We start from the raw sequence: 261,350 nt of genomic DNA, 5'->3' as shown, positions 1-261,350 counted from the left end.
GTGGCCCAGAGAGGGGGCCACCTTGGCAAAGATGACACAGCACATCAGCGCCGGGGGGCCAGAGACAGGCCTGACGCCCAGTTTAGCAAACAGACCCAGAAATCAGGCCTGGGGGGCAGGGCACGGGAGAAGGCCCAGCCTCACGTTCAGCTTTTGCTCAGGAACATCCCAGTTACTGGCTCCAGCGCACCTGTGTGTGAATGCGCGCACGCACACACTCACGCATGCGCACACGGTCAAGGCCATCTGGGTCAAAGCCAGAAGGAGATAGAGCTGTTAGTACAAAGAACTTCTGAGCCGGACAGTTGAAAGGAGAGCGGGAAGGAAAACGAAGGAGCTGTGTCACCACCTGGCCTTTCACTCTCCCCTCTGCCCTCGCCAACACCTGCCCCACCCCCCACCCCCCACCCCCCGCCCCGCAGGAGCTCCCCAGGAAGCTGTGAAACACGCAGGTGCAACGAGGTCACCTAGTTAACAGCCTCCCTCCCGCTGTATTATTCATGGGCTCCCTTATTCCGGCCTGAGCTCCAGTTTCCAACAGCCCTCAGGCTCAGCTTGGCAGGTCAGCCAGCCCGGTAGGTCTACCCCCACTCTGTACACCCCATGGCCTTCCTGTCTCCTTCCCAGGATGCAGCCGTCCCAGTGCTAACTCAGCCCCCAGCACTTCACTTCACACTCTACACGGCACCTCAGGTGAAGGGAGAGCTTTGGGTTCAGTGAGGAAGAGCATAGAAGGAAAACCTTAGCTGTGTCAGGCACGCACGAGATGCTGAAATCCCCAAAGGGGACCGGCTACAGGGCTCGTGTACTCCCTCTCTCTATCTCTCTCTCCCACCGCCCTCTCTCTCATACACACACACACACACCCAAATTGACTGGCCCAAATATGGTACTCTGAATAGCCGTGAAAGCTCTTGGACTTGTCTATTTCTATACCTTAGTGTGCCTTGCACAGTGTCCTGGAAACAGTAGTCCCTTGATTTGTTGACTTGTACACTTTCCCCCAAAGACGGGTGTCAAATTGCTAGAGTGGGCAGAAGCCATCAAGCCATTCAAAGACACTGCTACTGGATTTAGAGATGTTCATGTTATTTAAATATCTATCTGCATATCTCTTGTAAATCCTGCATAGTTCAAGTCATTAATACATAGTGATGACTCATAAATATTGATTTATTTACTGCAATGTCTATTTATCACAATTCATTTAGCCAAGCACTTTCCTATATCTCATGAGAGCCCCTTCCTCCTGAATCAATGGATTGGCCAGAACGGTTTTTCCTTCTACTTCACAGATGAGGAAACTGTGGCTCAGAGGATGAAAGCACTTGAGTCAACGCAAGGACTGTCACTGCAGTCTTCACATGCCGGCCAGGGGCATCTTTCTTCAGCATTCACACATATTCCCCTGCCTCACGGTGAGGTTACCACACTGGTACACCAACACAAGGAAACCACAAGATGAGTCCAGGGTCCTCCAGTCACTCAGGAAAGGACCCAGAGTCCAGGCCGAGGTCAGTTTAGGATTAATGCTTGGCCAGAAATACTGAGGGCAGCTAGCCAGCCAGCCTGGTCAATAGTAGGGGGAAAGGTGTGAGGCAGAGATTAAATCACAGGAATCATTGCATTCGACCCCCTGGTTTTACAGGTGGAAGAGCTGGGGTCAAGCTGGGGTCTCCAGTCCGGGCAAATGCAAAGAGCAATGAAGTACATGGCCTTCCCAGGTGGGGCAACCTGATCCGGGTAGATGACCTGTAGCCTCTAAGCTCGTGAGCTGCCCCCCCTCATTTACTCCCATGGATGTTTAATCATTGCCCAGCCCCGCTCTTAAGTGTGTGGGAGCTGTAGGCACCTGAATGTCCAACCCCAATCCAGGATCAATCACACGTGAAGTCCACACAGCAATAAACATACCTGACAGGCCTGGATTGAAAGCCCGGCCCTGTCACTGTCTCCGCACAGACCCAATGGGGGTCAGTTGTCCTTTCCGGACTCAGTTTCTATCTGTCTAGTCAGGGATCTGGCTCTGGCCTTCTCTATGCAGTACTGAGAGAAGAACAGAGTGAGGACTAAGGACTCAGACTGCCTTGGCTCAAATCCCACCGCACCACCTGCTAGCTCTGTGACTCTGGGTAAACTGCTTAACCTCTCTGTGCCTGATTTCTCAGCTTTAAAATACAAGTAACAGAAGTCCTTATCTCATAGGGTTGTTGTCAGGACTAAATGAGGGATTTTATATGAAGTGCTAAGCCCAAGGCCTGGCACACAGTAAGTGCTTAATAAATGCTTCCTGTTATTATTGTCAGCCCCGATACGCTATGGCAAAGGTCACACGTAAACTGGTCATCCATGGGCCACATGCAGCTCGCTGAGGGGCTTTCCCGACAATATACATTACACAAGCACAGGAGCCACTGACTGACCCCAGAGGCCTAGAACAGTGCCTGGCACACAGTAGGGGCTCAGTAAATATTTGATCAATGAATGAATGGCTTCACAGTGTTTTTAAATACTTCAATTGGTTGCTAACATTTAAAATAAAATTTTGTACTTTAAAATCTGGATTTCCGGGGCTTCCCTGGTGGCGCAGTGGTTGAGAGTCCGCCTGCTGATTCAGGGGACACGGGTTCGTGCCCCGGTCCGGGAAGATCCCACATGCCACGGAGCGGCTGGGCCCGTGAGCCATGGCCACTGATCCTGCACGTCTGGAGCCTGTGCTCCGCAACGGGAGAGGCCACAACAGTGAGAGGCCCACGTACCGCAAAAAAAAAAAAAAAAAAAGCAGCAGGAAGATGAACTTAATCCTTATCCTTCTTACAGACAGTGTGCAGAAAAGATGGGGGAAACACACACACAAACACACACGCACGCACGCACACCCCAGAGATAAGGTGCTTTTCTAAAATACTGTTATCCATTCCGGGCCCCCTCCACTGGGGTCTTCTATGGAGAAGGGGATATTTCATCCCATGCTCAGTGACTGGGGGGGCTGCCTGTGGACACATGGGCCCTTCCCCACTTTCCACTCCTCTCCCTAGCCCTGCTAGGGCTCAGGTCCATGGAGATGGACCACATCTTCCCACCCTCCAAGAGGCCTTCCCAGACCACCCTATCTTCCACCTGTAGCATGTCAATTACCCTCTCTGTTTTCTCTGTAGCATTCTGTAATTGTAATTGTCTGTAATTGTCTTGAGTGTGTAGTTATTATCTGTCTCCCCCAGTTCAATACAGTAGCCACCAGCCACACGTGGCCATTGAACACTTGAAATGTGCCAAGCCCAAATTGAGATGTGCTGTAAATGCCAAACACACACCAAATTCCAAAGACTTAATTTTTTTAAGTATGTAAATGTCTCATTAATAGTTTGTTGCATTGATTATATGTTAAATGATAATATTTTGGATATAATGGGTTAAATAAAACAGATTATCAAAAATCAGTTCACCTATTTCTTCATTGACAGATAAATGGATAAAGAAGATGCGGTACATATATACAATGGAATGTTACTCAGCCATAAAAAGGAACGAAATTGGGTCACTTGCAGAGATGTGGATGGACCTAGAGACTGTCATACAGAGTGAAGCAAGTCAGAAAAACGAATATCATATATTAACACATATATGTGGAATCTAGAAAAGTGGTACAGACGAACCAGTTTGCAAGGCAGAAATAGAGACACAGCTGTAGAGAACAAACGTATGGACACCAAGGGGAGAAAGCAGTGTGGGGGCTGGTGGGATGAACTGGGAGATCGGGACTGACATACATACACTAATATGTATAAAATAGATAACTAATAAGAACCTGCTGTATAAAAAAATAATTAAAAAAATTTTTTAATCATTTCACCTATTTCTTTTAATTTTTTTAAAGTGGCTACTAGAAAATTTTAAACTACATATGTGACTTGTATCTGTGGCCTGCCTTATATTTCTACTGGACAGCACTGCTCTACACACTCATCATGAATCCCCACATACTAGGCAGAGCCTGGTACACAGGTGATGCTCTGTATTGGTTGGCTGAATGCCTGAATGAAAGGTCTCACCAGCAGTGGATGTAGGACCCTAAAACACAAGGAGGATGGGTTTGGAAGGACCTCCTGCCCCACTATCCAGTGTGTGCTGGTTTTCCTGTCGCAGTCCACCCATGCCTCTCCTAAGACAAAGTTTCAGGCGTCAGTAGAAGGGGCAGAGAGAGGCCTGGCTTTGAGTTCTGTCACCACTGCACCCGGGAGATAACATCAGCTTTCTTGGCCCCAGGAGAAAAGGGCAAAATCAGCCTCTTCCTAGGGCAAAGGCAGGTCAGAGCCAGAGAAGGGATGCAGAGGGCTGGAGAGTGAAGTCCTGGGTAAGCCTGGGGCAGGATGACGAGGCTTTTAGCTCTGTTGGCAAAGAGCAGAAGAAAAGAGGGGCAGAGCTAAAGGGAGGTCCTTGGAGGGACCCAGCCCACGCTGACCCGAGTCCTGGGGAAGCCAGCATTTCTTGGGAATGGGCCCAGTGCTACAAATGAAGACCCAGACATGGTCCCAGCCACCCCTTTTGTTTTCTCTCTCTTCCCTCCCTCTCTCTCTCTTGCTCTCTCTTCTTCTTCCCTCCCTTGATTTCACTGGCTCCCAAATTACAGTCTTCTTTCAGAAACAGACACAATCAAGGTGGTACACAGGGCCCTTGTCACAAATGGCATGGCAGGTCCTCTCCAAATGGAGCATGGCCTTTAAAGAGGAAGGCAGTGCTGCTAACAGCCTGCCTTGGGGAAGATGCATCTCCAGGACAGACTCCCTCCCTCTTAGGCTGATCAGCCTGTGGGAGGCTCTGGGTGACTGTGATTGCAGGGTCAGGCCCTGGGCTGCTGGGGTCCAAGAGATGGGGGTCTGCCTGGCCTCTTGCTGGGGTGGGAGAAGCCAGGCTCTGCCCGTGATTGGCCACCACCTAGGCCCACCTCACCCAGGGAGAGGGTCTGGAATAAGCCCACTCCCCAACTGTGAGTCTCAGTTTCCACAGCTGTAACATGGTACATCCAGCTAGTCTCTAAGGACCCTTCCAGCCCTTGGCGTAAATGTCACAAACTCAAATGGCTAAAGGGGCCAAGATTTAGTGCAAATGAGTAAAGCAGGGTCAAATGTGAGACAACAGGGAACGGTGGAGACTGTGGAGAACTGAAGGCTCTAAGCTCACCTGCAAAACTCACATGTGTGACACAAGTCAGAGCGAAGTCAGAATAGTGGTTACTTCTGGAGCAGGAGGGGGCCTGAGGGAGACCTGCCAAGGCACCAGGGATGCATCCGATCCAGCTGGGGTTACACACGTGCACACATATGCAAAAATCCACCACTTTCATTTAAGAGCTGTTTACCTTATTGTATGTATGTAATCCTCAATCAAAAAATTTTTTAAATAAAACACAAATAAATAAAAGGGGCGGCTGCAACTCAGCCCCGACGGATCACTGCCAGTTGGGAACACAGACCCAATGTTGCCAGTTCCAGCCAGAAATGTCAATATCTAGATTTTTATTATGAAAATGCTGTTTTTTTCTTTAAATGTGTAATGCAAAATGAAAGACCACGACCACACACACACACACACACACACACACACACACACATCTTTAGGCAGAATTCAATTTATGAACCTATAGATTGTCCAGCTCTCAAAATAAGGGGAGGTTTCACCTCTTTGCTTGAATACAATATGCCTAACGCGTGGCTGAATCGAAAGGGATAATAATAAAAGCTGCTACATTCTGCATGTGTACTGTGTGCCAGGCCCTGCACAAAAGCCTTTCTGTAGAGTTTTCTTCTGATTAATGCTGATAGCAAGCCTACGATATAATTGGAAATTATTCCCATTTAACCACTGAGAAAACTAAGGCCTGGGCAAGGCTTCAGCGCTCAGGAGTACAAGAGCTAGCATTCAACTCCAGCTCGGTCTGCCTCCAAGCCGCCTCACAAAAATCATGAAGGGAACAGGCTTACGATCATAATAATAACCGACTCTTGCGTGAGGTTTTAGACCATGCAAACGAAAGATCAAAAATACGAACGCTAAGCCCGAGCCTGCTGTGTCACTCTCCGTGTCACCGCCTGAGGCCCGAGGGGCTGAGGACAGATGTCTGAGAGTCCCGATCTCCCGGCCATACGCTGAGCCACACGGACTTTCACTGCCGAGGTAACACACAGCCCCAAGAGCACGAACGCCGAGACCCAAATCCACACCCAGCAAGGAGCAGCAGCGGCAGCCCGTCCCACTGCCCGAGACAGAACCAGATGAGATTTCACAGTGAAAGGCTAGAAAGCTATCTCCATGTGGCTACTTCTTAAATATGCCAAGTTTCTCACTGACACCCTTCTAGTCAATAAAGTTGGTAAGAATATGCATTTCCTGCCTTATGCAATTCAATAAAGCTATTTTCCTATTGAACCAAAATAAATATGGTTTTATTTATCTCCATAAATGCTCTAATTCTTCTGAATTGACTCTTCTGCATAAATGATCACTCACCACTATTGTAGATATGCAGATCAAGGTATGGAAATTTCCAGCACTCCAGAAGCACCCCTTGAGCCCCAGTCAGCACACCTTGGAGTAACCGTTATTTTGACTTCTGCCATATAGGTGGGTTTTGACTACAGCTGTGCCTTTTACTTGGGGCCTGTGCTCTTCCGTTCTCCACGTGGTCCCCACCACGCACTATTGTCTTATATTTGGTGCTGCTTTACTCTTTGGTCAGCTTCCTAGCCCCTCTAGGCATGTGAGTTTGAGATCTCTACTCCAAGGGCATTTGCCTAGACACCAGAATACAGGAAGATGGGCTTTAGCTACCCAGTCTTGAAAGGAACCAATGTGAATAGCTGAAACTGGTTATAGGCACACCAAATGCCAATGTAATAGCCATTTAGTCAATGGACGGTGATTACGCACCAGTCCCTGGGGATACAAGGAGGAAGAAGGTACAGCTTGTGCTAAAGAAGCTCACTGTCTAGTGAGGGGCCAGACCACTGCAGAGTAGTGAAAAGTGCGACGGAAGGGCAGTGAGGGAGGGAGGCCCAGCTGGAGAGGCCACCCCACCCCCATGCCAGGGTCAGTGAAGGCCTGACTAATGGTATCACCCACACAGGTGCAGGAGGCTAGAGCACAGAAGGGCCCGATCCCGTCCCCACTTCTTTTCCACTGGAGGCAAGATAATCCCATCCTGAAATAACCCATCCAGCAGGGTCCAACTCAATGAATGACCTTGCTCACCTATTAAATGGACAAACAAGACTGCCCAGGGCCAAGGAAAACTCAAAGCAAGGCTCAAAATCAAAAGAAATGAACAAAGGCAACTAAATTAACTTTAAAAGAAACCACATTTACATTTTAAAACTGCATTTTTTTTTTTAAACCTGAGGGTCCTAGGAAACAGTAGGACTTTTATTGACCTAGTTGTTTTTGAACTCACCAATGAAGGAATCTTTCACATGAGCATCACTGTCTGTTAGGCCCATGGCCATGCTGATCCATGCCCTACCACGGCTCCACCTTGCCACTCTGCCCCTGGCCAAGAGGCCAGCAGAGAGGAAGGGCAGTCCTCTTTTGGCAGGGCTGGGGTGCATAAGTCATGCCATGACTTTTCACCTGTGATACCACTGGCCTCACCAAGGCTCTGATCCAAATTCCTCTGAAGTCCTTCAGATCTCCACTATGAGGCCAGCCTTGATGGCTTCAGGTTCACCATTATTCCTCCATAGGACCAGGAGTGGTGCCTTGCCACAGTGCCTTGGCATCATCCTTCTTCCTTGGAGCTAGGGACCTCCCATGGCACCAGGGCATCAGAAATGGGATGTTCAGCCTGGGCTGGTGGAGGGGGGGTAAGAGTGGAGCTTGGTTGTTATCATCTCCTCTGCGGGCTACCCCAAATTAGCATTTCCGCAGCTTCCTCTGCGTAAGTCCTGAGGGCCGCGAAGAGGTGTGATCAGTGGGTCATTCCACCCATTTGGGAAGGACAGATGAAGTGGAGGACAGTTACTTAATTCTTTCCCCTTAAGGGACAACATCTACCCAGCCCCAGGCCTCCTAGAGGCAGAACAGCTTATCCAGCTTCCACAACCCTACCCCCTCTGCCCACTTCCTACTGCCCATATGCCTCACACGTGGTAATGTTTCAATTGCACGGAAAGCTGAGCTGCTACTTGAATCTCTCTAAAGATCCCTAAAACACAGATACCCTCCTGGCATTAGCAGGGAATACCCACAAGGAGCCAGCAGTGGATTGTGAACCCAACCCTACCATAAATCTCCAGGAAAAGAACTTCCAGTCTCATTCTCAAACCTACATTCTTATCCACTGCCCTTTTCGACAGTCTTTCTGCACCAAGGGGCTGTGAAATGCTCATTCCCGAGAAGGTACTATGGACCAGGGCTTCTTAAACTTTACTGAGAAAACAAATCACTCAAGGATCTTGTCAAATATAGATTCTGATTCAAGAGGTCAGGGGTGGAGTGCAACTGTCTTTCTAACAAGCTCCCAGGTGATGCTGTTGCTGCACGTCCACAGGCCACACTCAGGGTAGCAAGGCTCTACTAGACCTTCACCTCCCAGAAGTATGTGCATTTTAAATTAGGACTTCAGAAAGGCACCCTTTAAAATACTAAGCTCGAGAAAATGAACCTCAAATGGTGAATTTGCAGGTAAGGTCCCTTGCTGGGTGGAGGAGCTATGTTGGAGGCAACCAGGACCATCCACCATCATAACCTTCAAATCAAGCCTTTTGGTAAGCAGATGTGAGAAGCCCAGCTGTTTGGGGGGTCAGGAAGGCGGAGAGAGACATGTGTATGGGGCCCCAGCCCAGATGAGGCCAGGATGTCATCTCTGGCACCCTCTTAGCTCTCCACCACCCAGAGCAGAGCCTCCCTGTCACACCAGTCACTTCTGTAGTGCCACCTTTCCAGCCCACGGGGTACTCTCCCTCTCTGCCTTTCAGGCACTCTGCCTTCCCACCTTCCCCAGACACCACCAAGCATCCCAGTTCCCCCAGCTAAGGGGCCTCTCCCAGCCCCCTCTGCAGCAGAGTGACATCTGGTTCCCCAGGCTCATAGGTGCTGACCACACTCATAGGTGCTGACTGCAGTGCACCTACCCTTGCACCATGAACCAAACATTAACTCCAAGTCCACTCTCCCCCACCACGGGCTGACTCATGAGCACCTCTCACCTGGCACCAGCCAGCTCTTCAAGCCCACCCCACCCCATGCAGCCAACAGTCAGACTCCACCCAACACGCAACACACGCACACACACACACACACAGACACACAGAGTTCTCCTGGGCGTCTCCAGCTTATTTCAAAATCCACATTGGGGTGGGGGTACTTGCTAAGTGGCTGAAAGGTAAGGGTCAACGCCTGCTCTTGTCTGAGAGGGCAAAGTGTGAAAAAGAGGCAGGCGCTGCTTTCCGAATTACTGGGGAGGGTGAGGCGTGCTATACCCAGGAAAGGCTAATTTGCCCCAAGTGGGCCGCTGACGGCGCAAGGGCTCTGGGCTGGAGCCGCAGTAGGGCGGTGGCCGGCGGCTAGGGCACAGGATCTCCGCCCGAGGCACGGAGGCAGCCGCTCTGGGTGTCCGGTCCGGGAAAGCAAGGCACTGAGTGCCCGCCGGCTGGTGCCGCCACCACCTTGGAACGCACGGGCTCTGCACGCGTCCCGGGCTGACCTGCAGGGAAGGCACGGGCTGCGCCCCTGAGCGCAAGTCCCTGGGGACAACCAGCACGGCCCGTGGCGGGCCTGCACGGGGATTGGGGAGGTAAAGGGCGAGCCGCACAAGACTCCCTGCTCCGCGAAGGGCGCCTCTTCCCACAGCCGGCCCGGAGTGGGGAGGTTGCAGGAGTCCTCTGAGGTCTCTCGCGGGCACTGAGAGGCGACGAGGGGAGGGGAGAGCTACGTGACTTTAGGTCCCTCCAGTGCCGATGCCTAGCCCGCGGTGGGGGTATGCCCCACCCCGTCTCCACTGTCCAAAAGGGGACCCAGGGCGCAGAAGGAGAGGGGATCGGATCCCAACGCCCTCTTTGCCCCCGAAATTCTCCCCACCCTAGACCCAGACCCTCTCTGAGGGGCGGAAAGCAAAGCGTTCGAATGTTGGCGGGTCCAGGACCCGGGGTGGGGAGTGGAGTGCCTTTCCTCCCAAGGCCAACGCGGAGGAAATACGAGTTCCCAGGAATCAAAGTTGCCGCGCGTCCGACCGCGGGCTTGGAGCGGGACGCAGAATGCTGGCTAGGGGCCCGGGATGGAAGGAGGTCCCGGGCGCCCGCCACGGGCGATGGCCGCTCCAAGAACAAGTGGTTCAGCGCCTGCGGTCGCAACCCCACGGCTCCAACTTTCCCACCGCGTGGCGGGTGAACGGCGTGGAGAAGGAGAGGGAAGCGGGGAGGGAAGGGGCGATGCGCGGCTCTTGGTACCGTGTGCGTGTGCGGAGCGGCGCCGCGCCGCGCCTTGGGCTCTGCTCTCCGCTGGATCGGCCCCCGCAGGCCGCCCGCTCGGGTGCTGACCACCGCCGCGTCTCGCTGCCGGCGCGAAGGCTCATCCGCGGCGTGCTGGCCGCTCCGGGGTCCCCTTGGGCCGTCTGCTCGCTGTTGGCAGCTTGCGGGCCGCAACTTCAGGCGCGCAGCGGGCTCAGGCGACGCGCGCCCCAATCGTCCCGAGGCTCGGCACCCTTGCGATCCATGCCCAGGGCCGGGCTGCCCCGCCCCGCCCCGCCCAGCCCGGCTCAGCGCCCGGTAGCAGTCGGACGCGTCTTCTCACCAAGCATCGCTCCCGCAGCCCGCGTCCCTCTCTCCCGAGCCGTCTCCGCAGCTCAAGTCCGCGATCAACTTTCCCTCGCTTCCTCCGCCCTGCTCGGCCCCCGCCACCCAGACCCCGCCTCCTGACGCTCCCTCCCTCACCTCCCGCCTAGCCCAGCCCCCGCCCGCCCGGCCGCGCCCCGTCGCCCACCCTCCTTCACCATGGGCACCAGGATCCCTGAACCCACCACCCTTGGCCCCGCTCGGACCCCCGGAAGCGTTGCGAAGCCCGGCCAGGCGCTCAGGGAGTGTATATTTCAGTACTGGCGAAGCTGCCCTCTGCCGATGTCATGGCACCGGCTGCTGTGGCAACTCGACGAATCCCCCAATCGGGCAAGGAGGAAGCAGGAGGAAGCGGCCCCAGGTGCGTCCTGGAGCCGTGCTCCGCAGGGCCTCCCTGTCCCGAAGAGGGGTAGGGGCCTGGCCCGCCTCCCGCCGGCCCCGCGTCTCCGGCGGAACGGGGAAACGCTCCCGGGAAGCTAGAACGAGCGAGCGGGCGCCTGGCCTAGGTGAGCCTGCGCCATCTGTTGGCTTTAAGCGCCCCCTCTCGGCTCCCAGAGCCGCACTGAGCGGCCTGTCCGTCTAGCCCTTGGGGCCACTTACCTGCGCTTGGCTCAACTAGCTGCCTTGGCCCACCCCACTCATGCTCTCCAATCTGCGCCCTCTCCCATCAGTCGAGCTCAAAATGCCCCCAGTTGCTTACAAATGAGGACCCCGGATTGGAAGAGACCCTTGATGTCACCTGAGCACCCTCATCCATGCAGGAGACCCTTCTGCATACCTGCATAATGGTCTCCCAGCTTCTTTTTGCACCTATGTAGGGATGGAGATTTCTTGACTTTTCCAGACAGCTGGAGTCAGGAAGAGTCCATATTCGCATAGTTGAAGAGGGTCATCCCCTGGCCTTAGTCTTTACTTCCCAGGGCTAAACATTCTGAATTCTTTTAACTATTTCTCATGTGATGGGATGTCTGGATCTGTCACTGTTGCCATACTGTCAGCATACTGACAGTAGCTGCCTAGAGCCAGGTTCTGGGTTGAGACTTCCCGCCTCAGTTCATTCTGTCCTCAACATAGCCTTTCTGGTAGGTCCTGTCATTAGCCTGGCTTTACAACAATAAAATGGGCTTTAGGGAGGTGAGTGAGTTTACCCATGTGGTAGAGTCAGGTACCAAACCTAGAATCTGCCTGATTCCAAAGCTCCTGTTCTTTACCATACATTCATTACTGCTACTATGTGCTAGCTAATGGAAATAGGTTCTGGGGATGTGATGGAGAAAAAAAAATAGGCTTGGTCGTTGTACCTTGCAGAGCTCCTCTAATGGGGAAAACAGACAGTCAATGAAACACATAAACAGGTACAATTAGAGTCAGAATCAATGCTAGGAAAAGGAGTGTTTTAATGGCACCTGGCCTAGGGGATCAGGGAAGATTTCCTGGAGGAGGTAACACTGAGCTGAGATCTGAAGGATAAGCGATGGAGAGAGAGTTGATTTTAGGCGGAAGAAACAGCATGTGCAAAGGCCCTGTGGTAGGAAGGAACTGGCATACATAAGGAAGTGAAGGAAGGCCAGAGAGGCTGGAGCACTGGAAGGGTGAAGAGGACGGTGAGTGCAAAGCCACAGTGGGAGAAAGGGCCAGACTGTGCAGGGCGTGTTGGCCTTAATCAGGATTTGATCTCTATCCTAAGAGTGGAGGCTTTGAAGCAGGTGGTTGGGATGGAGGTGGAGGAGTGGAAGTGTCATGATCTGATTTGTAGTTGGGAAAATGGGGAATTGATTGGCAGGTAATAGATGATAAGAGCATAGTTCTTCAATTAGAAATATTTACTTATCTACTGTGTGGCAGGAACTTCTCAACCAGGAACAGCAAACTGCAGCTTTCAGGCCAAATCCATCTTGCCCCCCATTTTTGTACAGAAAGTTTTAGTGGAACACAGACATGCCCATCAGGCTATGGCTCCTGTCACAGTACAACTGCAGAGTTAAGGAGTTGCAGCAGAGAGACTCCACAGCCCGCAAAACCTAAAATATTTACTATCTGGCCCTTTACAAAAAAGTTGCTAACCCCTGTGAATCTTGACACGTGGGACACATCAGTGAACAAAACACACACACAAGTGTGTGTGCACATACCCCCACCCTCTTGGAGCTCACATAGGCTACTGCAGCTGTCTAGGTGTCGGGGTCCTGGCCTGGGGTGGTAGTGTTGAAGTGGAAAGAAGGGATATTCAGGAGGTAAAAATCTACAGGACTAGGAGAGGAAGTGATTATAGGGTGAGACAGAGGGTGGTGTCAAGGAGACCCCAGGTTTCTGGCTTGTGGAAGTAGATGGACAGGGTGCTGTTTCCTGAGATGCGGAGCAAAAGGGAAGAGGACCACCACGGGGAAAGGAACAAAAGCCCCCCTGCCCCGAGTTGTGTCGAGTGTGAGATGACTGAATGCAGATGTCAGGTAGGCCATTAGACACATGAGTCTGGGGCTTGAGGACAAAGGGCAGAGCCAGAGATGCGGTCTGACAGGTCTCAGGGGGTCACAGTTTAAGACAGGGTGATGGAGCCAGGAGTTGGGAGATCTGGGTTCTGAATATCAGACTGTTCTCTATCTGGTTTTGGGTAGACACGACCTCTCTGTGCTTCCTGTTCCTCATTCACAAAATGAAAGTATTAGAGGAGGTGTTCTTCAAAGTTTCTCCAATCCCCAAACCTTCTTTCTTTCTGGTTTGCCACCTTCTGTCTTAAACTGTGACTCCTCAGCCTGTCTGTAGTCATTTTACACATGAACAAAACAGCACTGAATTCAGGGAGACCATCACCTCCTCCAATGTGGGCATCATACTTCTGTTCACAGAACCTCTTTGGCTGCCACTTTTATTCCACAAGCATTTGTCAAGTGCCCACTCTGTGCCAAACACCGTGCTAGGAACCTGGGTGTCTATCCGAGTGCAGCCAGCCCACAGAACTGCTCTGAGTGTGACGGGATTCAAAGCAAATTTGGTTGCACAGTGATGGAAGAGCTGAGAATTCAAATGGGGGATGGTGAGGTAACCCAGAGTTCAGCAACAGCAGAAACTTGCTAGCCCCCCAGGCTGGAGGGATGAAGGGAGGAAGCAGAGTCACCAGGATCAGGGTCACGCAGTGGAAGATGGAACCACAGTGGACCTGGCTGGTGGGAGACGGAGACACAGCTCCTGCCAGAGACACTGCTTAAGGCCAAGTGTGAAGAAGAGATACCCTGACTTCTCCCTTCCCCCAGCCCTCTGGCCTCCCCACAATGCCTCCCTTTGGCCAGCCCCAGCCGGAAGCTGCAGACTCAGGTGGGATTTGGGGTCAGCCCTGCTATGATTCGAAGCACAGCAGAGGAGAGCAGGGAGTGGATCTGAGGGGAACAAGCCAGTACCGCACACTGGGGACACAACTGTGAATACCAGGCAGCCCTGTCTTTGAGGCAGTCCCAGTCCAAGAGGGAGACAGACATGTAAATCAAGTTCTTCCTGGCTGGGGTTTCCATCTCTCAAACTATGTCAGGGTTGTCCACCAACAGCTCAGAGTTCTCCCCACCTGCCTTTCCTTAGGAAACCTTTGCCTCTCCCCCCAAACCTTTGGGGCACCTCTTACCACTTTATATGGCTTTGGACAAGTCTCTCAACCTCTCTGAGCTCTGGTTTCCATTTTGTAACTGAGGTCATGGCATCTGCCCAGGCTTCCTCCTGGGGCAGTGTGAGAGCACTTTGACAACCGTAAAGAACCATAGAGATGCTACCTGCCCAGGGCCCAGCATCATGCAAACCCCTGTCCTACTGAGGGGAGCTCTCCACTGAGGGAGGACCAGGCGCTGCTTTAACTGTAACAACTAAAAGGGAAGGTCCTCCATCATCTCACCTCCTGGCCACAGGGCAGAGCACAAGGCCCCGGCCAGCCAATCAGAAGCTCCCCTCTCAACTTTGAACCTTGAAGAGAATCACGAAGTTTAGAAATAGTTTAGAAGTTATGGAAAGTACCACACCGTGACCGACAGCACCTGGGCTTCATTCTCAGCTGCATTCTTGGCCACCTACCTCCTTTGGTTCCCATCTGTTTTCTGGGCCTGTCCTGCAGCCTCTGTTTGATTCTGCAAGCACTCCGCCTTATCTAACTAGTAAAGTCATTTTCTGAATCAATTAGCCAGAGCTTATTTCTGGTGCTGGCAACCATGAGAACCCTGCCTGGTACGGACCATATGAGGATTCTCCTGTCAGTTGTAGGGGATTACAGTACAACATGGGGTCAGCATTGCCAGAGTACCCCCATCCCCGCTTTCCCAAGATTTAAGAAAGAAGGAAAGGAAGGAAGGAAGGAAGGAAGGAAGGAAGGAAGGAAGGAAGGAAGGAAGGAAGGAAAGGAGGGAGGGAGGGAGGAAGGAAAGAAGGAAAAGAAAGAATTGATATACTGGCTCCTTCCATATTGGAATGACCTTGTCCAGGTATTTCCAGAAGTGGCCACATCTCTGTAGTGGGTTCAAGTTCATCTTTAGCTCAGAGACACTTTTGATTTTAGGATCCTCAAAGACGGGGACCATGTCTTTGTTCATTCATCTAGTGAGGTTTCCTGGAGGGTCCATAGTGTTCCAGGCTCTGGACTGGGTGCTAAGGACACAGAGAAGCATATGACATTATTCTGGTCCTCAGAGAAGCTACAGTCCAGTTGGAATGACAGATATAGGCATAAGACGATGCCATTCTTGAGGCCAGGACCAGGTTCAGCAGTGACAGAGGGACCCCCAAGAAGGGTACAGTCCACCCTAACCAGGGAGACTGGGGAAGACTTTCAAGGGGAGGGACCACGAAAGCAGAGCCTTGAAAGATGAGTGATCCTGGCCAGATAAGGCCAGCAAGGGCATCTGTGGTAGAGGGGGCTGTGTGTGTACAAAGTCACAGGGGCATCACACAGTTTAGAGGCTTCAGGTAGTGGGGCAGTAGGGCTGGACCAAGGTGTGCTGGGAGAGGTGAGAGAGGAGTCTCAGGAGAGGGGTAAGGGCTGGTCCATGAACGGCCTGGTATGCCACACCTGGGCCTGGGGATCACTGAGCAAATGAAGCTGGTGGTGGAGGGGGATGGGCTTGGAGGCGAAGATGTCCAGTATGATGCATGATAATACTGAAAAGCATGATGCATGATAATACTGAAAAGCATCCTAAAGGATGGAGAGGAAGAGACTGCACTGTCCCACAGTGGCCCTGGGCTGGCATCTTGGAGGAATGGGCATCTCCCCTTCGCTGTCTCTGTATCCCCAAAATACCAAATAATCTGCTGACCCACTGGCACTTTCAATGAGAAAGGACAGGAGGAAAGGAAGGGGAGGGAATCCAGATCTGCTCTTTTCAATCTGTCCATCCTATTAAACCACCTGGGACTGGATTGGCTTCCCTCTCGGCCCCTCGGCACCCCGGCCCCACTGGGGAGCTTTCCACCCCTCCTTTCTTCTCCAGGAATGGAGGCGAGGCAGGGGGGTGTAATGCAAAGCTCAGGAGATAGAATGCAGTGGACCTGGGTCTTAGCCGACTTGTCTGAGCCTCAGTTTCCTCAGCAGTCAATGGGCGCATAGCCCCCAGCCTCCCTGAATACCTCCCAAGGTTGCTGTTCAGGTCGAAAGAGAAAAACACACACTCAAGTGCTTTATAAACTGTGAAAACTAAACAACACTCACAAACAAGTCTCTCCTCCCCGTGAGCGTCGATTATTATTTTTAGCGCACATAAACGCCTCTCCTCTGGGCACCCTCCATAACAGCATCCCTTTCCCACTTCGGCCGTTTCCTACTCCCCCTCTATTCCCAGCCCTGAGCTGGTGCGGAGCCCTTTGTTACTTCCTGTCTGCATCTGCCCGCTCCCCTCTCCTGGGGCAGCGCCTGCCACCATAAACCAAGCACGTGTGCTCCTGAGTTTAGTTTGTGGGCCCTCAGAGCTTGGCACAGCTGTGGCGGCTGGATGCAGCTTGTGAATGAGCGAGGCTGGAAGGCGAACAGGGTGGGCTGGGGCCACACATCTGCAGAGTCGGGGGCCCCCAGGGAACCCCCGCGGGCATGGCTTCGCTAGCCCCCTCTCTCTCCTCCATGAGGCCTAAGGAGCCAGGCTCCTCCCCTCACGCTCCTGCCCCACTCCCTGCTCCCCTCTCCCATCATTTATTTATAAGGTATTCACAGCAAAATGAATGACAAAAAGTTAGGAGCTAATTAAAGCTGGCACAGATTGACACATGGGCGCATGAATTATGCATTGGTGCGAATGGCACTTGGTGGCATGGACTGGCACCATGTGCTCTGGGCACTGGTAGGAAGTGGGCACGGGGCCCCCTGCTCTGCCAGGGTCCCCCGCCCTGCCTCTCGGAGGGGCCCTCCACCCAGGGCCCTCTGTCTTTCTCTGGGGGCAGCTGGAGCCCTGTCCGCCACTCCCCATCATGGGTGATTTCTCTCCGCACAGCCCAGCATAGCATGTCCTGCCTATGAGTAGCATCAACACCATAATCAGAGCCTGGACTCAGCGCACAGAAGCAGGTCCCTGGTTCTCCAGGCATGTGCTTGCTGCAGCCTCTGCACACAATGGGCAGGGCTGGGCTTCTCAAAGAGTGCCAAAGCCTTGATATCCAGCCAGCTAACACTGACATGAGCACCCTGCAGCTAGAGGATGCCTTTCAAGACCAGGCAGTTCACACCTCAAGGTGCCTTCACAGATGAGACGGGCAGGCTCTCTACAAAGCTACACAGATAGTAATAATAATTAGTAATAGTAATGCCATCAGTTTAAAATGATTTTTTTCCAGACTCTGTTCCAAGTGCTTTGCATGGATTATCTCACTCAATACTCCAATGAAGAAGACACTCTAATGATCCAATCTGACAGATGAGGAAACAGAGCCAGAACAGAAATGTAAAAGCAGGTTGCCCAAGGTCACTGGGGGCAAAGTCTGAATGAAACTAAACCCAAGCAGTGAGGTCCCAAGCCCTGCCTACCTGTGGGCCCGGGGAGGCGGTTCTCAACCCTGGCTACACTTTAGAAGCTGCTGGGAGGAGGGTCGGGGATGTAAAAATAGGATCAGAGATTCGGATTTGATTGGTCTGGGCTAACATCTACACATAGATGTTTTTGAAAGTTCCCTGGGTGATTCTAATGTGCAGAGGAAAACCACTGGTCTTGGGGGGTGGGGTATGGGTATCGACCCCCAGACCACAGATATGAGTTCTTGCTCTGCAGCTACTGACTGTGTGAATTAGAGCATGTGGCTCAACCTTTTGGGGCCTCCATTGCCTCATCAGTAAAATGGAGCTAGTAATAGCTTGGGCTCTGGAGTTGGGCTGTTTGTGTTTAGTCTGAATCCTGGCTCTGTGCCAGAGAAGTTCTTGAACTTCTCTTTGCCTCAGTTTGCTCATCTGTAAAATGGTGACAATGCTAGTACAGTTGTTGTGAGAACTGAATGAGTTGATGAATATAAAATGGTACCCAGGAGCCACGGGCATTAGCTGTCCTGGAAATGGGGAACCTTGCCCCTCCTGGCCCAAAGGGCTGGGGCAAGGATCAAAAGAGGACCCAGATAATGCAGAGAGGCTGTGCGCACTGAGAGACACAGTGAGACGCTGTCAGTCAGAAAAGACTGGGTCTCCTGGCTGCCTGTCCTGGGTTCTGACTTTCCTTTGCACACAGGAGACAGGAATACATTATCCTCGCAGACGTTTCAGACCACACAGACAAGCCAATCCTCTCAATTTGGTGTGTATTCTTCCAAGTAATGTTCTATATACACATGCAAATGTATAGTTTGGGGCTGGGGGCAGGGGTGGGAGAGAGAGACACCTATCATAGAACACTTCTCTTCTTTTGAATTTTGAACCATATGAATGGTTCAAATATAAAAATAAATATAAAGGGGAGGCTCCAGGCAGAAGGAAAGTGGTCCCAGATGGAAGCTTGGCTATTCGGGAAGGAAAGAAGGGCAACAGAAAGGGAAATATGGATAAATACAAATGAATCTTGGTTGTATGAAACAATACAACGAATGTTGAAAATACGAGAGAAAATTAAAATACACAATAGCACATGAGTCAGGAAGGGGGTAAATGGAGTTAGAATGTTCTAAGGCCCTTGCATTGTCTGGGACATGGGTGAAAATGTGATGTGTGGTAAATGTTAATAAATCAAGGATGCCTGCTCTATCTCTAGGCTAACCCTAGAAGAATCGTAAATGGATGGATATAACCAGTCAGTAGGGGGGAAAACTGAATAATAAGGTTGCATGTGTGTGTGTGTGTGATTTTAAGAAATATTAGTTGTTTATAAATAGAGTCACACTTCACATATTGTTCTATAACTTGATTTTTTTGCTCTTAAAAATATATCCTGGAGCTCTTTCCGCATGGGTACACAGAGGGGCTGCCTCTCTTATTAATCTGCCAGCATGCATTCCATAGAAGGGTGGTGACAGAGCTTCAAACGGGGTTGGGCCCTTCCAAAGTGGGCCCTGTGTGCCACCCACAGAACCCGCCCTGGCTGCAGACTGTGGGGCAGAGAGAAGGCAACGCCCCTGGGCACGTCCACAGCCTGGACTGGGGGGACAATAAGCAAGAGCTCCCGTCCCCAAGGTCTGAGCCCCAACCCTGGCCCCATTAGTCACACACCAGAAAACCCAATGTCCTGTAAAGAGGGAGGCAGCTGGCCCCGCCTCCCACCTCTGGGCCGTATTGCAGTCAAACTACCCCAGAAGAGAGCTTGTTCCCATCTTCATGTCACCTGACATGAAGAATTAAGGGGAAGCATCAGGGTGGCATTCAAAGCCCCCAAGCCTCTCACCCTAAGAAATCAGGCCCAGCATACCTTTGGGCGTCATCCCAACCTCTCTTCCGGACATAGCCTCTATCTCAGCTGGCAAAATACACAGAGGTGGGTACAAGGATGTTTAGTGCAGCACCCTTTATAACGGGGGGAAGGGGAGCATTGGGGGGAGTTACGTCTCCTCAGCAGGAGACTGGTTAAACAGACCATGCTTTGACTCATCTGTTCTATGGGCCACTCACTCCGCTCTTCAGACCTCCCCATCCCCTGGCCTAGGCTCACCCTGTCCTCTCTCCTGCCATTGCCCACTGCCCTCCCTGCTCTCTGCTGAAGCCCATTTTCCAAGCCCCACCATCTCCCAGAAGCCTTCCCTGCCCACCTCCTGGACCGCCAGGAAGTCCTCTGATCCTCAGGACCCTCACTTCTGGACAACTCCCGTATGGAACCTTCAGTGATCGTTTTGTCTTATGTCTGTCTGTCTTGTTTCCAATAAAATCATAAGCGCCCAGAGAGCAGAGACCAAGGTGTATCTGGAGGAGTTCCAAACAGAGATCCGAAGATCCAGGATTCAGCCCTGACTCTGCCGTGTTCTGCCTGAATGGCCTTGAACAAGGTATTTCTCCCCCAAGCCTCTGTCTCCTCATCTAACCATGAGGAGTGAGTTCAAGGTCCTCCCAGGGTTCCTCCTGCTCTGAGAATCTAAAGTCATTTCGTGCTTTTCTGTACCTTCCTAAGAAGTAATAAAAACGAAAATTTTACATCTTAAGGGGGTTACATCCACCATCTCACTTAATCCTCACAACGACTCTATGAGAATGGCACTATTATTGTCTCCATTTCACTGATGAGAAAACTGAGGCAAAGGAAGGCTGTATCAGTGAAGTTAAACTGGGCCATGGTATAGTACAAACAAATTCTGAAATCTCAGTGGCAATAAAAAGTTACTTCTTGCTCACATACCGTGTAAGGCTGGTGGGATGGCTTTCCTCTGAGGGTGACTTGGGGACTCAGGGCGCTTCCATCTTAGAGCTATACTCTAACACAATATCCCTGTGGGGTATTGCAACACAAACACATACCCCTGTGGCCAAACACAGGCCACCATGACAGGGCAAGACAGGGATGGAGGAGGTCCACAGGCTCTTAACCACCTTTCCTAGAGTGACGCGCACATCACTCCTGATTCCATTTCTCCAGCGGGAACTAGTTAGTCACATGGCTCCAACCTAACTACAGGGACGCTGGAACGTGTAGTGGATGAGCACCAAGGATCTGCAGCACTGAAGCTAAGGAACTTGACCGAAGCCACACAGGAGGTGCTAGAGTCAAGGACGTGAAGCCAGCTAGCAAGACTTCAGAGCTTTCTGCTTAATTGCCATTCTACATCGCCTCCGAGGAGGTACCAGGTCCACAAGGGCCGGGTTAAGAGGCTGATGGTGACAGGTAAGGTGTGGTACGATGGACTGGCATTGCGAGCTGAGAAAGACAAAGAGGAAATAGCAGCCAGGCAGAAGTAACAGCAGGCAGCCACCGTCCATGGAACAATCCTTAGTAGTTCCCATCTGCTGAGCACCTGCAAGGGGCCAGGCATTTTATAAAATGTTCCACCTGATCCTCTCAGTATCTTGGCAATAAAACCCACTTCCACTCTACAGATGAGGAAAGTGAGGCTCAAGGAGGTTGAGCAAACTGCCCAAGGTCCAGCAGAAGGGAAGCATCTGGATGACCGCAAGTCTCTCTGAAGGTTTTCACCCAGGGCCCTGCAGAGGGCTTGTAAGTGAGGACTGAGTTGAGGCATGAGCTCCCAGTCTGGGCCCTGCCAATCCTTCGCTGCCAAAGCCAGGACAGAAGTAGCCTGGAGGGGGGTAAAGGGAGCTGTTGCCCAGGGCGTAGTGAAAACTCTGGGGACAGACCAGCCCCCAGGGACAGACCAGTTCCCTAGGGCCCGGCGCTCCAAGGGAATCCAGATCTGCGGTACGGGCGCCACCTAGAGGCCGAGTTTGGTGCAGCACCTCTCACTCTACGGGACCCCGCTCGCAGTCCTGAAATGGAGGGAACACAGGCTCTCTTTTTAGAGAGACCGGAGCCAAAAGCGCGGAAGCTTGGTGCTTGTCCTTCACCATCTGCTCCACACACGCCCCATCCCCCAGCATTCCTGTCCCAGGCATCCTAGGTCTCTCCCTAGACTTGTTTTTATCAAAAATATTAATTGAGGGCTTCCCTGGTGGCACAGAGGTTAGGAATCCGCCTGCCAATGCAGGGGGCACGGGTTCGAGCCCTGGTCTGGGAAGATCCCACATGCTGTCGGGCAACTAAACCTGTGCGCCACAACTACTGAGCCTGTGCTCTAGAGCCCACGAGTCACAACTACTGAAGCCTGCGCGCCTAGAGCCCGTGCTCTGCAACAAGAGAAGTCACCGTAATGAGAAGCCCACGCGAGGCAACAAAGAGTAGGCCCCCGCTCCCCGCAACTAGAGAAAGACCACCCCACGTGCAACAACGAAGACCCAATGCAGCCAAAATTAAATAAATAAATTCATTAAAAAAAAATATATATATATATATATTAATTGATGGGCCAGGCACCGTTATGGGCTCGTTTTGGGACTGAGAGCCCAGATTCTTGGGTTCAGTATCTACTCAGTCACTAGCTGGCTGTGTGACCCTGGGTAAGTCACTGCCGCTCTTTGGGCCTCAGCTACCTCCCTTGTAAAATGCAGATTACAACCAGAGGTAACATAGCGGGGCCTGGAGTTCGAATCCCAGCTCTGCACTTCCTTGCTGTGTGACCCTTTGGGCAAGTTAATTAACTTCCATGTGTCCAGTTAAGTCATCTGTAAAATGGGTGGATGATGCCTATTCAAAGAGTTTTATTATCAAGATTAAGTTATTACTTATATATGTAATATAGTATATCCAGTACTGGGTTGAGTCTTTCTCCCTTTCCTAAACTACCTCAAGTTTTAAAGCTAGGGTTCGGGGTCCAGGGCTTTCCTACCCTTATCTCTAAGAAGGGTGGAGATCAGCCCCTGGATGTCCACACTCCAAATGTTGACCCTGCCTACAAGCACAGACCAGGGAGTTCCCAGAAGCCCTGGTTCCTGGAGCTGAGTTCCTGACCAAAGTCCAGCCAGTACATGGGGAGGGTCCCCCATCTCCTCCTAAGGCCACCTCTGGCTTCACAATGGGATTTACCTCTTGGTGATTCATTGCTGTCCTGGTGAATGGATGGTGAATGGATTCATTGCTGTCCTGGTGAATGGCATCCATCCCCTGAAGTTGCACAGTGTGTAGCCTTCAGGGCTTCGTGGCAGCCCTGAAGCTGAAACTGTCAGTAATTAAAAACAAGTGCACTTGGATGTCAATTATGTCTCAATTAAAAAAAGAAAAAGAGGGAAAAAACTTATCTAATGAAGACAACCAGAAAATTAAAAAAAAAAAAACAAGTGCACTGGGATACAGGCCGTACCAGGCGCAGTGGGAGGAAGAAGCCATAGCAGGCAGAATCCCTGCAGCTTTAGAAAATCTTGGAAAGACCTGTAACTCCACCTAAGACAGAGGCCCAACTCTTCCTGAGGCCAATGCTTGGCACACTCTTCCTGAAAGAGCCAAACTGGCGTGGAATTAACCCCAGCTGTTAACGCTTACAGACCCAGTGTTGATCTCCCTGAGCCTCAGTTTCTTCATCTGTAACATGTGGGTATAATCCTTGGCCTGCTTACCTTCTCTGGTTGTGTGATAAAGATCTTGAGTCCTCTAGAAACTATCCAGTCCTGTTCAGATGTGTTATTCACATCCCCACCTCACCAAATTCATTCACTTATTCATTACTAAGCACACAGCTAGGCAAAGGGCTGGGGATACAATGGTGAGTGCAACAGGCATCCTCCTTTGACTATACACCTTAGGGAACAGAGGAGAAAAGATGTGATCCATACCTGCCCAGGGGCACCGCAGCCTCCCTCTCCTTCCCCTGCCTCCACCTCCTTCTGGGAAGAGAAGTAACCACCAGCACTTATTTAGCATTTACTAGGTGCCCAGCACTCTGCCCAGTGCCTCACAGACACATATCATGTCTTTTCATCCTTTTTAGCAAACTCTGAAAGATTGGCACCATCATCCCCATTGTAAGGATGGGAAAATTGAGGCTCAGAAAATTTTCCCTTTAGGCGGCAAAAGCTGGATTCAAATCCAGATCTGTTTGGCTCTCCAGCGAGAGTTATTCCTTGAATTATGCTGGGAAATGATCATCATTCCTGAGTGCCTCTGATGTGTCAGGGAACAGGTACTTTATTTACTTCATTTTCCTTACTCCCCACACCAATGCCAGTTAGGTCCACTCATCCAATTTTACAGATGAGGAAACTGAGACTCCAAGAGAATAAAGGAAGCCCTGTGCTTCCCGTGCCATCCTGGCTGATGCCTTGGGAGTCAGACAGATTACAGTAATCGGCTAATGCCTGAGTGGGGCTCTGAAGATGCAAAGCCCCTTAGTGAAAGCACTAAGGATGATAATTAAGTCGGAAGGTGGAATTAGCTGCACAGCGGGAGCGGGCTGCAGCCATGAGGAGAGGATTAGTGCCTTGCTGCCCGATTAAGCCGAAGGCAGGTTGAGAGGGAAAGAAACTGAGAGAGTTTTACGGTGTTGCTCACGTCAGAGAGAGTATGTGACTGTGGGCCTCCCAGGCAGCGATCACACCGCAGTGTTGAAGGGATGAAGCCGCATCCACAGAAAACAAGGTGGGTCCCCAGCGTCCTTTGCCTTTCTCCCGTCCGTCCGTCCATCCATCCATCCATCCATCCGACAAATACTAAGAGTCTGCTAGCTCTCAGGCACTACGGATACAGCCAAGAACAAGAGAGAAAGCTCTCATGAAGCCCCCAGCCTGGTGGAGGGACACAAACATTTAACAATAATCACATAGCAAGAAATTGTTGCTCATCTTTTTAAGTGTAATAATGGCATTGTGGTTATATTTCATAAAAGAGCCCTAATCATTCAGAGATACCTACCAAAATATTTATAGATGAAATGATATGATGCCTCAAATTAATACAGGGAGGGGGAGAGAGTGCAGGTAGAGGTAAAAAAAAGACCGGCACCGAGTTGGCAATTGTTGAAGCCGGGTGATGGGTTCATGAGGGCTATGTACTATTCTCCTTTCATTCGTAATTGTTCACAATTTTCCATTTTAAAAAAAGTCTAGGGCTTCCCTGGTGGCGCAGTGGTTAAGAATCCGCCTGCCAACACAAGGGACACAGTTTCGAACCCTGGTCCAGGAAGATCCCACATGCCGCAGAGCAACTAAGCCTGTGCGCCACAACTACTGAGCCTGTGCTCTAGAACCCACGAGCCACAACTACTGAGCCCGTGTGCCACAACTACTGAAGCCTGTGCACCTAGAGCCTGTGCTCTGCAACAAAAGAAGCCACAACAATGAGAAGCCCACGCACTGCAATGAAGAGTATCTCTTGCTCACCGCACCTAGAGAAAGCCTGCACACAGCAACGAAGACCCAACGCAGCCAAAAATAAAATAAATAAAATTGTTTTTAAAGTCTAAAAATAGGCAGATAAATAATTATAATTCATGATAACTGCCACAAAGGAAAGACAAATATGTGGTGAGAAATTATTACAGAGGGACCTGATTTCAACTGGAGAGCCGGGTGTCTGTTTTTGGCAGGGTGAGGCATTGAGACATCCTCAAGCTAGTGATTGCCCAAGTAAGACTTTCTGTCTCTTCCACCCTGAAGGGAGGGCTGGCAGTGTCCTGGGGAGAGCTCTACCTTTTGGGCATCACCGGCAGCCTTCTGGCAGACCAGGGCCCTGGAGAACACAAGACCAGCCCCCAGGTCCCTCCTCGCTGTGATGGAGGGAACAGGAGGCCCCAGGTGCAGACTGCACCCGTCACTGCTCATGCCTGTGTCATATGTGTGCATTGCTATCTCCTGTGAGCGTCATTAGAACAACCTCGAGGGAGGGGAAGTGGGCTCCCCACTTTACAGATGAGAAAAACAAGGCTAAAAAAGGGAGTTAAAAAAAGACTCACCCGAAGTCAGCAGCAGAGCCAAAGACTCTGTGCTCTCACCAGCATCCCCCCATCTACCCCACACCTGTTAACACAGCCATCGTTCCTGGGTCACAGCTAGAGCGAGTGGAGAGAAATTGTTAAGAAGAAAGACAGCTGGGACCTCAGGTGCTGTGGGCCTAGAGAAGGCAAGGCCATTCCTTTTGAGGCGTACAAGCCTAGAGGGCTAGGGCAGGTGACATGGGAGTGAGAGCTGTAGTTTCCTGGAAATGTGCAGAACCAAGCGGCCTAGGGCCTCTAACACCAGAGGATGCAGAGTTCAAGGGTCTGCACACACCCTTCCCCACCGCCCCCACAAGTAGGACCCTCAGCTGCAGAGCTGGCCAGATGTCAGTATCTGTGACAGAAAAGCCTCCAGCTCTGAGTTAAGGGCACATGCTTGGGCACAGCAGTGGGCTGGAGGGCATAGGGACCAGCCTTGGACCCAGGGGACCTCAGCACTGGAGTGAGGGAGCCTCTCCAGCTGTGCCCTCCGTGAGGCCAGTGCACGCATCATCTCAGCGTCCCACAGTGGGCACTCTGGCTGTGCCCAAAGGTCAGAGACTGTAGCAGGTCTAGTGACAAAATTGAACTCCTGACTGCCCTGAGAAAGCAGCAGTGACAGGTGAACATAACGTGGGCTGGCCCTCTACCCTTGTGGGCAAGGAGCTCACCGTTGGGACTCAAGCAGAATTGGGTTCAAATCCTTGGGTTCAAAGCCACTTAAATCCTCCGACCCCAATTTCCTCGTGGAGGGGTGGGGTGGGGAATGAGACAATGAAAGCAAAGCATTTAGCAGAACTTTCAGCCTCCATCCAGTGGGTGCCAGCCACCATCCTCCGCCTCACTGGGCAGTGACACCTCCTCCTGTTCTCACCTGTGCTGGTGTTCCTCTAGAAGCAGACCCGAGACAAGGGTTCAAGTGCAGGTAGTTTATCGGAGATGATCCTAGGAAGCCCCAGTTGAAGAGTGAGAAAATGAGACAAGCAAAGGAAGGAGACAAAAAAAAAAAGGTGTGTTATTGAGCAGGTTACCATTGTAGACACGGGAGCTCCAGGCCACAGGGAACTCTGGGAAACAATGTGGTAGAACAGTGGTTCTCAAACTTGAGCGTGCATCAGACTCTCTAGGAGGGCTTGTTAAAACACCAACTGCTGGGCCCCACCATCCAGAGTTTCTGATTCAGTAGGTGTAGGGTGCGATCCGAGAGTGTGCATTTCTAACAAGTTAAGCGCTGCAGGGCCACACCCTAAGAACCACTGGTATAAGATTTCTTAGCGTGATCCTACTTGACTGCCGACGGTTACCAGTTCTGGGTCCATCAGTGTTTGAAGGCTGCTTCCAACCAAGGGCGTTAACTCTGTAGCACTTCAGCTTGCTCACTGGGCAGGCCAAGCTTGCTGTCACAGCCAGAAAAGCCCTACTAAACCCCATTGCCAGGGCCCAGCCAAGGGAGGGCCTGTGGCTGGGATGCAGGGTAGTCAGGGAAAGGGCAGAGAAGACTGCAAGGTAGTTTGACGTCTGAATAAAGGACTTCAGTGGGAGCTAAGGGCCAAGGATGCCTTTGTGTAGGGCCCTAGCAACACATTCACATGGTCAGGTGTTTTTGTAAAATTAGCCAGTGTTTTGTTGTGATTTGTTTACATTCTAAACAAGTTTCTTTTCTACCTGATTTTATATTTGCAATTTGTTATTCTTTTTCCTGAAGAGGGCTCCCCAATTGTCTAAGCTTCAGGACCCAGAAAGCCTGGATTGGCCCCTGCAGGTAGGCCTATAGCAGCTTCTGTTGCTGAATTGAAATGGGTGTCCACTGCTTGACTCGGTAAGAACACAGACCACCTGCGTTCAGGACCACCCGGTTCAAATTCCAGCTTTGCTACTCTCTAGCTGAGTTACTTTGGGCAAGGTGCCTCATCTCTCTAAACCTCCGGTTAATCATTTACAAAATGAGGCCAGTAATTGTACTTTCCCTGCAAGATCAAATGAGATAATCCCTGTAAAGAGCCAGGCCCACAGTACGTGATCCATCAATATGAATATCTTTTTATTATTATTAGTTCCCATGGTTTATTCTTGCTTCTTATCATTTGTCTTGATTAATCTCTTTCCTTCAAGTCCAGGTAGGAGGGAAGGAACTGGGGACTGGAAAAGCAGACTCCTCTGGGATCTGCAGGTCACCTACCTCTCCGGCTTCCACACTTGCTCGCCCAGCCTTACAGGCCTCGCACCCTCGCCTGGGCGCCCCCACCGTTGCCGGGCAACTGCCGCCTGCCTCGCGCGCGGGGATTGGCTGCGCGGACCGGCTCCCGGTGTGCCCCGTGGCTCCCGGAAGTCGCGCTTGGGCCTGTGCTTCAAGGGCTGGCATGGGATCGGTTCCCAGCCGAGGTGAGAGCGGCTGGCCGTGGCTGGCCTGTCATCGCTACTTGTCGCTAGGCGAGACGGCCTCGCGGGGCTGAGGATCCGCCGCATCCCGCCTGGCAGGTAACAGCAGTGTGAGTCTCCGGCCAGTCCGAGCCTCAGAAAATGGGTCTGGGTCCTGGAGGCCGCTTGGAGCACCCACGGGGCGGCTTGGGCCCCTGTCCAGCCATGCCACCCCAGCTCTGGGCCCTGAAGCCCGGAGGCCCAAACACTCCTGGACTTGTCCCACCAATTTAGCCAACCTGGTTCAGCTCTGTGACCTTGGGTAGAATGGCTATCAGAAGCTTTGTCTTCCTGGTGCTAGTATCAATAGTGATTAATAATGTGACATTGTTAATAACTGCTTGCTTTCTACCCTTGATAAGCGTACTATTATAGAACCATTCTGATCCTGAGAGATAGCTATATTACTATGCCTATTTTAGAGAGATGAGGAAATTGAGGCTCAGAGAGAGATTTAATTTGCCTTAAGTCACACAGCTCCAAGAGGCCAGTTTTCCAACCCAGAGTGCTGCTCCAGAGGTCAAGGTTTTAACTTAAAGGCTTCTTGTGAGGATGGATGTCACATCTTAGCCAAGTGCCAGACACCTACTAAGTGCTCAAGCAAGGTTAGTGGTCCAGTCATCACAGTCATGGTAACAAGTAATAACAGTCATATCGGCATGAAAGGGTGACTTTGGCCAGAGCTTTGTCAGAGACATATTGCTTTGTCCACTTAGGACAGGGACAGTCTGTGAGATGTAGCTGCCCCACTCCAGAGTTTCAGGTCCTTAAAAATGCTGAAGCTGCTGTGTCTTTTACTTTCTACTTAACACTTCTCTCCACTTCTATTTTTATCTCATTCCTCTCCTCCCTACCAGTCACTGCTAGCTACAGGGATGAAGCCCTTTGTCTCCGAAAATGGCCAGGTCTGTGCCCTGAGTTTAAAAGGGACAATCAGTAACTTCAGAAGCTCTCACTTTTATTGGCTAAAGTGGAAGCAGTGAAAACACCAGCCAGGAAAGGCGTCCATGCGAGCCTGAACTTAGAAGGGGGCCTTACCTAGCCTGTGACCTTCAAGCAGAACACAGTCTATGGTTTTCAGGGAAGATAGATGTCTGCGTCCTTCCTAAATGTTAGAGACGCTTACCCATCCTGGGTTCTGGGGACTCCTGCCTGGGTCTCAGTTTCCCTGCCTTTAAAGTAATAAAATTGAATGATGTTTGCCATATCCAAATACTACCTGTATCTTTTACATTTGATATTCGTTAACTCAGCTGCTTTACTTAAATTTACTTTAAAAAGCAAACTGTATATCGTTACTTCACTGGAAAACCAATAATCACCTGTCATAAATAGAAGGTACGAAGCTCTAAGTAGAAATACAAATAAAAACAAACCATTGTTCTCAATTCTAGCAGGCAAGACCTTGAACTGAGGCCTGATCTCATTTTGTTAAAAAGGAAGAAGAGGGCTTCCCTGGTGGCGCAGTGGTTGAGAGTCCGCCTGCCGATGCAGGGGACGCGGGTTCGTGCCCCGGTCCGGGAAGATCCCACATGCCGCGGAGCGGCTGGGCCCGTGAGCCATGGCCGCTGAGCCTGCGCGTCCGGAGCCTGTGCTCCGCAACGGGAGAGGCCACAACAGTGAGAGGCCCGCGTACCGCCAAAAAAAAAAAAAGCAAGTTTTAGTGAGGTGTTGAAGATACTCACAAATTAAACTGAAAGTTCCTCCTATGGATAATTAGGATTGAAAGAACTGGAAAGGGAAGAACTTCCCCATGCTGAGATTCTGTGTTGTTTAATGCTCCGCTGGATGGCACCTAAATTCACCCAGCACAGTGCCAAGAGTTCACTCTCAACGCTTGGAAAACCAGTGGAGTCCTTGGAGTTGTCTAATAGCCAACATTTGGGCTGATTCTCTCAGGGTCTGTGGGGCAGGTGGGGAGCGGGAGATAGCCCCTAGTGGGTCAGCTGCAAGCCTTGTCTCCCCTTGCCCTTCCTCCTCTACATATAGCCATCTCAGGCACAGGTGAGATAAACAGCCGTTCAGCAGAAGTTGATGTGCACCAAAGGCTGTCTAACTACTGACTGCATCTTCCCAGGACCACAGAGGGCAAGGGGGAAAGAGCAACTCTTCCTGTCTTACTTTCTGGGCGGGGGAGACAACTCACAGAGGCAAGCAACCCTACTTCCGCATCAGAGTCTCTGCATTGCCAAAGGGTATCTGAATAGGAAAGGGGACACTGGGAAAGGGTTTTATGTGGAGCAAAACGTGGATAATGACACCAGCAACAGCAAGCCAAGGAAGAGGTAGGGGAACCTGATGGGGCCTCAACTCATGGCGTGCAGTTGTCGGCTGCTACCTCTCAGCAACCAACTTTCGCCCCTTCTGTCACCTGAGGACCTGCACCCTTCCAGGATGGAGATGGAGGAGGACCAGGCAGGACCCCTCTTCCTATAGTTGCTCCTTGTACAAAATTCTAGGCTTCTTGGGCCTCCCCCACCCCCCAGGATGGAGCCCATGGCTTTTTTTAGAATCGTCTAGTCCCCATGGTTTAGGGGTTACCATAGTGGCAGCGGCATGGAGCTCTATCTTCATACCCTGAAGAGGTACAGACACCCACTGTCTAGACACTGCTTAGGAGACAAAAAGGAGGCCAGCCATCGACGAGGGGACTCATGTTCCTGCCCACGGTCTGTCCTGTGTGTCTCTAGGGGGTGAGAAATGGTTTGAGGAAGAGAAGAAAGGGAGCCCCTGGAATCTCGACGAATTTCTACTAGTCCTGGCTACATTTCTAATAAGGCACGGCTTTGAATATTTAGAAAGACAGAGGAGAGGAAATAGGATAGACTCAATGAGGAAAATAAGAGGATGACCTGGCTCAAAGGAAGTGGAATTCAAACTTCTAGTAATAAAAAGGAACATCTGTGGGCCCGGGGCAAGACTACCAATGGAGGCCCATATACCATGTGACTCAATATGTTAGTTATAAATCAGGTAGCAAACTTAAATACAATATATTCTCCCTCCTACCTTGACACATACACCGTTATAACAACCCAGAAGGTTTGAATCTGGAATTCTCTGACTCTGGAATGTGATGGCTCTGTCCCACACCTGGAGAAGTCTCCTATGCACAATGTGGCTACCCCAACCCATATGTCCCAACTCAGCACCACTTGCACACAGCCATCCCTTGAATCTAGAAGTTCCTCGAGCAGTCTGCCCTTGGGGGGATGGACCTAGGAAAGAGCCTGCCCAGGTCCTGGTTGCAGTTTGAGCCCATTTAGGCAAGGGATCCTGGGTACCCAGAGGATGGTCCAGAAGGGGGAAGAGGTGTGACCTCCAGGCTGTCGTGTCCCCTTAGATCTGCAGATTCCTTGCCCCATGGAATGGGGTTACAAATGGACCTACAGGTAGTTTAATAATAACAACAAGAGCTAATATCTTGTATACCTTTGCAGTTTACAGGGTGCTCTGCCCCGATCAGGATTTTGAGATATGCAAGATTAATATCCCCATTTTGCAGGTAAGCACAGTAAGGCTCAGGGAGGTTAGTGACTTGCCCAAAGTCCTCTGATTGTGAGCTCTGCACACTGGCTCTCTATTTCAAGAGTTGAGCTGGTTAGTCCTTACCCGTCAGGGCAGAGCCCAAAGGTCTGGAGCAGCAAAAAGCAAGGAAAGGGGAATTTCCTGACATCCTCACAATAGGCTATGGATCAGCCATTAAATACCAGCTGGTGTGGCACTAACAGGCTGGCACATTTTGGCATATGACCCTTCCCACCCCTTCTCACAGAACTGTGTGAGCAGAAGGCGAGCCAGAGACAACTACTTTTGAAAGACAACTTTGATAAAGCAAGGCCAGACTTCTGCGTTCTTAGATCACAAAATGTTATTAGAAAATGCAGTCAATTCAGTTTCTGTTTCAAAAAGGGCTGCTGTCTGGTAATGGCTCATTTCCCTTTTTGAGTCTCAGCAAAGACTCAGCAAAATGAAAAACAGTTAATACCACCTCAGCAGCTAATGGGTGCCCGAGAACAGGTAGGAGGCGTGACCGCACCCCTAGCAGGAGGCGGCCCTGCACCCCTGACTTGCAACTCCAAGCAGTGGGCTGGGGCTGACTCAGCCCTCAGGCCCTACCCTTTCTCGCTCCCTCCTCCCTCCTGAATACTGATGGTGAAGGGAGCAGGTGGGAAAGATGCAACTGAGGAGTAAAGCCACGGGACGCCAACCTTGGGGGCTGGTGGAGAAGATGAGCTTGGCACTTAAACACAGTCTCTGCCCCGATCCGTGATCAGCTTAAGGAACGATGTGCGAGCATCCACAATGCGTTTGCTACTTTAAAGACCTTCCAGTCCTGAGCCCCCGACTGGAACGGGAGCAGACGGAGCCCTTGCTCTCTCTTTGCTCAGGCCAGGTCATCAGCTCCTGACAGCCCCTCATCCGTCTCTGGTGGCCCAGCACCTTTGGTTCTCCAAGTGGGGTTCCTAGACCGGCAGCATCAGCACCGCCTGGGAACTTGTTAAAAAATGCGCATTCTCGTGCCCCACCCCAGACCTGTGAAATCGGAATCCCTGCAGGTGGGGGCAGCAGTCTGCAGTCTCTCAAGTGCTCTGGCGATTCTGATGCGAATTGCTGCTGTCAAAATCTTTAGGAGCTGGAGTCCTGGAGTCAGACAGACCTGGCTTTGAATCGCAGTTCTGCCACTTAGCAGCTATGTCTGAATCTTAGTTTTGGCACCGATAAATTGGGGATAATGCTACTTCCTCATAGTGGGATTGAATGGATTAAGATCACGTGTTAACATGCTCGGCTCGTAGTGCTGGATAAACGGTGGCTCTTCTGTTTCTCTGGAAATCAGATTAGACAGGGTGGCCTCAAGGAGGCCATCATGGAGATGCTCACAGGCCAGGGTGTCAGGCCCATTCAGCTGTGTGGCTTCTGACTCATACCTAAAGCCCCCTCCAGCCTCCTGTGTCCTGTGACTGAAACTGTTGGCAGATCCAGTTTATTTCCCAGCTTCCCTAAATGGAGCCCTCCCACCCCTGAGAGCGTCACAGGCCAACTTCCTCTCTGCAGTGACCTCACTGGCTAGCCGGCGGGACCTGCTGCATTTGCAGGCAGAGGCTCTGTTCCTCAGTTACAGTCTCCACTGTTCTTCATCAGAAGAGGGGTGAGGATCACCCTTGACTTGCCGACTTCACAGGGTGATGGGGAGAAGGAATACTTTTAGCACAGACGAAGAGTTTTATGTGGATTAACTCATTTAATCTTCACAACAACCCCATGAGGGCAGGTACCCTGTTTTATAGATAAGGAAACTGAGAGAGGTTACGAAACCTGCCCAAAATCACCAATAAGAGATAGAGTCATGATTCAAAGTCAGGCAGCCTGGCTCCAGAGTCCTGCCCTTCAGCACTGTGCCCAGTACAGGGACACCATAGGATGGGACAGGTCATTGTAGCCAGGCACCCAGGGGCTCTGAAGCCTTGGAACATGGCCCCTTTGACAATCTGATGGAAGCTATGGCTCCTTGGTCCACGGCAAGCACGCCACCTTCCGAATATGATATCAGGGTTCCGTGAGCGTAGCATTCCATCCAGAGGTCTCCAGTCGAGACCTGGGTAAGAGTCTTAGAAGGAAGTAGGAAGGACTTAGAAGTCCAGGCGCATTAGACGTTCCGCCCTCATTAAACTCCAGAGAGCAGGACTGGGGCCAGAGCAGCAGGGATGGATGCTGTCGGGTGAGACTGCTGGGGAAAAGATCCCATGTCCTTCTTCTGTCCAGAGTAAAGTGTGTGAGAGGTGTGCTGGGAACATGAGGCTGTTTCCAGAATAAGAGCAGGACTGAGGATGCTCAATCTCCTTGGGGCTCCGGGACTCCATCTGGAAGAATCTGCAGGACAGCACAGGCCTGGTGCCAGCCGGTCTAGAGCAACCCAAGTATCGCCCTGCCAAGAGGCAGGGTGTGGACTCGGTGACCGCAGGGCCCCTCCCAGCTCTGGGTGTGTGTTTAAGTCAGGGATAGGAGGTGTGGTGATCCCAGGACGTCACACTTTGCTCTGTGTCTGGGAAGATGGGCCCCCTGGTTCCTTGGTACCCTGGAGCGGATACATGCAAGGCGTCTGACATGTCAGGTCCACACAGTGAGGCTCCTGCCTCTATCACACCTCTGTAAACCTTGCCTTCAGCTTGGTGAGCTCGTGGTTCAAGTGCCCATGAAGACTGTAGCCTTGGTTACTGAAGACCAGTGACTCTGCACCAAATCCCAGAGAGGCACGGACCATTTAAATTGGCAGTGCCCTCAATCTTCTAAGGCAGCGGAGTGGAGAGGAGAGAAGACAGGCTTCAGAGCCTCACAGCCCTGGTCTGAATTCCAATTCAGCCTCTCGCCGACTTAACCCCTCTGAGTCCCAGTTTCCCTCTCTGTGAAATGGGATGCCAGCCCCACCTGGCAGGGTTCTTATACATGGCACAGCCTAGCCATTGTAGGTGCTCAGTAATCAGCACCTCCTTTACTGTGATGCAGGCCGTGCCCTGCCCTGCTACAGAAGCCAGGCTTGCTCAGAGGCTCTCAGCCAGGCCAGTGCCTCACAGAGTCTCCCTTAGAGCCGTGGTCTGTGACATCGCCCAGCAGAGAAACACCTTATCCAACGAGTGCTCTTCCAAGGTTAAAGGCACCAAACCCCGCCTGGGGATAACAAAGCAGAGTGTCATCCCATGGGCCAGAAATGCCTTTCCAGCTGCCTCCACCAAAAAGGTGGGCAGGTGAAACAAGTAGGCGACGAGAAAAGGAAAAGAAAGCATCTGTACTTTCCAGACAGAGCCAGTGGACACAGCTGGAATCTTCCCAGAACTCTGCACTTAAGAGACTTAAATGATGCCCTCTTACTCTCATTCACAAACCTGCCTGCATCCTAGAGCAGACCCCAGACTCCCAGCCCATCCTCATCTCCTCTTTTCTCTTCCTTCCTCCTCCCTTCCTCCCTTCCCTTCCTTTCTCTTCCTTTTCCCTTTTTAAAAACATCACTGGGTGAGCAGCACCATAAAGCCACATTCCTGGGGAAGCTCCTCCAAGCAGACTATTGGCCCCAACTATGGGCAGCACTCGGTGCAGGGGGGGGGCCAGGAGCTGGGATGCGGAGGCCAGCCCAGCATCCAGTGAGGAGGAGAAACGAGGGCAGTGGGTTAGTACTGACAGTGTGGCATCAGGTGAACAGGAAGGTCTGAAGACGCAGCCTTCTGGGAGGAGGTGATTAGCACTGATTATGCACCAGGCTCAACTCTAAATGTTTTATGCGCATTCCTAGTTACCATCCAGTGTATACAACCACCAGAGGCGAGGCCGGGACTACAATCACCACGTAGTCGTTTGAGAGAACAGAGCCAGGTTGAACTTTCCCGTGGTCGTGCAGCTAGGAAGTGGTGCAGGCTCAAACCTAGACAGTCCTGGCTCCAGGGCGCAGACTCTCGGAACCATTTTGGACACAACCAGATGGCCCTTTCTAAAGGGCATCTGGGTACCTGGCCATATGTCCACGAGGAAGGCAGGGTAAGTGTTGGGGTGTCTATTTTTTCCAGCTGAGGCTTAGAAAAAAGTGAAGTGGCTTTTGCCCAGAGATCAGAGCGAGGGGCAGAGCTTGGTCTGGGGTCTTGGATTCCCAGCTTTCTGCCTCGTGCACACTGCCTGCCCCAGGTCAGGCATGACCCAGGCAGGGGCCTGGGCATCAAACAGCAGGCATCAGAATTGGAGGTGCTGGCCCAGACAAATGCTGGGCCTGGGGACCAGACAAAGGGTGGGCACTGAGCACGGGGTACAGGGTGCCCGCCACGGGGGAGGCGTTGGGCATCGCAACAGACTGTCCAGGCAGCAGCAAAGAGTGTGAAGAAAACACATTTGTTGAGGATCTGCTATATGCTAGGTACTCTGACCTACAATACCGGGGCATATTTAATCCTTCCAACAGCCTTGAGAGACTTTTCATTTTAGATGTGAGAAGGTGTCAGCGAGACTGGGCCAAAGTGACCCAGCTAGGAGGCGGCAGAACCAGAATCCCAGCCTCTGCCGGGCATCAGAAGCTATGACTGACTCCCCCATCCCAAGCTGCAGACCCCGATCTCCCTTTAACTTGCAGTCAAGGGCAGGAACTGTTCTCAGTGGGGTGCACAGGGTCAGCTGACTGGACTCTTGTGGGGCACAGAGCACGGCCGTCATCATTGCTCTCCTTTGGAGTCAAGCCCACAGCAGCCTGACGTTGAGGTTGTCCTCTCAGGCTGATGCTGCCTTTCTAACTCCCGCATGGCCAGCTCCTGGGCGGGAGCAGAGGGTCTGCGCTGTGCCCTCGAGTCACCTTGTTACAAATGCTGTGAGCTGATGCAGCTCTGCCTGGCCATGAGGTTTGCCTGGGGTAGCTCATTGGCACCGCGGGTAGTCACAACTCCTGGACTTATCACCCACTTTGCAGATGGGGAAACTGGCTCAGGGTGGCTTCGTAACTCACACAGCCAGTGCCTGGCGGGTCCATCCGCAGCAGTCACGCTGGGGTGACCTCAGCACCAGGGGCTGGCGTGGGGGAGATGGGGACATGGGACCAGGAGGGCAGGGGCTGGGGACTGAAATGGACTGGACAGAGCAGGCCTGGAAGCAGCCCAAGATGCCGTGCCTGACAAGGAGTGGTCAGAGTGGTGAGCCTGACGTGGCCCAGGGTCTGCATCCATGGGGGCCCAGTCCAGTACGGGGTCTGGCCAGCTGCAGTAGTCAGATCAACTAGGCCAGGGTTCTGGGCACTGTATCTACTCAGAAGAACACTCCAGCAATCCGTGAGTGAGTAAAAGAGGTGACAGAACCAAGGAGAAGGTGAAGGTTCAATATGGGAATATGAGGGCAGGGTGGGTGAGGACCTCTGAGTTCAGGAAGACCTAGGTTTCTTGTCTAGGGCACTTAGTAGCTGAGTGATCTTGGGTAAGTTACTTAACCTCTCTGAGCCTCACTGTGTTCATCTACAGATGGGGGAATAATGCAGATAAAGCATCTGGCACAGGGAGCATTGGGCCAGGAGTCTGAGCAGCTGATGGAAAGGTTGCCCAGTACCCTGGGTCTGTGGCCAGGTGGCTAGTCCCTGCCTCCGCCGGCTAGTGGGGCTGAAATTCCTTGTGGGATCCTGCCTGGGTCAAAGCTGGATTGGAAACTGGGCTGACCCCAGCCAACGGGTGGAGAGCAGCAGTGACTGAGACCGCAGGCGTAACCGGCACTGACAAAGCTGCCACCAAGGAAGTGATGCTGGTAAAGTAGAAACTAGATACTTTCATTCAGAAAGCACACAGGGTTAAGATGAGCTTGGGCTTAATAGGCACACGAAAAGATGCTCAACGTCGCTAATGATCAGAGAAATGCAAATCACAACTACAATGAGGTACCACTCACACCAGTCAGAATGGCCATCGTTAAAAAGTCGACAAGTCACAAATGCTGGAGAGGGCGTGGAGAAAAAGGAACCCTCCTACACTGTTGGTGGGAATGTAAGTTGGTGCAGCCACTGTGGGAAACAATATGGAGGTTCCGCAGAAAACTAAAAACAGAACTACCGTATGATCCAGCAATCCCACTCCTGGGCATATATCCAGACAAAACTATAATCCAAAAAGATACGTGCACCACTATGTTCATAGCAGCACTATTCACAATAGCTAAGACACGGAAACAACCTAAACGTCCGTTGACAGATGAATGGATAAAGAAGATGTGGTACTGGACTTCCCTGGTGGCGCAGTGGTTAAGAATCCGCCTGCCAGTGCTAGGGGACACGGGTTTGAGCCCTGGTCCGGGAAGATCCCACATGCCGCGGAGCAACTAAGCCTGTGCGCCACAACTACTGAGCCTGCGCTCTAGAGCCCATGCGCCACAACTACTGAAGCCCACACGCCTAGAGCCCGTACTGCACAACAAGAGAGGCCACTGCAATGAGAAGCCCGTGCACCGCAACGAAGAGTAGCCCCCGCTCACCGCCAACTAGAGAAAGACTGCATGCAGCAACGAAGACCCAACTCAGCCAAAAATAAATAAATTTATAAAAAAGGAAAAAAGAGGATGTTGTACATATATACAATGGAATACTACTCAGCCATAAAACAGCACAAAATAATGCCATTTGTAGCAACATGGGTACAACTAGAGATTATCATACTAAGTGAAGTAAGTCAGAAAGAGAAAGACAAATACCATACGATATCACTTCTATGTGGAATCTAAAGTATGACACAAATGAACCTATCTATGGGCTTCCCTGGTGGCGCAGTGGTTGAGGGTCCGCCTTCCGATGCAGGGGACACGGGTTCGTGCCCCGGTCTGGGAGGATCCCACGTGCCGTGGAGCGGCTGGGCCCGTGAGCCATGGCCGCTGGGCCTGCGCATCCGGAGCCTGTGGTCCGCAACGGGAGAGGCCGAATGGTGAGAGGCCCACGTACCGCAAAAAACAAAGACAAACAAACAAAAAAATGAACCTATCTATGAAACAGAAACAGAACCATGGACCTTGAGAATAGACTGGTGGTTGCCAAGGGGAAGCAGTTGGGGGAGGGATGGAGTGGGAGGTTGGGGTGAGCAGATGTAAGCTTTTATATCTAGAATGGATAAACAACAAGGTCCTACTGTCTAGCACAGAGAACTATATTCAATATTCTATGATAAACCATAATAGAAAAGAATATAAAAAAGAATATATATATGTATAACTGAATCACTTTGCTATACAGCAGTAATTATCACATTGTAAATCAACTATAATTCAATTAAAAAAAAAGGCTTTAAATTTAACCTCCAGTAGAATAAAATCTTTCAACTGACTTTTGGCTTTCTCTCTTCTATCTGAAGTTCTGTAGTAAAGCATGCCATGGTCTCAGAAGCCAGGACCTGCAGTAACCCCCCTCTCACATCACGTCCAAGCTGATTAGAGGGTCCCGAATGTTCTCAGGAGCACTGGACTGAAGACAGCAGAATGAATGGGCTTTGCTAATAATACCCATACCTGGCTCAAGCCTCCTCATGTCCCCATGCATGTAGGAACCCACTAGTTAAAAAGTCAATTGGCTGCCTCTAGCTTTCTTTGTTGAATGAAAGGAGGAAAATGAAGATGTGTATGGCATGGAAATACACAAGGGCATGCACTAAAAACTGCCACTTGGGATTAAATCAGAGTACTACCAGACAAAGGCAACCTCTCAGGGATTCTCCTCCACCTCTTTCACTGAAAAATCCCCTTCTCTTTAGCAAGTTTTGTTCACGCCCCAAAACACGTGAGCTAGTTCCACAAGCCTCCTGGGGTCACATGAGACTTGAGACCCAGAGCAGACAAGCCCCATGAGCTGCTATTACAATAAATGGGCGACAAGGGTGACTGAACTCCACTGTCTGTCCCTCTACTTGGAGATGTATTTTTATTTACCTTCCTCCCTGAGAAGGAATGATCCTTTGCAAAATGCCCACTAAAGTGAGCAACAAAGAAAAGTGGGCAAAAGCCCGGATAACCCTCCCACCAGCCAAGCAGCCGGCCCCTCTTCCGGCAGCGGCCGCGGCAGCACAGCTGGCACAGCGAGCCCGTCATCTCCTCAGCTCCTCTCAACACTGCATCATCACGCTGGCCGCCCTCTTCCCCATTCACTCCACGCTGATTCCAAATCAACTCATTAACGGGAAAGCTACCCCCCTTCAACAGAGCATGCGAGGCCCCCACCCCTCCTCCTCTGTTAGCTCCAGGGTGGTCCCTGCCCCTGAGCTCAGACTGCTGTTGTACCTTAAAACAGACATGCTCCCCATTGATAAGATACCTGAGGTTGAGATGCGTCACCTCACCTCCCAGACAGATGCCCCAAGTGATCAACAGCATTGAAGTCAGTGGAAAAAAACCAAGGGGGAGATTTCAACTTCCTGCAAGGGGAGGGGAGAATTTATTTTTAAAATAAAAAAAAAATTTTTTTCCAAGTATCAAGTTTCAGAAAACCTTTCAAGGGTGTCCTTTTCAATTCTCTGGCCAAAGAGAGGGAGCGTGTACCAGCCGAGTCGGTGGGGAACATCAACTGCTGACACTGGGTGGGTCACTGGCTGCTTCCGGCTCTGTCAGCTGTCCACAGGACACCTCGGACCCGGTGCGCTTCAGAGTAGGAGCGCTGATTCACGGCTTTCAGGGTTTTGCCACTTCTCGGGGCAAGCTCTGTGCTTCCTGCACAGCTCTTGAGAAAACTCCTGGTCTGATCTAGTTCCTTCCTCTCTCGGATTCCCATGTCAGCCTGCTCCCCCAAGGAACAGCCTTGCGGGAGCCTTCAAGGAACCTGAAAAAATATAGATTACTACTCATGTCAGGCAATCAGAAGTGTGTGCAGGCCTCAGAACCTGAGGGGTTGCCTTTTGAAACAACAGCTACGAAATATACGACTGTGTCCAGAAAAAACCAGGACAAAGCAACACCTAATTCTGTTGACTAAAGCTTCAGAGCTCAGCTGATGTTCATAATAAACCAAACTAGGAAGGTGAAGGGGCTACTGGCCCCCTCTGGACACCCTCTGCCCCTCCAGTCCAGCCTCCATCTTCCGCCTGCTCCTTGGCTGTGACTCAGTCCACAGGGGCACGGAGGAGATGGACGGGAGGAGGGGAGACGCCTCCTGTGGGTCACAGCAGGCTGGACGTGTCCCTCCCTTCAGGCCTGGGGTAGAGCAGCCTTACTATTGGGTTGGCCAACGTCTTACGGAGAAACCCGAAAGCACTTTTTGGCCAGCCCAGTACTTCTGGGATATAATGCATAACCCCTTAGGGTTCCTACACCCACTCTTCAAATATCCTTAACTTACTCAATTTGAGTATGCTGTTTCCTGCCAAGACCCTAAAACAGCCACCAATAAGGCTTTCATTAAATACCCAGGTATTTATTAGGCCCTTGAACCAATGGCCTTGACATGCTGTAAACATGGACACTAAACCCTGCCCTGACCCAGGCCATAGACCACTTTAAGCATCCCTGTTTGAAATCCAGGCCTGACATGCTTGGTCCTGGGTACAGCAGGGAGGCCCTCTGGAGCCCATGTCCAGGGAAGGAAGGGCTCCTGGAAGGCCTGTCTTCCCGGGGTTCCCAGTCTGGTTGGTGGAAAGTGGAGGTCTGCACAGGCTTGGGTCTTAGGCCTGAGGACTGGGCACCCCAGGGGGACCTCCTCCGGGTAGGGAGGGCTAAGGAGTCTCGCATCTTGCCATCAGCTGGAAGGAGCAAGGCTGGGAGAAGGCAAAGGGCCTGTAGACGGTCTTGGCACTCACCCTGTAACAACTCAAGAGCCGAACACTGGCAACACCTTCTCCAAGAGGGAATAACAACAGGCAGAAAGTACCCATCGGCCAGGAGCTTTCTGTGTAACTTGTAACTGTGTCTTATTCAGGTGTCTTTGGTCCTCAAAACATCTCAGGACATCTGTCAAAGTATCTGGAATGTCTACCCGGTCCCGGCGACAGCACTGGTCCCAGCTCCCTGGCAGCAACGAGGCCCGGGTGTGATCTGTGCTCTGCAGAGCCCAACTCCAGCCCTTCCTGCTCGCCGCCTGGGCCCTCCTGGCACTTCCTGCCCATCTTGCTGAGGCTCCCAGGCATCGCACAGCACTGAGGTCTAGCCACCGTCCCTCCTAGATGAGGTGCACGAGCAGGGCAGAGCACGCTGAGCCAAGCACCAGGCCCAAGCACATGTAAAAGGACATCACCACCCCAGTGGCCTCGGCCAGCTCCCTGGGCACGATCTTGGGCCCATAGATGAGAGCCAGGGTGCTGAGGTAGCCGTTGCTGAGCCCCAGCAGAGAGGTGAAGAGCACCGGGTACATGTCAGACTGGAAGACCACCGTGTGCAGGTGGACACGGGGCTGGTAGTTGCAGAACACAAAGAGGGGGACGAGACAGGTCCGGAGGAGCACAAGCCCGGGGAGCACCTTGCTCCTGGGCCCTGGCACCTGGATCCAGGCTGTGATCTGCCGGCCGCACAGGTCAGCAAAGTTGTACAGGAGGAAGGTGGTGAGGGGGACAAAGAACTTGGTGCTCCACGGCGAGCCCGAGCCCTTGCTGAGGGACTCGATGTTGCTGAGGATGGCGGGGAAGACGAGGCTGGTGATGAAGAGGAGGTAGATGATGCAGAAGCCCAGGCCGGCAGTCTTCTTCAAGATGGGGCGGAGGGGTGGTGTCTGGGAGTTGCTGGATCCAGGGGCCACCAAAGGGGGATTGGGGAAGTCCTGGGGCAGCTGCTCTTCACCAGAAAACACAGCTGGCCAGACAGGCCTCATATAGTACCTGCAGGAGAGAGGCTAGTGGTAAGAGGGGCTGGAAAGCAGGGTCACTCGGGATTTTCAGAGACAAGGCCGGGGACGGTCTTTAGGTCCAGCATGTAAAGCCTAAGCCCCAGGATGCCCTCAGATGACACGTGTGCTGCGGGGTGGCCAGAGGGAGACCTGCACAATCCCCAGCCTTCCTGTCCGGAGCTGCCTGTAAGGCTGGACTCCAGTCTATCGTTCCGTGGTGCCGGCCGTGCCATGAGCAGGGAGAGAGGAAACCAGCACTGAACACTGCATGGTGAGCCTGGGATCCAGTCTTCACTCACTTATTTTTGTTTGGTTTTGGGGGTGGGGAGAGGTGGAGCTAAAGTAGCATTTATTCTTCAAATGTAAAAGTAATTTAAAATCTTAAATTATAAAAGTAACACATGCTTGATGCAATAAACCCAAATAATACATAAGAGGAATGATACAGTAGAACAAGAACTCTCACCTCCCACCTCTGGTCTCACTCCTTAGAGATACAGATCATTAAAAGTCTGGTGTATATTGTTCCATGCACATGCAAACACCACACACACAGAGCTATGTTTCTTAAGCAAAAGTGGGATCAAACTATACACACTGTAAAACTTTTTGCAACAGTATAACTAACGTAATATAAATACATTATATAACTGTCTACATGCATAACTATTATACATAAATGTATACACACAATTGCCTAAAGAAGAGTATCTTGTGGCCATCCCTTCACACAGGGACAGACGGCTCTGTCTCTGTTGCTGCAGAGTATTTCACTGTATGGATAGACAATTTAACTGCTCCCCTAATGCTGGACATTTAGGTTAGCTCTAGTTTTTCTCTACTACAAATAATGGTGCAATGAATGTCCCTATACATAAATCCTTGCACATATATACTAGTATTTCAGTAGAGCAAATTTCTAGAAGAAGAACTGCTGGATCACAAGGTTTGTATCTTTAAAATTTTGATAGATATTGATAAACTGCTCTCCAGATAGGGAGAACCAATTTATCTCTGCTTTGTACCACCTACCTACCCTAACTAAAGTAACCTAACCCTTCAATCTCCATGAGAGCACCTGTTTCTCTAAAAAGAACTGACCACAATTTATAATCATTGTGTTGGTTTACTGGTTTATCATCTGTCTCCTTCAGTAGAAGACAGCTCTCTGGGGCAAAGACACATTTGGCTGTTCCCAGCTAAATCTCTGGGCACACAATAACCCTTCAAAACATAATTGTTGAAAGAACTGATAAGCCTATAAAAGTATCTTTTCCTGCATATACTCAACACTGAATATGATCAATTTTTTCAATTTCTGCTACTCTGACCAGAGTAGAAAAGGCTTGGGTCTCTTTGCATTGCGGTGTGACCTTTCCTGAGTCACTCAACCTCTCTGGGCCTTGGGTGCCTAAAAACCAGGAGACACGGGCTGATTGTATTAATATATCTCAAACAGAAGAACTGGTGTGGTGCCGGGGAGAACAGCAGGTTGGTGATAGCGGGGTTCTGGTTTCAGCACTACTTCTGCCTCCCCACCGTGACCTTAGGCCAGGTACTCCCCTCTCGGGGCCTCAGTGTCCTCCTCTGTAAAATGGAGAGGCTCTGTAGCTGTAGTTTCTGAGATCCCTGCCAGCCTTCCCATCCTAAGAGCCTACATACTGTCCATAAGCGAGTCACTGGGAGGAATCCTCCCCAGAATCACTTTTCCATGTAATGCTGAGCTGAGCACTTTGGTCTTAAACCTTGTCTTGTTTCCCAATCACTATTTAGAGAAAGGACTATTCTTACTTCTGCTTCTACTCAGCATCAAGTCCTTGCCTTAGTCTGCTCTGAGGAAGCTGCCCACCAAGTTCTTCTGGTCAAAGCTCTTCTTCATAAGTTCGTCCAAATCTAACTGCACCCTACCGCAGTCAGCAGCTCCCACCACTGCGTGAGGCTCAGTTCCTCCTGAGTGGGATGGGGCAGCCTAGCCCAGCCCTCCTGGGTGCAGCACCTATGGGCTCCCTTTTAAGTAAGATTTAGTTTGAGCAGCCCTGGGAGCACAGCTCTAAAGCTCCATCCTCAGGTGGGTTTCTGTAAACCCAGAAGCCTTGACCCAAGTGTTAATATGCAAAGAAATAGAAACTTCCATGGGCTGGCATAGCCCTGGGTTGTTCTCTTGTCTCACATGCTCAGCTGGAAAGGATTTTGGCTTGCTTAAGTGAGACTGAAAACTAGGGTGACCACCTGTCCTGGTTTGCCCGAGACTATCCTGGTTTTAGCACTGAAAGCTCCCAGTCCTGGGAACCCCTGGGACTTCAGTCCCAGGCAAACAAGGAAGGTTGGCCACCCCGGTGTAAACAGCCCACGCGAGGCTCCCTGAAACAGGACACAGGGAAACAGCAGGAGTAGTGGGAACCTCCTGCCTTCTGTTCATTGACTCAAAATAATTTAGTCAGCAGCAACAAGGTGTCAGGCAGTACATGAGGGGCTGGGGGACAGCGAGCCAGTCAGACCCCAGGAATCACAGGGGCATCATCGTGGAGCACAGCTGGGTAACTTTTGATGACAGCCCTGAAGGGGCAGGGAGCGGGTGGGCAGACTCAGGTCTGTAGCCCCCTGGCGTACATGGTATCATCACTCAGTCCCCCTTTATCCTCCTGAGGCCACGGAGGGCAGCTGAAGTTCCAACGATCCTCTAACTGGGGACAGCGACCTGCCCCGGCAGATTCAGGATTCTGGCGAAGGCAGGGGGCTCTGGGGACTAACGAGGCGACTCTCACAGGGACAGGAGGAGTCAGTGGTGAGGAAGGACCTCGCCGTCACAAGCCAGGGGTGCAGCAGGATGCAGTGGTAATGGTGCAGCCGGGAAACGGCTCCAGGTTCCAATGCCCACCTACGACTCACCAGGTAAGAAACCTGGGCATGTCTGTTAACTCTCCAAAGCCTCAGTTTCCTCATTGGTAAAATGGGAAAATACAGTAAAAACTGCACGAGGCTGTCATATATCCTAAGGGGAAAAAATGGACTGCTTAGCTCAGTGCCCCCCACACCAAATCGGTTCCCGTGGATCCGGCAGAGCCAGGACCTGCGCTCTTGCCCAGCTCTGCGGCTCACACGCTGTGGGACCACAGGCCAAGCACCTGGCCTTCTCTGTCTCCGTCTAGTCACCTGTATAATGGGGAATATAATTCCTGCCATTCCTATATCAAATACGACAATGGTTATGAAAATGCATTGAAAAGAATAAAAAGCAAGAAAAAGTCACGGGTCATTTTTTAAAGAGCAGCAGGAAGCAAAAAAGGAAAAGGAGGAAGGAGAGAGAGAGCGAGAGAGACTAAGGCGAGGAAAGCGGTCCCGCAGGGTCGAGAGGCCCCGAGAGACGGGGGTTAGAATCAGAGGTTTGGAGTTGGGCTCCAATGCTGGTTTTGCTGCCGACGGGCTGTGGGACTCAGGCAAGTAATTCAGCCTCTCTGAGCCTGGTTTTCTCATGTGTGAACGGGCGCAATTACGATAAGTCACAGTGCTGCCCCCATGAGAAGCGGGTGTGTGAGCTTTAAGAAGCCCCGTGAGGCCGGGCTGAGCACAGAGCAGGAGCAGGGGAGGTGCGCAGCCCAAGGAGCTACTCTTCATCATTATCCTTGCTCAGGTCCCACTTCCGCCGCCTGCCCTCTCTGACGGAAAACACGCAGACTCCGGGGGTTGTCTACGCAAAGCCAACTTCTCACGTCCAACGGCCCAGCCAATTTACTGAGCAACGACTACGAGCCAGGCACAGCTCGAGGCATGGGATACAGCAGAGAGCAAAACCCACTCTATTTCTGCCCTCAGGGGAGGTCACACTCCAGCGGGGAGACGGGCAGTAAACCAGGAAACGAACATGGGCTCTAGCTAGAGGACAGAAGAACTCAAGCAGACAGGATAAAGGTATAAGCATACATGAGAGAAGGATGCCGCAGAGAGCTAGCGCGGGCCTCACCTGGCGTAGTCCAGCCGCGGCAGCAGCAGGTAGAGCCCGATGCAGAGCACCAGGAAGACGTCCGCCGTCAGGAAGAAGGCCAGGGTGCTGTCCGTCACGTCACTGGCCCCCGCCAGGTCCACCAGCGAGGCCACGGCACTGAGGGTGCCCCCCATGGCTCCTCCTGCAGAGAGCGTGGGACCCCCACGGATGGTCAGGGCGGGCCCGTCCTCCCTGCCTCTCGGGCCGCCCGCGCTCCACTCCAGCTCCACGCTGTCGCTGCTGAGAAGAACGCTGCTGTTCTCACAGCACGGCGAGGCCTTGGCAGACCCGGAGGGTCCTGCAGCCGTGAGCTTTCTGACTCTGGGAGGGTATCCCCAGCCCAGCTCTTCTCCAAGGGGCATGGAAGAGGCTCCGGCCTGTCCGAGCACAGGCTCCCCGCTGCCTCGAGCGAGGCCAGCCGATATGGGGAGTCCTTACCGGTTAGAAAGCCACCCAGGAGCTCATGGAGCTTACCTTGTACCCCACGGCAGCTGTGCACCATACACGTGTGAACACGCATGCACGCTCGCTAACACACACACAATCACATACACATACATAGGCTACCACAAGCTCTCACACACACACACACCGACACACAGTCTCAAACCACACTGTCACACACACACACACTCAGTAACACACTCCTATATACTCACACACCATGCTACCCCAAACTCATACACACACTCGCATGCACGCAACTGCCCCACCACATGGAATGTGCTCTCCTGCCGAGGGCTTCGGCACGTGGCCCAGGTGACCACGTGGCACCACATCTTTCTCTGCTACCTAACAGAAGAGACAGCACAACCTAGCCGAGGGGACTCATGGGTCCAGGAGCCAAACAGATGTACATCTGACCCTTGACTCTGCCACTTGCTCGCTGTGACCTGGGGACAACATGACTTCTTGGGACCAGAGTTTGCTCATCTGTAAAATGGGGACAACGACACCTGCCTTGCAGAGCAAGGCCTGAATCAGATGATGTTTAGAAAGAGCCCAGCACACAGCAGGCTTTCTGCAAATGTCAGCCCCCTTCCTCACCACAATCACAGTCACTTCTGGGAGGCAGGCCATGTGTCTTTCTTCTCTGTTGAACCCTCACAACCGTGGGTGGTCAACTGGTGCTGGCCACGAGTCAGAGCTTATACATGGTCACAGCCTGTTTATTTGCCTGGAAGATGGGACTCACACTTGTCCTGTCCCTCCCATGAGACTACAGTGGGATGGAAATGGAAACAGTGAATGGGAAAAACAATGAATACATGGGCGCGTCCAATAGGATCAACGCAGTAAGTGCCTGTGAATACAGGACTGCCTGGCTGCACGGATGGATTTGCCTGCGTTAGAGGATCAGGATACTGAGTCTCAAGGAGGCAAGAGGGCCACTGACTGCAAACAGCCAACTGGTCCGTGTGGGCACGAGCTGCTTTGTCATTACTTGGCAGGTCTGACCAGGCACCACTTCACTGCCCATTGTTGCACAGAGCAGAGGTGGGAGAGCGACAGCTGGGCCCTCGTCCACCACGATGCCCATCCTCGCTGCCTCACCCACACTCTGACTGACACCTCTGTGGCTCTTTTTCTCCCCAACCTTCTCAATGTGAGTTCTATTAGCCTGGGTGGGGCCAGAGGTTGGGATCTGAGAGGAGAGCAAAGAAATGAAAGTTAGCATAGTGATGTTTTAATTCTAGCACAGACTCTAGAATCAAAACATCTGAGTCCAACCCTGGCTCTACCACTTCTATGTGTGTGACCTTCAGCAAGTCACTTAACTTCTCTGTGCCTCCGTTTCCTTGTCTGTAAAATGGGGATGTTAAAGCCCACCTCTTAGGGCTGTTACGAAGATTAAGAGGATCATTACATGTAAAGCAGGACAGTGTCTGGTACTGAGAGGTGCCATATAAATCCTCTCAGATTCCCAATTAGGTGTTTCGTTATTTCTGTCCTTCCTACATCAAAACAGCAACAACAGGGTAAACTCTTTGCCAAGAGGGTGCCAACTTCTGAGAAGCTGTAATCCCCACCTGGGTGATTTGTAAGAACTGGAGTTAAACTCCGTAAGACATTCCCTAGCTGCCCTGAGGAAGAGATCTTAACATCACTGCCTATTGATTTTCCTCTCTCTCTTCCCAACTTGTAGAGAATTTATAATATTATCATCAACAACAAACCAGGCCTCCGGGAGCTCATCCTTCATGACTCCCTACTTTTATCTCATCAGTTATGGAAATACATGCAAACGAGGGACTTAAAAAAACACCAGTACAAAACAAATGAATTGTTCCTCAGATGCCAACACACACAGAATTCACAGATGGGCTCCTCTGGACAAAAAACAACGGGGGCTGGTGAGTGGCACTGAGGCCTCTGGGAGATCGGGACACCTCACATCTTCCAGGGTGACGGGTGCCCACTGGGAACTGCACACAGTGGTGACAACGTTTTAGGGCCCAGGGTAATTAATACTGAAGTGTGAGTACTAGATTTCTCTACTTTTTCAAAAATGGACTTTCTTAAAAATGCACGGGAGAGTCTCCTTCTCTGGAAGGTTTGCAGGTGGCCAGATGAACCTGAAGGGCGCCTTGCCAACATATCGGTGTGTTTGGTCACTGGCTCCTGGAGAGAGAGCCAGCAAGGTTGTTATATTGAAAAATCCTCTAGCAGTATGGAGGGAGATGAGGGGACAAGAGACCAGGATGACCGAAGGGATTAAATCCAGTGTTCAGTGGCCACTTGCCTCAGCTTAGGCATGCCCTTCTTGAAGCACTGCTAGGGGCATATTGATTGTACTCAGGAAACTTAGCGATGGGTCCACTTTTATTTTACTTTACGCCCAAGGGTTTCTCTGAGGATACAGCCAGAAGCCTAATCTTACATCAAAAATGGCAAACAGATTTGAGCTCTGATCTGTTGACAGTAAGTGTCTCCAGTGCTATGCTGAGAAGGATTTAGACACTTAGGAGGAAAGATACAGATCGATTAGTGATGTCTGGCACTGGTGTGGGAACAGGGAGGAGATATACACGTGTCCAGGTATTTGTCATCCCTGTCACATACTACTTGGCATTATCGATTAATGGGCACAGAGAAGATTCTTCGCAAGATGCTTCTCAAGTGGGCAAATGCTTACTGCACCTCTTCACACAACATGGACATGCAGAGACACTGAACAGAGCAGCTAAGCTCCCAATCTTGCTTTAAGGGGCGGTGGTCTCCTGGGAAAGCACAGATTCTTCCTGACCCAGCTCCTTTTTATCTTGTTGAGACATTTGGGTGAGAGAACAGAACTGCTGAGGTCTAGGCAACAGGCTTAGGTTAGGATCAAAATTTTAGTTAAAGGGGTCAGCCCAAGTCATGTCAGCAGCCCCATAAAATGCCAAAGTTCAGGGTAACAGAGGAGTTTATGACTAGGCTATCAGCTCCTGGGAGGCTGAGTCCTGTTCATCTTTGAATCCCTGGCACATAGTAGGTCTTCTACAAAATTACAGAGGAAGGAAGTACAGATAGAGGGGGGGAAAAGATGGAGAAAAGAAGGGGGAAAAGGTAGGGGAAAGGAAAAATAACGAGAAGGAAAGGGGACAGGAGAAGGGAAAGGAGGAGAGGAGGGAGGGAAAGAAAGGAACGCTGGTTCAGGAAATGCACTTGGTAGGCAGACTGTATTTTCCAAAAGGAGCTGCAACTATGTCTCCCCTCCCATTACAGTATGATTTTCATACTCACCCACTGAGATATGTGGGTCTGTGTTTTCTCCCCGTGAATCCAGGTAGGCTTATGGCTATAGTGGAAGTGCCCCTAAATGTCTTTCAAGGCTAAGTCATAAAAGGAAATAATGCTTCTGCCTGGGCCTCTTGGGATGCTTGTTCTTGCAACCCAGAGGCCATGCTACGGGGAAGCCCAGGCAGCCGTGGTGAGGACCACATGGAGAGAAACCCTGGCCCCAGCCCCAGCCCCAGCTGAGCTTCCAGCTAACAGCCAGCACCACCACACCAGCTGGGTGAGCACACCATCTTGAAAGTGGATCCTCCAGCTCCAGGCGAGCTATCCTGGCTGAGGCCACGTGGAGCAGAGGAGGAAAGCTGTCCCTGCGAACTTCTACCCAAACTGCAGACACACGGGCCAAAGAAATGATTCTTACTGTTCTAAGGCACTAAGAAGTTTTCACGTGCTTTGTTAACACAATAATAGATCATGGAAACACAACTAACACTCATTTCTTTTTCTGGAAGGGCTACCACATGCTCACCTCTGGCTCCTTCAAATAACCCCCAAGTAGACTGACCTGCTCAGTCGTCTGGACCCCCGCTCTCACCTGATATCAGCGCCTGGGAATTCCTCATGGGGAAGGAACCAGTCATGCCAAAGACGCTGCTATTGAAGATGGTGGAGGTGCCGCTGAGGATCGCCATGCAGACGATGGTGACGGCGAAGAAGCTGTGAGTCCAGGAGGAGGTGTCCACCTTTACCAGCATGGTCATCACCACAAAGATGGCCAGCATGACAGTCAGCGAGGCCAGCACGCGGACATGAATCGGAACCCTAAGGTGAGGATACCAGAAGCGGTTAGAGACCCCCTCGGGCCTCCCATGCCAGGCTGGGCTTGGTGAACATTCTTAAGGGAAGCAGGTGTGCTCAGTGGCTGGGACTGTGCACTCCGCAGTCAGGAGGCCTGGGTCTGAATCCTGCCTTCCTGGCTCACAGTCCTGTGTGGACTTGGATTAGTGACTCTATCATTCCGGTTTCAGCTTCTGCGTCTGTACAAAAGAAAGGAGAATCAATCTACCTGAAGGTGTGGTTGTGAGGATCTCTGGCGGGGAGTGTATAGAGTCAGGCAGCAGTACCCAGCTCAGGGCAAATGTTCTCAGATGCTGCTTCTTTTCATCTTGCTGTGAGGTTCAAGGACAGGAGATGAGGGATCTTGAGGCAAGACCCCCGTTCCTCCTGCCACGGGGATGAGCTCCCGCTGGCTTTGTCTAGTGCTTAAACAGAACAACCACCCACTGGATTCCTTCCCCCAAAACTTAGCAGTGGCAGGGAGAGAAGGGAGAAGAGAAGAAAATCATCACCATCACTGTCGTCATCAAAGCAAACACTGAGATAGTACTTCATTTGTGCTAGGTACCCTTCTAAGTGGTTTCTAAATGCTAACTTGTTGAATTCTCACACCAGCTCCACAAAACAGGTATTCTTACCTACCCCACATATACAGATAAGGAAACCGAGGTCACAGAGGCTAAGCAACTTGCCCAAGGTCAGTCAGCTGCTCCCACCTGTGCTCTCAGAACGACACTCTACTGCCTCCCTGGGAATGAAGGGAATATGGGTGGCCCAGAACAGGTGGCCAGGGCAGAAGGAGGCTCCTGTGATGGGCTCAGTTGTCATGGACAGCAGCTGACGCCAAGCTAGAGCCAGCTACCCCCATCCAACCCCACTCCTGCATGTAAGCCTTACGCCTCCCCCAGACTCCAATCTGCCCAGACACCGTCCTGCAGGGAGAAGCAGGGAAGCCTAGCTCTCTGTGAAACTGCATTTTTATTGCAGGGAGAGAGACTATCATCTAAAGAGGCTGTTTAAATCATCACATTAGACTAAGCTTTAAACCAGATTGGATGTTTAGTTAATTTTCCTGCTAACCAGTGGGTGGCAGCTGGGAGAAAAACCCAGATTAGTTATATACAAATTTCTTTCGGATAAAAAAAGAAAGACATGAAAGGTAGAAAAAAATATATACATACATAAAGAGGTGTGAAATGATGAGCATGAAAAGCAAGAAAGGATTTTTTCAAGGTGCTTTTGTGGCCCCAGGCTAATTTGAGTTTCCTTCCTATCCTTGGCTGAAGGGAGAGCAGGTGCTGCCTGGGCTGTGTCAGGGGCAGAAGGAAGCCTGAGGAAGTGAAGGGACAGTTCAAGGTTGTGGTGTGAGGAGCTAGGATGAGGACCCAGGTCTGCTGAGCCCCAGCCCATGGCTGTCTTGCTAAGTCGCGTCCTCTCTGGTGTGTTCATTCCACAGATAACACTGGCCAACTACTGTGTGTCCAGCGCTGGGCTGGATGCCCAGGACACAGGACAGACGAGGGACAGGCATTTTGCTCCAGTGTGCAAAGTGCTCCATCAGCAGGGCCATAGGGCATCCTGGGCACGTCTGAGGGGCACGACACCCACTCTGAGCATCTCATAGGTTTTTTGGAGGCGATACCTAAGCTGGAGCGTAAGGTACGTCTGGATGTGAGTGCACATATCTTGTGAGAGAGAGCGTAGCACACTCAGGGAATTAAAATGGACTCTGGCTGCAGGTGACACTGGGAGCAGAGGATACCAGACAGACATGGAGCCCCACCCTGGAGGGCCTGGTCCAACTGATAAGTGCCAAGACTTGCTCCTCAGAGTGGGGCGTGGAGTGGGCATGCAGGCTTTGTCTGCCAGCATCCCTCCCACCAAGAGCACTCCTTCCATGCCAAGTTGTCCTGCGGAGGTGGACGGTCAAACTGTCCACACCAACCCATCCACAAATGAGGGCACACGACCTGGTCTGGGGTGATCAGGGTGTCCCACCCATACCTCTGGCCACTGGATTGGGTTAGGGGTTAGCATGTGACCTAGGCAGGGCCAGTCAGTCATCGCTGGGACTCAAAGGTAGAAGCTGGGTCTCTGCCAGGACTGTGTCGGGGGCTGCTGGTTCCTATCTGGCCAGCTGCATGGGGAGAGGCCACATCTGAGATGAAGCCAAGTAGGCACACACAGAGCTCAGGGCCGGCGGATGAGAAGGACGCTTATACTCCCCTAGATCCAGCAATGGAGGCAGCCCTGACTTTAATTTTCTAAGGAAAGAATGAGAAAATCCTTTTTGTGTCTCTTTCCTTTGTTACCAAGAGTGCCAACCAACACATAGAGGCACATCAGGGTTTCCAGTTGGGGAGCGACAGAGAGACTCCACCCCTGAGCAATGGGTGCCCTGCCCTCCTGCCCTCCCCTCTTACCAGGAAGCAGGTTGCAAGTGACAGGTGATTGATTAACACCTCCCAAGAACAGCCTTCAGCCAATGATGGGGAAGTGGGTGGATAAATACCCCAGCTCCCACCCCCTCAGGTGTGTTCCACACTGGCTGCCAGAGTTCTGAGCAGCCGAAGCTCGGTCACCTTCTATGGGAGCTGGCTTGATAAGGCTTCCTTTACTGGCTGCCAGCCCTTCCCAGTCTCCCCCCTTCTCCTATTGTGGCCCCCCAAATAAACTACCTGCACTTGAATCCTTTTTCCAGGGTCTGCTTCTGAGAAACTCCACATCAAGACACATCTTCCCAGGGTCTGCAGGGGACTTGGCCTGGGCAGGAGCTGGTGGGCAGTCAGGTGAGCACCTGGACCCCAGGGGCCCCTGAGTACCTATTTTAAATGCATACCAGGTGCCCTGAAGGCTGGTGGTCAGGCCTTACTCTGATGCTCAGGGTGATGCTACACACTCAACCCTGTCACACAAACCCCCCCGCCCAACTCTCTCCCAGGAGCTGCAGCTTCCCCACCCACCCCAAAGATAAGAGCCACAGGGGCACAGAGCCTGAGTCCAGAGACAGAAACCCTGCCAACTCTGCCACCAATTCACTGTGTGACCCCAGGCAAATATTCAACCTTTCTGGGCCTCAGTTTCCTTGAAAAAGAAGAGGTGGGACAAGAAAAAGTTCAGGTTTCTTCCAGTTTATGCTTCTAAATCTGAAAAAATTCAAGTGGAGAGAAAGGCTGGGGACTAATGCCCCAAAGTTTTAGCAGTTCCTTGGGGCAAGAAGGCGGCGAAGGACAGACTAGGAGACGTGAGAAGCGGCACAGGGACAGGGCCCCGTCTCGTTCTCACCCCCAGGGCTGGCATAGGGCCTGGCAGGCACCTGGTAAACACCTGCTGGATGCACAGATTGATAACTAAGGGGTCCCAGCAGTGCACGCTGGGCCTCAAGCTCCCCTTCACGCTCTGCTTTTTGACCCCCTCAGCATGGCAGGGAGACAGCTGGAAACAGCAGCAGCGATCCCAGCCAGCTTTGGGAATGGCCTCTGTCTCCAACCACCTCCTCCCAGATGCAACGCAGGAAAGGTCCCCCCCAGGAATGCTGCTGGCACCCCAGAAGCTCTCTGTGCCTGTCAAAACAAGGTTAAGTAGTTGCCTGAACAGGAAAGTTGCTTTGGAGAGAGCTGGGGGACTTCTTACCCAGGCACCCCCAGGGCAGGGAGAGGAGGGCAGAGTGAGAGAGGAGGAGGTAAACACCAAGTGCATCACAAAAGCAACGCAGCTCCCAGCTATGCCCCCCCCTCCGCCCCGGGTCACATCCCTGACCTGCACAGGTCTCCTCCTCGCCAGCTAGTTGCCAGCTGCAGAACCCATTCTCAGCTGGAGCTTCCCTGCAGGGGCTCCAAGCCCTCAGGGGTCTTGCCTGGGGCTATTGTCAATGCTTGTAAAGCTTTATAAAATGTGCCCGTGCAAGTCCACCCCATATCCACTAGCGGGGGGCACACTGCCTTACTCTCTGCTTCTTCCACCTGGACAGCGGCCCAGGGGGTGGTAACACTGTTGGGATTTTAGGGAAAGTCTAGACAAGTGCTGCCCTAGGCTTGGTGGCTCTGCTCTGGCACAGGGGATGTCTGAAGTGACAGCTCCAGCCCTGGGACCCTGGGGCAGGTCATAGTGATATGAGATTCTTGGAGAGGGCTGCCAGATGTACCCAGGCTGCCAGCTTCCCTCCCTTGCTCACGAGGGCTCAGGACCCCAGGGGACTGATTTCTTCATAAGTCTCCAAAATGTAAATCCTCCTCATAAGTATTTATGATGCTACAGATTTAACATAATAAAACACTTGGCGATTATGGATGAGCCGCTTAGATAAAGCCAGGGTTCTCCAGGAGGGGAGAAAAGGGGACATTTCAATCTCGCACATTAAATAGAAAACAGCTTAGCTCCAAACCATCTTCCCACAATCCAGAAACAGACAGAGGCTGGGAGCATTTTCCACATGGCCCTCACCCCTCTCCTGGAGCCGGGAAAGGGCACAGGCAGGCCCTGGCGTGGGCAGGACCCTTCTGGAGGACGCCCTGTAACACTGAGCCCTCAGAGCCAGCTCCCAGCCATGCTCGGGAGGGCAGTGCCCACTGCAGACAGACCCAGGCCTTCTTCACCACCTCTTTCCCTCCAGTAGCCTGAAGCCAGGGCAGAAACGGGCTCCCGCTTATAAAGCCTGAGATGCAGCTCTGGCTGCAGGGAGGGGTCCCGCGAAGCTGGAGAACTAGGCGGCAGGGGGCCCAGAGGTTCCACGCACAGATGTGGGGGGAGAAGGGTCCCAGTTCAATCCTGCCTCCAACCTCTTGATGGCCACATGACCTTGGGCAGGTCACCTCTGTCAGCCTGTTTGCCCATCTGTAAAACAGGGGAATAAATTTGCCGCTCTTGGCCACTGCAGATTAAAGCAGAGAATGCCTCCGAGGGCTCTGAGTGCTGGGAATGCTAACTGCGATGATCAGAGATTATTCGCCCAGGGCCCTGAGGCTGGGCCTTCCCCGCTGCCGCTGATCCCCAGTCCCGGCTGGCTTCCGGCCTGCTGGACCTCACGACCACAGAGCGGGCAGTGCCAGGTAAGACGCCAGCTCAGGCCAGCCCTTCCTGGCACTGTGGTCCTGCGCGCATCTCCTGACCTCCACTTTGGACAGAGGATCACGATAGGGGCCTGGAAAGGAGACAGGGCGGCGAGAGGCCGAGGGACTGCCCACCGCCATGGCTCCGTCACCTCTTCCTTGTTGTCCTCTTCTTGCATGCCCTTCCTTTCCTCATACCTTCTCTTCTGAGTCACTGCCAGGGACCCAGCTCTACCCGGCTCATAACTCCATCCCCTGCCTCCTTCTGGGCGTGATCTCTGGAGGCTGCGTTCCTCCTGCCAGGACACTGACCGTAGCCCCGTGTGCCAGGGACAGGCAAGAGCAGGCAGGTTAGGGGCCAGCTGGCTTTCGGCCCCCAGGCCGTCTCAGACCATCCTCCCTCTTGCTCGTCCAGCCTTCACTTTGGTTTTAAGAGGCGTGCAAAATTCTTTGACATTCCTTCCATTGAAAGGTGCGGTCCCTGGTCCCTTAAAACTGAGTGGGCAGAAGGGACAGTATGTGACTGCAGAGACTAGGTTACCAAAACCATGCAGCGTCTGCCTTGCTCTCTTGGGGCGCCTGCTCTTCAGCCACAACATGAAAAGTTCTGCTACCTGCGAGAGACCGAGGGGAGGGACAGAGACAGACGGAGAGAGAGGTGCCCCGCGGAGGCCCCAGCTGCCTACAGCCACATGAGAGAGGGCCAACCAGAGCTGCCAGGTGAGCCTGCTGACTCCCAGAACCACGAGAGACAGTGGTAGTGTTTTCAGCCACCATGCTCTGGGATCATTTTTCTGCAACAACAGATCACTGGAATAACCCCACAACGTAATATGTTTGGAAAGACTGGTCTCTTCAGGCTTAGCACACCTGAGGCACATGCGCTGCCCTCTCTCCTCCTGGACTCAGAACAGACATCAATAATCAATCACAGCACACTCCCTGAGGTCAGACCTGCCGTAGAATCCTGTTCAAGCAGAGATCCAGGTAGTCACTACAAACTGAGCAGAGTTGGGTAAAACAGGTTTGCCACCAGCGACCTAAGGTTGCAGTAGGCCGTGCCCAAGAGATGCCCAAGTTTCTGAATCACAACGTAGCTACCTTTATCAGCTAATGATAGCTTAGGGGAAATGCAGGCAAAGTAGCTCAGGCTGTTACCCCTGTAAACCTAAATGGAGAACGGATGGCACCAGTCACCCAGTGGGGTGAAAGGGCCACGGGCTATCTCCTAAATCATTCCTTCTTCCACAGTGCATCCCACCCTTCACAAATGCTGTGTCAGAAGTCGCCCACTGACCTCCCCCATAGGCGGTCGACTCATGAGCTGCTGTTACCAGCTTGGCACTGAGCACTGAGTGACCCATTCCCATATAGTGAGAGCCAGGGTGGTGGGGTGCCAGCCTCTTAACTTCTAGCTCTGATGTTTTTTTTCTTTTTTTTGACCGCTCCACGTGGCATGTGGGATCTTAGTTCCCTGACAGACCGGGGATCGAATCCGTGGCCCCTGCGTTGGAAGCACAGAGTCCTAACCATTGGACCACCAGGGAAGTCCCCAGGCTCTTAACTTTCGATGGCTCTCAGAAAGGCTTGGAAGACCAGCCTCCACAAACCTTGCTCCCCGGGCCCCACCCACCATCTGTGGTGTCCCTGCGGCCCAGGCAGCTGTTGACAGTCAGCTCTGACCCCATGTGGCAGCGTGTGGCTCCCTGACCGGGCATTCCATAGGCAGGGCCCCAGGTAACCGATCTGGCTCTCAGTCTTCATGGAGGAGTCTGAACTGCCTGCTTCCTACTTTAGTGGACACATGTAAGCCAGCAGAAGAGAAGCAACTGTGGACCAAAGGGGAGTGGATGAGGCTGGAGGTGAAGGTCAGGGGCCTCGGAGAGGGAGGAAAGTGGCCTACCTGTTGACAAGCAGGAAATTCACCAGGAGGCACAGCACGGAGGGTACAGTGGAGGCAACGGCCAGGTAGCTCTCAAAGTAGTTCTGCAATCACAGAAGTGAGGAGTCTGCTGAGGTCACTCAGGATGGAGGGGAGGGGCCCCACCTGAGAGCATGGACAGGGCCCCTCTTGGTGGGTCTTCTCCCCACTGTCTTTAGACACGTACGAGTGATGGGTAAGTCCACCCCGAGATGGCATGGTCTTGCCCCATCTCTAACCTAAGACCACTCACTCGGTCACACAACAGATACCATCAATGAGCTACGCTAAGTGCTGGGGACATAAGGAAGGGTGGGACTTTGTCCCTACGCTAACGCTCTGCAGCCCATGCTCCCACCCATCCTACCTGTTCCACCCACGTCTGAGGCAATGGAGACAGGACTTGTATGTACGTTTGTTTAAAGAAAAATTTTACCCTATCAGTCATCTTAGCCCGTTGTCAAATTTCAGAGATATCCAGATGGGTTTTGTTATGACTCATCCCCATTCTCACATTCTCGCAACCAAGTGAGGCCTGTTAGAAATACATGGGGCCCTGATCCTTGCAGAGAAACTCTGTTCCGACTCTGGATTTGCTCCTTCAATAGAGCTGCTACCCAAGGTCAAAGCCGCTTTGGGAAGTGGCTCTTAGTCTGGCCAAGATGAGGAAAAAGGGCATTTTCCTGGAAGTAGCCCGACAGTGTTATAGACAAAGAGTGCATGAGACCACAGAAAAGACGAAGATTCCTGATCAACATGTGCTGCAACTTTCAGCTGAGGAAGCTGAGTGGCAACTTCATGCATTTTTCAAAGCTCAGGGAATTGTCCACTCACTAGGGTAGCTTTTACTGAGTGTACCTCATCCCTCAATATACGTGTCGAACAAAAAGCCAAAACACTGGAAAGGCTGACACATCTTGGCTTTGGTCCTTTTATGTCAAACCATGAATCCCAGGTCAGTCATGACAATGGGTTCTAAGCCGTGAAAACAGCTTCCATGTATTAAGCATACCGTGTGCAAGTACAAGGGCTTTATACGAATGATATTCTTTACCCTAAAACATAAAAGAGCTGTGAGTACTCTGGAAAGTTTACAAAATTGAACTTAACTGGGGAACTATTTTGAGTACAAATGTGCCAAGTACCAAGAACAATGTGTGCAAAAATCTTGCCAATGGGCAAACAGCTCGGGCAATTGTAGGATCTCTGCAGAGTTTAAGACATGCTTCTTCCCTGTTAAGAACGGGGTGTCCTATTGGGAGTGTAAGATAGAGTGTGAGGTTTTTTAATGTCTCAGAACACCGCAGGGAGAGCTGTCAGAATTCTGTGGGGGGTTGTTGTCAAATCAGTGGTAGGAGCAGTGAGTTCTAAGGGAGTTCTGGGTAGGGAAGTAGGACGAGGGGGCTGAATCCTGGAGAGAATGGCAATGAATATGGTTTGGGGAAAAGATCCCAGAGGAGGTGGGTGGGATTTGCATCCGACCTTAACAGGGAGGGTAAGATCTTTCCTTTCTGGGAGAGTCTGACTGCAATGTGGAGGCCAAGAAAGAAAGATGTCATAATGGGCCACTTCTAGTCTGAAGCACAGACCGTCTCCACAGTCTGTTTTTAAGGCTGCAGAGTGCTTTGTGGCCTCTGATATCCACACCCTGAATATAAGATTGTGATGGCCTTGCAATTAAAATGATAATCACAGCTACTGTGGTCCATCAACCATGAGCCTTAGAAATAGCCTTCCTCCTTTGAGGGGCCACTGCATTGTCCTAGTCTGATGGGTTCAGTGGAGCCTGGACTGGTCCGAGGCACTCAGTCAATTACTCCTTGACATAGTGGCTGGGCATAGGTGAGGCCAGGCAGGCGATGGGCAGCTGGAAGCAAAGGAAAAGGGCCCCAAGGAAGAGACAGCTGCAGGTGGGGGCCAGGACTGCCGCAAATCTGAGTTCCTCATGACAGCCTTCCTTCAGTGGCTGTTCATTTTGTGGCAACTCTATAAATGGTCATCACGTGGGATGCAGAAGCTCTGTCTTTGTTTTTTCAAGCAGGCTCAGGTTACTTGAACATTTTAGGAATGGGGATTTTCTAGGTAATTGAATGTTCTGGTTTGTTGATATTTAAGCAGAAGAAGTTCCTTTTAATGTTGGAAAAGCTTTTTAAATATTGACAACTGGGTAAGGCTAGGAGCCCCCTTTCTGTTGATTGAGCCCATTTCTCTGCTTTACAAAGGGCACGTGGTCGGGGGGCAGGGTGGGGCGCAGAGGCAGGGGAAGAACGGACTTGACCCTGGGTCATCTTTCTACTGGTTCAGATCCGGGAGCTGTGGTTAGTGACACAGGTGGAATCAGCACATACCACAGAGCTTTTTTTTTTAAACTTAATTCCTGATACAAACATGTGGTGGTTTTGACTTATTTGCTGCTTTTGCTTATAAGCAGAGTTCTAGCAAAATGAGGTGTGGTGGGCAGGCTCTTAGGGTGGCCCCCATGATCCCAGCCTCCTGTGTTCATGCCCTTGTATCATCCCCTCTACTGAGTGTGGCTGGGACCTGCCTGGACTTGCTTCTAACTGACAGAACATGGCAAAGGTGACGGGTATACACAATTATGTGGATGGGATTATGTTACATGAGATGGTGGTACCCATCTTGCTGGACTCTTTTTTTCCTCCCTTGACGGCTTGGAGAAGGCAGGGGGCCAGGCTAAGGAAACCCACGTGGCAACGACTGCAGGTGACCCCTAGTCGCTGAGAGTGGTTTCTGGCCAATACCCAGCAAGAAACTGAAGCTCTCAGTCCTACAACCACAAGGAACTGAGTTCTGCCAACAACCCAAGTAAGCCTGGAAGTGATCCTTCTCCAGCTGAGCCTCCAGTGAGACTGCAGCCTTGGCTACCCCTTACTGCAGCCAGTGAGACCCTGAGCAGAAGCCTGGGTTAGGCTGTGCCCAGACTCCTGGCCTACAGATACTGTGAGATAACAAACGTGTGTTGCTGTAAGCTGCTAAGTTGGTAGTTTTCTGTTCTGCAGCAGTAGGTTCCTATTTAGTGAGGGTTTGGGATAGCTGAGTTCCTAGTAATGGGTTTTTTCTGAATATCGCAGCCTTCCTGTTGCAATTTAAATTCAGTTCCTTGATGAAGGCAGAGAGAGCTGACCATGATTTTATTCAACTTCTTGCCAGACATGAGGACCGACGTGCCTGCCCACGAGGGGAACGAAGGTTATGCTTGCCGACCACATCAGTCCCCCTAGCCTTTCCTCTCCAAATCCTTGGCTAAAATTAGGATCATTTTTGCAAGCAGCATGCACTGATTTCAAGAAACTGGACTTAGTTTACGTGCCACCCCAGATCTGCTCACCTCACCCGCCCCTTAGGCCATTTGCCTTGCTACTTGGTCCCACGTGGTCATAAAGCCACTGCCGCCACCAGCAGGGGGGCCAGCTGCCAAGGAGAGACCCCTGAGCCTGCGTACTGCTTGGGCTGTGCTCGCAGAGGCTCTTGCTCCCTGGGTGGCTCTGGGAGGGGCCGGGTGACCCTCTCTGAAGGGTGGGGGAGGCAAAGCCCCACCCACAAGGTAGGCTTCAACCATTGAGAGGAGATGGGAAGGAGACTAGAGACACATTGCTTGTCTTTCCTTCCTCACCCCCCTCCACCACATGTGTTCTAAAATGTGGTGGCTCCACGTGGCTCCTCGGGAGACATCCCGTGTGCCTGAGCAAGCAGCTGTGTTTAGTTGCAGAGCTGTGGCCAGCACAGTGATACCACAGCCTCTATCTGTTCTCTTCCATCCCTGCCTCACTTCCCTTTCCCTCACTCTTACTTCCCTAGGACTGCACTCCCCACGGAGTATCACAGGTAAGGTGCTGCCTCAGGCTCCTTTCTAAAAACATCCAACAGCAAAGGCCCTATGTTCAATTCTCGATCCCACACATTGCAGACTTGCAGCTGGTACTCACTTCCTGGGTTCGTCTCATTTGCTTCCAAGGCCTGTTGAGGTTACCTTCTCCCAGTTTACTCAAGGAAATGTGAAGACGTCGGAATACTGGTTCAAACGCATCGCAGTCAGAATGGTAACAGTGCTGCCCCCTCCGAAGAAATCTGAAATCTCCATCCCACAGGGTGATTTTACGTAATGCAATGTTTGGGGATAATTCACACCATGGTTCACCTCCACTTGGGACCGATTCCTGAGAGTTCCCTCAGAAGGCTCTGTTGTTATTTATCCCACCAGGCACCCTGCAACAAGTCTGCAGCCTCTACCTCCAGAGGTAAACCCAAGGACACCAAGGACTCCGATCTCGGAGGAGTGGAGGAAGGCAATGGCACTGGGCCCCCTCCTGTGACAGTGGAGGCTGTGCTGTGCACAACCCCAGAGGGACCAGTCACGTGGACGGCGACATGAAAGGAGCTCCGCAGAGCTGTGCAGCACGGCAGCCCTGCTTACACAGCTCATGGGGGTCAGTTTGGGCCTGACATAATTGCAGGTGGGAGACCGTATCTGATTCAGGAAGAAGGCAGGGCTGGAAGGTGGGTGGGTGTAGCAGGGCAGGACTTTATGAGATGATGAAAGGTCCCCAAGCAGGTCTGCCTGCCCCAGGAGGCGGGAGACCCAGAGGCTGGTAATATCACAGCCCTCAGCCTGGCTGAGTGGCCACTGTCCATCCACATCAGCATCCCTTCCTGTTCTACCCACTCCTCTGTTCACTGTGTGCCCAACATCGTGCTGGTGGTTTGGCGTATAAAACAGACAGGAAAGGGCGCCTGATGCCCTTAGGCAGCACGTAGTCTGGTGCAATCCTGCAGCTGTAGAACAGTGGATACAAGGGAGGGGAGGGGAGGGAAGGAGGGAGTTTGCGGGGGTGGGTGGGGCTTCCCATAGGAGGCCATCTTGGACTGTAGCCTGAAAGATGGGGGGAAGTTTGCCAGACAGATATGGGGAGGTGTTGCTGGTGGAGAGAGAAATGGCATTCCAAGAGGCGGGAAGAGCACCTGCAAAGGCGGGGATGGATGCTTCTTTGCCACTCAGGACTCTAACCCCAGCTCGTTTGTCGGAACAGACCACCCTGAGGCTTTCCTCAGCACCCACAGGAATCTACTGCACTGAGACAGAAAGGCACCCTGTGATCCATTCAATCCAAACACAGGGCAAAGAGGCAGGAATGTAGCCCCAGCACCTGCCCCTGCCCCTCGGGGTGCTGAGGAGAGAGCGCGGCCCCACCATTCGGAATTCTCCAACTCAATGTGAGGCGAGCCCAGCTCTGAGGAACAAAGAGGGAAACTTCTGCTCCTTGAATGTCTAGTCTAATCCCCCTGCCCTCCAGTATCTCCCCTGCACTCTGCAATTACCTAGGGCTCGGCATCTGGCAAAGGTAACATCAAAGGTCCTCTTTGGCACTTGCCAGGTAATCCAATGGACACGGAAGCCCTGCACAGTACCAGGTTATTGACATTTGAACAAAACTGCTCACATGTGGTCAGCACAGACCCCAGTCCATTTGCTCTTAACTCAGCGTGTAAGAGCAAGTCAGAACTGGGATTGCTCCCATTTCACAGACAAGAAGCTTGAAGTTAACAGAGGTGGATGAATTGCACAGAGGTGCACACTTGGAGAGTGCTGGTGGCAGGATTTTCTGATGCAGGGCAGGGGTGGGATGGGGAGATCGTTATCATCGCTCCACAAACGTAAGAGCCGCGGTAGCTGAGGCCGCCTGCCTCACAGTCACACAAACCCAAACACCATCACTGGGATTACAGCATGTCACTGGCTGCCCCAGAGGCCGGGACTGGCAGCCCACATGCCTTCCCAGCAGTGAGCTGGGACCAGCCCGCGGGATCAAAGGGTCCATCAGGGTGGCGTCTTCCCTCTGCCCCAGCCAGAAATGATGGGGCTTGAGTTCTCCCCTCTGCCTGTTAACTCTCTCTTTTCCTTAAACCCCACCGTCCATTCCCTTCTGCATTTCCTCAGGCCTGTAGATCGGAGTAGCAGTAAACATCACACACAAAAAAATAAAGATCGAGAGAAAAGCCCCCACTCCTGCCAGCCGCCGAAATGGACAGACACGGCCTGCTGATAAGCACACGCCATGTGAAGGAGGACACTGTAGTTGGGAAGCACTGCGCAGGCTTCCAGCTTCTCTCCTGACCACGCAAACCCCAGCAGAACGCCCCAGGACGGGTGGGGGCGGGAATCAAAACCCAGAGCGTGGACAGAGCCCGCCCGGGGGCGCTAGGTGCCAGCGGCCCCCAGGCGGCAGGTCGGTGTGGAGCAGCCCTGTGGCTGCGACACAGGGCATTGATCCACTTGCAGTGGAGAGGAAGGAACCATTTCCGTCCGTGACCCTCTAGCCTATCTTGTGAACACCAGGAAGGGGGAGAGATGCTCTTCAAACACAATCTAAAAACCCAGCAGAGCCAGCTGGCCAGATGTGAGGCACATTTTACGTCGGGGAGCATTTCCTCTCCTCCACGCTGAGAGCCTCCGTGCTAAGCATCTCTTCTGGAAGAATTTAATTCTGAGCTCAGAGTCCAGGGAAGGAGGTTTCTTCAGGCAGGGAGGCCCCGAAATGAGCCCGTTTATCTCTGGCAGGCCCTGGGTAAGCTTCCTCTGCCCCGAATGCCATTTGCGCACTTTGAAATAAGTGCAGCAAATTAGTCACGAGCCGCGGCCACCTAGCTTGGGGCCGGCTGCCCAGCGGCTTCTGAGAGGCAGCTTTGCGTGGCCCCCACCTCAAGAGCACAGCGGAGGCAGCTGGGCTCCTGCGGGGCGAGAAAAAGCGATTCAAGCCTGGGGAGTGGCAGCTCGAGGCAGCAAAGCGTTACCTGGATCACAGGAGCATGAAATTAGCAGCAGCGAGCAGGCTGGAGCCAAGAATAGCTTTTGCCATTGCAACCTTGCTGCCTTCGGACAGCCCAGAGCTGAGTTCTGTGCCCGGGATGCTGCAGGGGAAGCGCCTCCACCCTGGCACTGGTCACAGTCACTCCTGGGCAGGCCAAGAAGTGAGCAGAGGGCCGGTGTCCCCGCGAGGGGTGCAGGTGGCGTCCTGTCTGTGGCTTCTAAGGCCCCCTGTTTGGGGCACCGGCCTCAGAAAACTAAGGGGTTTGTGGCTGGGGGCCTGGATGAGCAGGGAGGGGCAATGCCTGTTCCAGGGCTCAGAGAGGTGAGGGAAACAGGAGCCCAGATCCACCGAGGTGTGACGGGGTAGCCAGGGGCCCAAGGGCACAGCAAAGCTGGGGTCAGAGCCAGACAGGTAAGGCCCGGAAAGATGACCCAGCCACTCTAAGGAGAGAAGGCCCCATGAGACCTTTGCATGCTGTTCTAACATCAGCCCTGATGCTTGGCCTGAGCATGGACTCTCAGGCCTTCTCCAGGCCCAGACTCCCCGGGGCCACTATAAATCTTGCTCTTCAGTAGCTTGGAAGCCCTCCTCAGCCTGTGATCTTCTTTCACACCTCCTTTGGAACTCCTGCCAGAGGATAAGCAAAGTTCCTGAGGTTTTCTGGAATGAGCCCCCCTGCCCTCCCTCCCCTCTGTGTAAAGCTTTCCAGGGCAAGAAGGTGCTCTTCCTCCACCACGAATCCTCACCTTCCCCACCCACATTTCCTCTCTCGCTCCCTCACTGCTGCTCCCTCCTACTCTTCTGCCTAAGAGGCTCACTCAGGTCTCCCTTGGGCTAAGAAAATAAACCTCTCTGACTTCACAGTCTTTGGCCACCAGGCCCCTCCATCCTTTCACTCCAAACTCCCTAAAATGCAGCCTCTGCCCTCACTGTGAACGCCTTACCCGCTCCTGGGTGGCTCCGGGGAAAGAGTCCTTCAAGGGGTCCTCTTTGCAGCCCACCCATAACCACCGCCTGGTCTGAGCCCTCAGGCCCCTGTCACCACATGCCACCCACTACAATGGGCTGAACTGTGTCCCCCCCAAATTCACGTCAACACAGAATCTCAAATGCGACCTGATTTGGAAATAGGGTCTTTGCAGATATAATTAGTTAAGACGAGGTCACACTGGATCAGAGTGAGCCCTAAATCCAAGGACCAGTGTCCTTACAAGAAGGAGAGGGCACAGAGACAGACACACAGGGAGGGCGCCCAGTGAACGCAGAGGCCGAGACTGGAGTTGTGCTGCCGCACGCCAAGGGAAGCCAAGGCTCGCTGGGAGCCCCTGGAACCTGGAGGAGGCAAGATTCTTCCCAGAGTCTTTGTAGGGGGTAGAGGGGGAGCACGGTCCTGCTGGAGCCTTGCTTTTGGACTTCTAGCCTCCAGAACTGTGAGAATAAAATTTCTGCTGCTCTACACCACGTGGGTTGTGGTAGCTTGTTAATGGAGCAGCCACGGGAAACCGCTGCACCTTCCCTCCAGCGCCCCCTCCTGGACTCACGGGCCACCTCCAGGCCCCCTCCTCGGTGGCTCAGTCCCCTGCGCTCTCTGCTATCGGAGGGGCCTCATTAGCTCCCTCCTTCTGGTGCTACAGCCCTGCCCTGGGAGTTCATCCCCCAGCTCTGACGGCGCCCCACGCCTGCCTGCGTCACTCCCTGACTCCAGAACGCTTTCCGCTGCCGGCGGGCCATCCCGCCTGGGTGGCCTGCTGAGCCCAAGCTCCAAGCTCCCAAATCAGAAGCCTTCAAGAGAACCCCCAAGACCTGAGGCCGCATGGTTCCTCCCTCCTTTTCTCAGTGTCCTCCCTTCAAAGTTTCCTCGGTTTCCGTTTCACCCTCACCCCAGCTCCATGATTTGCCGCCACCCCCCACCCCCACCGCGTCCCCATCACCTGACTGCAGCTCACGTCCACTCCCCCGGGTCCCAGCTCTCCCCTCGCCTTTGCTCAGCTCCCTCCTCCGCCCACAGCCCCTCACCCACAGGCCAAGCCCATTTGTCCTGTGCTTGTCTGCCTAGAAGGGCCGAGCAGCGACACCCCCTCCGCCAGTAGCCTGGCCTCCTGGCCCCTCCTTGGAGCTCCTCATGCACTGTCCCCTCTCTTTTGGCCCTTTCTCAAGCTCCAGTTTGGTTAAATGATGGGGCACGTGGGGGTGAGGGAGGCTAACGGGTGCTCCCATGTAGCAGGCTGAAGAGGGGTGTTTACTCCAGACGGTACTAGGGAGCTATGGAAGGCCTCTGAGCAGCAAAACCATATGACCAGTGCCAGGTCTAGCAGGTCGCCTGGCAGGAGGGGATGGGATGAACGGAAGGGGAGGGGCGGGTGGCAGGGGCTATGCATTTATCCACTCATTCATTCATTCAAGAAATGTTAAAGGTAGTCGATCCCCAAAGCTCACTCACTTACTCAACAAGTAATGGCCGAGCCCCTGCTATCTGCCCAACGTGTGCTGGAGCTGGGGTGCTCTAGTGAGGGAGGCAAAAAATGAGGCAGCAACAAGTTTTAAAAAAAGACCGCAAGTTATAACAAATGGGATAAAAAGGAAAACCAAATAAGGGGGTAAAATAGAGCCTCGTGGGGGATTGATGTTAGAGAGGGTAGTGAGATGGTAATGTGTGAACAGAGACCCAAGGATAAGCTGTGTGACGGGTGAGGAGAAAAGCTTTCTGGACAGAGGGAACAGCAGACAGCTGGCTCTGCGGCATGAAGGAGCTTGGTGTGTTCAAGCAACTGAAAAACCAGGGTGATTTTGGAATCCTGGGAGTGAGGGAGAGAGGAGGGGACCAGGCTGGGGGCATGGGCAGGGCCTGGGTGTCCAGGCTGGGGTTGGAGTTTGGAGGTGGGATTCTAAACAGCTGAGAAACGTGGTACCAGCACCCATTCACCAAGCCCCCACCACGCGGTGCCGTTCCACGTGTTCATCACGTCTTTGCTCCCTCTATGTTGCAGAGGAGGACGCTGAGGCTCAGAGAGGTCGGGTACTTGCCCAGAGTCACACAGCCCAGACCCAGTCCTCTGTCCCCTTACTTGGCGCAGTGGACAGCTTCTCTGTTTTGTCTTCAAGACCGCTTCTGCAGCCTCCATGGAGAATCGACTGAAGGGGGCGCCCTGGGGGCCAGCGAGGCTGAGACCGTGGAGGGGAGAACTGGAGGGATTGAGACGTTTCAGAGGTAGAACTGACAAGACTTGCTGATGGGCTGAAGGTGGGGGTGGAAAGACAGAGGGAAATAAAGGTAACGCCTCAGTTTCGGGCTTGAGCAACTCGACTGGGCAGGGGCAGGGAAGGAAGTCTGCTCCAGTGTAGTCTGAGCGTGCGGGTAAAGTAATGACCCCACAGTGAGATTCCACCCCCCTGAATATGGGGCCACGGCGTCTAATCCTGGGACGACGGTCTTCCTCCCGTGCCCCTCCCTGCCAGCAGTCCAGCCCTGACACGTGACTGGCCCTCTGCGAATGCTTATTGATTAACTCATCACACTGCTCACACTTATTGAGCCCCACGGCTATTCACAGGGGACTCAGCCCAAGTTCCTGCTTTCGTGGAACTGATGCTCTGGTCAAGCAGACAGCTGGCTAATGCATAAACAAACAGGCAATATGTCAGGCAGTGATAAGTGTTATGAAGAGAAATTAAGCCAGGTGGGCACCTCTATGACGCATCTCACAACGCTCGTAGGAGGAGAACCACAAGGGAGCGGCTAGTCCTGGCAAAGGGCTGGCCTGGGGACAAATCTGCCCACCCTCTTTTTTTGTAAATACTGGACAATAGTTGCACCCCTTTGTTTACGAATTATCCACAGTGGCTTTCACTCTACAAGGGCAGAGCTGAGCACCTGTTAGACAGGGATCCTGTGGCCCGCAAAACCTAAAGCATTTACCCTCTGGCCCTTTAGAAAAAGTCTGCCAGCCTCGATCTAGTTTCTTAAATAAGGTAATGGAGCCCTAAGTTGCCCCGCAAATTTGACAAAGAGTCAGAAACAATCCAGCTCTCCTGAGCCCCAGGTTTTTCCACCACGCAGGGTGAGCACGGAAAATGGCAGCATCACTTCCGTCGACCTTCCACCCCACCCTCGCCAGGTCCCTGAGGGGCAAGCAGGCCTTGGATCTGCATCTTTATGTGCCCCCTACGCACCCTCAGGCTGGAACCTTAGTAGGCAGGGAGATGGCTCAGAAACAGGTAGAGGGAAAGGTCAGAGAAACAGGGAGCCTGTAAGTCCACACACAACCTCTGAGGGGTGAGAGCTGATTCAGGGCTCGGTCCCTGCTGACGCTCGGCCAGCCTGTCCTTCCTCTTCTGCAGCCTGATCATGTGGCCAGGGCAAGGAGGAAGAGGCCTTCCAAGGAAATTCCCCACCTCCCCTCAGCTTCTGCAGCCCCCTGAGGGCTGACACATATCAGCAACCCAGGGCTGATGGCTAGGGACAGGGACCAGGCCCTGTGGCATGTGCCTAAAGAGGAAGCGGTAGACAAAAAACAAAAACAAAAAAAATGAGGTGGCCTGGCGGTGCTCCAGCTGCTCTCTGTAGAAGGAAACCCAGGAGAACAGCCGGGAAGAGGCAGTCCTGAGCAGACCCAGCTGCACTTCCTCACCCAACATGCCCTCTCCTCTACAGGGAGGCTGTTTTTCTTTGGGGGTTCATGTGGGCAGAAACCACAGGCTGCTACAGGCCTCAGATGCATGCGTGCGTGTGTGTGTGTGCACACACATGGACTCCCAAGATGGCCTCCCAGGTCGCTGCTGCCACCACGGATCCCTCCCAGAAGATGGCCCTGTAATGAAGGCACCCGGCAAAGACTACAATTTGGTTCTGCTCTCCGGGTACTCGAGACGATCAATCACGTCAAGGAGACTCTGGAGCATGTAAGGCCCAGGCCGCGTTCTAATTTGTCGAGGAAATCACCTCTAGATTCTAAGGATGTGTGCAGGAAGAAATAAAACCGAAGGCAGAGGGGGAGCGATCGAGAGCCTGGGAGGGCCAGGGAGCAGGGCGCAGCTGTGGACAGGGGCCCTGAGCACACAGGGAGAAAATAAAAAAAGAAGTCGAGGCCACTGAAGACATGACTGACAGCGTTTCAGGTCGGGCTTTTTCTCTCCCTCTGCAGGACACAGCAAGAGCTAAAAACAGAAGAAAAAGCCATCACAGGTGTATTTACTGGGAATAGCATGCTGGCTGGGTCTGCAGTTAGAATCAGAGGGTGGACAAGGGAATTAAAAAAAAATGACTCACTTTAGTTCTAATTTTTAAAAATGGTTTAGAGCAGCCATCCATGCTAGCCCAGGCCACTGGGCAGCTGGGAGGAGGGACCTGCCCTCTCTGCCTGGTGGCCACTCACCCATGCCCTGCTCAGGAAGCCTACAGCCCCATCCTAACCTGCCTGACCCCCAGACCGCCCCCAACCTCTCCTTTCCTGGGATGACAGGGCTCAGGCAAAATCCCACCTTAAAATGCTTTCATGGTGTAAGGAAGGGTGTTTCCCTCACTTAGCACTATTCTTCAGAATTCTGCTCTTAAGAAGTAGATTGCCAAATGGAATCTAGGCACCTTTTCCATTCGGAGAGGTCTGAGTTGCACTAGGAGTGGACTGCAGGAGCGTCACGATCCATCTACACCCAGAATGGTGCTTCTCAAGGAACAGCATGTGGACAGAGGAGACCTGGATACCTGCTACCCTGCCAGCTGGCCATGTCGGAAGCACCTGGCAACAGTGCCCAGGCCCACCCCAGGGAGGAGGAGCCAGCACAGCGGAGCCTGGGAATCTGGGTGTCTGCCAAGTGCCCCAGGAAACCTGATACAGACTCAGATACCCCTGGGTTACGGCCCCCACTCTTGTCTTCATAGCCCTGTGGCCGTGGCATCAGCAAGTCACTAATTGCTTCACTTTCCTCCTCTGTGGGCAAAATGCATCCTTATGGCTGGATGTGAGGTGACAGGCAAATGGGTGGAGCAGGGCTTTTCAAATGACAGGTTGCAACCCTGTTCATAAAGGATATGAAATCCACTTAACGGGTCACAACCAGAATTTTATTTCATTTTCACTTTTGCTGCCTTCTTTCCTGCTCCTCAGGATGCATCATCTGTGTGCTTTTCCAGGACCCCCTCCACTGTGCCCCAAGCCCAGGCCCTGTCTGCTTGCAGACTGCACTCAGCTGTGTTTCTTCCTCTTCCTCAGCACCCACAGTGCCCTCTCCACTGGACCATTCACATGAGCACACAAACTACCTGCTATTTCTCCTGTGTTAAAAATACAACAAACTGGGCTTCCCTGGTGGCGCAGTGGTTGAGAGTCCATCTGCAGATGCAGGGGACACGGGTTCGTGCCCCGGTCTGGGAGGATCCCACATGCCACGGAGCGGCTAGGCCCGTGAGCCGTGGCCACTGAGCCTGCGCGTCCAGAGCATGTGCTCCGCAACGGGAGAGGCCACAGCAGTGAGAGGCCCGCATACCGCCAAGAAAAAAAAAAAAAAATACAACCCAGAAAATCCATACCCTCTTGACCACACATCCCCTGTAACTCCCGCTCCAATCCTCCAGAAGGAAAGAGTTGCAGAGCAAAACTCCTAGAGGTATTTCCCAGGTTTGCGGTCTCCCCAGTCCCTCCCCCATCCTCTCCCTCACGGCCTCGGGTCCAGCTTCTGCCCCTACCCCCATGTCGCTGCTCCCCAAGGACACCAAGGGCCCACACGAGGTTAAATCCAAAGGCAAACTCTCCATCCTTCTCAGCCTGGGTGGCTTATAAGCCATTTATAAGATCAGCACAGATGATCACTTGCTCCTCCTTGAAAACTACAATCAGAGATTTTTTTAAAGTGTAGATGCTGCTTCATGAAACTGCTGTTTCCATTACAGACATGTACGTTCTGCCAGATGAAATGTGTAGTCTGAAAACATCTGGAAAGGCTGATATGGAGCCCAGGGTTAAGGGCATGGACAATGTGGGTTCAGATGGCCCGGCCTGAGTCACTGACTTTGTGCCTGGGAAAAAATAACCTGTATTTTTTGAGCTTTGGTTCCCTTCTCTGTAAAATGGGTATAATAATACCTATCCCTGAGGGCTGTAGTAAGGAGCAAAAGAGATAAGGAAAAGAAAGCTTCTGGCACACAGTAGGTTGCTTAATAAATATCGTGTAATTAATAAACAAATCAGAGCCCTCAGTACAGTGCTGGCACAGGGCGAGGGTTTGGTCAAGGCGGTGAACGTTAGGAGGATTCGGCCCATCCCTCACACCACAGTTACTGTGTAGGAGATGTGCAGTAAATACCAGACTTCCCTCCCGGCGACATCTGGGGCGCTCTGTACATGCTGCGGATGCTCCATGGCGGGTCTGTGTTCAGAGCACCCAGGGGCCATGAAGCCTGGCCCCAAGCCACACAGCGGGGGAGGGCACCGCTGGGACTGGGGCTAAAGGAAGTCCTTCTGTCACCCTCTGGGCTGCTCCCAGCTACCCTGCAGTCCCACGAGACAGACAGACCCAGTTTCCTCCCAGGTACAGAGCTTTTACAAAATCAACTACCCAGGGCTCTTAAAACTCCAGGAGCAGGTCACAGTCCACTCCCTGATCCAGCACAGAGAGGGTACTGGCTGGTTCTGGCAGTGACAGCAGCCCAGGAGAGCAGAGGCCAGGACTGTCTCCATTTCCCTGTCCTCTGTTCTCACGGCTTCACTTGCTCTGGCCTGTGTTACCCTAGGTGCTAGGACATTCACTTCGGGGCCCAGTCGGCCCTACTGCTCCTTTTTCAGGAAGCTGGCAAACAAGGAAGGTGGCTATGGAACCCCTCAGCTCACACTGAGCGTGTGCCCAGAGGAAGGGCTGAAGTCTCTTTCCAGGCTGTCAGGCATCAGGGGACAGCAGAGTCACGTTGAGGAATTAAGCCCAAAGCATTTAGGTCAAGTGAGCACCAGACCCTCCATCCAGTCAAACAGAGCAGGACCCTATGGGGCTCCCGGGCACAGAAGCCCTTCTGTACCCCCTTTTTTGTAGGGAACAGACTCCAGCCTCCATGACCTTCCCTGAGTTCCAAAGGGCAGTTGCTAATCAGGGAAGGCAGGAGAGGCAAAGACAAGGGAGGGGCAGGGTCCTGGCCTCAAGGGATACACACAACAGTGTTTTTAAGCTCTTTACAGAATTAAAACCCAACAAATGGAAGATGTCAGCATTCTTCATACCATAGAAGCTCATCAAGAAGACTACCTGAGGGCTTCCCTGGTGGCGCAGTGGTTGGGAGTCCGCCTGCCGATGAAGGGGACACGGGTTCGTGCCCCGGTCCGGGAAGATCCCACATGCCGTGGAGCGGCTGGGCCTGTGAGCCATGGCCACTGAGCCTGCGCGTCGGAGCCTGCGCTCCGCAACGGGAGAGGCCACAACAATAAGAGGCCCGCGTACCGGGGTGGGGTGGGGGGGGGGGAAGAGGATTAGAGGAGTGCAGGCCCTGCACACACCCTGATCTTATCAGCAACCCCACCCTTGAATTGTTGCTATAAAACTCCTCACCAAATCCTCCAGGTTGGGACACACAGCTTTTCAGGGCAGGAGCCCACTGTGTCCCCCTTTGCCTGGCAAAGCAATAAAGCTCTTCTTTTCTACATTACCCAAAACTCTGTCTCTGAGATTTGATTTGGCACCGGTGCAAAAAAGGCTGGGCTTTTGGCATCACCACCTCCATTTGTAAGGGTCCCAGAGTGCACCCCACACTCTCTGAAGACCAGGTTAAGGAAAACCATTCCTCGGACTTCCAGTAGGGAGCCTGCTCTCATTCTCCCCTCCACTGCCAGCTTTGACCACTTGCACTGCAGGAAGTCCTTCTAGAGGGCTCACCTAAGTCTCTCATGATGTAGCCTAAGCCCATTCAATGGACGCTCTGGTAGAGGCAGAGGACAGCTATTCATTACCCCCACCTGCTAACCTTTCTCTTGGATCTTGGGGCTGCATGTTAGCCTCACCTTAAGGCTTAAGAATGCTTCTTCCCAGAGCTTAAAAATGCTTCTGCCCAGGCCCCTCCTTCAATGTCACCAGAATCAGGTGGGTGGGGCAGGCGGGTAGGTTTTCACAACTCTCCCAGGTGATTCTACCGTACAGCCAGAGCGGAGGATGCTAGGGGAGATGGAGAGGCCAGAGTGTGCCGGTTACCAGCACAGGCTCCGCTGACCTCCAGACTGGTCCACAGCCCAGTTCTGTCACTTGCTTGTCAGTGACCTTGGGTCACTGTCTCCAAATCTGTGAGGCTCAGTTTCTCCATCTGAAAACTGGAGCTACAGCACCTAACACACCAGGTCATCCTGCAGATGAAGTAAGATGGTGGGTCCAACGGCAGCAGGTACAGGCTATGTGGCGGGGACTTTGTAAAATCAACAGGTCGTTACCAAGACCTCTGATAATCTGTCCTTCTCAAAACTAGTTCATCCTGGTTGCTTTTAGCCCTTCTCCTTGAATTGGGATGTCTGCCCTTAGTCGTAAGAATAGCTCCCAAGTCATGCTATCCTGTTTCTTTGCGGGGCTGAGGGGTTAGGCCAGGACAAAGGTGCCATAAATGAGAAGATGCTCAGAGACCTTCTGAACCAGATCAACCTGGATCCCTTCCCTATGCAGGAATCCCACTTCATGTCTCTGCTAACCCACCTGAAACGTCAGAACTCCTCTGGTGGTGGCCACTGTGACCCCCAGATCTTCTGCTCCCTTGTAAAACCATGCCATCCCTACCTTGGATTGGGGTGATGGGGCTTTCTTCCCCAGCCATATAATAACTAAAGCAACAAATATTTATCATGTGCGACTCTGTGCTGGGGGCCCAGGCGTGTAGAGTAAGAGAACTGTATTCACTATGCCAAAGGAGCAAACGGTGTGGCGGGGGAGGCATTCTCATCTTTGAAAAGGGTACCGCCACCACGGATAACAGCAGTTCCTGCCTCACAGGGTGCTGGGGGTTAAATTAGTTAATGCAGGCGAAGTGCTCAGAGTGTTGCTACCCCAAAATAAGTCCTCAGGACCGGGAGTTGTGGGGTGAGGACCTGATGGGGAAGTACGCCAGGCTCTGGGGACCCAGATGAGGAGCCCGTAGTTCAGAAGGGTGGAGGCAGGGGAGGTTCGCAGGAGTAACAGACACACCTACCTCCTGCCCCACTCCCTGGTCTGAGCCCCTGGAGCGCCTCTGCTCAGGGGATGGACGGGATGGCAACAGATGGCCAGGCGTGGGTCCTGGCCCCGCTGACACCACGTCGGACTGTGGGTCCCACCCACGACCTGGCCATGTCCCGCAGCCCCCTCAGAGAGGAGCCCTGGGCAGGCCAAGGCGAATGGGAAGAATGCGTGGGCAGGGGCCGTGGAGGCCTCGTGGCAGGGGATGACCGGGAGAAGGTGTCATCACCACCTTCTCTGGGGCAGAAAGGGGGTGTGTGTCCGCCTTATAGTCCCTGGCCCAGCAGCAGCGCTACAGGCTTGCAGGAGAGGCCAAGGAGGCCCCCCACAGGATCAGGGATGGTTTACGAACCCCAGAGCCAGGGGAGGACTGGGGTTGGGGGCAGGGGGATGTGGTAGAGGTGGTGTGGGGAAGGGATCAGGGATGCTGACAGCTTGGAAGCTGGGTCCAGAATCCAAGGGTACAGCTAAGGCACCTGGGCTTCCAGGGTGGAAAAGGAGGCCAGACCAGGGTCAGGCTCTCCACAGGAAGAAAGATAATAGGGTTTGGCCACATCAGGGTGTGGGGTGGCCTCTGTCTCCAGGACAGTCCCCTCTGCACTACCCTCCGGGCAGGACAAATTCTGCAGTCATCTATCCACCTAAATTCTCCGTAAAACTGTTTACAGCCCTTCCTAGCTATGTGATTAGGGGCAGGCTATCGAACCTCTCTGAGCCTCTGGCTTTTTGCCTGAAAAAACCCCCCAAAAACAGGGTTAATGAGAGACAGTGTGTTTAACACCCTTGCCAGCATGGTGGCCCAGAGTCAGGCTCAGAAGATGGCTCCCCAAAGCACCATCTTTTCCTATCAATTCTTCCTCTTTTATGCTCTCATTTTTTTGGCTCTGGGCCCACAGTCTTGTGGTGAGTTTATTCAAAGTTCTTATTCCAGAGAACGGAGACAAGGGGGCAGGCGAGCCTGAGAATGCTTTCTAAACCACCCCAAGGGTGTTCCAGGCAGAAGAAAATGATCTTGAGAAGGGGGGTGACCTTGAAAGTGACATAACCGGGGAGGGGGTCTGTGCAAACACCCCTACGGAGTCAAATTCCCCACCCAATGGTATCCGTCCCTGGGAAATATAAAAAGGAAGTACGGAGAACAACCAACATCCAGACCCACAGCTAACTGAGCTGCAGGTGCTGGCTGGAGACAGACCCATTTGACTCTCCCCCGCTCGCTCCCCCCAGAGTAGCCCTCAGGTGACAGCACAGGCCAGCCGCCTCTCGCAGGGAAATCAGGAAGAGAGGGGGAAGAACTGGGGAGGCGGGTGGCAGGAATGAGGAATTAGGCAAAGAAAAATGGCGCACAAAATGCAGAAACACCCCAGCATGCTTGCTTCCCAAACCTGGCCCATGAATCGAGGGGTGACAGGTCGCTCATCTCCGATGCCAAGAGCCAGGAGCTCCGGGCAGCCACAGGTACTACATCTGCACCTGCCAGCACTTGGAAAGAGGCAATAAAGCATAGCAGCAGGGCCTGGAATGCTAAGTGCCTGCAGCTGGGAAGGGACTGCCTTGCAGCAAGAGCCGCTCACGGCACACCTCCACTGGGCGAGGGCCACTCCCAGGGACTGGACCGCACATCCTCGCCTGCCCTGGGCAGCCCGCTGCTGGGGCCAGGGCAGCGGGCAGAAGAGGAGGCAGGACAGGTGCACATGGAATGTAGCCCTGGGGGCCACCCAAGGCCGGGTGCTGGCCCAGACAGACAGGGATCTTCTGGATGAAGCCCAAGTGAGCTGGCTGATTTACGGAGGCTGGCAGAAAGCTGGGACGCTTGAGTCACTGGTAAATGAGAGTGGATCATAAAGCACCCTGGCTAAGCCAGACGTCTGGAAATACACCAGGGCCACATGCAGCTCACAGTGTGGCCCCATTCCTCGAAGGATAATAACAATAATAATGTTTATACAGAACTCGCAGTAGTGGTGCCAGACCCTGTTCTAAGTGCTTTGTATGCCTATTAATTTACTCACCCCTCACAACAACCCTGAGAAGTTGGTGGGTGCATTATCCTCCTGTTATATGCCTGCAAGGTGAGGCAGCACCGAGAGGCCAGGGAGCTAAGCACAGAGGCAGGGTTTGAACCCATGCAGTCTGTTTCCAAAAGCCCTGCCCTAGCCAGTGCTTCCCAAACTCTACCATGCCTGCCAGTCACCAGGGTGGCGTGTTGGCAGCTCCTGACTCAGTCAGTCTGGGGGCCTGAGACTCTGCATCACTAACACACTCCCAGGGATGCCTGGTCCCAAGACCACGCCTTGAGTAGGGCGCTCTAAATTACTATACTAGGTTCCGTGACAGCCCTTCACTGCAGAAATGAGTTTATACGCACTGCTCTGGCCTCTGGAGGCGAGTGTGAATTCCTCAGTTAACAGGGAGAGGCCCTCACAGGGTGTCAGAATCAAGGGGCTGGGGCTGGAGGAGGGAGTGTGAAGTCTTAAAATGCCCATGTCCACACCTCACCTCGGCCTTATTCAATCAGAATCTCTGGGGTAGGGCCCAGACTGGAATTTTTAAAAAGCTCCCTGGGTGATTCCACTGCGTAGCCATGGTAGAGCCCTTCCAGACAGACAATAGGGATGCCTCAGTCAATGCGTCAGACTCATCGAAAGTTCCGTGGGGTTAGGTCAGGGATTTCAAAGGTGCTCTCAGAAAAGGGGTGGCGAGCCAACTCCTAGGCCAGTTGATGGGTATGGCTAGGGTCTGCTAGGGTATCCTCTTCTTGTCCCCTGGGGCACCCCTGGAGGAGAGGGGCAGCTGGCAACCCCCAGCCTGGGATGCCTTTAGAGCACCCCGCTTCCCCCATCCATGAGCTTTCAAGAGAGAGCAGACCTTGCCCTAGATCAGCTGCGGAAACTGAGGCTCCTGACAAAGAGTAACCACACTGAACCCTCTTCTCCACTAAACCTGGACCTTAGCCCCCGTCCTATCTCCACCTGCCAGCTCAGTCTTAGCAAGAATCCTTCGAAGTCAGTTTATGGAGAATCCCCCCACCCTTGATATCTTATCACCCTCGAGATCTGATCAAGTTCTTCATCCCCCACCCTTGGTGTCTATGTCATTGGCCTGCCTTTAGCAAGAATCCCCCTACCCTTCATTGTAAATTAACTATACTTCAACATTAAAAAAAGAAATAATTCTCAAATGCGATGGCTACTTTCCAAGTAAGGTTAGTGACAATTTTTATACTAAACCAAATTATAATGAAACCTTAATTTAGGAGGAAAAAAAATCCCTCTACCCTGATGATTCCTCTTAGTAACATTCCAACCACTGACCCCCTCACTTTGCTCCTTAGCTATACATCTCCACTTGTCCTTGCAGTATTTGGAGCTCAGCCCAATCTCTCTCCCTTACTGCAACAGTCTTGAGTAAAGGTTTCCTTACCACTTTAACAAGTGGCAGAATAATTTTTTCTTTAACACTCTCCCTGCCCGTGGGAAAAGTCACCCCACAAAATGAGCAGCCCCAGGTGGAGAGAGAGGGCTTGATGCCACTGCCAACCAAACTGAGACTCCTCACCTTGATATTCAAGGCCCAAGCAAAGTCTTCAAGGCCCAGGAAATTATCTCAAGCCTTATTTCTCTCTTATGTGCACCCCACATATAGCAAAACCAGATGCTTCACTGTTCCTAATAAACATCTGAACTTTCCTTCCAACCTGCCATAGCTCAGAGTTTTCCTTCCACCTGGAATGTCTCCTCCCCATTCTTCTAAGTTGCAGAGATCTCTCCCCTAATAACAAGACTACTTACGCCCAGTCTTCAATTCCCCATCTTCCATAACTACACAAACTCCTATCTGAGCTGGGTACATGGTTCTCCGGGATAAAGACAACACTTAAAGACTACACTTCCCAGCCTCCTTTGCAGTGCTTGTGGTCACATGACTGACCCATGCAATATGAGCAAAAGCAATGTGTTTTACTTCCCAGAGTGTTTATGTTCTTATAACTGTCCTTTTCCTCTTCCTATTTGATGTAATGGCTAGAACTCCAACAGCCATTTTAGACTATGAAGTGATCCTGAACATGGAAGCTACACATGGTGGAGTAACTAGGTTCCTGCACACGTGGAACATCACACTAGCATTGGGCTGGCCCCCTCCAGACTTGCACACGAGAGAAAAATGACCTTCTATCTTGTGGTAGCCACTGTTCTTACGGAATTTTCTGCAACTCACTGCTGAACTCAGCACTGTTATATCCACTCTTTCAAACTCCTGGAGGCATGGACTCTGAATTCTTGGTTACCATATACCACGCGGCACAGAATCATCATTTGCGTCTCCTCCCCAAGTTAAATACTAAGCAATGTGAAGGCTGGGGCTGTGTCTTATCCATTTCCATCTTCCCCTGCCACCTGAAGCGTGAGGCCTCATATACAACACAGAGCATGTTTTAGGGCTGAAGTGAATTCCATCTACGTACTATACTCCACACAGCTTCCCAATTTGCATCCATACTCTTAGGACGCTGCAAGCCTCCCTGGAAGGGTGCACCCAAATGAAGTTGCCCTTCACCGCCTCCCAGGAGGAACACGCCTTACCAGGATGTCCGAGCCCTTAGGCTCCTCCACTGTGGCTGGGCTGGAACGGTTGCTGAGTTTGAATATCCAGTACTCCTGGGCCGTGACAAAGAAGTTCCACGGCAGCAGGCCACCGATGCCCAAGCCGAAGAAGATGATGTAGGTACCACTGAAGCGGTCCTTGGGCCTCTGCAGGCCGGGCGGCGGGCGGTCCAGCAGCTTCTCAAGCAGTGCTTCTTGGTCAGCTCGGAGAGAGCTGCTTGCAGTTCCGTAGGTGGAGTTGGAGCTTTGATGAAAGTCATCCTCTGAGACGATGGCCACTGTTGGAGCAGAGAGAGAAGCAGAGATGGGGCAGGTGATCAGAAGCTGAGGCCGGGACTCACCCATCCTACAAAGCCGACTATGTCCCCGCTGTGAGGTCTACAGGGTCACCAAGGCGTGGTTCGAGAGCTTCAGGTTTAAAGATTAGGGAGAAGGACAAGATGTCACACTGTAAGTGACCTCAGGTTCCCCCCACCCGGTCCATACAAGGGCAACAGAGTAGCAAATAATTGTGGGGCAGCTGGGAGTAAGGCAATGCGGCATGGTGGGGCCTGTGGCAATCAATCTGCAAGGGCAGATCTGGTCTCAAGGCATCGAACTTTCTAAGCAGCCACAACAAAAGGAACGAGGACCCCTGATGAGCGCACAGTGCTCTCTAAACGCTTCAACTTTATGTGAGAAAAGTAAGGAGCAGGAAAAGTGTGCAGAATATGGTACTATTTGTGCAAAAAAGCAGGGATGGGGTAGATGGGAAGGAGAAAATACACACATATGTACGTATATCCTCTGGAAGGACGCAAAAAATCTCAAACAGTGGTTGTCTCTGAGGTGGGAGGCTAGGGATGGGGAGGGTGGGGACTTCACTGCATGCTCTTCTGCACCTCTCGAATTCTGAACTTTGTGAATGTATTATCTGTTCAAAAATAAAATTATAAATAAAAGTAAAGGCATTCAAATTAAATAATATTAAAAAAAAAACCAAACAAACAAATTCATGGTGTCTAGCACTGCCCCCAGAAGCTGGTTTGAAACATCTAATAGTCCACTCTCTCATTTCATTTGTGGGGAAACCGAGGTCCAAAGAACAGGTCACAAACCAGGCCAATGGCCAAGCCTGAGCCTGCAGCTCCAGCCTGGGTCCCCACCTCTGTTCATCACATCCCACCATGAGACAGCAACTCCCCATTTGTGGTAGCAGCTAAGACAAATTGAAGATTCCAGGTTGCCAGTAACAATTGTGTACATGGCCTTGGGCAAGTCACCATGCTCTGAGCCTCACCTTCCCCATCCCCATCCGCAAACCCAGGGAAGCCTTTTTCCAATGGTTTTTGTAAACTGCGACTGGCTGGCAATGCTGACAAACGTCAGCATCTTCCCTGCCATCCTGGGCTTGTCACCTGGCCGGCTGGCTGCGGAGTTTGGCTGCAAGGTAGCACGCCTGCTTCTATGCCCTATATAGGCCATGACAGCAGCTTGATAAATGGGAAATACTTCCATAAAGCTGAGGATGGGATACTCTGTAGTCCCTTCTGCAATAAACAAACCAATGCATCTCGGCTCACGTAGGAGTCTGAGCCTTAACTCAGAGCATCAAGCCAGGCCAGGTGAGGTGGGAACACTGTGTCACAGAGGTACAGAGCCTTATCAGGCTCTGCTACTATTTCGGGAGAGCCTCACAACATTTCCCGGAATTAGGCAGGACAGAAATTATTGTCTCCTTTTTATCAGAAGCAAAGGATGAGGACTTAAGTCACTTGATTTGTCCCACATTCAAACAGTAAGAATTCCCGATAGTTAAAATTAAATCCAGTACTCATGCATGTCAAGGTCTCTACCTAGCACTTGAGGCTGACAACAGCCCGGTATAGTAGGTAGTACTCTAAGACCCATTTCACAGGTGAAGAGTGAGCCTCAAAGAGGTTGAGTAATTTGCCCAAAGTCACACAGTAAGAGTAAGGTTACATAGCCAAGCAGTCTGAGCCCATGTGGACTCCATGGCGTCCCTGGGAGGCAGGTGGCTGGCAACGTGCACCCTTGTCTGCTGGCTCTTGGCCAGTGAGTTGTGAGCAGCGGTGAAGGCAGCACTGCAGGGCACCCTCATCAATGTTTGCTGAATGAATGGACTCTGGAATGAATGGAATGAATGGGGGCAGCCAGGATGTTTTCCCCTGCTGGGGCAGCATATACCCTGCAGCAGGCAGGCAAGAGGATGCCGGATACTCAGAGCATCCGAGTCAGCAAGTCTATTTTAAACTCCCCTGGTTGAGCAGAGCCCTTTCCCAGCTTTGCTCACAGGGAGCTCAGCACTAACCAGACAGTGTGGTCACACATGCACATGTGTGCGCACACACACACACACACACACACACGCACACACACACACACACCATTTCTAAATTAGTGTTTAAAATGTAAAAATTATGACCCACGTAGGACAACAGACAAAGACCAAGTGGTTCCTTCCAGATGCTCCAGCTCCAAGTGTGGGTGCAGGGGCCAACAGCTCGGTCACCCAGGCCACAGTCTGCCAGAGTCCATTCTCAGCTCCAGTTATCTATTTGTCCAGGACCATTCAGCCTTGACAAAGCTTCTGAAGGAGCCTGGAATTTCCTCTCACCCAGGTCACAGGCCAAGGCACTGGAGTGAGCTAAGTCTTATTACTCTTGATGAAAACGAGCTGCTGGCTTTTGGATTAAAAAGAAAGGTAAGGAAGAGCCTCGGCTGGTGGGCTGGCTGTGGCCTGGAGTGTGTTCCTCAGGCACCTGCAGGAGCTGGTTGGGCTCAGCCCTGCTCCCGTCCTGGGTGACCTGGGGCCAGGGGCAGCCGCTGCACAAAGCAGCAGAAACTCGAGGGGCCTGGAGTCATTGCAGGCCATCCTCCAGGTCTGGGTGCTGGTTTCCAGGAAGTTTCTTACTGACTCTGGCAATCCCGCCTCTGTGTCTCTATTTCCTCACCTATGAAATGGGGGCAGGGGGGCTGTTGAAGCTAACCGATGGGAAAGCACTGCTGGGAAACACACGGTGCCGCCCAGAGGCCATGGCAGAATCTGCCTTGGGGTTGTGGACACCCCCAGCCTCAGGCTTCCCAGTTTGGACAGTCAGCCACCTTTTGGATACTCTGGGCTGACCTGTCCATACCCAGGCCCCCCATATCCAGGCGGTGAGGTCCAGTCTCAGGAAATCCATGGGGAGGAGGGCAGAGAATCTGGAGGAGAAAGAAGAGACCCAGAAAGAGGGAAAGTGAGAGGAAAGTAGGGGGAGGAGGAGAGAGCAGAGAGGGAGGGGAGGGACGCTGGGGAGAGGGGTCACAGCGAGAGGCGCCAAGACAGAGGCCGGAGTCCTGAGGCTCCCTGGAGCACCCCAGGAAGGCCGCGGCGGGAGGCCGCCGACCGCGCGAGCCCAGTGGGCGACCGAGGGCCTGAAGAGCTGGGCGGGGGCCAGACCCGCGCCCGACAGCCGGCCCGCACTTACTGTCGCCGCCGCGTCGCCGCCGCCGCCGCCTCTCCGCTTACGTCGGCCACTACGACGACTCGGGGCTCTGCGGGGCCGCAGGCCGGGCTCCGCCTCCAGGCGCCGCCCCACCCACCACCGCCCGCGCTTCCCGGTTTGCAAACCTTTCTCCTTCCGGCGCTCCTTGCGCTGCTACCCCATTTCACAGGTGGAGAGAGTGAGGCGCTGGGCCGCCAGGTTCCCTGCGCAGGCGGGCGTGCGAGCGCTCCGTGAGCCGGCTCTCAGTGCTGCCGCAGCTGCTTCTCCACCGTGGAGCCCGACCCCATCATTTCCCAGAGCCCTGCTCCCCAGAACCCGGAAAAGCTCTCCACCTGCCCCCAGACTCCTGCAGAGTCTCACCCCCTCTTCCCTGATCCCCTGCTGTTCCCCGCACCCCACCCCCGCGCCGCCTGACGGACCCTCCTGTGTGCCAACACCTTCCAGAGGCTCGTTGTCTGGCTGAGGCAGGGGCGTAGTTGGGCCGGCAGCACGCAGTCCTCAGGACCATCCCGGCCCCACGAGGCCCTCCCACCAGCCGCCAGACCTTCCTGTCTAAATTACAGGCCAAGGCAGCCACCTTTATCCTACCCTCTCTCTGCTGTGCCCCTGACATCCACTGTCTCATTATTGTCACATGCCCTGAGGGGCCGGCGTCGCCTTGTGCCCCTATTACGGAGGGACCTGAGAAATCTGGGCTTGTGGGAAGCCCAGATGGAGCTGGGATGTAACACCAGCTCTGTCTGGGTCTAAAACCCCTGCGGAGATGCCCCTGACCCCACAGGGGTGAGCTCAGTGCTGGCTGCTCTCGGGGCCGGGGGAGGTGGCAGCCTTGTTTCATGGTGAGGCTCACAGAACACTGTACTTCCTTCATTAAGCAGACCTACTCTGTGCCCTGCCCTGCAATGGGGTCCCATGATATTTGGTCTGTTCCCTTGTTCTGGACTCGACTGTCTAAAACCCATAGAATTTGCTGAGTGATGGGGGTGATGGGAGAGTCTTTTGTTGTTCATAAGGAGCCCCTTTCAACCTTACCTGAATTTATGCTAATGAGGTGGGCTTGGTGGGCTCCAGATAGCTTCTGGATGAGGGCTGGTGGCACCAGAGGAACCCACGCAGGGATTAGAGGCTTGGAACTTTCAGCTCCACGCCCCCCCTCCAGGGAGGGGAGTGGGGCTGGAGATGACATAATCACCCATGACCAATGAGTTAATTAATCATTCCTACGTGATGAACCTCCAGAAAAACCCCTAAATGATGGGGGTTCAGAGAGCTGCTGGGTTGGCAAACACATCCGCCTGCAGGGAGGGTGGCACACCCCAACTGCATGGGGACAGAAGCTCTGGACCTGGTACCCTGTTCATTTGTATCCTTTATAATAAACCAGTGATAGTAAGTTAGCTCTTTCCCTGAGTGCCATAGGCCGTTCTAGCAAATTATTGGAAGTGAAGGGGATGTGTGGGAACCCTCGATTTTGTCACCAAGTTGAACAGCAGATTGGGCACGCTGGGTACCCCATACTTGTGACTGGGGTCTGAAGTGGGGGCAACCTTGTGGGACTGAGCCCTCAACCTGTGGGGTCTGAGGCTCCATGGAGTTGGTGTCAGAATTGAACTGAATTGTAGGACGCCTAGCTGGTTTCCAGAGAGGTGGAGATTGGAGAGTTTGTTGTTGGTATGTATATCAGAGAAAAGAAACCCACCACATTTGTTGTCGGAAGTGTTGAGAGTAAAAACAGTGCAAAGACCCAAAGGTGCCAAGGGCTGGGGCCTTGCTTTGGAGGAACTTGTGCTCTCCCTGGGGGGACAGGCTGCCAGGGGCAGAGGATACAGGAAACCCTGAGGCTGCAGCCAACTCTGAGAGCAGACCGATTCCAGGACCAGGGAGGGGATGGGAACGGCTGGGCAAGTGGGCAGGCCCCAGTGATTGGTGGGATCCGCTCCCTTGGCCCGTGTTGTTGTGGGCTGGCTGTGGAGGCCTCTTCTGATAAGGCCTAGGAATGGAGCAGCAACACTTTCCTGCCTGGAGGGCCGTCTCCTCTGTGTCTGGGGTGGGGATGAGGCATAGAGGCATTGCAAGTGGGCGGAGTTGATGCCTGCTTGCAGGCATTGCCAGAGCATGTCAGGGAAATATTTGGAAACAGTACACTGCTGCACAGCCACTGGGCATCCTCATTGTTCTGAAATGCACGTGAAGAAGAAAAAGAAGGGGGGAGAGGAAGGAGGAGGTGAGGGAGAAGAAGGAGGGCCGGGGAAGAGAAGGGAGGGAGGAAGAAAGGAGAAGGAAGGAAGGAAAACTCAAAACATCCAAGGTGCTCTCCACTGGGTTGATACTTTACAACTCGGCGCTATGAGAAAGCATCCCGTCACTCCTAGGCTTGGAAATACCCTGAAAGTTCCGAGTGCTGGACAGAAGCCATCTCACTATTACAAAGGGACTTGCTCCTGGCCCCAGGGAGCTGGGATGCGATGCTATGGACTGGCTGGGGAGGCCACCTGGTGTGGTGGACAGAACTGGAGCCAGATGGCCCTGGGCTTGGATGCCATTTAGGCATCCCTAGGAAGACAAATCTGGGTTCCCTCCTCTGATCATCCCAACCTAACAGCCTTCTATGAGGCCCAGAGGGGGGCCCTGCAAGTAGTAACAACTGCTCTCAAAAAGCTCTGGCTGCCCTCCCCCTCCCCCTAGCAACCATCTCCTTGAGCCTAACACACAACCCCAGGGGTTCCATGAAAGGAGGTTGGGAGTGGGGACGGGGGGAGGCTCACATAAACTCCTCATTTCACCCAAAGCCTTAAAACCTGTAGGCGATTAAGCAATAAGAAGAGCCTGCGCAGCAGGAAGGCCACCAGGGGTAGGCTGAGGCTTCATCAGGCTGGTGCTGCCATCTCGTGGCCTTTCCCCGTCACTGCCATGCTCCCAGGCTGGGCTGGCTCCGTGCATTTCCTGCTTTCTAGGATTTCCTGGGCCCCCAAGTAGGGCACGTGGCTCCTGAGAGATAAGGGATCGTCCGTAACTGCTGACCCATAACTCTCTGCTCCCACATCACTGGTTCAAGTCCTTACCACCTCTCTGGCTCAAACCACCTCTCCTCTGCTTTGCTCAACTGCTCCCTCTGGGGAATGTTCTGGACCTCCTGGAGGCTCCAGCCCCCAACCCCATCTGTCTCCCCTCCCTGCATTGGGCATTTTCCTTCCAGCCACAGCCAGCTTAGATCCAATGGTCCATCATTTCGGTAACATCTTGGCAATACCCTCAACTCCCATGCCCCTCATCTCCCAGTGGCACTGCCGGTCAAACCCCAGGTGAACCCACCTACACCTGAGCGGAAGAGCCTTGCTGGAGAAAGTCCCCAGCAGGTCAGTGGCTCCAGTCTAAATTCATGTCACCAACCTGGGATGGGCCTCCAGGATACCGGCAGTCCCACTACTCGTCTTCGTTCCTGCTCTCCGCAGGAGGGCTGCCACCTTCCTTCTCCACTCACCTCAAACACCTGGACACACCCCATCCTGAGATGGCCTTGCCTCCTGCCTCCTACTTGGCAGAGAAAACAGAAGCCACCAGGGAGGACCTTCCTCATTTCTCAGCACCAAATATGCTCCCATCTGCTCCTGCTTTTCTGTCTATCTTTCCAGTTACAACAGGAAAGTTGCCCTCTCTGTCCTGGGTCTGCTCCCCTCCGGCTCCAGATCCCAACCCCTCCCCTCCCACCAGCTCAGGAGCCTTTCAGGATCCATCAATCCTTCTCTTTCTTACACCTTCAACCTCACACTCCTTAATGCATTCTTTCCACTGTTTCTTTTGTTTTTCTTGTTCGACGTTTTCTGACGGAAGCATAACCTACATATCGCCTAGTGTACAAAGCATAAGTGTAGCGTTTACGAATGATTACACAATGGATGCATCCATGCCACCAGCACCCGGGTTAAGAAATGGGACATTACTAGTGACACGAGCTGGAACCTGGGACCTTTGCTGTAGTGGATGGGGGAGAAATGACTCCAGGGTGGACCATGAGAGCTGTTTTCAAATATTTGATAAGCTTTCAGGGACTAGAAGCCTTAGACTTACTCCTGTTGGTTCCTAAAATCAGCCCCTACAGTGAAAACAAGTAAGCACTCAAATGTCAGCTGTTATTATTACTGTTAATAAGTGATGAGTTCCCTAACTCTGCAAGTATTCAAGCAGAGATTGGTCAAGCCCATGTGTGGGCCTTTGTGAAGGGAATTCTGGCATCAGGTGAGGGTGGATTAGATAATGGCCAAGGACCCCCACCTCTGCCATCCTAGAAGTCTGTGAAATGGATCCCAATGAGCCCCTGCAGTTCTCAGGGGCTGCCCTGCCCAGTGTAACCCCCTTGGGTTATCACAGCATTTACCGGTGTGAGTGCAGGGCATCTGTCCCTGAGCTCCTGGTTATAGGGGAATCGCTGGGACCTGAGGGCTGGCAGCTTAGCCCTGCCCTGGGTTTCATCAGGCAGAGGAGAGGCTCCTGGGAAAAGGACCAGCCGAGGCTGCCATCCCATGGAGGGACGCAGGAGGGGGGCTGGGGCAGGTGCCACTGTCCTTGTGATGCAGCTCGGGGAAAGCAACGCCCAGACAGGGGCCTCTCGGCAGTCTGCAGAGAGGGCCAGGGGCTCGGGACCCTGTCCCAGGCAGCAGAGCCCTGAACCAGAGCAGTTCTGAGCCTGACCCTCCTCTGCTTCAAAACCCCTCCGCAGCTCCCACTACCTAGCAGGTCACAGACTGGGTGGGCCTTGTTTGGCCTACCCAGTATTTAAAGAAATTTGAGCCCAGAATTACAAATGGAATGATTTCCCATACAAATCCTAATCCTGGTTTCTGGTTTCTAAGAGCAGGAGCTTGGAGCAGCCCTGGGTACTCACTCCTGCCTGGCAGCCACCGTTTGAGCCAATAGTGAGGGCCTCCCTTTCGGGTGGGCTGTGGGGTCTTGGGGGAGCCACAGTCGCCACTTCCCCCATCACCTCCCTGTTGCGCTGAGGCCCAATGAGAGAGGCCATTTAACAGAACACTTACCCTCCTGTTTCCTTGAGACCCGTGCTGCTAACAACAGTGGAAAGTGGGCAGTATGCTGAGACAGCCTGTGTTTCAAGAAACAGCCGAGAGGGCACATCTCTTTGTGAAGTGTTAATAAGGCCGCTTCTCTTGTTCACGTGACCGGGCAGCATGGATCCTGGAGACGTTTCTTTTTGACCCCTGGCCTCAGGGAGCAGATCCGTGGATGAACCTCGAGTGGGTGGCCTTATGGGGAGCCATGCCCCTGTGGCAGGTGGGTCAGCACGGCCCCTCTGTCCTTCCCAGACTGACCCTGCCCCTTCTCTGATTCCACGAGCCCTTTGCTCCACTATGGGCTTTCTCACCTCCGTACTTGTCATCACGCCTTTCCTGCCACCTGGTGGTCCCTTGGATCCAGCATTCCACCCCATCTCCACCTGCCTAGATTCCACACATTTCAAGGCGGGCCAGTGGGGGGACCCCTCCCTTCCTCAAGCTCCCTCGTGCTCCGTTGGTGTCCCTCTCAGGCTGGCTGCTGCTCGGTCCGGGTGTACCCACTAGGAGAATTCACTTTTTATTCCGCCGAGTGGCTTGAGGGCTGAGTCCAGGTCTGATTCGCTTCCCGCTGCACTCCCTGTGCTGTGCAGGTCTATGGATTAGATCAATAAATATTGACTGAATTTCCAGTTATCCAGACCCTCTCCTTGAGGAAGCTTCTTAGGCCGAGGAACTGGAATGGGCAGATTCAAATCACCCACAGTGAGGCCTGGGCTGGGCCAGCCCCTCGGGGGCTGCTGGAATAGCACAGACTTGCTGGTGCCACCCCCGTCCCTGCACCCACCCCTCCATCTCCCAGGTTAGGGTCATTAAGAGGACACCAGCACACGCCCCTCACACTCACACACGCACCCAAATAGGGCCCTGAGGCCACTTCAGCACCTCCGGCAGACAGCAGCCTTCATATCTGGCCCACCAGCTGCTGAAAGGACAACAGCATCTTCTCTTTGTAAGAAGTTTCATGAAAGAAAATTGCTGCTGACTTTTGCCTAAAAGCATCTTCCACAAAACGCATAATTGCAAAACTGTCTGAGGGAAACCAGCCCCAGCATTCTAAAACATCTTAGTTCCAGAAAGTCTTTGTGGACCCCAGGCTTAGTTGGAGCCTCTCTGAGCTTCCGTGGTCCCCTTGCCCGTTGGTTTCCCCGTCTCCCCCTAGGCCGTGGCTCCAAGAGCAGTGTGTGCTGCTCGGACCTGGCACCCAGCAGTGACGGGCACTGTGCCGAGTGAGATGGGCAGCAGCACGGGGGCCGCTCCCTGCCCCACCAGTTTGTGTTTTGAAATATCAGGGCCTGGCGGTTCCTAATCTCAAGCGCCTCCTGTCCCTGCAATGTTGATCCAGGGCAGGGATTATGGTTAGAAACGGCAACCTGTTGAGAACAGTCCCTAAACGCTCCAAGAGCCCAGTTCAGAGAAGGCCAGGGCCTTGGTGTGAGATGCTTGTACCTGGTGGTGCAGGAGGCGACAGCTTGCTTGAGGGCAGCTTTTCTGACGAAGTGACGAGGGAGGAGGTCGGGAGGGCGAAAGACATCCCGCTGTTGGGAGCAGGGAATTGTTGGCTGAGGCAGTGAATGGGGGTGCAAGGGGAGGTCAAGGGGGAGGCGTGGAGAACAGGCAGCGCAGCCCCCAGTGGCCTGTAGAGGGTGCTAGCAGGGCCTTCGTTAAAGATGAGGTTGGAGTTCCAAGATGGATGGGTGGAGCCTTAGCAACAAAAATGAATCTGTCTTAACAACAGCAAGGGAGAGAAAAGTTAGGGACCTCCATGGAGACATCATTAAGGGAGGCTGCTATCCAGCGGGGAAAGATGGTGTCAACAAAATGAGTATCTGAGCAGTTATTGGAAAAATAAAACTATTTTATGTTTATACCTTAAGGGCTTGAGACTCCTGAATCAAACCCATTCTATTTAAATATTTACATGAACAAATGTACGTTTGTATATGCATAGATCTTCCTGAGGCAATATATAAGCAAAGTAGCAATTGCGTCCATGGGGGAGGACTGGGGACTGGGGAGGGCGGGAGGGGAGGGGGTGAGACAGGAGGAAGAGGATCTACTTTTCCCCTATTCTTTTGTACTTTAATTTTTAAACCATAAGCATTATCATATTTTGAATTAAAATGGGCAAAATTTCGAAAATTTGCTAAACGGCAGTGGATGAGGTCTTCCTGAGTCTGATCTCAAGGCGTTGGCTGGGGTTGGAATGGAGTTTTTCTCCTTCTGGCCCCTAGTGGAGGAAGGGGCAGCCCGTGGCCCGTCCACACCCAGCAACCCTTCAGGGGCAACAGCGGGTGGCCTGAAGATTGCAGGCTGTCCCAGGCTGGCTGGCATGTATGGCAGTCTTGTCACCTCACTGCTCTGCTCTAGGGCATCTCACTGGGCAGCTACCCGGTCACAGGGGTGGAACTAGCCCATCTTCTGCCTGCTCCTGGTTTTCCATCATCCACCCTGGGACAGTCACAGAGGAGGGTCCAACGCGTGGGGCTGTCACACCCCTGCCTAGAACGAGGACCCCCAGCCTCAAATTACAGCACTACAGCAGCCAGAGAAAACTTACAGAGCAGCAGGTCGAAGGCCTCCATTTCATGGATGGGGAAACTGAGGCTTGGCGAGGGATAGTGACCCCCACAGCATCAGGACTAGAGCCCAGGTCTCCTGCTTCCCAGGCTGGAACTCTTTGCACCTCACCAAGGAGCAGGTGGCAAACAAGGCCCTCCTGCTTAGGTGGTGGGCAGAGGGTGAGGAGTTTTAAATGGGTACCCTTGACTCCTGGGGGTACCCTAGATAATCTACCTGCCTATGGGGGCTACCTGTACGAAATAACTTCCCTCTACCTGACCTTGCCCACCCCCTCCCTGGGCTGCTGCCCCACCTCAGGCTATTACCCCTTTCCTTTCCTACATACAGACACACACACACACACACACACTCACGAAATGTGATGGCTCCAGGTACTCTGGGTCCCCAGAAAATGATGACAATCTTAGTGGTGGGTCTGTGTGCATGTATGTGTATGTGCCTTGCCTCCCCCGCCTCCCCCACTAGGCCATAAACTTGCAGAGGACCCAGCCCACAGGTGCTCCCTACCCACAGTGGGACAGCCAGGCCATCCTTGGCATACACCCTAGAGCCACAGGTCCCTGGAAGTCAGAGCTGGCAGGGCCCTTCAGGGCATGAAAAGTTTAAAAAAGGATCCCATAATAGATAACTAATAAGGACCTACTGTATAGCTCAGGGAATTCTACTCAATAATCTGTAATGGCCTATATGGTAAAGAATCTAAAAAAGAGTGGATATATGTATATGTATAACTGATTCACTTTGCTGTACACCTGAAACTAACACAACATTGTAAATCAACTATACTCCAATAAAAATTTTAAAAATAAAAAAGGGTCCCATGGCCAAATACATGTGGGACGCCCTGGATTATGAGACCAGCTTCTTCACGCAGGCCTTCTCAGAGCCTTTAATGTGCTGTGACTCTCTACTAAGAAGCCAGAGGGTGCTCTTACCCCAAACTTTAGAGATCACAAAATTTACCCACAGAGCAGGCAATGAATGCTGGACAAGGCTGGGACCAGACTCAACTCACACAGGGAGACCTGAGGTCTACAGGGTAGAGGGGACCAGGGCCACTGCCAGCCGTATGACACCTTTGTGCAAATTAGAAAAAAAAAATCCCCTCAAAACATTTCCAGGACTTGCCTGGTGGCTCAGTGGTTAAGAATCCGCCTGCCAATGCAAGGGACATGGGTTTGAGCCCTGGTCCAGGAAGATCCCACATGCTGTAGAACAACTAAGCCCGAGTGCCACAACTACTGAGCCGGCGCTCTAGAGCTCATGAGCCACAACTACTGAACCTGTGTGCTACAACTACTGAAGCCTGCATGCCTAGAGCCCGTGTTCTGCAACAAGAGAATCCACCACAAGGAGAAGCCCACACACCGCAACAAAGAGTAGCCCCCGCTCGCTGCAACTAGAGAAAGCCCATGGGCAGCAGTGAAGACCCTGTGCAGCCAAAAATAAATAATAAATAAATAAATAAAGACATTTCCATCTATAGGAAAATTAAAACCAGTGTGTTGATGTTATTAGAACAAGACCTTTTACTGCCATCTGCTGGAAATATCTCACAGTAAATACATAAATGTACAATCTGTGTAGAATAGCACCACCCTCCCCCTTAGATATGGCATTCTTGTCCAGTGATTAAGCCCAACCATGCAAGACAGCCTTGGGTCTAAAGTCACACAATCCCAGCCCTCCCATCATTCCCTTTCTGCTGGCATGATTTTCTTATGTCTCAGGTGAGTGCTCTCAACTGACCTCAGCCTCAGCCCCAGCTGGGAAACACCCTTCTGAACTCAGAGGCAGACAGGGACGCTGAGGGCTTCACATCTGTTGTTCCTCCCACCCATCACCTAGCCCATGACAGGCTCAAATGACTGACTCCTGAACATGTCCCATGAATGCTTACACACTGAGAGCACTGGCTGAGGAGCAGGGACTGGGATCCAGAGGTAGCATGGGCTCTGACTTGCTGTGTGACCATGGGGAAGTTCTTATCCGTCTCTGGGCCAGTTTTCCCTTCTGTAAAATTAGGCAGTTGAACTTGATCATTTCCAGGAGCTCAGAGAGCTCTGGCAATGACCTCCTGGCCCCTAACTTGTGGAATTTTGAGAAAAGCAGGAAGGTCATTCCCAATTGCTGACAGAAAAACATTCAAGAAGACAGCTGATGGGAGTTCCCTGGCAGTCCAGTGGGTAAGACTTCGCCTACCAATGCAGTGGGTGCGGGTTAAATTCCTGGTCAGGGAGCTAAGAGCCCACATGCCTCAAGCCCAAAAAACCAAAACATAAAACAGAAGCAATATTGCAACAAATTCAATAAAGACTTTAAAAATTTTCCAAACCACTAAATAGACATTTCTCCAAAGATATATAGATTGCCAACAAACACATGAGAGGATGCTCAACATCACTAATCATTAGAGAAATGCAAATCAAAACCACAATGGGAAAGGAAATAGTCAATCAAGTCCAGGAAGCGCAGAGAGTCCCATACAGGATAAACCCAAAGAGAAACACTCCAAAACACATATTAATCAAACTATCAAAAATTAAATACAGGGCTTCCCTGGTAGTGCAGTGGTTGAGAGTCCGCCTGCCGATGCAGGGGACACGGGTTCATGCCCTGGTCCGGGAAGATCCCACATGCCGCGGAGCGGCTGGGCCCGTGAGCCATGGCCGCTGAGCCTGCGCGTCCGGAGCCTGTGCTCCGCAATGGGAGAGGCCACAACAGTGAGAGGCCTGCGTACTGCAAAAAAAAAAATTAAATACAAAGAAAAAATATTAAAAGCAGCAAGGGAAAAGCAACAAATAACATACAAAGAAATTCCCATAAGGTTAACAGCTGATCTTTCAGCAGAAACTCTGCAAGCCAGAAGGGAGTGGCAGGACATATTTAAAGTGATGAAAGGGAAAAACCTACAACGAAGATTACTCTACCCAGCAAGGATCTCATTCAGATTCGACAGAGAAATTAAAACCTTTACAGACAACCAAAGTTAAGAGAATTCAGCAACACCAAACCAACTTTACAACAAATGCTAAAGGAACTTCTCTAGGCAAGAAACACAAGAGAAGGAAAAGACCTACAAAAACAAACCCAAAACAATTAAGAAAATAGTAATAGGAACATACACATCAATAATTACCTTAAATGTAAATGGATTAAATGCTCCCACCAAAAGACATAGACTGGCTGAATGGATACAAAAACAAGACTCATATATATGTTGTCTACAAGAGACCCACTTCAGACCTAGGGACACATATAGACTGAAAGTAAGGGGATGGAAAAAGATATTCCATGCAAATAGAAATCAAAAGAAAGCTGGAGTTGCAATTCTCATATCAGACAAAATAGACTTTAAAGTAAAGACTATTACAGGAGACAAAGAAGGACACCACATAATGATCAAGGGATCAATCCAAGAAGAAGATATAACAATTGTAAATATTTATGCACCCAACATAGGAGCACCTCAATACATAAGGCAAAGGCTAACAGCCATAAAAGGGGAAATCGACAGTAACACAATCATAGTAGGGGACTTTAACACCCCACTTACACCAATGGACAGATCATCCAAAATGAAAATAAATAAGGAAACACAAGCTTTAAATGATACATTAAACAAGATGGACTTAATTGATATTTATAGGACATTCCATTCAAAAACAACAGAATACACTTTCTTCTCAAGTGCTCATGGAACATTCTCTATGATAGACCATATCTTGGGTCACAAGCCAAGTCTTGGTAAATTTAAGAAAATTGAAATCGTATCAAATATCTTTTCTGATCACATGCTATGAGACTAGATATCAATTACAGGAAAAAACCTGTAAAAAATACAAACACAGGGAGGCTAAACAATACACTACTAAATAACCCAAGAGATCACTGAAGAAATCAAAGAGGAAATCAAAAAATACCTAGAAACAAATGACAATGAAAACACGACAACCCAAAACCTATGGGATGCAGCTAAAGCAGTTCTAAGAGGGAAGTTTATAGCAATACAATCCTACTTCAAGAAACAAGAAGTATCTCAAATAAACAACCTAACCTTACACCTAAAGCAATTAGAGAAAGAAGAACAAGAAAAACCCAAAGTTAGCAGAAGGAAAGAAATCATAAAGATCAGATCAGAAATAAATGAAAAAGAAATGATGGAAACAACAGCAAAGATCAATGAAACTAACAGCTGGTTCTTTGAGAAGATAAACAAAATTGATAAACCATTAGCCAGACTCATCAAGAAAAAGAGGGAGAAGACTCAAAATCAACAGAATTAGAAATGAAAAAGGAGAAGTAACAACTGACACTGCAGAAATACAAAGGATCATGAGAGATTACTACAAACAACTATATGCCAATAAAATGGACAACCTGGAAGAAACGGACAAATTCTTAGAAAAGCACACCCTTCCAAGACTGAACCAGGAAGAAATAGAAAATATAAACAGACAAATCACAAGCACTGAAATTGAAAATGTGATTAAAAATCTTCCAACAAACAAAAGGCCAGGACCAGATGGCTTCACAGGTGAATTCTATCAAACATTTAGAGAAGAGCTAACACCTATCCTCCTCAAACTCTTCCAAATATAGCAGAGGGAGGAACACTCCCAAATTCATTCTATGAGGCCACCATCACCCTGATACCAAAGCCAGACAAAGATGTCACAAAAAAATAAAACTACAGGCCAATGTCACTGATGAACATAGATGCAAAAATCCTCAACAAAATACTAGCAAACAGAATCCAACAGCACATTAAAAGGATCATACACCATGGTCAAGTGGGGTTTATCCCAGGAATGCAAGGATTCTTCAATTACGCAAATCAATCAATGTGATACACCATATTAACAAATTGAAGGATAAAAACCATATGATGCAGAAAAAGCTTTCAACAAAATTCAACACCGATTTATGATAAAAAGCCTCCAGAAAGTAGGCATATAGGGAACTTGCCTCACATAATAAAGGCCATATATGACAAACCCACAGCCAACATCATTCTCACTGGTGAAAAACTGTAACCATTTCCTCTAAGATCAGGAACAAGACAAGGTTGCCCACTCTTACCACTATTATTCAACATAGTTTTGGAAGTTTTAGCCACAGCAATCAGAGAGAAAAAGAAATAAAAGGAATCCAAATCAGAAAAGAAGTAAAACTGTCACTGTTTGCAGATGACATGATACTATACATAGAGAATCCTAAAGATGCTACCAGGAAACTACTAGAACTAATCAATGAAGTTGGTAAGGTTGCAGGATACAAAATTAAAGCACAGAAATCTCTTGCATTCCTATACACTAATGATGAAAAATCTGAAAGAGAAATTAAGGAAACACTCCCGTTTACCACAGCAACAAAAAGAATAAAATACCTAGGAATAAACCTACCTAAGGAGAAAAAGACCTGTATGCAGAAAACTATTAAACACTGCTGAAAGAAATTAAAGATGATACAAACAGATGGAGAGATATACCATGTTCTTGGATTGGAAGAATCAACATTGTGAAAATGACTATACACCCAAAGCAATCTACAGATTCAATGCAATCCCTATCAAACTACCAATGGCATTTTTCACAGAACTAGAACAAAAAATTTCACAATTTGTATGGAAACAGAAAAGACCCTGAATAGCTAAAGCAATCTTGAGAAAGAAAAATGGAGCTGGAGGAATCAGGCTCCCTGAATTCAGACTATACCACAAAGCTACAGTAATCAAGACAGTATGGTACTGGCACAAAAACAGAAATATAGATTAATGGAACAGGACAGAAAGCCCAGAGATAAACCCATGCACGTATGGTCACCTTATCTTTGATAAAGGAGGCAAGAATATACAATGGAGAAAAGACAGCCTCTTCAATAAGTGGTGCTGGGAAAACTGGACAGCTACATGTAAAAGAATGAAATTAGAACACTCCCTAACACCATACACAAAAATAAACTCAAAATGGATTAAAGACCTAAATGTAAGGCCAGACACTATAAGACTCCTACAGGAAAGCACAGGCAGAACACTTTATGACATACATCACAGCAAGATCCTTTTTGACCCACCTCCTAGAGAAATGGAAATAAAAACAAAAATAAACAAATGGAACCTAATGAAACTTAAAAGCTTTTGTACAGCAAAGGAAACCATAAACAAGATGAAAAGACAACCCTCAGAATGGGAGAAAATATTTGCAAATGAAGCAACTGACAAAGGATTAATCTCCAAAATGTACAAGCAGCTCATGCAGCTTAATATCAAGAAAACAAACAACCCAATCCAGAAATGGGCAGAAGACCTAAATAGACATTTCTCCAAAGAAGATATACAGATTTCCAGCAAACACATGAAAGGATGTTCAACATCACTAATCATTAGAGAAATGCAAATCAAAACTACAATGAGGTATCACCTCACATGGGACAGAATGGCCATCATCAAAAAATCTACAAACAATAAATGCTGGAGAGTGTGTAGAGTAAAGGGAACCCTCTTGTCCTGTTGGTGGGAAGTTAAATTGATACAGCCACTGGGGAGAACAGTATGGAGTTTCCTTAAAAAACTAAAAATAGAACTACCATAGACCCAGCAATCCCACTACTGGGCTTATACCCTTAGAAAACCATAATTCAAAAAGATTCATGTGGGACTTCCCTGGTGGTGCAGTGGTTAAGAATCCGCCTCCCAGTGCAGGGGACACGGGTCTGAGCCCTGGTGTGGGAGGATCCTACGTGCTGCAGAGCAACTAGGCCCGTGCGCCAAAGCTCCTGATCCTGTGCTCTGGAGCCCATGAGCTGCAACTACTGAGCCCACGTGCTGCAACTGCTGAGGCCCGTGTGCCTAGAGCCCGCGCTCCGCAACAGGAGAGGCCACCGCAGTGAAAAGCCCGCTCACCGCAACAAAGAGTGGCCCCCACTCGCCGCAACCAGAGGGGGCCCGTGCCCAGCAATGAAGACCCAACACAGCCAAAAATAAATAAATAAATAAGTAAATAAATAAATTTATTTTTTAAAAAAAGAGTAATGTACCACAATGTTCATTGCAGCTCTATTTAAAATAGCCTGAAAAAAAATAAATAAATAAAATAAAATAGCCAGGACATGGAAGCAACCTAAGTGTCCATCAACAGATGAATGGATAAAGAAGATGTGGCACATACATACAATGGAATATTACTCAGCCATAAAAAGAAACGAAATTGAGCTATTTGTAGTGAGGTGGATGGACCTAGAGACTGTCATACAGAGTGAAGTAAGTCAGAAAGAGAAAGACAAATACCGTATGCTAACACATATATATGGAATGTTAAAGAAAAAAAGGTTATGAAGAACCTAGGGTCAGGACAGGAATAAAGACGTAGATGTAGAGAATGGACTTGAGGACACAGGGAGGGGGAAGGGTAAGCTGGGACAAAGTGAGAGAGTGGCATGGACATATATACACTACCGAATGTAAAATAGATAGCTAGTGGGAAGCAGCCACATAGTACAGGGAGATCAGCTTGGTGCTTTGTGTCCACCTAGGGGGTGGGATAGGGAGGGTGGGAGGGAGGAAGACACAAGAGGGAGGAGAAATGGGGATGTATATATACATATAGCTGATCCTCTTTGTTATACAGCATCAACTAACACAACATTGTAAAGCAATTATACTTCAATAAAGACATTAAAAAAAAGTCCATCCATACCAAAAAAATCTTAAAAAAAAGAAAAAAGACAGAATACAACCTGAATTTTTTATTAGACTAGGAAATATAATTTATTTCATAAAAATTAATTTTGTTACAATAGGAATGCTAAATGTTATTTACAGGTTGTAGTTTACAGAATAAACAGAGGTGGGATTGGGGCCATCCCTGCAGCCCCGAGCATAGAACCATGTCCATGGCCCAGGCGAGTGGTCCAGCCCCTGGCCCACAGGAGAGCTGCTCCCTGCACCCAGGCTCTTGGTCACCTCTCCTCAGAGGGCCTGCTAAGGGACCTGGCTCAGCTGCCTGGTTGCTGGGGAAAAGGGACCAGAGGGTCCTGGATCTTCCAGGAGTGGGGAGGGTCCCTCTGGAGCCCAGGGCACTGCGAGGGAAGGCCGAGGGAGAGGCACATAGAAGATACACCGACTGACCCTGTGGACTCAGAGAGGGCAAAACCAGGCACACCAACCTCCAGATGGCCCAGCCTGGACGCGAGGAGGGCACACATGCACACACAGGTGGGGTCACGTTCCTGGAGAGGCATGCTAATGTGCCCGCGGATAAAAGCCGCCCCACACGCACACACGCGCACACGCACACACGCGCAAACACACCACAGAGATGAGAGAGACGTCAACAGCGCGCGAGGGCCCTGCATTCCTGCAGTGGCACTTAATCTGCGGTTCTCAAGGTACTCGGCTGTGTGGGGCTGCCTCTCAGGCTTGAATAAGGGGAGGAACGTCCATCGCACCCTGAGGCGGGCAGTCTGCAGACGTAGTCACAGCAGCCGTGGCAGATTGATGGAGCCAGCAAATCTTTTCCAGGCTTTTCTTATAAAGCTGGACAGTTTGAACTCCCAGGAGGCTTCAGCCAATTGGTTCTGTGCTCCAGGCCCTGGTACACAATTTCTGGGAATCCAATTAGAAATGGCACCTGGGGGGCTGGCCTGGCCTCATCCACCAAGAGCTCCCGTCCTGGGCACTGAAGAAGCAGCACGCTTCTGAGGGTGGGGCACGGAGGAGGGACATGGCAGACCACCGTCAACTTCTACCCACTAGCGTTCCCATCAGGAGACTAGAATGACGTATCAGAGCCCCAAAGTCCTCAATCAGCAGCTGTGGGGCCTTGGTAGAAAAAGGAACAGAGGCCCCAAGAAGGCAGTCATATGCCTTAAGTCACACAGAGGTTTAATGGCAAAGCTGGAGCTTGAACGCTGACTCCAGGCTGCCCTCAAGCTACCACACAGGCCCACACAGCTCAGACTAGGAGCGAGCCGGGATGCTGAGCCTGTAGTGGACAGGCACCTTTGGCAGGGAAGGCTCACTGCCTTTGTCTGAGGCAATGTCCACACAGGCACTGGGGTAATGAAGAGCCAGGGTCTCAGCCTCAGGGGCCCAAGCCCGATGCAGGCCTGGCCCCTTCAGCAGCCCTGATAAAAACGAACCCTCTCTCAAACCCAGCAGGCCCTTGACTGCCCACAGCCAACCCATTGCCCAGGGGGGCTGGTGGGTTGTGAGAATCTCACTATCCCCATAAGCCCCCTGGTGCATGGCAGGAAAGCCAGGCTGGGGACATTGGTTGGGACTACAGCCCCCAAACCTGCCTTCCTCCCAGGAGACCAGACTTTTAAAGGCCAGGATGCTCATGGACCTGCTGGGGCAAGCCCTGGGGTCAATGCCCAGAGGTGGCACTTGCTTTGGCTTGGGTGCCAAGGAGGAGAAGCCTTTGATGTGGCCTCTGTGCCAGCTCAAGATTCTGGTTCCAGCCATCACCAGATGGCCAAAAAGGGACCCTGATGGCCCCTTGGAACATCCTGGAACAGGCTGGAGAGGGGGTGCCAGACCCTCCACCCTGGCAATGCTGCCTGTCAAAGCTTCCTTCAGACTCTGTCAGACTGTGGAGGGAGGGTGACAGGGGGTGCCTGTGGAGATCAGAGCTGGGAAAATAGCCCTCCACCCTGCCTCCTCCACTCCGGGCCAGTGTGTAAAGCACAGCCAAGCAGCCACCTCCCAGCCTCCCATGCCACCCGCAGGGATGGCTGCTAACATGCTCCTCAAAGCCACACTGACCCCAGAAGCTCAGGCTTAAGATTGTAGAAAGAAACATGGGGCCACAGCTCAAACCCCACCTGACCCTGTAGAACCGTGGAAGCTGGCCTTGCAAGAATTTAGTCTAAGATAAGATCATTAGCAGCAAAGTGTTCCCTGTTCAGTCTCTCTCTCCCTGATTCACACACACACACACACGCACACACACGCTCCTGGCCAGAACCACGAGCATGCCCACACTCACCCATACTCAAGAAAAGTGTTTTCTTTTTTTTTTGTGTTGTTTTTTCATTTTCATTTTCTTTTTTTTTCTTAAAAAGGACTTATCCAAATATCTGGATAATAAATCGTTTGCGTTTCCTAAGAAACTGGGTTTTCTTTTCCCTTGTGGTTTTGGTGTTTTTCTTCTTTTTTTGAGCCTTACTAGCAGTCTGAAGCTTTCTTTCTTTCCTTCTTTCTTTCCTCTTCCTTTTTGCTTGTGGATAGGAGAAAGCAGTTTGTCTGAATTGTACTTGACTATTGGAAGAGGAAAACAGTGTGAAAGGAGAAAGGGGCTTAGGGAGGAGGGAGAAATCAATAGCTGAGGAAGAAAATGAAGAGCACAACTAAAACAGATGCAGCCCTGAGACCCTGGGGCACAGGGTGGGAGGGCCACCTCCTTGCTCCCCTAGCTGCCCCCAGAGGCCCCATCCCCACCCCGGTTCCTGCACAGCGGTCTGAGGTCAGGAGAGACAGCAGGAGGTGGAGAAGGACCACTGGGTCCTCGCAACAACAACGTCCATGGATTTCCTAAGGCTGGTCGTGGTCTGGGGGGGGGGGTGGGCAAGGGGAGGAGGAGGAGGAAGGGCGATTCTGGCTGTGAGCTCAGGAGCAGAGGAGGCCCAACCGCCCCACAGGAAGTTGCCCTGGGGCATGCCTGTGCCAGCCGCCTGCTGGTCCCTAACAGCCCGCGGGTTTGGGGCAGCTCAGCAGTCCCCGTCGGTGGCCATGGCCACCAGCATCTCGCTCTTGCCCATCTCCTCCAAGGCACTCGCCAGGCTGTTGAGGTCCCCGTCGTCCTGCTGCAGCGCTTCCCAGAGGTCGAGGATCACACCCGTGGGGCTCGCTTTTGTGGCAAAGTAGTTCAGGTACCTGATGGAGGGAAGGAGAAGGACACTGGGCTCCCAAAATGCTCAGCCCCTCCCAGGAGCCTGGGGTGGAGAGAGCACTGAGGGTACATCCCAGGAGCACCGGGACGGTGGGCTCTGGGCTCCCACAATCCTGGGTCTGAATTCCCAGCCCCTCTGCCTGCAGGCTGTGTGGCCCTGGGCAAGTCACTGCTCCTCTCTGAGCCCCAGTCTCACCTCTAAAATGGAAAGTGTCCTGCTCATCATGTCATCAGCATCGTTATTACTGTCATTGAAAGACACTGGCCCCAGGAGAGGCTGCCCAAACCTAGCACTCCGTTCTCTCTCCATCCCACACTCGTCGTCCGCCTGCTCTCACCCGCCCCATGCACTGCCCTGAAATCAGGAACAAAGGCTTTGACATCCTTATAGATCCCACCCATTTTGAGTGAGATGTCTTCTACATGGCATCTGCTCGACGCAGGTGTATTAAATGGTTTCTCAGTAAGTGTACCATAACAATAATGATGACTAAATGCCATTATATTCATCCAGCACTTTAAGTTCTCCAGAAGAGTTCTGACACCAGGATGCATTCTGTCACCCAGCAAGCATTTCCAAAACACTTGCTCTGTCCTGGACACAGGACTGCTGACGGTGATCACGCTTGGCTGGTATCCTGGCTTCACCGGATTCTCAAGGGCCAGCACTGAGCACGATGCTCCTCAAGGAACCAGCTTCTCAGACTTAGCACAGCCAAGCCTGAGCTCCTGGTCTACCGCAAATGGCGGATCCGCTCCTGGACCGTCAGGCTGCCTGCCCCACCTGCCCCATGGGGACAGTGGGAGGGGGCCGGCTCTGGTCCAGGCCAGGCGGGCTGTCCCGACACTCACCGGTCCATGGAGAGCTTCTGCGCCAACAACCGCCAGTCATTGCCGCGCGAGTTGGGGGCGTCCAGGCTGTTGCATATCTTCTGGCGGATGGAAACGGGGATCTTGAAGGCATAGGGTCCCAGTTGGGTGGTGACTGTGCTGCTGGGGGCGGAGCAGAGGGCATCCAGGGAACCAGCAGGCGTCTGGAAGAGCAGGGGGTAAGGGTGAGAGGGGCAGAGGGCTCCCTGTGCACGGCTCACTGGGCATCTGCCCCTCCAGCCTTCCTGCCTGGGGACTGTGAGCTCTTGGAGGCTCCGGCCGCTCCCCCGCCTCTGGGCAGGCTCCAGCTGCTCAGTCAAAGGGCTCCTCCCCTGGAAGGTCTGCCACGGCTGCTGTGACTACGTCTCCAGGGCCAGGGCTGTACACCCGCTCCCCGCCCTCGGGGTGCCCATGCTAAGGCACTGCCTGGGCCAGTGCTGACGCCACCTCGTGATTACAAAGCCACGAGGGGCCTTGGCCCCAGTCTAATCCACGTGGACCCCCTTTTACACAAACACAAATCAAGTCTGGAAAGGAGAAGTGACTAATCCATGGTCACATGCCATGTTAGTGGTAGAGCTAGGTCTAGACCAGGGGTCCCCAGCCGGTCCGCAGTCTGTTAGGAACCGGGCCGCACAGTAGGAGGTGAGTGGCGGGGTCGGGCGAGTGAAGCTTCATCGGCGTTCCCTCGCATTACCGCCTGAACCATCCCCCGCACCAACCCCCGTCCGTCCGTGGAAAACCTGTCCTCCATGAAATCGGTCCCTGGTGCCAAAATGGTTGGGGACCGCTGGTCTAGACTATATCCAGTGCTCTTTACACTGCACTGAAAGGAGGGCCTAGCACTGCTCCCTGGGTGGCCTAGGTTTTATAAACCTCAATCTGGATTATAGTGGTGGAGAGCCACAGGCTTGGGCCAAGTGTTGGCTTGATACAAGGTCCTGATACCTGCCCTTCCTAAAACCTTCTTTCTCATCTCCCAGGTGGGGATCCTCGTATCTGTCTCCCTGGTGGTTGTACAGATTTGGTGAGATTCGGTACAGGCCAAGCCCAGGGTCGGCACTCAGTAAGTCACAGCTGTTAGCAAAGAGTGACCAAGTCCCAGCTCAGACTTGGGAGGTGAGGGGCACAGCTCTGTGGGAGGTGGCCTCTCCCCCACATGAGGGGGAGCCTGGGGTCTGCACGCTGCAGCGCCTAGCCCCGTGGGGCGTCCGCTCTCTGGCCCTCACCTCTACCAGCGTGGTGTGCAGCTGGAATATCTGGCCCTCCCCCTCCACCTGCCGCACGCAGATCTTGCAGGTGAGCTCCGTGGAGGCCAGGCTATGCCTCTCCAGGGTGAAGGTGCAGTGCAGGGCCTTCTGGCTGCCACTCCAAATGTGACAGAAGGGGATCTCCTGGGGGAGGAGGGGCAGGGTCAGGGAGGCGAGGCCAGCCTGCCCTGCCCTCGGGGAATGGAGGCGGAGGCAGGTAAGGGGGCCAGCCTCAGGGAGGGCTGGGACCTCTCCATCCAGGTGGGCAGAGGAAGAAGAGCTGGGCAAGGGCCCTTCAGTTGAGAAAGGGAGTATATGGGTGAGAAGGCACGAGTCTGAATATGTGGCTGTGTGTGTGCATGTGTCTGGGTCTGGGAAGCCTTGGGGACTCAATGGTGTCACACAGATGGGCGCGGACAGAGGGATGTGACCATCAGAGATTAGTCTGGACCATCTGCCAGCCACGAATGCTCTTAGAGATGGTAAGGTCTCTTTAAAGACGACGGGTACAGATATTTGTGTGTGGGAGTATGTGACAGGGGTGGCAGGGGGAGGGAGACAGAGAGAGACACAGGGGTGGGAGTGGGGACCAAGGCTGCAGGACCGAGGGAGGAGGCAGGGAGGGGAGTTGGTCTTCTCTGGGCAGCCCCCCAGGTGCGCCCCTCCCCAGCTCCATCCCTCCCCCTCCTGCGGCCCAGCCCTCACCTGGTACTTGGCCAGCAGCTTGCTCCTCCAGTGGGCGTGGGGCAGGTCGTGGAGGGAGAGGCGCAGGTTATGGTAACTGTCCTTAAACAGCAGGGGTTTTGGCTCCTCCACTAGGTAGCCACCCAGGGTCCGCTCCAGCTCCAGCACCTCCTGTGGGCCAGGGAGCAATGAGAAGGGGGAGCCCATCACATTTGGCCAAAGGGCCCTTTCCTTCTGCAAGTTTGGGGCTTGGGGACACACATGGGCAGAGGGAACTAGGCTGTAACATTGAAGGCAGGGAACCATCTGAGCCACAGGGCTGGGACTTGGTAAGTGCTCACAGAAGACTTAGTGTGTGGAGAGATGCATGAATGAATGGATGGAGGGAAAAACAGATGCATGAATGGGCAGACGGTGGGACAGGTGGATGGATGAATGGATTTACAGATGACTGGATAGATGGACTGATGGATGGATGGTTAAGTAGATGGATAAATAGATGGGTTGACAAGCGGATGGACAGACAGACAGACAAAACGTGCAGATGAACATACAAATGGATGGCACAGAAACAGAACAAACAGATGGAAGAAAAGATAGATGCGTGGATGAGCGATGGCTGGATGGACAGATAGATTATGGACTAAATGAATATACAGACAGATGGGCAGAAAGTTGGGTGGATGGGTGGATGCATGGATAGATGGGTGAATGGATAGATGGGTGAATGGATGAATGGATGGACAGATGGATGGATGGGGATTGAAAAAATAAAGAACGCCATCAAGCCAATATGTGGCAACTTCCCTCTTGATCTCCATTCCATTCTCTGACTATAACTAGATGTTAGCCAATGCCCTAATACCAAGGGATCCAGGTTTCAAGAGCATTTCCCAGGAGCCTCTAGCTATTATGGGCCTCCTTCAAGTTCAGGTCAGCCTGGTCCCAGCAGAAGACACTCACTCTCCCACAAGGCCTTTTAACCTGTGTTGCATCAGTCGGCAACTTGGAGTTTGAGACAAGTCACATGAGACTGAGAGGCAAAGGAGATAGAAAGGCCCACAGATCGTGGGCTGGAGGAGGCCTGGAGCTACAGGAAAGAAGGCTTCATAGCAGCAGGGGATGGAAGGATGGAGAAGGAAAAGGGGTTTAAATAGGGCCAAGGCTCTGTGCTCTTCCACTGTTTGTCAGGATGAGACTGAGATCCTGGGAACTGGTGGGAGGGCTGGGCAGAGAATGGACAGGGTCTTAGAGGCTGGGGGGACAGGGTGGTACTAACACCTGCTGTTATCAGGTTCTAGGTGCTAAAATCCGGTCCCTTCACCTTCTCTCTCTTCCTGCCCCGAACCCCTTCTCATCTGCCATGCACCTCCCTCGCTTAAGGGCACTGTCCGTTCTTTTGCACACACTAGGAGCTTGGCTGTCAGCCGCCCCCTCCCCCTCCCCCTCCCCCTCCCTCTGTTCCTCCCATCAGTCACTGTTTCTGTCCATTCTACTGACTAAACAGACTCCAGGCCCCTCTCCAGCTGTTGTCACTGTCTGTTGTCCAGGGTCCAGCTGCAGCCTCCCAGTTGGTCTCCCTGCTTCTTGTCTACCCATTCCCACTGCGTAGCTTTCAAAAGAGCACCCATGAACAGGTGTCCACCGGGTCTCTGCCCCCGTCCACTGGATAGGTTCCAAATTCCTTGCCACGACCCTAAGGCTGTTGGGAGGCTGAGCCCTGCCTGTCTCTCCAGCCCCACCTCTCATACCCCTGCACGCTTTGGCACACAGAACAACACACCTGCCTCTGCATAAGCCTCTCTGTCTCCTGGAATGCGCTTCTTCCTTCTCTGCCTGGAACACCCACCTGTCCCTTGGAGCTTAGGTCTAAGGTCAGCCCTGCTGTGAAGCCTTCTCAGACCCCCTCCCCAACAACCAGGACCTGCCAGCCCCTCCCAGGCTGATGTTCCCTTAGCCCCGCATCAGTGATCCCCTGGTCTGTCTCCCACCTCTAGCCCGCAGCTTGGTGAGGGCAGAACTGTGCCCAACTCATCTTTGTATCTCGAGGATCTGATGCGATTTCAATGTCTGAGAAACAAATGAATGACTGAATGAGGCTGATGGTGGCAGAGGGTGCCTGGCAGGTACCATGATCCTGGGGAGGGGGATACTGGAAGGTACCATGCAGCTGGCCGGCTGTGGGCGAGGTACCCGCAGCGTGCAGGCCCGTGTGGGTACCCATGGCCTGGCCTTACCTTCAGTGCTACGGGCGTGTCCTCCAGGCAGTAGACCCTGAGGCTGTACTCCAGAGAGGTGCAGAGGGCGGGGGCGAAGATGGCCAGCTGGAGCCGCTTGACTGCCAAGCGGGAGTAGGACTCACCCGTGAAGACGTAGGTGCCCAGCTGGTCCAACAGGATGTGGCAGGACCTGGCCTCCAGCTGGCAGTAGCAGGGGGTGTTAAGGGTCTCCTCATCCAGGGTGACCACCTCCTGCAGGGTGACAGTGGAGGTGAGGTGGCTGTACCAGCCAAGGCCCTGGAGAGGGTCCAACCAGGTTAGGCCAGGAGGAAGGGGGAAGGTTGGGTTAGGGGACCGGCCCCCGGGCCTTGGCTCCTCACCTCCCAGTGGCCCTGGTGGGCCTGGGTCTTGAGCTGGAAGATCCAGTCACCAGCACTGACTTCAGCGCAGTGTGGCACCGTGAGGATGACGGGGCGGCACAGCAGGAGGCCCGTGGGCCCGCAGGTCACCGAAGGGCTCAATACTGTCTGGGTCCCTTCCGAAAGCGGGCTGGGGTGGGATGGAGGGCAGGAGGGAGGCAGTGAGGGAGCGGTGCTGGCCTCCCGGCTCTGCCCCAGCTCCTGGAATGGGAGAAGGCAGGATTGCGCCCTGGGGGCTCCCAGAGGCCACGGGTTAAAGAAGAATGGCACCGGCCTTGAGATCGTTTCTAAATTTTTGCTATTACTCCGCAATATTCTCATAGCCAAATCTTTGCTCCCATTTTCAAAGGTTCTGCACTCCAGGGATGTTGTGGATAGGTGCTGCTAAAGTGCCCTCTAGAAAGCTGGTACCCATCCACGCTCCCACCGACGCACCTTGGGAGGGCTGTGTTCCCATTCTCTCACCAGTATGAAGGTATTATTATATCTGAAAATAGCTTTGCAAGCTGATGAAGTAAAAAAACTTCCAGTATCTTATGGCTGTCTGAATGACTGTTTCTTTGACTACAAATTAGGTCAAACATTTTCTCATAACCTATTGGACGCTGTGTGTGTGTGTGTGTGTGTGTGTGTGTATAAGAGAGAGTGTGTGTGAATCACTTGTTCATATCCTTTGTCCATTTTTGTACTGAGATGTTCAGTTTTTCTTATTGGTCTCCCAAACCTCTTTACATAGTGAGGATAGTAGCCCTTTGTCATATTGTAGCCAGCTGGTTAACTGGCTTTCAGTTTTATGATTTGTTGTGCTGGTTTTGCATGGTTTAAATGTGAACATAATAAGATCTAGCAATGTCTTCCTTGGAGAACTACCTCTGGCCTTAGGATCGGACTTAGAAGGGGAGATGGTGACATTTGAGCCCAAGGTGGGCAAGCAGCAGGGAGAGAGAGGCCGAGGAGGGGGCAGCTGGGCCGGGGCTGGGGTCTCTATACTCACAAGGTGTTTTCTGCCTTGTTGATGAGGAGGTACATCTCGTAGAACTTGCCCTGGGGAATGGCTCCATTGGGCACCAGCAGGCTGACCCCTAGGGGGAGAGGGAGGTCAGTAGGGAGGGGCTGGAGGGAGTCCAGGAGCTTATAACAGGGGATGGGGCGTTGGCCCCCATCTTGGAGCAGGGAGAGAAAGACATCTGAGCTCCTGGTGGTCACCAGCAAGGAGTGGGGAGAGGGGACTGGGTGCAGGGAAAGGCCAGGTCACTGACTGCAGAGGGGCTGTCAAGTAGCACAGGGGCCACTGGCATTGCGATGGGGTGTAGAGATGGGGCAAAGACCTGGAGTCTGAAGGTGCAGTGCCAGCCCCAGCCTAGCTCAGTGTATGATGCTGGGAAACTGTCAACTGCTGGTTTTGCAACCTGAGCTGGGCAGCCCTGCCTTTTCAACAGCACTCTGTAGGTTTGTTGACTACATCGGGGTATACTTTCCCACTCACCAGATGGTGAAACTGAGGTTTAGAGAGTTCCCCTGCCCTTGTGAGGCAGAGGCAGGCCTGGACTCCAGGTCTTCTATTTTATAATCACTTCTTCCCCTTGGGCCTCACTTTCCCCATCTGTGAAATGGGACCAGGGAAGCCCTATCTTCTGCTGGGTGAGTGTTGGGACTGTCTAGAGGGGACATGCTGAGGCCAGACTGATGGGTGAGCAGAGCAGGGACCCACCTGTGTCAGGGATGCTGAGCCTCCCGCCCAGGCAGCCAAAGGTGCCGCTGACACTGCTCCCCGGGTCACGGGGCATGCCCAGGAGCTGCTGGGAGCCGAGGCTGGCACTGCGCAGGTGCAGGAAGTGGGCGTCCCGGGCAAAATCACCAGGGTACGTGCCGGGTGGCAGGACTCCCAGCAGCTCAGCCCCGTCTGCCAGGCCTGGCCCAGAGCTGGTGGTGCTAGAGTTGTAGACCTTGATCTTGAGGTTGGGCAGGGAGTCCAGCAGGGGTGAGTTGGTCATTGGGATCTTGTCGACCGAGTCCTGCAGGGCGTACATGGGTCCGCGGTAGATGCCCGCACTGGCAGTGAGGTCCGGAGGCACAGATGGGTGCAGGAGCTGCGGGTTGTCTGCAGGGCCAGGGGCTGCAGTCAGACCAGCCGTGCCTCGCTGGCCCTGTCCCACTGTCTGCACCTGCCGGGACGCCTTCCTTTACAAAATCCTACCCAAACGTCCAGCTCTGAAAGGTTCCATTGCCACCTGCGGTAGGAAGCTTAGGGACTCACCACCTGGGTTACTTCTTCTTTCCTGCATCTCTGTAACCAAACTCATCCAGTGATCTTTAGAGAAAACTCTAGGAAAACCTCTTGAGGGAGTCAGGAGCCTCTGCTCTGGTCTGGCTGGCTGCCACACCCCCTGGGAACCCTGCCTGCACCCGCCACCCCAGGCGTTCCCAGGTCCTTACTGGGCCTCGCAGTCTTAAAGTTGACTGGGTGGAAGCCACCAGTGAGGGCGGCGGACGAGTCGGTGATGTCGGTGTCGAAGTCCCGGCAGTTGCGGCGGTACACGACCACCCCTACCACCACGAGGACAGTCACCACCACGAAGATGGACACCACAAGACCTGCGTACAGCGCCACATCCCCCGAGGACTCCAGAACTGCGGGGACAGGAGGGCTGAGTGAGGGCCAGGGGGCAGAGGCACTGGCCCTGAGGGAGCCAGAGATTCCCTTGGTCCCCGGGGAGAGGCAGGGCCTGGGACAGACTGGTGTTGTGCTAGGTTCTAATCTGAGCCCTGCCAGACAGGCTGGTGACCTCAAGCAAGCCTTGAACCTCTCTGAGCATCAGTCTCTATAAGTAAAATGGTCTAAATGTCCCTGCCCCCCTGCCCTGCTTCCCTCCCCGTGTGGCATGGAGAGGCAAAGGGACTCCTGGAGTTAACACTCCCGAGAGTTAACTCATTGCTCTCTGCCCAGGAGGTGATAAGGCGCCTGTGGCTCAGAGTCACAGGACCACTAAGTGTCCTCTCAGAGCTGGGATTAAGACCTAGCGCCTTACTAGCAGCCTGCAGCAATCTCTATAGAACCCAAGGCCCTGATTCCCAGAAATCTCTGCAAGTAGCCGCTCTGTGCTCACCTTCCATTTTGTGCTGAGGGCAGGAGGTGGGTGGGGGGGGGGAGGGATGGAGGGGGAACAGGACGAGGGGAATGAGATGCGTGGCAATGGGATGGAGAGGAGGGGAGCAGGTGGAAGGGAAGGAAGGGGCTCAGGGAGGCAACCCATGTCGACACTCCCTGCCCCCAGACAGGCTGCTGGGCTGGAGGAGGTCCAGCTCTGGGTGAGGGGCAGGGCAGGCTGCTGCTCAGCTAGAAGTAACTCCGCATAGCTAGGCGAGGAAGTGTCGGGGTCAAGAGGCAGGGTCCAAAGCAGGGCTGCCCAACAGAACTTTCTATGATGATGGCACATCCCGTGTCTGCACTGTCCCCCATGACAGCCACTAGCCACGGGTGGTTATTAAACAACTAAAATGCGGCTGGCTTGACTGAGGAAATGAGTTTTTAAATATATTTATTTTCAGCTAAGATAAATACAATTTTCAAGCCACACGTGGCTAGTGGCTACTACACTGGACAGCACAGCCTAGCCAAGACGGCTGCCCTTCCCCCTTGTTTCCTTTGGGAGCTCCGGGAAGCCCCTGTCCACTCCCTCTCCTCCCCAGGGACCCTCGGAGAGGAAGGCCCGCTTTCCTTCCTGGTGGAGGCCTGAGCTTCAGCAAGGTAGGGCAGGGCTCTCAGCCCTCATTTTTGCCTGCTTCTACCACCTCCTGGACCCCTATCTCTCCTCATCCTTGGGCTCCCCAGGAGAACTGCCGGAGAAGGTCCCCAGGGCTGGGCTCCCACCTCTCTGGGGGCTTCGCCTCATGACATCGTCACTAATCATGGGGGTCACTTGCCTGGTGATTTACAATATCTAATCAGTCACCAGTCTGGCCCCCCTGTGAGTTGCACTGAAGGCCTCATTACTGATTTGATGATTCCAGAATTATTTGGAAATTGTGGTTTAATTACCACACGCCAGTCTGCCCAAGCAGCTTTACTACAGCGGAGCATAGCCCCTGGGGGATGGATGATGAGCCCCCAGGGTCTGACGCAGAGCAGCGGGCATCCCAAGGACCTAGAAGGCTTCAGTTGGCTGCTGGGGGCACAGTGAGGGGCAGGTGTGGGCCTGCTTGCTGGCGCCCTCCCACAGAGGACAACCAAGGGGTGGGGCTCGGAGCACCAGCTCTGGCCAAATACTTAGGTTCGAATCCTGGCTGGATCCTTGGGTATGTCCCTTCTCTCTGAGAATCAGTTTCTCCTCCTATAACGGGAGGGGTCAGGATGGCATCCTAGGGCCTTTCTGTCAGCTGAGGGTCTGCCTGTCTGACTGTGATGAAGACCATGCCACATGCAGCGCCAGGTGCTGGGAATCCCGTGGAGGGCTGGTAGTGGGCACCTTCAGCTCTCCCTGCCCCTCACCTTGCCCTGCACCCCACCCCCTGGAAAAGCCAGCTGAGGAAAACCAGGGATCCCCCCCAGAGGAAAGAGAACAGCCATGAAATGGGACTTACGGTGGCTTTTGGGGTCACTTAGAGTTTTCTTATCTGTTGAGGGAAATAAAGGGAAAGACAATGACACAGACGGCAGGGAAAGGGTGGTAGAGGAGGTGACGGGGAGATGCGTGGATGAGATGACAGAGTAGCAGGTGGGCAGGGGCCCCAAGGGGCTGCTCCACTGCAGGCTGGGAGGTGGGGGCCAGGGGGCCCGTATCGGCTCCAGAGCCCCCACCCTGGGCCCTGCCTTCCAAGGACTCACTCTGCACGCACAGCCCGTCGGTGCAATTCTTGGAGTCAAGCACGGTCCCGCTGCAGTCCCGGCCTCCGTTCTGGGGAGGGGGCGCCATGCACTCGCGGCTGCGCCAGTGCGCACACTCGGTGCTACAGGCCGACCACTTGCTCCACTCTGTCCACGCGCCATCGACTGTGGGGACACAGCACGTGGTGCATGGGGACACATGCATGCATAGAATGCACACACAGTTATGTGTGCACAACACAGCAGTGCATGCACACACACACACACACACACACACACACAGTGCAGCAGGGAAAGAGGAACCCAAGACACACGCATGCCATCCAGAGAAATCCATGCCTCATGCCAGCGCAGAGACGGGAGCACCAGGTGGGTGAAGACAGCCCAAATAGACACATAAGGTCACTGACGCAGATACAGTCCAGGGCACAAGTGTACACACAGAGGCACAAACCCAGGGTGAAAAACACCACATCAGTCACAAAACATGTCACCAAAGAGAGAACACAGACCAACCGATGGGGCCAGAGAGTAACACAGAAAAAAGAGAGGACTGCAGGGTCAGCGGCCAGGTGTGTCTAGCAGTCAAGGGCAGGAGCACAGGCTCTCTGACCCCAGGAGCCTCTGGGGCCCCGGCCTGGGGGTTGACGCTGACAACCCTCGGCCTGGAGAGCAGACCGCCCACCCCTCAGACCACAGCTCAGAGCCTCTGCCTCTGTGTCTCCCGCAGCCCAGGGCAGAACAGGAGGTCAGCGGGCGTAGCATCCAGTCCAGCCTGGTGAGCCAGCTGGGGGGCCCGGGACAAGCACCTTCTGCCCTCACTCACCCCAACGGGGAGAGATGGGCTGTTCTGCCTGTCAGACACCAGAGCACAGAAGGCAGGGCTGGGGCTGGCATGGGGCTGGGCATGGGTGGACTGCCACCTGGCCGGTGGCCTCACCTGGGCACACAGTGGTGCAGGCAGTCTTCTGGAAGGCCTGGCCCTCACAGAAGGCACCTCCATTGAGTGGGGCGGGGTTGGTGCAGGTCCGTGTGCGCTTCTGCCAGCCTCGGCCACAGCGGTTGGAGCAGGGTGACCACTCGGCCCAGCTGGACCAGCCGCCGTTCACTGCAGGGGTAGCAGTTGTCAGCAGGTTGGCATGGCTCTTCGCCCCGTGGGGCCCCCAAACCCCATCCTCCAGCCATGATGAGGCGCCTCTGCTGAGGCCTGGCCCTTCCTAGTTGGACTCCTCCTGCCTCCAGGGCTGTGGACTCAGATACCAGCAGGCAGACCTGGGCTGCATCTGTCAGCACCAGAGGCAACCCAGGAGGTCACTGTCTATTCCCCGCCCCATTGTACAATGGCAAACAAAGGTCCAGAGAGGGCTGACACTTACACAAGGTCTCCCTGTGAGTAATGGGGAGCTTGGAACTGGAACCCAGTACAGGGCTCTTTCTACAACACTCATTGCAGCCATGGCTCTGGCCCTCCCACCCAAGGGGACAGCAAGGAACAGATGACCGGCCTGAGCAGTAGTCCGTAACTGCTAGAACAACAGGCTCAGGGATGGGGATACCGACTGGGCCCTGCCTTAGCCCTGACTCTCAGAGAACTGGGTTTTCCCCTTCAGGGATAAGCAAAGGGCCTGAGAAGGGGCAAGTGCTCCTGGTTGGGGACCCAGGAGTCCCTGACTTCACCACTGGCTTTGCTGTGTGACCTGGCGAAGGCACCTCCCCTCTCTGGGCCTCCTCTTCCTCCCCACCCGTTCACCAAGGTCCTGCTGGCTTCCGGGTAGGGAAGGGTCAGCCGTATAGCCCCAGGCTCTCCCCCTCCCTCGGCTGTGTCCTCCCCCGCACCCCCACCCAGCCCACTCTGGGCCGCACCGTAGACAATGATGGTGGCGGTGGTGCTGCGGCGCTTGGCCACGATGTTCTTGGCCACGCAGGTGTAGTTGGCCGTATCCGACAGGCGAGCCTGGCGGAGGATGAGGTTGTGGTCGATGGTGAGCAGGAAGTTGGTGTCCTGGGTGGGGTCGATGACGTCCTCGTTCTTGAGCCATTCCACCTGCAGGGGCACGGTCGCAGCTGTGAGGGCCCAGGGCCCGATCCCCTGCACCCCCAGGAGTGGGCCCTCTCTTGGGGGGAAGGGAGGCCTGACCATAAACAGGACGGCAGTCCTAGCCATGTCCACCCATGGTGGTGACACAGGGGGCAGGGCCTCCGCGGGCCAGGCACTGTGCTGGACACTACAGGACACAGTGGTTAAGGTGACCACCCACCAGCTGAGTGGCCTTGGGAAGGGACTTCCGCTTGGCCTCAGTTTCATCAACTGTAAGATATTTAATAGCACTACCCATAGGGCTACTGTGGGGATGAAATGAACCAGCATATGGAAAGTGTGGAGGCCGTGCCTGGCTCACGGTAGGTACTGGTACTAAATAAGAACATGTCTTCCTCATTAACTCCGCAAACCGACTCCCTGAGCCAGGGTGAGAGGCCTGGCAGGTGATTAAAAACATGGTCCCTGGTCTGGCAGACCTGGGTGTGCAAATGCCAGCTCTGCCACTCACTAGCTGGCTCACCCTGGGTGACCGCTTCACCTGTCCCAGTGCTGTGTTCCCAGCCATAAGATGGGACGACAATATCCACCTTGAAGGGCTGCTACGAGGACCAGCGTGCCGAGTGCCTGGCACATGTAGCAGCCACGAGGGGTAGCTATTACAGAAGGTGTCTGTCTGAGCTCATTTCCAGATGGGGGCCGGGGCTGGGGGGAAGCTAAGTGATTAGAGCCAAGGTTCTGAGCTGGAAGCCCAGGGTTCCATCTTCCCCAATCCTGTTCTACTGAGGTCCCTGGCAACAAAGCTGAGATGTTTCCCCATGCCTTGCTCTGACTAGAGGACCACGAGTGCGGGCAGCGGGAGAGAGGAAGCAGGCCTGGAACACAAGCAGGGCAGTAAGAGGACACAAGCAGGGCATCACCCACGGATGCACAGGCCATGTGGTGTAGGAAGGGGTGATCAGCTTGTGGGCTGAGTTTGTGCTCAGATGCACGTATTATGATACACATAAAGCTGGGGCCTTGGGTTCTGGGTGGGGTGGGGGAAAATGGTGTATATGGCCACTTCTCTTGCAGGAGACTGAGCCTGGGGTCAACCCAAGGAGCCCTGGGGGTTCCTGCCCCAGCTCTGCCCCATCCTGTGGGGTTATGCCTATGGAGGGCCCAGCTGGGGTCTGGCATGCGCCGAGTTCTACAGAGGTTGCAGTTCCCTTCTCTGTCTCTAGCCTTGACAGCCCCATCTGTGAAATGCGAGGGCTCTGGAAGGCTGAGGCATTGTGGCTGGTGGTAAATACCATGCCTGGCTGGCCTCTGCCATGCCCAAAGTCCCCCATATCCCCACTCACCTCAGCCACAGGCACCCCCTCTGGTGGGCGGCATTGCAGGAGAACTTCGTGGTCCAGGGGCACTTCCTTGCCCAGAGGCTCCTGATCGAAGTTCTTGCGCAGGTCTGGGAGAAGGAAGGAAAAGTGTTCCAAGGCACAGTCAGGCGGTGCAGGGAGGAGGCCAGTCAGGCAGAGCTGGATCCTGAAGGGCCCCATTCTAGCCACTAGGTGGCAGTGCACACCAAGGGAATGTTCACGGGGACACCTGGCCTTTACCTGGAGAACTTCTTCTCCAAGATGGGGGCCTCAGCCGGTGGACTCGGGGGAACAAGCTTCCCTCCCTGACGCTGAGATCCTATGCACATGGTGGCCGGGGATGGTGAGGAAGCTGGCAGCTTCCTTATATAAAAGTAGGCAAAAAAGGGCCGTTGGAAATCCTGGGGCCAAAGGTGTCACAGGTTCTGGGTCATGGAGCCTTCTGAGCTGGCATCCCTGTGCCCTGATGTCTGTGTGTGAAATTCTCTCTCCAGGATCCACAGGGAAGGGGAAAGGGCCCAGGAGAATGGGGTGAGGGTGTCAGGGTGGCATACATGCAATGCGGACATAGGCCCGGCGACTCTTGGTGGTGCCTGCAGAGCTCCAGGCCACGCACTGGCACCAGTAATCTTCCAGCCCAAACAGCTCCTCCACCTGCTGCCGCGACACCTCGATCTGCACCTCTCGCACCTGCAGGCCTGGGAGGAGGAGAGAGACGCCATCAGGGGGCAGGTCTGAGGACAGAAGACACCAGACATGGGACCATAGTATCTCTCTCCTTTCCAACCCACTGAGTCCTGTGGGCTCCTCTCCCAAGTGCCTCACATTTCCATTTTTCTCATCTCATCTGCCTCGAGCCTGGCCCAAGCCACCACTGCAGCTCACATGGAAACTCAGTGTCTAACCCAAGCCCGCTGCCCCCATTAAATCGACTTTCCACCCTGCAGATAGCTCTTCAAAAGGCACAAATGGCATGTCATTCCTCTGCTATGTCTCCAGTCATCCCAGTGTAAAGACCCAGACCTTCCACGTGGCCTCCTGGCCCTGCACGATCTACCCACTGCAGCCTCACTGGGTGTCTTCCAGGCCCTCATGTTTTCCTGGCCTCTCTAGCCACAGGGCCTTTGCACATCCAGCCCCCTGCCTGGAACTCTCTTCTGTCCTTTCTGTGTCCAGTGAACTCCCAGTCACTGTCAGCTTTGGGCTGGGCCTCACTTCAAAAGGAAGCCCCCTGATGCTGGCCCACCCCCACCAGCTGTCAAAGTACCGCTCAGCACTCCCACCACTGCACTGGACATTGGTCTGTGCAGTTATCATTCCCCACCAGGCCTGATTCCCTCATGGCACTGACCATTACCTGGAACTGTACTATTTATTGACGTGTTCATGTGTTAACTGTATCTCCTGCAGGAGAATGAGGTGGGGCTTTGCCCTGTTCACTGCTGTGGCCCAGGGCCTGGCACAGACAATGGGCTCAACAAATATGAGGCAAGCATGTGGCCTCTCTCTGGTCATGGCTCAGGAGCCTGTGGGGCTGGAGTTGAGGGAAGGCCCCTCTTCCTGGGAACCCCTAACCTCTCAGTGACTCCCTGCTAGGGCCCAAGGGCCTCCCTGAATGACTGGATCCACCAGCCCACAGAGAAGGAATCACTCAGTCTTTGCCAATCCTCCCTTGACAAAACCCTCTACGTTCAGGAAAGGGATGAACCCTCCTGGATGAGTGCACCCATCCGAAGCTCCTCCCCAAAGCTTGTGGGAGAACTGTAAGGCCTCCTCCACCAGGAAGCCCTCCCTGACTACCCCCTTGGTCTCGGAATTCCTAAAGCTATTCCTCCTCGCCATCATGTATCTGAGCTCATCTTCTCATGGTTGCTTGTGGGTTCTGATAAGCCCCTCAAAGGCGGGACTGTTGAGTGTACACACTGTAGTCCTGTGGCATGGTGGTTAGGTGGAGGGCTGGACTGCTTCTTGACAGGTTTGAATTCTGGCCCTACCTTCACTCCCCAACTGTGTGACCTTCGCTAAGTTACGTAGCCTCTTTGAGCCTTGGTTCCTTCATCAGAGTAAAACACTCAGGGTAAATTCTAAATGAATCATGGCAATTACAGCACCCAGCCCAGGCTGGACACAAATCTAATCTGGCAGCTCATCTGGATCTCATCCAGCCCCTTCCTTTTTCATCTGGAGAAACTGAGGCTTGGAGAGGGTAGGTGGCAGGCCCAAAGTCCCAGAGCAAGTTGCCAGCAGAGCTGAGATCAGCTATCTGGCATCCTGCCCCAGTTAGAGCTCTGCCCAGTAATGAATGACAGCTCTCTGGACCTCTCCCAGTGAAATCATTGCCTTAACTCTCCTGCATCCTGAGGGAGGGGGGCCCTTGCACTGGGAGCCCAGACAGTGAGGAACCCCTCCTGATGGCCAGGGATTGAAATTGGAGGGGGCTGGTGTTTGCTGTGGGTGGAACACCAGGAGGGAAGAGGCTTCTTGGGGGACAGGGGCCCTGCCTGCTGCCAGTGGCTACCTGGACTGCTTGCTCTACAAGCGACGCTGCATGGCCCGGGGCAGGAGAGTGGGGCCCTGGCCTTTATTCACCAGGCTGGGAGCCTGGAGGAGTGGCCCCTCTCAAGGGGGTCATCCATCCAGAATGTTTCAGGAGCACCCAACAGCTGGACAGATAAACTACCACCCAGCAGGACTTGACACTGTGGCAATGGTCACCAGCAGGCAAAGAGGACAGGGGCCTTTGGTCCCCCAGACTTGGGTCCCAGACTAGGTGTCCCCCTCAGCACGATGGCCAGTGGCAGGCAGTGCCTGGACCAGGACACCCAGAGTTGGGCTGCCTGCCTTGACCTGGCATGAGCTAGTGGGTAGGCTCATCCCACCTGTTTTGGCCCCCAGCCTGTTTTCAAGGCTTCAGAGAGTGCCAGGGAGGGCTAGGGGTGGAGAGAAGGAGGAACCAGCCACACTGCTGCCAAGGGTGTGGCCTGCTGGACCACTGTCCATTCTTTGTAGCTAATGGGGACAACAGTGTCTTGATTTCTAGGGCTGGCAGGACTTGTGTGCCTGGTAGCAGGGGAGTAAGAGCCACCCTGTTACTAATAATCACAGGGTCTGTGAGGGGCCCTAGCAGGATACACTGTCCCCTTGCTCTGCAGGGCCAGAGGGGCTCAGGGGGACAGAGAAGAAAGAATAGGTTTCAAGAGGAAAGAAGCCAACAAAAACGCAGAAAGAAGATGGAGGAAACAGGTGTTTATTGAGCACCTGCTGGGTCCTGGCACTGTGCTCAACGCTGTACAGGTACCACCTTGTTCCATCCTCACCAAGACCTGTTAATATCCCAGTTTACCACGAGAGAAACTGGGGCTCAGAGAGGTTGAGTGACTTCCTCAGGGTCACACAGCCAGAGCATGGGGGCTGGGATATGGTTTTTTTTTCCTTTTAAAAGTTTCTTTTTTGGAGAATTCTCTGGTGGTCCAGTGGTTAGGACTCCATGCTTTCACTGCCGAGGGCGCAGGTTCAATCCCTGGTTGGGGAACTAAGATCCCACAAGCCGTGCGGTGTGGCCAAAAAAAAGGAAAAAAAATCAGATAAAAAGTCCTTTTCTTGGGACTTCCCTGGTGGTCCAGTGGTTAAGAATCTGTCTTGCAATGCAGGGGACGCAGGTTTGATCCCTGGTCAGGGAACTGAGATCCCACATGCCACGGTGCAACTAAGCCCGTGCACCACAACCAGAGAGAAGCCCGCGCACGGCAACGAAGAGCCCGCACACTGCATCCAAGACCCGATGCAGCCAAAAATAAATAAATAAAATATTTTTTTAAATCGTTTATTTTTAGATTTTGAGTGAGAATGAGACTCCGACTCTAACTTTTAAAATTCTTGGAATTCTTTAAAATTTTTGGTAAAATATACATAACCTACAACGTACCATTTTAACCAATTTTTAGGGTACAGCGTTGAATGACATTAAATACATTCTGGGGTATGATTTTAAGCCTGAGTGGTTCTGAAATCTGTCAGCTTTTCACAGAAAAATAGAAGTTGAAGGAGGAAGAAAGAAGGAGAGAGAGTGAAAGAGAGTATGTCAGGGGAGAGACACAAGAATGAGACTGAGGCAGAGAAAGAGAGAAACATAAGGGAATAAAGACACAAAAGGAGACAAAAGGAGACGGGGATGAGAAGGGAGAAGCAGGAGAGACAGAAGGAAAGAAGAGAGGGCTGAAAAAGGAGGAGAAAGAAAAGGTCAGGGAAGAGATGGTAAAAATGAAATCAAAGCCAAGGCAGGCCCTGGGGCAAAGGACCCACCCCAAGCCTGGGGTTGGTTGGGGCTGCCCAAAGCCGGCCGTCCGCAGGTGACCCGCAGTGGGTGGCCCCCCTTCCTGGCTTGAGTCGGGGAAAGGATTTCCAACCCCGAAGCTCCTGTACTGTAAACAGGGGCTGGGCTCTGGGAGATGTGAGGAGCCCCAGGCTCTGCCTCCTGCCTGGGGTGGGGGTTGCCCGGGGTCCTGCATACATCCCATGCTTCCTCCTAGTTTCCCACGCTTCTGCCACTCTCCTCTCCTGCAGGACTTGGGCTGCATCCTAGCACCACCTCTATGATTATTTACTTAATACTACAGGCCTTTTTTAAAAAACCGAAGCCAACTGATTTCTATGAAGGAAGCGTTGCATCATTATTGTGAACAAAAACAGTATCACTTCTCACCAACACAGAGGACCTGTGAAACTAGCGATGGTCTAGAATTCTGGTTGGGTGTTGGGGGCAGGGCTGCAAGACAGAGCCGGCTCCTCTTCCTTAAACAGGGAGCACAGCAGGTGCTGGGGGAGCGGGGAAGAACCTTGTCCTCGACTGGACCTGCTCTCTGATGTAAGCAGAGGATGGAAGGTAACTGGAAAAGGGAGCCCACTCTCAGCAAGGGGTTCGGTGCTGTTTCACCTGGTCACCCAGTCAGACAGGGCAAGCGGCCAAGCCTTGGGGAAATACTGGTCCAGGGTGAACCTCAGAGGGGACACGGAGGCCCGGGGTTGCCGTGGCTGTATGAGGTCTCACACGGAGCCAGGGTGGAGCCAGGCCCAGGACCCTCTGGGCCTGGGGTGACCTGGGGGTGCCCGGCAAGTGGGGTGGGCTCACCGGTGGCCTCGTCCAGGCTCTCCTGCGTGACGTGGTCGTTCTGGCTGACCCACTCGCCGTTGCACTTGAAGTAGATCTGCGTGGCGGGGAAGGCACGGCAGCGCAGCTCCACCGGCTTGTTCTTCACGATGTAGGCGTCCTGTGGCTCCCGCAGGAAGTGGGGCAGCGGCTCTGCCGGCGCCGACGGGAAGGAGTCTGGGAGCACCTCGCTGCCAGAATCAGTGCCTGCAGAGGGTGGAGGGTGGGAGGGCTCCGTGAGGCCACAGGCTGGGAGGCCCGGGTCCCCTCCATCCCCTGGGGGCCGTGGCAGAGAGAGGAGGCCAGGGGAGGAGGAGGGCTAGGCAGTTGGAGGAGACCTGCTGGGACGTCCTCTGTGGCCTGGGCGAGGTCTGACACTCCTGTGGCCTCGGTTTTCCCACTGTGACCTGCTTTTAAGAGGCTGTGTTTTGGAGCCAGTCCCAGCCCTGTGATGCTGTGTGATTCTACTTTTTTACAGATGGAGGAGTCAGGGTGGCCCAGGGAGGTGGGGGTGACCCGTCAGGGCAAGGACACCCCTCTCCAGCTCTCCCCACCGGCCGTCCCCGGCCTCCCTCCAGTTTCCCACGGCGATGCCGCAGTATGTGAAGAGCTGGAAATGGGCCTGAGGCTGGAGCTCAAACCAGGCCGGCTCTGCCCCGAAGCCACAGCTGCCCTGTGCAGCCCCAGCCAGCCAGGCTGATGGAGGCAGGGAGACAAGTCAGGGCCCACAGGGGCGAGGGTGGGCTGAGGTGGGGTGGCAGCAGCAGGCCTGGGCTCCCTGGTGCTTGTTCCCAGAGTGCTGCCTCCTCCAGGAAGCCCACGGCAGGCAGCAGCATGCAGGGGAGACCACCTTCCCTGTAGCCTCCCCCCAGACCTTCCCTTCCTCTGGTCTGTGGCTCTGATCCACCCCCTTAGCATTTCCCACTTCAGCCAAATCCACACCCTCGGCCCTATGGATGAGGACGCTCGGGAGGCTGGGAAGGCAGTGAGGCTGTGCAGGCGGCCATCTCCTCCCGCAAAGGGGCCAGATGGAAACCGGCCGGCTCCCTGGAAAGAACAGCATCTCGGGAGGTGAGACAAACAGGAAGGGAGAGGGGCCTGGCCACCACCAGTGTGGGGAGGGAGGGAAACCAGGCTGGGCCAGGCTACTGGTTTACAATCCACGTAGGAAAATTGACTTTCCAATGCCAAGCCCTAAACAATCAGGTGGCTGGGGACAAGCGGCAGGGGGCTTGTCCTCCTCTGCTAACTGCTCCCGAGGAAATAACGAATTAAGCTGCAGGGGTGCATGTGTCTGCCCAGCCCCTCGCCAGCCTGTGCAGTCCTGTCACTGTCCCAGAGCTCCAGTCCATCAAGTGGAGCTGGGGCCCCAGGAGGCCACAGGAATCTCAGGTATGGGGAGTCCCCCTTTGGGCAGAGGGGCCAAAGGGACACATGGTTCTTCAAGAGCAGAATGCTCACTTCAAGAGCAGAATGAACAAAATGTGCCTAACATGCTTTATCAGTGTCATCTCCTTGTGGATCACAGCTTCTGCTAAGACGGAGGCTCTGAGAAAATGCATGGGTTGTCACTGGCTCCAAGCTCTGGGCTGTGGGTGGGGTATGTGTGCGTGACCTGGGGGATCGAAGGGGAAGCCAGCAAGAAAAAGGATGAATCCAGCATGTTCCCTGTGACCCATGGAGAGCCCTTAACTCCAACCTCATTACTTTGTCTCTGAAGAGGGAAGGGAAGTGAGCACTCCTCCTCTCTCTGGGATCTTTTGAGGATCATATGAGATAAACATGCACGAGCGCCTAGGAGGAGCCTAGGTACAAACTGCCGCATCAAAAGAGCAACTAATGCTTCCCTGGAATTAACTGCTATGTTTCCATTTACATAGTTAACTTACCTAATTCTTGCAACAACTTTGTAAGGTATATTATATTGGTCCCCAGTTTACTGATGGGGAAGCTGAGGCTCAGAGCAGTTAAGCAACTTGCCCAAGGTCACACAGCTGGCCAGAGGCAGAACCAAGGTTTGAACCCAAGAAACCAGACTTCAGTGTTGCCCGGGGCTCCACACTGCCTATCTTTGGAGCAGCTCCATAACACTGTGGGTGTCCCCATACCTGAGATTCCTAATAGACCCTGACACTGGCCGGGTGTCTGCAGTTATGGGGGCTCTCTCATCAAAGGGCCAGCAAGGCCAGGACTGTTTTTTGTGTTTCAAAGCTTGGGAAATTGAAGTCCATCAAAGTGACGCAAGGTCGCCTGGTTAGTGGGCATCTAAACTAAGAAAAGCACCGAGGATTCCCGAGGCAAGGCCAGGGCTCCCAAACACCTGCTTTCCTCTGCCAGACAGGGAGACACCTTCTCTGTAGGTAAACTGGCAGCCCCTAGGGTCTGGGAATGTGGGCAGTTGATGGCGAGATGACACAGTGCCCAGGGGGCTGGACATGGGTCTCCCGGTGGCCTGAGAGCTGCTCACTGTGGCCCTCCCGCCAGGCGGGCAGTTCTAGGGAGAGCAGGGTGCAGCCAAGAGGACTCCAGGCCCACCTCCCACCACCAGCATCCCTGCTTCAGTCTCAGGCCTGAGGAGTGTAGGGCAGGGCTCAGGCTTCAGACTCAGACACCCCAGGGTCTGAACCAGTCCTGACTGGCCTCAGGCACCTCATCTGTGAAATAGGGGGACTGGACCCCCCTCTGGGGATGGTGGCCATGAGAGCAGGTATATGGGAACCCACGGATGCAGCTGCAGGCTTGCCCTACCTTCTAACCACACAGCCTCCAGGTGACGGCCGCCTTGGCTCTCTGTGGCACTGCGGGCTGCATTTATGACTTTGTTTCATGACCCTAATGTGGCTCATTTACAAAGCAGGCGGAGACTCGACTGAGGAAAGTCAACATTAGACATCCATTAGGGCAGCAGGCCTGAGTCTGGCGGCCCCGTGCCCCACCCTGCCACCCCACCCCTCCTCTCAGCCCTGGCACGAAGACTCAGCCCTGGTCTTGGCAAGAGGATGGCTGGGCATCCTCATCACTGCCTCCCTGTCATTCAGGGCAGTGCTGGGTGGCTCTCTACGCAGCCACTGCCCGCTTTCCCACATCCCCATCCCTCAGATGTCCTGCAGGAAACAAGGAAGCAGCAGCAAGGGCCGACCTGAGATTCCTCCCCACAGGGACCACCATGGACTACGTGCTGGCCGGCACACAGTAGGTGCTCAGTGAACACAAATTAAAGGTGTGTGGGAGGTGCTGCCAGGGCCTGGGTAGTGACTGAGTTGGGCCCCTGTCCTGACCAGTGGACATGTCCCCTCCTCCTTGGCCCTGGCTTGGGCCTTAGCGGCTGAGGAAGGTTCTTCAGGTGTCCTGGAGGGGGGACACCTGAGCCTTCCCTCTCCAGCTTGGAGGAGGAAGAATCATGAAGTTGGGGGTTCCTGGGTGCTCCCTCTGCCAGAGGCCTTCAGAGGGTGATTTTATATTAACTCACTGAGCCCTGCGGCAATCCTTGACAGAGCTTCCCAAACTTTTTTGGTCTTTAATGTCTTGGTAATTTTTACCCAGTAATTTTACCCCACGGCCAAAAGAAATTCCTAGTGGTTTTGTTTATTAAGTAGTTAGATCCAACCAGCTTACGTGTTTGTGGGTGTGTGTGTGTATATCCTAACAACTTAGTATCCATTGGAAAAAAAAATACACGTAAATTGAAAGAAAGGTAATATTTGTATTACATTCCTATATAGCCACAATGACTTATAATGGGGATGTCTTGGAATCATAGGAGACATTGCTGCCCTCACAGTTTGTCTCAGAGTACTCCCAAATGCCAAATTCCCAGCTTTGCAAAGGTATGGTGGCATCTAAAGGAAAGAAGTGTGTGTGACGCTGGAATTGTAAGCTATGTTGAGCTAGTAGTTATTGTGGTATCTGGCAGCTGTCCAGTATTGCTGTGTTTCCATGGAGATTAAAAATATCCCACAGCACCCCCTGTAGCATTCTAGAGTGCCTGGGCACACAGGTTGGGAACCACATCCCTTTGGGAACCACATCTCTATAAGTTAGGTACTATTATTAACCTCATACTACAGATGAGGAAACTGAGACCAAGAGAGTTTAAGTAGCTGATACAGGGCTATAAAGCTAGTATGTAGCAGAGCTGGGGAGCGCATCCAGACAGGTAGACACCTGAATCTGACTTCTGAACTGGGAATTATTTGCCAGATGTTTCAAATAGTTCACCTAATTTACTCCTCACAACCCCCAAGGTGAGCATTATCTTCCCATGTTACAGATGAAGACATGGGGCATCAAGGGACTTGCCTGAGGTCACCTGATCAGCGGGAGGAAGCCAGGCTTGGAGCCGTATCCCTCGGTCACCTGTCTCCCTGGCTTCACTACTGCTCTCCCCACTGCCCCATCTTCACAGAGGAGAATAAAACACCGAGGAAGAGGTCCCCCAGGAGGAGGAGTCTTTGCCACCGCCAGGCCAGATATGAATTTCCCCCTGGTGGGAAAATGGCCCACATAAAGTGTGGTTTTCCAATGGCAGAATTCATTTGAACCTATAGTTGCAAAAATGCAACCTGCCTTTACAGCTGCATACACGAATGGCCTAGCTAATCCAAAATGAAGGTATGAAAGAGAACGCATCCCTGCACAGATGTAACCAAAGATGGTCAAACATAGGAAGAGAACCACTGAAGTCAGGAGCCCTGGGTTTTCACCCCAGCTGGGGACTGGCACTGCTGTGTGGCCTTCCTCTCAGGCCTCGGGGCCTCCATCTGTCAAATCGGGAAGTTGGTAGAGTCAATCTTTTGAGCCCCACTATGGTTCTCACACTTTGAGATTTGAAGATGCCTGATGGGGAATCTGTTAATGTAGGACAGGGCGCTGTTGGGTAAAGTTTTTCTGCACGAAGCGAATTTGCTTAAAGTGGGGTCACCTTTCTTGCCAGTGTTATTCCTGGTGCAAAGACCCAGCACCTACTGGCATCCTAATGCACAGCGTTGGGGGGAGGCTGGGAGGGCGGAGGAGGAACTATTTACTGTTGAGCTCTGCCAACCATGCCGCAGCCCACCCACCCCGGCCTCGGATGAAAATGACCACTAGAGTCTCTCTGGTGGGCACCATTCAAACCCTCGCTTCTCATTTACCTATTCCTGCCTGTATGGGGTGTGTTGTCCGCGGGGCTCACTTGGATGCACTGAATCACAGGGATAAAGGTTACTGCAAGGGCCATCTCGTACGACATCCCCCTGCCCATCAACTCCGTATCCAACTTTGACTCACATACCTCCAGGGATAGGGAGCTCACCACTGCCTTTCTCAGCCAGGCTCTCCTTTAGACAGATCTAACAGAAAAGCTTTCCTTACTTTCTGCTGAAATTTGCTGTCGGAGGCTCCAGCCATCGCTGTAATTTCAGCCTCTGAGGTTACACAAAACAGTGTGCTTCCTCTTCCCCACGACAGCGTCCCAGCCTCTGAAGGTTGCGGCGTGCCCCCCTGGCCGTCTAGCCTTTCTCTCAAATATTCACAAGACACCGTTTGGCATCTCCTCACCACCTGGCTTCCTCATGGGCAAGTTCCATTTTGCTCACAATCCGCTTAAAATGTAGGGAGGGGAGGTGACCAGGGCGGGGGTCTGCTGGCGCCTCCCTGCTTCTGGCAGCTCGAAGGCTGCTTGGCAGTTGTGGGTGGCTGCTTCTAGAAAGCAGGGAGCACATCACATGGTTCTTGGTGTCCCCCATGGGGTCCAGGACAGGGTACCTGTCCCCTGGGATGGGAGTGGAGCTTGCAAGACAGAGCCAGGAGTCTGAGCCCAGTCGCCACCCGACAGCAGGACCCGTGCCAGGCCACATGCTCCTTCCCAGGGGCTGGGGCTGGGCAGAGCCTAGTGTGGAGACACACCTGGCAGGTGGGAGGTCCTGATGGGGTGGAAGTCAAGGCCACGGGCTTATTTAAGACGTACCAGAATCTAAGCCACTAGAATAAGCAGAAGCCAGGGGCCTTGGAGATGAAGGAAGTGGGTTCAGGACAAAGGTAAACCATATTTCCCAGAACTACCCCTGAGAGGAGGGGGAGACTAAAACTACAGCGCTCAGACATCCCTGGATGGGAGACTGTCACTGGTTGCTAGCAGAGGCCAGAGGGGTTGTGCTTCCCTTATGGTGACCCTGAGCCTGGGGTCCAGACTGGACTGGCGCATGGTGGAATGGGCTGGCCTGAGAGCCAGCAGACCAGTTCAAATTCAAATCCTCACTCTGCCACTGAGACCTTGAGAGGGCCTCAGTTTCCCTATCTATGAAAAAGGGGCTAATAGGTACTGCCGTGTCAATTTTGAGGTGTTGCTGTGAAGGTCAGCTGAGAAAAAAGATGCAAATGTGCTCTGTTAACTGGGTAGAGCCCATGCCCCAGGGAGAGGCAAAGCTTCTCTGGCTGAGCCGTGTGTGGGGAGTCCTGAAACCCCGCACTGGCAGCCTCCTCGGCCTATAGACACCTGAGCCCCTGTAGGCCAGAAGCACAGCAAGTCGAGTGCAGAGGCACCCGGAGCCCTGTTCTACCAGCTCAGAGAGGGGAAGTGACCAATGCAACATCACACAGCAAACTAACAGCCAAGCTGGACCAGAGCCCCATTTCTGGTTCACGGCTGAGGCGGGAGACAGCACAGCATGGCATGGCTACGGGTAAAAGCTTGGGCTCTGTATTTTCCCATGCCTGGGATGGAAACTCACTACCATCCATCTCAGCCAGGTCCACCCCTGGCCACTAGGGCAGAGAGACCTCAGAGGCTGCAGTGGTCTAGTAGAGAAGGCTTCGATACCCCTGCCCCTTGGTTTCTGTCCCCAGGTGGGTGACAAGGCCAGGCCTGGGACACCCCCCACCCCGGGCTCAACTGCAGGGGGTGGGCATCTGTAGCTGAGCAGGGCTGGCTGGTGCGAGGCGGTGCCACACCGAGGAGCAGGCCTGGGAGGGGAGGATGGGGGGCAGGCGGGAGGTGAGGGAGAGAGAAACGCCCCACGCTGGGCACATTTATCATCCGTAATCACAGTCCAGCCCCTGGACACCGGCTAATTCTCGCCAGACTTGACCTCCCACTGCATGGAAAATCTCTTCCATTCACCGTGAGGTGGATGTGCTCAGTGGGGAGTGGGGAGAGAGCGGGGAGAGGAGCCCGCTTATTATTATGTTTTAAAAACACACAAACCCCACATGGAAGGACCCCTCCCTGGACACAAAGCCCTTCTTCCATCTGGCCCTGGCTTCTGGCGGCTGTGGAGTTCAGGCTGGGGCCCCCTCAGAGGTGGTTACAATGGCCGTTACTGATGACAAATGGGGGCTGGTGGGCTTGGGGGGCCTCCTTCCTAACAAAGGAGGCCCCTTGCACAGCCCTTTTCCCATACCCTCTGCAGACCTGCCCATGCCCATGACGTCACTTCCTCTGCTGGCCACAGGAAGTAGCCTCACCAAGATGGCCAGCTGGGGCAGGAGCCTGCATCCTGAAGGGGTGTCTGGCTGACGCTGAGAAATCTTTCCCCTGGAAGGACTTGGGACAAGTGAAGGATCTGATGTGAGGCTGGGGACAAGGCTCCAGGGCAGGTGCAGAGCCCTGGCATGAAGCCTGGGCTCCATTTTCTAGGGGCCACACTGCTTACAAAACAGAGAGAGGACACTACGGCTCCTGGGTCATTGGTCTATCCACAGACTCTCAGTGGTACTTGGGGAAGCTATATTCCCACGGGCCCAGACCCTCCCTTCAGACCCTTCCTCTGGCCACTGGGTTCCCTCGGCCTGGGCCTCGGTCCCTCTAGGGCCAATTTTTAGTTCCCCTTCTAAGTCCTAGTCACTGTGCCTGGAGGTCTGGGCCCTGAGGAGGGGGCATTCTGCTTCCCCTTCTTCTCTTACACAAGGAACGCAAAACCCTCTCATCTGTCACCCTCCAGATAATAACCATTTATCCAGCACACAATGTGATAATAAACATCATAGACAGTACAAAACTCCTGTGAAGTAGGCGTTCCACTTCACAGAGGAGGAACCTGGGGCTCAAAGAAGTGAAAAGACATGCTCAGGCTCTCAGCTACCAAGAAACAAAGCTCCTCCCGTCAAAGCACAAGTCCTCCTTTGGCCCACGATGCCCCTGAGGGGCCGGCAGGCCGCAGCTATTGTTTTGCCCATTTTGCAGATGAACAAATGAAGTCTCTCCAGAGTTCGCTAGATTGCTGAAGGGGAAGAGGGTCTCAGCTTCCTGATGCCAGCACTTGGCCCCCCTTCCTCTGTGGGCCGGACAAGTCTTGGACTTGTATGGGATGCCCCAGCCAAACAGAGATTCATCCTAGCCTGGGAAGGGCCCGCTGGTAGCCTGGTGCAGCCCCTAAGACGTCACACTCAGACACACGTGCTCACACCAGCAGACCCACCCAAGCCCTGCTCAAGGTCACAATCCACAACCAACCCCCCTGGACACCCAGAGAGCCCCAACCAGGCTGGGACAGTGGCTCCTTTCTTAGGGCTGCTGAGGTCAACTTTAAGGCAATGGCAGTGACTCTGGCCTGTGGGGGACCTGCTATTTTATTTGGTCATCTCTCCCCCATCCAGAGTTGGGATGGGGTGAGCTTGAGTTGCAATATCAGACTCCACCAAACACCCAATAGCTTAGGTCCCCACATGGGGAGACCCCCCTTTCCCTCCCCTGCATCCAACCCTTGATGCTGACGAACCCGGATGCTGCCAGGTAAACCTTCAAGATGTGCTTCAAACTACTCCGCGACTGCCCACCGCCACCTCCTACCGTCTCCAAGCCCACGGCGCCCGGCCCAGAACCCCCTCACTGTGCTCCCTTCTTCCCCTCTTGCCCCCTCAAATGCACTCTCCTCACAACAGCTGGGGTGATCTTGTAAAATACAAAAAAATCACTCCCCTGCTCACACCCTCCAATGGCTTCCATTTTCACCCGGAATGAAGTCTGAGCCACCACCGAACCCCCAGACTTCAGAGGCTCCAGGCCACCCAGGTGTGTTTCCTCCCCTTGTACATGCCTGGTTTATTCTCACATCAGGGCCTTCGCTGCTCTCTCCTTCTGAAATATACCCCTCCCCACCCGTCTACTGATATTCCTGGGCTGATTCTCTGTCACTGAGATCTCAGCTCAAATACCAGTGCCACCTCCCACGTGAGGCCCTCCCTGACCACCCAGTGTAAATTCACCATCCTTGATGCTGTCTTCACATTGTCCTGGTTTGTTTGTTTTTCTTGACAGTGTTCATCTCTCTCTGGAATTACCATCTCCATGTACTTGATTGTTTGATGTCTGTCTGGACAGGTCTACTCTTTGGAAGGCAAGCTCCTTGAGAGCCTGGAAATCCTGTTTGCTCGTTTAGCTGGGCCCACTGAGGACACAAGACTTTCTCCATCTGTGCTGCCCAGCCTCTCTGGAAACACCTGGGGTGGCAGGTGGGGGTGGGAGGGAGCAGCCAGAGGAGGTGGGCATAGGTTGGGCTGACCTGGGCCATGGGAACCAGTCGCTTTGGAAACCCCATCCTGTAGGATGCCACCAACTGATGGAACCTCAGGGACCATCTAATTACCGCCCTCTAGGATGGAGACCAGAGAAGGGGTGGGCTAGCATTAGATCACAAAGCACCTGAGCAGCAGAGCCAGTAAAAGAAACTGGCCTCTAGACTCCAGGGGGAGTGAGGACTTTATTTTAAAAATCCTCCTTTTTGGGCTTCCCTGGTGGTGCAGTGGTTGAGAGTCCGCCTGCCGATGCAGGGGATGCGGGTTCGTGCCCCGGTCCAGGAAGATCCCACATGCCGCGGAGCAGCTAGGCCCGTGAGCCATGGCCACTGAGCCTGCGTGTCCGGAGCCTGTGCTCCGCAACGGGAGAGGCCACAACAGTGAGAGGCCCACGTACCGCAAAAAAAAAAAAAAATCCTCCTTTTCTTTGTAGTGAAAATACGTTTTTTCTTGACCTCTTCTGATTACAATTTAGGAAAAAATGAGGATGACGATAAAAATCACCCAGTCCCACCCCCAGGTGACCAGAATTAACACTGGACATTTTTTAGATGTGCACATATTTTGTTACTTACTGGGTCTTGCCAAACACAGTCTGTGTATCCTATGCTTGCTTTCAAGGCTGTTAACTAAGGACTTCTAAACCACAGCGAAGTGCACCAGGCATCTCCCTCTCCCTCTCTCACAGTCACACATGTCACAGGGGCACACGCCAGCTGGGCTGACTGCTCCTGCATGGCATTCCGGGTTGTTGGAGGAGCTGCAGGGTGCAGAGCTGGTGTGGGAGCCGCTAGGCAATGACATCAGGATCTCTTTGCATATCTGGGCGCAGGGCAGAAAGATGCCGGTGTCCTATCCCTGTCTCCCAGAAAAGTCAAAATGCCCATGGGTACAGCCTCTGGCCCAGGGGCTGCCTGACAGGTTACGTCCCCGCTGCCCTTCCAGGTGAGGTGTCCCCAGGCCGCCCTGGAAAGTTCAGGGTCAGGGCTGTTCTTAGAGCGCCCCGAGGCATAAACTTCCCCTGCCTTCCCAGCGTCATGCTCTAGGGTTGAGCCACCCCTCCTCGCAAAGGGGAGCTGGCTGCCAACACATTGCAAAGTGGAAACCTGTGCCATCGTTGTAAGCTGCCGTCAGCACCGTCACCACACCTGGCCAGACCCCCCCCCCCAGCGCTGGTGTGGGCCCCCTGGCAGGCACCAGGAGGTGGCTCGGACCCTGGGCTGCGGGGCCCTTAGAACTAAGTCCAAGCCCTTCACTTCCAGAGGGGGATCCTGAAGCCAGAGAGGAGCAATGCCTTGTTCCAGTGCAAACAGCCGGTCAGTGGCTGCAGCACCCCTGGTATCTTGGCATCACATTGGCATAAAGAGAATCACAACAGGGAGAGAGGAAGAGGGGTGCCCGGACTCTGACCTTTGTCAACCTGTGAAATGGGGCATGGGACAAACTGGGAGAGGTGAACAGAGAGGTGGAGAGTCACAGCAAGAAGGACAGAGAAAGAGAGCACCTGGCAATGGCGGGGGGTGAGAGGGGCTCTTTGGGGGTCTCTTGTACTTTTCTGAACCTGGAACCCACTTGGGTTCCTGCTTGGGGCCCTGGAGGCAAGGGAAGAAGGTGACATCCGTCTCTGGCCTTCCTCCACACTCAGCGCTGCCTCTTCTACAAGGCCGGCACCAGCCCTAAGGCTCCATGGGCCCCAGGGAAGGCAGACCTTGCAGACTAGGCTCCCAGGAATACCCTGCAGACCAGAGGTAGGGAGTAACTGGTCTCAGGTCACACAGAGGGTTGGAAGCAAAGCTAGGACTGGAATGTGGGCATCCGGGCACTCAGCCCAATGCTCTTGCCCTTGCCTCTCTCTGGTTCCAACAGTGGGGAAGACCCAAGCCCTGAGCTTGGGTGAGCAGCTGAGCTATCAGGGGTGGAGATGTGGGGAGACAGGTGGCACTGGCCCAGGGGAAGGCCTAGGTGGCCGCACAGGTGCACCTTGAGGGAGACAAGGCAGGAACTCACCCCCATTCCTTCATTCATTCATCAAACATTTTCTGAGTGCTTCCCCTTGATCATGCCTATAGCAGGATCTGGAGAGCAACAACCAAGCTTCAGTTCCACCAACAAGAAGCTCACAACAAAGATTCAAGGTTAAGGACCCAGACAGCCTGACTCCCAGACTCATGCTCAGTCTGCTTCCAGCCTAGCCCCACAGCCATGTGATGGTCCTTCTGCCTGCTGAGCCACCATTGGTGCAGAAATAAATCTACAGCTCTGTCTGCAGCTCCCTCCTTCTCCATCAAGGACTCAGTCCACCTCCTCCAGGAAGTAGGCTTTGACTACTTCTGCCTTGACGACTGTAGGGATTTCTCATTCTTCAGGCTCCTAAAATCCCTCGTATTTCTTAGGCTGAAGCACACTGGTGCTGCCACTGGCTCATGAGGTGACCTTAGGTAAGCCACTTCCCCCTGGACCTCAATCTTCCCTTCTGGAAAATGGGGCCACTTTGATTTGCTTCATCCTCCAGGGTTGCTGGGAACATCAAGGTCAGAGTGTGAAACTGTTTTGCCAGCTGGGCTGCCCTGTGCATTTGCTAATTTTTATTATTGCTTTTCGCAGTGAGAAACAGTAGGCGTACTTTCGCTGGGCTGGCAGGGGCGCTGGCTGACATCTTGACCAACAGCTCCAGGGTCTCCCTCAGGGTTTGAGGTGCTGGCCAGGTGCCCCACTCCCCAATTCCCACCCTGCCCCGGCCTTCCAGCTGCTGCCCAGCCCACTCTGTGATGACACGGAGCTGCAAAAGGCTGATGCAAGCTGGAAGAAGGGAATGAAACAGACTTGAGTGGGGCGGATGGAGCTCCACCCCCCAGCCCCATGGGACGCCGGGACCGGCCCCTGGCTGCTTGCTTGCACCTGCTGATGTAATTGCTGGGCCTCCTTGGCTCAGGGCTAGGCCTGCTCACCTCGGCCTTCAGAGCCAGAGGAAGGGTGTGAGGTCACGGCCGCGTGCGCCACGAAAGGGCTCTTCTCTCGGGGGGTGGTGACTGGGCCCCAGTGAGGGCAGAGGGGAGGAAAGAGCCAGAAAAAAAGCATGAATAAGAGCACAGCTCAGAAGTAAGTAGGACCTGGGTCAACCCCAGCTCTGCCACTGTGCCACTTCAGGGGACTGGTCCCATGTCTCTGAGCCTGGACATAACAGGCACTCAACTTGTCACTGTCTTCCAGGGATGTCTCAAGACGGATAAGGAAGTCTGAGAGAGGAAAAGAGAAAGGATGGAGGCGTGGTTCTGTGGAAAGAAAACACCAGAATAGTCCTGGGCTGGCCACCAGCTCACTTCCTGGGGCCTCAAGCTTGTTGATCCATCAAATGGGCACAACATCTCTGTAGGCCACCTCACAGAGTTGGGGCCGGAGGTGTGAAAGTGTGACATGACACTAAAGTATGTGGATATCTCGGGGGACCTGGGGACAGTTGGGGAGAGGTTCTTGCCAGGAATCTGGGGCTCCCAGAGGCTGGGTAAGGGAGGTGGGGCTGTCAGCTCTGCACTCTGCCTTGCCTGGGCTCAGAAGCCTCCCCTTGGGGAGAGAGGCATGGAGAGCAGCACACACCTCCCCAGAGGCCTCCAAGGAATCATCAAAAACACACAGGTGACAAGGACCAGAGCCAGGATCCACTCCTGGAAACTGCAAGACCACCTGCATGCAGTTGAGGGCTCCCCGCCCCACGAGCCCAGGGGCTGGGAATTGCCCCATCTCCAGACTATAATTCTCAAATCTAGTTTCCCTGGCGATGCCTTTGCTCTTTCCCTGAGAAAGGGTGGGGGAGGAAACAGCCTCACATAGTTCATGTGTCTTTTTGGTTGACACTCAAGGCAAAAAGACAGGAACCAGCCAGGTGGGGAGGAGAGGTCCATCTCAGCTGTGCCCAACTCCTCAGCCTGGGAGAGAGGGGTTACCTTTCCTAACTGGGCCCTCAGTCCTACTTGGTTGCACTGGATGGGGAGCTGCACTCCAGCTGGGATTTGCGAACTTCCCTGGCCACAAAGACCCATCTTTCCCTTTAGCCAACCACAGCTACTGTTTATAGGCCAACCCACTCCCAGGCACTGCGCAGGTCACTAGGAGTACAGCGCCTACCTGAATCCTCCCAACAACCTTCAAGACAGGTTCTCTTATTCTGATCCCCAATTTGCAGGTAAGGAAACTGAGAAACAGAGAGGTTAAGTAACTTGCCTAAAGTCACACAACAGGGTTGTCAGTGCTTCAATATGGATCTCCCTGACTCGAAGACCATACTCATTAACCTCTATGCCAGTGGTTCTGAAACTGCAGCATGTCCCGGGATTAGCTGGAGGCTTGGTAAAACCTCCGCCTCCACCCAGAAGTTTCCACTTAGCAGGTCTGTGGTGGGGCTTGAGCACGTACACGTCTAACAAGTTCCCAGGTGCTGCCGCTGGTCTACTGCTTGACACTCCCGTGCCTCCCAACAGAAATATAAAACACTTAGCACACATAATGGTGCTTAATGCAGGTCAGCTCCTTTCCCTGAGCACTTCTATGATTCAGCTGGAGACCTTTCAAGAGGAACTAGAGGAATTACATGGCAGCTTTGGTGCCGCTTGCTTTAGCTTGAATCAGGCCCCTGGTGTGTGGTAATCAAGATCATGATACCCATCACCTGCACCTGTGTTCTTGCAAATTACTTAGCTTCTCTGGGCCTCAGTTTCCTTTATCCGCAAAACGGGAGTAATAATATTTCTAGGAAACACACTATACACACAAGTTGCTTAGAGCGGTGCCTGGCACATCAAAAGGGCTTATTGAGTATAAGCTGCATTATTTTTTTTTATTATTACCATTGTTACTACCTACTTCATCTATATTATCTTTCCAACAATGTCTATCTACCTCCACTGTTTACCTACAGTCGCTCAGGGGATAAGTAACTGGCCCAAGTCACACAGTCGCTGAGCAGCAGAGGGAAGATTCTGAGCCGGGTTTGCGACTCCAGTGGTAGAAACTGTCTACCACGAGCAAAGAGCGAAGCCCGCTCTGGCTGCTTCCTCTGGAAAGGATGAAGAGTTATTTTCTTACTTATGTTTCCTGTGCTTCCTTCTAAACCCCTAAGCTTAGCCCAGGGTTCTGTTCAGTGTCACCCGTGAAGGGAGAATGTCTCCAGTAGGGAACCAGAGGCTGTGTCAGCCACCCACACTCAGTGACCTTGGGCGGCCTGACCCCTGCCCTCTGTGTCTGTCCATCTATCCCCTGCGTGCTCCTCCTTATTGGGCACCCTTGAGGTGCGAGTGTTGGCTTGGCATTGGCTGGTCCAGGTCCTGGGAGAGGGGACAGTCACTTGTTTCTCCTGAGACTCCCTGCCCCCATCCCCCCCACCCCCAGGATCCCCAGTTCAAAACAATGGAGGCTTCAGGGCGCCCTTGATGTAAAGGTTCAGTAGGTGGCTAATTTTAGCTGAGAAATACTCGGCATTTTCCCAGCTGCCGTCACTGCCGCACTGTGTGCAGGACAAATGGCCTAGGTTTTCCTCCCCGATTGTTCTCGGCCGGGGGGCTAGGGGCCGACTCCAGCTCAGGACAATTCCCTTTGTGTCTGCTTCCGGGTGACTCTTAATAACTCGCGGGGACAGCCTGGCGCTCCCAGGCCCCTTCCCCCGCCCCGCTACAGGGCCCCTAGCTTCATAGTCAGCGCATCTCAAAATGCGGCGCTGAAACAGGACTTGCTGCTCGTCAGGGGTGGGGGCAGAGAAGGAGGGCTTGTGGCCTGAAGGGGCCTCCTGTGGACAGATGGCGAAGCCAAGGCGCAGAGAGGGTGTGACCGACCTAAGCACAGCCCAGTGCTCTTGGCACCAGGTGCAGGAGAAATCCCACCACTGTCTAAGCTTCCACCCAGCATGGGGACACCTCAGAGAGTGAGACCCCAGACTGCAGGCCTCCCATTCTCTTGGCCTCCAGTGGAGACACCTGCCCTTCCCCCACACCCCTCACCTGGCTGAATCCCTCCGTCCTCAGGTCTCACCTTGAAGGTGTCACCTCCTCAGGGAGCCCGGCCCTGACTGCACCCTCCCAACTATACCGGGGCCCTGGCTCTTCCTCCGGTATTTCTTTTCCTTATTGCCCTCAGCACCTTTTCTTAGTTAGGTACTCATGGTGTATTTCCTTATTTAATGCCAAGTCCCCGCCAGATTCTGGGGTCCCAGGGGCAGATACAACATTTAACCACCTGTGTGGGCCCCGGGGCAGGGTCCTGGAGCTCCGCTGTGCCAGGGGAGACTGGGGGTCCCGGGGGAGTAGCTGGGGGCACTCAAGGCTCAGAACAGTCGACCTATTCAGCCGTTTTCAGCAGCACGATGGCCTAACCGGCACTTTCTGCCTGGACACCACCCCTGGCTGGATGACACGTGTATGCCCACTGCTGACCCCCAGTGCCAGCTTGGCACACAGCAGATGTTCAACAGACGCTTCTCGCATGAATGAATGAACCTTCTGGGCTCCTCTGGTTCCTCCTCTCCCTGAGGGAGGAGCCCCGATTCGACCTATGCCCCACCCTTTCCATGGAAGGCTCTGGAAGCAAGAGAAATGAGGCGCCTTGGGGAAGGCACCCACGGCCCAGGGTGGCCCCACCCCCGAGGGCTGTTTGCTGGCCTTGCAGCCCCCAGCTCTGCCTGGCCCCCCACTGCCCCAGCCAGGACCCAGCATGCTATAATTAGAGTCCTCCTTCCAGGCTCCAGTAATGAGGGGTGTTGGGTGCCAGCCGTAATTACAGCCTGGTTAAAGCGAACAGGAGCCGCCCCCAAGCCAAATTACAAAGTCTGCAGCCGGACTCCCTCCTGCCCCGCTCCCTTTTTATGGGGCTGGTTACAGGGAGGGACCGGGGAGTTGACAGAGAAGCCAGCTCAGGCTGGAGCTCTGGTTCCGGAAGAGTGGAAAGCCGAGGAGAGCCCGAAATCTGGCCTGTGTTGCTTTGAAACTGTCCTTGCACCTCTCCCGGCCCCACCCTCATCAAAAATGCCCTTCCAAAGCCGAGGTTGGGAATGAGCAAAGAAACCAGCTGAGGCTGCTCTTGCAATGCGCTCATCCTCGCCCCCATCTTGGGGCTGAGCTCTCTGCCAGGCCAGGCTAATGGCTCCCTGCACAGTCGTGTTTCATGGGCACAGCCAACATCACCCCTGTGTTACTAACCAAGGTTTGGTGCTTAACTAACTTGCCCCAAATCACACAGCCGGTAAGAGGCAGACCCAGGGCTTGAGCCAGGACCACACAGGGAGAAGGTTCTAGAGAGTAGGTACATTTCATCTTGAGCCCCCCTCACTGCACTGGGCATGGGCTGGGGCACAAGGAAGGGCTCAGTGAGTCCTGAGAATGATGAGTTTTGCACATCATTTGAGAGGTCTAGCTGAGTCCTCTCCCTTTTAGAGATGGAGAAATAGAGACTCTGATTTCCACTGGTGTCTCAGGATCCAGAAGCAGAGCTAGGATGTGGGTGACCTTGTCGGTCTCAGAATCTCAGGATGTTAGTATGTAAGGGCTATAGAGAAAATCTAGTTCAGGGGCAAATACACAGCAGCCTGGCCCATCCCAAGGCTGTGACAGACATCACTAATTGATCATCAATCATGGCAGGCCTGGACAGGGCCTCAGATTCCTTCTCAGCCCAGGACCACACAGCCATACCAATCAAGCAATGAAGAAGATTCCACCATCCCTGATCTGATTAGTTCCCACTCAACCTCAGTTACTCGAGGGGAAAGTGGAGCCCAGAGAGCTGGGGTGACTTGCCCCAGTAATGGGGTGACTCTTATTCCTTAATGACCCATCCTCTGTGGATGCCAACCTGCCACTTCCCACTGCATCCTCAGCCCAGCCTTGTCAACTCCGGGCTTCCTGTGTGGGAAAGACTCCCTTAAGGCTCCCTCCAGGCCCTGCAGTACTCACCCAGCTGGCTGATCTGCTGCTCTGACCAGAAGGTGGCTTTCATAAGGGACTGTGGGGGAACAGGCTTGCTCACTGGTGGAGGTGCCCCAGACGCAGCAGCGGAAACCTCTCCACATGGCCCCGAGCTGCCCACATGCCCCTTCCTGGGCCCCTTGGCTGGGCTCTCCTCCCAGCCCAAAAAGCTGGCTCCAGCCACCCACTGCCCACTCACCACAATTGGCCTGTAGTGACTCAAGTCTCCTTGTTACCTCTCCCCCTCCTCCCCCCCACATCTTCTGCCCCTGGCGTCCCCCGCTCCGACAAGCCTCTTCAATAGCGCCTTTGATCCAGGCTCTCCAGCCTCTTAAACAAGGACGGCCTTCTGCCTTCAGCAAGGGGTGTTGGAAAGAGGTGGGTGTGGGAGGACGGTGACCATGACAGGACAGGCACAACCCTGCGGTCCTCACCTTCTCGTGACCCCCCCATCCCCCACCCCTAGCCTCACCAGGATGACCAAAGGTCCTGAGCTCAGAGGCCCTCCAGGGAAGCTGTGAGAGCTGCTGAGCTTTCTGGGAGGTGCCTCTGCCTCACCCAGCAGTGCCAGGCCTGGACCGGAGGGCATTTTCAAAAGGACACTTTAATTAGGGAACAGGGAGGCCAGCCAGCGGGATTATAGGCCACACCCGGAGCCGTCAGAGGCCTCTAAACTACCAGGCCCAGCCTTCCTCTCTAGCCTCCACCTACTACGACCTCCTCCCTGGGACTGTGGGGAGGGGAGATCCCTGAACAGCCCTGTTCGCTGCCCCCATGGTGGGGCCCCTAGAAAGGAACACTGGATGTCTCAGGTGTGGTTGCTTGAGCTGAGGTGTGGCTCTCAGGCATGGAAACAAGGGTGCTGAAGACGGTTGGCAAAACTGGAGAAGCCATCCTCAGGCGGGAGGCAGGAGCAGTGGCCACCCTATGCTGGGCCACGAAAGGGACTGGGCACCGGAGACTCCACCCCTGACCCTGTGAGCCCCTACCTCTGTCTGCCAGTAGGGACAATGACAAAGGTCTGCTTGTCTCCTAGAGGCTCTGGCTTAAACCCAAACCATGCTGTTGTTCCAGGCATTCTCCCCAGCAGACAGTGTTCTCCCACGTCTCAGATGGGCAGCCTTGGAGCTGCCCGGGGCTGTCTGCCCCTAAATGTCAGGAGTGGGGCAGAGGACCCAGGCCCACTGACCTGGCTGAGTTTGGAGGTGGCTGAGGCTCTGTGCCCACAGGTTTTCTCTGTGACCTGAGTTCCTTCTCTATAAAATGGGGAGACCCAAGTCAATCTCCCAGGCCTGTTGTTCAGGTAAACAGAGTCACAAATGTGAAAGTAATCGGCACAGGGCCTGGCTGCGCTGCTCAGAAAACTCATGCCGGACTTGGTTAGGGTTGAAGAGCTGCCCATATACTAAATTCATCTCTCTGGGCCTCAGTTTCTTAATATTCAGGTGGGTGAACAGTGCATTCTTCTTAAAGATGTGAAAGTGTTTTATAACCTATAAAGGGCTGTCCAAGTCTAAGATTAGTCATTGTGATTTTTCTAATGAACAACTACACTTACCCTTCTTCCACCCGGTCCGTGAGGTGAGGCTGGCCCATTTCTAACCCAGCTCACTCGTGTGAATCTGGTGACATCTGGCTCATGTGGCCCCATGCGGCCACCTGCCCTGAGGTTCAGCCTATTCTTTGTTACCTGCCAGCTGCCTCTTGGACAGGGGGGTGACTGGAGGGTCCTTGGGCAGGGAGGACAAAGGGGGGCTGTGGATGCTTAGTTCTCTGGGGAAGAAGCCTTTACCTATTAGGTGAATCCTCTGCTGGGCATCAACCCCAAGAGAAAAGGCAATGTTGGGGTGGGGACCCAGGGGACCCTGGGGGCAGATGGGCATGGGTGGTAGCCGGCTGGGCAAAGCCCATCCTTGGTTCCTCCTGCCCTTTCTCTGAGGGAACTCCAGCAAGGTTCCCTGGAATGCCCCCAGCTGTGTGACCTTGGACAAGTCCCCTCCTCTCTTTGGAAGTACTTCTTCCTCTGAAATGACACTCTTCAAGTACATGGCTTATCCCGCTGCTCTTGGCTTGGCAGGAGTGGAGGGTTCTGGGAAAGGCACAAGGGAAGCCAGCCCCTCCACACAGCTCAGTGAGAGGCCAGGTATCCTGGAGGGGCCGCAGGGCTGGTTTGGAGGGACGTGGGGTGGCCTCTGGACACTCTAGAAGCAAAAGTGGTTGAGACCACGAGGGCTGCACCCCGGCCCTGCTGGCAGCCAGAGGCCAGCATGAGGCAACGCACAGATTCCTCCAGCCTAGACCCAGAACCGGGGAGCCCTGGCTGGAGCTGAGGCATCAGGAGGGTGAGGCCCTCGCTCTCGGTGGAAAGAGCCACATGCACCCAGGAGAGACTCAGCATCAACAGCTGTGGGATTTTAGGCGCGAGGCTTTACCTCTTCGGGCCTTGGTTTCTTCACCTGTATCAGCCCCTAGCCTAGAGGATAACTGGGAAGAATGAGTGGGACTATGTGTGGAATACTTAGTACAATGACAATTCCCCAGTAAAGCAGTGCTGTTCTTGGACATGTTGCTTCAAGTCCCTGGGCCTCTGTTTTCTTGTCTGTAAAGTGGGCATCAGGACCTCACTTATCTCCGACGGATCACATGTATGAGAGGCTTCGGCACAGGCCTGGTGTGTAGCAGGCTTGCTAGGTGTCTGTGGAAGCCGCCGCGGCCAGGTGACCTGGCAGACTCCCCCACACACCTGGCAACAGCCCACCCTGGTTCCAGGGAGGGGACCAAGCCTCATCTCAGCCCTGCAACATGTGCGGGTTGTTTTCTCTGCCCTGGTTGTCAGGCCCCAGACGGCTGCTGGGCCCCCAGCCAGGGGCAACACCTTCCAAACCCACGTGGCCCCTCTGTGCAGCACCTGGCATGAGGAGGCGAGAGCTCACTGCCCAGCTGGGGATGCCTTCCTGCCAGGGACTGGCAGGGAGCCGGGAGCCTGGGGACGTGGCCTGATTCTGCCCATTTCACAGATGGGACCCATCACGGAGGCACTAGCTACCTATGTGACTGGCCTGGGTGAGCCCGGAGTGGAGAAGGGTCCAAAAGGGGCACCGGGGGTCCTTAGACCCCTGACCTGAGGCCAGCGCCTCCTCTTCACTTAGACTTCCTCTCAGCCCAAATTGCCCGATTCACTTTCTCTTTGGGCAGAATGATCCCATTTAACAGATAAGGAAACAGAGGCTCAAGAGAGGTGAATGGTGGGCCTGGTGAGCTGGTGGCTGAGTTGGTGGCAAAGCTGGGGTTCAACCCCAGGGCTTTTCTCTTCCCACCGTGAGGCCAGGCACACCGGCTGGCAGACGCCAGTGGAGAAGAACAAGGAGAGATCTTCGGGTGCCTCTCCCCCTGCTCGCCCCTCAGTGCTAGGCAGAGAACCTCAGGGAGCACCTGCTAATTAACAGAGGGCTCCATCACGGTGTGTTCTTCCAGGGTCCCTCCTTAACCTGCCCCTGCCAGGATAGAGGACACTAGACACCCCCTTCCCCTCCCACTCCTGGGGCTGTCTCAATCCTCCTTCTTAGTAGACCTCCTTAATCCCCGTGCCCTTCCTTCTCCCTGGACCCTCACTGCCCCCCAACCACCAACTCCACATTCTCTGCTTTGCCTCAACCTCTCTGCCTTCTTCGTGGTCTTCCTTTCCACCCCAATAAGCTCCACACTGGCTGGAGTGTTCTTGTGACATCCCAAGGAGGCAGGGAACCTGGGCTCTTGTCTCAGCTCAGTAATTGACTGCTGTGTGACCTTGGACAAGTCCCTGACTCTCTCTGGGCCCCTGCTTGCCCATCTGTCATTGAGGGGTTAGGTGAGAAGTTCTGAGGTTCTGTGAATATCAAAACCTACCAAATGGGACTTCCCTGGTGGTGCAGTGGTTAAGAATTTGCCTGCCAACGCAGGGGACATGGGTTTGAGCCCTGGTCCGAGAAGATCCCACATGCCGCGGAGCAGCTAAGCCCGTGCACCACAACTACTGAGCCTGCGCTCTAGAGTCTACGAGTCACAACTACTGAGCCCACGTGCCACAACTACTGAAGCCCACGAACCTAGAGCCCGTGCTCCGCAACAAGAGAAGCCACCACAATGAAAAGCCCGCGCACCGCAAAGAAGAGCAGCCCTGCTCACCGCAACTAGAGAAAGCCTGCACACAGCAACGAAGACCCAACACAGCCAAAAATAAATAAATAGATAGGGAAAAAAAAAAAACCTACCAAATGTTCAGATTGGTGTGCTGGTGGGCACCTGGGACCTTGGGCTCCTGGCTCACCTCTCGGCTCCCCACTAGGGCCCTGGAGAAGCTGGTCCAGGGACTGGGCTGCCAGGCGGTACCACCCTCTGCACCCCTGAGTCCCTGACTGGCTCCATCTGTTTTCTCAGAGCCTTCAATGTGCCTCTGTCTCTGGCCTCTGCCTCAGTTCCCTCTGTTCCCTATCCAGTCCTCACCCCATGGCCATGGTGCTTGCCCCGTCACTGGAGCCTGCTCCTGGCAGAATTATTTCCCTCTGTGCTGGGCTTCCATTAGTCAGTACGTACAATGGCCTGGGCAGGGCACTGGGGGATGAGGTGGCCATAAATCACAGTGGCTCCCTCTCTCCCAGCCTGGCTGCTGACAGCCTGGAAGCTCTGCTGGCTCAGCTGAGTCTCCCTTCCTAGAGGAGTCGGGGCCAGGCCCAGAGTGGCTCTGTGAGGGGCAGTGGCACAAACGTATGGCAGGCACACAGCCACTTACCCCATAACCTCTGGTGTATTACATTGTGATAGCAGCACCCCAGGTCCCTACAGAGTGTCACCTGGTGATCACTCAAGGAAGGGGACACGGTAGGGACCTTCCTTGGCAAGTCATCGTGACCCAGAGCCTCAGTTTCCTGGTCTGTAAAATGGGGTGGTCATACACCAACCCGACAGAGTTCATGGGAGGATTATCTGGGACCTGCCGACATATACACAAAATGTCACAGAGTATGACTCAGTAAATAATCACTTGCCTTCCCCCTGTGTGGGCTCAGAGTTGGGAGCCGTGGTGGCCTGTCTGCATACCTTTAAAGCCACATCTCTTACACTATACTCTTCCCTTTTGAGCTGGACAGGGACAGCTCTTCTGCTTGGAATCCAAACTGCCAGAGGCAAAACAATGCTCAGCAGAGCTGCTGGAGTCAGACCCACCGTTTGGAAAGGGTGAGAACTCAGCCCGCGCTAGGAGAGCACAGGAGCCTTTGGCATCCTAGTAAACAAAAGTTTGGTTGAGAAAATTAAATGAGATCACAGGGGTGATATTAAAAGAGCAAATTGCTTTAAAGGGCTTCCGCTCGCTGCAGATCTCCCTGCAGATGGATGGCGCTAATTACCAACAAGGAGTGGCCCCCTCCGTAAGACAGGTCCCTGGGGGCCCCGTGTTAGGGACTCTGGAAGCAGGAGCCCTGAGCTCCTTTTGTCTCCAATTCACATTCCCTGCCCCCATAATTAGGGGCACCTGGTGAAGTCTGCAAGCCTGCACTGTCTGGGAAACACTTGTTACCACCTCCCATGCCCATGCATATCTGCCGGGACTTAGGATGAATTGAGAATAACTTTGCTCCAAATCCACAATACAGACACATGTGTCAAGGAGGGCATGTCTTCTCACCTAGAATTCTACTTCTGGGATGCTCTCCAGAGGAGCTCGACCAAGCTGTGTGCGTGGAGATGTTCACTGTGGCGTTATTTACCAGGGTAAATAGAGGGGGAGGAATGGGTTGAATAAATTAAAGTATATCCCGAGTGTGGATGATTCTCAAGTATCAATAGTGCTGTGTATGAAGTCTATGTAATCGCAAGAGAAAGGTCCATGTAACCATGTTAAGTAAGGAGACCACAGTGTGAAGGGAAGCATTAACTTGGATTACACCATGAAACAAACCTGGGCCTGAGCCTAAAAGGAAACATACTAATATGTAAGCAGTAGTTGGGTCTGGGTGGTGGGATAACGGCTTATTATTTTTCAGACCTTTGTTTTCCATTATTTGGGGCGATACGGTAACATTATTTGGCCTTTATAAACAAACAAACAAATGCTTCTCAGACCCAGAGGTGCTGGGGAGAGGGCCAGAGCCTGGTGTTCTTTCAAAGAGCCTCAGGGCAAGTGACCTTCAGGCTGCAGTTCTGGAAGTAGATCGAACAGTCTAGGGTCATCAAATGCCTAATAGCCTTGGGGCTGGGAGCTTGTGGAGGCCAGTGGCCATCTACCCTGCTCTGTGCACCTGTCGGCCCAAGAAGGCCTCTCTGGGGATGTCCCGTTGTTCTCTGGCCAGGAAGAAGGTGGGGGGCAGGGAGAATGGCTGGTTCCAAAGCCAGGAAATAAATCTTCTCCCCCAACCCGGCCTCGCCATTCAGGCCAGCTTATTGATGGAGACCCAGGGCGTCTGGGGAGAGTGAGCTGCCTTCCCAGGATGCGTGAGAAAACTTCCCTGTGCTAAGCCCACAGCGTCTTGTAGACTCTGAGGGCCCATCCTGGAGGCTTCCTCTGGCTGTTTCCTGGTGTTGTCAGCCTCCCAGCCGGTGAATGCCAGGCACCCACAGTTCAGAGCCGACTTACACTCCTCCCCCATCACCACAGCCCACTGGGACCCAGGCCTTGGGGCGGGTAAGATGATCTCCGTGCGCCTTATTAAATCTGATAGTCTGTGAAGGGAGGAGATCCCCATCAGCCCCCCTAGGAAATGTACCCCCCATGCTAGGTGCAGAGAGCCATGTACATTTGCATATGATTTACATTAATTTGCATAACCACCTGCTATAGTGGAAAGAGCATTGAACCCAAGAGCCAGAAACCCTGGAGTCTAGTCCCAACACTACTACTGACTCAATGTGACCTTGAGCAAATCCTGTCCTCTCTAGGCATCAGTCTCCCATATGTTGAACTGGGGATGGCACTGCAGGTCTGTAAGTTGACATGGCATGGTGGGCAGTAAAGACACACATGGAGCAAGCAGGAGGTCCCTGGGACCTCCCCCTCCCAGGTAGGGGCCCCTACCTAGGACAGGTCCTCTCTGAACACCTCCTGAAAGACATCCCTGAGCCAATGCGCTGGCCTCCTGGGCCGCCCCCGGACCATCCCCAGGCTGATGGGTCCCCGGGAAGGGAGAGTGCTCATATGGTCCTGCCCAGCTCCCCTGGCCCTCCCCCACTTGGCAGCCTTTGGGAACGCAACAGCTCTGACACCCTGGAAATGCACTGAACCAAGTGCCAGGGAGCTTGGCAGGGCCCCAGGAAGAGGGAGGCAAAGCCCCTGGCTATCCAGGGATTGAGAGGACTTGCTGCACGTGCGCACACGCACACACACACACACACACACACACGCGTGCACACACACACACACCACCGCCACCACTGTAGCCTGGACCAAAACAGTGTCACTCCCGACATCTGCCACCCTGGCCTTCCTTGAGAGCCTGACCACCTGCTGCAGGTATTTCCTGGGCAATGGAAAAAGGAGGTGGTGAAAAAACCCTCATTCCTGGGAAGCTCAGCCATTGCTTCTCCTTGCATCAGGATCTCTGGGGCACAGTGTTGGGGGGAGGGCAGGACGCCAAAGCTCATGAAACTGTCTATTCCAGCACCTGCACCTTGTGCGGTGGGGTGCCCAGGATGGTCGTACTGGGGTGGGGGTGTGGCCTTTCTGATACTCAGCCTTTGGGGGTCCCCTAAGGCTGGGGTCTACAGTGAGCAAGTGTGGGGAGCAGAGGGCACAGGCCCAGAGCCCACAGTTGATGAGGGGATGGCTGGGGGAGGGGGAGGAGTTAGGGCTCTGAGCTTCGAAGAGCCAAGGAGCTAAGAGGGACAGGGTGGGCTGCCCTTGGACCCTGGGGCCCTGGCGCTCAGGCCCTGCCCTCTTCCCACCCTTTGACTTCTCCAGGAAAACCCTCTCTGCTCCCCTGACCCCCACCCCCTTCCCTGCCTGCACTCTACTCCCTTGGCAGGATAGATTGCGAGGGTCTAACTCAGGCCCTCGTTGTCTCCGGAGCTCTCAGCCATCTCCTCCCCGCTCTGGGTGTACTTTAATGCCTCTAGCACCCACAGGTGCTGTCTACTGAGGCAAGTCCCCATGAAGGGGTCCAGCCTTGGGCAGGTCCTTCACCACTCTGAGCTTGTTTCCTCCACTGCAAAACGGGAAAGATGCGCCCACCCCTTGCATTGTTCTGAGGACTAAATGGAGGCAATTTAATGCAAGCTCAGCACAGTGTCTGGCACATAATAAGAGCTGGAAAACTGCTAGTGGGTTTTATTATTAGCAACCTCTTGGAGCCTTGGTTTCCTCTTTTGTACAATGTGATACAAGTCCTACCTGCACAGGGTGATTGTGAGATTAGAAAGGGATGAGAGACATGAATGCACTCTGTAAACAGAAGTGGGTGAGGCTGCAGGCGTGAGGCTGTTGTTATCAGCACTCTGGGACTGATGCTGGGCCCCCTGACCTGCTGGTCAAACCTTGCCCCGCCCTGATACAGAGCCACAAAGGGAGCCGCCTGCTCTAGCCTGGTAGCTACATCTCTGTAGCTACACCTCTGTAGCTCTATCACCATGTCTGCTGCCCTGGCCCTAAGTCATCCCATCTGATGGATGAAAAAACTGAGGTCCAGAGAGGGCAACGGACCAGCCTACAGTCACACAGCACAGTGAATGCACAACTCTGAAGGAACTAGACCCAGAGAAATGAAACTCAAGATTCAGACACCACTGAAGAGAGCACTGGACAGAGAGTACAGACACTGGGAAAATACTGTAAGTTATACGATAATTATTTTAACCCAGATCTCAAGTTACCTTTTTATTAAGGGAGGAAAAAAAAAAAAGCATTACATCTCACTTTGTTTACTTATAAAACTGGCACACCTGGTATACTTAAAGATGCAAAGTCCCAGAAAAGTGAGGTCAATATGAGAGCAAATGAAATGGCTGGCTTGAAATATACATCCCCAGCCTGTGGATTTTTTCAGAAAAGAAAAGCAACACTTAAAGAAAAATAAATAATCCGCATTTCTTTCCTGCCTGTGTACCACTCTGCAGCTGTAAGACTCTCCCGGGACAGGAGTTATTTCTTGGTTCATTCATTCCTTTATCTGCTCGGGACTGACTGTGGGGCAGGGGGTTCAGATGGGGATGGAGCTGATGTAGGGACCGTGTACACTCTGCAACTTCCATCACTTTGCAGGCACAAGCGAAACAATCTGGAGACACAGTATTTAAAAGCAAACTTATTAAAGTGCAGGCCACCCTTGCCATGTACCAGCACATGATGGATTCTCATTTCCCGTTGAAGGGCAAATGGAAAATCGCTCTCGCCCATGGGGAAGGGCTCTGTGGCCTGTGAGTCTGAAGTCCAGGGCAGTTGCCAGGAGAAAATCCAATTTGCCTTTAAATGCCATTTACAGAGTGTTTCTACCACACCAACCACCCACAATATTAAAGGGGAAAAGGTAAAAGTTTAAAAACTGCGTGAAGACTTACGAAGACTGCAGCTGTAGGGCTCGGCCTTAGACAGACACATCGTCGGTGTATCTGTCCAGGCTTCCTCGAGCTGTCGCTGTGTCCCGCTCACCCGCTGAGAAAGGATGAGGCTTGCCAGGTGAGAAGGCAGAGAGTGTGTATGTGTCCGTATGTGTTTATGTACGTGTGTGCATGTGTATATGTTTGGGAGTATGTGTGTATGTGAGTATATGTGTTTCCAGAGAGTGCAAGTATGTAAGCACAAGTGGAAATTTATGAGCATGTGTTGGAAAAGCTCCTGCCTTCCTTACCTTGTCTCCCTTAGCAGGAGCCAGGATTCTCTAATCATTCAACCAAGCAATGGAATGACCTCTGACAGATTGACTCTCCCTGGGTCCTAGTTTCCACATCCATATATTTGGAAGACTGAAATAAAACAGAGACAACAATACTGCGGGATGATTGCTGTCGTGGCTAAGCCCATGACAGGCATCACTAATCAATTGTGGCACTCTTTCTGATGGAGCCTGATCTTAGTCTCAGAAACAACACAGCTCCTGGAAATCATTATTGCTTGTTCAGAGTTGGTAGGCAAGAGGAAACCTATTTGCCAACCCTGAACTTGATGGTCTCTAGGGTTCCTTCCACCTCTAGAATGATGTAAGTATTCCCCTCTTCAGTTTCTACATGTATCTGGACTTACGTTAGAATCTATGGGAAACAGATTCTGCTCACATGAAAAGTTATAATCTATATTGGGGTGCCGGGAGTCAGAAGGGGGATACCCTTCATGAAAGCACTAGAGAGGAATAACAAAACTTTGGGATTTAGCCCTGGATCAGTGATTGCAAATACCTGGCACCAGTGCTACCATATTCCAATCCCGTGCCCACAGCTGATGATATGGCCCTAGAATTCTTCCCAACGTAACACACCACACGGTCACCCTCAGGCTTTAAAAACAGCCACCTAACATGAACTGTTTTTTTTCTTTTTGTTTGTTTTTTGTGGGTTTCTTTTGCCACTGCTGCCCTAGATTTTGAGAAGCAGGCTATACAGGCCTGGGGAAGCTGGGGTTATCAGGGAAGACTTCTTGGGAGAGGAAGGAATTAAACTGGGACTTGAGGAAGCACCCAAACACCCAGCAAGACCAGACAAATAAGGAAGAGGGAGAGGCTGGGGCTGGGGAGGGGCCATGGCAGGGATTCCCTGGAGGACCCAAGAACATGCCAACCAAGGCAGAGGCGTCCTGTTTGGATCCAGCACTAGAGCTGGAGGGTCAGGGTCATCCCTGGAGACCAGGTAAAAGGGGCTCTGAAATCTGCCCCACTGGCACCGCCCCCTGATTAAAGACATCCTGAGGAGCAGGGCCTGGGGCCGCCACAGGGTAAAAGGCCTTCAGCAACCAGGAAGCCTGGACCCAGTGGGGTGTACCACGGGCTCCCAGTGGCCCTGCCCTGCTCAGGAGTGGTAGGTACTTGTGCCATGGCAGACCCCTGAGGGGTCAGGGAGATGGGCACCTGTGGCTCACACATTTTCCGCCTGGCTCTCCTGGGCCTGGGCATGTGCTTGGCGAAGGAACCGCCTTCCTACCCCATCCAAAGCAGCAAGGCCACAGCCTGGGTACCAGAGTGGGAAGCAAGAAATCTGGGCTCCAAAGGGCCCCATAGACACCGGGATATGTGGCCAGTATCCTACAAGGGACCTTTCTAGAGGCCTAAGTATTCTGTCCTGTGGCCTTGGTTTTTGCCTGTGATGGGCTATCCCAGCAGCCATATGTCTGCAATGCCCACTGGGCTGATTGCCTCCTTAGCCACCTTGTGCTTTGGGGGCCATGGGGGAGGCATGAGGGGTGATGTGAGGGAGGGGCCAGGAACCATGCCAGGGGGCTCTCCTGGAGTTAGGAATGACAGCTGGGAAGCCACCCTCAAGGACAGCTCTGGATCCTAAGAGCCTTGCTCGAGAGCATGATCTCAGCACAGAGCTATAAGATGCCTTCCCACAGGGCTAAGGGCCCATCTCAGCTGCCACTGAGCTCGGAAACACACGCTCACACATCGGAACATCAGTCTCTGTCACTACTGTCCCCACTTCCTGGGAAGCCCCCAGCCCTTGCAAGCTGGCGCTGGGGCAACTGGGCCAGGACTCGAGGGAAGACAGGAGCTGGCAATCCCGAATGGGCTCCCCTTGGCAGCCTGGCTGTGTCGGAGCAAGAGCTCAGGCTGCTGGTGCCCAGGCTGCAAGGCTCTGGTGCCAAGGCCAGGTGGGTAGCACGCCGCAGACACCCAGGAGGACTTTGGAGCTGGTGCCAGCCCTTGGCATGTGAGCAGGCTGGAGACATGGCCGAGATCATGTTCTCATGTGTGCGTCCCACCCTGGGGTCACTCAGGCGCCCGTGTGGGGCTACACAAGGAGGGACAGAAAACCAGCACACAGAATGGCCCACCTGAACACCATCTGGGGCCCCCCAGCCTCTTTGCCAGAAGGAGCTATGTTTGGGACCACCTGGCCGACCGATGCACATACAGGCCTATGTGTACACCGCTGCCTGGAGGAATAAGGAAGAATATACAGGTGGGAGTGGAGAAGGTAGGTCAACGAGGCATGTGTTTTATATCTTTGTGTGTGTGCTTGTGCGTGTGCGTGTGTGTGTGCCCTCTGCCTCAGTGCGCGTGTGTGCGTGTAAGAGGGTGCACGTCCATGTTCACTGTGAGTTCAGTGTGCACACAGGAACGTGTGCGCAGGTCTGTGTACATGTGCATGTACAGGAGCTACTTTTAAAACAAAGACCGTGGGCTGCAAAGGGAAATGATGAGATTCTTAAGAACAGCGAGTACAGCAGATACTAGCCAGTCTACTGGGGGCTGTTACACTCACTGTGTATCCATTCTGCCTAATACATAAATTACTAATGTAAATTAAAGCATAATTGAAGCCCTTTAGGCCCAAATATTTAAATTATTTAACAGGCAGTCAGGAACGGGAGAAAAAGGGAGGAAGAGCTGAGTTTAACACACCCAGAGGAAAAAGTGCCAATTCAGGGGAAGAAGGGAAGGGTGGACCTCCACCGGTTCATCATCCCTCCTGGCTGGGGGTGAGGATGCGCCAGCCCCAGGTGGAGCCCAGGTTAGGGGGGCCCTCCTGCTCCAGGACTCCTCTCCCTGGGCTCCGTCTGTACAGTCTGCCTCCCCCTCTTCCTTCCTCCCCTCCAGCTGCAGCCTCCCAGGGCATTCCTGCTTCGGTAAGCACTGCTGAGGCAAGAAGTAAGGCTGCCTGCCCAGGGAGGGTGGCCAGGGGAGCCTGTCTTCTGCTTCTCAAAGGCTCTGCCATCAGGAGAATGCGAGCTGGTCCAAGGGCCCAGGGCCCTTGGACAGGTCCCCAGTGTGAAGGGCATCTTTATCCCTGAGACATCACACACATGGCAAGGCAGCCCTGGAAGAGGGGCTCGGGGCGGGGGCCACTGAGTCCATCCCTCATCTCACAGAGGAAGATAAAGGCACATAGAAGGAGGGTGATCATAGCTAGCCAGTAGCATGTGTGGTGTTCCCTGTCCCCTCTTCCATTCCCTGAGGTCTCGAGAGGGGTCTCCCAGATACAAGTCGGTCCCCAAATCACTAGAGAGCCTTACTTCCCCTGGCATCAGACCCCAGGGCAAACCAAAGGAAGCATGTCTTTCCTCAGGCCCTCTGTCTGATGTCTATGGAACCTGCCGCCTGGTTTGCCATGTCCCTGTGGCACAGAACTCCCAACCTTGCACTGGCTCCAGTTAGGGGAATATAGGTATTGCTCACACTATCCAGGGCCTGGGAGCCAGGGGTGCAGAGGAGAGGCCCAGGCTCAGGTCCCTGAAACAGGTCCGCTGGTCTGGGGAGTGAGCATCAGGTTAGAAGTGCAGAGGTCGGGTCTAGGGGGCGCACAGAGGGCGAGGCCCCCAGCTGACAGTGTCGGCAACACCAGGCAGCTCGTCTAAGAGCGGAGCCCTCAGTGGGCGAAAGAGAAACAGGCCAGACCTGTTAATTCACCCCCCCTCTTCTTCTCTCCAGCGTGGTACCTGGTCGGGGTGGTAGGGAACCACTGGACAGGCTGGCCACATGGGACAGCGCCTTCTCCATGGGCCCGCACCCTGCCTCAGGCCCAGCTCCAATGGCACCTGCCCTGGAAGCCTTTCCAAAGTGCCCGGGATGTTCACGCCACAGCCTGAGCTGCTGCCACCTCTGTGAGACCTCTCCGTTCCCAGATACCGTGCGCACCTTTGCAGCAGGAACACACCTTTACTGTCTTTACTGTCTCAAGGAACCACCGCCAAAGAGCTGGTGCTCAATAAATGTTCAGTGACAAGCTTCCTGGACAGCCCTGCTGGGCCTGGACATGCCTTTGGTGGACAATCAGGGCCATCGACGTTTTCACTGGGTTTGTGCTGGCACCTGGGGAAAGGATGGCATCGGCATGCTCCAAGCATGATCGGACGGGCCCTGGACAGCCTGCAGGGTGGGTCCCTGATCGCAGAGGGAATAGGCAGGGGAGTGTGGATACGTCGGTGCCAAGCCCGCCCCACTGCGGGGAGCGTGAGGAAAGAGGCGCTCTTCACGGGAGGCTGCCCGCTGCTGGTCAGCTGCTCCCTGGGTCTGGGTCCTGGTCTTACAGATCCTGTCTATGGAGAAATACTGTGGCTTTTCCTCCCTCAGAGGGCAAGCGGGATCAAAAGCATGGTGGATGTGAAAGGGTTTTGACAAATGCAGTATGCTAGGATGGTTATATTCTTCTTTCCTCCCTTCCTTCCTCCCTCCCTCCCTCCCTTCCTTCCTTCCTTCCTCTCTCCCTCCCTTCCCTCTCTCCATCCTGTCACTCACCTAATCACTCATCTACTGTTTCTTTTTTTTTTTGCGGTACACGGGCCTCTCACTGTTGTGGCCTCTCCCGTTGCGGAGCACACGCTCCGGACGCGCAGGCTCAGCGGCCATGGCTCACGGGCCCAGCTGCTCCGCGGCATGTGGGATCTTCCCGGACCAGGGCACGAACCCGCGTCCCCTGCATCGGCAGGCCGACTCTCAACCACTGCGCCACCAGGGAAGCCCAAATCTACTGTTTCTTATGAAGAAATATTTAATGTGTACCTACTCTGACATGTGACTTGGTCACCTTCTGTAGTGAAGGAGCTCAGAGTGCACACAAGGGCATTCCCTGTCTGGTCCCTGCTTCCCTCAGGGAGGACTCCTCTACCATCCTGACCCCCACCCCATGAGGACCTTGCCTTCCCAGGCTTGGAGATCCACAAAGCCATTTCTCTGGAAGGAGCCCTCTGGGATCCTCTTCCCCTGGGGTCTCCACCTTGCTGGGACCCCTCCACGTTCCCTCACTCTCCTCAGAATCTCTCTCCTCCAAGCCTGTAGCACCCCCCTCCCCACCTTATACACAAAGGAACTCCTGTCAGCTCTATCCTTGCTTGAGAGGCAGCCTCTGCTCGCTGGTGGTCTCCTGCACTGGGGTCTTATTTCCCTGGTTAAGCTGGTGGTCAAGCCCAAGCCTGGGTCTCAGGCCTCTCCGGGCATCTACTGCGTCCACCCTGAGCCAGGCGTGCCACGCCTTCCGCAAACCCTCAATGAGAGAAGGAGTGGAGGGAAGACAGAAACGCAGGGCAGGTGTCGGGTCTGACAGTTTATGGGGAAGTCACAGCCCCAGCCTCCTCAGGTCCCCATGAGGCGAGCAGAGCTGACCTTATTTGCTCTGTTTTCACAGAAGGCAGGACCACAAGCCGGGTCACACAGGGACGGAAGAACACAAACTCTGTGGCACCCCATCTGAGAGCCCAGGTCACCTGGGTACAGAGCAGGGACTAACAGAGCCCAAGAAGCAGAGGGTTGGGCTGGCTGGAAACCACTTTACCATGATGTGTGGCCAGGCCTGAGCAGCCCTTAGCCTGCTGCCCTCCTGGCTGCCAGGGCTGGGATGACATTCGGGGGACGAATCTACCTCCTTGGCTCCCACCACCAGGGGCTCGCTGAGCTGCTTCTTCCTTCGGCCCACCCAGGCTCCAACCTCTGGGAGCTCAGAGCCTCTTAGTCTGTACCACCAGACCCGACCTCAGTTCTGCTAAGGAAGGCCTGATGGCAGGGCCCTCCACCCTCAGACTCAGCCCCCATTCCTCATGAACGAGGCAGACCTGGCCCCAGATCAGCACTTCTCAAACTTGAAGTAGGTATGAATCAGCTGAGACCTTGTGGAAATGTAGACTCTGATGAAGAAGGCCTGGGGTAGGGCTGAGACTTTACTTTTCTAACAAGCTCCCAGGGGATGCTGGTCCGGGAACCACACTTTGAGTAGCAGAGCTCTAATGGGCTCCCTGCTCTGCTCCAGCTTCACCCCACTCTTCAAAAACACACAGCCCCAGCTTCCCAGAGAGCCAGCATCACAGAGAGAGGACACGTCATGCAGAATAAAAAGAAATCTTTTCAAAAGTGGTCCCTGAGGGCGGGGGGGAGTAGAGGTCAGAAAGAAGAGAGCCTGGGGACAATAGTGAATAGAGCTGGGATTATTTCCTGAACTCTGACTCCTCGTGGGAACGGGGTTATGGAAAGCTTTTCTTAAAATGGTTATTATTTAGTGGGCTGTCCAAAATAAATACACACACACACTGCACGGAGCCATGCAGGAAGTGAGAAACATCTGGGAGACATCTGGCTGCCGGAGAAGAGGGAAGCGGGTTGGGGAGGGCCAGAGGGAGCTGGAGACTGTCTGTGTGCCGTGGTCACCCACAGACGCATGCTGACACGGCAGCAAGCCCCGCGCCTGCCGGCCAACGTGGAGCACACACACGCACGCGCACACACGCACATGCACACGCGCACACGGGGCAGCCCCAGTGACTGCCAGGACCCTTGCTCACAGCGGGGCTGAGAACACAGGTTCTCGGAAGCGGACATCCTTGCTCTCAGCATCCGCCTCCCCCCCTCCCCTTCTTGGATGCTATTATATTTATGACTTGCCCCTCTGAGTATGCAAGCTGAGTGTTTTCCTTCCACCTGCTCCCTGGTTATCCTAGAAAAGCAGCCGCGGGAGGCAGAGGGAGCCCTGGAGCAGGCATCAGGAGAACGGGGGGCCGCCCTGCTCTGCCCTGAGCAGTGGTGTGACCAAGGGTGAGTCTCGAGGCTCCTCCAGGTCTCAGTTTCCTCTGAAAAATGAGAGACGTTATTCTCCTGCCTGGCTCACCGGAGAGAGAATACTAGAGAACATCCATCCAGCTGACATTTATTGTGAGCCAGAAAACTGCTGGGAGCTGGGTGTCATTTTAAGAGATTATGATTCAAACCTCAGCATCCAGGTTTAGGGTGTAGCCATAGTGCCTGAGCGGTCCCAGGGTGGGAAGCCAGGCTGCAGGGACAGACCTGCCACACCCTGTGAAGGCTGGGGCTCAGAGACTCCTGCTGATGGGGCACTGGGGCCCCCTTTACCATTTCTGTTCAGGGAGTGACGTATGGAGGAGACTTGGAAGGTGGGGACCCTGCCTATGCAATTTTGTGTCTCCAAAGATGCCTGGCCTAATACTGGCCACAGCAGAATAGGTGGACAGTAAATAAACATGGAGTTGTGAAAAGGGCACGGACTCTGGAGACAGACACACCCAGGTGCAGATCCTGGTCACACTAGCTGTGTGACCCTGGGCAAGTTGCTTCACCTCTCTGGGCCTTGGTGTCCTCAACTATGAACTGGGGAGAGCAACCCTTAGCTGCAAGGGTTAAGGAGCATGAATGTCAGGCTCTTCACACAGTGACAGGTAACTGATTAGCACTCAACAATTGTTATTACAAGGCACATAAGTTGCCACTGTGTGTGATCAACATTGCCATAGTCATTATTTTCCTCTATGTTGCAGAAGGTTTTGAGACAAGCAGAGAGCCTTCCAGCCCACCCTGGACTCTCTGGTCCTCTTGCCTTGGCCATTCAGGTCGGGCAGCCTGGAGGGGTGCTCTGTGAGGAGCCCCTCGGGGGAGCAGGGAAGGGGACTAGCCCTGGCTGAGTGCCTACTGTGGTGCTGGACACATGATGGATGGCATCGTCCCAGGACCTTCAGAGCTGTGCTATCTAAGACAGTTGCCACATGTGGCTGTTGAATCTTGAATTAATTAAAATGAAAAATCCAGTTCCTTAGTTGCACAGCTGTAATTCCAGCGCTCAATAGCCACATGGAGCAGTGCTACCATCCTGGACAGGATCCCACCTGCTGCTCTGCTGCTGGCAGGGCCAGGCCCAGGACAGAGCGGGTGGCACACATGGTTCGCTCCCCCTCCCCCAGGCCTCGCCGAGGTGCCTCCTATGCGTGTGTGTGTGTGTGTGTGTGTGAGATTCTGGGAGCCCCTAAGAGCTCAGACCCAGGGGTCTACACGGCATGAGGGGTCAGTGGGCACCCTTGGCCTGCAGGTTGGAGCTCCCACCCTCTGCCGGGGGGCAGTCAGGTCTCACAGGAGATAACAGCCTCGCCACATCCCAGTTGCAATGCATTCCTCCTGGAAGGTTGGTGCCCACACGCGGTGTCTGTCACTCTCAGAGGGCTAGCCAGGCAGACAGTAGCCCCTCTGCGCTCACCCCCAGCCCCCCAGGCAGAAGAGGGGAGTCCTGACTGGACGCTGCAGGAACCAGGTGAAGATGCTGCTGCCCCTCAGGAGCCCAGGGCAGTGTCCCCTCTCCCTCAGCGGGCTTCCTCTTCTGGCTGCACTAGATTGGGGGACCTCACAGCACCTCGCCATCGATCTCACTACTCTCTAGCCTTGTCGTGTGGGGCACCCAGAGCCTCTGCTCCCTCAGCGGCACAAAAGGCAATCATCTCGCCTGCGGCAGGATCAGGTGAGCTCTTGTGTGTGAGCACCAAGCACAGGGCCTGGCACACAGTCAGGGAGCCTACACAGGAAGGGAGACAGGGAGGGCTGAAAGCAAAGTGGCCCCCTGAACCCCACCCCCTCCCCACTCTATTCTATGGCGGCCGGCGGCCGCTGGCTGTGGTTTAGCCCAGGAAGAAGTGCTTGAGGCCTCAGCAAAGCAGATCAACAAGATGGGCTTCTCTGCAGCCTCTAGGAGCACCAGGCCACGTGTGAGCATTTCACTAGTGCCAGGGACTCCGGGGCAATCCTCACCTCCTCGCTCTGTGACTCCAGGCCAACCCCACATCCTCTCTGGGTTGTAACCTCATCGGAGGTGATGTACAGGATAACAGGGCAGTGGCCTGGGCTGTAATTAGCCTCATGGCTAGAAGTTTATTATTAAGATTAACCTGGCCTTAACCCATTCTAACAGGCCCGGGAGCACCATGATGATCTTGTGTCCCTGGGCGGCACTTAGAGGCTCTGGGCCTGGACTTGGGCAATGGTAATGGGAGGCTCCTTCCAGCTCTGACAGCCTATGATTTAAAGATAGAGATCTCCTGGGGAGGTGCCAGGCCAAGAAGAAGACGGGCCTGTCTTGGGCCCAGTTACTACTGTTATTGTTCAAGTCCAGCCCATGCTCCCAGGGACAAAGCTAGATATGCCTGGTAAGCACATTTCTCCTTCCTCCCAGCCCTCTGCCTACTCAGATAATATGGGGCTACCTGCGCAGTGCTCAGCAGGGGGCGGCAGGGCTGGGGAAGGACAGCAAGGCCATTCCCAAGGGCAGCTCTTGGCTCTAGGGCTCACGTGCTCACTGTGGCCTCTGGCTCATTCCCTGAGCAGACCAGGGCCACTGGGGCCCGCACTAACCTTGGACATGCTCAGCCACCAGGTTCCATGACACAGGTCCTCTGACTTCAGAGGGCTGAGCTGCAGTACAGAAGTGGAGTGTTTGAGGAACCCTTCAAACGTCTTTGCAACGAGCCAAGGCAATGGCGAGGACATACGTGGGGAGCTCTTGCTGCACCCATGCAGTTATTAGTCTCTCTAGGGGGCCCCTTGGGCGTCTGTGAGCCCTTAGGCTTCTCAGGGTTGCCTGGGCAACCTCTCCCCAGAGCCTCAAGATACAGGCTCTGAGAGCTATAGAAGGCAGCCAGGCCTCACGGAGGCAACGGTGGTAGCGCTGCGATTACGGGTGTGGGGTCTGCAGGTGTGCCACCAGAGTGTGAGACCCCAGCTAGGTGCTTGGCTTCTCTGGAAGATGGAGATAGGGTTTCCACCTACGGAGGCTTTCAGGAGTAATGGAGTCAAAATAAACAGAGAGCACAGAGCTGTCCCTGCCATACATGGAAGCTGCCAAGATGACAGACTCTTAGAAGCATCAAGCCCTGAAGCAAAAACATCATAGAGTCCTGGACTCCCAGGCTGTTAAGTGAAAAGAAGCGAAGCAGGCCATCCTGAACTCCCCTCCAGGCAGGAATTCCCGCCAAAGTCTTCTTTAGCCCTTGGGGACTGGTACCGAGGAGCTAGTGGCCTCCTCTTAACTTCTAAGGGCTGGCAAAGGAACCTCCTTCAGTTTCCTCAGCCACAGGTGTCCTCAGGCTAGAAGAGTGGCCAGAAACATCACATATGCCTTCTGCTTTCCCCTGCCCCTGGAGGAGTAGTAGGGGATGGATGGGGGGGACAGGAGGGGCTGGGTCTCTATCTTGGTCAGAGAGGAGACAGGCGTCCACCAGGCAGGGAGGAAATCACTGCTGCTGGCCTCTGCTTAGCTGTGACCCTAACAGGAAGCGACTGCGTGGGCCCCTTGCAAGGCTGGACCCTGAGGGAAGAGAATGCAGGACGAGGGATGGAGACAGGACCTTCCAAACCTCGCCGCCCACGCCAACCCTGCTGGCCCTGTGCCCACGCTGGAGCCTAGCAGAGGCAGGCCACACGCATCACCGTCACCTCCACATCTGGGACACTGGTTCTTGTGGGCACTGCCCAGGCCCTGAGAGCCTTCGTTCCTTTCTGAGGTTACTGGGGTCCTCGGGGAAGGTGAAATTAAGACTCAGGGGGTTACGTCAGTAGAGGAATTGTTATTTCCTTAGTGGCAAGTGGCTGGCCCGCTTCCAGCCAGTGGAAGCCAGAGGAGGCAGATTTAGGCTTGTTCCGTTCAAGTCATCCCCAAATGGAGCAGGCCGCCGGCAGGACAGTGACAGTGCCACTCGGGGTGAGGAGCAGAGGCTGACATGTGAGAAGTATGGCTTACAAGCTCTGGGGCTCTTTGGGGGGCAGAGCTTCTGGGGGAAGAGGAGAGACCATGGGGGAGGAGGTGGGGGCAGGGAGGCAGGCTCAGCAGGGGCAGCATCTAACATGCCACCCTCTCGCCCTGTCTGAAGCCCCAAGAGCCCCTCCGTTCCCACCTCCAAGCACCCCACATAGGACACCTATTTATTTCTTCAGGAGCGGGAGGCCAGTCTCCCCCTTGGAGCGAGCAGCTTCCATAGGGCAGGGCTGGTGGTTTCTATGTACAGGGTGTACCTGCAGAAACAGGAGAGAACCCTGCGAAGCTGACCTGAGAAATCTGGGCTTCAGGCTCACCCAGGAACCCTCTGGCACTCGCTATCACTCACGGCCCAGGAGCCTGCTGCCCACCGCCCACCTGGGGAGCCCTGCTCTTGCACTGATGAACAGAGAACGGGGTGGGGTGGGGTGGAGGTGGAGTCCAGCTTAGCACCAAATACTAGTATTAGCATCAGGAGACGCACAGCATATACTTCCAAGCAGTAACAATTTACCAGCCCTGAGCCAGACACTTCTCTGGGATCCTCAATAGACCCTCCCAGGCTCCTAGGCGGTAGCAACAGGGGTGATGGGAGGAAATGGGGTGCAGGTGAAGTGATCGGGCATCGGGTGACTCACGGGGGATGGGGGGAGCTCCTAACTGCTCGGCAGGATAGGGACCCACAGCCTGCCTTCCCTTGTGCCACCCACCCCACTGATGAGATGGCTACTGTCAGTCTCATTCATTCCCTTCACCTGCTGCCGCGTCAGCGCCCCTTCCCCTTGACTAGGTTTTCCTGGGGGAGGGAGTCTCTGTTGACCCTAGATTATGGAAGATGGTTCCCCTTCCCAGGCTGCTGCTAAAACCCACCCTACTACCCCCAAAGTCATCGCTGCTGTGTGAACCCCAGACTGCTAGGTGTCTGCGAGGTGACAGGAGCTGGTAAGTCAGCCTCTCCTGGGCCACAGGCACCCCAGGAGTAGACAGTGTGGGTTTGGGGTGGCTGGAGGACAGGCCACTCAAACCTGAACCCACCCTCTCCCCCACCATCGACCATCTAGGGTGGCTCAAGGGCAGGGACATAAGTTACCAGGCTTCAGTTTCCAAGTCTGAGCTGGAGGAGGCCCAGTGGGAGACTGCAGATGCCATGGGGAGGGGAGGTGCATGGAGCCGGGGCCTCATGTGCTGGCAAGGTCGAGGCAGGTGGGGAGGACTCAGGACAAGAGTGAGTGGAGCTGCAAAGCTTGGGGTCACCGGAAGCCTGGGGAAGACAACAGCAACTCTGCAGAAATGATCCCCCAACGGTTTTGCCTCCCTGCTCCCTGGGCAGGGACCAAGCCTGTGTGGAGGGTGTCCGCCCCCTTCGGTAGCAGTCAGAACCCTCCAGGACAGTCTACCCCTGGGCTCCCTGAGCAGTCCCTTCCCAGGACTCCAAATGGAGATTGGTGTTTCCAACGGGAAGCAAGCTTTCCACCTGGGGCGGGGGCCACCAGCGCTGTCTTATATTTAATGATCACACTCCTATTTATTTAGTTTCTGAACGGTCCCTGATTTCTGCCTGAGGGAGTTACAGGCAGTTGGGCTATTTGTGGTGAAGTTAATGAGGCGACACAGTAGAAGCCACGTCTCTCCCACCCCCCTGTGGGAAGACAGAGGAGGCCCCTCCATCCCCAATTACCTGCCCGACAGGGGCCTCTCCCCACCTTCCCCAGCCTTCCCAGCTCAGGTTACCACCCCTCCTCTCCCAACTCCCTCTCCATGAACAAGGAAAATGGACTGGCTGGTGTTTTACTGTTTTTACTTGCCTTAGGGTAAGCATTAAATGTTTCTTAAGACATAAAAAAGGACTTAAGGAGCCCTGGTAAAGATCATTCCTGCTCTCAATAAAGCTGTCCCTTCCCAAACCTATAGAGGCAGCAGGCTGAGTGAGGACGGAGGCAGGGGCTCCCAACGCACACTTGACCCTACGTCTACTCTGTACCAGCCTCTGTGTATGCGCTGCACATGGTAGCAGCTCACATGGAATCTTCACTACTCTTACCCCTGTTTTACAGATGGGAGAACTGGGGCCTTGAGAGGTGAAATAACTACCCAGGGTCACACGGTTGGTTAAGAGGTAGAACTGAGTTTGGGATCCAGGCTACCAGACTCCAAAGACCCCTGACCACTGAGCAATATTCCCCCTCCACATGCTCTCATTTAAATTTTATGACAATGGACGTTATGGGGTGGATTGCTATTAATTCCATTTCGAGGTTGAAGATGAGTCTCAGATAAGCTAACTTGTCCCAGGACACATAGCTAAGGAGTGGGGAAGGTGGCATTTGAACCTAGTCTGTTGCCAGGGCTTGTCCACATAAGCACGAGTCTAGGTGACCAAGAGACAGAGGGTCCTCGGGGGATGTTTTCACAAAGCTCTGTGGCTCTCACAGCCCCAAAGTTCAGGTCCTGGCTACTTGGCCTCTGCCACTCCATACCCACCCTGGGCTCTGAGCTGTGCTCCATCCCCCGGCAAGCCCATTTGCCCCTACATTCCTGCTTCCTCCAGGAAGCCTTCCTCTATGCCAGCCATGGAGACCCCTCTTCCTCTGAGCTACAGAAAACGTGAGCTCTCTCCTTAACCGCAATTTTGAGAGCTCCTTGGGGCAGGCTCTGGGTCCCCTTAGGCTAGGCACAGAGAAGGGAATTAGAAATAATGGGGGCTTCAATGTTCTCAGGAGGAGAAATCCAGGAGCAGATCCCTCTACAGCCTCTTGAAATCTCCACTGGCCTTCAAAGAGCTCCAGGGACCCTTGAGCCTAAGCCTTCCATCCATCCCCCCATACTTCCTTTGTACAGAGGAGAAACCAAGGCACAGCTAGTGGTGGGAATGGGGAGGAAGCACGAGTGGCTGGTGGGTTTAAATGGGGGCTCAGGCAGAGGGAGCCCAGCAGACATGGGAGAGGAGGCTGCTGTCCATCCGGGTGGGGTGGGAGAACCCTGGGCCCAGCTCCGAGGAGCTCCGAGAAACACTTTACGACTTTCTAAGTGGGCGCTCTGCTGACAGCTTAACGGCCAGCTCCTCCCAGCCCCGGCTTCGGCTTCATATTTACGAGCTGAAGGCTCTGAGGGGGAGGCTGAGGAATCCAGCCCACACCACCCCATCCTCAGCCCTCTGGCTCCGGGGCCAGGAAGCCATAAAAAATGATCTTGCATCGCTTCCCTTCCCCCAAATGGTTTCAGGGGTGTGGGGGAGGGGACGGTGAGCAGAGGTTGGGGGGCAGGGAAGGTGTAGGGCCTTTTCCAAAGCCTGCACAAGCAAATACTCATGGAGAGAGAGGGCTGGCCCCTCAGCCTCCTGACACCCCATGGCCCAGGCTCCTGCAGCAGCTTTGCCAGTCCTGGGGTCCCCAGCCTGTGCTGCTAACAGCTGGCCATATTTGTATTTATGGAGCGCCGACTCCAAGCCAGGGTATCACTTCCTACATCTCATTTAATCTTCACAACAACCCTGGGAGGTCTGACAAGGTTTGGAGAGGTGGTATCTGTGGGCTTGGGTCTCTGCTGTCACCTCCCGCCCCCACTGAGGGAAGGCTGTGTGTCCTCATTCACACAGGCTGCCCCCCACCCACCCCCCAATGTACAGCTGAAGAATGTAAGGCCCAGAGAGGGAAAGAAACTTGCCCAAGATCACACAGTATGTTAGTGGTAAGGCGTGGACTCCCAACTCCCAGTAAGTGGAGCCCATGATGCAAACTCCTGACCCCTGGAAGACGGAAGAGCATCTGACCTGCCAGGGGGGTGAGATGGGCATGATTCCTTCTCACTCTGAACAGGTCTCCTTGTCTGTACGCTGCCTGAATGTGACCAGATGCACTCCAGGGGGAGCCCAGGCCTGTTAAGGCTGGGCTTCTCTGATGGTGCCTAGTCCTAGGCCCAGGGGACGGGGATGCCCCTCCTTTTCAGGCTGAGGCCAGGAGGCCATGCGAGCCCCGGCCGTTCTCTGAGGCCAGTCCCCAAGAGCTGGAGGCTGGGAGCCCTCCAGCACCCTCCCTCCCCTGTCCCTAAGTGTCCTCAGCCCCTGTCTGGCCTGGGAAGGGCCAGCATCTCCCACAGGATGTGGCCGTCTGGCTGGCGGCAGCCTCCACCACATCCCCTCTGGGCATTGTCCAGGCCCAGTGCTGAGGAACGCTGACCACGGAATTGACCCCACCCTCTGTCCCCATCCCAGCCCCCAGCCCACATACCTCTTCTTCCCACTGAAGTGGGTCAGTCCACCCAGGGAAACCAGTCCTCAGCTCTTTGCTGAGCTGGGGGCTCAGGCTGCAGTGGGGGCTTAGTAAATGGCCGTCAAGACCCCAGGTGGGTGGCTGCATGCCTCCTGGTCCCCCTCCCCCACGCCTTTCTCTGTGCTCTGAGCCCCCTCCCAGGTGGCCCCCCTACTGAGGGGTTGTCTGCAGATAATCAGGGAACAGATTCGGAAAGTAGGAGGAAAAAAAGCACTCAGGCGCCAGACAGGATCCTTATCTTCTGGGACGGAATGTCAGAAGCAGCAGCAGCAGGGCAGGAGTCCTGCAGCAGAGGAGGCCCTGCAGCTGCGGCCGGGGAGGGGGAGGGTGGACCCGCCCCGGGCACTGGGGAGGGAGGGGACCGGCATGGTCTGCTCTGGGCCAGCAGAGCCTGAGGACCAAAGGGAATCTGGCCTTGCCCAGGAGGGGGTCTAGACACCAAATCTTCCCCTCTCCAGCCCAGCTCTCAGGCCCTACTTGTTCAGACTGGCTCTGGAACCTCTCCAAGAGAACCAGGGAGGTGGGTTGAGGTGAGTCCCCGGACCCTGCGGCCCAAAACTGGCTGGGCCACAAGACTCCGGCCAAGTTCCTGACTGGCCATGCCTCAGCGCTCTCACGTGTCGAATGGGGATTAAAAGCCCCGCTGCCTCTTGCACTGCACTACTGGGATCCTCCACAGAGATGTCTGTGGAAACCAGCAAGGGCCGTGCAAAGGGGGGCTGTGCTCTGCCTGGTGCTCCCCACCCAGGAGGCTTCCCTGCCGGTGCTCACACAGCGTGGGAGCCCAAAAGAAGTCTGCGGGGGGCTCTGCTTCTCGGCATTGGTTCCCCACATGCAGTGGTCCCTCTCACAAAGCAGAAAGCAGGTTTTCTGATGGCGCAATGTTTTCCCAGGGTGGTCCATAAACCAAGAATAGGATCAAGGAGCCATGATCCCCTGGCCTGGACATTCTCCTCTGGGGCTGGGCTAAACCCCAAGGATGAGGCGTCATCTTTGTGAGGCCCTAACAAAGGCCCCTGGAGAAGGGCAATATCAGTGGGGGTTAAGGGCACAGGCCCTAGATGTGGGTTCAAATCCAGGCTCTGTCACTTGTCTGGCTATGTGACCCTGGGCAGGTGTCCTCACACCCCAGTCCCCACCCTGGGGCCTCGGTTTCCTCCTCTGTAAAATGAGGGAGATGTCTCTTTCATGCTAACATTCTGTGACTTTACACTTGACCCAGCAGCTGGGGGCCAGGAAACACGTACTCATACACATATCAGAGAAACATCAAACTAAGTGTGAGCCATGTATCTGGGAACACCCTGGGGCCACCTATGTGCACCCTGGTCCTAATTTCCTGGTGGCCTCAGCCAGGAGCAATGAGAGTGGGGCAGCTTGCTGTGGATTTCGGCTAGTTCATCTCCCAGGGTAGAAGCCAAAAATGCCAGGGAGTGTCCACGAAGAAAGGCTTCTGGCAGGCACTGGGCATTAAAGGCATGCTCCCCTGTGCCCCACCCGTCCCCAGCCCCGTGAGGGCCTGGCTGGCTTGTCCCCCAGCTGTCATTGGCAGGGCCTGGTTCTCATTAGCTGCTGTGGCAGCTGGGGGCGGGGGGATGTGGGTTTGGGGGCAGGCTGTGAATTAAAGCCAGTCTGGGACAGCACCCGCCTTTGGAGCTGGAGTGAATGATGGACAGGGGATGGGGAGGGGGATGGGAGGAGGAAGCACAGAGGCGTGGCCAGTGGCAGGGGCGAAGGTAAGAGCTGGCTGGAGCCCCAGCATTTTCCGGGCTGTTATTCTGGGCAACTTTTTATTTATTCAGAGGCTGGGGATGCGGCTTAGCATCTGTCAGCTCAATATTTATTACAAGCACATTGGCCTTGTACCACGGACCCCATGCCGGGGCCACCGCAGGACCCTCTCCCCACATCTCCTCCCTGCCAGGGCACTTGAACACCTGCCAAGAAGAGCTGCAGGGCAGCACCTTCCCAAAAGACTATCTAATCCAATTCTTTTGGTTCACCTTTCGGGAAACTGAGGCCCAGAGGGAGAAGCAGCCTTGCTCAAGGTCACAGGGCACTCTGGTACCTGATCCCTGATCTCTCGGCCTTCAGGCCCCCAGAACAAACACTGCTGCAGTAAAAATACCACAGACCACATGGCGAGATGGGACAGCGCCTTGCCCTCCAGTCCCCCGCCAGGTACAGGTGGAGCGGAGAGGAATCCTGGCACAAGGTCAGCTTTGCCACAGGAGTCTTTTACGAGGTACCCAACCCCCCCACCCCCGGCCTCAGTTTCTTCCTCTGTACAAGCAAGGTGATCACACCCACCTCACAGAGTGGCTGGGAGGATTGCATGGAAAAAAAACTGGAAATGGTAAAGTGCTGTACAACTGGCATTTGTTTATTGATTTAGATGCTGCACAGGCTGGGCTGGGAAGAAGTGAGGCAGGATGGCTATGGGGGAGGAGAGGTGTGTGTCCGCGGCCACCAAATCCCTTCCTAATCCCAGCCTCCAAGGCAAGGCAGGAGGCAGCTGACACGTCAACAGCCATAGCACCCGCTTAACCAACTGAAGATGCATAAATGACCCGGAACAGCACTGCGGGCACCAGTTGGCAGAGCTGGCGTGGACATCACATTCCCTCCCCACCCCCCAGCTCCCAGCCTTCTAGCAGCTGTGAGGTCAGCTTGCAGAGTGGTAGCACCTCCCCCCAGCCACCATGCAGAGCTCAGAGGAGCATGGCACTGCCAGGGCCAGGGCAGGCGCCAGCTCGGATTCCCCAGGTTCCTCCTTCCTCCTGCACCCCCTCTGCCGTCGCTTCTCCTCCAGCCCCCTGATCGCATCCCAGAGCATTTCCCCCACCAACACAAGACTGCGGCTTCTCATATAACACATAAGCTGTGGTGTGAACTTCTGGTAAATGAAGATCTTATTTAAAACTGTGTACTATCAGGGGAGAGGAAGAGACAGGTTCCAACACAGCTCAGCCGTCTTGCCGGGAAAAGGAGGTTGGATAGAGCAGAGAGCCACCAGTCGCTCCTGGGAAGTCACTGGAGAGGGGCTATGGGGCCCTGGGAAACGCTCCCAACTCACCTACGAGGGTCAAGCAGGGTGTCACCTTCTTTATCTGTGCGGAAGGGTAGGGCAAGGAGCTGACCCCCGTTGGAGGTTTGGAAGAAACAGTGGTTTAACTTTGCAGGGCTTTGCAAGAATGGCAGACCTTTGGACCAGAGAGGCCTTGGCGATGAGGATCCTGGGGCCTCTACATTAGCAGCACGACAGAACCACTTGAGCCACTTTTAAAGCTCCCAATGACCAGGCCAGACCCTAAGCCCAGTGAAGTTAGAATCTCTGGGCGGGAACCAGGCAGGGGTGGTCCCACTGATCAGCCAAGGCTAAGAACCAGCAAGCCCTTTTCTTTTTAACAAGAGGTGTGCACCTGAATCACCTGGGGTGCTCTGTCAAAATTCATATGCTCAGACTTCCTAAACCAGAGCCGCTAGGGGCAAAGACCAGGCACGTGAATTTTGAAAAAAACCAAAAAACCAAAAACAAACTCTAGGATATTCTTAAGTACAAGCCTGGTTATTTGTTCACGGAGCACCTGGACATCGAGGGCCCAGTCTGTGCTGGGCACTGTCCCGGACCTGGGGGTACAGTACTGAGTGACGTGGCCCCGTCCTCGTGGAGTTGACATGCTAGAGGGGTGACCGACAATAAGCCAGCAAGCATGTAAGTCCATACACAAATCATAATTCCCGATGGTAATAAGCTAAACGAGGCAGGGGGATCGGGGAGGGGCTCTCTGAGCAAGGGTCGTCCAAGCTGGGACCCAGATACAGGAAGGGGCAGGCCACGCCAAGTTCCGTGGTGAGAGCACCCCGTGCAGAGGCATGTTTACTGACGTGGAAGCTGCAGCCTCCTGTCAGCTGCAGACCCACACTCTCATCAAGACCCCTGTTTACAGGTCCTGGCTACACAGGAAATGCTGAGGAGAGGCCAGTGGTGTCACAATTGCCCTCTTTGGCGCTCAGGAAATTCAACAGGTGGCTGGAATAAAGGGATTTTAGAAAATGTACATCTGTCAGAGACCTCAGAGTTCCCTGGTCCAGCTTCCTCAGTTAACAGATGGGGAAACTGAGGCTCAGCAAGAGGCAGTGATTTACTTTGCTGTGGCATCTCCGTTCTGAAAGGGTTCAACGGGACCACGACTCCACCATGTGTCACTGTCAGGCCCAATGTCCACCCTTCCCCCAAAGTCCCTGCTGCTCTTTCTCTCTGTATCAACAACCTGTGTGTTCCAGGTACAAGGCCACGATACACCCAGGGGGCTTGGGTGGTGGGAAAGTGGGGCCTCCCCCCATTGTCTCTCTGAGGGTGGGGAGGCCCTTCCTCCTACACTGGGAAGCCCATCAAAGGTCAGAGAAAATGGTGCGCGATAAGGCCATGGAATTTGGAACTTAGTGGGAGCTGGAATTTCCCCATGTGGAAGGCTCCCCGCTGCCCACCCCTGGTGAGCATACAAGGGAAGGGTATGGCATATTCCGGGGAGGGGGCGGGTGGCCCAGGCACTCAGGGTCAGAGGACTGACGTTGAGGGGTGGGCAGGGTGGGCAGAGAAGGTGGCTGCCTGTCTCTGGAACATCCCTGCCCAGGAGAGGCAAGCTGGGTCACCAGGTCACTCTGCGGACAGACCACTGAACGAGGCCACTGCTTGTTCCTGCTCAGCCCTTATTTCCACCGTGAATGTGGTGTGGACAGGAGGGCGAGGCCAGAGGCTGCGTCAGCACCTTCCCTAGCAGGGCCACAGAGCGAGGAGAGCTCCTGTTCCCTGTACAGCTGTACCCACTGCCCTCTCGGACCAACAACAGCTAAAGCCCCGATAGCTCCTCTCAATCTCCCTCTGAGTTTCCTGGGTAAAACCTGTAGGTAAGACAGGGTGCCCTGGAAGGACGATCTTCTTAATCTTTCTCAGCCACGTTAAGAGTAGACAGGGGCCGGTAAGTGGGGAAAATCCGGTAGCGACAAAGCAAGTCCAGAGATGATGTGGGTAAGTCAACCCCCTCCCTCTGACCCTGTCCCCCCAGCTGTAAGCAGGGGCCGGGGTGGTGGTGGTGCAAGCGCTCACCCGGACGATGTCCTGTGGTTGCTAAGAAGCTCAGCTTCACGTGTGAAGGTGCTTTTTGCATGAAGTGCTCCACACCTGCGAGCGATGGGCACCAGCTGGACGCATGGTGGGTGGGGGAGCCAAAGACAGCACGCGGCTGATTCTCACGACCAGCTCTTGCTCAAGCAAAGAGGACGCTGGGCCCTCATGTGCCCCTTTATAAGGTCTGCCAGGCTTCTGAGGCAGAGGGAGGGGGTTGCCCACATCATCTCTGGACTTGCTTTGTCGCTACCTGCCTTCTAAGGACTGCACCCCCCCCCCCTGCAAGCACTACAATTCCCCGGAAGGAGCCTTGGAAAGGAAGTCCAGGGCAGTGTGATGGAGATGCCCAAGCACCTGGGAACTTCTGTGTAACCAGCTCTTTTCATCAGTGATCAAGGCCCCTGGGGGCTTGGGCAATTGGTCTGGTCCAGTGGGCGGTGATGGGGAGGCGGAGAGGTTGGCTTACTTCAGGGTCCCGGTGGCCTCTCTCCCTCGAGAGTCCAGGCCCTCAGCTGGCCCTGCCCTTCCTTCTGCAAGCTGCAAGGACCCAGGCTGGGGCAGAGAAGGATGCCGTCAAGGGTGTAATAAACGACTTACTGACTGGCAAGCAGAGTTCTCAGGGCTCGGAGCATGACCTTCCAGCAATTATGCCCTCCACCGCCTGCCCAAGGCCCCTCCTGCTCTGTGGAGACTCAGGTCTGGCTCGGCCCCTTCCCCCCAGACCACTGGACCTGCAGGGGCCTGAGGGGTGCAGACAACCCCCTGCAGCTGCTAATGCTCCTCCCCAGGCACCCACATGAACACACACCCTCTTGGACCAATCCTTAAAATGGCACAGGCCGTGGAGAGAGGGGCCGGCTGATCATGCTGGCTGCGCCCAGCCTGTGGGAAGAGCCCAGTTCTGCCCAACAATCCACAGCGCTTTATTGAGGCCAGAATCACATCAGTGGGGGATTCTGTATTTTACAAAGCAGCTCCAAGTTCTGTTCACTCACCACCCAATCACTCCACCAGTTATCACCAAGCAGCTAGCGCTCACGGGGACATCCAGGGAGGCACACAGGGGATAAGCCCTGATTCCGGCCCTGGAGAGTGGATGCAGAGTGGGCTCCTGGAAAGAGCACTGAATTTGGAGTCCAGAGGCTAGGGTTAGACCTAGACTAGACTCTGACCCAAAAGCTGGGAGGCTGGCGGGGGGCGGGGGTCACTTCACTTTCCCTGAGCCCCATTTTGCTCCTCTGCTAGGACCTTCCTCCCAGAGTCATTACAAAGCCTAAATGACACAATGTGTTCGAACTGGCCAATGTGGGCACGAGAGCAGGCCCAGAGCGGGAGGGAGGCCAGGGGCTCAGAGGGCCTGAAACACACCTGGCGGGCAGACGGAGTGTATGTGGATGGGAACCTCACAGGTAAAGGAAACAGCAAATAAAGCAACCACCTCAGCAACTTCCACAGTTCTGTATAGAATGGAGTGTGTGTGTGTGTGTGTGTGTTTATATGTGTGTGCATGCATGTGTGTGTTCCAAGGGACTGGAAAAGAGGATCCAAGACCCATCTGAGTCCCAAGGAGCAACGTGCAGAGCCTGTAAGTAAATAATAAATAACATATTCCACATCATGCAACGCCCTTTGCACACATGAACTAATTATGATGTTGGTCCCACCTTTTGTCTGTGTGACCAGTGGTGTAGGATTCATTATCCCCCATTTGACAGAAGAGGAAAGCAAGGCCCAGAGGGCTGTAGGACCACACGGAGCCAGGAGTCACAATTTAAGCCAGGGCAGGGATGGCACTTGGGGTCCTGTCCCTCTCCTCTCCATCTTCCTCGGGGGCAGCACAGAGAATCTGTCTCCCCACACAGGGCTCACTGCTTGGATCTATAAGCAGAGTGGGAAGGGGCATCTGATGAGGAAGCAGAATGTATTCAAGAGGCCATGAAAAAAGAATAAGAAGAGAGGTCTGGGTCTGGCCTGGTCTTATATCCATTTCTTTCTTACATGAAAGGTTGCATCCTATAAATACTACTTTGTGGTTTGCTTCTTTTACTTGTCAGTATGTCCTAGGAATCTCTCCATATCAGTTCTTGAAGAGTTCTAGCATCATTTTTTTAGAGCTGCATAGTACTCGAGTGTGTGGTTGTACCATAGTTTATTCAGCTCCTCTACTGGGGTGTTGGTTGTTTCAAATATTTTGCCATTACAAATAACGCTGTAATGAATCACCATGCACATAGGCATTTTTGTACTGATAAAGGTATATCTTAAGGGTAGATTTCTAGAAGTAGGATTGTTGGGCCAGAAAATAAAGTGTACATGCAGTTTTGTTAAGTATTGCCATATCAGTTCTCCAAAGGATTCTACCAATTTGCATCTCCTCCAGCAGTGTCTGGAAGTGCCTGTTTCACATAGCCTCCCCAATGGAATGTGTGGTCACAATTTTTAATTTTTTCCAGTCTTGTACGTAAGAAGTGGTATCCCAGAGTTGTTTTAATTTGCGTCTTTCTAATTATGAGTGAGTTGTAACATTTTTTTCATGTGTTTGAGGGTCACTGTTACATCTTATTTTGCGAATTGTCCATGTCTTTTTCCCACTTTTTAATCAGATTTTTGGGTCCTCCGTCCCTCAATATTTTAGACTGCATTATGTATTAGGGATATCAGTCTTTCGTCTGTAGAATATGTTATGAACATTTTCTCTTAGTTTGTCAAATATTTTGTCCTTTGACTTTCCTTAGGGTGCTTTACTGTAAATTTTTTTTTAATTTTATGTACTAAAATTTATCAATTTTTAATTTTATCATCCTGGATTTTGAGCCACAGTTAGAATGCCTTTCCCTGTCCCAAAATTAAAGAGAAATTCACCTGAGTTTCCATCTAGTACTACCTGTAAGGTATGAGTGTTTACATTTAGATCCCTAATCCATTTAAAGTTTATTTTTCTGTTTGGTGTGAAATATGGATCAAAGTTTATCATTTTCTAAATGGATACTCAGTTGTCCCAGCACCTTTTTTTTTTTTTTTTGAGTTTTCTAGTGTTATTTATTTTAATATCATGCAGAATACAGAGTGGGCAATACCTTGTTCCCAACGCTTTTGTGATTGGCTAATCAACAAGTTATAACTAAGGGTAGCTGTATGCTAAGAAGCAGGTGAGAGGGACGCAATGTCCAGCACCATTTATTTAAAAGTCTATCTTTATCCCAGTGATCTGGGATACCACCCTTGCATATACCACATTTCCACATGCATTTGGGTCTAATTCTGGGCTTTCTCTTTTCTTTGAGGGGCCTATCTGCCAATTCAGGCACCAGCTCCACATTATTTTAATTATAAAGGCGTTATAGTATGTTTTAATATCTGGTAGGGATAGTTTTACTTCTTCTTTACCCATTCTTGTGCCTCTAATTGATCTATCTTGTTAAATTACATTGGATAATACTTCCAGCACAGTGTTGGATGGTAAAAGAGACGGTGAGCGCCCTTGCTTTATTACTGATCTTAATGGAAGTGCCTTCAGCGTTTCCTCATTAAATAAGATACTGGCTTTAGGACTAGGATGTATATATATATATAAATATATGTGTGTGTGTGTGTGTGTATTTTATTATACTTAAAGTATCCCTTAATCCCAATTTCCTTGAATGTTTATATCATGAATAGGTGCTGAATTTTGTCCAAGGTTTTTTCAACATTTATGGATATAATATGATTTTGTTTCTTTAGATTCATTAATATGGTATATGATATTAATTTGGCACACGCTATTAATATTAATAAATTAATTTTGAACCAACCTTTCTTTTCTAGAATAAATAAGGGGACTTCCCTGGTGGTGTAATGGTTAAGAATCTGCCTGCTAATGCAGGGGACATGGGCTTCAGCCCTGGTCCGGGAAGATCCCACGTGCCGCGGAACAGCTAAGCCTGTGCGCCATAACTACTGAGCCTGTGCTCTAGAGCCCGTGAACTACAACTACTGAGCCCGCGTGCCACAACTACTGAAGCCCGCGTGCCTAGAGCCTGTGCTCCGCAGCATGAGAAGCCACCGCAATGAGAAGCCCACACCGCAACGAAGAGTAGCCCCCGCTTGCCGCGACTAGAGAAAGCCCGCGCGCATCAACAAAGATCCCAATGCAGCCAAAAATAAATTAATTAATTTAAAAAATAGAATAAATAAGGTTTAGTCATTATATATTATTTTCTTCAAAAAAGGGGGGGATGGAATTGGATACCAATGATGACAGCTACGATTTACTGAACAATTTCTCTGTCCTCTGTACGCATTATTGTCTGATTCAATCCTCAAGATACCTATGTGAAGCAGGCTTTATCATCCCCATTTCACAGATGAGGAAACTGAGATTAACAATGGTGAAGTAGCCTGGCCAACACCACACAGCTAGCAAATAAAAGAGACAGGGCTGGGCTTCCCCAGTGGTGCAGTGGTTGGGAGTCCGCCTGCCGATGCAGGGGACACGGGTTTGTGCCCCGGTCCGGGGGGATCCCACATGCCGCGGAGCGGCTGGGCCCGTGAGCCATGGCCGCTGAGCCTGCGCGTCCGGAGCCTGTGCTCCGCAACAGGAGAGGCCACAACAGTGAGAGGCCCGCGTACCGCAAAAAAAAATGAGACAGGGCTGGATCTTGGGTCTCAGTGATTCCAAAGGCCTTAGTACTACATAGGCAGCATTATTTAACTGTTATTTGGATATATTAAAAATGCTTATTATTTGATAAGTTGTTGGAAGGGGAACACCTCTGTAGGAACTGGGGGGAGGGCCTGCCCCTACTTCCCCGAACCCTGAGCTTCCCTCCTCAGCCCGTCCTGCCCGAGGTAAGCAGAGGAAGGTTGTGATGGGCTGTGAGGGCTGCCGTCCATGTGGCTGCCCCAAGGCCAGGCAGCAAGCAGCCCTCAAGGCCTGCCACGTCCCCTTCCAATCTCAGCCTTGATCAGTCCCAGCATTTATGTCTCAGGCTCCAGACAGTGTGGGAACAACCAGGAGAACGAAGACGGGTCCAGGGAGGTGCTGGGCTGTGAGGGAACAAAGCAGAGGGAAGAAAACCCTAACCTCCACTCCCTGCTGGTCCTGACTGTCCTGTTTTCTAAGAACAGGCAGCCGGCCGAGGGATTATGTAACTTCTGGTGGGCATGGCAGATGGCGTGCTGGCTGGGCACCTCAAACCCAGCACTGACACTAACCTTCCCTGACGTGGCACCCCGGCCTCCCCTACTCTGGGGTGTGGAGCAGAGAGGGATGGGAAGCGACCCAAACTCTTGTCATCTACCTCAATAGCCGTGGCCATCTAGGCCACGGGGAGAAGCCAGGGCCCACCCGCCAGCAGGAGGTTCCAGCCAGGGAAGTGGAAACGCAGGCCCTCTCCTCCCTGCCCCACAGCGAACAGCTCTCTGCACAGCCCCTGGGGGAACAGAGCCTGCTGTGCCGGCCTCCTTCCACCTCAGATCAGTGGCCCCTGGGGTTTGGAGAAGTTTCCAAAGCACCTGTCCAGGCATTTTCTCCCTGGGCCCTACCTAGCGTTCAGCTTCTTTTATTCCTTTTGCTGATGGGTAAACTGAGGCTCAGAGAGGGTGAGTGATTTGCCTGTCACACAAAGACAGATCTGGCCCTACATTTTCCTGCTGGTGCATCCCACTCTGTATGGACACAGTTGACCTTAGGGCTGAAGATTCCAGACTCCGCGTCCAGTGCTCTTTCCAAATGCTATGACAACGCAGGCTTCCCCTCAGGCGGCTCACCAAGTCACCCTGTGGGCCATCCTGAACTTTATGTCTAATACTCCCTATGTCAAGAGGGGAATATTGGAAAGAAAGGAGGGGTGTAACCAGCGATTTGCAGACTGATTTCCTCCCAGGTAGAAAGAAAAGGGGGATGACCTTTACTGACCATGCCTCATCTCGTTTTCATCTCCCCAACAACCAATCAGGACCCCCATTTCACAGTGAGGCGATGCAGGCTAGGGGAATTACAGCTAGTGTCAGAGCCAGGACTTGAACCCAGTTTACTGATTCTAGGGCAGACCCTCTTCCACTGGACAGATGAGGACACTGAAGCCCAGAGAGGGAAAGGGACTAGCTCAATGCCACACAGCAGATTAGCTGCTGGCCAGGATTAGAATCCGGGTTTCCCACTCCTCAGCTTAGGACTCTTTCTATATGTGTGTGTCTGTACAGAGCGGGACGAACCAGCAGGAAAATGTGGGGCCTCACATTTGCAGCAGGGGTTGCTGTGTCCATCAGCTCCGGCTATCTTGGGCTGCCAGGCAGGAGTTCCAGATGAACCTGTGTTAGGGGCTCCTGGCAAGGGCCGGCGGGTGCCCAGCTGTGAGTGTGGCAATGGGCCCAGGACTACTGCTGCCTCGGCTAAGGGCCTGGGGGTGTTTAATCTCCCAGGGATGCTCCCTGAATGTTAACACTGGACGCAGTGCCAAGGGGAGCCTGGCTTAGCCAGACTCTGCAGCCAAAACTGCTCCCCTGTATCAAACCAGCTCCTGCCAAGACGCTGCTGGAAGTTGCTCTGGAGCGCTGAGGCCTCCAGTCAGACCCTGCCCATGAACCTTCAGATATACTGTCTCAGCCCACACCTGCTCCCAGGCCCCAGGGCCAGTGTCCCTGCAACGGACTTTCTCTTGAGCCACTAGAAGGCAAGGTGGAGGGGAATGATCAATGGGCTTGAGACTGCAAATAGGAAACAAACATCTTTTTTTGTCTGTTTGTGTTTGTTTCTTTGGCCGTGTCGCCTGTGGGATTTTAGTTCCGTAACCAGGGATCGAACCAGAGCCCTCAGCAGTGAAAGCACAGAGTCCTAACCACTGGACCCCCAGGGAATTCCCAGGAAACAAACATCTTTAAAGGGCCTGGACCAGCCAGCTATGGCTTGTGAAGGCCACCTTGCAGGTGAGTACAAAGTTTACCAGCCCAGCCAATGTCTGCCCGTCTGCTTTCTCCACACAAAGGGGCAGAGGGCACTTGATGGCAGTCCTCGATTAATTCTTTGTGGTTCCACTGGATTTAGTGAGCAAATTCTTTGCTACCTAGGGGCTCTGACCACTGAAGACTTGGCTCTGACATCCATGGTACCCTGTGCATAGTAAGTGATCAAAGATGGAAAGCAGGAGAGAATGAAGGGAGAGAGGCAGGCAGAGCGGGGGAGGGGTGGGGCTGTAAGCAAAGCAACGAGAATCTTCTAATTCTTTGGTTGCGCATCTACAGTAGCAAGTCCAAAGCGTGGCAGGGAGTGAGTCACAGCAAGCTCTGGGGTGAGGAAGGCTTGCGTGGATCCTCATTCATCTGTTCTACAAGTGTTTATTAAGCACTCTTTGTGTTCCAGGAACTGTGCTGGGTGCCAGGGACATGCGAGTGAGCAAAAGCAGACCAAGCAGACCCAGGCTCCCTAGGCACCTAGTGTCACAGTTGCTCTCCTGTCATCCAGTTGTTTCAACCCCATCCTGTCTCCACCTGCTGACCCTGCCTCCTTGTCCCCAGGGCCCTGGCTTGGGTGACAGGAAACAGAAGGGTGGGAACCTGCCCCATAAGACATACCCCACCCCACCCCCAGGTCACCCTTCTGTCTCTGAGTCTCTGTCCTGCTTTTCACAGAATGACCAAAGGTGGGATGGAGGAGGGGAGCCAGGAACAACATTCCTGGAATCCCGGTCAACTTCTTATAAGCTCTGCATCCTCCATGGGTGCCCAGGCCCAGGCTGGGCAGGCGGGCGCCTCTGATTGCATTACAGAGCTGCTTGCCTTCGGCTCTGTCTCCTGATGCCAGTAATGCCTCCAGATACCAGTCAGGGCCTCTGGGGGTTACAGCCTCCTGGGTGATCTCAGTAGAAGACGTTCCTCCCAGACCCTAGGGATGCCTCCTGATATCCACCAGGCCCAGGTGGGCATCAGGGACCAGAAAAGGCAGCCTCCTTCTTCTTGCCCCTCTCCCTGGCTCTCTGGTCAACAAGGAAACCGCCACCAGGAACTCTCTGTCCCCCTGCTTTCCTGCCCAGAGATGTACAGGGAGAGAAGCAGGGCCCAGGCCCAGCCAAGGGGGCAGCCAGACTGGGGGCAGGGAAAGGCAGGTAGGAGGGAGGCCAAGGGGAATCAATGGAACCTACTCTGTGCCAGGACTGCATGTTTATCTCACATCACATCACCATCCAGTGAAGTCAGCGGGGTCATCCCCACCCCACAGATGGGGACGCTGGGGTACACAGAGGTTGAGCCATCTGGCCCAGGCACTCAGTAAGAGTCAAATCCTTTTAATTCCAAAGCCTTGGCTCTTCCGACTAAGAAGGGGCCCCTGGCTCCAGAAGTCTTGTTTTACCAGATGATCAGGTGGCTGAATTCAGAATCCGTTTCCTGGTGGATGTGTCAGACATTCCCATTCCACACCTTCACAGACACACCCCCTACCAAGAAGGCCCTTTCTGTTCACCCAAGCTCTGCTCATCCTTCCAAAGCCAGTCAAGCACCATCCTCCCCTCCTCCAGGAAGCCTTCCCTGACCAACCACCCAGGCCCACAGGAGCTTCTCTCAACAGCTGAAGGATTTCCTGTTGTTATCACCCAATACGTGGCACCAATAACAACGAGGAGGAGGAGAAGGAGGACAGTGAGTTTTACTGAGCGACTTAGAATGTGCAAAGCATTTGCATACATTATCTCATTCATCCCCACAAGGATCTGATGAGATTGGTGCTATTGCCACTCCCCCTTTACAAATGAAGAAACTAAAGCTCAGAGAAGGTAGACAACTTGCTCTAGGACACGTAGCCAGATGCTGGAATAGCCAGGATTTGAACCCAAGTAGTCTGACTGCACAGCCCGCCCTCTAAGCACCATGCCAGATCCCTCCCAGTACACACATCTTGGCTCGTCCTCAGAAGGGCTCCTCTCTGTTGCCCCATCATACACTCCTGTTGCACCCCAGCATCACAGGTCTGGCACGTGGCTTATGCTTCAAGAAGAGATACAAATCAATTCAAGGGTCAGGCCGGTACTTTGCCCACCTCTGACCCCAGAGCCCAGCAAATGCTCAGACTGAACGAATGTCCATGTGCACCAAGTTTTAGGGCTCGGTGTGTTCCAACACCCAATGTGGTGACAGGAGTCCTCATTCCGCGCTCAGCCACCCTCCACTCCTGAGAAATGAAACAGTGGATGGGATGGCCAGGTCTGGACAGTGTGTTCCTGCCACACCCTCCAGAGGGCCCCCTTGAGCCTTGTGGCAGTGGCAGGGTCGGGCAGCAAGTGCCTCTCTGCTCACATGCCCAGGATGCCTTTGGCGATGGGGTCCTTCTCTGCCTCCCAGGCCCTGCTTGGCATCTGGGGCTCTGAGTCTGTGAGGCAGGAGATGCTCATGAAACAAGAAAAAGGGACCGAGGTCCCAGAGGGTGATTTATAGCTTTGGAGAGAGAGACCCAGGGCCGCATAATGCTCACAAGGGCATTCTAGTCGATATATTGACTTTCTGGAGGGGCCTCTGTAAACACAGTGGTTCTGGGCCATGGTTACCTCTGTCTCTTGTTGGTTGCTGGGGCCTATTCACATGGAACCAGACAAAAACCCCAGAGCCCCCAAGGATCATCCTTCCACCTTTCCCCCATCCCAAATTTACAGATGGGACCCAGAGAGGGAAAGCCACTTGCCTAAGGTCACACAGCAGAGAAAGAGCAAAAACCAGAGTCCCCTAACTCGCAGGCCAGGAGCTGCTGGCCCTCCAGGCCCTGAGCCTCCCTGCTTTCTCCCCCCGCCCCAATCCCCTGGAGGAGGACGTCTCTGGCATTGCACGGCTCTCTCCTGAGAAGGCTTTGCCTGAGTGCTCCCTGAGCTCTGTGTGCCAGGCCCTGTACTTTATAATATATCAGGTCATGTGATCCTCAAAACAGCCCTGTGAGGACAATATTATTATTATCATCCCCATTTTACAGATGAGGAAACTAAGGCAGAGCACAGTTACGTGAACTGCCCAAGGCCACAGAGTTAGTAAGTGGCAATGCTGGGGGGCTATGCTAAACTCCTCAGAATCCCAGTTGGCCACACCATGCACCCACAGCTGAGGCCCTGGGGAGGGGCCTCTGTGAGAAGGGGTAGGTAGAGGGGCTGGGGCTTCCTGGAGGTGATGAGAAGTGAGCTTGCCCCCTCCAACTGGCTCATGGAAGTAGCTGGGCTGAGGATTCTGTGCTTCCCTTCTTACCCACTCTGTGTTCTCTGATGGGGGTCTGGCAGGAGGCAAAGAAGTATACCTCCCCATGCTTCCATCCCCAACATAATCCGTACCATTTCTTAAAAAGCGTTTTCTGGGCGCACTCCATCTTCAAGAACCACAAAGAGCAAATCAAAGAATAAGAAATCTTTTCATCTCCAGTGCAAGAGGTAGCTGAGAGGGTCGGGTCCCCCAAGGCACATCCCTTCAGTTGGGCCTGGGAAGGCCAGGACGGAAATATGGCCAAAGGTTGGCTCACCAAGGATTGGTGTCCACGCAGGATAGAGGCCTTGCAGGTGCTGACAGGGCCAACTTCTCAAGAGTGGGAGAAGTCTCGGGCCTTCTTCACCCCGCCCCCATCTTGTCTCCTCTTCAGAAATGCTCTTAGAAAGACCCAAAAATGAGAGTCAAGGTCTGGCTCACATCACCTCCTCCAGGAAGCCCCAAGGCTCTCTTCCCTGAATAGACAGTTGACCCTTGAACAATATGGGCTTGAACTGTGTGGGTCCACTTATTGGCAGATTTTTTCCAATAAACATAGTAGCTGTATTTTCATTTTACAGATCTTTAAGTTAATTGTGGGGATGAGTTTATGTTCAATTAGAGATTACAATATGTGGAATCAAAAGAACTAGTGTTTGAGTCCTGATTCTATCCAAACCATTTCAGCTTCCTGCCTTTGGGTGAGTCGCTTATCAATTCCTTTATTTTTGAGGCTGAGATAGCAGACAGAGGATTTTTAACTGCTGGGGAGTCAGCGCCCCTAACTCCGAGTTGTTCAAAGGTCAGCTGTAGTGTCGTTGCTCTCATTTGCTACATACAGGGGCTCTCGGAATGTCACTTACCATTTTTTGGAGTGGAAATCAGCATCCCTCCCACACAGTGACCACCTTGAGGGCTGGGGCCAGGGCTGCTCTGGCTCTGACCCAGGTCTGAGGTGGGCTTCCTAAGTGGCACCCACTTCCCCAGTGGGGTTCTTACAAGGACAAACTGAGGTCTTACGTATGAGGGTTTTATAATCTGTAAAGCAATATGTATATCGGTGGAGCTGTGATTTTCCTATAGGTCTCTCTGGTCCACAACAGCACACCTTATCCTAGAGTTAAGGAAAGCAGGGGAACTGGGAAAGCAGGGGAGCCCTTTGTGACCATGGAAATGAGGAACAGAGGAGTCCAGGGCTCATATATGTGTCTGTGTGTGCATGTGTCCTCTTAATTGCATCCATGAGAGTCCCAGGTCCAGCCGTGCCTGCCCATGTTGCTCTCCATGAGGGATGCCACTCACCCAAGCTCTGCTTGCCTCTTCTCTGGCAAATTCCAGTGGACACCCCACTCCCCCTGGAGGGTGAAGCATGAACCGGACCCAGATCGGAGCAGATCTTCAAACCACAGGCCCTGTCACTGTTCTAGGGAAGCTGGGAGCTGACTGCAGGAGACCCCAGGACTCGGACACCTGTCCTCCTGGGGGTAGGCACTGAAGCTCCTGGACTGGCTTTAGGGCTTGTCTGTGGCCAGTCTGTCCCACCTGCCCTCAGTGGGGGAAGCCAGCTTCCTCCCTTCCAACTCCACAACCCGGCATTCAGACCAAATGGACCAAATCCTGCTCACCTGGGTCCCACCTCAAACAGGCATCCCTAAGAATACAAGAGAGGAGCTTCCCAAGCCTGGTGGTGACTCACCGTCCCCACACACATTCCTATTTACACACAAACACACCACAGCTGCACCCATATGTACACTGCATACCTCCCCCACCCAAACACACACACAGCCACCTACACCACACATCCCATATGCAAAAGGCACAACTCAGCACACACACTCATTCCTCCTGCACACTTCACCTCCACGCCCAGCACCCAATGCAGCACCACACCTACCCTCACCTCCCACTGCACACTCCCGCCCCCGCCCACCTCCTCCACACACATTCTCACCCCACTCACTCCTCCATGCACGCTCTCACACCCACATCCTGTCTTCCTCGAGAAAAGAGCCGCCCAGCGGCGGGGAAGTTGTGAGGCACTGGGGGCAGCCTGCTCTGGGAGGTGAGAAGGAGGGAGGCTCTGCTGTGAGCTCACTCCCTAACCAATCGTGCCCTGAGAGGTGCGGACTCCCGAAGACTGATTTAGCTCCGCAGGGGATGGGGTGGAGGGGACTGGCCAGGGGGCTGAGGGGGATCAGGGTGGCTCAGGATAGGAAGGGAAGGGGGAGCGGGCGGTGCCAAGGTGTGCACAACCCCCAGGTACCCGCGCTGAATCAGCCCTCCAGGCGGAGACGCTAACCGGGCCGCTGTGTCCGCAAGGGTAAATTAGGAAGCTTCCAGCAACCCAGGGCTTTGGGAGAGAAGGAAGAGGAAACAAAAGGGGTGGGGCTGGGGGAGCAGGGAGGCGGTTGATTTATGCCAGCACTTCAGCAAATGTTTTCGCTGCCATTAGCCTCGCAGCTTAGGAGAGAAAGGGGTGTCACGGGGTACCGGTGGTCGGGCCTCGCCAGGGCTTGCCTGCCCTGCGGGGTCGTGGGGGGCAGCGGCTGGCACAGAGGACGGGGTCTCACCTGGCCCTGGCTCGCCAAAATGCGCTAGGTTGGGTGGGGGAGAAAATCCCGGGGCTCCAGGCCGGGTGCGGGCCCAAGGCGGGCAGGAGGTGGCGGCCCAGGCCCAACTTCAGAAGCAAATCAAAAGGATGGAGGGCACACATTCCCTCCACCCTTCTGAAACTGCCCTTCCTCATATTATTCTAATTACGGTATTCTAAATTTTCCTTTAATAAAAGGAAAGAAACAGAACACACTTGTTTGGTTTCATTTTGCCTTCACAGCTTTAATGATTCCGTTTGTGGAAGCTGTTTAGAAAACCGGGGAGGACGAAGAGGAGGAGGAAGAGGCCAGAGTCACCAGCTCTGGCCTCAGCGGCCAACTTCGTCCTCTCTGCCCCTGGTGCCAGCCTGCCTAGGCAGCAGTTTCTCTCTACTCCCCAGCCCCACGAAGCCAACCCCTAAACCCCAACCTATGACCCCTGTCTCTCCTCCCTTTCCTCCAGGCCTCAGGGTGCTCCAAGGTGCCTCCTTGTTACTCCAACCCCAGCGATAAGGTTCAAATGACCATATGTTTGGCCAGCAGGCCCGGGAGGAGGCTCCAGGATGGGCCAATGAGAATCACCAACCAAGCGCTTGGAATGTAAGAGATCCACCTCCCCTCCAGCCTCATCCTCCAAGTCCCAGGCAGCCCAGACCCTCCTTAGAAGCCATTGCTGGTAAAAGGGAAGGGGAAGTGGTAGGCAGACCTGACGACGTGCTCTGACAGCCAGGAACAGGTCATAGTACCTCAGTCCAGGAGAAACTCAACAACAAAGTGAGTGCAGGAGATGAGCCCCCAAAGCTTCAAAATAAAAAAGTAAAAACCTATTTTGCCCCCAACTATACAAATAGGTACAGAGCTCTGAGGCTGGCTTGTGATTTATCTCACCTGGGGCAGGTGGGGTCTTTTTCTGAGAGGATCAGTGTTGGAAGGCTACCCCTGGGCACTTGCCTGGTCTCAGGGTCTCCCCTTGACCTTTGGTCCAGCCCTGTTCCACCTCTCCCAGGTCCCTGCTCCCAATTTCTTTCCACCATCCCCCAGCAAGCCCCAGTCTAACTCAGCTACCAAACCTACTTCATCATTAGCCGCCTGCCTTAGCTGGGCCTTGATTTCTGAATCTCAGTCCCAGACCCATGTGGCCAGTCTGCAGCCCAGGTGGAATAAAGGAGCCACAACTAGAGTGAGGTTTATGAGGCCTGAGTTCAAATGTCAGCTCTATCCTCGAGTCCCAGTGCAGTCCTGGGCAAGTCAGGGCCCGTCCCAAAGCTTCAGCAGTTAAACAAGTGGATTGGAAGAGAGAGGAATTGTCTCGTAATTCCTATGGAATTCCCAGTTTGTGGGGTGGGGAGAGAAATTACATACAAAATTCCTCCCCTGCAGTGGTACTTTCACTTTAATGAGAAAACCCAGTAAGATGCTCTTGATTTTCCATTTGTTTAAGTGAAATGGGCATTTGGTACAGAGTAGAGGAAGACAAGGACAGGCCACCACCACACATACACACACACACACACACACACACACACACACACACACACAGCAGAGACATTAGGAAAACTCCGATTTTAATTGCACCTTAAAAAGAAGTGCTATCATGACACCTTGGTTCCTTCTCAACCATCCCAGCCAGAGGCCAAGGAAAGGCTCATTAAAAGCTCCCGGAAAGGGCTTCCCTGGTGGCGCAGTGGTTGAGAGTCCGCCTGCCGATGCAGGGGACACGGCTTCGTGCCCCAGTTCGGGAAGATCCCACATGCCGCGGAGTGGCTGGGTCCATGAGCCATGGCCGCTGGGCCTGCGCGTCCGGAGCCTGTGCTCCGCAACGGGAGAGGCCACAACAGTGAGAGGCCCGCGTACCGCAAAAAAAAAAAAAAAAAAAAAGCTCCAGGAAAGGCTGAGGGGTGGGTGGGAGGAGATTCCCAGGGCCAGCCTGGGCTTTTGAAGTGGCCTCTCCTGGCCAGTCACTTGCTGAAATCTTCTAAGAGTCTCGGGTTTATGGTTCCAGGTTTGATTTCTCCACCATCAAACTTTATGGCTTAAAAAAAGATTCTCAGTGCTGGAAAGGGAACTCATTCCCATATTCACTGGGAATGGGGGTAGGGGAAAGGAGAGAGAGATGCCTGCCCCTTGAGGAGAGCTTGGACACGCCCAAGAAGGAGCTTCCCCCTCCCATGGCTGGGACCAAAAGGAGGAGTCCAAAGTAGCCTGAATCAGCCCGCTATTGGACAGGAGCCCTGGATACAAATCTGCAATCTGCGGTCACGTGAAGGCAAGATTTGAGGAAAGGCAACATCCTGGACTTCATTTTCCCCATCTGTGCAATGGAGCTCATAAGGAATCACTGGGAAGACCTAAAGAACATTCTGAAAAATGTTCTGTGCCTGTGGCATTAGAGTACAAGGGCTGTGTAGGAGGAAGGGGCATGTTCTCTCTCCTGAAGGCAGGTTTCTGAGGGCAAAGGGAAGGCAGCAGGCTGACCCCACCAGTTGGCCCCTCTCCAGGCTGGTGGACAGGCAACCCCTGCTGCTCTAAGTAATGAGCACAATTCCAAGGCCAGTTCTGCTCGCTAGTGAGAAATCAAAGCCCGGTATTAGCCACCCATTTCTGGCTGGGCACCAATCGTGCTCAAATCCATCAAAGCCTTGGGCCTGGCGTTTCTTCTTGGGAAGGTGGGGGCCAGAGGCTTTGTTAAGCAGGCAAGGCAGGCCACCCCCAGCCTCCCCAGCAGAGCCTACTCTGCAGCTCTGGAGAACTCTAGGCCAACCAGTCTTGTCTTTCTCCTGCCTCCCCAGCTCCCCACCCTCAGTAACCCCAGTATTTATTCCTGATACCCTTGCCCTGCCGGTCCAAACACAGCTTCCCAAGACCCAATCCTGCCCATATGCCATTTACAGAGACTTCACCCAACCCTCCAATCACCTCCCCTCAAACACCCCCAAACCAGAAACCAACACCCCAACCCAGCACCTCCCACACCCAACTGCACTCTTTAAAACAAAGTTGGTCACTCAGCAGCCTGCTTCCTCCCCCATCATTACCTTCCAACTTCAAAACACTGCTTTAAATACCAGAGTCTGCCCAAATCATAATTAACGTGGATCAAATGATTGTGTCGTAACTTTACAACACAAGGCTGGCAAAAAAAAAAAAAAAAGAATCATTAATTCCAGAGTGAGGAATAGCTGACTATAAGTGGGAGAGGCGGGCGTGGGACGTTCGGGGCGGGGGGGTGGGAGGAGGGCGGCGGACGTCAACATCCAAGCGGAAGGTAGAGGGGGGAGGGCTGCGTCATCTGTCCACTTTGTGCTCCAGTTTTCGGAGTCAATGCAGGATGCGGCCCACGCCCACCCAACCTCGGAAGCCCGGTGCTTGGTTTCTGGGGAGAGAGACGGAGGGGGGGAGGGAGGGGGAGAGAGAGAGAGAGAGAGGGAGAGAGGGAGAGAGAAGACAGAGAGAAGAGAGAGAGAGAGAGAGAGAGAGAGAGAGAGAGAGAGAGAGAGAGAGAGAGAAGAGAGAGAAGAGAGAGAGAGAGAGAGAGAGAGAGAGAGAGAGAGAGAGAGATGGGTTGGCTCCCGTGTGTCCACCCGCTCCACAGGAAGACGCAGCCCAGTCAGCTACGCCCGGCCCAGCTACAGACCAGCGAGACGTGTACACAACCACGGCGGGAGAAGGGGAATAGGGACTTTATTTTAGGAGCCCAGCGACTCCCTTAAGGCATCTTGCTGGGTCTGGAGTAGGAGCCTGGAGAGCGCACCTTGTCGGCTTCCCAGACGGGGAGATTGTCAGTGACTCATTTAAAAGGAAACTCGTCAGGATCACTACATACTCCTCCCCACAACACACAACACCAACACCCAGAAAAAAATTCTTCCAGGCCTGCGGATCCCAAGATCTCGAGGAAAGCTGTACGTGCAAGACAGCCCTATTCCCTTGGATAACAAAACCCTGAAAGCTGGCCTCATCTGGCTGGCGGAGCGGACCCGCGCTTCCCGTGTTCCCCACGTTTCTCGCTCCCTCCTTCTCATCTGCGGATTCGGGTCTGTGCCACGCTAGGAGTCTGGGCGAGCCGGGACCTGGACTAGGAAGTTGCCGGCGAACGGCAAGCGAGCGCACACCTGGCCTGTGCAGCGACTGTGGTTTTTCGGCGCCGCTGTCAGGCGCGCGCGAAGCCAGGGGTCCCCCGGAGGCCGGTACTCCGGGAGGCGCACACCCCGACTTGGACACCGTTCCAGGGAAAAGAAGCGATCTCTCCCTTCCAGGCGGGAGCTGGAGGGCCTGAGCAACACCCCCGCCCCGCCCCGCCCCGCGAGATGGCTGCGCCATCGCCCACTTTGCTGGGGCAGAGAAATCTACCTTTTAACTTGGGCGCCCTTACCGCTTTCCCTGTGCGCACTGACGGAGCGATAGACCACCTCAACTTCAGAGCAGAGTGAGGCGCCAGGGTCCCCTCGCTCCCCTCCCCCATGCCCGAACGCTCCCTACCTGCTTGGCTCAGCCTCAGGTCCCAGCAGAGCAGGAGTGTCAGCAGTAGCGCGCCCCGCGCTCCGCTCCGGGCCCACATGCTCCCGCGGCCCGGCTCGGGCGCCTCTCCCCCAGGGCTCTCTCCCTGGCCCCAGCCTCGCCGCCGCCGTCTCCGCCGCCGCCGCCTCCTCCTCGCCGTCCTCCCCGGCGCCCGGCCGCGCCAGCCCGTGCCCTCCGTGGGGGCAGAGGCAGCCACGCTTCGCAGAGGGCTGCCCGGCGCTCGGAACGCGATGGGTACCCGGCGCCCGCTCTCCGACCAGGCTCCGGCGTGCCCCTCTCTGCGCTCCTCAGGCTCCGGGGCTCGAGCGCTCCGTTGGCTCCCGCGTCCTGGCTTCGAAGTTGCGCGACTGAGGGTGAGAGCGCTCAGCGGCGCCCGCAGCGGCCAACGCCGCGCCGTCCGAGCCCCCGTGCGCGCTTCCCTGCGCCCCGCCGCTGCCCGCGGCTCCGGCGCCCTCGTCGGCCCCCGCCGCCTGCAACAAGGCCGAGCGCTGCCGCTCGCTCGCCCAAGTGAGTCCGCGAGCAGAGCAGGACACCGCGCGGCCGGGGCGGGGCCTGGGCGGGCAAAGGCGGAGCCGGCGGAGGGCCTTTCTAGGGGGTAACGACGGCCCCTTGGGCGCGGCCTTGGCGGAGCTGGGGGCCCTTCAGGGGGGGTACGCGCGAAACTCTGGGCCCGGAGCGTTGGAAATCCCGGCCGCTAGATCGCAGCTGGAAGCGGAGTCTGCCCAATTTTTGTTTCCAGAAACTAAAGAAATGTATCTTGGCGCTTTCCTCTGACTTGGCTGTGTCAGCTTTCCCCTCTGATTAAACTCAGGACTCTGTCGTTTTTGGCTCCCTGGTTTGTACTACGTAGAATCTACGCCTTCTACAGGGGGCGGGGGGGAGGGTCTTTACCAAAAGAGCTCCTTCAATGAGGAAATCTCAAACACTCAAGTCCGTGTTAAGCAGGGGCTTACAGCTATGTGGACTTGGGTATGGATTTGGATCATCCTGTTTGGCCCTACTTGTGGGTATGACCTTGGGCAGAACTGTTTGACTAGACCCCTCTGAACCTCCTGTAGCACCCAGGGCCTAGGATGTTACTCCCCCACCCCACCCCCACCCTCTGCGAGTGACAATGGGGCATAGGGAAGCCATTTTTGGCTCGGGTGGGTGTAAATTTGGGCTCTGCTCCTTACCTGCTGTGTGACCCTGAACAAGTTACTTAACCATTCTGATGCTTCCTTCATCATCATCATCTCCAAAATGGAGAAAAACGATAATAATTTTATAAGGGAATGTAGAACTGATTTTTAAATATATATATAGAAACTGCAGCACAAATGTCAGTAATCTCTCTTTCCAAGATCTCCCCTCTCAGCCAATCTGATTCCTGGTGGAAAATCCTGACCACCCAAGGGTGAGCCAAAGGGCACGTGGAGTCAGGTGGAGGTTGGGCGGTGGGCGATATCTTGAGATTGAAACCCAGTGACATTAGAAGGGGTGGATCAGCTAACACTGGCAGGGTCCTTGTATGTGCCAGGCATGGGGTTAAGCACTTTTAAACACTTTATATGCATCACTTCAGTTAATCCTCACAACTCTCTGAGGTAAGTACCATTTGTATCCCCCTTTTATGGATGAAGAAACTGAGGCACAGAGATGTAAAGTCATTTGCCCAAGATCACACAGCTTTGAGTGAATGAGTGGGTGAGTGAAAAGGGCAGGAGAGAGAGGATTGGAAAGAAACCCTCTGAGCTGGGGATCCTCGACACTTACACCTCTTCTGGGGCTGGCAGGTGAGAAATGACTGGCAGCCAGCAGGAATGCCTCCTCCCCACTGATCTGTTCACTACTGATCTGTTCACTACTTGGGATTTTTCCAGAACTGGGATCTGGAATCATTCCTCAAATACAGAGGCAGTGGCTGCTTCAGGAAGGGGTAAAGGAAGGCAGAGAGAGGTCCAGCCTCTCTCTGGTCCAGGCCCAGGAGTCAGTAGGGGGGTAGGCTGGAATAGGGTCAGTGTCCCCAGGGGCGCTTCCTAGACTGGAGGAGAAAGGACTTGGGGGCCGGAACTGCAGGTTGGAAGGGTTGCTGGAGGGGGCAGAGAAGCAACAAGGGCCTGCCCCAGCTGTTTCCCCAGAGAAGAGAGAAAGGTAGGACTGCCCAGGACTCCCATCCACACACACTCCCCCCACAGGTTGGGGTCTGGAACATGTGGGGGAGTGTGCATGTGGCCAATCTACCTCCTTAGCCCTCCCTGGCCAGGCACCCAGGACCAGGAGGGTGGATATGGGTGAGTGGGACTCCCTGGGAAGAACTTAGGTCAATTAAGAAAGGTCCCCGTGGGCAAAGATAAGTGGGTTATTTTTAGCTTGGCCCAGGCAAGGGCAGTGGGTGAGGGAGTCAACAGCGCATCACACCCAGCCAGCCCCACCCAGCCACAGAAGTACAAGCACACATACGCACACGCAGCCCTAGACAGTTACAGGCACACCTACAAAGGTACACACAAGCAGACATACAACAAACATATACAGGTGCAAAATGACCCTCCCAGAAACATTACAGGGGCACCCAACTGCAGAGACACCCACATAGTTAAGACACAGGATTTTAAAAAGCACACACATACACCTCATCACAGACATGAACACGCACACAGGCATGCACATCCAAAAGCACAAATACACTCTTGGGCAGATGACGCTAAAGACAAATAGATACTTAGATGCTTAACTTTCACCAGGCAACACATATAGGGACACATCCGAGGCCCAGCATCTGACTGTCAACACCTGGCACAGGCACAAGGTCAAGGGCTTTATGCTGGATAACTCAGCAGGGACCTCAGTAGGACCTCGGCAGGCAGGGACCACAGGGCAGGAGCGCTCACTCTCTCTGTCTCATTCTCTCTCTTAGCCAGAAGGACGGTGGGTTATTGGAGATTTTTCAAAAAAGTTCCAGTGCTCAGAACTTTGCTGTTCAGACAGTAATTGCACCAGGCAGGCCCTTCTAGTCCTAATGTCAGGTTTCATGACTTTAATTCCTAACTGGAGAGAAGGGGGACGGGGGCGGGGGGTGTGCAGGCAAAAGGAGAGTGGCCATTTCCCTGTCTCCTGCTGGCCCTCATCCCATTTCCCCCAAGCCCCAGCGTAGAAATATGCCCATGGGAGGCCCTAGACCCTGCTTTCCCTCCAGGGCTCCCATACCAGGGTAGGGGACTTACCACATTAGGGTCCTTCCATAACTCCCCTGCACCCGATCCCCTGCTGTTCCAGTGTCCAGAATGCCCCTTCCCCAGTCACCTGCAGCTAAGCAACCACTGCGGGTGCGGTTGCTTCCCAGCCTGGGCATCTCCAAGTGCTGGCCCTCAGCTGGGGCCAGGGAAAGGACTTCAGAGGGAGTCAGACTGCCCTGAGCCCACACCTTTCCCCAGTATGGGTGAAGAATGGGCAAGGCCCTGGCCCTGGGATGACACACTGGAGTAGCTGGATTAAGACTTACCAGGGTGTTCCCAAACCCAGTGCCATCAGACTCACAGCAAAGAGGTTCTGCTGTGAGTTAAGAAAGAGAATGAGGGACTTCCCTGGTGGTCCGATGCAGGGGGTGTTGGTTCCATCCCTGGTCAGGGAACTAAGATCTCACATGCCGCGTTGCACAGCCAAAACATAAATTAATTAAAAATAAATAAGTAAATGAATGAATGAATGAGGATGAGGCAGTGAGCTGCTTGGAGGCCAGGCCTCCCCTTTCTTGCTCACCATGATATATCCAGCACCTCAGACTGTCCCGCGCATAGTAAGCATACATAAATATTGGTTGAGTGGACGCATCCGTGAGGCTGGGGAAAGAGGGGTTACTGGTTAAAGGGCCTACAGCCTTGCCAAATTAGCCCTGGAAGGAGCCTCCCGCCTCCCCTCCATTTCCTAGGGAGTTTATGGGGCCTGAGGCTGGAAGCGGGGCAGCCTTTGTGCAATATAGCAGCTTTGAAATCAGTCTCAGAGCTAGTTCTGACACTTGGCAGGGGCTGTAGTGCTTCCATGGGCTACCCTCATTTATCCCAAATCACAAGTGAGCGTCGGACACAGAGTTCTGGAATCTGGAGCTGAGCTGATGGAAAACCAGACGTGGGGCTGCTCTTACCTGCTGGGAGAACTTGGGCTGGCTGCTGAACCTTTCCAAGCATCAGTTCCATCAGTTATAAAATGGGAACAATAACTAGCTCGCGGGATTAAAAAGAATATACAGAATGCCCTAATCTGGCTGAGTACAAGCCACTTATTTTATAATAAGGAGCAGCTGTCAGGGTGCCCTGCAGGCGTGGCTGGAGCCTTTGGCTGGCGCTTCACCCTGCGGCCGGTACTGGTATGCTCGAAGGTGCCACTAGGCGGCGCGCTGCAGCGCACACCTCTTCCGCGGCCGCTTCAGCCTGCATCCCAAAGCAGCGGGTCTGGAAGGGAGATTCGCTCCGGCTTCCACCTTGGGGCCTCCCAGGCGTGGGTCTCCACTTCAGGTTGACAGGGAAGGGGGCTCTCAGACCACTCGGTTTGCAAGATCTTGGGTGGGAAGGTTTGGGGATGAGTACATAATCCCTCCCCTGACCCATCAAGGCCAGGATGGACCCCAAACGCCTGGACCTTGCTGACAACAACCTTATGAGATGGCTACTGTTACTACCCCATTTACCAGATGAGGGAACTGAGGCAGAGAAGAGGTAGCTTGCCCAAGGTCGCATACTGCTAGTAAAGGGTACCCTGGAGATTCAAATCCAGGCAGAATGGATCTCAAGCTTGTACTCTTTTTTTTTTTTAAATCGAGATAACATAAAATTTACAACTTTAACTATTTTAAAGTGTACAATGTAGTGTTTTTTAGTATCTTCACATGGTTGTGCAACCATCACTACTATCTAATTCAATAACGTTTCATCACCCCAAAAAGAAACCACATACCATTAAGCAGTCACTCCCCATTCTCCCCTCCCCTCCCCCTGCCCCTGGCAACCAGGAAATCTACTTTCTGTCTCTATGGATTTGCCTGTTCTGGGAATTTCATATAAATGGAATCACACACTATGTGGCCTGAGTCATCAAGATTGGGCTCTTAACCTCTCTACTAAATAATGTGACAACCCTCCACCTCCTCCCCCATTCCATACACATCTTTTCTCTTACCTCCAGGTGGGGGCTTTCTCCTGGGAATTCAAGCAGCGTAAGCAGTCATTCACAAAAGCTCTGGGGTCAGGCAGATCTGGGTTCAAATCCTGGCTCTGTCTTGGACAATTTACTCTGCTGTTGTGTTCTCAAAATTCTTTGCTGTTGTTAATTTTTAAAAAAAATTTAATTTTAGAGCTGTCTTAGATTTATGAAAAAATTACATAGTACAGAAAGATCCCATATGTCCCTCACCCCTGTTTCCCTTATTATTAATAACTTACATTAGTATGGTGGATTTGCTACAATTAATGGACCAACATTGAAATATTATTATGAACTAAAATTCATTTAGATTTCCTTAGTTTTTACCTAATGTCCTTTTTCTGTTCCAGGATCCCACATTACACATAGTAGTCAGGACACTAAGGGCTTCTCTTGGCTGTGACAGTTTCTTAGACTTTCTTTGCTTTTGATGATCTCGACAGTTTTGAGTATTATTCATCAGGTATTTTGTAGAATACCCCTCAGTTGGGACTTGTCTATCTTAAAGTTCTTAATAATTTTTGAACAAGGAGCCCTGTTCAAAATAATTTTGCACCGGGTCCCATAAATTATGCAGTAGGTTCTGCTTGTGGGTTACGGGGCACAGAAAAGGCAGGTGAAGCCAGAGCCGGAACAGGCTGCAGACTGTGGCCACCATGGCTTGGTCCTGCCTGCATTGGTGGAGGGGGCTTACTTAGTGCTCTGAAGGGGAAGCACTGGGGGCTAGACGGAGGGGTGAGAAGGAAACTGTAAACATGAAAGAAGGCTGCATTCCAGGCAGAGGGAACATTTGTGAGGAAGGCCTAGGGTCAGGAATGTGGATGGTGTGATTGGGGGTAGCGGCTCCAGGTCCTCACGTGGTGAGTCAGAGGTGCCTATGGACTTCCCAGCGCTCAGCTGTGACCGCAGCACTGACCAGTGATTACAGCAGTGGTCGCCGTCCTGAAAAATAACAACGCCAGCTAACGTATACTAAAGCAATTGCAGCAAGCCAGATACTGTGCCAAGGGCTCTGCATGAATTAGCTCCTTCAATCTGTGGTAACCAGTGAGATTGATGCTATGATTATCCCCTCTTAGTGAGACAGAGGCCAGGTTCAAACCCAGGCAGCCTGGTTCCAGAGCCTGCACATCCAACAAATCCCCTGGGTGTAGTTGTTTTTTGTTTTATTTTTATCATAACAATGTGATTTTCCTTTGTTCATTTCCATTTTTCTTGGAGGTAGGCGTTAATCATGGGCCCATTAAAATGGAAACTGGGGCTCGGAGAGGGAAAGGGACATGCTTAAGGTCAGCTGGTAAGTACTGACTGAGCTTTAAACCCACATTCTTATGACCAGTCCACACTACCAGCCTCTTCCAGATCCTCTCTGGAATTCAGTAGGAAATTATTGATGTAGAGAGAAGACGAAGAGGAGAGGGTACAATCTAATAGGGAGACTATAAAATATAGCAAGATGGACCTTTTAAACTTTCTCATACTCTGTTGTTATAAACATTCCAATTTAAATGTATTCAGGTAAACATCAAGTTACTTTGCCTAATAAAAACATCAAGGCACTTCACATTTGTTTTAAAACTATAGAATACAGCCCTTGGCATATAGAAATGCTTTTTGCCATTTCAAATATGTCTAATTTCACATACAGATGGCCAATAGGCATATGAAAAGGTGCTTAACATCGCTAATTATCAGAGAAATGCAAATCAAAACTACAATGAGGTATCACCTCACACTAGTCAGAACGGCCATCATCAAAAAGTCTACAAATAACAAATGCTGGAGAGGGTGTGGAGAAAAGGGAACCCTCCTACACTCTTGGTAGCCATGTAAATTGGTGCAGCCACTATGGAAAACAGTATGGAGGTTCCTTTAAAAAACTAAAAATAGAGTTGCCATATGATCCAGCAATCCCACTCCTGGGCATATATCCAGACAAAACTATAATTCAAAAAGATACATGCACCCTTATGTTCATAGCAGCACTATTCACAATAGCCAAGACAAGGAAACAAACCTAAATATCCAACAACAGATGGATGGATTAAGAAGATGTGGAATACATATATATACAATGGATAGTATGCAGCCATAAAAAAGAATGAAATAATGCCATTTGCAGGAACATGGATGGACTTAGAGATTATTATATTAAGTGATGTAAGTCAAGAGAAAGATAAATGCCACATGATATCACTTATATGTGGAATCTAAAGTACGACACTAATGAACATATCTACAAAACAGAAACAGACTCACAGACATAGAGAACAGACTTGTGGTTGCCAAGGGGGAGGGGGTTAGGGGAGGGGAGGATTGGGAGTTTGGATTAGCAGATGCAAACTATTATATATAGGATGGATAAACAAGATCCTACTATGTATAGCATAGGGAACTATATTCAATATCCTGTGATAAACCATAATGGAAAAGAATATGAAAAAGAATGTATATATGTATAACTGAATCACTTTGCTGTAGAGAAGAAATTAACACAACATTGTAAATCGACTATACTTCAATAAAAATTTAAAAAATAAAAAAAACCCAAATATGTCTAATTTCAGAATTGCTCATGTGACATTTCCAGTATTGTTCATATAATAAGGACGGTTAATCAAACACAATATTTAAACTATCCAGAGACTACAAGATAATGTAAATAATTCACTCACTGAGATTAATACTTCGATCAACTTTATTTACAAAACACTATCTTGATAATTATAATTCTGTAAAGCTTTCTTTTGGGCAAAAGTATGACCACTTCAGTTACAGCAGTTCCTTAAACTAAGACAGAGGGAGAATTCAAAATTAATTTGGAAGAGAGGCAGAATTCCTGCATTTCTTTTGTGGTTGTGGACTTTTAGGAGCAGGTTCTTTTGAAGCCTGAGTCAACACTGAAGATAACTCACTATTGTTTTCAGGATACACACCAAAGAAACCCTACAGTGAAAAGGATTCTTGAGGTTGAGCATACAAGCTTTCCACAGGACCAGGAGGAAGAAGAGGTCCTTGAGTTGTGAACTCTGTCCCCTGGGATGCATCAGCAAGAAAGATCTTAATTGGAGGAAGAAGCAAAGGAAAGAAACCCCATAGGAGAGGGTGTGTATAAGGGGAGGGGTAGTGAAAACCTTTCCTTATCGGGAGCATTCCTTGTCAGGTCCTCTGATCCTCTGCTCTTTCTTGCAGTATCAGCCATCAACTCATCTGGTTCTCTTTGTTCTGCATCTTTGCTATAAAATCGACTCCACTCTGAACTACGAAGATGGACCTATTTAGCTTTCATTGTTTGCTTCTAGAGCTGCTGTTCCTGATGTCTCTTTATCATTTTTTTTAAATTGGGGTATAGTTGCTCTACAATGTTGTGTTAGTTTCTGCTGTACAGTGAAGTAAATCAGCTATGTGTATACATATATCCCCTCTTTTTTGGATTTCCTTCCTATTTTAGTCACCGCAGAGCACTGAGTTCTCTATGCTATACAGCAGGTTCTCATTAGTTATCTACTTTATACATATTAGTGTATATATGTGATGATTCTATCATGCTGGCATCTTTTAGGCAGGACTTGAGGCTGTCAGTGTGAATGCCTACATAGATATACATATTCTGTCTTAATATGGCTAAGTTTCTTGAGAGTTTTACCTTTTCTTTCAAGTAGTTTGGTTAAGTTGTATGGTGAGAGATTTTTTTAAATAAATGTATTTATTTTATTTATTTTTGTCTGCATTGGGTCTTTGTTGCTGTGCATAGGCTTTTTCTAGGTGCGACGAGTGGGGGCTACCCTTCATTGCGGCGCATGGGCTTCTCATTGCAGTGGCTTCCTTGTTGTGGAGCACAGGCTCTAGGCATGCAAGCTTCAGTAGCTGTGGCATGCAGGCTCAGTAGTTGTGGCTCGCGGGCTCTAGAGCGCAGGCTCAGTAGTTGTGGCGCATGGGCTTAGCTGCTCTGCGGCATGTGGGATCTTCCTGGACCAGGGCTCGAACCCGTGTCCCCTGCGTTGGTAGGCGGATTCTTAACCACTGTGCCACCAGGGAAGCCCAGGTGAGAGATTTTTAAACAAGTGAAAACTTCAGTTCCAAATTAAGAGAGCTATTAAAAATTCCAGTGGCTGCTACCCAGAACATCATCACCCAAAGATGTGCAGAAATCAGGGCTTAAGACTGCTGTCACCTGGTTGGCGTCATCTGCTGGAACCAGGAAAGCCCAATGGTGAAGAAGGTCAAGTTTGAGGAAAAGAAGTTAAAGAACTAGCACACCCATGTTCCTGCCCAGTGCGTCCTCTTCTCTCTCTCTTTGAAAAAAATGTGATTGAGGTGTAATTTACATACAGCAAAATGCATAGGTCTTCAGCATAAAATTCCATGACATTTGGTAAGGGAAAACACCTGGTAACCATGATCCCAATCAAGATTTGAATAGTTCCATCATCTTAGAAAATTCCCTCCTGTTCCTTCCCAGTCAGTCCTCACCCTGCAGGGGCAACCACTGGTCTGATTTCTAACGCTAGAGACTAGTTTTGCTTATTCTTGAATGCCTCATACATGGAATCAAATAACACGTAGTCTTCTGTGTCTGGCTTCTTTCTCACAGCTTAATGGCTGAGGTTCATTCCAGGGTGCTGTGTTGTTGTGGTAAAGTGGTAGTTCATTCCCCGAGATTGTTGGGAGGATTAATTATTTGAACACTGGGTAATTTGTTTATCCCTTCACTTATGTTGGACATTTGGATTGTTTCCCATTTTAGTCCAGTATGAATAAAGCTGCTGAAAATATTTTTGAGCAATTTTTTTTTGTGGACATACGTTTTCATTTTTCAGCAGGAAATGTATAGGAGTGAAACTGTTGGATCATCAGGTAAGTATATGTTTAATTTTATACAAAACTGCCAAAGTTGTTTTCCAAAGTTATTATAACATTTTATATTCCTACCTTCAAAGGATGAGCATTCCAGTTGTTCCTCATCAACATTTGATATTGTCTGTCTCTTTAGTGTTAGCCAGTGGGTGTGAAGTGGTATTTCAATTTAGTTGTAGTTGGCACTTCCCTGATGACTAGTGGTGCTAATCACTTTTTCATATGCTTATTAACTATTTGTATATCTTCTTCATGAAGGATCTGTTCAAACCTATTGCCCAGTTTTTATGGAGATGTTTGTCTTTTTATTATTGATTTGTAGGAGTTCTGTAAACATTCTCAATACACACCCTTTGTCAGACATATGTTGTGAATACTTTTTCCCAGTCTATAGTTTGCTTTTTCATTTTGTTAAGCGTGTTTCAAAGAGCCAATGTTTTACATTGATCAAGACATTTCTATACTTTTTTTCTTTTATGGTTACTGCATTTTCTGTCATAAAGACAGTCTGTTTCCTTCCAGAAGTTTTATAGTAATTAGCCTTTTAATTTAGTCTCCAATTTTTAAAAATGTATAATGTGAGGTAGAGGTTGAGGTTCATTTCTTTCACATATGATTATCCAGTTTTCTAGCACCATCTTTTTGAAAAGACTTTCCATTTCTCACTGAATTGTTTTGCCCCCTTTATCAAAACCAATGGACTGTGTTAAGTGTAGATCTATTTCTGGATCCTCTATTCTGTTTCATTAATCTATTTGTCTATCTTTACCCCAATACCACACCATCTTTATTACTATAGGTTTATAGTTAATTTTTAAGCCCTCTACCCCTGTTCATTTTTTTCAATATGATTTTGGCTCTTCTAGATCATTAGCATTTCCATTTCCTTTAGAATCATCTTGTTAAATTTCCATACAAAATATATAGATCAATTTAGGGAGAACTGATGTCTTGATATTTTTTCCAACCCACGAAGAGGCATACCTCTCCATTTTCTTAATTTCTTTCAGCACTGTTTTGTAGTTTTCAGTGTAGAGGCTTTGTACATTTTTATTAAATGTCTTTCTATACATCTTATAGGTTTTTGTGCAATTAAAATATTTTTAGCTCATTTTCTAATTGTTTGGATAAAAATATCATTGACTTTGTATACTGACCTTGTGACTTACTAAATTCACTCAGTACTAGTTGGTTTATTCTCAATTCCTTTGGATTCTATACATACACAAACATATTATCTATGAATAAAAAACATTTTACTCATTCCTTTCCAATTGTTATGAAGTGTATTTATTTCTCTTGCCTTATTATGCTGGCTAAAATCTACAGTACAATGTTGAACAGAAGTGGTGAGATGGACCTTCCCATTTTCTGGATCTTAGGGGGAAAGCATTCATATTTCACCCTTAAGTATAATGTTAACAGTCAGATTTTCATAGTTATGTTATCATATTGAGGAAACTCCCTTCTATTCCTACTTTGCTGAGGTGGGTTTTGTTTTTTTTTAATATCATGAGTGGGTATTGGATTTCATCAAATGCTTTTTCTGCATCTATGGAGATGATCATACTTTTTTTCTTCTTTTTCTCTTAATGTGGTGAATTATGTTGATTTATTTTCAAGTGTGAAACTAGCCTTTATTCTTTTTTTTTGTGGTACGCGGGCCTCTCACTGCTGTGGCCTCTCCCGTTGCGGAGCACAGGCTCTGGACGTGCAGGCTCAGCGGCCATGGCTCACGGGCCCAGCCGCTCCGCGGCATGTGGGATCTTCCCGGACCGGGGCACGAACCCGTGTACCCTGCATCGGCAGGCGGACTCTCAACCACTGTGCCACCAGGGAAGCCATAGCCTTTATTCTTGAAACAAACAATACTTAGTCATGATATCTTTTTTATATATTTCTGGATTTGATTTGCTAATGTTTCGTTAAGGATGCTTGCAATGATGTTCATGAGGGATATTAGTTTATAACTTTAATTTTTGTAATATTTTTGTGAGGTTTAGATGTAGGGTTCTGCTGATATCACAAAATGAGTAGAGAATGCTATCTCATTTTCCAGTTTTGAAAAGAGTGTGTGTAAAATTGGTATTATTTCTTTCTTACATATTTGATGGAATTTACAAGTGAAGTCGCTTGGGACTAATGTTTTCTTTGTTGGAAGGTTTTAATTATAAATTCTTTAACACACTTACGGCTTTTAATATTTTCTATTTTTTCTTGGGCCAGTTTTGGGAAGTTGTACTTTGATGGGATTTATCCATTTTGTCTAAGTTGTCATATTTATTTGTATATGGTTTTAATATGTATGTGGAACTTATAGTAATAGCCCTTCTTTTGCTTCTGATATTGGTAATTTGAGTTCCCTCTTGCTCTCTCTCTCCTTTTATTTAATCCAGCTAGGGGTTTATCAATTTTATCAATCTTTCAAACAACCAAATTTGTCTTTGATGAATTTTTCTATTATCTCTCCATTTTCTACATTGTTTTCCACTCTTTATTAATTCTTTCCTTCTACTTAGTATGGAGTTAACTTGCTCTTCTTTTTCTTACTTCTTAATGTAGATGCTTGGATCATTGATGTTAAGTCTTTATTCCTATCTAACATAAGCATTTAAAATTGTATTTTCTTATTTGCAAATGAAGCAACTGACAAAGGATTAATCTCCCAAATTTATAAGCAGCTCATGCAGCTTAATAAGAAAAAAACAAACAACCCAATCCAAAAATGGGCAGAAGACCTAAATAGACATTTCTCCAAAGAAGATATACAGACTGCCAACAAACACATGAAAGAATGCTCAACATCACTAAAAATTAGAGAAATGCAAATCAAAACTACAATGAGATATCATCTCACACCAGTCAGAATGGCCATCATCAAAAAATCTAGAAACAATAAATGCTGGAGAGGGTGTGGAGAAAAGGGAACCCTCGTGCACTGTTGGTGGGAATGTAAATTGATACAGCCACTGTGGAGAACAGTATGGAAGTTCCTTAAAAAACTACAAATAGAACTACCATATGACCCAGCCATCCCACCACTGGGCATATACCCTGAGAAAACCATAATTCAAAAAGAGTCACGTACCAAAATGTTCATTGCAGCTCTATTTACAATAGCCCGGAGATGGAAACCACCTAAGTGTCCATCATCGGATGAATGGATAAAGAAGATGTGGCACATATATACAATGGAATATTACTCAGCCATAAAAAGAAATGAAATTGAGCTATTTGTAATGAGGTGGATAGACCTAGAGTCTGTCATACAGAGTGAAGTAAGTCAGAAAGAGAAAGACAAATACCATATGCTAACACATATATATGGAATTTAAGAAAAAAAAATGTCATGAAGAACCTAGCGGTAAGACAGGAATAAAGACACAGACCTACTAGAGAATGGACTTGAGGATATGGGGAGGGGGAAGGGTAAGCTGTGACAAAGCGAGAGAGAGGCATGGACACATAATCACTACCAAACGTAAGGCAGATAGCTAGTGGGAAGCAGCCGCATAGCACAGGGAGATTAGTTCGGTGCTTTGTGATCGCCTGAAGGGGTGGGATAGGGAGGGTGGGAGGGAGGGAGACGCAAGAGGGAAGAGATATGGGAACATATGTATATATATAACTGATTCATTTTGTTGTAAAGCAGAAACTAACACACCATTGTAAAGCAATTATACTCCATAAAGATGTTAAAAAATAATAATAAAATAAAATAGTATTTTCTTTTTAGTAGCACTTTAGTTGCATTTCATAAATTTTGATATGTTTTGTTTTTAATTTCATTTAGTTTGTTCAAGTAACCTCCAAGAAGGCAAAAAAAAAAAAGGAAACAAAGGAATGAGAAACAGAATAAACAGATAATAAAATGGCAGACTTAAACCATATCAATAATTACTTTAAATAAAAATAATCTAAATACATCAATTAAAAGACAGACATTAGCATAGTGGATAAAAAATGACTATACAAGAAACTAATTTCACATACAGCAATACAGGTAGATTGAAAGTAAAAAGTGGGGTGGAATATGCCATGCAAACACTAATTTTAAGAAAGCAGGAGTGGCTATATTAATACCAGATAAAGTAGACGTCAGAGCAGAGAAAATTACCATGGACAAAGAGGGACATTAAATATTGATAAAAGAGACGAAATGTCAAGAAAACATAGAAATCCTAAATGTGTATGAACCAAAGAACAGAACTTGAAAATATATGAAGCAAAAACTGATAAAACTGAAAGGAGAAATAGAAATAGACAAATCTGCAATTATAGTTGGACACTTGAACATCCCTTTTGCAGCAACTGGTGGAACTATTAGACAGAAAATCAACAAGGTTATGGAGAAACAGAGCAATGCCATTCAGCCAATAGGATCTGATATTCATAAAATGACCCATCCCAAACAGTAAAATACACATTCTTTCAAGTGTTCATGGAAAAGTCACAAAAATATACCATACCCTAGACTATAAAATTAATTTCAATTAAGAGAAATGAAATCATAAAATGTCTGTACTCTGACCACAGTGGAATCAAACTGGAAATCAATAACAAAACAAAACAAAAAAAACAGGAAAATCTCCTAACACTTGGAAATTAAATAATTACATAATATGTGGGTCAATCAGGAAGTTTCAAAAGAAATTTTAAAAATGCTTAGAATTGGGTGATAATGAAAATACAATATATCAAAATTTCTGAAATGCAGCTTAAACAGTGGTGAGAGGGAAATTTATAACACTGAATTCTTGCACTGGAAAGGAGAAAAGGATCTCAAATCAATTTCATTTAGTTAAAAAAACTGTCTAATTTCCTATGGGATTATTCTTTGACCCATGAATTATTTATAAATGTGCTGTTTAATTTCCAAATGTGTTGTGTTTTCCAGATACCTTTTTGTCATTGATAATTAATTTACTCAAGTGTGGGCACAGAGCAAACTTTTCATGATTTCAATCCTTTAAAATTTATTAGAATTTGTTTTCTGGATGAACATATATGGTCTATCTTGATGAATATGCTGTGTGTAGTTGTAAATAATAAATACACATAAATAATGTGCATTCTGTAATTGTTAACTGTAATATTCTACAAATGTCAATTAGGTAGTTTGTTAGTTGAAAATGACTAACAAATTGATAGTTTTGTTCCAATCTATCCTTAGAAAATTTTTAATCTACTTATTCTATCAAATACTGAAAGACTACGGTTGGAATATTCTCTACTTCTTCAGTTTTGTGAATATTTGCTTCGTGTGTCTTGAAGCTCCATTATTAAGAACATAAACATTTAGTAGCATCATGTCTTCTTGATGAATTGACCATTTATCATGATGCAATCTCTCTCTTTATTGCTGGTAATAGTTTTTGTTTTGAAGGCTGCTGTCTGATATTAATATAGCAACAACAATTTTTTCTTATATGTTAAGAAAAACTTGTTTTACATATTACAGTACAAAACTGATAATTAAAAAGACGGTTACATTTGAGCAGTAAGATAAAAGGCAAACAAATCTATCAAATAAATCAATATGAACTTAGATTCATTGTACATATGGACCGTACCATACACTTTAAAAAATTTAGACAGCTTTATTGAAATATAATTGACATGTAATAAACTTCATTTTTAAATTAACATGTAAAAACATTCATTTTGGAGATATATATATAAAACCTTCACTACAATCAAAGTTGTGACCATATCCATCACTCCTAAAAGTTTTCTCTTGTGACTCTGTAATCTCTTCCACCCACCCCACCCTGTCCTCTCCATCCCTGCCAAGCAAACACTGATCTACTTTCTGCCACTACACGTTAGTGTGAAGTTTCTACAGTTTTATAAACATGGAATCATACAATATGTACTCTTCTTTTGTCTGTTTTCTTTCATTCCGCGCACTTATTTTGAGATTCATCCATGTTGTTGAGTATATCAATAGCTTATTCCTTTTTATTGCTGAGTAGGAATATGTTGTATGGATTTGCCACAATTTATTTATCCAATCATCTGTTGATGGGCACTTGGGTTGTTTCCAGTTTGGGGCTATTACAAATAAAACTGCCATGAACATTTGTGTCCAAGTCTTCATATAGATATATGCTTTCATTTCTCTTGGGTAAATATCTAGGAATGGAATACCTGGATTATACCATTGGTGTATATTTAAACCTTTAAGATACCGACAAACTGTTAGTTTTCTGAAGTGGTTGCACCATTTTACATTCCCACCAGTAGTGCATGGTGGTTCCAGTTCCTCCAACGATTGGCATGGTCAGTCTTTTGAATGTCAGCCATTCTAATAGGTATGTAGTAATATGTCATTGTGGTTTTAATTTGTATTTCCCTAATGACTAACGATGTTGAGCATCTTTACATGTACTTTTTGTATCATCTTCTTTGATGAAGCATCTGTTTAAATCTTTTGTCCATTTTTCAGTTGGTTATTTCTTTTATTATTGAGATTTGATATTCTGGGTATTAAGTCCTTTATCAGATATAAACTTTAAAAAATATTTTCCCCCAGTCTGTGGCTTGACTTTTCAGTCTCTTAATAGTGCCTTTTAAAGATTGGAAGTTTTTCATCTTGATGAAATCCAGTTTATCAATTTGTTCATTTATGGATTGTTTTTGGTCGTGTATCTGAGAAATATCTCTTTTTTTTTATGAAGAATTTTCTCTATGCTTTCTTCTAGAAATTTTATAGTTTTAGGTTTTACATTTAGGTCTATGATTCATTTTGAGTTACTTTTTTGTACATGGTACAAGGTAGGGATCCAACTCCATTTTTTTTTTTTTTTTTGCATATGGACATCCAGTTTTTCTAGCAGCATTTGTTGAATAGACTAACTCATGTCCCTTGATTCGCCTTTGTACTTTAGTAAAATATCAATTATCCATCTACGTGTGGGTTTATTTCTGGATTCTTTATTCTGTTCCATTAATCTATTTGTCTGGCTTTATATCAATCCCACACTGTTTTGATTGCCCTAGCTTTATAGTAAGTCTTGAAATCAGGTAGTGTTAGCTCTTCAATTTTGTTCGTCTTTTTCAAAGTAGTTTTGACTATTCTAACTCCTTTGCATTTCCATATAAATTTTAGAATCAGCTTGTGAATTTCAACTAAAAACCCTGCTGGGATTTTGATTAGAATTGCATTGAATCTACACACCAATTTTGGGAGGATTTATATCTTAAAAATATTAGCCTTTCTTTAATTTCTCTTGGCATTATTTTGCAGTTTTCAATGTTCAGGTGTTCACATATTTTATCAAATTTATCTCTGAGTATTTTATATTTTTATACTATTTTTAATACTATTATAAGTGATATTTTTTAAAATTTCAATTTACAATTGTTCATTGCCAATATATAGAAGTACAACTGATTTTTAAATATATTATTGACCTTACATCCTGCAACCTTGCTAAACTCATTAAATCTTCTAGCTTTTTTGCAGATTCCATCAGATTTTTTACATAGACCATCATGTTGTCTGCAAATAAACAGTTTTGTTTATTGCTTGCCGATTTGGTTGCCTTTTATTTCTTCTTGCCTAATTGTACTGGCTAGAACCTGTATAATGTTTTTTTCCCCCAAGCTTTATTGAGATATAATTGACATATGACATTGTATAAGTTTAAGGTGTACAACATATTGATTTGATACCCTTATATATTACAAAATGATTACCACATCCATTGTGTCACATAATTACCATTTCTTTTTTGTAGTGAGGACATTTAAGAGCTACTTAGCAATTTTCAATTATATAATACTGTATCATTAACTGTAATCACCATGCTGTACATTGGATCCCCAGAACTTATTCATCTTATAATTGGAAGATTGTACCCTTTGACCAACATTCCTCCATTCCCTCCACCCCTGCAGCCCCTAGCAACCACCACTCTACTTTGTTTCTGTGAGTTTGGCTTTTTTAATTTCCACATATAAGTGAGGTCATACAATATTTGTCTTTGTCTGACTTATTTCACTTAGCATAATACCCTTAAGACTCATCCACATTGTCACAAATGGCAGGATTTCCTTTTTTTTCTCAAGACTGAATAATATTACATTATACATATGCACAAGCGTTCCCTTTTCTCCACATCATTGCCAGCACTTGTTAACTTGACTTTTTGGTAATAGCCATTCTAACAGGTGTGGGGTGATAGCTCACTGCGATTTTGATTTGCATTCCCTTGATAATTAGTGATGCTGAAAACCTTTTTATGTACCTATTGGCCATTTGTGCGTCTTCTTTAGAAAACTGTCTATTCAGTTCCTCTGCCCATTTTAAAATTGGCTTTTTTTTTTTTTTTGCTATTGAGTTGTATGAGTTCTTTTAAAATTTTGGATATTAACGCCTTGTCAGATATATGATTTGCAAATATTTTCTCCCATTTCATAGGTTGCCTTTTCATTTTGTTGATTGTTTCTTTTGCTGTGCAGAAGCTTTTTAGTTTGATGTATTTAATGTAGTCTCACTTATTAATTTTTGCTTTTGTTGCTTGTGCTTTTGGTCTCATATCATAAAAATCATTGCCAAGACCAATGTCGAGGAGCTCTTCCCCTGTGTTTCCTTCTAGGAGTTTTACAGTTTGGGTTCTTATGTGTAAGTCTTAATCCATTTTGAGTTAATTTTTGTGAGTGGTATAAATAGGGGTCTAATTTTATTCTTCGGCACGCAGTTATCTAGTTTTCCCAACACCATTTACTGAAGAGACTGTCCTTTCCCCATTGAGTATCCTTGGCTCCCTTTTCAGATATTAGTCTACCATATATGTGAGGATTTATTTCTGGTCTCTGGGATTCTGTTCCATTGGTCTATGTGTCTATTTTTATGTCTGTCCTATACTGTTTTGATTGCTAGAGGTTTGTAGTATTCTTTGAAATCAGGAAATGTGATGCCTCCAGCTTTGTTCTTTCTCAGGATTGCTTTGGCTATTTGGGGTCTTTTGTGATTTCATACAAATTTGAGATTGCTGTTCCTTATTTCTGTGAAAAAATGTTATTGGAATTTTGATAGGGATTGCATCAAATATATAGATGGGCATTTTAACAAAATTAATTCTTCCAAACTATGAACATGGGAAAGCTTTCCATTTGTTTGTGTCTTGTTAAATTTCTTTCATCAAAGTCTTGCAGTTTCCAGTGTACAGATTTTAACTCCATGGTTAAGTTTATTCCTAAGTATTTTATTGATTTTGGTGCTATTTTGAATGGGATTGTTTTCTTTAGTTCTTTTTCAGGTATTTCATTGTTAGTGTATAGAAATGCAACTGTTTTCTGTATGTTGATTTTATAACCTGCAGTTTTACTGAATTCATTGTTTACTTTTAAGTTTTTTTGGTGGAGTCTTTAGGATTTTCTGTATATAGGATCATATTTATCTGCAAACAAAGACAATTTTATTTCTTCCTTTCTGATTTGGATGCCCTTTCTTTCCCCCTCTCTCTCTCTCTCCCTTTCTTCCTTATTGCTCTGGTTAGGACTTCCACTACTATGTTGAATTAGAGTGGTGACAGTAAGCACACTTGCCTTTTTGCTGATCTCAGCCCTGTGTGAAATTTAGGCACTGTTCCTTCAAATCATGTTGGTTGGTTCCAACCCCGGCCTCAGGTAGTTTCCTCAAATGAATTTGCTGATCAGTACTCTACTGAATACTCAAGGGGCAATCTCTGCAGATCTCTGGAATTCTTTCTCTGTACCATCTTCTCCTTTCTAGTGCTCTGTCTTGTGAATTCTAGGTGAGTCAATCTCCCTGGACTCTCAGCTCTGTGTCCTCAACTTAGGGTATCTTCCAGGCTCTGCCTGAAATCCCCTTCCTTGCACTGTAGCCTAGAAATTTTTTCAATGCAGTAAGCTGGGGAAATCATTGGGTATACCTCATTTGTTTCCCATATTTCAAGAATCACTGTCTTTCATTATTTTCATGTCCAGTGTCTTGAAAGCCATGTTTCATGTATTTTGTCTTTTTTATTGTTATTTCACATGGGAGGGTATATGCAACCCCTGTTACTTCATCCTAAGAGCAGAATTTACAATTTTCTCTTAAGAAAGAATTTATGAATTTATAGAATTTACAGACTTAATTTCTTTAATTAAAAAAAGAAAACCAGTATTTTATATTTATTCACAACTTTCTTTTTATAGATGCATTTCTTATACAAATGCCTTTCCTTCTACCATTATTTCCATTAACCTGAAGAGTATCCTTATTATTTCTTTAATGTGCATATAATAACTATAAATTCTTTAAGATTCTATTTATCTGAAAAATGCTTTATTTTGTTGTAACTTTTGAGGATTATTTTTGCTGAATATAGGCTTATAGGTTGACAAGCTTTTTTTTTCAACCATGGTAAAAATCTTATTCCATTATCCTCTAGCTTTCATTGCTTCTTTTTAGAAGTCAATGTTCTTACTGTTCCTCTGAATATACTGGGTCATTTTTCTCTATCTGCTTTAAGATTTTCTTTTTGCATTAGTTATTTATTGCTATGTAACAAATTACCCTAAAACTTAGAGTTTTACAACATTGAACATTAATTATTTCGTAATTTCTGTGGGCCAGGAATTTGGGAGCAACTTCATGAATTTTTGCTTCAGATCTTTCATGAGATTGCAGTCAAGGCTATAGCTACAGTCATTTAAAGGTTTGACTGAGATCATAGGATATACTTCCAGGATGCTTCACTCACATGGCACCATCAGGAGCCAGTTCCTTGCTGCTTGTTGGCAGGAGGCCCCAGTTCCTAAACATGTGGACCTCTCCAAGGATCATGCTCTGGTCCTCAGAGCACGGCATCTGACTTCCCCCAGGGTGAGTGATCCAAGAGTGAGCACCACCTCTTATGACCTAGTCTTGACAGACACACTATCCTTTCTGCCATATTCTTTGTTAGAAGGGAGGCACTAAGTCCAGCTTACACTCAAGGGGCGAGAGATTAGGTATAACCTCTTGAAGGGAAGGGTATCAAAGAATTTGTAGACATGTTATAAAACTACTGTACTTTTCATTTTTAACTGCCATCAATTTGACTATGATATATCTAGGTTGTGTGAGGTTTTTTGCTTGGTTTTTTGTTTTGTTTGTTTGCTTATTCTGTTTAGGATTTATTGAGCATCTTGGACCTGTGAGTTAATATTTCTCATCATTTAATCATTAGTTTTTAAAAAAATTTTTTTGGCCCATTATCTATCCTTTCCTTCTGGGACTCCAAATACATGTCAGACAGCTTAATATTATCCCACAGGTCACTGATGCTCCATTAATTATTTTTATATCAATTTTATTTCTCTGCTCTTGTTTGGAAAATTGTCTTGACCTAGCTTCAAGTTTCACTTACCCCTTCTTTTGCAATGTCTAAGTCCATAAGTGAATTCTTTATTTCATATAATATTTTTTCTTTTCTATTATTTGTTTAGTTTTAGAGTTACTATTTCTTTCTTGAAATACTCCATCTATTCACCCGTTATGCACATCTTTTCCTGTACATAGCCTCTAATATTTTTTTAATGGGGTATAGTTGTTTTACAATGTTGTGTTAGTTTCTACTGTACAGCAAAGTGAAGTAGAGTTCCCTGTGCCATACAGCAGGTTCTTATTAGTTATCTGTTTTATACATATTAGTGTATACATGTCAATCCCAATCTCCCAGTTCATCACAACACCACCCCCCTTTCCCCCCTTGGTGTCCATACGTTTGTTCTCTACATCTGTGTCTCTATTTCTCCCTTGCAGACTGGTTCATCTATAACAGTTCTTTTTAACATCCCATTCTGCTTATGCTAATAACTAGGTCATCTATGGATCTGCTTCTAGTGACCGTTTTTTCCTTAGTTATGGGTCATATTTGCAGTGATATGTTATAAATGTTTAACAACCAGCTCTCTGAAGATGGAGGAAGAGGAGGAAGAAGAGGAGAGGGGAAAGGGAAAGAAAAAGCAGCAGCAGCAGCAGCGGCCCTGATTTGTAGTGTTTGCCAATTTCCATTGTGTGAATATTCCCACTCAAGCTGAGTTCAAGTTACCAACATACCAATAACATAACCGAACACAGACTTATAAAAAGATGTGCACATTTGGTTCTCATGAGCAGAGCTAGCTCCAGCACACCGTTGCATATTTTCTTACTTCCTCATATGTATAAAAATTTTTTAATGAATACTATCTAGAAAAAATATGAGGACTGAGCTGTAATTTTGCTTTCTTTGCTTATGTCTTTCACAGGGAGTATAAACACTTTCCTCTGTCTGTGGTGAGGAGCAGATCAATAAGATTCTTCCTGGGTTGAGTTGATTGGTGTTGGGCTTCAGCTTTAATTAGATCAGGTCACCTATGATTAGCTCTATCCGCAACCTCAAGTGCAGTGAGCAGCTTTTCAGTCTTGTTGCTGAGCTGGGAAAGGGTTTGGCTGCAGTTTCAGATGGTCTTTTGGTTTACCTTTGGATTTGATTCTGACAGGACCTTGGAATTCAACGGCTAGAGGAAGGCATAGCACCATGTGATTCTCTCCCTTAGAGGCAACGTAACTTCCTGGTGAAACCCAAAGGCAGTGGAGACAGGCTGCTTGGACTGGGATTGGAGCTCCCGTCCTTGACAGTTGTGTGCGTTTGAAAACGACCCCTCGCTTGTCTCAACCTCAGTTTCCTACCTGGAAAATGGGCATGATTCCTTCCTGGGAAAGAGCCCTCATGGGGTTACTGTGAGGAGGAAATGAGATGAGCTATGTGGTATTAGTACAGTGCCTGACACCCAGTCCCTCCTTTTCAGCGTTACTTATTCCAGTCTGAGGTCAGAGTACTCACCTCTCCTGGAGGGGGAGGGGCTACTTTAGCTCTGTCTCTTACCAGTGGCAACAACAAAAAGGGCCTGGTAGGGGCTTTAGTCCCCTCATGATGCTATCTGTCTTTCCTCAAGCCATCACCCAAAATAATATTGCTTGATATGGGTGGGCCCTAATCCAGTATGACTGGTGTCCTTACAAGAAAGGGACATTTGGACAGAGACGCGCACAGAAGGAAGATGATACGAAGACACTCAGGGAGAAGGCCACGTGCAGACGGAGGATTGGAGCGGTGCAGCTGCAAGCCAAGAAACTCCAAGGACTGCCGACCAAGAAGCTAAGAAGCGGCGAGGAGGGATTCTACCCAATCTCAGAGGGAGCACGGCCCTGCTGACACCTCATTTCAGACCTCTAGCATCCAGAACGGTGAGATAATAAGTGTCTATTGTTTTAAGCCATCCGGTTTGTGGCACTTTGTTGTTGCAGCCCTAGGAAACTAGACAAGCCCCTTTAGAAAGTGTTACCTTTTTTTTTTTTTATTTTTGCAGTACGTGGGCCTCTCACTGTTGTGGCCTCTCCCGCTGCGGAGCACAGGCTCCGGACGTGCAGGCTCAGTGGCCATGGCTCACGGGCCCAGCCGCTCCGCGGCATGTGGGATCTTCCCGGACCGGGGCACGAACCCGTGTACCCTGCATCGGCAGGCAGACTCTCAACCACTGCACCACCAGGGAAGCCCTAGAAAGTGTTACTTTATTGACCCTAATATACAGCCAAGTGTGCCCCTATGCCCCTCTCTGTGCTCCCTCAGTATCTGAGTTTCTTCCCTGAATCCCTCCTAGTTGGGGCTCTGGAGCTGCCACTGCCCCTGCCCCACCCAGAGAAGGAGCTACTGGCTCCCCCGACCCTCCTCCTTTTGCCCCTGCTCCCCCAGTTCCATCCTGCTCTCGCCTTCCAGAAAACACCTCTGCCCTCACTCTCCAAAGGGGGGACCTGCACCCACAGGGAGGCAAACAAGTCTTGAGTCCCTCCTGTGCTCCTGGTCTCTGCAACATGAGGTCCCTCGGGATTCTTGCAGCCCTGCCCCCACAAGAAAGTTGCTGCCAGCCCTGTGCTTTATGAAGACACTGAAGCTCACAGTCACTGGGAAAAAGCCGGCTCAAGAGGGGAATGTCGGGAATCAGGCTCAGCGGTCACTCCAAAGCCTTCCTCTTTGTACTGCCTGGGGTCCAGTCTTGGCTTGTCTGCTTGCTTCCTGTGTGACCTGGGGCAGGTCACTCTGATGATGATGGCAATAATAATGACTGTTTACTGAGCGCCTGCTATGCTCTGGGCTCTTTGCACAACTCATCTTACCCCCACTCATAAGTCCGCACGAGGCAGGACGGGGCCGCACTACCAGATGTGGGAGGTGAGGCTCAGAGAGGCTGAGGAACTCCACAATAATGTCAGGGCTGGGGTTTGCGATGAGACCAGTCAGCCTAGACTGGCTTCCCTACACCACACTGCTGCCACTTCCCGCTCTGGGTCCCAGTTTCCCCAGTTGGACAAGATGGTTATGAGGCCCTTTTCCAGCTTCCTGGGCAAATGTCTCCATTCCTGTCTCCTTACAAATCCCTTCTCCATCCAGCAGCCAGTGATCCTTTAAAGCATAAACCAGATCATACCACTTGCACAATCTGCTGAGGACGTTTTTGTTTACTGTGTGTCTTCCTCTGAGGGCAGGGCCTGGTCTGTCCTCTCACGGCTGAATCCCTGGCACAGAGAACATTGCCTGGCGCACACTGGGTGCTCAGACAGTGGCTGCTGATGGAGTTAAATCAGCACAGCATGGTGGCTGGGTTGGGAGGCAAGAATGGGGCTGGGTGGGAGATGAGTCTGCAGGGAAGCTTCGCTGCGCTGGGTCAGTCCTGAGGTTGGTTAAAATCTCAAGATTGTCTGCCCGAGTACCTGCTAGTGAAAATGATGGCGTTTGTGAAGTTGATCTTTGGTTCTTGGGCTGACCTCCTTGACTGTCATCCCAAGCCCAACTCTGCCAGAGGCCAGCTCATTTTCCCCAAGGTCTTATCTGATGGGCTGTTTCTGTCTCTCACATATAGCTCCCCGTATTTTCACAACATCTGAGTGGAACATAAAGTACTGGAGATACAAAGGGATGCAGTGCTAATGGTGGAATTTTAGACATTGTGAAAGGCTAGAGGTGACACATTTTGGGCCATGTCTTTGCAGGATCTCAAAACCTTCCTGGTGTGCAATGACTCACTGCAGAGGGGGACTGCCACCTGAAGAGATGTGGCTGCTTCCAGGTTGCCTGTTTCAGGATGGGTGAGGCATTGCCTCACCTATGCTCATGGTAACCCTTCCCCTTCTCCCCACGTAGGGTTGTGGCCGTCTTTTCAGACTCACCCATCCCACCCTTCTCTCTCAGCTAAAATGGACCTGAAGCCCAGAGAGGGTAGTAACTTGCCTGAAGTCACATGGCAAGACAATCACCTGTGCTATATTGCCCAATTCTTCTGACTCCCAGTCTTTTCTCCGCCTTGGTGATTTTCAATCTGTGTTCCAGGGAGTCCCAGAGTTCTGCATAGGTATCTAAGAGGCTGCCACAGAGTGGGATTGGGAGGGAGGGGAGGCTGAGTAGGAGTAGTCTACAACCCCACCCCCCCTCCTTCAGTGTAGCTGGTTTACACATTGGGGTCTGTTTAAAGAAAGGGTTTAAGTACTAAAAGAAAACAGTTTGGAAACCAGGGTAATGAGTGGGTAGAGATTTTGGAAAGATGGAGGAGGCAGTGGATGACCCCTTCGTGAGATTGTACAGCCATCATCTGCATCACCCCTGGGATGGTTTGGTCCAGGGACGGAATATTCAGTAGGTGATAGCCCCCCGGGAAGAACACCATCTACGGGGAAGAGCACGCTCAGCACCTGGCATAGAAGATCAGGAAGATGATTATAATAATAATACTACCTTTTAGTGGGCTCTTGGCATTGTGCCAGGCATTTTTCATAAGAGATATTAGACTGATGTTTGTTGACTGAATAAATGAACAAAATGGGGCTATTCCTGTACAGAGAGGCAGGTGTCCTAAATGTCCAGAGAGAGGAGTCTTTAAAGAGAAATAGGAAGCACGATGTTTGCAGCCTTCACTTAACAACCTGACTTGCAAACCCAGCTCTCCATAGGGGCAGCCACTTCTTTTCAGGTATTGGGTCTGTGACTGGATCTCCTATCTCTGCATGCCTGCACACACCGGACTCATCCTAGCTTTCTTTCCCTCCATAAAGGTTTGGTCGATGTCAGGAGTGGGACATCAGAGGGAATTTCAGGAGAGTCTTCCCACTTGTGCAAACAAGCACAGAGAAGCAAAGTGACCCTCCCCAGGCAGCACAGCAATTCCAGTCTAGCACAGCAGCCCCTAGAAACTGCCTTGGCCAGAATCTTGGCCTCAAATTCTCTCCCTATGACGAATACCAGGTCAAAGGTGATTTCAAGGACTGGGTGAAACCTGCCCTATGAAAAAGTTCCAGAGAAACTAAGGAGAGAGAGAAAAGTAACAGGCCAGGCCAGCTGATCTGGTTCCTCCCTTGGCCTGGGGAGGAGATGGCCCTAGCCTCCTCTCCCTTCCTGCTAGGGAGTTTCTGACAGACCTGGGAGCCGAGGAGGGCCCTGCTTGCTAGTGGCCCAAGCCCAGATAATGCAAGGCAGCAACTGGGGTCATAGAGCTGACAGGTCTGATGTGTGTCATGATATGCTCCCTCTGGGAGCCCTCTGCCGGCACCCGGACACAGGAAGCCTGCAGAGGCCTGGGCTGACAATGCCTGCCCTGGGCCTGTCTGTTCTGCCATTAGGCCGTGGGCAGGGAGGCAGGAGGGGTTGGTGACGCCTGCTTTTCACGCCTGGCTGAATTCAGGACACTCTGGGCCCGTGCCTGCTGACAGCTCAGGGTTGGTGCATCTTGAATAAAATACACTTATAAAGCCTTAGAATCATTTTTTTTATGTTGAGATGAACGCGGGGTGCACTGGAAGCACACAGAGGGGCCTTGCTCACTCTTGGGCAGCAAGGAAGGCTTCCCGGGGCCACCTGGGCCACCTAATGGATAATGCATATTCTAAAGCTAAATTTAGGCCAGGATTCAAGACCTTCAGCTCTGTCTAGTTGAAATATAACTCAAGTTACATATGTAATTAAAAATTTTCTAGTGGCTACATTAAAAAAGTAAAAAAAAAAGTGGAATTAATTTTGATATACTATATTTAACTGAATTTGCCCCAAATATTTCAATATGTAACCCTGTAATCAATATAAAATTTATTAATAGTTATTACATTCTTTTTTTAAAAATACTAAGTCTTAAAAATCTGGTGTATATTTGATGCTTAAAGCTCCTCTAATTTGGGTGCTAGATTTTCATCAGAAACACTCGATCAGGACCTCCCTGGTAGCAGAGGGGTTAAGAATCCACCTGCCAATGCAGGGGACATGGGTTCGATCCCTGGTCTGGGAAGATCCCACATGCCATGGAGCAAATAAGCCAGAGTGCCACAACTTCTGAGCCTGTGCTCTAGAGCCTGTGAGCCACAACTACTGAAGCCCGCACGCCTAGAGCCCGTGCTCCGCAACTAGAGAAGCCACTGCAATGAGAAGCCCGCGCACCACAGTGAAGAGTAGCCCCCGCTCGCCACAACTAGAGAAAGCCCGTGCACAGCAACGAAGACCCAACGCAGCCAAAATAAATAAATAAATATATAAAGAAACACTTATCAGTATTTACATTTCATAAAATTTACAGCAGAAAAGTATCCATTTTGTTCTAAACGTACTAAAGTTTTCCAGTAGGTGAACCAAGTATCAGTTTTTTGGGGTTTTTTTTTTTTGGCCGCACCATGCGGCATGTGGGATCTTAGTTCCCTGACCAGGGATCAAACCCGTGCACCCTGCAGTGGAAGCTCAGAGTCTTAACCGCTGGACAGCCAGGAAAGTCCCTCAAGTACCAGTTTTAAAATTAAAATTTTAAATTTAAATGAATTAAAATTAAAACTTTTTAAATGAATTAAAATTTAAAAATCAAAACTGAAATTTCACTTTCTTAGTCACTCCAGCCACACTTCAAGTGCTTAGCAGGCACTGGTGGCCAGTGTCTACCACACTGGACAGCAGAGATATAGGCTACCTCTTGAATTTTCCCCCAGCCTCACGCTCACGCTCCCCTTCCCTCCAGCCTCTCCTGAACACACCTGGTTACCCGCCTTTCTGTCCTTCACACAGGGGTCCTCTCCTCCTGTGAACACCTCTAAGCCCCACCCCTTCCCCAGACCCCACCTTGTCCACACCCACCCGCAGGGGGTGTCAGGGATGAGCACCCTCACCCTGACTCTCACTGTGGCCTGTCCTTTCCTATTCCCGTAGCCTGTGAGGGCCGTCTGTCACCCTGTGGAAAGCTGGCAGCAGAGCTGGGACGGAGACTTGCCCTTCCCCTTTCCCAGCTCTCTTCCCACGCCTGTTCTCCCTCATCCTCCTGGAGCTGGCCCAGGCCTGCAGGGAGGTGGCTACTGCCTGGATGCTCTGTGCCCTCACTGACTCCCTTCTCTGAGACTTTCCAGGCCTTGCCTGTGGGAGGGAGAGGGCCCACACTGCCTTGCTCCCTTTCTTCAGAAGGCTGAACTCAGGAACAGGGAGAGGGACAGTTCATGTTGGGGAAGGGGGTCACAGGGAACACTGAGGCTCACCCAGAGAGGGAGAGGTAGTTACCCCAGGGCAGCCCCTGTCTTGATTCTAAGTGGGCCCCCGGGCTCTCTGATCCTCAGTTTTTCCCTCTGCCCAATGGGATCTCCTCATTCTTTGCAGACAGTGACCTCTGAGGGGACAGCAGGGTGGGCTCACCAAATCCAGCACGAACCTGCGGCTGCCCCCATTAACACCCAAGGCTTTGCTCAGCCATCCCCTGGGCCTATTCCTGTAGATGCCACGTTCAATCCAGAGGGGATCTGAGGCCCCCTTACATCATATGGGCCCCCATATCACCACCAGCTCTTCCCCTGTCAACACCCATCCAAAAAAGGACCAACTCTCTCTGCCCCTTAGTTTCTTCCCCTTGGGAGACCTTTTGCCCCATTCTGGCCGATAAGCTTGGATGGTGTCCTGCAAGCTCCACACATTCTATGGGCTGGGGTCTCCAACCCTTTCAAGGAAGCACTTACACTCTCCCTCTGTCTCCAATGGCACCTGCCAGCCAAGATTTCTTCGAATCTAACTTTCTACAGTTGGTTTACAAAATCAGTCGTTTTGTTACATATGCATTTCCAAACTGGAAGGTCTACCCCATCCCTGGCTGTTCTCTTCTCTGTCCCATCCTTCTTCCCAGACAATAGTTACACAATCATGTCAAGATAGGGAAGTGGAGGCACCTAGCGTAATGCCTGGCACATCTCAGGGCCTTGATTTGAAAGAACACACAGACTTAGTTCCCTATGATTAGGTCAGAGGTCCCTCTTGTCAGCTGGATCCTTTAGGGCACAGGGTGGAAATATGATAGAAGGATCCAGGGAGGGAGCTGGGCACATAGGAAGTGCCTGACGTAATGGTTGAATAAACGATTGGATCTTCCCAGAGCCAAGGCCAGTTCTGCAAAGAAGCCCAGAGTCACTTGGCCATGGTGACTGCTGGCCATCAGTTACCAAGGGTATGCCTGACCCTGGAGAGGGACCCTGCTCTGACGCAGGAACACTGGGGTACTTATTCTACAGCCACGGGATTGCTAGTTTTTGCTAGAATCTGGAGGCTTGAATGGGCCCAACATGCTTAGTTCTTTTTAAAGTTGTATCTATCATGGTAGGAAAAAATAACCCATATATTATCACTTCTATTTTTGGACTATGTAAAACAAGATGTGTTTGTTACCTCCTGGCTGCCCTTATCCAGTCACTGCAGACAACCAGCCTCCTAACCTCTGTTAACAGTCTCCGGGTACGTGTCTCAATTAAGTCCTAAGATTATATGACGTGTCAGTTTATATCAGCATGATTAAAGTAACTATTTTAAAAACAAAAATGGGTATATGCTTCATACTGGGGTGCAACTTCCTTTCCCCTTAACATGGTCACAGTGATGTTATTGGAGGTCAACATACAAAGATCTCCATCACTCTTTTCAATATTTACGTGGTGTTTTATAGAATGGATGCATCATAATTTGGTCGGCCAGTTGTCCATCCATCAACAGAGTTGTTTTCAGGGGTGTGTGTGTGTGTGTGTACATAAGAAACGCTTCTCCAAAGAAGACATACAGATGGCCAAAAAGCACATGAAAAGATGCTCAACATCACTAATTATCAGAGAAATGCAAATCAAAACTACAATGAGGTATCACTTCACACAGGTCAGAATGGCCAACATCAAAAAGTCTACAAACAGGACTTCCCTGGTGGCGCAGTGGTTGAGAGTCCGCCTGCTGATGCAGGGGACGCGGGTTCATGCCCCGGTCCGGGAAGATCCCACATGCCGCGGAGCGGCTGGGCCCATGAGCCATGGCTGCTGAGCCTGCGTGTCTGCAGCCTGTGCTCCGCAGCGGGAGAGGCCACGGCAGTGAGAGGCCCGCGTACCGCAAAAAAAAAAAAAAAAAAAAAAAAAGTCTACAAACAGTAAATGCTGGAGAGGGTGTAGAGAAAAGGGAAACCTCCTACACTGTTGGTGGGAATGTAAATTCGTACAACCATTATGGAGAACAGTATGGAGGCTCCTTAAAAAACTAAAAATAAAAGTACCATATGATCCAGCAATCCCACTCCTGGGTATATATTTGGAAAGAACCATAATTTGGAAAGATACATGCACCCCAATCTACATAGCAGCACTATTTACAATAGCCAAAACATGGAACCAACCTAAATGTCCATCGACAGATGAATGGATAAAGAAGATGTGGTATATATATAAAAGGGAAAATTACTCAGCCATAAAAAAGAATGAAATAATGCCATTTACAACAACATGGATGGACCTAGAGATTACCATACTAGGTGAAGTAAGTCAGGAAGAGAAAGACAAATATCATATGATATCACTTATATGTGGAATCTAAAAAAAAAATGATACAAATGAACTTATTTACAAAATAGAAACAGACTCACAGACTTTGAAAACAAACTTATGGTTACCCAAGGAAAAATGTGTGTGTGTGGGGGAGGGATAAACTGGGAGTTTGGGATTGACAGAAACACACTACTGTATATGAAATAAATGGTCAACAGCAACCTACTGTATAGCACAGGGAACTCTACTCAATATTCTGTAATAACCTATATGGGAAAAATAATCTGAAAAAGAATGGATTTATGTATAGGTATGGATAAATCACTTTGCTGTACACCTGAAACTAACACAACATTGTAAATCAACTATAATATAAAAATTTTTAAGAAGTCTACAAATAACAAATGCTGGAGAGGGTGTGGAGAAAAGGGAACCCTCCTACACTGTTGGTCGGAATGTAAATTGGTGCAGCCAGTATGGAAAACAGTATGGAGGTTTCTCAAAAAACTAAAAATAGAGTTGCCATATCATCCTGCAATCCCACTCCAGGGCATATATTCAGACAAAACCATAATTTGAAAAGACATGCACCCCAACGTTCATAGCAGCGCTATTCACTATACCCAAGACATGGAAGCAACCTAAATGTCCATCAACAAAGGAATGGATAAAGAAGATGTGGTACATATATACCATGGAATACTACTCAGCCATAGAAAAGAATGAAATAATGCCATTTGTAGCAACATGGATGGACCTAGAGATTATCATACTAAGTAAGTCAGAAAGAGAAAGACAAATACCATATGATATTACTTATATGTGGAATCTAAAATATGACACAAATGAACTTATTTATGAAACAGAAACAGACTTGCAGAGAGAACAGACTTGTGGTTGCCAAGGGGAAGGGGAGGTGAGGGAGGGAAGGACTGGGAGTTTGGGATTAGCAGATGCAAACTATTATACATAGAATGGATAAAAAAACAAGGTCCTACTGTATAGCACAGGGAACCATATTCAATATTCTGTGATAAACCGTAATGGAAAAGAATATGAAAAAGAATGTAGGGCTTCCCTGGTGGTGCAGTGGATGAGAGTCCGCCTGCCGATGCAGGGGACACGGGTTCGTGCCCCAGTCCGGGAAGATCCCACATGCCGCAGAGCGGCTGGGCCCGTGAGCCATGGCTGCTGGGCCTGTGCGTCTGGAGCCTGTGCTCCACAACGGGAGAGGCCACAACAGTGAGAGGCCCGCGTACCGCAAAAAAAAAAAAAAAAAAAGAATGTATATATATGTATAACGGAATCATTTTGCTATACAGTAGAAATTAACACAACATTGTACGGGCTTCCCTGGTGGCACAGTGGTTAAGAATCTGCCTGCCATTGCAGGGGACATGGGTTCGAGCCCTGGTTTGGGAAGATCCCACATGCCGCGGAGCAACTAAGCCCATGTGCCACAACTCCTGAGCCCGTGTGCCACAACTCCTGAGCCTGTGTGCCTAGAGCCTGTGCTCTGCAACAAGAGAAGTCACCACAGTGAGAAGCCCACACACTGCAACGAAGACCCAAAGCAGCCAAATAAATTAAATAAATTTATTTTAAAAACACCATTGTAAATCAACTATACTCCAATAACATAAATTTTTAAAAAAATCAATGCTTTAAGACCACCTAGGCCAATTGACCTCGCAAAACAGGAATGGGCATCTCTTGGCTGTACTTGGTTTCCCTGCCACCAGCCCTGTGAATGGATATTGTAAGTCCCAGGGGCGCTGGGGGTCTGAGTGGGAGTGTGGATGGTGCAGTGCCTTCTGCCCACTGCTGGGGAGGTGGGCAGGCAGGATGTGCAGAATGGCGGCCGTCCCAGCCTTCCTCCTGAGACTCAGCCCATATCATGGGCTCTGATTCCCTCCTGGACCCACCCAGGCTTTGCAGGGGAGAGCCAGGAGTGGTGAGGCATTGGAGAAGCTCTTACCTGAAGCTGTGAGGATGAAAGTAAAGCAGTGTCCCTGCAAGCCCAGTCTAGGAGGCTAATTAGTCCAGGGGAACTTGCTATCAAGAGGTGGAGACAGTGTTCTGGGGGGCACAGGCAGGGCTGGGAATGGCTTACGAAGGGTCCCTTTCACACTGCTAGCCTGGCCCTGGGCCCAGCTGCCTCCCAGCTGCTATGGGCAGATAGAGCTGCGGCGGGGGTGGTTTGCCGTTGACCCCCAGCCCCTGAGGGGCCAAAGGAGAAGCCGCCAGGGTGAGCATAGAGGCTGGAGGGAGCCCCACACCCAGTGCCTGTGGTCACAGCTCTGGACGCAGACGAGATAGATGGTGGGGGTAGCACCTGCAGGAGGATGTATGTGTGGGGTCAGCTGTCTGCTCACTCCTGCTCCATCCAGCTTGGAGGATGGCTCTGGGGCTGCTAAGGGGGGGATAGGTTAGAGGCATCTAGGGACCTGGGAGGAGGAGAAATACTATTACAAAAGTAATTTATTGTGTGTGTTTTTTTCTGATTACAAAAGCAATGCATATTCATTGTAGAAAATTTGGAAAAGAGAGATAAATGCAAAAAGCAAATAAAACCCCTCCTAATCTCCCCATTCAGGGACAGGCACTCTCATACCCAGTGCGATGGGTAAGAGCCCAGGTTTGGGGCCTAACTACCTGGGCTTGAATCCTGGTTCTGCCGTGAAACTAGCTGTGTGACCTTGGACAAGTGCCTTAGCTGCCCTCTAGTTCTCCCCTTGCACTGCTGTGAGGACAATGTGAACATGCCTGAAGCTCTTGGCACACAGAGAGTGCCCACCAAGTGTTAGCCATTGTCTGGATAACAAACATCCTCCCCATCTCCACTTGGATGGCTGACAGTTTTCTCAAACTTACCCAGGACTGCTGGGTCCACCCCACCCAAATGTCCATCCCCTAGCTTGCCCTGTCTCGGGACATAGTGTCCCCAGCACTTGGGTGTTCAGCACTTGAGTTGTCCTTGACGCCTCTTTTGAATGTCAACCAGTCCACCAGAGGTCCTCTTCTGGGTCAGAGGGCAGGAGGAGGAAGGGGCAGGAGGGAAGAAATGATGGCCCTTGGAAGGGGGATCTCAAGGAAAGATTGAGGAGCGAGAGAAAGAAACACTGGTATCACTCTCCTGCCTGTGGGTGAGCATAGGTGTACCCTTCTCCCCGCTTGCGTCCTCCTGCCCAAACCCGCTGCACCTCTCCCTGGTCCCTGCATCCTGCACACCCAGCCCTCTCCCCTTGGCCCAGGCCACAGCCCCCGCCCCTCTCCACGCTCTCGGTCCTGTCAATAATTTATGGCTTGCAGACTACGATAACTATCAATAATGCACAGGCAATAATGTTCTACAGCTCTCTGCACAATTGTGTTTCTCCTAATGTATGCAGGGCTGGGTCCTGGCCCTCAGCCTGCTCACTGTTCCTCCCCCAACAGGGCCCCCAGGGGCTCATGAGAAGAGCCTGGCTGGCCAAGGAAGAGAGGAAAGGGGGTGTCAGGTTGGGAGGCCAGCTCTGCCCACCTCCCAGAGCTGCCTGTTCTAAGTCCTGTGGTCAGTCCCGGCCTCAGCCTCCCACCCCTCCATTCATCCCAGGCAGGACCTACCTCTCAGTTCTAATACTCAAATAGGCAGGGAACACCCCACAGCCCACCCCCATGGGCAGCTACCAGTTTATTTAGTTCTAATCCCACAATCTCACTTGCTAATCACTTTTCTCACCTGTAAAATAAGGCTGCTAATACCCTCTCTCCCCTCTTCTCCCCATCACACTTCACAGTGGTTTGGGAAGCAGGTATGATATCGCCTTGGAAATCTGGGAAAGCTCTTTCCAAGCCAAGACTGAGGGGGTGAATGCCTCAAGTCGTCATTATTGCCATGGAGGCAGCACCTGGTCCAGACACTTCAGGGACTGGATAGGAACGGGGTGAGACAGAAATACACACACCCTGCCCTCAGAGTGTTTCCTGGAGGGGACAGGCAGGTCATGTACAGTGCATGCAGCTGGCTGGGTGTGAGGCTGTAGGGAGTGGCGGGGACTCTGGAGAATTGGAGATGCACGCCCTGTCTAAAATAGGTGTCTACTACTCGGCAACAGCAGACAATGCTGCGTGGGCTCATGGGTTACCATGTTCACTTACCTATCAAGGGGGAGTGGGAATGTGGATTTTCATGAAAAATCTCCTGAGTTTTAAATGTGGGTTGAAAATTTGAAAGGAGGGGTACCGGCAAAGCAAATTCATGAGTGGACCAAATCTAGTCCCAGCTACTAGTTTGGTCTACAAACTGGTTGCATTCTCTGTGTTTTTCTACCAAAAGAATAATTCCAGCCAGTTCAGAGCCACTGAAGGAGCTTCGGACTGGGAGTCAGGGAGCCTGGGTCTGGCCCCACCTCTTGCGTGGATTGTGTGATTTTTTCTTCTCTGAGCCTTGTCTTCCCCTCTGTATAAAAGAATGCCAGGCTGGATGGTTGATGGGGCCCTTCCAGCTCTAAGGCTAGTGTGGAAATGTTCCAAACTTCCAGGTGGGGTGGCCAGAGTCTAGAGGCTTGCCTTTAAGCAGATGTCACAGGACAGGCAGTGTGGGGTGGGGAAGGAAAGGGCTTGGGGGTTCCCCCAGGACTAGACGAGGGGTTGACACCACACACCCCCGGGCTTCACCAGGGTCTGCAGGCCACAGCCCTTGGGTCACTCTTTGTAAGTCCCTTACAGGTGAGGCCACTTGGGTGTGGGGCTCTTTGGTCTTTGGTAGTTAGGCCCTCCAAGTAGGGTGTAAGCCAACCTCTCTGCAGCTGGATTCTGTCTCTGGCAAATCGCTGCTGATAACACTAACAACAGGGGTGGGCCCCCTCCCTGCTGAGCTTATTTCACTATCGTGCCAAAGCCTCACAACAACCCTGTGAGGCAGCATGATCCCCATTTAGGAGAGATTAAAAAAAAAAAAAAAGCAAAAAACCGTGTGGCCCAGAGAAGGTAAGCAATTTACCCAAGGTCACACAGTGAAAGATAGAGAATGTGAGAACCCTAACTCAAACCTAAGTGTGTCCAGTTGCAAATCTCAATCTCTCACCACATTTTTCTGCCCCCACGTAGGTTTGAGTTTTCTGTCATGTGGCTCCCCATGTTGCCTGGAGTGGGACAGGGCAGAGCAGAGCACACCATACCCATTGTCCAGAGGGGGATGTTGAGGCCAGCGTGCAGCTTAGCCCTAATAGTGACAGAGCTGTCAGACTGCAGGGGAAGAGCACAGCTCTGGGGGTAGTCAATCTGGACTGGGATCCTGGATCTGCCAGCTCTGCGACTCTTGGAGCCGGAGTTTCCTCCCCCTGCCCGGCTCCTCCCCCACCCTTGGGAGGACTGTTGTGAGAATTCAGGCCAGTGGCATATGTGGAAGCACCTGGCACCTGGCTCACATTAGGGACTCAGTAAGCATTTGTGTATAAAAGAAAATAGGAAGAGGAGGCAAACTTCTTAATTACTCTTCCATTTCCCTGGTATCTTGGTTGGGGAGAGGAACATGGTGGTCTTTAAAATAAGGTGACCTGCACTGCATGCTAATAGGTTGTTCGATGGGACATACTGGTTTAAAAGCACAATTTTTAAAAAAGAAAAGGAAAAGAGAAGAAAAAAGAAATCTGAGGTGAGACTGTGGTTCCCAGACCTTCAGCAGTTGGATTGACAGTGGGGAAACAGTAGGGTTGGGGAGGGTTGGAGGAGACTGAGGCCTTACAGGAGAGGGCACTTCTGGTGGGGCTGCTGGCTTGCTCCCTGGCTGTACAGTCACCGTGAGCCCATCCTGGGGACCAGGCTTTTATCTGGAGACAGCCAGTCCCTGGAGCTAGGGTTCAAATGACTCACCCAGACCAGGAGCTAGAGTCAGGCAGGACAGGCAACTGGGCTGCCCTGGGGCTGGCTGCCTGCCTGGGGAGGGGCCCTGCTGGCTGAGTCTCAGGGCCTGAGGCTGAGTGGGCCTGGGAGTCAAATGAATCACTTTGAAGGACTCTGGTTATTTAAATTGCTCTTTTAAAAACACTACAATGACATATCACCTCTTGCCTGTCAAAATGGCTATCATCGAAAAGGACACAAATAACGAATGCTGGAGAGGGTGTGGAGAAAAAGTTACCCTTGTGCACTGCTGGTGGGAATGTAAATTGGTGCAGCCACTGTGGAAAACAGTATGGAGGTTCCTCAAAAAACTGAAAATAGAACTACCATATGGTCCAGCAATCCCACTCCTGGTTATATATCCGAAGGGGAAAAAAACAACAAAAGCACAAATTCAAAACGATATACGCGCCCCAATGTTTATAGCAGTATTATTTATAATGGCCAAGATATGGAAGCAACCTAAGTGTCCATCAACAGATGAATGAATAAAGATGTGAAATTTTATATATATATATATATATATATACACACACACATGCACACACCACACACCCAGTGGAATACTACTCAGCCATAAAAAGAAGGAAATTTTGCCATTTGCAACAACGTGGATGACCTTGGAGTGTATTATGCTAAGTGAAATAAGTCAGACAGAGAAAGACAAATACTGTATGATATCGCTTATATGCAGAATCTAAAAAATAAAACAAACTAGTAAATGTGACAAAAAAGAAACAGGCTCACAGACACAGAGAACAAACTAGTAGTTACCAGTGGGGAGAGGAAAGGGGGAGGGACAAGACAGGGGCAGCGGATTATGAGATACAAACTACTATGGATAAAATAAATAAGCTACAACGCTGTATTGTACAACACAGGGAATACAGCCAACATTTTATAATAACTATAAATGGAGTATAACCTTTAAAAATTGTGAATCACTATGTTGCACACCTGAAACATATAATAGTGTACATCAACTATACCTCAATTTTAAAAAAGCAATGAAAAAATTTTTTTATTTCTCATCACTCATTTTAGACTCATCTTCCCACTTTACACCACATAGACCTACATTGATGCCAACTTGACCTACATTGATGCCAACTTGATCAAAGCAATGTGTTAATAACCCAAGCAAAGGTCTCAGTTCTAGCCAAATTAGGGGAACAGGTAAAGTAGCTCTAATGAGGCCCAGAGAGATGACACCATGTGTCCAGGTCACACAGAAAAACAGGCTTGAATTCTGAAGAGGAAACTCTTCATCATAACCCCCTGCTCCAGCCCCAGCCCCTTAGTTCCTCTTAAAGCCACAAGTGCAATTGTATTTTTCCAGGTAAGCTGAGTCTGAGAGGGGCACCTTAGGGTCCTGTCTCCACACCTGCGGCCTGGCCCCTCCTGCAATATTCATCTGGTTCTTATCAATGTTTCATCTGCTTTCTATCCCATATCACCCCTGCTACTGTCTTCTCATATTCGAGCTTGGGATCATGAAAAATAGATGTGTTCACTCCACCCGCTTTTTCCCAGGTTTGGGCCTTAACAGGAAGTGATCTGTTCAAATGTTCTCCCAATCATCTGGATTCCCTGCCCTCCCTCCCCCACCAGCACCCCCGGCCGCAGCTGGGCTCAGCAAAGGATACTAAATGTATTGATACCTTGCTTCCGGACCCGGCTTTCAACTTTTCAAAGCACACTTCTGCACGCTGTTTATATTCCGGGCAGGCAGGAGAGCCATCTTTGACCACTAAGCTCAGAGACGCTAACCCACTTGCCCAAGGCCACACAGAAAACTTTAATGATGGTGAAGGGGCAGGAGTCAGCTCTGATGGTTGCCATCCTCTGATCTCTTGGTTTGGAGTGTCCCTGCATCCTGTTGGCTGCATCTGCTAACTGGACGGGCTCCTGAGGCCCGAGCCCTTTCCTTTTTATCACATGATAGAAACAGTAATGTCTAGGAGGGAGAGAGGAGGCCGGAGGAAGCTGAGGCCGATTACTCAGCTTTCATTACATCGTGCCCCTCCTCAGAGATTTTCGGTGGCTCCCCGCTGGCCATGAAGTAAACGCTGAACCCTTCAGTTTCTCAGGGAAGGCCCTTTGCAAAACCATCTTTCCACCCTCTCTCCCTCCTCCCCACTCCAGTAGTCATACTGGGAGGTTCACCTTTCCAGGTCCCCTGTCTGCACTGCCTCCCCTTGACCGGAACTGCCCCGTCCCTGCTGGTCTCTCTTTTCCTCCTAATCTAGGCCAGTGATTCTCCAACCAACCAAGGGCTCTGAGCAGAAAACCTCCTGATGCCTGGGTCCTGCCCCCAGAGAGCCTGCTTCAATTGGTCTGGGATGGAGCCTGGGCCTCAGTGTCTTAACCTCCAAGACACTTGGCAAACTAAGTTTGTATAAACGATAAAACACTTCACCCGCAATCTGCCTCAGAATGAACCTCACCAGGGCAGGGAGGAGAAGTTTTAAAAGCTTGATTTTGCATCTAATTTAAGTATCACCTCTTACCCTGAAAGCTGGTGAGCTTGTTTTCCAGAGCTGGGGAGACAGCTTGCCTGAGAATGACTGGGCCGGCCTTCCCCTCTGGCTGCCTTTCCTTCTCTTCAGGTCTGTGGGCAACAGGAGGGGCCTCCCCACTGCTCCCAGCGTTTGCCCCTGTTTTCCTGTCACTCCCCCACCAGGCTGCAAAATCCTCCTGGCAAAAGGTCGCATCTTTTACTGCACCTCCCAGCACGCAGCAAGTGCCCACCACACAACAGGTGCTCGATAAAGCTGAACCAATGACAGATGTGGTCCAAGCCCAGCAAGTGACTTACCGGTGTCCTTGAGGGAGCTGGCGGCAGACCTGGGCCTGAGACCCAGCTGCTCTGATTCCCAGACGTGCTCCCCACACTCCCCATACCCTTTTCTTCTCCCTATCTTCTCCCATCTGCTGTGAATCCACTCCACGAAGCCCAGAATTAGGAAAGATACAGGTTCATTCCCAAGAGACATCAGTACCCTGCCGTTTGCTGATGCTAGGGGCCCCAAAGGCCTTCAAGACCAAGGCAGGCCACTCTCCTCATCCAATCCCGAGGATCAACCCCAAAGCACTAAAACTATTCAGATAAACCCAGCTCCACCTGCACCTTCATTCAAGGGGGAGGCACAGGTCCTTTTCATTTCTGACAACTCTAGAACAGTGGTTCTCAATGTGCGGGCCTCACACTAGCAATATTGGTACCACTCGGAAACATCTTTAAAATGCAAACTCTCCAACCTTACCCCTGACCTACTGAATCAGAAACTCTGGGGATGGGGCCCAGCAAGCATGTTTTAACAAGCCTTCCAGGTGATTCTAATGTATGTTAAAGGCTTGAGAACCACAGTTCTAGAAGCAGCAGCAAGATCAGGGCCGTATAAAAACCTTCACACCGAGCCTTAGCTGGATTGCCAGACGCGCCTGCTGACTGCCGCCATGCCTCCTCAAGGCCTAGCAGAACGCTTGCGGGACACATCTCCACTCACGCAACTCCAGACCAAAGCAGGCCTCCAGTGAGGGGTTAAAGAGATCTATGTGAAGCCAGTAACCCCCTTGGCCCATGGCCATGGGTAAGGAGTACTGCCTGGACTGGGAGGTGGCCATACCTGGCTGGGTCTGGAGGGGACTCCTGACTCTAGGAGAGCCATGATCTAGGGAACACATGCACACTGGTGACTGATGAAGATGAAGGTCTGATTGAAGGCTTGGACCGCCGGACTTGGTATCCTGATTGCGGGGCTGAAGGTTGCCTCTCCAGGTGATGTGCTTGCTTTGGGCTGGGAGAAGATAACTGGCCTGTGACTGGCTATGCCTCTCTGACTTGGGTTTGAGTTAAGGGCTGTGTGGGAACTCTCAGAGCCAGCCTGACCTCAGCGTGGTGTTATCTAGTGGCCAGTGCTCAGGGTGGGAGGCCGCTAGCCTGGGTATACATCCTGGATCCTGCCTCTGCCAGCACTCTGCCCCCACCCCCTTCCTGCTTCAGTTGGACAGGGCCTGGCAACCTTCCCCAGGGGAAGAAGTTCTCGGGCAGTCCTGACTAGAGGACAGAGCGTAGATCTGTTGCTCAGCCCAGCAGCCTAGTTAGGGGCCTCCTGACACTTAGGTGGAAAGAACTGGTGGGGTGAGAAGCCCTCAGGGCACAGCTGTGCACGGTTTCCACCTGACAAAGAGTGGAATCGGGGGGAGAAGGGAAGCTGAAGCTTGGGCCAGCACCTGTGGCCTGGGCTGGACGGGAACCTGATGTTGGCCTTGGAGTGTGGCTGGAACAGATGCCCCATGATGGAGGGAGTGGCTGCTGACTGCAGTACCTGGTCAGCCCTGGACTCCAGGTGCTTGGGGAAGACTAATCTCCTATGGAGGCCTGGGCTTGAGTTCCTGGGCTGGGCAGACCCTGGGTGGTTGGCTGGGGAAAGAGGCAGAGTCTTTGCCTTAGTGGGTGAAATGAGACTGATTCCCCCAGGTCCTGCATCTCTGCTCTTGGGAGGGCTGCCTTGAGCTGCTGCTTCAGATGTCCAGGTAATGTAACAGGCAGGATCCCAGAGGAGGACACTGTTGCACTTGGATCACATGCTTTGGGCCCGGCTGTTAGACCTGAGGGCCTTCTTTGAGCAGGGCTGGGTTTTGGGAAGGAGACAAGGGGCTCTAAGTAACTGCCTGCCTTGCTAGGGAGCCAATGGCCAGGTGGCCGTGAAATCCCCTAGCAGCCTCTGTTTCACCTGAACCCCTGGGGTCTGTCAGGAGAATCTCAACCTAGCATCAGTCTGGCTTGGTCTGTGGCTCAGGAAGGAGCCAACGGGTGAAAGCTCAGTGCCTGTGTGCTTGACACAAAGGGCCCTGCAGAGGCCCAGGTCCTACGTGCAGCCTCCCGTGCGGGACCCCCAGTCTTGCACAATCTGCTATTCCAAAATCCAGGTAGGCAGAACCTTCTTATTCTGTCTTCAGGTGCCACCCGGGGAAAACGAGCTTGTGGCCGGGGGGCCCCGAAGCTTGGAAGCCTGTACTAGTGGCCTGAGGCTTTCCTTATGTCTGGGCTGAAGCCAGGAAACATCACCTCAGCTGGATACACTCAAGACCTGCTCAGACAGGTTCTTAAGCTGTGGCTCCTGGTGAAGGAACTAGAACCAGAGGGCCTGGTAGAGGGGAGGCCAGGCCACAGGATCCCTCATGCAGATGCCTTACTGTTGCCTTAGCAATGCTCTGTCACTGCCCTGGGCCATGCTGTTCGTATATGCCTCCTTGGCAGGAGAGCCCTCAAACACCAGGTGGGGTTCTCTGTCCCCTAACCCAATTGTCCCCAGCACAGAGCAGGCCCTCTGACTTTGGGGAAGTTGTAAATGGTTCTAGATTCCCTGGGCATAACATGTGAACCAGCTGTGGCTGGGTGGGAAAGGACTTGGGAAAACTCACAAGCTGGGCTGACGGTCTTAAGCAGAACTTAGGTGACCTGGCCCCCTCCAACCAGTGAGCCGTGTGGTGGGAACACATCCTTCTCACTACCCCACTGCGCCTCCGAGGTTCCCTCATCCATGTAGTGGGATCCTGGCTCTACAACAGTTGCCAGTGCCAAGGATGAACGGGATGGGTCCTACTCTGCCTTGAGGCCTTTAGTCTAGCAGGAGAGGCTGCTGTGAGGAGAGACCAGACCCTGGCTGATCCCTGGCGGGAGGGAGGGCCAACGTGGCCCTGCCTCACTGAGTGGGGAGGGGGTGGGTAGTAGTAGGAATACAGGCTGCAGGTGGGAAAAGGGTCTCTTCTCCATCACAGCAATGCAGGATGTTACTGTCCCCCTCTTTGAGGAGAGGCCAGGCCATGGTAGATATGAGACTGAGGGCTGAGGTCAAGCTGAGGAGGCTGGAGTCGCTCTCCCTTGGGCAAGAACTAAGGGCTACAAGAGTGGGTGGACCATATGTGTAAAGGACAAGATACCATGACAGGCTGGAGTGGGGCTTCCACCAAACTAAGTGGAAGCAGCTGGTCAAACGGTATGGGTTGTTGTGCAGGCACCCCTCCCCAGCTGGCTGTGGAGCAGCCTCAGTTGGGCTGCCCTGTCCCTTCCAGGTCTCCAGCCAGCAGCTAGGGCCCCGAGGGCTGGGAGGGAAGCAATTCTGGCACCACCACCTCCTGTCATCTCTGCAGCTGTGACAAGGAGTTGAGGTGCTCCTATCGTACCCCAGAACAAGCTTCTCAGGCCATTGTGTGGTTGTGATGGGCCCTCGCTCAGGGGTCTGGATGCTGTCCCCGCTGCAGAGGCAGGGTCCCCAGCTTTCCCTCTGTACTTGGAGAGCCACCCTCCTAGCTCCCTCCTCTGGAAGGCCACCTCCTCAGAGCCTGGCCTTACTCCTCTACCCACGCTCACTGTAGCGTGAGTGTGACTCTGGTCTGATGTGACATGGCTTCCTCTAGCTTTTGACTCTAGTCTAAGAAGACTCTGAAGTGTGAGACTATCAGAGCTGACTCTTGTAGAGCTTGGTTTCCTTACCTCTCCCTTCTCTATGGGCCTCTTCATTCTGTCCTCAATATCTCTAGACCTTGAGAGTTCGCTTCAGACATTACTGCCTCTAAGACTCCTTCGTCATAGCCATTGGTTTGTCCAACTTCCACATCTTGGCTTTTTTTTTTTTTTACCTACTTTTGACCTTTCCTTCTGGGAGGTTTTTCAATCCAGACTCCAAGTAAGTTTGCTTGTTCCTTAGCTAAGTCCAGTCTCTTAGACATACCCTTCATTTTAACTATCTTCATGCCTAGGTGAACACTTAATAGAACAGACCAAAGACTTTAACGGTGTTGTTTCTACCTCTGCAATCTGATGCAGTTAACTGTCTTGAAATAGTCGCACTTGGCTTGAGCTCATTATCCCTGGAGGTATTGGCTATTTCCAGCAATACCTATGCAGGGAGGCCAGACACCAGTCCTCAAAGGGCTCACTGAGCTCAGGGTGGGAGGGAAGATGAGCTCTAGGGTGAAGCACTTGGATGCTGAGAAAGCAGCTAATCACTCTTGACTCCACAAAAGGCTTTCTTAGGGCAGAGCCTGCCCTTGCCCGCCAGCCATAAGCGGCAATAGAACAGTCAAACTGTAAACCCCCAGCCATGGGGGAGAGAGTAGCAGAGGGGGGATGGTCCCTTGCCAAGCAGTTCCCCACCGATTCTTCCTTGGCCCATGGATTCTGCCAGGTCCTGATTTTATTCCTGGAGACACCTGGCCTAGAAAATTGAGTTGCTGCAGGTATGACGCAAGCTCCCTCCCAGAGTAATAGTGGAGAAGCAGAAAAAGGATTCCAACTACCTTGATTCCGAACTCCTCCACAGGCACCAGGCTGCCTCCTATTCTGGAAGAGCCACACCCTCTCCAGGTCACATCAGCCCCCACCCTGTGGCTGCCCGGGTCTTCGGTTAGCTTATTCTTCCTGGGTCTGATCCTGATGGAGGGAGCTAGCCACTGGGAACACCACTGTAAGAGCAGGAACTTGACCCAATCCCTATATTTCCCAAAGAGCTCAATAAAGGGTATCAGTTGATTACAAATTTAACTGCGCTGGTTCTGGCAGTCCTAGCAAATAGCAGCTAAACAAATAATAATGTACTAAGTCCATTGTGGAGTTCCTAGGTCTTTGTTTTCCTGTACTGTCCTTTTAACGGTGTTTTTGGAAAGTACTGCTTGCTTTCCCTGCCTCACTGGGAAGGCTCTCTGCCCTTGATCGTAATGCCAGTCTTTTCCTGGCTCTCTTCTTTACTTTTTCTGATGTCTTAGGTCACTGGAGTGTTTGAGAAGCTGTGAGGACAACCAGCCCCACTCCTGGTGTCATTTCCTGGTCAAAGACAGGTGGTGGACCAATGGCAAAACCCAGGGCACGGTATAAGGACTTGCCTGTACAACTCTTCTTTGGAAGATCCAAAGTCCTTTTTGCAGGATCCAAAGGACTAAACTGCCTTTACTGCTGTGGCAGGCTTTCAGTCCTCTGTGTTAAAAGACATGAGGTTTGTTACAGTGTCTAATCCTGGGGTGGAAAGTAGTTCTAGTAACTGACTACTTGAATATGTAGCTCAACCTCACCCACGGTTTGCTGTGCTCCAACTAGGTTCTTCCAGCTTTGCTTACATGTTCCTACTGCTTCCTCTGAATCTTGGCTTTTCTGACTATACCTTTCCTGGGTACTTCACTCCTTCTACGTATTTGGGATTCCATCTGGAATCACTTGCCTTCTGGCCAAATTCAGTATTTACTGTGAGTCTGCTGGTGACATTTCCAGCTTTTGTCTTAATATCTTTATTTCATCTTTAAGTTTAGAAGGATGTCTTTGCCAGTAGAGCTCTGGGTTTACTCCTGCCCTGTACACTGTCAAATGTTCCAACCATCTCTTGGCTTCTGTCACTCTGGGGAAGTCAGCTATGATCCTTAATACGGTTCTTGGCTGATTTTTGGGGGGATTTATACCACTTGCCAAAATTGACATGCCTACATTCTTAATCTACTTAGCTTGAAGTTTGTACTTAGACATCTGGGCTTGTCTTATTTGGGAAATTCCTGGCCACCTTAACTTCTGTCCCTTTCTCTCTTTCTCATGAGTTTGACTATGCTTGACACGATCCCACAAGTCCCTGCCGTATGGATGAAAGGAAGTGACTTGAGTCATGAAGGCGGTTAATGACCCCTGGATCTTGCTAATAAACCTGTTACCCTGAGAAAGGAGGATGGTCAATGTCCTCCGGGGCTGGAGGCTACAATACTGGGGAGGACAGACAGGAAGCATGGCTGTGAGCTGGGGGAGCTGCTTTGGGAATTGGAGGAGACTGTTACCCAGCAGGTGTCTCCCAGTGTAGGACAGCATGGAGGAAGAGGGGTAGGGTCTAGGCCAGGTGCCAGTGTCTCTGGAGACTATGGAAGGATTGATCCCCTATCTGCCTGTTTCTCCACCTAACAACTCCAAGAGAACAGGTAGGACTCAGTCTTGCCATGGAGAAGGAAGGTCAAGGCTAGTTTAACTAGACCTTGTGGGCTTTTTCCTGATGCTGCTGGGGAAGGGGGCAGAGATGATCAGTGAATAAGATCAGAAACACACCCTAGATCAAGTCAGGGTAGACTAATAGAAAAAGTTTGCAAGCAGTATGAACATCCCTGGTCCCTATTGGTGGGTACCTGTGTCTGTCACAGAAGATGTTCCTATTCCCAAGTCCCTTCTAGGCTCGGGTTACATTAGGCACTTGCCCTCATGCTTACATGTATACTAGGCACTGCCTGGACCTCCTGGTCCTGTTCCTGAACCCCACATCACAGCATCTTGATGCCTACTCAAAAGACCCGGGTCCCTTAGCTTCTCTCAGTTCTGTCTCTTCCCAATTCCTGGGGGAGAAAAATCATTTGTTTTTTGTAAAAAGACTGAGCTCTAACTTCCAGTGGTACTGAAACTTTCATTCTGAATTCTCACCTGGTTTCTCCTGACTCTTCAGGATGACTAGCTTTTAAAGTCAGATCAGGGACTTCCCTGGTGGTGCAGTGGTTAAGGCTCTGAGCTCCCAATGCAGGCGGCCCGGGTTCGAACTTGATCAGGGAACTAGATCCCACATGCATGCTGCAGCTAAGGAGCCCACCTGCCACAACTAAGACCTGGCATAACCAAAAAAAACCCCAAAACAGTCAGATCACAGATGAGTCTAAGATGCTGCTCTACTGACAAGGGCAAACTCCTGTTGTGGAGCATGGGTGTTGACTTGGGTAGGGAATCCAGGTTAAACTCTGCCAACTAAGACTTCTGGCACCACTCTTGGTGACTCTTGACTGTCTAGCCTGTTCTTGCTTCCACAAGAGGCTATGTGAAGTAGTAGCATAAGGTCTATCTGGGGCCATCTTGGACAGGCAGGGCTTGGAGCAGAAGAGTTACCTGGCTTATGTGGGGATAACTGCAATGGCTTTCTAAAATGCAGCAGGGCCTTCCATACTTCAGCTTGCAGGCGAGGAAGCTTCAGAAAGGGACTGACAAGGCTAGGGCGGCTGGCCACCTAGAATATGCTCCCGTGTCAGAGTTCTCACGACGGAGAGGAGCAGATCTGTGTTTCTAACAGCTCATCGCCTTCAAGAGATCTTAGGGCATCAGGACATGCTGGAAACTGGGCAGCAGCATAGGACGCTAGGAAATCAAGAACATGCTGCAACTATGGGGAAAGTGACAAGGACATGGATCCAGGGCCTGCGTACCTCCTGTGCCAAGAAAGGAGGCTGGCAGAGAGGCTAGCACTGACCTGAGCCAGAACCCAGGCTTGGCAGTGTAAACCCAGCCTGGTTCCCAGGTCCAGCCAGCGAGGTAGTGATCTCTGGAGGACAGGGGAAGGCTCTGCTGTTCTGCCCATTGTCCGCAGGCAGGACTTGGATGCCTCGGGGACAGAGAATCTGATGCACAGTTGGTCCAGGAAGCTTCTTACTCAGAATGCTTGCTTCTGGATCTATGGGGGAAAAGACTAACTGAAGACCTGCTGGTCAGGGATCTGAGTCAAGTTTTCCTTTTCCTCATTGCATTTGAGAAGCTTATGTTGACATATCTTCAAGCTCTCATTCCTGTCCTCAGCAGTATCTGATCTACTGGTGAGCCCATCAAAGGCATTCTTAACTTCTATCAGTGTGTTTGATCTCTATCATTTCCTCTTGGACCTTTCTAGAATTTCCATCTTATGTTACCCCTCTGTTCCTGCATATTGCCTTTTTCTATCTGAGCCCTTGACATATTAATTAGTTATTTTAAGTTTCCTATCTGATAATTCCAAAATCTGAATCTGATTCTAGTGCTTTCTCTCCCTCCAGACTGTTGAGCAATGACTTAAGCTCCTCACATGATAGAGCTGGTTTTCAACTGAATAACTTTCTTCGGCTGGTCATGGAACATCCCTGCATGCTGCGGTTCTCACCCTGGATTGCATGGACCTTTAAGTAGCATAAAGGACCCTAAGTGCTCCAGGCTGTCTTTGGGCCTCTTGGGGGTGGAGCCTCCCTTTCAAGCCTGAGACAGAGCTGTAATTGTATGTGTGATAGTCGGGAGAGGTGGGGCTCGCTCCTTCCCCAGCCCCAGTGTAGACTGCAGGCTCTAACTTGGGCACACCAGAGTAAGACTATTGGAGCCCCAATAGTGCTTGGCTTGTTCCTAAGGTGGAGGCTCCCCACTGGGGCAGGCGAGCTGTCCACCCCCCAAAGCCTCCCCCACCCTGACTCTGTAGAGTACCTGGCTCCTTTGTTTCCCTTACTTTTAAGAGAACTTTTGGATATGTTTTTGCCCATGACCTTTTGTCTGGGATTAAAACCTCTCAGGTCAGTGTAGGGAAGATCGTCTCTCTCTTGGATAGAGCTGGCCTCAGGTCGGTTTATTCAGAGGACGTGGTGTTCCCTGCTGACCCTGTTTACCTGAGTTCTGGGTGAGACATGAAGCAAGGTACCAAATTAGTAACTCCAGGGACTCTGACTCAAGTTGAATTTAAAGACAGGTGAGTTCATGAACATGTAGAAGGCCAGTTCTTGCCCATGGTACACATGAATTTGGTTTGGGGTCTTGTTACTACAAACTAAGTGGCCTGATCTGGATTATTCCCGCTATGTCAAAACTTGATGTCTAGTACTTCCTAGACTCCTATAGAAGCTTCAGGAATGTGTGGCCATCATAAGGACATCAAATGCCAAACTGATCTGAGACAACACATGGCTTTGGAAAGCTGGGTCAGAGTTTGCAGTGTGTGCTGTGAATCTAGAAGAACTCTTACCCAGAGCTGATGAGGGGGGCTGGTGTGGGCCCCAGGCAGGGCTGTCTGGCTTGCATTTAGCTCATGGGCTACCCCAGAAGCAGCACTTGAGATTTGCAGGCATTCCCACCCCATTCTGGTGCAGGGTGGGGACAGAACTAGAAGCTCACATCTGGGGGAAATTCCTATGCTAGGGAGAGGGAGCTTATCCTGGGAAACGGTGGTTAGTGTGCTGACCTACATGAATGACATTATGCTCCTGTCCCAGTCAGACTTCTGAGACTTAGCCACACTTCTGCTGCGAGTTGAGGCAGTCCTAGTGGCAGAGCAGGCATCCAGTGCTGATCACATCTTTGCCTATGCTATGAAGAACCAATGGCCTCTCAATGCCTCGTGTCTGGGGTCTAAGTGGTCTCCCTGGGCACAGGGGCATTGCACGTTACTAAGTACAACCGCTCCTCACAGCTGGCAGTGCTCCTACCTCATCTCCATCAGAATGCAGACTTAACTTGATAGTGAACGATGATCACTATAACATTGTATTTCTGATTAGTAAAACTGTATAAATCATTCTCTCCCTTTCCTGAACTACCAATTGATGCATTTAATCTCCTATTGGCATTCTCCTTCCATTGGTAGGAGTTCCCTGTGTCTTACAGATGTCCCTTGTCACTTTCTAGTGCTGATCTCCTTTCCAGTCACTAGTCTAGTTCTGATATGAAAAAACAAGCCTAAATATTTCGGCTCAGTCCTTCTCTAGTCTCATCCCATTATGACTTGTGATTTGGGTATTAATGATTTCTTACCCTCAAGGTTGAACATTATCTCTTTTTCTACTCTAACACTTAGTTTAGACTTTTTATTTTTTTCTTGTGGTACGCGGGCCTCTCACCACTGTGGCCTCTCCCATTGCGGGGCTCCGGACGCGCAGGCTCAGTGGCCATGGCTCATGCGCCCAGCCGCTCGGCGGCATGTGGGATCTTCGCGGACCGGGGCACGAACACGTGTCCCCTGCATCGGCAGGCAGACTCCCAACCACTGCGCCACCAGGGAAGCCCAGTTTAGATATTTTGAACAGACATAAAAGTGGGGAATTCTAACCTCTGCAGTTGTACTTACAGAACCACTGCTGGTGGTATTACTCCTTCTATCCTGACCATAATCACTGCTGTGGTCAAACACTGGGCTTCCAATCTCCTGGCCTCAGATTGGACATCAGTGACCTTGTAGACTTTCCTGAATTCTCTACAGTCTCGAGAATATTAAATCTATGCTTCCCTGACCTCTCTGAAATATCATCTTTGGGCTACATATTTGCTTTTGTTTCTGAACTTTAAGAACTTCCTGGGTATTCTAGGGGCTACAACAATCTTAACTAGACGTGTAATCCATCTGTAGCGAGGGATATATAAATCTGACTTCTCAAAGCCAACTTCTGGGGATACTTTGCTGTGTCCAAACAGCTAAAGATGATGGCTCCTTCTGTCATATCTATGCCTTCTCACTGATGTTCCATGAACATAGGAGGCTATAACATCTGTAACTTGCAGAGTGGAGTAAAAGGTGACATGGAATTGAATCTGCCTTTTTAAATGAATGCCATAGTATCAAGACCAAACATCCAGTCTCGTGGAGAAAGTCTGATCCGTTGGTTTCTTTGAGATATACTTGTTACGTTCACTGTCAGTCACTAAGTCTTTTTTAAGCAAGTCTTAATTCCTACCACCTGACCTGTCAATTCAAGTAAGCTAGTCTTGTAAGTAACTATCGTAGCTAACTTTTGGAATTAACACTTAAGCTGAAAATATAGTTGTGCTAGTGAATAAGGCTGCAGGGGCTGTGATATGACAGTACCTCCCCTGCCTGTCTGCTCATTCACATGTGGTGTCTCCACAACCTGCTTAATGACTGAATCTTCACTTTGGAAATGGTTAGTGAGGAGAGGCTTAGGGGAAACCACAAGAGACCACTTAATGGTGAATGAAGGCAGCCGGATTAGCTAAGCATGTTGAGCTTTGGGCTTACAACTCCTTCCAGCCTGAATTGCCTCTTGCCAGGTTTTTGTTCCTTAAGTTTAAATGGCCTCACTTTGGATTTGGCTTATGGTCACATTTTCAAATGCAATATTCTGCCTGCCTGGGTTTGGGTGAGATCTTATACTATCTTCTAGAGGTGAAAATTAGATACTATATTTAATGCAATACATTGCTAATATTGGAGCAGGCTTAGAATTGTTCCATGGTTTTTTCCTCTTAGAAAAGAGGTCAGCAACCCTTTCTACAAAGGTCCAGGTAGTAAATACTTTAGGTTTTGTGGGCTAAGAGGCCAAATGGAGGATATTATAGAGGTACTAATGACAAAACTTTGTAAGACTTAGTTATAGAAATAAAAATTGAATAGGTCATACGAGTTTACTAATAAAGGAAATAGCTTGTTCTCTGAGAAATCTGTGGTTCAAAGTTAGTGTTCGCCATCAGATCACAAAAGGTGACTTTTCAGTGCTGATCTACAATGAAACAAGGCATCTAATTTTGGAAAATCTTTAGAAAGGTGCTGCCAAATACTAAATTTCATCAGTAGACCTGTATTATAAGACAGCACCTGATCAGCTTTAGCTGCTACCAATAAAAGCATCAGGCAAACTCTTAGGAGTAGTGTTCAGGGCACGGTTGACAGGCAGTAAAGACAGGGATAGAGAGAAAGGGCCACACATACCATTGAAGGACCCAAATGAATTGACATAGGCAGTGTGCAAATATCACTTATTAGGTTGACTATAGTGAAGACAACAAGTGTTGAGGTAGAGAAACTGGAACTTGCATACACTGTTGGTGAGAATATAAAATAGTACAACTGCTGTTAGCTTGGCAGTTTGTCAATGTTAAAACAGTTACTACATGACTAGAAAGCATCCATATGTCTGACCATGAGGTGCAATGTTCTCACACTTGCCTTCCCATCTATTGGCCACAAATGAGAAGGTGGGTGGTAGGGATGGGAGAAAATGATCAAGATGCACTATACTGCTCCATCCAGGAGGCTCTTTGCTCCGTCTTTCCTAGAGGCTTGGGCATATGCCTTACACCCTTACATGTTTTGTTAGGAGGTACTTTACTCTTACATTGGGGGAAGGGGGATAGGATCTTACTGCTGGAGGTAGACAGGGCAATAGGGTACTTAGATGAAAGAGCCTGACTTGAGCTCAGCCACTTTGACCTTAACTCAGCCAAGGCTGTGTTAATCTTCTGCTGGAGATCAGGGATGGGCTGTGACATTCTAGATCTGTTGCAGGAAAGCTTCCTCCCCCACCAATAAGGGACAAAAAAGGACTTGGGAAGATGTATAATCGGCTATCGTGTCCTAGTGGCCTAGAAACAGATGGCTGAATAGTCCTACTTCCAAAAATATCTGTCCCTTAAACTTTATATAAATACCTTAGTATTTCTCAGACAGGGAGTTGGAGCGGGAACCCTAACAATACTACTCACACCTAAACAAAACTAGGGTATCAATTATACTGAGTTCACATTTTACCAGTCTACTTCATTCTAGTTTTAATGGGACCTAGAATCTAATGGTTGGAATCTTATGTCTCACTATATTTCTTTCCCTAATTCTGTTTTAATTTTTAATTTTATTTTTTTATACAGCAGGTTCTTATTAGTCATCAATTTTATACACATCAGTGTTTACATGTCAATCCCAATCGCCCAGTTCATCACACCACCACCCCCATCCCCCGGCTGCTTGCCCCCCTTGGTGTCCATACATTTGTTCTCTACATCTGTGTCTCAATTTCTGCCCTGCAAACCGGTTCATCTGTACCATTTTTCTAGGATCCACATATATGCGTTAATATACAATATTTGTTTTTCTCTTCTGACTTACTTCACTCTGTATGACAGTCTCTACATCCATTCACGTCTCAACAAATGACCCAAATTTGTTCCTTTTTATGGCTGAGTAATATTCCATTGTATATATGTACCACATCTTCTTTATCCATTCATCTGTCGATGGGCATTTAGGTTGCTTCCATGACCTGGCTGTTGTAAATAGTGCAGCAATGAACATTGGGGTGCATGTGTCTGTGAATTATGGTTTTCTCTAGATATATGCCCAGTAGTGGGATTGCTGGATATGATAATTTTATTTTTGGTTTTTTAAGGAACCTCCATGCTGTTCTCCATAGTGGCTGTATCAATTTACATTCCTACCAACAGTGCAAGAGGGTTCCCTTTCCTCCACACCCTCTCCAGCATTTGTTGTTTGTAGATTTTCTGATGATGCCCATTCTAACTGGTGTGAGGTGGTACCTCATTGTAGTTTTGATTTGCATTTCTCTAATAATTAGTGATGTTGAGCAGCTCTTCATGTGCTTCTTGGCCATTTGTATGTCTTCTTTGGAGAAATGTCTATTTAGGTCTTCTGCCCATTTTTCGATTGGGTTGTTTGTTTTTTTAATAGTGAGCTGCATGAGCTGTTTATATATATTGGAGATTAATCCTTTGTCGGTTAATTCGTTTGCAAATATTTTCTCCCATTCTGAGGGTTGTCTTTTCATCTTGTTTATGGTTTCCTTTGCTGTGCAAAAGCTTTGAAGTTTCATTAGGTCCCATTTGTTTATTTTTGTTTTTATTTCCATTACGAGGTGGAGCAAAAAGGATCTTGCTGTGATTTATGTCAAAGAGTGTTCTTCCTATGTTTTCCTGTAAGAGTTTTATAGTGTCCGGTCTTACATTTAGGTCTCTAATCCATTTTGAGTTTAATTTTGTGTATGGTGTTAGGTAGTGTGCTAATTTCATTCTTTTACATGTAGCTGTCCAGTTTTCCCAGCACCACTTATTGAAGAGACTGTCTTTTCTCCATTGTATATCCTTGCCTCCTTTGTCATAGATTACTTGACCATAGGTGCGTGGGTTTATCTCTGGGCTTTCTATCTTGTTCCACTGATCTATGTTTCTGTTTTTGTGCCAGTACCATATTGTCTTGATTACTGTAGCTTTGTAGTATAGTCTGAAATCAGGGAGTCTGATTCCTCCAGCTCCGTTTTTTTTCCCGCAAGACTGCTTTGGCTATTCGGGGTCTTTTGTGTCTCCATATAAATTTTAAGATTTTTTGTTCTAGTTCTGTAAAAAATGCCATTGGTAATTTGATAGGGATTGCATTGAATCTGTAGATTGCTTTGGGTGGTATAGTCATTTTCACAATATTGAATCTTCCAATCCAAGAACATGGTATATCTCTCAATCTGTTGGTATCATCTTTAATTTCTTTCATCAGTGTCTTATAGTTTTCCACATACAGGTCTTTTGTCTCCCTAGGTGAGTTTATTCCTAGGTATTTTATTCCTTTTGTTGAAATGGTAAATGGAAGTGTTTCCTTAATTTCTCTTTCAGATTTTTCATCAGTAGTGTATAGGAATGCACAAGATTTCTGTGCGTTAATTTTGTATCCTGCAACTTTACCAAATTCATTAATTAGCTCTAGTAGTTTTCTGGTGGCATCTTTAGGATTCTCTATGTATAGTATCATGTCATCTGCAAAGAGTGACAGTTTTACTTCTTCTTTTCCAATTTGTATTCCTTTTCTTTTTCTTCTCTGATTGCCGTGGCTAGGACTTCCAAAACTATGTTGAAAAATAGTGGTGAGAGTGGACATCCTTGTCTTGTTCCTGATCTTAGAGGAAATGCTTTCAGTTTTTCACCATTGAGAATGATGTTTGCTGTGGGTTTGTCGTATATGGCCTTTATTATGTTGAGGTAGGTTCCCTCTATGCCCGCTTTCTGGAGTTTTTTATCATAAATCGGTGTTGAATTTTGCCAAAAGCTTTTTCTGCATCTATTGAGATGATCATATTGTTTTTGTTCTTCAATTTGTTAATATGGTGTATCACACTGTTTGATTTGTGTATATTGAAGAATCCTTGCATCCCTGGGATAAATCCCACTTGATCATGGTGTATGATCCTTTTAATGTGTTGTTGGATTCTGTTTGCTAGTATTTTGTTGAGGATTTTTGCATCTATATTCATCAGTGATATTGGTCTGTAATTTTCATTTTTTGTAGTATCTCTGTCTGGTTTTGGTATCAGGGTGATGGTGGCCTCACAGCATGAGTTTGAGAGTGTTCCTTCCTCTGCAATTTTTGGAAGAGTTTGAGAAGGAGGGTGTTAGCTCTTCTCTAAATGTTTGACAGAATTCACCTGTGAAGCCATCTGGTCCTGGACTTTTGTTTGTTGAAAGATTTTTAATCAGTTTCAATTTCATTACTTGTGATTGGCCTGTTCCTATTTTCTATTTCTTTCTGGTTCAGTCTCAGAAGGTTATACCTCTGTAAGAATTTGTCCATTTCTTCCAGATTGTCCATTTTATTGGCATAGAGTTGCTTGTAGTAGTCTCTTAGGATGTTTTGTATTTCTGCGGTGTCTGTTGTAACTTCGCCTTTTTCATTGCTAACTTTATTGATTTGAATACTCTCCCTCTTTTTCTTGATGAGTCTGGCTAATGGTTTATAAATTTTGTTTATCTTCTCAAAGAACCAGCTTTTAGTTTTATTGATCTTTGCTATTGTTTTCTTTGTTTCTATTTCATTCATTTCTGCTCTGATCTTTATGACTTCTTTCCTTCTGCTAACTTTGGGTTTTGTTTGTTCTTCTTTATCTAGTCCCTTTAGGTGCAAGGTTAGATTGTTTATTTGAGATTTTTCTTGTTTCTTGAGGTAGGCTTGTATAGCTATAAACTTCCCTCTTAGAACTGCTTTTGCTGCATCCCATAGGTTTTGGATCATCGTGTTTTCATTGTCATTTGTCTCTAGGTATTCTTTGATTTCCTCTTTGATTTCTTCTTCAGTGATCTCTTGGTTATTTAGTAACATATTGTTTAGCCTCCATGTGTTTGTGTTTTTTATGTTTTTTTCCCTGTACTTCATTTCTAATCTCATAGCGTTGTGGTCAGAAAAGATGCTTGATATGATTTCAATTTTCTTAAATTTACTGAGGCTTGATTTGTGACCCAAGATGTGATCTATCCTGGAGAATGTTCCATGTGCACTTGAGAAGAAAGTGTAATCTGCTGTTTTTGGATGGAATGTCCTATAAATATCAATTAAATCTATCTGGTCTATTGTGTCATTTAAAGCTTCTGTTTCCTTACTTATTTTCATTTTGGATGATCTGTCCATTGGTGTAAGTGAGGTGTTAAAGTCCCCCACTATTATTATGTTACTGTTGATTTCCTCTTTTAAAGCTGTTAACAGTTGCCTTATGCATTGAGGTGCTCCTGTGTTGGGTGCATATATATTTATAATTGCTATATCATCTTCTTGGATTGATCCCTTGATCATTATGTAGTGTCCTTCCTTGTCTCTTGTAACATTCTTTTTTTTTTTTTTTGCAGTACACGGGCCTCTCACTGTTGTGGCCTCTCCCGTTGCGGAGCGCAGGCTCCAGACACGCAGGCTCAGCGGCCATGGCTCACTGGCCCAGCTGCTCCGCGGCACATGGGATCCTCCTGGATCGGGGCATGAACCCGTGTCCCCTGCATCGGCAGGCGGACTCTCAACCACTGCGCCACCAGGGAAGCCCCCATTCTTTATTTTAAAGTCTATTTTATCTGATATGAATATTGCTACTCCAGCTTTCTTTTGATTTCCATTTGCATGGAATATCTTTTTCCATCCTCTCACTTTCAGTCTGTATGTGTCCCTAGGTCTGAACTGGGTCTCTTGTAGACAGCATATATATGGGTCTTGTTTTTGTATCCATTCAGCAAGCATGTGTCTTTTGGTTGGAGCATTTAATCCATTCACGTTTGAGGTAATTATCAATATGTATGTTCCTATGACCATTTTCTTAATTGTTTTGGGTTTGTTTTTGTAGGTCCTTTTCTTCTCTTGTGTTTCCCACTTAGAGAAGTTCCTTTAGCATTTGTTGTAGAGCTGGTTTGGTGGTGCTGAATTCTCTTAGCTTTTGCTTGTCTGTAAAGCTTTTGATTTCTCCATTGAATCTGAATGAGATCCTTGCCACGTAGAGTAATCTTGGTTGTAGGTTCTTCCTTTTCATCACTTTAAGTATATCATGCCACTCCCTTCTGGCTTGTAGAGTTTCTGCTGAGAAATCAGCTGTTAACCTTATGGGAGTTCCGTTGTATGTTATTTGTCGTTTTTCCCTTGCTGCTTTCAATAATTTTTCTGTCTTTAATTTTTGCCAGTTTGATTACTATGTGTCTTGGTGTGTTTCTCCTTGTTTCCCTAATTCTTAAGAGTCTCTTGTCCTACAGAATCACCCACATCTGGGAATCTAACTGCATCTCTGGTTTACCTTAAGTTTCCCTCTTTCCTGTTTCCTGTCAAGTCTGTGGTTGGCTCTAAAAGATGTTTCAAGTTTACTTCCTGGCAAGACTACCTCTTATGTAGCTGTGTAGTAGCATCAAGAGGTATATACCCTCTACCGTTTTCTTGTTGAGATTAACAGCCACGTGACTATCACCTCGTTCCACTTACTAGCATGCTGCCAAGTTGCAATCCCTATCATTTACCTCTAAAGGGCCATCCTTTTAGAAAAGGCATCAGAAACACATGATTCTTTCCCTCTATCTCTTCCCATAACTTAACCATGAATGATTTTATTAAATTGTTAGCTAATGATAGAAACAGAATGGAACATCTTCATGGAGGTCAGATTAAGAATATAGCATCGTCGGGCTTCCCTGGTGGTGCAGTGGTTGAGAGTCTGCCTGCCGATGCAGGGGACATGGGTTTGTGCCCCGGTCGGGGAAGATCCCACATGCCGCGGAGCAGCTAGGACTGTGAGCCATGGCCACTGAGCCTGCGCGTCCGGAGCCTGTGTTCCACAACGGGAGAGGCCACAACAGTGAGAGGCCTGGGTACCGCAAAAAAAAAAAAAAAAAAAAAAAAAAGAATATAGCATCGTCTATTGGAGACGATTGTTCTGTAGCAACTAGAATGCATAGCATTACAGGTGCTTAAAAGTGAGTTCAAAAAACAGGTTCTATACAAATCTGTAAAGCAGTGTTAGTATGTATAGGTCAAAGCTGTCTGGGAGCATAACTGTTGGCATTTGATAAAATAGGCAGGAGGTTGAAACCTGACCAAAAGAATGCTGTCAGGAAACAGAACAGAACCTTAACACTGGCTTTCTAGAAGTTCTTATGATCCATGCCGAGAAAACAGAGCCAGTTCTAAGGCACCAGGGACATTTTGGTACTGACTCCTAAAGGCACTTAACTTCACGCTTGTACTGATCAGATCAAACAAGCAGTCTCTCTTAAAAAGATCCTATGGATGCATATCCGTAAAACACAAGTCTCTTAATAGCGTAGATTCCATGATTGTTAAAACCTCTTCAAACAAGATTTAGTGTGGTATATTAAAGATCCTTGGCTTTGGGAAGATGTCAGACTTCTTAAACACACACCTTCAGAGTATACACTTGTGGTAGAGATTGCTAGTGCTTCCAGCATGCGTGTTCCCTCCTGGCTACCAAGCTTGACCAGCTCTTAGCCTCCCTTACATCTAGCTATGGTCGTGGGGCAATTTCTAGCCAGTAGAACCTGACAAGAAATGCACGTCACTTCTAAGTCTGGCCCATAATTTTCCCACAATCTTTTTCTTCCCCATATCCACCGGTTTAATGGAGAAGACTCCAGCGAGGGTCAAGCCACAATATGCAAGAAGCCCCAGTTCCTGAACAGGAACAAGAGAGGTCAACCAGGAGCACCCACATTGAGTAGTGATGTGATGTGAGAAACTTCTCAGCCACTGAAGCTGAGCTCTGTGAAAACGCCAGGTGTTACTAATACAACCTGCCATGCCATTGAACATGAAATGCTGCTTACTTTGTTTACCTAACTTTCTAAGCTGACCATCTCAGTCTTAAACATTAGTGGTTAAAAGCAAATTGGATATCTTAAAGGGGGAATTCTAGTCACTAGGTAGTTTCAGGCTGAGACACAATCCATGTAGAAGTGTCCAACTGGGTCAAGTACACTTGTGGGAGAAGGCTAGGTAGGGAAGTGATGTAGCAATTGTTAGCTGCCTTGCTCCATCTAAAGCAGGAAAGCAAGCTGAACTGTGATGGTCCAACTCATACCCATCAGCCATTTCAAAGTTGTAGTACCCCTGCGTGCAAAGTGGTCATGGAACTGTGGGTAAGAGAGCCCCATGGCTTCCCAAAGTTAGCTCTCTAATAAGTAGAAGTCACACATTATAACTTAAACTGCTTGTGAAGACTGAGTAAACAATCTCATAAAGCTAGCCCCTGTGTGACTACAGAGAATATCAGTACCCTGGACTTCTAGATTCTGACTCCCTCTTAGTGGTCACACAGCCTGACTCTTATGGAAACTCTTTGCTTTTTGTAAGAGTATGCCTTGAACTATAGTTTCATTTTACTTTGGATATGGCTTCTATGAGCATCCTTGGAATGCTGGAATATGGAAAACACACATGAAGAAATGTGCACAAATCAAGTATACAGCTGGATGAACTTCCAAAGTAAACACTCATATAACTAGCATTTAGAGCAAAAATTACTGCTAGCATCCCCAGAAGCTCCCTAAGATCCTCTCTTAAGGGACAGGTAAAAAATATCCCTGGTAAATAACCAAGGTAAACTATCCAAGGTAAAGTCTTGCCCATTTCTTTTCATGGTATCATGCCCAGGTGTTTTAGGGGAATACTCACTTCATAGAACTAATGCTGATGGAGCTCGTGTGCCAGGTGTTAACTAGCATCTGAATGCAATTTACATGCTAGAGTGAATAGTAAGCAATTCAAATGTCTAACAGCTTATTCTCTACTCCTTTAAGGTAGAAAGTATAACTACTTCACACATGAAAACTGAGGCGGTGTCTCAGATGTTTTAAAGACTAAACTAACATCCCAGGGATCATAAACACATGTATATCTACCACTTTTACAGTTAGAGAAACTGAAGTACAAAGGTTACTTACCAAGAGTTGCTCCTCTCTCCCCCATCAAGGGTCAAATCCTGCAATTTCCACGGAACTGCACTATTCTTACATTCTGTGGAGGGAAGCTCTTAGTCATGAAATGACTGAGAACCTGCAATGAAAAAGACAAGTCAACCAGGTGTGTCTTCCTGGTTACTCAGGACTAAGTATAAAACTAAGGAATCCTGCTAGCTGGCATAGTCTCTCTAAACTGAGAGTAACCAAAATGATGCCCTAACCATAAGTACTTTTTAAGAAAAAAATAGTATCTTTTTTTTTTACATCTTTATTGCAGTATAATTGCTTTACAATGGTGTGTTAGTTTCTGCTTTATAACAAAGTGAATCAGTTAGACATATACATATGTTCCCATATCTCTTCCCTCTTGCGTCTCCCTCCCTCCCACCCTCCCTATCCCACCCCTCTAGGTGGTCACAAAGCACTGAGCTGATCTCCCTGTGCTATGCGGCTGCTTCCCACTAGCTATTTTACGTTTGGTAGTGTATATATGTCCACGACACTCTCTCGCTTTGTCACAGCTTACCCTTCCCCCTCCCCATATCTTCAAGTCCATTCTCTAGTAGGTCTGTCTTTATTCCTGTCTTACACCTAGGTTCTTCATGACATTTTTTTCCCTTAAATTCCATATATATATGTGTTAGCATATGGTATTTGTCTTTCTCTTTCTGACTTACTTCACTCTGTATGACAGACTCTAGGTCCATCCACCTCATTACAAATAGCTCAATTTTGTTTCTTTTTATGGCTGAGTAATATTCCATTGTATATATGTGCCACATCTTCTTTATCCATTCATCCGATGATGGACACTTAGGTTGTTTCCATCTCCGGGAATACCTATAGTTTTTACTTGGTATGACTTAAAGTACCGAAAACAAAACTGCTGTGTTCTACTTAGTTTTGGAATGGTCTTTTATCTTGACTCTTGAGCCAATTTTGTATAACTTTCTAGTTTGGGAAACTAGAAAAACGCTTGTTTGGATATTAACAGTGACTAATGCTGATTTGGATATTAATAATGACTATCACGTGCAGACATATTTGTCCCCCTCCTAACGTTTTTCTTAACCCAGCAGTTCAGTGATTTAAACCGTGTGCCAGTTTAGAAGGAACAGCTCCTGAGACTGCCTTCTGAATAGGAAATCTAAGCAAAGAAGGAAGCGCCTACTCTTTGATTCAATGATGCTCAGCTGGAGATCTTCCTGTCTGAGCTGCTGAATTTGCCCCTACTTCAGAGGCACAGTTAAGATACAGGCTGTGCAACCAGCCTGAACAGGAATGAATGGCTAACTGCAGTTTGAAAAAACAGTCCATTTATTGTCACCTCTATACCAGCTCACAAAGCGGTTGTCACCATAGGGGAACTCCAAGTGGAGGGCCCAGAGAAAGTGCCATCTGCCACCCTCCTGTGGCCAGCAGGGTGGAAGGCAGCGGTTCTGGGTGTGAGCCCGGAGGCCCTGGAGCTCCTTGGGGTCCTTCACTTTTCTTGAGCCAAGAAAGTGCCCTGGTTGTCCTCTTGTGGTGGCTTGTGTCAGCTGGAAGCTTCTCAAGTTTGTATATCCCGAACATCTTGCCTTCCATGTAAGGGTGTTTGCAGGCAGGCCATGGATGTTTTTCTTCCCTTGATTTCTAGGGTCTGTCCAGCAAGAAAGTGCAGGTGACTACTGAGTGTCTTCAGGGTACAGGGTTGACAGATCAAATGCAGGATCTGGGGCATGATCAGACTAAAACACTAGCTGCTGTCTGTCTGAAACTCAAACTTCAAACTTCTTTCCCTCGTTAAGTCTGGTAACTCTAGCAGGGGGACATCCCCCATGTCACCACTAGCCACCTGACACTTAGGCTTCTGTGTGGCCCTTGGAAGTTAGAAGGCAGCTGCCTCAGCCTCCTACACTCCCTACAACTCCTCCCCATGTGGGTCAGGTGACACTTAAGGCTGCAGTAGGTACTACAACTGCACTAGCCCTTTAGTGGGAGTAACACCCTCAGCTTTCTGCTTCTACTTTGCAGAAATGTACTTTGCTGTAACCATCTTGATCTTGGTAGGAACACTTTGACTAGGGAAATCACATTGGTAGAGCAGCTTAGACTTCTAACTTTATGCCATGGATGTTCAGTTCACTCTAAGCTGCTAGCACAATCCCGTGGAATTCCGGATACACAAAATTGGCTGGGGTCGAAGGATGTACAGGAGTTCCCTCCCTTTTCTCCAGTTTTGCTTTCTGTGGTTTCAGTTAACTGTTTTCAACTATGGTCTGAAACTTAAATGGGAAATTCTGGAACAAAGCAATGTATAAGTTAAGCTGCATGTTTTGTGTAGCATGATCACGTCCCAAGTGTGATTCGTCTTTGTCCAGCATTTCCCACCAGTCACTCAGTAACCTCTTTGTTATCAGGTGAACTATTGGGCTATCACAGTGCCTGTGTTCAAGTAACACTTATTTTAATAATGGCCCCAAAGAGCATGAGTAGCGATGCTGGCATTCAGATATGCCAAAGAAGCCATAAAATGTTTAAGTGAAAAGGTGAATGTTCTTTACTTAAATCCTATGCTGAGGTTAATAAGATCTATAATAAGATCTATTAATAAGATTTGATTATCTCATGAGTGTACCCCTCCTAATGTCTCACTGTGGTTTCTTTATGTCTTTGGATGTAGAAGACCTTTTTTGGTAGGTTCCAGTCTTCTATCGATGTTTGTTTAGCAGTTGTGATTTTTTGGTGTGCTTGTGAGAGGAGGTGAGCTAAGGTCCTTCTACTCCACCATCCTGTCCCTTCGAGAGTATCCAGTGTACTCGGAATTGAAGGGGGTACAGGGGCCCATCAGCTAAAGAATGCCCTGCCTCAGCCAGGCAAGATACAAACCACATTTGGATGTGGCCCAATGTGTGCTGGTGATGTCTTGGAGCATGAACATCTAAGGACTCCTGCAGGTCCAGGATACCTGTTCTGGGGCCCACTTATACCTCTTAGGTGACCTTCAGCTCTACCATTTTTCAGAGGAGCAGGAAGGAAGAAGTTCCTGATTTGGAGGCTGTATAGGAAGTATGATTGGGTAGAAAATGATGCTTCCATGTGATGTCAGAGGTACTTGCATTTGAGGCTAGCCTTTCCTGGGCCTGTATCCTCTAGCATGGAATCCCACAATAATTCCATGCTGCTTTGTGTCCCAAAGTGCGTAGAGAAGGAAACTCCTCTTTCATAAGAGAACATAGTAGGTCTTCTCATAGTACATAGTAGGTCTTTCCATAGTACAGAGTTTTCTTGTGGCACTTTACTAAAGATTGAATACTTTTCACAAGTTTGTATATAATCCTAAGAACCAAAATCTTTCCTACCTATTAAATGTCACCCTTCACATGAAAGCATAAGAGATGCTTGGTTCTGTTTAATTTCAGAAACTTTAGACAAGGTTACAGAAGAAACTAACACAACTGTCGCTGTACATACTTTCAGACTCAGTCCTAAGCCTACTCAAGTACATGACTCCCCTTAAATGGGATCTCAAGCGTCCAGTTGCTACTTCTCTCAGTTATAATGATTTTAGCCGTGTTGGTGGAATTGGTAGTATTACCCATGGTATATCTCACTACTTATGACTGGATGGATGGCCTGGGAACTAGCTGGCTGTGAGCCTCCCTTGGGCTGAACAATCCTGGAAATTCTCTCTTAGAGTCTGTCTGAGGATGGCTATTCGGGGGTCCCAGTGCTGTAAGTCTCTGAGCATGTAGCTTGAACCTGTGGTCTATGTTAGGGGCCCTTCATCCTGGGTACCTATCGCCCTTAGGATGTAGGCATATGTCAAGCTGGGCTCTTACCGTTGCTTGTGGCTAGATTTTATGCCATGCAGTACTTGTTCTCAAAGCATTCTAGGATCTCTCACTTAACAAGAAGTCCCATTCTACCCAATGGCTGCAGAAGATGGATTCTGGTACTCTTACCACATTCTGGTTCCTTGTCCTGATTCTGCTTTAAGTCTAACCTCAGAGCCCTTTCCTACTCTAACACCTCTTATCCATCCCTCCCTGCCTGGGATGGCTTTTCCTATCAACTAGAGGACAACATTATGGTGTAGCAACCACACATAGTCAAAAAGCAGCTTGTAGCATCCTTGCTGTGCCCAGAGTCTAGTCTTCCAATGAGGGCTTGTTTCTGATCTGACCTTTCGACACCTGATAGGGTCAGCTGTATCTAACCATACATAAAAAATGGCCAAGAACACATGGGTTTGGCCAGCACTGGCCATGAGACCTAATGCTTGACTTTCTTTCCATATCTAGGCATATGGGAAGGATCTTGGTTTAGAAAGAGGTCTGGGCTACTTCAGACACTGAAATATCAGTGTGAAGGTTCTTGATAGCCTGTGGTCCCGTATTAGAGCCTGGTGGGGCCCCTGTAAATAAGACAATCTCTCCTAGATGTACTGTTTCTCTTTATGGTTTCTCTTCTGATGGCTGTCTGTGGCTAAACGGGCAGCCTTACACGATTCTGAGGGCCTCCTTCACCCTAGAAGATTGGAAAATTACTAGAACCCAGCAGCTGGAGAGTCTCCCTGAAGCTGGCTGCCGTCTTGCAGGTGCCAGGCAGAGAAGCTAAGGTCTGAGGTCATTGCTGTGGCTTTGTGTTCTCTGGCACCAGTAGTCCTTGGTGTGAAGGTATGAGCCATGTTACCTTCTAGCCCATCCCTAGATCTAAGGCTGTGTATATGGAACTTGGTTACATCTAAGATCTGCCATGACTGCCTTTTTTTTTTTTTTTTTTTTTTTTTTTACTAGGGACACTACCTCTGAGTCCCTGGCAGCTATAAGTGGGACATCCTGGGTGTCTCTGCTTCTGCCCCAGCTCCTGCCCTGCCCTATACTGTCTGAGGTTAGAGAGAGGCGCTTTACCTGGTCTAAGTCCTATTCTTCCTCCCTGGGAAGTCCATCTCTGATCTTTAGAGAACCAGAACAGTGGCACTTGTAGCCAATGGCATCAGGAGAATTAGAACCTCAATCTGCCCCTTACTTGGCTGAGAACAGGACCTGTCTACTCCTCCAAGGAAACCTCTCTCAGGTTCTGATAAGACGGTTTCTTGATCTTCCAAATATGGAGTTCTTCTTGGGACCTAGACCCCATTTAAACATGCCATGATATTTATAGAATGGGCTCTTGGCATCTGTGGTCTCTCAGAAAAAAAGTCAGGTTCAAGGCCTGGCTTCTCCACTACCACTACTCCATACCCAGGAGCCTGGCCAGTGCCCTGGCTGAGGGATAGGTATAAGCAGAGCTTCTACTTGCTGTCCCGGACTTTTTCCTGGCTAACTGTGACAGGGACTCTCCCTTGCTTCTTGGGTCATTTCCCACCAATTTGAGCTTGAATTTGGAAGATAACATGACTGCTAAGCTATGGTGACAGGTTTCTGCCAGGACACCTAGAGGAATTTGGTTCTAGCTACCCTTTGAAACGTTCCTTAACTACTTTGCTGTAGGTCTTGCCTCAAAACTGAGGCAGGGCTGCAGGACACACTAGGAGTTGGAGGCAGAACTGGGATTCTGGGGGAGCGAGTTCCTTAAACTGGGAAAGGGACATTCAAGGATCTTGCTTTAATGTCCATCTCAGGGGCCAGATATAGAAGGCTGGCAAGAGAGGAGCTGAAACTAGCCCTTGGTTGCGAGCCAGTTATGTAGAGAGATGGGGGTAAGATTGAGGTCTTTTGCCAAGCCTGCTTCATAGCCAAGAACAGAACTTTTGTGCTGTTCCAAGACAAGACCCTCTGCCCTACTTGGGAGCCCTATAGCAACCAGATAATGAAAAAGGAGCTTAATTCTAGATACTTTCCCTAAACTTGGACTGGATCCATTAGTCAGCTTGATCATAGACAGCTCTTAGGTGAGGTGGTGTGTAGCAAGATGTCTGTCTGGTTTAGGTGTTAGGATAATACTGGCCTCAGCCTTAGTATTCCCTCTGCTTCTATCGTAAAGATTATAGAGAACTGACCTCACTTCCTTAAATGTTTAGTATCTGTAGTGATGTCTCCTCTTTCACTTTCAGATACTAACTTGTCTTCTCTTAGCCTGGCTAGGAGTTTACTTTCTTGATCTTAAAAAACGAGCTTTTGGTTTCACTAGATATTTTTTCCTGCTTTGTTGATTTCCTGTTACCAATTTCAGATTTTTGCTAATTCTTCACTAACTTTGGACTTAACTTGCTCTTTCATTTAAGTTCTTACCTTAGGAAACTAGATTTTTAGATCTTTATGCATTCAATGCTGCAATTTTCCCTCTTAAGTACTGCTTTTCACTACAACACATTTTAATAAATTGTCTTTTCATCTAGCTAAATAGTTCTTTGACCTCTGTTACTTAGATGTATGTGCATGACCTCTGTTACTTAAAAGTATGCGCAATCTCCTAGCATTTCAGGGTCTTGCAGCTATGTGTTACCGACTTCCAGCTTAATTCCATTGTAGTCTGAGAGCAGAGATTATGATTTCTACTTTTAAATTTGTTAAGGTGTCTTACGGTCAGTTATGGCCAAAACGTGGTCTATCTTGGTGAATGTTCCATGTGAGCCTGAGAAACATATCTGCTGTTATTTAATGAGGTAGCCTAGACATGTCCTTTTTATAGCCAGTTGATACGGATTGAGTTCAACTATGCCTTAACTAACTTTCTGCTTCCTGCATCTATTTTCTGAGAAAGGTGTTGGTCTCCAACTATAATAGTGGATTCGTCAGCTTTCTGCCTCATGTAGTTTGACAATGTTAGGCTTATGCACGTTAAGAATTGTTAGCCTTCTTGAAGAATTGACCCTTTCATGTAAAGCCCTTCTTTATCCCTCATAACTTTCCTTACTTTGAAGTTCTGACTGAATAGCTACTCTTGATTGCTTCTGACTAGTTTTAGCATGGTATATCTTTGTCTACTCCTATGTCTTAAAGTTTCTTGTAGATAACCTATGGCTGGGTCATGTGTTTTGATCCACTGTGATCTCTTATTTGGTATATTTAGACCACTGACAGTCAGTCAATGTAACTGATTAGATTAATATCTACCACATTATTACTGTTTACTATTAGTTGCCCTTGTTCTTTTCCTACTCTTGTCTTCCACTCTTGTGCCTTCTGTGGTTTTAATTGAGCGTCTCATGATGCTAGTTGCTCTCCATAAAATATCAGTTATACTTCAACTTTTTAGTGGTTGCCCTTGTCAGCCTGATCATAGGCAGCTCTTAGGTAAGCTAGTCTAAGTCCACTTGCAAATAACACTATATGGGTAATGAGTACTTTATAAACCCAAATTCCTTTGCATCCCTCGTATCTCTGTCAGACTTATATATTATTCACAAGTAAATTATGTATACATAAGCATACATAATCAAATTGTTACAAATAAACTCATATTACAATAAGAAACCGACCTTCACTTACCATTCTTCCCTGTCAATATAACGATAGATCTGAGTCTCTGACCTATAACTTTCGAAAGAACGTCCAACATTTCTTGCAAGACAGGTCTATTGGCAACAGGTTCGATGTGAGTCTTCACTTCTGAGGGGTAGTTCTGTGGAATACAGCATTCTACAGTTCTCAACATCTCAAATACTATACTCTCCTTCTTTGTATAGTTTGAGAAGTAGGATGCGGTTCTTTGTTTCTATATAAGGTGTCTTTTCTTGCTGCTTTCAGGAATTTTACTCTTCTGTAACTCAAAGTATAGCTTGTCATTTCCCCTGCTCAGCGCTCTGAACTTCCTAGATCTGTGGTTTGGTGTCTAACATCAATGTGGGGATATTTTCAGTCACTATTGCCTCAAATACCTCTTTCCTCTGGTAGTCCCATCATGTGTATGTTACACCTTGCCCCCAGTCCTTACATATCCTAAAAAAGTTTTTATTCTACTTGTCCTTTTGGTTTTTGAGGATTCTATTGATATATCCTGTAACTTGCTTCTTCCCCAGCCATGTCCAGTTTAAGCACATCAAAGGCCTTATTCATTCCTGTTTTGTAGTTTTTTCTTTAGTGTTTTCTTAGGATTTCCATCTGATTACATGACCACCTGTTCTTTTTTAAAATTTATTTATTTATTTATTTTTGGCTGCACTGGGTCTTCATTGCTGTGCGCAGGCTTCCTCTAGTTGCGGCGCGCGGAGGCTACTCTTTGCTGCGGTGCATGGGCTTCTCACTGTGGTGGCTCCTTTTGTTGCGGAGCACAGGCTCTAGGGGCGTGGGCTTCAGTAGTTGTGGCATGCGGGCTCAGTAGTTGTGGCTTGCGGGCTCTAGAGTGCAGGCTCAGTAGTTGTGGTGCATGGGCTTAGTTGCTCCGAGGCATGTGGGATCTTCCCAGACCAGGGCTCGAACCTGTGTCCCCTGCCTTGGCAGGTGGATTCTTAACCACTGCGCCACCACGGAAGTCCATGACCAGCTGTTCTTACAGGTGGTCTACTTTATCCATTAGAGCCCTTGGCATATTAATCACAGTTAAATTTCCGGTCTAATTCCAACACTCCTGCAATGTCTGGTTCTGATGTCAGCTTTCTCCTGAATGTTTTCTGCCTTCCAGTATGCCTTGTAACTTTTTCTCGATAGCCAAACAAGGTATACTAGGTACAAGGAACTGCTGTAGATAGGTCTTCAGTAACTTGGTAGTAAAGTGCAGAGGGAAGGGTTCTGTAGTCCTGTGAAACTTTTTCTCTTAGTGAAGTTGTCCAGAGGCATAGGCTCACAATTATCTTTCCTTTTTTCGTCCCCCCTTAGGTGGGAAAGGCTGGCTAGAGTGGGCTGGAGTTGAGTATTTCCCCTTCCCCAGGTCAGCTAGGCTCTTATACCCTAGCAGGTGAGGGCCTAGTTAACTAGTTTCCCCTGAGGGTAGGCCTTGTTAAGAAGAGTGCACTGGCACATTTCACAAAGGTTTCTTTTCCCTTTCTGCCAGAGCCAGATGTCTTTCCTCTATTCAGTGGGGGAGCCTGGTAGAGTTCTTGGAGGGAAATGCCACAATACCGTGGGCCCCCCATGGCTGTGTCCCCCTGGAGCATTTAACTCACAGGGTTGTCTGCACTAAGCCTCCAGCAACTTAACAGTTACACTTGAGGTTGTCCTACTCCAGCACTGGTTCTCATGGCAGGCTCAGCTCCTGAGTCTCTGCTGGGGTAAACTGTGGCTCCTTGAATTAATATGTCTCCCCAATCCTGGGACACAGCACTTTGTCCTATGTCCTCCCTTCTTATGGGTCCAAGAACATTTTACAGTCTTCTCAGCTTAACCTGTCAGGACAGTGGCAACTTCCAAGCTTTTTACATGTAAAACCAGAAACTAGAAGTTGACTATACTTTACTTGGCTGTGAGTGACCATATGCCTTGGGGTGGTCTGTCCCTGTTCCCCCATCACCTACATAAGGAAGGAATGTTTCAGGAGATAAGTCTAAAGCTTTCAGAGCTTCTGTTGTTTAGGTACTGTCCTTAAAAACAGACCTGGAATTATGGCAGTGGCAGGCTAAGCATGTGGCTCATGGAGGCCAGTTGTACAAAGAACTCGAAAGCATGACATAGCCTAAAATCTCCTCCTCTAGGGTCACTATTTCCTCTCCCTCTGTCATGAGGGTTTCCTATGGATTTGTTTTTTCATGACACAATGACATCTACCTCTTCCCTAGAAGCTTTGTCTTGAGGTAGAATCGACCAAATGATAAAACATACACCATGACTTCTACAGTAACCATCACAGCTTACCACATCCATCACCTCACATAGTTGCCATCTTTGAGAACACACTGTACTGTATACTGGAAATTCACTGGGAGAGCTAATCTTAAGCTGATTTCTTACCAGCACTTCTCCCTGCCGTTCCCCTGCTGATTGTGGGGTCCATCACACCAGACTCTTCTCCTTGGCTGGCAACATATGCTTCTGTTCTCTACTTTCTGTGTTTCAGTGGTCCCAGAGATGCAACTTCTCGGTATTTTCTTCACTTGGATTGGCCTCTAGGCTGCCCCATCCCAGGTCCTGTAATCTGTTGCCTCCAAAGCATCTGACCCTCTGTCCTTAGCTCTGCCTAGGTCAGTCCAGCTGTAGTTCTTCTTGGTTAGGTTGGCATGTTTCCCAAGCTGTCTTTCCTTGTGCTGGCCATGGGATCTACTGTATTGGGATCTAGGATTTTGTGAGGTCCTTGATGTGTTCTAGAACCATTTTATGCACAGTTGCTCACTCTTCACTTTCTCTTGGTATAACTGCAGCCTTCTGCAGAACTAGATGTATAAGTATCTCAACCAGATTCACGACCACTGAGGACTACTGGCATTCCCCAGTGTGATCTCAGGTTCCCATCACTTTAGTCCTTCCAACAGACAAGTAAGCCCAAGAACATATCTTCTTGCCATATTTTCTCCTTACCCTGGACTCGGAGGCCTATGGGAACAAGAACAGCTCTAAAGTAGAGCTGGGGGGTTAGAGCAGAAGCTTCAGCAGGTCAATGACTGCTCAGCAGTACAGCATGCTATTAGGTGAGTGAAGGACACTTCTGCTATTGAGGTCCTGAAGGTACTGACTCAGTGGAGAGGGCTCCAGGAGCCCTGTCAGTCCTCCAGGGCATCTCACGTAAAATGGGAAAGTCACTTGGCTGTGCTGGTGTCAACTCAGGTAGGGTATCCTTGGGACTCTCACAGGCTTCTGAGATGCCAATATCTCTGGGACACCTAACTTTTAGGTAAGTCTTTTAGCATCTTCAGAAAGGCAGAAACATGGAAACTCCTAGATATGGGGCTTGACAAGAAAGGTGTCATATGTATCCAGTTACAGGCATCTTCTGCCTCTAGGAGAAAAAGTTTCAGGTTTGCCTTCTTGTTGAGGGATGAGTTGGTATCCTGGGCCCCAGATAGACTGGACCGACCTGGAGATATGTCACATAGATCCCTATGTGTTCCTAAAGAAGACAGCCATCACTGGCTTTGCCTCAGGCTAGGGACTTGCCCATGTCTGCCTGACTGTTTTATGTGCCCTGATGTCTTCGTCTTCCATGTATGCTCCCTAGAGTATATGTTCAGAGGTAAAATACAACTGGATATTGGAACCTGGGACTTGAGGCATGAGGATGAGGCTTAGCTTGCAGTATCTCTAGTCTGCTAAGTACAGGATGATTCTTTCCTGTGGTCAGTTTCTTTTAGACCCAAACCTGTTTTTTCTGGTAGAAACCTGGCACCCCTGTCCCTGGGACTTGAGGCATCAAGATGGAGTGTAGCATGCATTGCTTCTCTGGTCTGCTGAGCCCAGGATGATCCTTTCCTATGGTCCAACTTCTCTGTTGGATCTAAAGCCTGGTTTCTTAAACTGTAGAAACCTGGGAACCCCTATCCCTGTCACTGGGACTTGTGGCATCAGGATGGAGTATAGCTTAGATTGCTTACCTCTAGTCTGCTGAGCACAGGTCTGATCCTTTCCTGTGGTCCAACACTTCTGCTGGATCTAATAAAACCTGGCTTCTTTTGTGGAAACCTGTAGAAACTTGGGACCCCTATTCCTGGGACTTGAGGCTTGACGATGGAGTGTAGCTTGGACTGCTCCTCTGGTCTGCTAAGCACAGGTCTGATCCTTTCCTGTGGTCCAACCTATCTGCTGGATCTAAAACCTGGTTTCTTTTGTAGAAACCTAGCACCTCTGTTCCTGAGACTTGAGGCATGAGGATGAGGTATAGATTGGATTGCTTCTCTGGTCTGCTGAGCCCAGGATTATGCTTTCCTGTGGTCTAGTTTCTTTTACACTAAAACCTGTTTTTTCATGCAGAAACATGGCACCCCTGTCCCTTGTGGCCTTAGGATGAGATGTAGCTTGTATTGCTCCTCTGGTCTTCTGAGCACAGGTCTGATCCTTCAGTGTGATCTCTAGTCCTGTGGATGGTTATCTGTGATTCTGAATGTAGAATTTTGCTTTCCATAGAGCATTTCACAATATGTATAGAAAAGGCCCTTGGCACAGTCTGTCAGGATAGACTGTTGGTAAACGTGCTTAGTTTCTTTGCTTCACACCTACATATGCGGCCAGTTGCCGGACAGGCAGGTGTGGATGTGAATACAACTCTAACAACTTTCACTGACTTCCAGGATATATGTGAGAATCGTCTTAATCATGAGATCTTCAGGCTTTCATCTGTGCTCTAACCTGAGAATGAGATTTAAATTCAGAGCATAGGTATGCCCCTGGGCCACCACTTCTCCCTGAAGTTGAGCTGACAGGTACAGGAGGCATACTAGATCATAAATTGTTTAGAAACTGCTGATACTACAAGGCCAGTGGCCAGAGATCTAGATATGATGGCATGTACTTTTCTAGGCATCTCTGGTCTCTGGACAATGGACTTGGCCTAATAGTCCTAGGGCTAAGTGGCAAGGGATCTTAGGAAGCAGTGTAAAGTGTTCTTCCTGATATATCTCCCTCTCTGGCAGAACCTGGGTGGGCCAAGCAGTACAACCCCTGGAGGACCTAAGCATGACTCGAATGGTCTCATGGGAAGAGATTAGGTTTTCTTGGACTATGCCGGCAGGTCAGGGGTCTAGACTTGAGGATGCAAAAGGACTGACTCAGCTGGGGTGGCTAGCTTCCTTGGGAATACCTTGGAAGGTTTATACTTACCATCCATTAAAGGCAGCCTTCATCTTCATGGATGTTGCCTGAAAGCTAAGGCAGGAGAGCAGGACCTCCTAGGAGACAGGTAGCAGCACTGGGATTCTGATGGTAGGGCTGTGTGTGTCAGTTGGTAACTAGGACAAATCCAGACTCTTGCTGTAGCCCTGCAGAGTGCCATTGCAGGAGGATTAACAAAGGCTGGTGAGTCACTAGAGGGGACTTATGCTAAATGAGGTAAGAGTCCCATGGTATCAAGGGAGATAGCTGTGTAGAGCCATGGCCAGGAATGGGACCTGGGGCTGTCCGACTGATAGGGACTTACATAGGTACATACCAGACACTTCCTGGGTCTATGGAGAAGAAAACTCTATTTCTAAAAATCCTTTCAAGCTTGGCTGTTGGGTCCATTGGTCATCCTGGTTGAGGTGAAATATCATGGGAGTTTCCTCTAATACCTGAAGGACTCTTCTAGAATCAGCATCTAGGGATGATACAGATGTGTTATTTGGGATCCTTAAAGTCCAATCCAATCTCTTCTCTTTGAAAGACTCTTACCTACCTTAGGTAAAACACACAATACACTTGGATATGCAGCTATGTGGGGCTAAGTGACTGGCTTATGAGGGCCAGTTGTATGTCATCTCTAGCTGGTCTGCAATGTTACTTCCTCCTGGGTTGTTTCTTTCCTGTCACAGATGCTGTCACTGAGCTGTTGAGTCTCCTAGCAGGTGAGTTCTCCTTGCTGGGAGCCCTTGAAGAAAGCTCTGTTCTCTGCCTGTGACTCAGGGTGTTCTTCACTCTGGGGCCCTCCTACCCACAGTCTGCTGCCCTGTGAAATGGGTCCTTTTGGACTATTGTCCTAGTTCTCACCCTTCTGACTGACTCTAGAATTTCTGGGGCCATCAGCTGGTTTGGGATAGCTCTGTATTGGTATTTCCCCTTATTAATGCTTGGTTGTTGTTTCAACTAGGCAGCCTCATCACTGCTTCCCATAAGCTAGATGCAGGCTCTTGTTCAGGTAGGTTAGTGCGACTGTCCTTGGTCCTGCCTGACCCCCACGTAGTGCTGTGGCAGGTGCTCCCCAGCACTGTCAAAATTAGTCTTTTCTCTTGTTCTGACCTGGCTCAGGTTCAGGTTGGGTTCTTACCTAGTCTCTTAAGACCCTGTTGTCCTTAGCTTCCACCATTGTTCCCCGGGACCTTATTCCTGCTGAATATGCATATGTAGTAAGGAGCTCCATCTCAAGAGAAACATCTTGTACTTTGAGTTGTGTAGCACTTCCTGTGATTGCTTTTTCCACTATATTGACCACTATCTCAAGAACATAGTAAATGGCTCTTCCCATACTAGAAACATCTTTACCATGACGAGCACATATAAATGGTCAATTTCAAGAAGTGTACTGGTTACTATAAGGCGTTCAATAATCACGTACTAGTGCAATGAAAGAAAACGGGATGCGACCCTTTCCACGTAGAATATATAACTCCAGATCTAGTCCTAAATCTAATTCATAAATTCAATATCTTTTTTTCAGTAATCACAATATTTACTGTTACTCTCCCCTTTCAGAATCAGGACACAACTTGGAGCTTGCCTTAGTCTTGGATAATATGCGCTTCACATCAGCAGTGGCTGAGCCGCTGTGAATAATGACATTTCCACATAAACTCAATATCTTAAATTAGGACCTTATTTTGTGGTAGTATAGTACAATATGTACATGTTAGCAATATGAAGTCCTTGAATTGACAGTTGACATTGTCTGTTGGCACTGTTCCCAGTGATGGGATAAACATACTTAAACAATGGGTTTAACAGCTACACTTGAGGTTGTCCTACTCCAGCAATGTCTTTAATGGGTTTCATCTACTTTGATCATTGTCATTGACTAAAGAGATGGCCTGGAAGCTGGTCATAGACATCACTCATCCTGGAAGAGTCCTAGGATCAGGTGTTGAGGTACCTAAAGGGCTTTTATCTAGATCTCTTGTCATAAGACCTGACAGAACTTCCTTTCACTTCCACTAGGAGTTTTACCTCTTTTCTTCCTGGGGGTAACTATTCCCTGCAATGTATCAATGCAGGAGACAATCTAGGCATCCTTGCTACTTCTGTTCTGGAGCCTTGCTCTTTAGTCTGTCTTTCTGAAGGGTAGTGTTTTCCTGTTCTTTTCTATCTGAGGCCTTGATTTTCAACAACTGAGAACAGAAATGGTAGTGGCAGCCATTCACATGAAAACTGGCAGGTATATCCTATGCTCAGCTGAGCATGGGACATGGCCTTTCTCCAGGAGTCTTTCCTTGGTCCTGATTGGTCTCCTAGACTTTTTGAACATGGCATTGTACATACCCTTTTTCTTAGGGTCTGAGACTCTACCTAAACACTTGTCCATCTATAAAGAACAGACCCTTCGTCAAAAAGGCTGTCGGATATGGCAACTAGACATGACATTTCTGGCTGACAGAGATATATAAACCTTTATTACTTGTTGCCATGGTCAACATTACCTGTCCTTGCTTAACTGGATCTTGTCTGCTCTTTTCATTCCTAAGTACAAGTATGTCCCCAGGCCCTCCCTTCCACTGAATTGACCTCACAGGACTAGTAGGGACCACTAGACCTGACCAGGGCCTTGGAGGTCAGAGATGACCTGCCCTGATGTCTACCAGTTGACTCTGATTTCTACTGGGCCTCCTAAGCGGACAGTTGGCTTTAGTTTCCTGGGCTCATGGAGCAAGGAAATCATACAAATAGTATCTGTCTCTGGCAGAGTTTGAGGTCTGCCTAGCAGCAAAGTCCAGGTGGCTCATGGCTTGACTTGGATTTTCTGTACCAGATGGTGAGGGCCTCAGGCTATATGGGCATGTAAAGGATTTGTGCTTAAAGCTGCTGACCAGGTCATGGCACCTGGTCACTTGACATGGAGGCACTGAACTTACCAATGGGTGAGTTCAGATTTAGGTTTCTTTACCACAGACTGCACTACGTGGAAACAGAGGTAGAGGCACCACTGGGATTCTGAGCATAGTCTGGATCAATCTGTATCTGTGAGAAAGTGACTAACCAAAGATCTTGCATTGGCTCTTCCTAGGAACCAGGGCATAAAGGCTGCTAGGAGAAAAGCTGGCATTGGCCCTCAGAGTGTACTCATGCAAACAGAAGAAACTAGCAGGCTCAGTGAGCCCTAGGGTGGGAACTTAGCTCTGGCAAAGGCTAGTTCATGGCCAAGAGCAGGTGTTCCTGAACCTCACCCTGATGAGAGTCTAGTGTTTATATGTATATATGACCCCTTCCTCATCCAGGACTGTCTTAGTTCTGAATCTAATGGGATTTAATTCTGGATACCTTAAGCATGGTTACTGTCTGCTGGTCTGAGCATGGCCTATGGGAGTAAGCATGCTTTATCATACCCAGTAAAAACTCTGCTTCAGGATACCCCTAAAATAAATGCTAAGATGACAGACCAAAGGGGCATCATGGTCTTGGAAGTAGTGCTTAATGTCAGGGAAATACATGGAGTTCAACTCTACATGGCAGTATGAGTGGGTACATGGTCATAGTGATTACGTGGTCAATGAATCCAGACATAGAAGAGCATGGAAGCCATGTAGGGTACTTTGTAGACATTCATAATGGTGCTGACAGCTTACTTCCATTACTATAAAATGTCTCATGTGCATATATTAATGGGTCATCCTGTCTCTTACCTACAAGGTCTTACCTGATTCACATTATACATACACCTAGTGTTTTTGTTATATGATACTGAGCTGTGGCCACCATATCTTTCCTCGCTGTTCTCCCAGGAGTGAACACTAATTGCCCCTGTCACCACAAACACCAAGAACATCCTTATACTTGTGGCCTTAGCTACCTGTAGGGAAAACCTTTTGGGTTTTACCCCAGGAACAAAATTGCTTAATTCGACTAAATGATACCAGATGGTTCTCCAGAACGACCATCCCAGTAAACATTGCCATGGCAATGCATGAGTATTTCTGTATTCCTACATCCCTGTCAATATTTCATATAATCCAGTTCTCTGGCACTTGCTCGTTTAATGGGCATGAAGGGATCTCATAGTATCATTTGCATTTCTGAGTTTGGACATTCTTATGATAGGGTCTTGGGTATCCTTGACTTTGCCT

The 261,350-nt window shown here is 50.8% G+C and overlaps 2 protein-coding genes across 14 annotated transcripts; both read right to left on the bottom strand.

Moving 5' to 3' along the window:
• Positions 1–18,607: 18,607 nt before the first annotated feature.
• Positions 18,608–100,709, bottom strand: SLC29A3 (solute carrier family 29 member 3). The gene is made up of 7 exons (XM_022590814.2): positions 83,295–100,709; positions 82,982–83,152; positions 79,491–79,889; positions 57,893–57,975; positions 50,700–50,926; positions 46,364–46,526; positions 18,608–42,394 (listed from the first exon to the last, which is right to left on the bottom strand). Exons 1-7 carry the CDS (start codon positions 83,868–83,870, stop codon positions 41,743–41,745), a joined length of 2,271 nt encoding a protein of 756 aa, XP_022446522.2. The 5' UTR covers positions 83,871–100,709; the 3' UTR covers positions 18,608–41,742.
• A 199-nt stretch (positions 100,710–100,908) lies between these two features.
• Positions 100,909–185,609, bottom strand: UNC5B (unc-5 netrin receptor B). Of its 13 annotated transcripts, none has more exons than XM_089897622.1 (17): positions 185,076–185,607; positions 120,332–120,556; positions 115,758–115,937; positions 115,189–115,292; positions 113,671–113,851; positions 112,748–112,915; positions 111,808–111,972; positions 111,564–111,596; positions 109,419–109,613; positions 108,694–109,083; positions 107,977–108,064; positions 106,944–107,211; positions 106,582–106,815; positions 104,366–104,515; positions 103,640–103,804; positions 102,393–102,574; positions 100,909–101,524 (listed from the first exon to the last, which is right to left on the bottom strand). In XM_089897622.1, exons 1-17 carry the CDS (start codon positions 185,152–185,154, stop codon positions 101,359–101,361), a joined length of 2,973 nt encoding a protein of 990 aa, XP_089753748.1. In that variant the 5' UTR covers positions 185,155–185,607; the 3' UTR covers positions 100,909–101,358. The 13 variants fall into 13 exon arrangements, with proteins under 13 accessions (XP_089753748.1, XP_089753749.1, XP_089753750.1 ...); XM_089897623.1 differs by having other exon boundaries at positions 115,758–115,901; positions 185,076–185,606; XM_089897624.1 differs by having other exon boundaries at positions 106,944–107,112; positions 185,076–185,605.
• Positions 185,610–261,350: the final 75,741 nt, after the last annotated feature.

The sequence above is a fragment of the Delphinapterus leucas genome, chromosome 16 (genome assembly GCF_059928025.1).
Source record: "Delphinapterus leucas isolate spDelLeu-1000000601 "Yukka" chromosome 16, BTC_Dleu_Yukka2, whole genome shotgun sequence".
Taxonomy (NCBI): domain Eukaryota; kingdom Metazoa; phylum Chordata; class Mammalia; order Artiodactyla; family Monodontidae; genus Delphinapterus; species Delphinapterus leucas.
This window is presented reverse-complemented; position numbering and strand designations above follow the sequence as displayed.

Coding starts and splice junctions, on each gene's coding strand:
- SLC29A3 (XM_022590814.2), bottom strand. CDS start 83,870: ATGAAGGAAGTACAGTGTTCTGTGAGCCTCACCATGAAACAAGGCTGC. Junction 83,153..83,294: donor GTTCTGGGGAGCAGGGCTCT/GGGAAATGATGG, acceptor GAAATGGGGTAG/CAGCGCAAGGAGCGCCGGAA. Junction 42,395..46,363: donor CCGCGGCTGGACTACGCCAG/GTGAGGCCCGCG, acceptor TCTCTCCTGCAG/GTACTATATGAGGCCTGTCT.
- UNC5B (XM_089897622.1), bottom strand. CDS start 185,154: ATGTGGGCCCGGAGCGGAGCGCGGGGCGCGCTACTGCTGACACTCCTG. Junction 109,084..109,418: donor CTTTAAGACTGCGAGGCCCA/GTAAGGACCTGG, acceptor CTGGCCCTGCAG/ACAACCCGCAGCTCCTGCAC. Junction 107,212..107,976: donor AACAAGGCAGAAAACACCTT/GTGAGTATAGAG, acceptor GGGAGCCCCCAG/GGCGCAATCCTGCCTTCTCC.